The 288,358-nt window shown below is 46.4% G+C and overlaps 2 protein-coding genes and 1 long non-coding RNA gene across 3 annotated transcripts; 1 reads left to right on the plus strand and 2 right to left on the minus strand.

Moving 5' to 3' along the window:
- Positions 1-6,040: 6,040 nt before the first annotated feature.
- Positions 6,041-52,807, minus strand: LOC144687774 (proline dehydrogenase 1, mitochondrial-like). Its single transcript, XM_078554272.1, has 14 exons — positions 52,351-52,807; positions 48,721-48,929; positions 34,558-34,592; positions 29,228-29,377; positions 28,772-28,836; positions 28,153-28,269; positions 22,727-22,806; positions 20,411-20,492; positions 13,945-14,037; positions 13,429-13,575; positions 12,348-12,523; positions 11,238-11,336; positions 10,280-10,368; positions 6,041-9,752 (listed from the first exon to the last, which is right to left on the minus strand). Exons 1-14 carry the CDS (start codon positions 52,642-52,644, stop codon positions 9,565-9,567), a joined length of 1,824 nt encoding a protein of 607 aa, XP_078410398.1. The 5' UTR covers positions 52,645-52,807; the 3' UTR covers positions 6,041-9,564.
- A 59,845-nt stretch (positions 52,808-112,652) lies between these two features.
- LOC144687775 (uncharacterized) lies at positions 112,653-116,525 on the minus strand. The gene is made up of 2 exons (XR_013578204.1): positions 116,460-116,525; positions 112,653-113,104 (listed from the first exon to the last, which is right to left on the minus strand). It is a non-coding gene; the product is annotated as an uncharacterized LOC144687775 (long non-coding RNA).
- scarf2 (scavenger receptor class F, member 2) lies at positions 115,588-231,296 on the plus strand. The gene is made up of 11 exons (XM_078554271.1): positions 115,588-116,236; positions 119,138-119,196; positions 119,295-119,396; positions 125,542-126,058; positions 183,655-183,873; positions 185,215-185,343; positions 200,681-200,784; positions 210,610-210,727; positions 217,107-217,231; positions 224,429-224,581; positions 228,786-231,296. Exons 1-11 carry the CDS (start codon positions 116,103-116,105, stop codon positions 230,027-230,029), a joined length of 2,904 nt encoding a protein of 967 aa, XP_078410397.1. The 5' UTR covers positions 115,588-116,102; the 3' UTR covers positions 230,030-231,296.
- Positions 231,297-288,358: the final 57,062 nt, after the last annotated feature.

Below are 288,358 nucleotides of genomic sequence, written 5' to 3' on the forward strand. Positions count from 1 at the left end.
CTGGTGTAAGTCTCAGTTAAACAGTAACACAGATAGGGAGAGTAGACGAGATATTTGAGCCCTTATCAGTCTCTCAATGCCACAGAGGGTGGTGCGCGAAATCTTTAGAGCTCCTTATCATATCTTGCTGAAAAGCAAATTCAAAGGTAGGATTGAGATAATAACAATTGCTTTTGCTGGGAGATTTCCCAGTGTAAGCTGGGTATACATCAAGTTATTATTTCAATCCTGCAAAAAAACATGTTATAATGAGGACTGAGGAGATACCTGGAGTTTAGTGTATCAAGCAAATCGCCATTAATTGCCAGTAATTGAGACACACACTCTTTGAGCTCCATAGCCATGGGCAAGATTGATTGGATTGTAATGATAGCCTTTGCAAATTTTGTACTAAATGCTGTGATGATGTTCAGTAGTTATTTAATATTTGCGAGCTTGGACTGAGCAAACTGTATTTGTGTTGCTGAGTGTCACAGCTTGTGCCCATCTGCCTGATCATTATTAGCAGACTCTGACAGGCAGCATAGTGCGGGTTCCATGCATAATGATTCCTTCTGAAGTTTGCAGGGTACTAAGGAGCCACGGGTTGTACACTAATGACAGCATGGTTCACACAAACAAGCTGATGGCCTTATTAAAAAGAGGGTTTGACAGCCTATAAGAGTAAACCTCGCCATCTTTTTTCACTCACATTATATTAAAAGGTGCTGGGGTGGAAAATGCTTTGTCTGCTGAGGCATTTTCATGGACCATCGTCTGCTACTGTTCATTTTCTGAAGCATATTAATGTGTTCACCAAAACCAAGTGGGACAACGGTCAGAAACTAGTTGGAGACAACACCATGGGACTAAACTGTGTAGAAGAAATTGTCTCTCCACATGCTCCCAACAGTAGTCGAAAAAGACATGAGCACAAAATTCAAGGCTGACTGAGGGAGTACTGAGGGAATGCTGCACTGTCAAGGGTGCCATCTTTCGGATGAGACTTAAACCAAGGCCTTGTCTGTTGTTAGGTGGAGGTAAATATCCAATGGCACTATCTCGGAGAACAACAGAGAAGTTCTCTCCTGTGGCCTAGCCAGCGTTTATCCCTCAATCAGCATTATGAAAAATGAACGATCTGGTCATTATGACATTGTTGTTTGTGGGAGCTTACTGTGCAAATTAGCTACCGTGTTTCCTACATTACAACTGACTACACTTCAAAAGTACTTTATTGGCTGTATTGCATTTCGGAACATCGTGTGGTTTTGCAAGGCACTGTATTAATGCAACCCCTTTTTAGAGCAACCAAATCTTCCTTTAGTTTTAACCATTAGCTGCTCCTGCACTTTGGACATGTGGCTACATTAAAAAGTACTATATAAATGCGAGTTATTGCTGTTGTTGTTAAAACCCACTGAATTCCTCTATGTGACGTCTGATGTACTACCACAGAATAACTTACTGGCCGGTTCACAAACACCAGACAGTAACTGTTGTTCACAAAAGTTGGATCCACACTTACATTAAAACCGTGACCAGTGTTCTTGCATATGGCAAACCAGCCATGGCTAGACCAGGGTCACAGTCAAACTACAATCATGGCAACAACTCCAGGCAATTCAACAATTGCCATTGCCACAATGTGACACAAGGTTACTAGGAGCATGATAAAGGGAATACTAATAAAAAGAACAAACACTTGATTAGACAGCAGGTCCTGTAAACACACAGCAGGCCTTCAGTCCCTGTGAAAGGAAAAACTATAACCCTTTGTTAAAAACAAAACTGAAACCAAAAGATATGCAAACATTTCGATCATGAATGGGCAAAATAAAGGAGAAAAAAACCAGATGCTCCAACCAGAGAGCAAGTTCGCCAAGCTGCATAGGTTGAATGATCTTGACTGCATAATAAAAAAGCAGGAAATTGCCAGACAATAAAAAATCATATCAGTGAAAAGAAACAAAGGCTTATATTTATGCAATGTCTAACATAACCTCAAGACATCCCAAAGCACTTTACAGTCAATGAAGTGCTTTTAAAGTATCGTCTCTTTGCAATGTAGGAAATGAAGCAGCCAATTTGCACACAACAAAGACCCATGAACAGCAATGTGGTAATGACCAGGTAACCTGTTTCAGTGATGTTGGTTGAGGGATAGGTATTTTCCAGGATACCAGAGAGGACTCCCCTTCAGTAAGTAAGGGAATGAAAAGACTTTAAATGAACATGCAAATAGATATAAAACAAAACAAAAACAGAATTACCTGGAAAAACTCAGCAAGTCTGGCAGAATCGGCGGAGAAGAAATCAGTCAACGTTTCGAGCCTCCATGGCCCTTCGGCAGAACTGCAGCCATCGGCGGAGAAGAAATCAGTCAACGTTTCGAGCCTCCATGGCCCTTCGGCAGAACTGCAGCGATCGGCGGAGAAGAAATCAGTCAACGTTTCGAGCCTCCATGGCCCTTCGGCAGAACTGCAGCCAGCATCCGCATCCGCAGTAGCTTTTAGCTTTTTGTTTTTATCTCTATGCAAATAGATATGATGGAAAAAGGCGTGATACAAGACATAGGTGTGATAGCCTAATTATGCTACTGGATTCATAATTACCATAAAGTCGACCTGGCATATTAAATGACCCCAATTTTCATGCCCCAAAAAATCATGGTTTTGCATATACTCGGTGTATAAGTCGACTGCCTTTACAGCCATGGTATGCTATACTCGCATTAGGAGTCAGCCTCAATTTTTCGCTCCACAAATATGTTTTACTTACTGGTATCGCACTACTGGGTGTAAGAGATCAAGCAGGCAATATGGACTGTGTTGCGAGGATGTGCGTGAGTTTAAGACACGCCCATTCTGCATCAGATGCTGATGACATTTAAAAATGGTGACAACCAACACTGACAGTTCACTTATATACTTGGCATATAGGGCGACCCCTGTTTTTGGAGGGGTTTTTTGAGGCTTCAAAGGTTGCCAAGTACTCTAACATCTATGGTATCTGGAGAATAGGAGTTGAAATTTTCACTGTGGCAATTTAAAAATCTGAATTGAGTTTAAAAAATCTGAAAGCAAAAGTGGCCATGAAGCTTTTGGATTGCTTAAAAATCCAACTGATTCATTAATGTCTTTGGAGGTGTAAGTCTGGTACGGTAGTAAGATTTTTGATGGGAGTTGCAAACACAAGTTACGGGTGGAAGAGATAGAAAGCCATTGATCTGTGCTTGATGACTTGTCATTCCGTGTAGTTGAAGCTGCTGTTCATTGGGGTGGGTAGAGGTTAAGAGAGGAAAATAGTAATTCTCTTTCCTCCTTGTCCTTTGTCAGCTCATTGAAATTCTGGTACTGGTCTGCTCCTGGGGAATTAGAGAGATGCCACTCAGTATCATTGCCACCCCCTTCTACATATCCCAGCTCAACACTTCAATGGCTTCCTTCACTGTGAGCTTTACCATAAATAAAAAAAACCTATAGGTTAACATGACAGAAGTTCAGAGTTTGCTCATTTGATGCGACACCAGTTGCCCAAGACCACCCTCAACTCCTCTACCACTTCCTGGTACATCTTTGCATGTCCTACATTGACAAAAGCGGAAGGAGAAATCACCACTTATTTCCTGTCCCTCCAGAAAGCCACTGTTGCCACATTATGTTACTGTAGGTTTTTAATTCCCCCATTTGCTTTGCTCCTTTTGACGTAGGATTGGTATTTTTAGCCTTACACTCAATTTGTAAATGAGTTAACTCTACAAATTCCTGCAGGGTCAGCAGTAGCATCTCCTCTCCCCCCTGTTAATGCCATGTGGATTCTTTGGCTCTAGGCTTTTTAATTCCCATTATATGAGTTGAGAGGAGGTTGTAATTGTGTCATTGGAACCTGTTAACAATGGAGAAGCCAAGGATCAAGGCTTCTAACATTAGAATTATAAAAAGACTCATTTCACCAAGAGAATTGGTGGGGAAGGTATTCTAATGAGCTGAAGTAAACTTATATCCTGTCAGCAGGATGTTTTGTTATTGATTTTAATTTACCACCAAGCCTTCATGGATTCATAAATATTTTGTGCACCTGCTCTCTGACCTGTCTCACACTCACAAATGAGAATTCCGTAAAGCATTTAAAAAATCTTCATAATTTGATATAATTATTTTACCAGAGTCAAGCAAAATCATTCAAAAGGAATCTCACCCTGTTCTTCACGCTTTCTTTTGATCATCCAAAATGTACTTGACAATTGTGACTAAGCCAAGGGTTTAATGATAGAAGTCAAAGCTTCAGTTGTAGCAGATTTACATGAAATCAACTGCTGCTTTCTGCAATACTCCCCATGATGCAAGTGAAGTGCTTTTTTTGTACTGATTCATAACCGCAGATCTCATTTTGTATTTATGCATGCATCTGTTTCCGTGCAAGATAGGAGTATTGCTAAACTCCAGTACCGTGTCCAGACAGCATAGTAGATTAGCAGCACGGACACACTATTACGTCCTTGTGGTTCACAGTGGTGTGCATTCTGGTTATGACAACATGACATCTCCTCTAGCAAAGCACAGCTCAGCAGTACATAGGTGTGATTGTGGGTTGGGGAAGACGATGCACGAGGAACATCCGAGTAAGGAAGAACCAGCGCTGCGAAAATATAGTTGTATTTCTCTCAGTATCACACTTCCGAATCCTTGCCAGTTCGATCAGTGGCCAGGTATTGTATGAAGTGTTTTGTTCTCTACGGCTGTGGGAAACCAGGCCTTTATTCAGAACCTGAAAAACCTATAGGTCAACATCACAGAAGTTCGGAGCTCACTCACTTGATGTGACACCAGTTGCCCGAGACCACCCTCGAAACCTCGACCACTTCCTGGTACGACATCATTGCACGTCCGACATTGACAAAAGTTGGAGGAGAAACCCCCACTTATTTCCAGTCCCTCCGGAAAGCTGCTGGTGCCACATTAATCGCCGTAGGTTTTTAATTCCCCCATTTGGTTTGCTCCATTTAAAAACCAAGAGTCCTGGTCCTCTAACTGGTGAAATCACCATTCACTGGATTACGGTTAGGAGATGGTGTCAAATGTACTCATTTTATGGCATGTTGTGCTGTTTGAAAGTTGCTCAAGAGAATCCCTCAAGCAGACAAATTTGGAAATTTTAACTCTTATGCTCACTAGCCCACAATTAAAATGAATGGTTTTAATGGAATATGGTGGACTGGCAAGAGCAACCCTATTCCCACTACGTTACTTAATGACCAACTGTCAGACATCCTGCTGCAGACGGAGAATTTATTTTTTTTTAAAAAAGAGGGTCAAATTGGTTCAAAGATAAAAAATTTGACTGATTCTCTGTGCAAAATCAATATCTGAGCCAGTCAGCTCCACAAAACCCAAGGCAGCTGGTAATCGACAAACCAACTCAGATCAACAACAGGAACTGGAGGAATAGATTGACCTTAAGAGCTGGGATTCTTCCCATCTGTCTCCCAGGCAAACTAACAAGTCATTGCCCAGGATGACAAATTAGCCCTTGGTCAACAACTATCAATGCTGTGTTGGATACGCTAATGACTTTTTCGCTTTACAGATTCGGACTAATCTTCTGTGCATTTCCAGTAATTTATGATGAATACTTGGATGTTTACCAGTCGCTGTGTGCTGATTAGCGGTGCAGTCAAAAGCCAGCAGGACCTCGAAACCTTCGCTCTTCCCAACTAATCTCTCCGCAGTTAGGCAAGTGGGGGAGACTCTGAACCTCTGACTGGGCAAACAAACTTTACTTGTGTGGATTTATTGGTGAAGGTGTTTGGGGGCGGGGGAAGTAAACTGAAAAATGACCAAAATCCCTATGTGAGCTTCTGAAAACAATATTTCTACTGTATGTATATTGTCAGAGTGGACACAGTAAACTTGTCCTTTTCAGGGGTCAAGGGACTTGCTGTGTATTTGCACCATTTGGTTTGAATTGCTCAGTCAGTTGGAGAGTTAAGCACATTTTTATCAGGCACTCAGCTAACTTAAACATTTAAAAACATAACACGCACACATTGCAAGCAATCTATACACAAATAGATTTATTGAAACAGGATGCGACTCACAAAAGATCAATCAGTAGAGAGCACAGGAAAACTTTAAAAACAAGTTAAAAGAAACCCCTTAACATCACCCCCTTCCTCCAGTTTAAATAATCTGATGGCCTAGTGATCTCTCCAGTTGTTTGCTCGCTGTGGGGTTGGCACTAGGCACCACAACATTAGCAGCTAAGACACATAATCAAACCTTGCCCCTAATGGCACTATGCCATGGGCACTTTTGAGGAAAACTAAGGGAAACTTCACCACAGTTTCGCAGACATTCTGATCTGATCACATCCCTCAAGGAGTAAGGGCTTGTAATAGGCTTACAAAAGTACAGGGCTTATCTAAATGAGTGGTTAGAGTCTGATATTTCTGAAGTTCGTTTTGCTTCTCTTATTTCAGACTTGTTGGGCCACGCGCCCCTCTCCCCGTCACACAGTGCATTCCCAAATCTTTAAAATCCACATTTAAAGTCCTCCGAAACATAAATCTTTGTTTCACTAAAATCGGATGCCGGCAGGCATTTAATTAATCCATTAGTTAATCCTTTCCCTTCAGTCACAGATACATCAAATCCCCCCGATTCCCAGTCAAACGGTGCAGTCCAATTCATGATTATCATGAACATCGGCAAAAACAATACCCCAACAAAAAAAAAGGGGATGAGGCGCCATATCCCTTCCTAAGGCACAAAGGAGAAATTAACAGCAACAGTTCAACATCCAAGTCAACAGCAGCACAGCAGTGGTTCTCAAACCATGGTCCCTAGGGGTCTACACAGACTTTCCAAGGGGTCCACAAAATAATGTGAAAGTGCTTTCCAAGAAGTGCCGGCCTACAGTTGAGCTACATGTGCATTCAGAGGGCGTCGTGAGAGTCAGGAGTGGAGTACGACCACAACATGCACAGCGCAGATTGGGCTGGCTTGTCTCACCTCAGAGAGGAACATGAAGGCAGCTACATCTGTAAGCAAGTAGCCAAGTAAAAACCTGCTTACTTAAAAGTATTATTAAACATTCTTTTGATGCAGCACTTAACATCTTCTATGAACAGAGCTGCCTGTTGGCGGGATAGTGAACGGGATTCTCCCCATGGGTCTGCAGCCCTGGAGAACTCGTGGCTAGTCAGGGGGATGGGGCTGTGTTACATGTCCTGTGCGCAGACTTCCAACATCATAAAATTTCAGCGGACCCATTCAGTAGTGTTTGTAAATAACCCTCCTGTGAACGGAGCTGGGTCCATTCAATTCCTTCCAACCAAAACTGGGGTCTGTTTCTTGTCAATAAATCCAGTGAACGGATTACAGGAGCAGGGGTGAGGTTCTGCTGAGCAGCACTGAGCCTTGGGCAATACTACGCAATTCTAATGATGGATAATGCAAAATCTGGGAAAATCCGAAATCCAGCATGGTCTCACCGAGGGGGGGAGCTGGATTTAAGATATCCAACCTGTAATTTAGATGTGTGGGGGGGGGGGGGAAATCCGAGTTTACTGATCCTTTTGAAAACCAAAAGTATTTAAGAACCACCGCTTGCCGTGATCAGGCTTATGTCCTGCACCCCCACGGCAGTCCCTCTTTTCTCCGCTGTCTGCAATGAAATCCTTCCTTAAGTCTAGCATCAAGTAGTCACTGTTCCTTGTACGAGGCCACAGGGTCCCTGCTGCTGGGAACGAACGCCCTTCTCCGATAAAGGGTGAGGCACATTTTTGGATCAGAGAGAGGATTATCCATGACTTGCTAACCCATCAGGCATTCCCAGACCTGACACAGTGCGTTATCAACTTTGATACAGTTGACCTTGAAATGCATGGTGGGATAGCGTGGGAGGAGTTTTCCTTGACATGTGGAAGTGGCTGATGGGAGATCAAGTGCTCCACATATGGGATAATGTACACCATATGGGATAACACTCCAAAGACACTGGCTCATTTTTTTTTTGTGCGCAACGGAGTTTCTTACCTTGTGAGGGCAGATCGCAACAAAACAATGACAGGTTAATGGTTAGATTGGCAACAATGCATTTACCCCGAACTCTGACAAATCACCTAACAGAACAGAGTTAATTTTCATATTATAAATGAAGTTACAATTGAATATTATTCATTCAGTCTACCACCAGTGCTGAGTTTGAGATCAATAGTTTGAGGTCACACTCATCACTGCTCTGTAACTGCAGCAGCAACTTAATATATACATATGTAAATACACTGTTAAAACCTAGCAAGCACGCTCCAAATGGAGCATACAGCTCATACAACACATGGCAGAATTCCTGTGAAATGTACCTAATGTTCAATCAGTGATAAGAGGTCTCATTCTGTACAGCCATTGGTGTTCAGATGCAAACAGTGTCAGAGTGTAAGGACGTAGCAATCCTTCTGCAAGGGAGGTCTTGTGGTGCAGTGGGTAATGCCCCTACCTCCAAGCCAGAAGTTCCAGGCTCGAGTTCCACTCCAGGGCTTGATGGCGTGGAGGCTGTGTTTGTAACGTAGTCAAACAGGTCGATTATCAACCTGGAAATCCTTCCATTATGCCAATGGCAGGCGTTAAGAGCAGCTAGAGAGAGTCTCCCGTCAGTCATGCTTGATGTGGAGTAACGCTCCTCAAGCTATAGGCTCTGGTCACAGGCTGGCAACCTGTCCCATGTAAAACTAGCAGCGGAAACAGGCATAAGCGTGTGCTTTGTCTGCCTCATGTGACATGGGAGAACCTCCCAACTCTAATCCTTCTGCAAAGCAGTGAAGCAGAGTGGCCCAACACTTCTCCCAGAAATCTGAAGGAAGTTATTGGGCTAAGTATATCAGGGTAGGGGATCTTATGTCCACCCATTGCTACTTTAAAAAAAATATACATTCAAGAATGGTTAAAAGGATTTCTACATTACTAAACACATTTTAAGTATCAAGTAACGAGTAACAAATCTATGCAGCGAGCCAGAGGAGGGGGAGGGGGGAGTCTCTGAGGGAGGTGTTCACCTCATCTGACACACCTTTTTGCAGTACAGCAGCGAAAATCCCAGAAATCTGTGCAGTGTCTACGCCATTTACCTGCGGCTTTTCCACCAAAAGTTAAATAAAATGAAGAGAACGCCCACCATCCCCTTAACACCAGCCAGGATTTTATTTTTGTGAAAGTCTCATGCCGTATTTTTAATTCCATATTTATACTACCAAAATGTCAACAGATCCGATTGGCTCTGGGTGGGTTGACAGTCAGTAGAAAGAAAGGGCTGATCAATTGCACAGCACCATAGAAAGGGCAAGGCCCAATGATGGCTCAGATACTGAAGCCTGCCAAACAGAATTATGTTTTACGTAAAACTTTGTTTGAGGGAAACACTGGTTCCAAAGCTTTGAGTGCCCCTAATCAAGTGATAAGAGAGCACCCCCTCCCCGGCACCATTAAAGCACTTTGTGCGTCAACATACAAAGACAATGACCCCCTCCCCCACTCAGTGGTCACTTCTAAAACCAAACTGCCAGGCCCTCTTCTTGCACACACCCCTCTAATATGCAACTTTGAATAGATCGCCCTTCAAGATCCTGCGTTTCAGCTCGTTCCACAGGAGTTCTCGTTCCCGTTGGGTTCCTGCCATCATGCCCTTGTTTTCCTGTGCACGTCTGGACAGGTAGGGCAAAACCTCTTCCACTGGACCGTAAGGGACATATTTGTACACCGGGTATCCAGCCTGGCCTGTGAAAGACAGGATAAAGAGAGTTAGCTTATATATTAAAGAAAAACACTCCCCGCAGCACTAACCAAGTCCAGGTGGCATTATTCCAGATACTTTGGTATTCTTAAGACCTAGGATTTGAAATGAAGAGTTCTGAGTAAGCCCATCTCAAATCCTCCAGCATTTACCAGTTAGCTCCATCATTGCTTCCTGTTGACTGGACCTTGTCAGAGAGTTAAACCTAGTCGCATGTCCCAGGATCCTTAAAAGGCATCAATGCTCAATGTTTCAAACAGAAATAAACTTTAGGTTGTGTCACAAATGTCCTTTAATGATCTTCTATAATCTCAATGGATTTAACATTTCTGGAATGTATCCCAGGAAGCGGGAAGCACTAGAGAAATTAGGATCCAAATTAATACAGGAAAAGGCAGGCCCCACACATGAGTAACGCTCCCGGCAGGAGAGGTTACCTGGACACTGAATTGACTATAAGGTTCTGTTACCCAGCAGTTAGGTTAGGATCATTTGTTTCTAGTTCACGTACCAAGGGGGAAACTGATCTGATCAGACATGCCCAGTAACTGTCCAAAGTAGACTTTCTTAGCTGACGGTTGGAGCCCAAGTTCATGCATTCTGTGAGGAAAAGAACAAGGTGTTAGCAACTAATGAACAGAAATTCAAATGGGCACAGCATGAGGTTAGATTTACTGCTGTCAGGAGCAGCAGGGACAGTGGGATGTACAAGCAGGCGGGTTACAATCTCAACAGATCCCTCTATTCATTAAACCTTGATTATGGATTCCACAAACAGGCTCAAGGGCGATGTTACACGATCCAAGGCATCAAGTTTCCTGTGTTGTAACATCAACATTAGCCCCAGCAAGAAAACATGAGAAAATCTACAGCTGAACCATAGTAAGAGCTAAGGGGTGCATTAGGGCTCAGCAACAGGAAAAAGTCTCCAGCATTAATGCTTCCCACAGTGCCAGCAAAGAACAGACTAGATTCATCACTGGTGGCCTTCAGGAGCCTTCACATTGGAATGAGCAGTGATGTGGGCACCGGGAGGCAATCAGCTGTTGCACACAAAGGGAAGTGAAAGACAGTCTGATCTGCCATGCCCGGCAACATGCCCCTTTCTGAAGGATGAAAATCAAATTTATGCTGGGTACAAATAAAATATTCAAACAGTGTAGGATTCTCATGAATCCACTCAGGAGCCAATGAAAGAGGATGAGGGGGTGATTTAAAACAAACAAGGACTTATTTTTATTTGTAACATCACAGAACTCTTCCAAAACACACTGCTGGTGTCAGATGGAAGTCAAGAGGAGGGGAGAGATGCAACAAGATCTCAACTGGCCAAACAATGCTCCGTGCCATAACCCCCACTCCTGTGGGGGAGTGTAAAAGCAGTGGCGATGTAACCACATCCCTTATCCCAGAATCACATTAGTAATGCAGGACCCAAAACGATGCATGGCCAAGCATTCCCCCATTACCTGTGCAGTGTATATGTGACTGTTTTCTCATTGTGTGAGGCCACCATCACGTTGGCCTTCCTGTTCACTTTGATTTCATTCAGGATGTAATCTAAGCACCTGAAATGACAACAGCAGAAGGTCAGAAACTCCAGAAATCCAGCACCTGCCCATCAGATACAAGGACAACAGGAAGAATAAGCACCCTATTGGACAGCAACTTACAGGACAGACAAACTGCTTATTGCTGTTGTTTTGACTTTAGTCTAATTCCGTTCACACAGGTGGTAACAAAGCCATGCTGAGACCTTGCTGAATGACTGAGGCAACATCAAGCTCAGGGGAAATCCTCCTCCCACATTCTGCCAATCCATCACTTGATGTGCATGTGTTCACGCGCCCATGCGTGTGTTTTTAAACATGGTATGACTAGTTGCTCAATCCACAGCCCAGCCAGAAGGTTTGGCAGTGCCTGCTGACCTGCCCCAAAGTTGTAAATTCCCTGCCTTAAAAAGGCCACAGTTCCTTAACGCAATAGTCAAAATGATCCACAAGGAGCTGCTGAACCAAGGCAAGAATGCAACATTCATCTGACAGAGAGAGAGAGAGAGAGAGAGAGAGAGAGAAAGAGACAGAGAGGGAGAGACAGACAGAGAGAGAGAGACACACAGACAAAGACAGAGAGAGAGAGAGAGAGAGAGAGAGAGAGAGAAAGAGACAGAGAGGGAGAGACAGACAGAGAGAGAGACACACACAGACAAAGACAGAGAGAGAGAGAGAGAGAGAGAGACAGAGAGAGAGAGACAGAGAGGGAGACAGAGAGACAGAGACAGAGACAGAGAGAGAGAGACAGAGAGAGAGAGACAAAGAGACAGAGACAGAGAGAGAGAGACAGAGAGAGAGAGACAGACAGAGAGAGACAGACAGAGAGAGACAGACAGAGAGAGACAGACAGAGAGAGACAGACAGAGAGAGACAGACAGAGAGAGACAGACAGAGAGAGACAGACAGAGAGAGAGACACACAGACAAACAGACAGAGAGAGAGAGAGAGACAAAGACACAGAGAGAAAATCCCTGCAGAGCCATAAGTGAGCTCCCTTCATTCCTCTTGCACAGAAAGGTTCCCTACCTGGAATAAGTGGTATTCGTGTCTTCATAGGTATTGTTGATGGGATCCTCGTATCCAATTTCCCTGGCACGTTTTCGTTCCTGGGCCATGTAAGCACCCCTCACTAGCTTTGCTCCAAAGTACCAGTTTTCCCGGCGGGACAGTTCCACATCCATAGACACGTTATCATAAGCATCCTGGGGTATGGAAAGGAAATGGAAAACCATCAGTGTAGCTTTGGTGAGGCCTTGGAGAACAGTTCAGTGACAGAATGGGCCAGTGTCAAATCTCTATAAAGACTGTGGTTGGTTCAAAGCTTGGCTCACGCTACCCATCACTTACTCTGCCAATAGACACTCCACACTCCTCTGGGATGTGTGACCTCCGTCTAAGCTATTCATCTCCCTTCCTGGGTCAGGTCTCAGTTGATAGCACACTTGACTGAGAGTAAGAAGCTTGTAGCTCCAGTCCCATTTCATGACTCACATACATAAACTAGACTGGTACTTCTGTGCAGTACTGAGGGAGTGCTGCACTGTTGGAGGTTCCATCTTTCGGCTGAGACATTAAATGAGGCCCAGTCTGTCCTTTGAGATGGACATAAATGATCCCATGGCACTATTTTCAAGAGCAGCAGAGTTTGTCCCGGTATCCTGGAAAATATATCCTATTGTTTGTGGGATATGGCTGTGTGAAAATGCGCGACAGCCAGTGATGACACTTCAGAAGCTTTTCATCAGCTAAAAAGCACTTTGAGATGTCCTCCATTCACAAAAGGCACCACATAAATGCAAGTTCTTTCTTTTTCTCTTTCTTCTCCCAAGAGTGCTACAACCAACCGAGCTACAGTTCCACAGGGGCTGGCCTCAGCCAGTGTGTAATAGCCTCAGTGAGATTATCCTTGCACAGAGTGTGCGCTCCGCTCCGATGGGATTTGGAGAGAATCTACTCAGGAGGCAGCCATCACAAACATGGGCCTTTCCTCTATATCCCTCAAGTTTCAGTACAGCCACTACACAACACACATGACAGCAGAGAACAGGTGACAACCATCTAGTCCCAAACCCCCAACCCACCACCCCCCCTCAAAGGAGTGCCTTACCTTCAAGTAGCACTGGTAGGTATTGAAGATGACAGGCTTCTCAGTGTTGAATTTCCGCTGCATTTCCAGGGTCAACCTGCTGATAGCCGGTTGGAAATAGGTCTGCTCGGCATCGACCATGAGGCGGACCCCCTTCTGCACGGCCTCCTGCGGAGTGTGGGAATGTCAATACGTGATCGTTTTAGTCCCAAACCTAAAGGGCAACAACACCTCCATGCTTCCCCCAGCATAAATAAAACAAAAGCTTCACTGTGGTCACCATACAAAGTCATGCCTTTGGCTGCTTCATCTTGAAATTGGCATCTAAATTAATACAAAACATGGCAACTGGCTTTCTGACATAACACCCATCAACAGGTCTAAGGAGAGAACATTTCTGTGTGGGAGAAACACAGGAGTGGCTGGGAAGCAAGAGCATTGCATTTCATAAGAGCTGAGAGTGTCCCTGCTGCACCATTAAACACTTCCAACGACTTGAGTTTCCAGTAGAGCTCCCTGTGCACTAAACTCTCCTACCTTTGCCAGGACATCCATTCTCTGCAGCATCCTTTTCATCTGCAGCTCCTCCTCCTCTGTGAACTCTAGGAGAAGTGGTTCAATTTCACCTGTCTGCAAGAAAAAACAACAAACAGCCGTTACTCCAACCATCAGAGCCATCTCTCGACATGGAGGTACAGATTAGTTTTTGTTTCATTCATTCAAGGGATGTGGGCTTCACTGACAAGGCCAACATTTATTGCCCATCCCTAATCGTCCTGGTGGTATGGCGGTGGTGAGCAGCCTCCTTGAATCACTGCAGTCCATGTACAATTAAAGATATCTGCAGCAATTGTACACAACTTGTATTTAAACAGCACCTTTAATGTCATAACACATCCCAAGGTGCTTCACAGGAGTGCTATTCGGGGAAAAGAACTACCACCGAGTCAAAGGCTGGGACACATGGTGTGGTAAAGTGGAGTTAATTGATCATGTGACTGTAATGACCAATCGCTACACAGCACGGGCTACTTGGGTAATTGTAAGTCTAGAGCTGGAGGTGATTGAAGAAGCACACATTGTGTTAGTGCTCTGTTCTTAGTTCCAATAAACCACCAGTGTTTGTTCAGTTAATCAGTCTCTCTGCCTTTATTGTTTCAAGCACCAACTAATGTGTGAATATCAAGGGTGCAGCTAGCGTTCGCCGGACAAAGCGAACCTGATAATCAAAAACAAAACTGGTGACGAGGATAAACCGGATCAATTGACGGCAATCAAGAAAGCCGCGGTAAGCCAGCTACATTACATCTCCGCTACCTTGAAAGCTGTTTGAAAGCGCAGTCTCCTTAGTCAGGGTATGCCGCAGATTGGGCATCTTGAACCATTCGACCCATTCTCCGAATACTGGTCTCATTACCTCGAAAACCTAGCAAAGCATATGGGCTGATCCGCAGCCTCACGTCACCTAACGCCCTCAATACGAAGGCTTTCGACGAGTTAGTAAACATTGTTAAAAAACCACCTGAAGCCAAAGCCCTCAGTTACTATGCAGCGTTTTAAATTAAATTTGAGGAATAGGCTTCCAGGAGAGACTATCACTGGCTATGTAGCTGCTTTAAAGGGTTTAACGGAATATTGAGAGTTCGGACTTCAATTAATGTTGAGAGACAGATTGATATGCAGAATCAGGGACGATGCTATTCAAAAGCGATTATCTGAACCTAATCTAGACTTCAGTAAGGTATTAGAATTGGCAACAGCCGTGGACAGCGCTGTTAGAGAGCGCTGTTAGAGACTCGGAGGCAATAAAAGATACACAAAATGGCGCCGTCCATCTTGTAGGGCGGGAAGGACCAGTAACAAAGGGCGCGAAAATGTCGGACTCCGCAGAAAGGCGGGAAACGCCCACTATGTACAGACCATTGAAGAACAACAGTACTACAGTGAAAACCCACGGCATTAATGAGAAAAATGCATCCAGGCAGCCTGCAGGCGATCGACAGTTCAGAAATATCGGATGTTTTTCCTTCCACCACAATGGTCACAATGTGGCACGAGACTGTAGGCCGAGACAGCATTTATAAAAAAGGTAGAAATCGCAAAATCTGTCTTGCTGAAGAACCAGAGGAAGCAGAATCTGACATCTATTCATTATACAACCTGAAAATGGGTAGAACTGAGCCAATCCAGGAAGTCATTAGAGTCAACGAACAACCCACCAAGATGGGGGTCAATATTGGGGCATCAATGTCTGTCATAGGAGAACATATGTTCAGACACTTGAATAAAGGAGTCCATCCTTTAAGTTTGGAAGAATCGGACACGAAATTAAAAACATATACAGGCGAAGAAATAAGAGTGAAAGGGAAAAGTCAAGTCCTGGTGCAGTATGGGGATCAGTCTGCAACTTTACTCCTTATTGTAGTAGCTGGGGCAGGCCCCAGTTTAATTGGTCACAACTGACTCCAAAAGGTTAATCTGCAATGGGCCGAGATTTTTCAAATCAGAGCAAGAGACTTATAGGAATTGTTACAAAAGTACGCTTCTATTTTCAGTGACAAGCTCGGATGGATTCATGGGCTACAAAAGACAAAATCCATGTAGACCCTAACGTAACCCCCAGATTTATCAGAGCCAGACCAGTCCCTTATGCTCTACGGGACAAGGTCGAGATGGAGATAAACAGGCTGGAAAAGTTGGGTATCTTACAACCGGTGTAATTTTCTGAGTGGGCGGTACCCACAGTACCTGAACTGAAGTCAGACCAAAGTGCTCGCTTATGCGGTGACTATGTTAACTGTTAACAGAGTGACCAAACTTGACAGACACCCAATACCGAAGATTGACAAATTATATTCGAAATTGGCAGGGCGCATCACACATTCAAAACTTGACAGGAGCCACGTCTACCAGCAGGTAGAGTTGGAAGAAGGCCCTAGGGAATTCATGACCATCAATACACATCGAAGGCTGTATCAATATACTTGACTATCCTTTGGGGTCTCATCGGCGTGTGCTATTTTCCAGCATACCATGGAAAGTCTGCTTCAAGGACTGCCCCATGTCGTTGTTTATTGGTTAGTCACTGGACGAACTGACTAAAGAACACTTAGCTAATTTGGAGTAGGTGCTGAAATGCTTCTCACAAGCGGGGGTGCGCTTGAAACGAGAAAAATGTCTTTTCCAAGCCTAAGAGGTAGTTTAGGTGGGCCATAAGGTTGACGCACAGGGCCTGCATCCCGTGGAAGAAAAGGCCAAGGCTATTCGCGAGGCACCTGCACCAAGAAACACGACAGAACTAAAGGCCTTCTTAGGCATGATAAACTACTCTGGGTGATTTCTCCCAAATCTATCAACTGTACTGGCTCCGTTATACACATTGCTTAAGAAAAACCATAAATGGATTTGGCAAGCTCTGCACCTGGATGCGTTTCTGAAGGTAAAGCAATTGTTAAGATCATTGGCCCTACTGGTCCACTTTGACCCAATGAGAGGATTGATTTTAACTTGCGACGCATCCCCTTATGGAGTAGGGGCTGTACTTTCACACCAGACGGCGGATAGCTCCGAACGACCCATTGGTTATAGACCTCACACGCTCAGTGCTGCAGAGCAACAATATTCTCAAATTGAGGAGGGGGGCTTGTCTGTTGTGTTTGGTGTTTGGAAATTCCATCGATACCTTCACAGTCGCCATTTTCACATTATATCCAACCACAAGCTTTTGCTGGGATTATTTGGAGAGGATAAGGTGATACCCCCCATCGAATCTGCTCGCATCCAGAGGTGGGCACTGATATTGGCTGCGTACGAATACACTTTTATTCACCGATCTGGAAGCCAGATCGCACATGCTGATGCACTGAGCCGCCTCCCCCTGCCAGATAACAACATGAAGGTTCCAATTCCCCAGGAACTTGTCTTAGTACAAAATTTTTGGATTCCTCCCCTGTCCAGGCCAAACAAATCCGAGTGGACATGCCAAGATCCACTTTTACCTCGCGTCCCGGAGCAAGTCTTGAATGGATGGTCGGGTGAGCCGGAGTCTGATAACATGAAGTCCTATTTCAATCAGAGATGTGAGCTCATCTGGTAAGACGGCATATTGCTCTGGGGAGCAAGGACTATCGTGCCCCCGAAAGGGCTAAGGCCATGACTAGACGAATTACATGGCGCTCACATGGCATTAGTAGGATGAAGATGCTCGTGCGCAGCTACTTGTGGTGGCCAGGGATGGACGCGGATATCGAAACCCTAGTCAAAAGTTGTCTTCAATGCCAGCAGATACAAAAGCTACCCCCCCCACCCCCCCCTCCGCTTAGCTCCATTGCACACCTGGGAATGCCCGGGGTGGCCATAGGTAAACCTACATGTCGACTACGTGGGGCCCTTCTTGGGTATGATGTTCCTTGTGCTAATAGGCACCCAATCCAAGTGGATGGATGTCTACGAAGTCCAGTCCATATCTGCCACCATAGATTGTTTGCGACAGAATTTTGCAGTGCACGGGTTACCGGAGGTGCTCATGTCAGATGACGGGACTGCACTTACCAGCGGGGAGCTCCACAGGTTTACAACCCACAATGGAATAACTCATATCAAAACCTCGCCTTACCACCCTGCCTCTAATGGTTTGGCTGAGTGGGCAGTCGAAACTTTTAAGTCCAGGATGAAAAAGCTGGACGGGGTTTCCATCAGCATCAGATTGTCACGGTTCCTGTTCACATACTGGACGATGCCACACACGTCCACTGGTTCTGCCCCCGCTGAATTACTAATGAAGAAACGTCTCCGCACCCATCTAACTCTCATCCAAATTTAGGGGGGGGTGGGGTGAGGGGGGAAAGAGTGGAGAGAAGCCCAGAGGCCCAGAAGGCTAGACGTGATGGCCATAATCATGAAAGAAATTTCACAGTGGGAGACACAGTTCTCGTGAAGAACTTTGGAGATAGGCTCAATTGGCTATTAGGCGAAGTGAGTGCTGTAACAGGACCTCTCTCCTATAATGTATTGGTAAACAGCCACATAATTAGACGACGTGGGGATCATCTCCGGAGAAGAGAGGCAGCCCCACAAGAAGGAATGCCGTCATCATTTGCGTTCGAGTCTGCACCGCATGTGGAAGAAATGTCACACAATTTGGAAGTACCGGTGGGGCCTGTTGGACCAGAGAGGGTCGAAGACACAAACTTGCCCAATTCCACCGAAGAGCCTGGCACAGTTGACCCCTGAGAAGGGGGCCTCGGAAAAACCTGCTGAGGCTGTTGAGCTACGACGCTCCTGAGACTTACCTTGTAAATAGTTATTCATATAAATAATTGGGATGTTGTGAAGCTTGTCAATTGTACTTTCAAGTAAAGGAGGAGGGATGTGGTAAAGAGGAGTGCTACGTACCTTTAAGAGAATGTAGTTAATTGACCAATCGCTACACAGAGTGGGCTACTTGGGTAATTGTAAGCCGAGAGCTGGAGGTGATTGAGGAAGCACACATTGTGTTAGTGCTCTGTTCTTAGTTCCAGTAAACCACCAATGTTTGTTCAGCTAATCGGTCTCTCTGCCTATATTGTTTCAAGCACCAACTAATGTGTTACATGAAGGACGCAGCTAGCATTCACTGGACAAAGCGAACCTGATAACCAAGAACATAAAACATGGTCAAATGCTTGGTCAAAGAAAGGGGCTTTAAGAAGAGAGAACATTCCCAAGCTTGGAGCCTAGATAATTCACAATTGGCAGTCGTGCCTTCGGTTAAGTGAAGGATGGCAAGAGGTCAGAGTTGGAGGAACACAGAGTTGGCTGAGAGTTGTAGAGCTGGAAGAGGTTACAGAGATAGGGAGTGGTGAGAGCATGGCATCAAGGCATTTACAAGGGAACTGGGTTATTAACTAAAAAGGAAGAATGTGCAGGGTTACGTGGAGAAGGCCAGGGAGGTAAATTGCTCCTTCAGAAGGCCAGCGCAGACACGAACCGAACGGCCTCCTTCAGTGCGGTAACCACTCTGTGACTCTGCTGCAATAGGAAGCTTTACTTCACATCTCACTGGACAATGAAATGCTGAGGAAACAAAGCAGGGGGAGCTTTACCTTGCATGCAAAGCGTAGATATTGCCGTCCATTATGCCAAAACCTTCCAGCAAGCAATATGGGGACAAAAATAAAGAACTTCAAAACAGAAACATGAAATACAGCTCGGTTAAAAACACAAGGGGAGAAAAATGTCTTGGAAAGGTCAAGCCTCATCAAGGTACAAGAGTCTCTGAAACTCCTGTGGCTTGAGGGGGAAAAACAGTCTTAACAACATCCAAGAGGGCTAGAAATTTGGATTGATACCTCATTCAGCTTGAATTGTGCCCCATCAAATTGAGGCCTCTTAAATTCTAAGGTGGGAGTGGGAGAAGGTCCGAAGGCTCTCACACTCTCACCTTAAGGAGGGATGAGGAGTCTGGGGGAATTCTCAGGCAGAAAATTCTACAAGATATGTTCAATGGAACCTATGCCCGTTCTTAGCAGGGATTGGTTCCACTACTGGTTGAAAGGAGTCTTTACTGGAGTAGGGTAACCAACCCGCGAGGGGAGCGATTGCTTCATTCTGAAGTGACAAAGCGTCAACTGGGAGCGAAGACATATACCAGACTTTTTTCCTTCAGCTCAAAGGGTCTGTGGGCTATTCTAACTGCTATCAGGCGAATTGGGGTGGTGGGCACTGTGGCATATCCCGCAAGTGTGAGGCATCATTTCAGTTAGGATGGCCCCACCTCTGGGATTTGTGATGGGGGTCTCTGGACTTAGGCTAGGATGGGAGAAAAGTGCATCAGCGAAGCAGGCACCCAGGTAATGTAAGGTGAAACAATCTACAAACTAAAGACAGCAACAGGTAGAGGTTACTACCCTGACTTACACCGGCATCATTTCTACACAAATATCCCACACATCATTCCTACACAGGTACCTCACAACCCTACCATCGTACACATTTGCTCGCAGTGATATTCAAGGCTCCGTACCTGCAGGTTTGGAACTACAAAGAGCTTGGCAACTTTTGTACGGTTATCGATCAGATCGTTCCAGTCCATCAGGTCCACAGTGCTGAAAGGAGGAGAAAAGGGTATACAAGAGTCAGCACTGTGGTAAGGGATGCGCCCATGTCAGTAATCTGACACACAATCCAATAGCGAGCACAAGCGTGACAAATTCCCCACGGCACATGTGCACCAGTGATCCGAAATAACGCCATTTTATTATTTTCAACAATTCTTTTGTTACCTCCTCCCCCTCCCTATGTCAACTTCATTCATTCTCCTCGCACAGGCACGTACTGTTCCTGGGATACCAACAGCCATTAATAATTCACCCAAGTGACCAAGTACTCGTGTGGTAGATAAAACTTCATGCAGAGAAGTAAGTGATACATTTTGGTTGGAAGAATGAGGAGAGACAATATAAAAGATGCAATTCTAATATGGGTGCAGGAGCAGAGGGATTTGACAGTACATGTGCACAAATTGTTGAACGTGGCAGAGCAGGTTGAGAAAGCGGTTATTAAAGTGTACAAGATCCTGGGCTTTATAAATAGAGGCGTTGAATACAAAAGCAAGGAAGTTATGGTGAACCTTTATAAAACACTTGTTTGGCCTCAGCTGGAGTAGTGTGTCCCGTTCTGGGCACTGCACTTTAAGGATGTGAAGGCATCAGAGAAGGTGCAGAAAAGCTTTACGAGAATGGTTCCAGGGATAGGGACTTCAGTTAGACAGACATATTGGAGAAGCTAGAGCTGTTCTCTTTGGAGAAGAGGGGCGTTCAAAATAATGAGGGGTCTGGACAGAGTATATAGGGAAGAAACTGTTCCCGTTGGCAGGAGGGTCAAGAATAAGAGGACATTTATTTAAAGGTGATCAGCAAACTGACCAAAGATGACGTGCCAGCAAGTGGTTAGGGTCTGGAACGCACTGCCCAAGAGTTTGGTGGGGACAGATTCAAACGTGGCTTTCAAAGGAGAACTGAATAAGCTCCTGAAGAGAAAAAAAAGTTGCAGGCCCACAGGAAAAAAGCCGTGGGGGAAAGGGACCAGCTGAGTTGCTCTTGTAGAGAGTCAGCAAAGACACAACAAGCCAAATGGCCTCCTTCTGCACTGCAACCATTCTATTGTGTGTGAATCTGGACAATGAAGGTCATCAGACTATTCAGCCATACAGGAAATTAAATTCACACTTGATTCTGTCCTCATTTGCAATTTGCGCAAATACTCTCCAGCAGGGCACTTCCCCAAGCGGCCTTTGCGTGGGTACCAGGAATCGACCTCGTATCTCTGCTGTGCAATTAACATTCAGGAGTAGGAATGGCTGATTTTACCATTCTCTGGTCCAGGAGTACTCTGACTAATTATAATACCATGGTAGCCTTGGTTGAGATCAGCTAACTCAGTACAGGGAGAACCTGGGGCCTTGCTGACATGTCTGGAACAAAAACTCACTGGCTCACTAAGCGTATCCATGAATGAGCTTTTTTCGGGATACAAAAGGCCAGAATTTGCTGGAGTGGGGCACATCATAACATGCCCCATTATTTAAACTTCCTCCCTCATTCTTTGGCTCTAAAACCTTTGCCCTATAAGTTGCTGGAAGTGTGAGCTAATAATAAGGGTCTCTGAACCGTGGGGAGAACAGTCTATCTCCCTTAATCAGTGCAATTTAATGACTGAGAAAGAGATAGAGGAGTGACACAGAAAGAAATAGGGAAAATTAGAGTCAAATTAGATACTCAAAAGAAAAAGAGAAAGAAAGATTTGATTGAGAAAAAGAGGGAAGAAAAAAAATGAAAATGTAAAACTAACAATTTAAAAAATCTCAAACAATAATTTACTACCTGTAGGAATAAGAGTGCAGAGTTTCAATTATTACATGCCAAATTAGTAACCCTAGACAAAGGGGGGAGCTGTTAGAAGGAGCATGGGAGGGAGGGCGCATGTGTACGGGGTGACTGACCATAGCGTTAACAGAGTTCGACCATACCTGTCAGAATACCCAAGGATACCTCTTTACGCTGGAGGATCCCCTCATGTGACTGATTGATAAAACTCGTTCACGCGCTACACCTCCTCCTGCACTTGAAAACTTGCACTTCCCCAAGCGGCCTTTGCGTGGGTGCCAGGAATCGCCCTTGTATCTCTGCTGTGCAATTAACGTTAATGTCAGCACTGCTGGGTCATGGCCTATAAAACTTGCACAGAACATTCTAGAAAAGCAGAGGATGTCAGTAAACAGCGCCCACAGCCTTACACACAGAGTGAGATGCACAGAAACGTGCTTGAACCAGGTGCTCACCCAGACAGATTAATGTTCCCGCCAGTAAACCAGTGGGTGACCTCTTCCAAGGTGGCTATTCCGAGTTTAACCAAGCTGTTCTGTGGTACAAAGCAAAGAGAAAAGGTTTGAAATGTAATGCAGTATAGAGAACGGAAAAATTCCTCACACTAGGCCAAGGATTCACCCTCTCCTTGATATAAGAAAAACATCCAGAAATTCCCTGAAACCTACTTATTTGCTGGAATAGTAATGAAGTTGGGGTTTATAGCCACCAGCCTTCCAAAAGCACCAAGCTTGTCCCAATGCTGGTGCGAGGTTTATTTTCGTAAGGTGGGGGTGGTTGGGAACACACCATTTTACCTCACCCTAGATGTTTTCCCTATTGGGTTGGAGTGGGCGGCGGGGGAGGATGATAATTTTGACAGCAGAGTTAATTTTTCTTAATACATTTACAAAAATTGGAGTAGCGTCCCTATTGCCAAGTCAGAAATTGGTATTGGGTCCCCATTTTAACATCTGTCCATTAAGCATGCCTCCATCACGTGGTAAGTTTGCTGGTGGCAGCAAGAAACTGGCAGGTTGTTTGACAAGAGATATTGTCCCACTAGTCCTATGAACATACGAAATAGGATCAGAAGTTGGCCATTTGGCCCCTCGAGCCTGCTCCACCATTCAATAAGATCATGGCTGATCTGTTTGTGTTTCAAATTCCACATTCCCATCTACCTCCGACAACCTTAGATAGATTCTTGTTAGGCAAGGGAATCAATCTCTGCCTTAAAAATATTCAATGATCCCGCTGCCAACGCCTTCAGAGGCAGAGTTTCAAAGTCGCACAACCCTCAGAAAAAACTTCTCACCTGTCCTAAAAGGGCAACCGCTAATTTTAAACAGTGCCCCCTAGTTCTGGACTCAACCACAAGAGGAAACATCCTTTCCACGCCCACCTTGTCAAGACGATATTATGTACTTCAATCAAGTCACCTCTCACTCTTCTAAATTCCAGTGGAAACAAGCCCAGACTTTCTAACCTATTGTCATAAGACAACCCGCTCATTCCAAATATCAATGTAGTAAACCTCTTCTGACCCGCCTCCAAGCATTTACATCCATCCTTAAATAAGGAGACCAAAATGGCACACAATATTCAAGTTGTGGTCTCACCAATGCCCTGTATAACTGAAGTATAACATCCTTACTTTTATGCTCAATTCCTCTCGTAATAAAGCTTAGCATTCCATTAGCTGCCTTAATTACTTGCTGTACCTGCATACTAACTTCGTGTGATCCATGCACTAGAACACTTAGATCCCTCTGCATCTCAGAATTCTGCAGCCATTCTCTGTTTAAGTAATACCCTGCTTTTTTATTCTTCCTGCCAACTTCACATTTTTGTACATTATACTCCATCTGCCAAATTTTTGCCCACTCGCTCAAACTATCTATATCCCTCTGCAACCTCATGTCCTCTTCATAACTGTCATCTGAAAATTTAGCTACCCTGCCTTCACTTCCCTCATCTAAGTTATTGATATAAAATGTAAAAAGTTGAGGTCCCAGCAGACCCCTGCAGGACTCCACTCATCACATCCTGCTAATCAGAAAAATATTCATTTATGCATACTCTGTTTTCTGCCAGCCAATCTTCTGTCCATGCTAATATGTTACCCCCTACACCATGAGCTTTTATTTTCTGCAATAGCCTTTGATGTGGCACCTTATCAAAAGCCTTCTGGAAATCCAAGTACAGCAAGTCTACAGGCTCCCCTTTACCACAGCACATGTTACTCATTCAAAGAACTTCAATAAATTAGTTGAACATGATTTCCCTTTCACAAAACCATGCTGACTCTTCCCAATTACCTTGAGCTTTTCTAAGTGCCTAGCTATAATGTTCTAGATGATCAATTCTAACTCCTTCCCCACGGCAAATGTCAAGCTAACTGGCTTATAGTTTCCTGTCTTCTGCCTCCTTCCCTTCTTGAATAGGGGGGTTATATTTGCTACTTTCCAGTAACCTTTCCAGAATCTAGCGACTTTTGCAAAATTAACGCCAACACATTTACGACCTCATTAGCCACCTCTTTTAAAGACCCTTGTCAGCCTACAGCTCCATCAGTTTGATCAGTATCACTTCCCTGATGATTGTAATTTCATGAAGTTCCCCTCTCCCTTCCACCTTCTCGATTTACCATAGAAAGTTACGGTGCAGAAAGAGGCCTTTCAGCCCATCATGTCTGTGCCAGCCAAAAAGAGAAAAAAAGAGAAACTAGCTGCTCATTTTAATCCCACTTTCTAGCACCTGGTCTGTAGCCTTGCAGATTACAGCACTTTAGATGCAGATCCAGGCACCTTTTAAATAAGTTGAGCACTTCAGCCTCAACCACCAATTTAGGCAGTGAATTCCAGATGCCCACCCACCCTCTGGGTGAAAAAGATTTTCCTCATGTCCCCTCTAATCTTTCTACAAATCACCTTAAGTCAATGCCCCCTGATAATTGACACTTCAGCTAGAGGAAACAAGTCTTTCCTGTCTACCCTATCTAGGCCCCTCACTTTTGTACACCTCAATTAGATCACCCCTTAGCCTCCTCTGTTCTAAGGAAAACAACACTAGCCTATCCAATCTGCAATTTTCAAGCCCTGGCGACATTCTTGTAAATCTCCTCTGCACTCCCCCCAGAGCAATTATGTCCTTCCTGTAATGCGGTGACCAGAACTGTACACAAAATTCCAGCTGTGGCCTAACCAGCGTTTTATACAGTTCCATCATTACATTCCTGCTTTTGTATTCAACACCTCACCCAATAAAAGGAAAGCATTCCATATGCTTTCTTGACCACCTTGTCTACTTGTCCTGCCACCTTCAAGGGCCTGTGGATATGCACTGCAAGGTCTCTCACTTCCTCAACTCCTCTCAATAACTTCCAGTTTACTGATGTTATGGCACAACTGCTCAAATCCCAAAGGGAAACTTGAAACAACTGTCACAATTTGTTTTGAAATTTGTATAAATTTCGAGATACGTGCCTTGAATTCAGTAGTAAGACCACCAAGTCTTATAGGTTTCTTACAAAACTAAATTAAACCTGGAGATAAAAACAAAAAGCTAAAAGCTACTGCGGATGCTGGAAATCCAAAACAAAAACAGAATTACCTGGAAAAACTCAGCAGGTCTGGCAGCATCGGCGGAGAAGAAATCAGTTAACGTTTCGAGCCTTCATGGCCCTTCGGCAGAACTGAAGCATAGTTAGGAGAAAGGAGAAATATAAACTGGTTTAAGGTGGGGGGGGGGGGGGGGGGGGGTGGGGTGGGGGGGTGCGGGGGGGGGGGAAGAGAGAAGTTGAGGGTGTGGTGATTGTGGAGATAAGCAGTGATACGAGCAGATAATCAAAAGATGTCACAGACAAAAGGATCAAAGAGGTGTTGAAGGTGGTGATATTTGTCTAAGAAAAGTGCTAATTAAGAATGGAAGACAGGACACTCAAAGTACAGCTCTAGTGGGGGTGGGGTGGAAAAAACTAACAAGGTTTTAGTTTTAGATTTAAAAATAATGGAAATAGGTGGGGAAAGAAGAATCTATATAAATTATTGATAAAAAAGGGATGGGGGGGGGAGAAACGGGGTGGGGATGGGGGGAGGGGGAGTCAGCCTTCCGGGCTGAATATTGAATTCAACAACTTTAGATCTTAAACTCCCCCTCCCCCCATCCCCACCCCGTTTCTCCACCCCCCCCTTTTTTTTCAATAATTTATATAGATTCTTCTTTCCCCACCTATTTCCATTATTTTTAAATCTAAAACTAAAACCTTGTTAGTTTTTTCCACCCCACCCCCACTAGAGCTGTACTTTGAGTGTCCTGTCTTCCATTCTTAATTAGCACTTTTCTTAAGACAAATATCACCACCTTCAACACCTCTTTGATCCTTTTGTCTGTGACATCTTTTGATTATCTGCTCCTATCACGGCTTGCTTATCTCCACAATCACCACACCCTCAACTTCTCTCTTCCCCCCACCCCCCGCCCCCACACCTTAAACCAGTTTATATTTCTCCTTTCTCCTAACTATGCTTCAGTTCTGCCGAAGGGCCATGAAGGCTCGAAACGTTAACTGATTTCTTCTCCGCCGATGCTGCCAGACCTGCTGAGTTTTTCCAGGTAATTCTGTTTTTGTTTTAAATTAAACCTTTATTAATAGAAGAAATGATTTTAAATACATACATAAATCTACAAATTACTTTTACGATAACTTCTAAATCCCCTAATTAACCTAGCTCCCAGTTACACTTTTGTTAAGGCAATAGCAAGGCACAGATTTTAAAAGACCCAGGCAAAGAAACATGATACTCTGAACAATCCAATTCGAAGTGAGTTTCCTTAACTTCAGTTCTCTGTAGACAGCAACTTGAGGCACAGATGCTGAAAGCATTTCACACTTGTTAGATCTTAAAAAATGCCTGCCTTTACACACAGCCTTTGCTTCTTTATACATATTTTCCCCATTGAATACAAATTCCCATTGTTTTACTATGTCTTGGGGCTTTACCTCCCTGATCATAAAAAAATCATAGTACTAATTTTACCAGTAATCTCTGGGAAGAATAAACACACTCTAAATTTCACCTGGCTAGATGACACATTTCACCCCCTCCGTTGAAAACAGTCTAGCCTGGTTGTATTTAAAAATGCAAATGTCCTTTTATACCTTACATTCTAAACTTCCCCCATGTTTACCTACTTAATGTTTCAAACCTAGCTCATCTTCTAATACATCAAAGCCTTCAGACCAGCTGCCTTTAATCCAATTAAGTTTCTCACACACACACACACACATATAGACACAGATACCACTATTTCCCAATAAATTCCACTAACATTATTATATCTTGCTGACAATTGAGTATTCCCTTGCTTTGCTTGCCCTACCCAGCTATTACTGGTTTATTTTTTATACTCTATAGTGATGACAGAAGCAATAATATTTGTTCATTTCATCCACCATTTCCTTATTATCTGCTATTAACTCCCCACTGTCACACTCTAGAGGACCTACACCCACTTTGCTGACTCTTTTTCCTTTTTAAATACATGTATAAACTCTTGCCAACTGTTTTTATAGTCGTCCTGTCTTAATGATGTAACAGCGGAAGCAGGCTGGTAGAGTGGAGTAAGGGACAGAGACCTGGCAGAACCAGCTTCTGGCCCAAGCTCCAGCCCACCTATCTGGTTTGCACCAATTCGGTCCCCTCCAGGCCCCAGACGTTTGGCTCCACAGGGAATAAAGGCAGTGTTGAAATTGTACCCTGCAGTTAATATGATCAATACTAGGCATGGTCCAAGCAAGTTAGCACTACAGTGCAGTATGGCTGATGATATCTGGTTTGTCTGTTTCTTCTGCCCCAGCCAGTGCCCACACGCCTCTGCCAACCATCCACTCACTCACCTGCAGTCGCTCCAAATCCAGCTTCGTGTCCACAACAGCCTGACCCGCCATTCCCTGCTCAGCAGCAAGCTGCCGGAAAAAACCACGCCACTTAACCAATACCTCAGAGAACTGCAGCTACAAAGAATGGAGAAAAAGCACATGAATTGCAGGGGGCTGACAGAACGTCAGGCACAATCACAGATCACTATCCCGGGATCACCCCGTGCAACTAACCCCACAGTCAAAGCAGCCCCCACCCTCCCTGGCACATTTTCAGTTTCTATTACAGTTCAATGTCAAGTCAGGCACGTTAAACTGAGGTCGATGGGACTCCCTCCACTCACTCTTGTGTAGGAAACCAATCCTGTCATGGAATAAGCAGTCAGGCTTGAAAATGAATGTAGAAAGCCCCTGCCATCGTCACAAGGAGATAGGCGAACACCACCCCCCTCACCCTCCTAGAACATAAACCAGCACTCACACTCATTTAATCAGCTTCATGAGTTTGTTACAATTCAAAGGAACATTCTTCAAGTTTGATGACTTATCACCAGCTCCCCCCACCCGTTATTCAGCTTCAGACAATCAACTTCAGGTCTGCGTCCTCCAATTGTTAGAAACAAGACTAGAATCCTACCAGGAACTGTGGTCTCCCCAGTGCTGTCATCTTGATGGCAGAAAATCCATCCTCAGAACTGCCACCTGCAAAGGACATCAAGAGAGGTTAAGAATCAGAGAGCTGACCCAGTGGTTAGTGTGCTACCAGACTCTGTATTGCAAAGCACAACCAGCAATATGGATAGCGCTAGTGAAGGAGTGACCCACCCAATGAACAACAGCGCTGCTGCTACTACTGAACAGTGAGAAAACCTCAGTAAGGAGCAACACATTCGCTGCCAGTTATTACTGCATAAGCTGCCACTCACCAACCATACCTACACAAACCCTGGAAAGGTGTCCACCCTAGCTGGTGTCACAAGCCAAACCAAGTGCCCTTTAATAACTAGCAATGGATAGATACAGAACCATGAAAACCCCACATCATTCATTCTGTAATACAATACACTCAGCACCCAACAAAATGGAGTCATACCAGATGCTGCGATACATTTCAAAAAAGTCTCCATGTATTGGTCACATTTGGACTCATCTGCATAGAAATACGTCCGAGCACTAATGACATTTTCTCTGCGATCTCCGAATTGCCGATGAGGTCGAAATTTCTTCTCTCTATGAGTGTCGCCTGCAGAGATGAGCAACGGTTTAATAGAATGTTCTGGAAATACCATCAGAAGCAATGCATGCGGCGCAGGAAACATCTGGGTCTAACTGACAGATGACAATCACAGCGAGCAGGTTAATTCATTTTATATCCTTTTTTTAAGAAAACTCATTTTCCTAATCTCCTCCTTTGAAGGCACCAACACCTGGGCTGCAGCTTTCAGAGGCATCGACCATACTTTATCTGTGTCTGAGCCTCAAACATCTGATCATTACAGATAAGCTTAACATTCCTTCTGTCAGTGTTGCTACTCTCACTTTTACCATCAGAAGTCACTGAAGATCACTGGATTCGAATCCACCAATTGTTTTCCTTTCCAGACTGTGAGCCCTTTTTCTCAATTCCCTCCTCATCCCAGGGGCACGGAGTCCAATTACAGTACCCGGACTGCAGTGTAGGCTGAAGCCAGCTCAGCAAGGGAGCTCCCTGCACTATGCAGTTAAACTAGCCTTCAGTTTGTTCACTTACAGACGTCAATTCATTCAACAGGCCAGGTAGTGTTAATTGAGACAGAGATTTCTTTGAAAAAAATCATTTCGAAAGAGCACAGTTTGTTTCTCTGCTTGGGTCCACAAGCCCACCCATTTTCCCAAGATGTCGCCTGGGCTACAGTTTCACAGCACCATCCATTTGCCAGTAACTCACCCCAGCGGCTAATCTTTATACATGAGTGGAAGTAGTGAGAGCAGCAGATTACATTGACCACCAATAACTTCAACTGAGGATAGTACTCTAAATACTCAGAGGGGAAGATGACACTGGTTGGATTAGTCTATAGGCCTCCCCCACCCCAACAGTAGCTATACTGTAGGACAGAGAATAAATCAGAAGATAATGAGGTCATGTAAAAATGGCAGCTCATTAATCACGGGTGACTTTAATCTTCATGTAGATTAGGAAAATTAAATTGGCAGATGTAACCACGAGCAAGAATTCATACAGTGTTTTTGGGACAGTTTCCTAGAGCAATATGTTGTGGATCCAACCAGGGATCAGGCTTTTTTGGATCTGGTAATGTGTAATGAGGCAAGTTTAATAAACGATCTGAGAGTAAAAGATCCCCCAGGAAACAGTGACCATTACTTGGTAGAATTTAGCATTCAGTTTGAGTGAGAAACGTGGGTCAGAAACAACTGTGCTAAACTTAAATAAGGGTAATTACAAAGGAATCAGGGCAGAGTTGGCTGGAGTGGACCGGGAAAGGAGCTTATCATGAAAAGTTGGTTGATGAACAATGGCAGATGTTTAAGAAAATAGTTCATGACTCACAACAAAGATATATCCCAGTGAGGAAGGAGGATTCTAGGAAGGGGATAAACCAATCATGGTTAACCAAGTAAGTTCAGGATAGTATCAAATTGAAAGAAAAAAACATACAATGTGGCAAAGATTAGTGGTAAGTCATGAGGACTGGGAAAGTTTTAAAAGCCAACAAAAGGTGACCAAAAAAATAGTAAAGAGGGAGAAACTAAACTTTGAGGGTAAACCAGCAAGTAATATAAAAACAGAGAGCAAGGGCTTCTTTAAATATATAAAAAGGAAGAGAGGCCATAGTAAACATAGGCCCCTTAGAGAATGAGGCTGGGGAAATAATAATGGGGAACCAGGAAATGGCAGAGGGGTTGAATAAATACTTTGCATCAGTCTTCACGGTACACGACACTGCTTGGTATTTTTGGAATACTATTAATCAAGGGGCAAGAGCTGGGGAGGCGATGGGGGGCGGGTGAGGAAATAAATACAATAACTATCACTAGAGAAAAAGAAAAAAGAACTAGGGAAGCTAATTGGGCTAAAGGCCGATAATTCCCCTGGACCTAATGGGTTGCATCCTAGGATATTAAAAGGAAGTAGCTACAGAGATAGTGGATTCACTGGTAGTGATCTTCCAAAAATCCTTAAGATTCTGGAAAAGTCCCAGAGGATTGGAAAATTGTGAAAGTTATACCCTTATTCAATAAGGGAGGGAGACAAAAAGCAGATAACTATCGGCCAGTTAGTTCAACATCTGACATTGGGGAAAGGTTAGTCTATTATAAAGGACGTAATAACATAGAAATACATAATTTAATCAAGCAGAGTCAGCATGGCTTCATGAAGGGGAAATCATGCCTGACAAATAATTATTTGAGGAGGTAACAAGCAGGGCAGATAAAGGAGAACCAGTTGATGCAATATGTTTGGATTTCCAAAAGACATTTGATAAGGTATTGCACGTAAGGCTACTTAATAAGATAAGAGCCGATGGTGTTGGGGATAATATGTTAGCATGGATAGAGGATTGGCTAATTAATAGAAGACAGAGTTGGGATAAGGATGGCATTTTCAGGATGACAACCTGTAATTAGTGGAGTGCCACAGGGATCAGTGCTGGGGCCTCAATTGTTTACATTATATACTGATGACTAGGATGCGGGGAGTGAATATACTATTGCCAAGTTTGCGGATGATGCAAAAATAGGTGGGAAGGCAAGTGGTGAGGATGACACAGAGTCTACAGAGGGATATAGACAGGTTAACTGAATGGGCAGAAACTTGGCAGATGGAATAAAATGTGGGAAAATGTGCGGTTATATACTTTGCAGGGAGAATAGAGGAGCTGAATATTATTTAAATGGAGAAAACTGCAGCACAGAGGGATTTGGGGGTCCTCGTGCATGAAGCACAAAAAGCTAACATACAAGTTCAACAGGGTAATAGGGAAGGCAAATGGAATGTTGGCCTTTATTTTAAAGGGAATGGAGTATAAAAGTAGGGAAGTCTTGCTAAAACTATACATGGCGCTAGTTAGACCACACCTAGAATACTGTGAACAGTTTTGGTCCCCTTATCTAAGGTAAGATATACTGGTATTGGAGGCAGTCCAGAGAAGGTTCATTAGGTTGATCCTGGGGATGGAGGGATTTTCTTATGAGGAGAGGTTGAGTAGGTTGGGCCTGTACTCAATGGAGTTTAGAAGAATGAGAGGCAGCTTCATTGAAACATAAGATTCTTAGGGGGCTTGACAGGGTAGATGCTGAGAGGCTGTTTCCCTGTGTGGGAGAGTCTGGGACCAGAGGGCACAATCTCAGAGTAAGGTGGTGCCCATTTAAGACAGGAGGAATTTCTTCTCTCAGAGGGTAGTGAATCTGTGGAATTCTTTACCACAGAGGGCTGTAGAGGCTGGGTCATTAAGTATATTCACGGCTGAGATAGACAGATTTTTAATCAGTAAGGATATCAAGAGTTATGGGGAAAAGGCAGGAAAGTGCAATTGAGGATTATCAGATCAGTCATGATCTCATTGAATGGTTGAGCAGACTCGATGGGCTGAATGGCCTACTTCTGCTCCTACGTCTTATGGTCACCCAACTTTGAATCTCAGCCGAGGCTCAGCGGGTAGCACTCTTGCCTCTGAGTCACATGGTTCCAGGTTGAAGTCCCACTGCAGGGCTTGAGCCTGAAAAAACAATCAAGGCTGATGCTCCAGTCTAGTACTGAGGGAGCACCATGCTGTTGGAGGTGCCACCTTTTGATTAAACAAAGGCCCCAACTACCTGCTCAGGTGGATGTAAGAGATCCCATGGCATTATTTTAAAGAGTAGTGGCAACATTTGTTGGCGGGGGGCGGGTTTGTGGGAGCAGCAGCGGGCAGACAGACTTCCGCCGCAATTTTACATGGGCAGGCCAATTAAGGCCCGCCTAGTGTGACATCCGCTAGGAAATGCTACGCGCTACCTGTGCGGACGGGTGGCTGGGGGTCTTCCCTCAGCCGCAGTGCGCTCTTTCGTGCATATGCGCGGAAGAGCGCACAGATCTCCCTGAGGCTAAGTGCTGCCTCAGGGAGATGGGCTCCGATTTAAAACTTTCAATAAAAGGTGATTAAAAAATTTCCCTGCCATGTCCCCTCGTGTGACACTCACATGAGTTGGGACATGTCCATAACTTTTATTTAAACATTTAATAAAAATTTAAATTCCCTCATGAGACCTCATCCCGCCGGTGGATGAGGTTTCATGCTTTTTCTGAAGCCCGCCAGGGCTCCCGGCCCACGCGCCAGCCTTAAGGTTGAACGGGCAGGTCCATCAATGAGGTTAATTAGTTTTTTAATGGCCTTAATAGGCCGAACTAAGAATCTAAATGCCGTAGGGTGATGTCGGGCTGCACGCCCGACAGGATCCCGTCACCTTACGTGTTGGCGAGCGGGCCCCGCCCCTGCTCACCGACCAGAAAAACCTGCCCCAGGGAAGTTATCCCCAGTGTCCTGGTCAATAATTATCCCTCAATCAACATCTTAAGAAAACAGATTATTGGTTTTAATCACATTGCTTTTTGTGGGGGTTTACTGTGTGTAAATTGGCTGCTGCATTTCCTACATGACAACAGTAACTACACATCAAAAGTATTTCATTGGAAGTAAAGTGCTTTGAGATGTCCGGTGGTTGTGAAAAGCGCTATATAAATGCACGTCTTTCCCGCCCCCCCCCCAACAAATACAAACTTTCCAACAAGAGTCATTGATTGTCAGTTAGAAGGGGGATCTCTTGCAGATTTGTCCCCCCCCCACCCCCCCCCCCCCCCCTCTTAAACCTGTGGGCCTCATGGTGTTTATGGCTGAGCTACTCACTATCTAAAGCTACTGAGGCATCAGGGAAAGCACTTGACATCAGGTATCAGAGAAGGGTGGGATGGAGAAAGAGAAAGTATCGGGGCTTCTGGCCCAGAAGATAAAAGCAATTCGGACCAGTACTTTTACTTCCCAGTTTTTACTGTTTTTTTTTTCCTTCTGTGGGTATAGCAAATTATCTGTTAAATACAGCTGCAGTTACAAACCTAATGGCCATGACTGCCAAATAATCTAGGAACTGGAAGCTGTAGATGCTGGAGGATGGATAATAAGCCCTTCCTGATGAAAGGTCATTGGCCTGAAATGTTAACTCGGTTTCTCCCTCCACTGACACTGCTTGATCTGCTGAGCGTTTACAGCAATTTCTGTTTTCATTTCAAATTTCCAGCATTTTGCTTTTGTACAAAGAAGCCATTATCTTAGAAAACATGACTCAGGCTCAATTGCAAGATTGTTCCTCAAGTTCCCAAAGCCTAAAAACTCACCAAGCCATCACCACTGTAAAGCATGAGCAAACTGCAAATGTGAGGCTTACCTTTAACTTCCTTCTCTGCCAGAGACTCACATGACCTAGAGGACAAAATAAAATACAATTGAAATTGGCAATGCTGCTTTAAATGAAGAACAAACACGAACAGGGAGCCCAGGAGGTGAAGAGAAGGAAGTATGTACAGGAATGCAGTCACAAGAAGCTGTGGGGAGGAGAGGAAAAATGGGAAGAGTAAACATTGCACAGCCTTATGGGGAAGATTGGCTGTTGCATAGCTGCTGGGGGCGGGGCGGGGGGTGTGAGGAGAGCATCACGGGGTAGGGTGTCAAATTAGCAACTGTGATAGTGTTAAACCTTTGTAATGAGTCAGCAGCTTTCAATGTTGCAATTCTGCACAACGGGGAAGGGAAGAAAGGATTCAGTGGGGGCAGGGGAAAGGTATCATTCTGAATAAACAGAAAGGAAAAAGAGAAGCTATCTGCACAAATAGGTCATGGTGGAGTCGGCGTGGTTTAGTTCTTAGACGCGTTCCTTCGAGTTGGCAGCAAACACTATACTAACTGCTATAATATATTATTTTTAAAATTACTTAATTACTTTGAATTTTCTACAACACGTGATTAGACCGGAGATATGACAACATCACAATCCGCTGCTTTCTGTATTCATACAGGCTTCAGTTAAAGCTGGAACGCTGGGTTGGAATTCCCACTATTCCAATTATCCATGACCTTCTCACACGACTCACATCTCAAGTCACAAGGCAGCACATGGATCTGGCTACTAACATGGGCAGGCACAAGGGCAAAGAAATCAATCGCTATGTGGGTGCAACTGTCCAAAAATGCATGCAGCAAGAAAGAGAAGTGGGGGTTGGGGGGGGAACGTCAGGGGGAGCATGATGGAGGACGTGGAATTGAAATGTAGCTGCTTCGAGTATGTGTACTGACGCTAAACAACTCATGCAAACTACTGTGCTTCTCGTGAGCTGGGAGAGTCCAGCCACACGTACTGTCTTCCTACAACCTACAAACTTTAAAATCCAAATTGACAATTACCAATCAATACTTTCTGGTTGATATGATCTTTATTCTTTTCAGTCTTACTTGTTGTGACATTTGTTGTGTTTGAAACCATGGAGATCTTTTCCTTGGGCTCAGTGCTTCAGGTTCTTCCCACAGGTAATCCCTCAGTCCCTATGGCCCGGAGGATAAAACCCATACGAACATATGAATTAGGAGCAGGAGTAGGCCACAGCCCCTCGAGCCTGCTCTGCCATTCAATAAGATCATGGTTGATCTGATTGTAACCACAACCCCACGTTCCTGCCTACCCCCGATAACCTTTCACCCCCTTGTTAATCAAGAATCTTATCTAGTTCTGTCTTTAAAATATTTAGACTCTGCTTCCACTGCCTTTTGAGGAAAGATGATCCACGGCCCTCAGGGAAAAAATCTTTCAAGTCTGTCTTAAATGAGCGACCCTGCTTTTTAAAATAGTGACTCCTAGTTCTAGATTATCCCACAACAGGGAACGTCCTCTCCACATCCACCCTGTCAAGACCTTTCAGGATCCTAATCTTGGATTTGAATTTGAATGGATTGGTCTGCCCTTCTCCCTCAGATACATGTGCAGACACAGCATTTCAGCTACTGTGGCAAGTGATGCAGCTTTTTTGGCTAAGTAAATCAGGATTCATTAACACCATATGGACCATGACAGAAAATCACCTGTGTGGGCACATTAAGGATAAAAGTGTTTAATTTTCCTCACAATTACACCCTGCGCTGGGGGTTGTGCCGTTCAGCCAATCTGCTCAATAAAATCTGACTACCCAGTTGCTCAGATCCCACTGAGCGCCTGCACTGATTCACACAACTTCTCACGCAAGTGTCAATTACATTACAAGTCTTCTCGATGACAGGAAAGCTATTTTAAATGGGAAACTTTAATCAGCCAAATATAAACACATGAAACCCAAGTGGCTTGGCGCCAGAGTTGGCAAAAGACTGCTTCATGAGCCAATGCAGCAAGGAAGCTACCAGAGGCAGTTTTCATCTTCACCCAATATTATTAACTGACCCTGGAAATTAAAGTTGTTGCTCTAGGGTGCAATGATCATAAAATGATAAGAGTTTAAACATGGTATCGGAAACCTAAAAAGGGGCTCATTTTAAAGTAATAAGAGAAGTAACTAAAGCAAATGGATTGGAGGAAGATGTTCAATAATACTTCAGTAGGAGGTAAGTGGAACACTTTCCAAGGAATAATCCTGAGAATGAAGGATAAATGCTTACCGAAAATAGGCATGATCAGAGTAAACATACTTGACCCTAAACTAATTAACAAATTAAAAATAAAGAAAAAAAAGTCACTTCTACAAGTCTTGCCAGGAGAAAGGGCATGGGATTCACTAGGGCGAATACAAGAATGTTGAAACACATTAAAAAAACGATCAAAGAGACCAAGAGAAAAAATAGTTTAATAGTTAGAAGTGAAAGTTGGGGGGGGGGTGGGGAGAAGAATCAAAGAAGAGGTAAAATCCAAATATATAAATAGGTTCAAAACTTGAGGATAAGTATTGAATAGTTAATATTCTGGATACTCACTTCAATCAAATGTTCACCAGGGAAATCTTCAGCAACATACGCTCTCCCCCCAAAAAAAGTCAATCAAGATAGAATGAATTACTTCAATATAATTAAGATGGAAGCCCTAGTTGGATTTAATGAGTGCAAGCACAAACAAATCCTCAGGGATAGATGGTACTGTCTCCCAACATGCCGAGAAAGGGAGGGGAGGTGGAAAACACTCAAGGTTTTCCACCAAAAACATTGAAACAAGAAGCCAGAAAAACTCAAAGTATGAATTCATATTTCCTAGAATCAGCATGACTGTGCACACACCAAGGCAAATACTCGATGGCAAAATCTAGGGTGGATTGAGAGGTAAATATTGAAACCAGCACCAGAGGTGACAGCTTAGTGTGTACTCGCCAATTAACAAGCTACAATAAAGATCAGAAGCTTTAATAGCACCATGACATTATCTATCAGGCCCATTACGACACCTGACACTGTGCCAACCAAGTCCCCCGGCAACCATCAGCTGCACAAGCACTCAACACAGCCAACCCAGCCCTTAATCTTCCAGTGATCAGCAGGCTGATGTTAAAAATGACTCCGTGTGCATCAAACTGCATGCGCTCAAGGATCTAAGAACAAACTCTTACAGAGCTCATTAGACTCAGCATCCAAAATGGTCAATTAACTAAAACAGCAGATGCCAATCCGTGCTGTATCACAATATGCATTAGGCCCATTACACACACACACACAGTAACCATCAGCGTCAGTCCCTCATGCTAAGTTCAAGCTGGCAAAAGGTTGCTTGGACCAAAATGAGGTGTTATAAGCAATCAATTAAAGAGGTCAAATTCAGAGAGAGCTTATGCAGGCCACTGTCCCTGGGCTGCTTCAGGAAGGATCTTACCTCCTGCAATAAGGACACAAGAGTGTCCATATATGCAGAGATATTCCTCAGAAATGTTGCATGGCTTACACCACCAAGCCCTCAGCCTCAGGTTGTGTGTGTTTGGGTGTGGAGTGTATGCCTGAGTCTATTGGAAGGGGTGCAGGAAATTAGTGTGGGAGTGTGTATGTGGACTGGTATGTGGCTGTGTGTGTATGGGGCTGGAGGGATGGAGGAGTACAGGGTAGCACTGATCTGAATCCAAACATTCCCGCAATGGAAGGAGAAATCAGAGACAGTATTTAAAAACAGGAGTGTCAGAGCCAAAGAGATGTTAACTACAGAATCTTTACAGTGCAGGAGGCGGCCACTCACTCCAGCGAGTCTACGCTAGCTCTCCGAAAAGAGCATTCTATCTCAAACCACTCCTCTGCCTTATCCCTGTCACCTTGCGCATTCTTTCTTCACAGTGCTTTTCACAGTGCTTTTCACAGTGTTCAAAGTGTTTTACGACAAATGGAATTTTTTTGAAATGTACTCACCGTTGTAATATAGGAAAATATAATCTATGCGGGTAGTGACAGCATTCAATAATTATAATGCTTGTGTTTTTTTTAAATTCACCATCTGCTGGTGCCCCAGAGGAAAATTAAATTCAAAAATTTATTTAGTTTTGGTGCAGAAAGAGAAAACAAAAAAACATTTTCTAAATCATATTTATCAATGACTAGAAGTACCATGTGGTCATGCATTGCTATGCTGAACTGTTTTAAAGAGAAGTGGAAATTTTCTACTTGGAGTTGAGCCAAAGATCACACAACATTCAGATATTTTGCATCACCGAATACTCTCTTCACTTAATCCCCCCCCTTGTATTTGCACCCCCCCACCACCCCCTCATCTACCAATAAGAACAGCCCACTCCAAACACGCTGGCAATGTTACTTCTTAAAGTCACACAACTGAGTTAGGAGATTTGCATATCCAGATTAAGAATAACGTTTCGAAAACCATCTTTTCCCCTCCCTGCCAAAGCTCTCAACATTTTACTCTTCCCAATATACTAACAAAAAGAGGAAAGCTTGCAATAAGAGAAAACTTTAAAGGTAATTGGGTGCCAACCTAATATTAAAAATCATATTACTGAGTCACAGTAAAGAAGGTCCCATCTTCAATCTTTGGCAGACTGGCTTCTGGTGCGTCATTTCGGGAACTTGGTCAGCTGAAACTAAGAGCTGAGTGTTACCAACTCCAAGGAGAGTGGAGGCAGAAAAGAGGGACTGGGTCAGGGTGGATTCCTGTTACTGTCCTGCTGCCAGGGAAGTTTCCCCAGCAATGGGTAGGTGGTCCCCCACTCCATGGAGGCAGGCAGCCAATTTGAGTAATTAAGGACCCAATTACAGGGCTACCGGCATCTTGCTGATGGCTTCATGGAAGTGGTCCCCCTGCTGGTAACCCTGAAGTCAGAAACGCAGCTCCCACAGATGTATGCATATTTTATGTATATTTTACATAATGCCTCAGAACCTCAGAGTCTCCCAAAGCACTTTGCAGCCAAAAAAATGTGGGCAGTGCTGTACAGCAGTTTGTAAATTGATTTAACCCAAAGTCGGAAATTGTGTACATTTCCCAATACCTTATTTCATTATTGAGAAACAGATAAGTTTGCAATTTGGTTGATAAAGCAGTTATGTTGAAATTGGCCAACTGCTTTGTACAGGAGTGGTTCCGAACTATCCTAAAGCTACACAATTTTACTGCATTATAGTCTTTGAGAATATCTTTTAGCTATTTCCTGTCTTCAAGTAAGCCCAATATATAAAAAACAGACAGCCTGTGGCCATTGCTGGATGCTGAAAGGACCTTAGGCCAGAAAGACGTTCAAATGATGTACTCGGGTCGGGATACAATTCAAGACAATATTCCATCGAAAGCCCAAAGACATCTCGACTGTATTTCAATCGCACATTGGAAATCCTAGCTGCCTTTTTGTCGAGTGTTAATTGTATTTTGTTTTATGAATAAATGAATTGTTGCTTCAGCCCATCAAATCTCTAGCCCCAATCCAATATCTTTCATCCGCTTACACACGTTTTGGGTAAAGTCAAGGTTACATTTAATCAGCTAGTGGTATTGCAGTTGGGAGGAAATGTTAATTTTTGACAGAGAGAGGCACGGTTCATTTGTAGACCATAAATCAGGCCACGGAACAAATGAGGCCGCAACACAGAAGAACAGGTGCATTTTTGTTTTATGCATATACCTTAGAAGGGTCAAATTGAAAGGGTCAAGAGTGATAGGCTTGAATTTTTCGGTTGTCGGGCACGCTCGATCAGTGGGCCTGGGAGCGGATGGGAAATGGGACACCGGCTGCGATCGGCCCCAGTCTGTGAAATGGTCAGCGCTGTCAGGATGGGGGCGGGAAGAGGGCAGGTGCCAACATAACCGAGGGTGAGAGAGCTCCCTGAAGGCAGGCAGCTGCAGACCTCCACAGAAGAAAAGAAACGACAAAAGTGCTGCAAAACAGGTCCATGCAGCTTAAACCCGAAAGCATACCTCACACAAAAAAAAAACAGTCCCCAGGCATCACTTTTTATTTCCCCACGGAGATTTCATCCCGCCCTGGATCAAGGTTTGAGCAAAAATGTGAATGCCGCCTGGGAGATTGGCCCGTCCGCCAACCGTAAATGTGGACGGGCCACGTAAAAAATTTTTTAAATCACTGTTGATAACATCATTAATGAGCTTAATTGCCCACTTAATTGTCGACCGGCGCACTTCTGATTGCCGCGCATGTCCACCAAGCGAAATATCGCATGAGTGCAGGACGACATCGGGACGCTCACCAGGCGTCATCTCGCGCTAGTTCACGTCTTTTCGGGTGAGGCGTGCGCCCGCCCGCGGGACATAAAATCCTGGCCACAGCGCAAAACACCTTCCAGGTCGAACTGTGAAAACAGGTAAATCGGAGCAAAACACCGAGCCTTTATTTTCAATTCAATTGCAAGAGGAAGTGTCATTTTGAACTGTGAAGGTGCATGGGGGAGGAGCAGCATAGAAGGATGCAACTTATAAAAGGACCAAAAAAAAAGAGGAAAGTAGGAAAGTTCAAAGCAGCAGCAATTTGGCTCCACAGTGTCTGGTATTTCAGAGCTTCGAGTGTTTTACCTCCAAAATCACATGTACACACTTCACATTGGATGCCATTTTGGTGAGTGCATTAGTGTGCACAGAGGGAAAGTCCACCTCAAATATGCAGAGAAGGCAGATTGTGAGGTCAATCAGCACATAACATTAATTTTACACCAGCACCGTCATTCTGGAACTCAATGCTCCAGCCACCATAATTGTAGAAAGGTCAGTGGTTTCAGAGTTGTGTCAAAAGTTACTAACGTGTTCCGGTAGTAATGTGGCAAGTGCTGAAGGACTTGGTCCTGACGTCAAGGACTCTGCACAAACCACTTGCTCCCAGGCATGGGTGCAGTAGTCTGCACTCTCCTTGGACTGCAGCCTGACAGAGAGAATGAGCAAAAGTCACATACAACAGGAAAAGGGGAGGGGGAAGAGGAAGAAAGGCTTTCAGCAAGTGGCCATATCCACACTGCGTGTTCAGGGAGCAATTCTACTAACTGAACCCCAGTGAGGATCTGGGTGTCAGACATCTCCGCCTCAATAAAAGGTGCTCACTAAAATCTGCTGCCTGTTGCAACCACAACTGCAGCATCAGAGCAGAGCAGGGGACAACACTGCCAGTGGCAGGAGCTGCGAATGTTGAGAGGGGACCTGATAGAGGTGTATAAGATTATGAGGGGCATAGATAGGGTGGACAGGAAGGCATTTTTCCATTAATAGAGGGGTCAATAAGCAGGTGGCATCGATTTAAGGCAAGAGATAGAAGGATTAGAGGGGAGTGGAGGAGAATTTTTTTCACCCAGAGGGTGGGAGTCTGGAATTCACTGCCTGAAAGGGTGGTTGAGTCAGAAAAACTCTTGTAAATTTTTAAGAAGTATTTAGATATTCAATTGTGTTGCCATAGCCTCCAGGGCTATGGGACAAGCGCTGGAAAATGGGATTAGTGTAGTCAGATAAAAGCAAAAAACTGCGGATGCTGGAAATCCAAAACAAAAACAAAAATACCTGGAAAAACTCAGCAGGTCTGGCAGCATCTGCGGAGAGGAGCACAGTTAACGTTTCGAGTCCGCATGACCCTTCAACAGAACTAGGTAAAAATAGAAAAGAGGTGAAATATAAGCTGGTTTAAGGGTGGGGTGGGGGGAGGGGGGGCGGGAGGAATGTAGAGCTGGATAGAGGGCCAGTGATAGGTGGAGATAGCCAAAAGATGTCTAGACAAAAGGACAAAGAGGTGTTTGGAGGTGGTGATATTACCTGAGGAATGTGCTAATTAAGGGTAGAAAGCAGGACAAGCAAGGTACAGATAGCCCTAGTGGGGGTGGAGTGGGGGGAAGGAATCGAAAAAGGCTAAAAGGTAGAGATAAAACAAAGGATGGAAATACATTTAAAAATGATGGAAATAGGTGGGAAAAGAAAAATCTATATAAATTATTAGAAAAAATCAAGGGGGGGGCGGGGCGGGAATCGGAAAGGGGTGGGGATGGAGGAGAGAGTTCGTGACCTAAAATTGTTGAACTCAATATTCAGTCCGGAAGGCTGTAAAGTGCCTAGTCGGAAGATGAGGTGCTGTTCGTCTAGTTTGCATTGAGCTTCACTGGAACAATGCAGCAAGCCAAGGACGGACATGTGGGCAAGAGAGCAGGGTGGAGTGATGAAATGGCAAGCGACAGGGAGGTCTGGGTAATGCTTGCAGACAGACCAAAGGTGTTCTGCAAAGCGGTCACCCAGTCTGCGTTTGGTCTCGCCAATGTAGAGGAAACCGCATTGGGAGCAATGAATGCAGTAGACTAAGTTGAGGGAAGTACAAGTGAAATGCTGCTTCACTTGAAAGGAGTGTTTGGGCCCTTGGACGGTGAGGAGAGGGGAAGTAAAGGGGCAGGTGTTGCACCTTCTGCGGTAGCATGGGAAGGTGCCGTGGGAGGGGGTTGAGGTGTAGAGGGTGATGGAGGAGTGGACCAGGGTGTCCCGGAGGGAACGATCCCTATAGAATGACGCCGGCGGGGGTGAAGGGAAGATGTGTTTGGTGGTGGCATCATGCTGGAGGTGGTTATATTTCACCTCTTTTCTATTTTTACTTAGTTCTGTTGAAGGGTCATTCGGACTTGAAACGTTAACTGTGTTCCTCTCCACAGATGCTGCCAGACCTGCTGAGTTTTTCCAGGTACTTTTGTTTTTGTTTTAGTGTAGTCAGATCTTTGTTGACCGGTGTGGACGTGATGGGCCGAATGGCTTCCTTCTGTGCTGTAAATGTCCATGAGAGGCTGCAAAGGTGACCATGGTCAGAAACGTACATGAAGCTGGATCTTTACAGGCTGGAGCAGGCAATACTTGCAACATCTCGCAGTTCACAGCCTCTAATTTATAAGGGAGGCCAGTGAGCTCTGTATGGATAGAGCGCTGAATTCATTTCATTCTCTCATACCAGAGAGAAGCAGGGGGAGTCAACATACAGCTTCATCGGGATGGCAGAACACACTCTGGCAAACTGGCACCTGCGCGACCCCTTTCACCTGACCTGCTGCAGGCCACTCATGCCCGGTGCCTCACCCGCATGTACAGCCCTCCGCCAACCTATCCTCCACAATATGCACAGTATCAGTATCTGAGCTTATGGCTGCGAGTTTGAGTGTAAGTGACTGTTTCTTCTTCACCACTGTCTTCTTGCTCTTGCACAACTGCCTGACCAGGTTGCAGTTCTTGTGTTTCTCTTCCTTCAGGTACCCAAGGGCAAGTGTGTGGTGAGGAGACGGGAGAAAAACAAGAGGTGCAAGCTTGTCCCATCTGCAGCTTGGGATGAGGGGGAAGTGGGATGTAAGGAGGAGGATTAGGTATGAGGATACCATTATTTTTGACTGTTTCAGCCCTGGCACTGTCCATAGCCTCAGTCATGGCCACTCCAGTAGTGGTGTCTGCGATCTCCTCAATGGGCATGTGGACATGCAGCCATGCCTGTCCCCTGCCAGTTAGGTGTTGCTGCCTGTGATTGTGTGTCACCTTGTCTTGCAAGAGAGGGATGTTTGTCAGTGAATGTGGTGCAATGTGGTTGGCTGTCATAGTTCAATAGCTAGCAGTGTGACCAAGCTGTGAGAACGTAAGTATGAGACTTGCATCACTGCTCAGTGTGTGGGAGCAAGGTGAAGCTATGAATGTTAGGTACAAAGTGTGACAGAGGTTGCTGGTAGAGAGCGATGGGGTGTGGTGCATTAAGCATTGATAGAGGTTAGTAGTGAAGCTGGTGGGATTTGGCATTTGAAGATGAATTTTTTGGCCTTGACACTTTATGTGAGGTAATTGAACGTCTTGTGGCACTGCCTCCAGGTCTGCATGGCTCGACACCTGGCATTGATAGCCATGGCAATCTGCTCCCACTGCCTTCAGTTAGGGCTCATCCATGAGCTTTTGGGAAGCAGACTTTGGGAAGCAGACAACAGTGTCTCTGACATCCAGTCTTTAGAAACGAGGAACATAGGAGATTCACGTTCCAAATATTGCGTGTCAGCCTTAAATGGTGGTTGGGGAAGAAAATGGTATTGACGGCAAGACGGAGTTTGTAAAAAAGAAACAATTGTTTTATGGGGCAGGTGGTGCACTGTGAGGAATGGTAGGCAGCTAAAATGGAGCTGGGAATTTACCCACTCCTTTCCTGACTCGATCTGATGGGCTGCAAATTTAAATTTTGCTGAAGGCTTGAATTTTGTTTCCATAGGGAGCTCGTTGTGAAACCTCTTTTGTGTACCTGTGAATGTTGCAATAAATGTTGGTCTTAAATGATCCCTCACACACCCATAGTTTTCTGTCTCTCCATTCATTGGCTGTGAAATTGGAGAGGGTCTGAGAATGAGTGTGGCTATCACACTGCACAATTAACATGTGCCATTGCTTCTGATGCAGGCAGCATACAAACTTCATGCTGTCTCTGATTTACATATTAGCTGCATGCAGCCAGTGCTAAATGCACTACAAGTGGTTGCACACTGCTTCGGGGGCCTAAGTTTGTCTGACACCAGCACCACTTAAAGCTAGCCTGCAGCTCTTAAAAGGGGAGGTAGATTCTGGCCACCAATCCTATATTCCACCCAACAAACTTACCTCCTCGACAAAAACAAAAATACCTGGAAAAACTCAGCAGGTCTGGCAGCATCTGTGGAGAGGAACACAATTAAAGTTTCGAGTCCGAATGACCGTTCAACAGAACTAAGTTAAAATAGAAAAGAGGTGAAATATAAGCAGGTTTAAAGGGGGGGGGGGGGGGTTGGGGGATGGGGGTGAGACAAGAAGAGCTGGATAGAGGGCCAGTGATAGGTGGAGATAACCAAAAGATGTCACAGACAAAAGGACAAAGAGGTGTTGAAGGTGGTGATATTATCTAAGGGAATGTGCTAATTAAGGGTAGAAAGCAGGACAAGCAAGGCACAGATAGTCCTAGTGGGGGTGGGGTGGGGGGAAGGGATCGAAATAGGCTAAAAGGTAGAGATAAAACAATGGATGGAAATACACTTAAAAATAATGGAAGTAGGTGGGAAAAGAAAAATCTATATAAATTATTGGAAAAAACAAAAAGGAGGGGGAAAATCGGAAAGGGGTTGGGGATAGAGGAGAGAGTTCATGATCGAAAATTGTTGAACTCAATATTCAGTCCGGAAGGCTGTAAAGTGCCTAGTCGGAAGATGAGGTGCTGTTCCTCCAGTTTGCGTTGAGCTTCACTGGAACAATGCAGCAAGCCAAGGACGGACATGTGGGCATGTGAGCAGGGTGGAGTGTTGAAATGGCAAGCGAAAGGGAGGTCTGGCTAACGCTTGCGGACAGACCGAAGGTGTTCTGCAAAGCGGTCACCCAGTCTGCGTTTGGTCTCTCCAATGTAGAGGAAACCGCATTGGGAGCAACGAATGCAGTAGACTAAGTTGAGGGAAGTGCAAGTGAAATGCTGCTTCACTTGAAATGAGTGTTTGGGCCCTCGGACGGTGAGGAGACGGGGAAGTAAAGGGGCAGGTGTTGCACCTTCTGCGGTTGCATGGGAAGGTGCCATGGGAGGGGGTTGAGGTGTAGGGGGTGATGGAAGAGTGGACCAGGGTGTCCCGGAGGGAACGATCCCTGTGGAATGCCGTCAGGGGGGGGTGAAGGGAAGATGTGTTTGGTGGTGGCATCATGCTGGAGTTGGCGGAAATGACGGAGGATGATCCTTTGAATGTGGAGGCTGGTGGGGTGATAAGTGAGGACAAGGGGGACTCTATCATGGTTCTGGGAGGGAGAAGAAGGTGTGAGGGCGGATGTCCTGAGAAGGACCCCCTTATCCCCACTCTTTGCCTCCTGCCATACAGCCAATCTTCTATCCATGCTAGTACCTTGCCTCTAACACCATGGGCTCTTATCTTACTGAGCACTCCTGTGTGGCACCTTGTCAAAGGCCTTCTGGAAGTCCAAGTAGATAACATCCATTGGCTCTCCTTTGTCTAACCTACTCGTTACCTCCTCAAAGAATTCTAACAGATTTGTCAGGCATGACCTCCCCTTGATGAAACCATGCTGCTTTGCCCTATTTTACCAAGCACTTCCAAGTATTCTGAAATCTCATCCTTAATAATGGACTCTAACATCTTACCAACGACTGAGGTCAGGCTAATTGGCCTGTAATTTCCCATCTTTTGCCTCATTCCCTTCTTAAACGGGGGGTTACATTAGTGATTTTCCAGTCCTCTGGGACCCTTCCTGACTCGAGTGATTCCTGAAAGATCACCACTAACGCCTCCACTATCTCTTCAGCTATTTCCTTCAGAACTCTGGGGTGTAATCCATCTGGTCCAGGTGATTTATCCACCTTCAGACCTTTCCGTTTTCCTAGCACCTTCTCCTTGGTAATGGCCACCATACTCACCTCTGCCCCCCCGACTCTCTTGAACTTTGGGGATGTTACTCATGTCTTCCACTGTGAAGACTGACGCAAAGTACCTATTCAGTTCCCCCGCCATTTCTTTGTTCCCCACTACTACTTCTCCAGCGTCATTTTCCAGCGGCCCAATATCCACTTTTGCCTCTCTATTACCCTTTATATAATCTAAAAAAACTCTTGCAATCTTCTTTTATATTACTGGCTAGTTTACCCTCATATTTTTCATACTACTCACAACCGCCGTGTCATATTTGGCTCCAGGCTGGCCTTCCACATTCTGCCCTTGGCAAATCTGGACTCATCCAAAACTCTGTTGCAGTGTCCTTACTCACACAAAGCCCTATTCACCAGAACCGCTGTGCTTCCTGACCTACACTGGTCAAGCAATGCCTCGATTTTAAAATTCTAAAATCCAAGTCCCTCCATTGTCTCACCCCTCTCCATCCCTGTAATCTCCTCCAGCCCCAAATCCCTCCATTGCCTCACCCCTCTCCATCCCTGTAATCTCCTCCAGTCCCAAATCCCTCCATTGTCTCACCCCTCTCCATCCCTGTAATCTCCTCCAGTCCCAAATCCCTCCATTGTCTCACCCCCCTCCATCCCTGTAATCTCCTCCAGCCCCAAATCCCTCCATTGTCTCACCCCTCTCCATCCCTGTAATCTCCTCCAGCCCCAAATCCCTCCATTGTCTCACCCCTCTCCATCCCTGTAATCTCCTCCAGCCCCAAATCCCCCCATTGTCTCACCCCTCTCCATCCCTGTAATCTCCTCCAGCCCCAAATCCCTCCATTGTCTCACCCCTCTCCATCCCTGTAATCTCCTCCAGCCCCAAATCTAGGATCTACTTGGTTTCAATGAACTAGGTGGGACAAAGCATACTTGCGACTAGTTACCATGCAGGCAGCATACGGCATTCCAAATGGTGAGTACATACCAGTCTCAACTTTGATTTTATTTGACCAGTTTAATTACTAATCAAACAGATGACTAAGGAACGGTAAATGGAATTTATCTTTGCCTAATGTATTGCTGAGTGGAACATGAGGCATGTACACGATCTAAATCCTATTTGAAACCTCACAAGCAATGATGCGAAAGATACGGCTGTGGCTATCAGCTATTCACTGTAAATTTCCATTCAATGCTGGCTCAAGTGCTGGAACACAGTGTAGGAAAACCAGTTTGAAAGGTTATATTTACTATGTACTATATATTACTGAACCAACACATAGAACATTGTGCAAAAATCTCAGCCATTGTATCACACAGGATTGAAGGTGATAAGGACAGGTATGGATGGTTAAATTTTCAGGAGCTACTTACTGCTGGGACAATAAATGGGTGCTGTGTGGAATGCAACTAATTGGAATTGAATTGTATTGCTGTAAGGCAAGGTGAATATCCAAAAATGTCACTCAATTACTTTCAGGGACACAATTCAAAACTTTTTCTTCCCGGGGTTTCAATATGATATTGTCACTATCGGGAAGGGCGAGTCCAGTCAAGGGAAAACTGCACATCACCTCACCTCTGAAGAACAGGTCATCACCCCATTGAAAAAGTTCAAAGAATTTTAATTAAGGCTCTACACGGTTACAAGTTTAACTGGACTGTAGAAAACAATCATAGAGTTGTCAAAATAAAGAATTTCCCCAATGTATAGTCCTGTTCTGGTGTCTCTTCCTCATCTAGTCAAATCTAATTTGAAACTGACTTACTCCATTTCCTTGTTCTCTGCTTCCTCTTGGGTCAGGTCTTCTTCCACGCTGTAGTCCAGGATAGAGCCCACTCCAAATGAACGATTATGCCGGATCAGAGGCTTGATGTCATCTTGGTCCTCTCCAGCCACAAACTGTCCGTAAAATGTCATCCTCATGACCTTTCCGAAGAGCCATTTCCCCAGCAACGTCCTGCTCAGATTGATGAGCTGAAAGAATAACCCAGTAGCTTTTACTAAAGTGCAAATGACAGCGAATATTTGTTTGGAAAATGAAATGTGCAAATACAAACCACACTCCCACCCTACAGGGCATATACCTCAAACACCATCAAAATAAGTAAATGTTAAGATAAAAGCAAAAAACTGCGGATGCTGGAAATCCAAAACAAAAACAAAAATACCTGGAAAAACTCTGCAGGTCTGGCAGCTTCTGTGGAGAGGAGCACAGTTAACGTTTCGAGTCCGAATGACCCTTCAACAGAACTAAGTAAAAATAGAAGAGAGGTGAAATATAAGCTGGTTTAAGGGCGGGGGGAGTGGGACAAGTCGAGCTGGATAGAGGACCAGTGATAGGTGGAGATAACCAAAAGATGTCACAGACAAAAGGACAAAGAGGTGTTGAAGGTGGTGATATTATCTAAAGGAATGTGCTAATTAAGGGTAGAAAGCAGGATGAGCAAGGTACAGATAGCCCTAGTGGGAGTGGGGTGGGGTGAAGAAATCGAAAAAGGCTAAAAGGTAGAGATAAAACAATGGATGGAAACACATTTAAAAATAATGGAAATAGGTGGGAGAAGAAAAATCTATATAAATTATTGGAAAAAACAAAGAGGGGGAAAAATCGGAAAGGGGGTGGGGATGGAGGAGAGAGTTCATGATCTAAACTTGTTGAACTCAATATTCAGTCCGGAAGGCTGTAAAGTGCCTAGTCAGAAGATGAGGTGCTGTTCCTCCAGTTTGCGTTGAGCTTCACTGGAACAATGCAGCAAGCCAAGGACGGACATGTGGGCATGAGAGCAGGGTGGAGTGTTGAAATGACAAGCGACAGGGAGGTCTGGGTAATGCTTGCGGACAGACCAAAGGTGTTCTGCAAAGCGGTCACCCAGTCTGCGTTTGGTCTCTCCAATGTAGAGGAAACCGCATTGGGAACAACGAATGCAGTAGACTAAGTTGAGGGAAGTGCAAGTGAAATGCTGCTTCACTTGAAAGGAGTGTTTGGGCCCTTGGACGGTGAGGAGAGGGGAAGAAAAGGTGCAGGTGTTGCATCTTCTGCAGTTGCATGGGAAGGTGCCGTGGGAGGGGGTTGAGGTGTAGGGGGTGATGGAGGAGTGGACCAGGGTGTCACGGAGGGAACGATCCCTATGGAATGCCGCCGGAGGGGGTGAAGGGAAGATGTGTTTGGCGGTGGCATCATGCTGGAGTTGGTGGAAATGGCGGAGGATGATCCTTTGAATGCGGAGGCTGGTGGGGTGATAGCTGAGGACAAGGGGGACCCTATCATGTTTCTGGGAGGGAGAAGAAGGTGTGAGGGCGGATACGCGGGAGATGGGCCGGACACGGTTGAGGGCCCTGTCAACGACCGTGGGTGGAAAACCTCAGCTAAGAAAGAAGGAGGACATGTCAGAGGAACTGTTTTTGAAAATGGCATCATCAGAACAGATGCGACGGAGGCGAAGGAACTGAGAGAATGGGATGGAGTCCTTACAGGAAGTGGGGTGTGAGGAGCTCTAGTCGAGGTAGCTGTGGGAGTCTGTCGGCTTGTAATGGATATTGGTGGACAGTCTATCACCAGAAATTGAGACAGAGAGGTCAAGGAAGGGAAGGGAAGTGTCAGAGATGGACCATGTGAAAATGATGGGGGGGTGGAAATTGGAAGCAAAATTAATAAATTTTTCCAGGTCCAGACGAGAGCATGAAGCAGCACCGAAGTAATCATCGATGTACCGGAGAAAGAGTTGTGGGAGGGGGCCGGAGTGGGACTGGAACAAGGAATGTTCCACATACCCCATAAAGAGACAGGCATAGCTGGGGCCCATGCGGGTACCCATAGCCACACCTTTTATTTGGAGGAAGTGAGAAGAGTTTAAGGAGAAATTGTTCAGTGTGAGAACAAGTTCAGCCAGACGGAGGAGAGTAGTGGTGGATGGGGATTCTGATTTTTCCCCCTCCTTTTTGTTTTTTCCAATAATTTATATAGATTTTTCTTTTCCCACCTATTTCCATTATTTTTAAATGTATTTCCATCCATTGTTTTATCTCTACCTTTTAGCCTTTTTCGATTCCTTCACCCCACCCCACCCCCACTAGGGCTATCTGTACCTTGCTTGTCCTGCTTTCTACCCTTAATTAGCACATTTCTTTAGATAATATCACCACCTTCAACACCTCTTTGTCCTTTTGTCTGTGACATCTTTTGGTTATCTCCACTGGCCCTCTATCCAGCTCGACTTGTCCCATCCAACCCCCCCCCCCCCCTTTAAACCAGCTTATATTTCACCTCTTTTCTATTTTTACTTAGTTCTGTTGAAGGGTCATTCGGACTCGAAACGTTAACTGTGTTCCTCTCCACAGATGCTGCCAGACGTGCTGAGTTTTTCCAAGTATTTTTGTTTTTGTTAAGTAAATGTTATTTTGGTTGCAGACTAACAGAGGAAACGCAAAAGAAGCATTCCATATTTTTCTTAGTGAGGAAGCTAGGCTGAGCTGAATAAGCAAGGTTCTGGAGTTACCAGAAGGCTGTTTGCCCAGTTTCACGTATCCCAGACTCTGTTGCTGCCCACGGACTTGCAACCAACCCCCCAGCCAGTTTCGCTGGCCATTTCCTTGTCCTCCCCCAGACCAGTGCCACCGCCCGCAAGCCTATCTCCCCAAGCAATTTTGATGCCTATGGTCTTGTCCCTCTGCAGCCAGAGTCATTGTGAGTGGAACTGTAGCCCAGTTAGGAGTTACTGTCAGTGAAACTGTAACTCAGCATGTGTTACTGTGTTTAGGTGAGTAGGATAAAACATTTAACTGACTCTGAAAGCAGCAGAGAATAATTACCAGAGACTGATTGGCAGGTACTGACAAAGCAAAGTCTAATTCAGTGGGGTAAATCTGATTCCCCTGCTGGATTTTGCACTATGATATCCTGAGTCACTGCTTTCAATTCTTATCCCTAATTTACTGATTATAAAATGTTTGAACCTTTCGCAACAGAGCGATCAATTCATATTTCATAATTTTGGAAACCTTTGATTAGGTGACCTCAACGTTTCATTCCCGAAGAACACATCAGGTTCAACTTCCTCAAACTGACTCTTAAAACCTCAACTCAGGTCAAAGTTAAGGAAGGAAATTCATTGCTAGGAGTTTGCATGTGTTGCAACCCTAGCAAAGGAATGTGGGTGTGTCCGGGTTTGCACCAGTCAGAGAGCTGAGCCTGCCTGGAAGGGCTGCTTCCAGGAAACGAGTAGTATTTCTTAGAGAAAGCAAAACAGATTAAAATAAAATCGACATCAACACGTATAGAAACACTGAGAACAGGCTTTTTTTCAAATGTGTATTCTAGATCATTGGGTCTCTTGAATTCCAGATATTCACTATTACACTTGCTGAATTTTACAGACATATATTGAAGCACATGTACCTCCTTGTGCCGGTCCACTAACACGCTGTATGAACAGAGTCGGAACACCAGCAGGCTCCGCATCAGCTCGGTGCTGCTCTTGCTCCGATACGCTTCATGGTAGTTGCTGAAATCCGGGATGACAGGCGCGGTGGAGCCGGGGGCGGCAGCGGCAGCAGCAGCAGCAGCCGGGTGCCGGACGTTCCCCAAGGCGGGCAGGGAGGACGGGCGGCCCTTCTGCTTCGAGGAGGAAGCGGCGGCGGTGGAGCAGAGCCTGGCGAAGGGACGGCGCGGCCGGAGGACACGACTCGCCATCGGGCGGGAGAAACGCTGCAGCTCAGGGGCGGTCCGACCCTCCTGCACTGCGAGGTAGCAGCAACGCGTTACCTCCAAGCCGCCCGATCCGCCTGCTTCCGGCACTGGTGAAACTCCACTCTCTCCATTTAGTGACCAACCGCGTGCCGGGGCGCCAGGTTTCCATTCACAAAAGCTGTTACAAGCCCCGCCCCCCGAGGGGGTGTTGGGGGGGGGGGCGGGGTCTGTTGACTGCCAGAGTCCCCCAGTTAAGCCAGCAAGAGATCTTACAACAGGGCAGTCACTGAGCCCTGGCTGCAGGGACATAGGGCGCAGTGGAGGGCTCCTTTTTTTTCTCTCTGCCAGTGAGGATGGCACAGGGTTCGTCAACAAATCACTTTAACAAAAAAAGTGACCCCTATTTCAAGGGACACGAACAATAAATCTCCAAATTGTAAGTGAGGTCAAACAATCGAACCAAGCCGTGATGTTGTCGCCGATGCCAATTCCGCAGAATGCCACAAGCGTGCCAACGGGCATTTCGTGCTCCCTCACCGGGGTCACCCGAGAATGGATGCAACCACAGAAGAGAGACTCTCCGCCAACCCGCCCATTAACTTTGACCCGAATTATTGTTTCTAGAAGTTCCCCACCCCCCCACCCCTCCATTGAAACTCACTGGCCTGTAGTCCTTTTTTGAACAAGGGTGTAATGTCTTCAATCCTCCAGTCCGCTGGCTCACCCCTGAGTCTAAGGAAAGTTGGAAAATTATGGCCAGTGTCCCCTCAATTTCCACTCTCACTTCCCTCAGTGTCCTTGGATGCGTCTCACCCGGTCCTGATGCCTCATCAACTTTAAGTTCAACAGCCTATCTAATACCTGCTCTTTATCAATTTTAAATCCTCCTGGTGTATTAATTATCTTCTCTTTCACTGTGGCCTGTCACCGAATTACAGAATTTTAACAGCACAGAAGGAGGCCATTCAGCCCATCGTGTCTGCACTGGCTCTCTAAATGAGCATTATGACTTTGTGCCATTGCCCTGCCTTTTCCCCGTACTCTTGCACATTGTTTCTATTAAAATAATTATCTAATGCCCTCTTGAATGCCCCAATTGAACCTGCCTCCACCACACTTCCAGGTGTTCCATTCCAGGCCCAAACCACTCATTTTTGCTTCTTTTGCATATCACTTTAAACCCTGCCCTCTCGTTCTTCATCCTTTTACGAGCGGGAACAGTTTCTCCCTATCTACTCTGCCCAGCCCCTTCAAGATTTTGAACATCTCTATCAAATCTCCTCTTATCCTTCTTCTCTTCAAGGAGAACAGTCCCAAACTCTCTAATCTACCCTCATAGCTGAAGTTTTTCATCCTTGGATCCATTCTTGTAAACCTCTTCTGCACTGTCTCCAATGTGTTCACATCCTTCCTATAGTGTGGTGCCCAGAACTGTACACGATACTCCAGCTGAGGTATAACAAGTGTCTTATATAAATTCCTTGCTTTTGTACTCTATGCCCCTATTAATAAAGTCCAGGATACTATATGCTTTATTAACTGCTCTCTCCACCTGTCCTGCCATCTTCAAATATCTATGCACATATACACCCAAACCTTTCTGCTCCTGCACCCCCTCAAAATTTCACCCCTAATTTTATATTGTCTGTCCATGTTCTTCCTAACAAAATGCATCACCTCACACTTCTCCACATTGAACATCATCTGCCACCTATCTGCCCACTCCACCAACTTGTCTATGTCCTCTTGAAGTTCCACCACCATCCTCCACGCAGTTCACAACACTCCCAAGCTTCGTATCATCTGCAAACTTTGAAATTGTCCCTGCACACCAAGATCTAGATCATTAATATATATCAGGAAAAGCAAGGGTCCCAATACTGGCCCCTGGAGAACTCCACTACAAACCTTCCTCTAGCCCGAAAAATATCCATTGACCTTTACTCTCTGCTTCCTATTCTTCAGCCAATTTTGTATCCATGTTTCTACTGTCCCTTTTATTCTGAGCAATAACCTTTCTCAAGTCTGTTGTGTGGCACTGTATCAAATGCCTTTTGAAAGTCCATGTACACCACATCAACAGCATTACCCTCAACGAACTTTCCTGTTACCTCTTCAAAATACTCCAGCAAGTTAGTTAAACATGATTTCCCCTTTAGAAATCCATGCTGGCTCTTCCTTATCAACCCACCTTTTTCCATGTTACTACTAATTCTATCCCGAGTAATTGTTTCTAGAATCTTGCCCACCACTGAAGTTAAACTGACTGGTCTATAACTGCTGGGCCTATCCTTACAACATTTTTTGAACAAGGGTATAATGTTTGCAATTCTCCAGTCCTCTGGCACCACCCCCAAGGGAAGACTGAAAGATTATGGCCAGTGCCCCTGCAATTTCTACTCACTTCCTTCAATATCCTTGGATGCATCTCATCCGGTCCCGACGCCTTGTCAACTTTAAGTACCGACAGTCTATTCTGTACTTCCTCCTTATCAATTTTGAATCCTTCTAGTGACAGAGTTTCCTCATCTGTCAACATAGCTGGGCATCACCTACCTCCTTGGTAAAGATGGATGCAAAGTATTCATTTAATACCTCATCCATTGCCCCTTTGTCAATGTGTAAATTCCCCTTTAGGTCCCTAATCAGCCCTACTCCTCCTTTTACCACCCTTTGACTATTTATATGCCTATAGAAGACTGTGGGATTCCCCTTTATGTTGGCTGCCAGTCTTTTCTCATAATCCCTCTTCGTTTCTCTAACATGCTTTTTCACCTCCCCTCTGAACCTTCTGTATTCCTCTTGGTTCTCAATTGTATTTTCTACCTGACACCTGTCATAGGTGCACTTTTTCTTCTTTTTCTTAATTTCTATCTCCTTTTTCATCGAGGGAGCTCTGGATTTGTTTGCCCTACCTTCCCCTTTCAGTGGAATAAACCTTGACTGAACCAATTCTTTTTTGAAGGTAGCCCATTGTTCAGCTGCAGCTTTTCCTGCCAATCTTTTGTTCCAGTCTATCTGGCCCAGCTCCGTTCTTGTCCCATCAAAGTCGGCTCTCGTTCAGTTAATTATTCCTTCTCTGGATTGCCTATCATCCTTTTCTATCATCACCCTAAAACATACAATACAATGATCACTGTCTCTTAATGTTCTCCCATTGACACTTGATCTACTTGGCCCACCTCATTTCCAAGAACCAGGTCTAACAGTGCGTCTTTGATGGATTGGGCACATGTTGCAGTAGAAAATTCTCCTGAACTCAACAAGGAGCTTTTGACCCTCTCCACCCTTTACACTACCAGTGTCCCAGTCTACATGCAGGTAATTTAAGTACCCCATTATAACTACTCTATAATGCCTGCATCTCTCTAATTTCCCTGCAGATTTGTTCTTCTACGTCCTTCTCACTATTTGGCGGTCTATAAACTACACTGAGCAATGTAATTGCACCCTTTTTGTTCCTTAGCTCGAGCCAAATTGATTTTGTCCCTGAACCCTCTCTGACATCCTCTTTCTCCAGCACTGCAATGCTCCCCTTAAACAATTCCGCCACCCCTCCTTTCTTTCCTTTCCTATCTTTTCTGAGCATCTTGAACCTGGGAATATTTAACAACCAGTTCTGCCCTTCCTTGAGCCAGGTCTCTGTTATCGCCACAACATCATATTTCCACATGGCAATCTGCGCCTGTAACTCCCCAATCTTATTTACTATACCCCTTGCATTCACATACATGCATTCATGATTTAGATTTTGTTACTTTCTCCCTTTACCTGTTAACTTACTATTTTCTATACTAGTGCCATCTGTCCCTCCCTGGTATTCCTCTAATATTTTCTATTGGTTCCCACACCCCTGCCCAGTTAGTTTAAAGCCCTCCCAACAGCACTAGCAAAATGCCCCGCAAGGAATTCAGTCTCAATTCCATTCAGATGCACCCATCCGGCTTGTACAGGTGCCATCTACCCCAAAGCCAGTCCCAGTGTCTCAGAAATCTAAAGCGCTCCCTCCTGCACAATCTTTCCAGCCATGCATTCATCTGCCTTATCCTCCTATTTCTGTACTCACTGGCACATGGCACTGGGAGTAATTCAGAGATTACTACATTTGAGGTCCTGCTTGCAAATTTTCTGCCTAGCTCCCTAAAACTGATTGCAGGACCACATCCCCCTTCCTACCTAAGTCATTGGTACCAATAAGGACCACGACCTCTGGCTGTTCACCCTTCCCCAGAAGAATGTCCAGCAGCCGGTCTGTGACATCCTTGACCCTGGCACTAGGAAGGCAACATACCATCCTGAAGTCACGTCTACGGCCACAGAAACGCCTGTCTGTTCCCTTAATCAATGAATCTTCTATCACTTTTGCTCTTCCTATCTTCTTCTTCCCCTCCTGTATAGCCGAACCACTCGTGGTGCCACAAATTTGGCTCTCACTGCACCCCTCTGAGGAACCAGCTTCTAAAACGAAAAACCAATTTGTGAGCAGGACCCCAGGGGACTCCTGCACTACCCGCCTACTCCCCTTGGACTGCCTGGTGGTCACCCATCCCTTCTGTCTCTAGGCCCTTAAGCTGCAAAGTGACCACCTCTCTGAATGTGCTATCCACATAGCTCTCAGCCTTGCGGACGTGCCACAGTGACTCCAGCTGCCGCTCTACCTGGAGCTCATGTTTCAGCAGCTGACAGCACTTCCTGCACATGTGGCCATCTAGGACACTGGTAGCGTCCATGACTTTGCACATCTTACAGGACATGCATTCCACTCAACTGAGTTGCCCTGTTATGTCTTATCTCTATTCCCCTTACGTTAACTTTATTCTACTTTGGATTATTTACATTACTTTATTATATTGGCCCTAAATTTCCCTTATTCCTGATGCTTCTCAGTTAAATCCAATGCTGCTGATCCCCCTCCCCCACAATTCCCCTCCAAATCAGAAAGAAAGACTTGCATTTATATCACAACCACCAGAAGAACCCCAAGTGCTAATAACATGCGATGTTCATGTCTAATTTAATTTGAAAGATTTCAGAACTCCACTTCAAATTACAGGCTCTAGTGTGACATCACTGGCTGGAGGTGAAAATTACACATATATCAAAATTAAAAGGATAGAGCTCATTAAAGGGATAGTCACAAATTTAAAAAGCTCCTGGAGAGCATTAAATGGAGTCTTAATCCTTCAGCAATATTTTGCCTAGGGTGAAAGGGCATAGAATCAAGAAGCAGCAGGCTATGGTTACAGGTATGGGATCACCAGCTGCAAGCACAAGCCTTAAACTCAGCAATAATGTGGCCCAGCACATGGGCTTCACTCTAAGGCCGTTGAAATTTATTTCAGTGGTGTACCTGCTCCTTAGGAGGAGGTTTATCCCTTACTGGTAGATCAGCACTGTAGCATGTTTCTAAGGAGGTATGGCCCCAGCTAACCTGCTATTCCTGCACATGTGCTACTGATTGTTGCTGGTGTCCTAGCAGCAGATAGCAAGCCTTTGAATCTTCTGCTCCACTGATACAGCCCGTGAAAAGGCAGCTTACAGCAACCATTCCTCAGTAGGCCTGCCAGGGCCTGCAGAAATGGTTGGTGCCATCTTGGCACATGTGCAGGATTACTCTGCCATAAAAGATATATCGGCATTTATGTCTCATTGTGAGGTCACCAGGGAACTACTGGCACTCTATCACTGGTAGGAGCATCCTCCACCAACAGAGTTGGCTCTCTCTGAAGATGTTGGAATGCAAGCAGGATGCACAAGAGCACATGTCCAGTCTAGCATCCCTTTGTTGGTTCTCTTTTCCTCTGAACATGCAAACATGATGGATTCCTGGTGGAAAATCCTCTGGTGCCAATAAAAGACACTCAAAACAAAATAATAATGGCATCTAACATTAAGGCTTGGAAAGTCTAAGTGCTATCTGAATGTATAAGAGGGGCTTTTAAAAGCCTAATAAAATATCATATAATAGACTTGTTAGCAGCATTAAAACCCATGGGATTAGAGGGATTGTGCATATGAAATTGGCTAAGGGACATGATTGGACCTCAGCAGTGATATTGTGTGCAATTCTGGGTACTGCACTTTAGAAAGGATATCAATACCTCACAGAGACTGCTGAAGAGGCTTAAATCCTAACAGAGGCTTCTTTGACAGCATCTCCCAAACCTGAAACTTCTACAGCCTAAAAGGCCAAGGCAGAAGTGCTTGGGAACACCACCACTTCCAGGTACCCTTCCAAATTACACATCATCCTGACTTGGAAATATGTCATCATTTCTTCATCATTGCTAAGTCAAAATCCTGAACTCGCTACCTAACAGGACTATGGGAGTCCCTTCACCACATGACTGCAGCGATTTAAGAAGACAGCTCACTACCACCTTCTTAAGGGCAATCAGGAATGAGTAGTGAATGTTGACTTTGCCAGTGAAGTCTACATCTGAATTAATTAGGAAAGCAACAGAGTGGAGAGAAGATGGAACTCATTACTACATGTGTTACAATAGTGAGGTTTTAATGTTTTGGCAGTTACGTTTTGGCACTGAGTTTTAATGTAGGGAATAATGGAGGAATAGACTTCAGTACAGTAGCTACTCCATTGACGAATCTATCGGAGAAAATGTGAAAAACAACTTTTCAGGGTCCTGTCAAATAGCCTTTCAGAGGTTAACGGTCATATTGGTAAATGAGCCCATTTTGGCTGCTCCCCTATACCATTTAATGCAGTGATGTGTGAGTAGGAGTGGTGTCATTCCAAGATGATGATTCTGGTTTCGAACAACCAGTCTGTCATTTCCCTAGGAAACTTTGTAAGTACCAAAGGACGTACTCAACTATTGAGATAAAAGCTTTGAGTCTCTTCAACAGTTTGAGGTATATGTAATTAATAATCAAGGGGAAATGTTAGTTTTTACTGACCATAACCTACTGGTGTTTTTAGCAAAATCCCAGACTAAAAATTTCACACTGCTTCATTAGAGTTTAATGTTGCAACCGTTTATCCAAAAGATTATACATTTTATAGGAAAAAGCAATCTGATCACTAATACTTTATCTGGAGTTTAAATAGGGGAAGGATGATTTAGCTGTTTGGCTGGCTGAGATTCTTTTCTTTTGACCCAGACAATAAAGAGCCATCCTACAGATATTGAAAGAAAATAGAGATCAAGCATGAGAACCTGGACCAAGTGATTCACAGGCTGATTCTAAAGAAAAACAAAGGGACATATTGAAGCTGCATGAGAAGAGGAACTGTGACAGAGGATTTCATCTCCATTTACAGCTTACATCTAATGGAATTCAAAAATCACATTGATTGTCTGTAAGTAAGTCTTAGCAAAGTTACCCAAACTCAATTGATTGGGCAATCAATTGCTGAGATGGATTTGTTTACTGGCAAACTGTGACTGCACAGGGAGAATATTACTTGTACTGTACTAAGTTAGCTGTTAAAATTTGCAGAACATTATAAATTGTTATATTTTGGATGGTGGTTTGGAAAACTTATCATTATTACTTTTCAGCTTTTAGGGGGGAGGTGTTACAAATGCGAGGTTTAAGAAGATTATTATGTTTTGTGGCTGTGTTTTAATATAGGGTTAAATGGAGGAATGGAGGGGTCATGTGACCTGATCTGCATTCTGCTGAAAGCAAGCCTCAGTGATTTGGTTGTTGGGTGGTCCAGTTTGTTTTACTGGGTAGAAGGTGTAAGGAGTTCACACTTGTGGACAAGGGCAGAAGCATCTGTGCTCCCAGTGGATAGTCAGTGAGGCCTGAATTTTGCTCAGTCAGGACATTTCCCAGCTCCGCAAACCAATCCAGAAGAAAGTGCCTTGAAAATTGGGAGTTTCATTCCGGGGTGACGGGGTTCTCTGGGAGTCAGTCTGGGAGATGCCGCAATGAGTGCAGTGGTTGCCAGTTGTGGGGGTGGACTGGGCGGAAGGCCTGCTTTGATGCCCTGCCACTACATCCAAGATCTTTTAAAAAGTATTAAAACAAAAACAGCACTCCAGCTTTCACCCCTCACACCAGCTCACCCCCCACCCCCACACACACACCCTGTGCCCCGTCCATGCTAACCAATGGCACCTCATGCCCTCTACCCATCCCATGACCCCGTACCCTCCATTCCACCCAATGCCTCTCTACCCCCCCATCTATAACCCCTTATACCCTCCATTACAATCTGTGTCTTCCATTTACCAACCTCCCATGGTTCTTAATAGCCCATGCCAACTTCATGCCAACTCATGCCAACCCATGTCCCCCACCCACCAACCAGGCTAACTCACCCAGTATCCACAATGGGCAGACCTCAGGAGCCATGCTGAGATTAAATAAGGTAAAGTTATAAGTGTCGATTGCAGACTTTAACTTAAGCAAAACACTCATTCATAAAAACCCATTTACATCCCTTCACCTACATAAACTGGTCAGTCACATCTGCCACTCGCTGTAGGATTTGGCACTACGGAGACATGGAGGGCATTCACTGCCAGTGGCTGTTAAAGTGACTGCGGCGCTCAATTTTTATGCTAGTGGCTCCTTTCAGGGCTCCATAGGCAACCTCTGTGGGATATCACAAGCCTCCACCCACAATTGCATCCAGGAGGTCACGGACATCATCTTCGCGAAGGCACAGAGCTTTGTGCATTTCGCCTGGGATCAGGAGAGCCAGGATGCAAGAGCAATGGGATTTGTACAGATCTCAGGTTTCCCACAGGTGCAGGGTTTCATCGACTGCACCCACATGGCACTCAGATCTCAGTGGCAACAAGTGATCAACTACGTCAAGCGCAAGAGCTTCCACTCACTGAATGTTCAGCTCATGTACGGCCACCACAAACGCATTCTTTGGTCTGCGCACAATTCCCAGGGACTGTCCATGACTCCTACATTCTCAGTAGGTCTCAGATCCCTGATGTCTTCCAGGGTCCACAGAGGCTGCAGGGCTGGCTCCTCGGGGCCAAGGGCCAGCAGAGGACGTGGCTGATGATGCCTGTACGACAGCCACAGACTGCAGCAGAGGGAAGGTATAATGAGGCTCATGCTGCAACTCACACTCTGGCGGAGCAGACCATCGGAATGTTGAAAATGAGGTTCCAGTGCCTGGACCGGTCTGCTGGAGCCCTGTAATATAGTTCACAGAGGGTGTCTCCATTCCACCCAATGCTGCGCCTTTCACAACCTGGTACTGCAACGGGCGGAGGAGCTGCTGAGGAGGAGATGGAGGAGCTGCACGTCTCCACTGATGAGGAGGACATCGAAGAGGATGACGGAGATGAGGCCATTGCGTTGTCCAGATGAGGCAGGCACACTCGGGAAGCCTTCACAGCAGATAGATTTGTGGAGGATGATGACAACATGCAATGAGGAGACTTCATAGATCCTTACATTGCAGCTGTGAATGTTTGACTCCTATGATGGCAACACACAGTCCCTCTATGATAAGGCTCCTGTAATGGAGATGCAGTGGAGGTCCATAGTCCCTACATTCCAGGAGGATGATAATGACATGCAGTGGGGACACTCCACAGATCCTCACACAGCTTATATGAATGTGTGACTCCTGTCTGGCTAATGGCACAGCCTTGAGTTAAGGCTGAACAGGTTCAGGTGTGAACAAGTTCACATCATGGAGATGCAGCGGGGAAATCTCCTGATCCTATGACATCCTTCGTGAGCTGAGCCCTTCAGGACCACACTGTCACTGGACACAGATGCTGATGAGATTGAGCCACACCTCAAAGGTGCTGAGAGCACACAGAGAAAATGGTGGAACACTGTGCTGCCGACCCAGGACATTCTGGCAGCAATGATAAGCCCCAGCGAGGTGCAGACATGACTGATGTGTCCAGTGACTGTGAAGGCACACCATCAGTGTGCTGGGAAGGTTGTACAAAGCACAGGACGGAGGCTCTGGACTGAGACACCTGCCTTTATCTTGTGCAGGGACCAAGGTTACACATCTGAATGACATGAATACTGCTCATCAGATCAAGGAGCCATAGACAAGGAGTCATTCTTGGGAGTTTATTTACAATAGTGAATATAATGTACAAGTGGTTAACAGCTGTGCCCAGGCTGTGCAACTATATCTTCCTCACTTTTCTAACTCTGTCGCTACGTCTTGATGCTCCCCCGACATTCAGAGCAAAGTTGGAGGCAGCCTGCTGACTGCTACACCCTGTCTGTGATCACCTTGGTGGACGTCCTCTGGAGGTCTGAGACCCGGAGGGCCCTGGCCTGCTTTCGGGGTCTTGCCGTGTGGCAGTGGCACCCTCCTCGAGCTGTGGAGCTGGAACTGCTGGGGTCACATCAAGAGGTGATTTGGATGGGCCGGAAACTCCCGGAGTCACCTGGGTGGGTGGCCCCAGGGTGTGCACCTGCTGACCCTCCTCCCTATGGGTGCCCGAAGGCCCCTAGCTGACTCTTTGAGAAAAAAGGGAATCTGGAGTGAGACTGAGCTGCCCCACACCTGTCTCGAGTTGACATTGTTGGAGGCCAACTATGGCATCAGCAATGGAGTTTAGCCCATGCAACAGTGCAGGACTGATGTCCTGGACCAAGATCTTCATGGCAGCTGCCATCCTCGTGTTGACCTTGGTGTGTTGACATGCCGGCGCTATCACCTCAGACTGAAGGCGGACGGAGTCCTCCATTGTGCCTTGCAATCTGAAGAGTGCAGTGGACATCCCTTCCTGATGTTCCCGAGCTTGCCTTTACAGCTTCAGCAACTGTAACATGACTGAGTCTAGAAGCTCCTCATCTGACTCGGACTCGGCAGATTTCTGGCCTCCAGCAGTCCTCTGAGTGCCAAAAACCTGGCAAGTCCCTGGTGCCGCCTGCTGTGGATCAGACAGTGCAATGTAATCACCAGATTGTGACCCTGAGGCTACTCGAGAACTAGGTCCCACCGAGGTGTGTGTCTTTGCACTGGTAGAGGGTGTGGGTGAGCACTCTATGGGTCTTCGATGAGGGTGTCATCAGATTCATTTTCCGAGGTTTCTTTGAGGCTTAACTCAAGGACTTGGGTCATGGACCCCCTCAGCTACTTCCCAGGTGTGCCTGCAAAAGCAAGGAGAGATAATTAGTGCATGGCAGGAGACTGCAGAACAGGGGAGCTGAGTCACAGCATGGTTGTCTGATGGATGTTGCACTGCTGGATCCTCATTTGGTTGAGCACCGCCAACCTCACTGTCAGTACAGGAAAGATCCAGATCCTCGCCGGCCAGCTGGATTACTTTTGTCCATGTTTGAACCAAGGCTGTAATGAAGTCAGGAGCTGAGTGATCCTGGCAGTACCCAAACTGAGCATCACTAAGCAGGTTATTGCTAAGCAAGTGCCATTTGATCGCATTGTTGATGACCCCCCGCCAACCCTTGAGTGAAGATCGAGAGTGGACTGACGTGGTTATTGGCCAGGTTAAATTTGTCCTGATTTTCGTGAACAGGACCTACCTGGGCAATTTTCCACATAACCGGGTAGATGCCAGTGTTGTAGCTGTACTGGAACAGCTTGGCTAGGGGCACGGCAAGTTCTGGAGCACAAGTCTTCAGGACTATTACCGGAGTGTTGTCAGGGTCCATAGCCTTTGCAGTATCCAGTGCCGTCAGCCAAAGCTATTGGCTTTCCCCCCATCTCCCCACCGCCAGAACAACTCTGTTCCCCAGCTATACATCTCTCTCCCTGGTCACTGCCTGAGGCTGAACCAGGCTGATTACAATTTTGGGACCCTAATTTTATCCTCCACCACTGGCTGCCTGGGCCCTAAGTTCTGAAACTGACCCCCCCACCAAGCCTCTCTCTGTCTCTACTTCTCTCTCCTCCTTTAAGGCACATCTTAAAACCCAACTCTTTGACCGAATTTTTGTCACCTCTCCGAATGTATCCTTCCACACAACGTGGCTCAGTGTTAAGATTTTGTTTGATAACGCTAAGGACATTAATGTTTTACTACATCAAAGGCGCTATATAAACGCAAGTTGTTGTTGTAAAATTGCTGGCCGGTTTGCAAGTATTCTTTGGGAAAGTAGAGTAACCCTGTGATCCAATAAAGGGGAATAAAGAGCAGCTTAGCATACAGTCATTATTACAGATTGTTCTATCTGTTTCTATTAATCCACTTTATAATAAGTAGAGACTGAAAAATGTTGAGAGAATGAATTTTTCAGATGCTGGACATGTGGACACCATGTGCACTTATGTAATGGTTTTAAACTACTGAGGATTAAATGGTTTGGAAGTGGCTGCCTGCTGTGCATTTAAAACTGCAGTAACATTTACAAAGCTCGTTTGAAGGCTTGATTCCATTCCTGTAATTTTTATAGCAGGCTTAGGCCGTGCCAGTTCTTTTCGAAAACATTGAGCTCTCTCAAAGACTGGAACTGAATAAATAGCACATGATCCCCTCAAGGCCTCTGTTGCCAGGTAACAACTCCATTTGAAGGTCATCCAGCCCTTATAAGAGGAGCCAGATGATTAAAATTAATGGGAAACTCTATCTCAAACTGTGAGTTATATAACTCAGTAGTTGTGCCCTCTAGTGTAGCCCCATTCTCCCATCTTTGGTTATTGTACATACAAGAGCTATTCTTTTGAACCAAGTCTCACCCGTGAAGGCACGGATTCTTGTTTTGGTTCGACTGCACACACACACACACACACACAGCCCTCCATTACTTCACCCAATCAACTATTCTTGTTGATTGAGGCTTAGCACTCACTGCCGGCATGATATTAAATCATATAAGGCATCACAGCCAAGCACGACCCTCATTCAACATCCACACAGTCTTTATTTCCAACTGGGCCCAATGGATAGCGGTCAGGAGTCAGAATCTTGGCTGATTTTCCCCTCCCTTACCCTGAAATGCTGGTGCTGATTTGTAGCACCCCCTATTGCTGCCTCATATTGTAATTAAGATAGGAGCTATGTTTGTAGTAGAATGACACTATTTGTCATCCAGCTAATCCAACAACTGCTATTATGCACATACGAACATACAAACATCTGAATTAGGAGCAGGAGTAGGCCACTCGGCCCCTCGAGCCTGCCCCGCCATTCAATAAGATCATGGCTGATCTGAATGTAACCTCAACCCCACATTCCTGACTACCCCAATAACCTTTCACCCCCTTGTTAATCAGGAATCTATCTAGCTCTGCCTTAAAAGTATTCAAAGACTGCTTCACTGCCTTTTGAGGAAGAGAGTTCTAAAGACTCACAACCCTCTGAGAGAAAAAAAATTCTCCTCATGTCTGTCTTGAATGAGCGACCCCTTATTTTTAAACAGTGACCCCTAATTCTAAATTCTCCCACAAGAGGAAACATCCTCTCCACACCCACTCTGTCAAGGCTCCTCAGGATCTTAAAAGTTTCAATTAAGTCGCCTCTTTATTTTCTAAATTCCAGAGGATACAAACCTACTCTGTCCAGCTTTTCCTCATAAGACAACCCGCCCGTCCCTGGCATTAGTCTAGTAAACCTTCTCTGAACTGCTTCTAATGCATTTACATCTTTCTTTAAATAAGGAGACCAATGCTGTACATAATACTCCAGAGGTGGTCTCAGGAGTGCCCTGTATAACTGAAGCATAATCTCCCTACTTTTGTAATCAATTCCCCTCACCATGAATGATAACATTCCATTAGCTTTCCTAATTACCTGCTGTACCTACATATTAAACTTTTGTGATTCATGCACTAGGACACCCAGATCCCTCTGAATCTCAGAGCTCTGCAATCTCTCACCATTTAGATAATAAGCTTCCTTTTTATTCTTCCTGTCAAAATAAATGATTTCACATTTTCCCACATTATACACCATTTGCCAGATCTTTTCCCACTCACTTAACCTATCTATGTCAATTTGTAGCCTCCTTACACCCCCTTCACAATTTACTTTCCTACCTATCCTGGTGTCATCAGCAAATTTAGCCACCATTCCTTTGGTCCCTCCATGCAATCATTTATACAAATTGTAAAAAAATTGAGGCCCCACCACTCATCCCTGTGGCACACCACTCGTCACATCCTGTCAACAAGAAAAAGACCCATTTATGTCAACTTGCTGCTTTCTGTTAGCTAACCAATCTTCTATCCATGCCAGTATGTTACCCACTACACCATGAGCTTTTATTTTCTGAAATAACCTTTGATGCGGCACTTTATCAAATATTTTCTGGAAATTTATGTACAGCACATTCACTGGTTCCCCTTTATCCACAGCGCATGTGACCCGTTCAAAGAACTCCAATAAATTGATCAAACATGATTTCCCTTTTACAAAACCATGTTGACTCTGCCTGATTGACTTGAATTTTTCTAAGTGCCTTGCTATGACGTCTTTAATAATAGCTTCTAACATTTTCCCCATGACAGATGTTAGGCTAATTGGCCTATAGTTTCCTGCTTTCTGTCTCCCTCCCTTTTTGAATAAAGGAGTTACATTTGCTATTTTCCAATCTTAACGGAACCTTTCCCAAATCTAGGGAATTTTGGGAAATTAAAACCAGTGCATCAAGTGTACAAGTAATAAATGCAAGTAAACTCGGACAGGGAGTTTTCCAGCCAAGAATAGTTAATGGAGAAGTCCTGGAACCCTAGATGGCTGCAGGCATTGAGCGGGGTCTTGGAAAGAGGTTCCCACCACTATGTTAGTCATGACTGTCAGGAAATAGCTTTTCTGGCAATCTTATCTGGCAGGCGTAAAAGGGACGGAATGTCATCTTGGAGAGCCTTTGAGACAGACAAACATTCCATATATTTGTCTGCTCTCTCTCATCGGCAGTGGTGACAGATTAAACCCCAGATTTCACTTGTCTTCTCCTGCCACCCATGGTCCAGGTTTCAAGCAGGTAATGTGGGTGATTAACATCTTTGAAAAGATGTTGGACGACTTCAGAACCAAATTGTGACTTACAAGAAGAAGTACAATTCATGGTACTGGAATGTTATTAGAGTATAATGGTTTCTGAGCTGCTTGCATCCTGGAAAACATGATTTCATTGATTTCAAGAGAAATCAGGTTTGGTGGATGCATAACTGGCAGCCGATCTGCTAGTGCTTTTTGCACCTTGCCAAAGCCATCTTATGTCAAGTCAGGAATCTGGTCTCGGTTGCAAGGGGATTCTGGAATTTTATTTGATCTTTCAAAGGGGTTGAGGGCTCAGGAATAATCTTTGCAGCATTTTTCCCTCAGGAGTGGGATGAAGCCTATGGATATAGCTTGAGCACGGGGTGAGGAAAGGTTGGGATTGAAGTCCAAAATGAGTTGTGTTGTTGCTGTATAGACTGTTGACAGATGGCATTACTGGTCACTTGATCAAAAGAAAGATATATGTGATCTTTGCCAGGAGTGTTAATTGGTAAAACTGCCCCTTGCAGCCATCCAACTGTCTATAGCCTATTATCAATGTGCAGGAGTTACCGTGGCACATTGCACATTCTCTTTCTTCTCTGCAAGTTTCTCTTCACTCACAACCAATATGTCAGGAAGAAGTGGAAGACACCATGATATGTATCTTATGTGAATACCTTCAAAAACCAGTGTTACATTCCTTGTGATGACATGCAGAGCGACTTCATGTTCTCGATTGTCTTTTTAATGGTAAAGCAGCCTACATGCAGCCAAAGACAAGGAATTGCCACCTCAATTCCCCAAGGCACCTATTGCAAATTATTAGCCAGCAATCTGAGGCCTTCTGCCACTGCAGAAGAAATGGGAGGCTGGGACTGAAAGGCCAGACAATAGTGGGCACCAAGGGGAAGCATGATGGCTGCAAACAGCAAGAAGGTTACCAGTTTTGCTTATAGTGAAAATTGTTTTTTTTCTCACTGACAGGATACATAGAGAGTGATTTGGGCCTAGATGGTAAGATGCCTGCATGGAACTATTTCCAAACGGAAGCGTTGGTAGTTGGGGAGAAGAGCTACATGTCAGCTAATCAAGGAGTTGAGTTTATTTCCCAGGAGACCATAATCGCAGCAGCTCTTTGGCTTATGATCTGTGCTCACAGCTGTCCAGCAGCTGGCAGAACTCTACCACATTTTTGGGTTATTAGACTAAATCAGCCTCGAGTTCAGAATCACTGGTCACTCCCAAAAACAGATATTGTTGTCTCTATAATTTACAAAGCACATTTCCCTGTCCGATATCTGGATACACGAGACCAGGGCTAATAACAGAGAAGCTTTGCTCTGCACACCGGTTACTAAATATATCACATGCCAGCATGTGTTAATAGCAGACTAGTTAAACTCATATTAAATCTCAACCAAGGCTTTGAACTAATAAATGGTTTAATTTACATGAGATAGTTAATGTAATGGACACAGTTTGACACAGCGATATGTGAGTTTTCCTACACTCCTTTCAATACGAAACAACAAAAGTGCTGCAAGGTGTCTTTCTAAGCATGGACCTTAAACAGAGATCAGTGACTGTAAACTTTCTTGAACCTAATTTTTCTTGCTTAATCATTGTGGCTACAAGTTTCAAACACACATTGACCACTCCTTGGAGTCTGCCTGTGGGTTGCTGTTCCAATCCTTTAAGGTGAAGTCTCTGCCCACCAAGCTGCCGATCACAGTGGGCTGCTGGCAATCAGTAGCCTGGTTCTCTGTTGCAAGGTCTTGGAAACACTGACAGTCAAGGTTATTATTGCAGGCGGTGGCCTAACCTTGAATGTTTGATTGGAGATGGTGGGGGTGGGGGGTGGGAGGTGGTGGTGGACGGTGCTTCTCGTTATCTGATTGGTTGTACATCATGCCAGGCAAATTGAACAGAGCAGGCTGAGAAAATAAATGCAGGTCATCTTTGACAATAGCATAACTGAGATCAGCTTAATTTAATAAATAATCATTCAGTCGAGCATTGTTGTGGTTAGAATAGCCATGGGCCTTGAAGAAAATCTAACAGGCGGACTGCCTGGTTTGAGCTGATGACTTTTTGTTGAATAGAATATTTGCGTGGCCTTGGGCATTAATCTGATACATGCCAGCAATACAAAGTTACAAATTTAAAAGTTCAGTACAGACAAAATGCATGTTGCAACACAACCACTTTGTAAAGGAGGTGAAACCTTCTCAAACATTGCCAAATGATCAGCTTAATGCAGAGGTAGCTCTACCTGGTTCTGTGGACAGTGGCCAGAGGCCAGAGGATGGCAGTGGTGTCTAAGCAGCTTGGCCTCTCTGTGATGGTTGTGTTGACTCTTCTCATCTTCCTTTTCATAGCGGAAAAACAAGATGAAGCCTAAGGGAAACCCTACTATTTCCTGAGCTCCAGAAGCCAATAGGAATCCACCAAAACAAAAACTGACCTACAGCTGTGGGAGGTTTTAACCAAGGGCACATCAGCAAAGGCCTAAAGAAAAATCACAGCAGTTGTCTTCCGGAACTAGTTCCAGCTGTGTTTTGGCTTGCAAAGACTCTTGTGCCTTTGGCCACCCACAAGAAGACACCATTGCCTCTTTGATGAGAATATTCTTTCCAGGAGATTTGTCTTTGAGTAGTAAGGAAAATAAATTATGCCCCCAGGAAACACAAGCTTTTCAATGTTATCCGCATGTGGCAAGGTGGGCAAGCTGTGCCACTGAGGATAAGGCAGAGAAATAGAAGTTGTAATTGGGGGGGGGGGGGGGCGCATGGTTAGAGGGGCAATGCTTCCTTGACCAGTTTTCAGCCTTTGTCCACACAAGGGCACCTAAAAATTGGCAAGGTTCCAGAGAAAAATCCAAGCCCTTGAAATCTGAAATGCTAAGAATTCCATTTTCCAGACCTACCATTCCTTATCTTAACAAACATTGTTATAAGACTTAGATCAGCCTTTGTTATTTTCTCAGATACAGAGTTAGCACTCACTCTCATTAGTGATTTGAGTGTCCTATTTTCAGACTGTACCCATACTGCTCAATGTCGGTATATGCAATAGCTTAACCTAACAGTAGGACCTCTTTGCAATCTGAACTGGATATTGTGTCTTTTGTAAATGCCCTTAAATATTCTTTTTCCAACTTTTTCAAAGACAGACTGAAGAAAGCTTAATGAGACATGACCTGATGTGAATTGCTAAAATATATCTTTTTGCACAGTGAGTGTATAGGGAGCAACTATAAACAAACCTCACTTTCTTCATGGAATTTCACTTTCTTCATGGAGTTTTCCTTATCTTCTTGAAAGCCAAGGAAGAAAAGAAGATATCACCAGCTCTCTCTTTTGATATTCTTTCCAGGCAACTTGTAGCTACAAAAACTGGACGGACTTCATCTTAGATCCCAGGCCTAGGCCTGCCCTCTGCTGGCTCCTGATTAAAACCTAACTCAAAGAACAGACCTTGCTGACATGTTCCTGTGCTGTGACTCAGCAGTAGGCCTGCCATTAAATTTGGCTTCTTCCACAGCTCATGTGTGAATTCTTGGCGGGCACTCCATCGGGTTCAGATGAGGTCGACCCAGTGATGAACAAAGTGACTGTTCTCTGGAAATTTAACCTAACTTTCACAGCCTCAAAATGCTTCATCTGAATCCAAAACATTGTCCAACTCTGTCTCAGAGTTTGCATTCTGAGCCTTAATAAATCCGTATAAATTCACTGGGCCTGAAATTCCTTTGAGGTTCTGTTGGTCCCCCAACTTAACTCCAACTGGCAGAACATTTTGGAAAAGAGTAGAGACAAAGTTCCGATGGTTGAGCTTCCTCAGGCTCTATTGGGACTCCATTTTTAAAAAATGTATATTCTTTCGGGGGTATGGTAAACACTGGTTCAGCCAGAATTTATTGTCCATCCTTAATTGCCTTTGAGAAGGTGGTGGTGCATGAGCTGCCTTCTTGAATCACTTCAGGCCATGTGTCAATGCAGACTGAAATACTGACCTCCACAATGGCAATTTGTGGGCCTTACTGAAGGATGGGCACCGGGTTAGACAAGTGGCCTGGATCTTTGAAAATAAGGGTTTAAAAAAAGATGTAAATTTCCCCCTTTATTCAGGGGGCTTAAGAGATAATGGTCAGAATTGGCGTGGGGAGGGGAAGAGGCCTGTGCAACTCCAACCCCAACTGGTGCCAGAGTTTTTGCCTGATATGGCAGGAACGTACTGAAATAACACATGTGTTCAGGCAAATGCACAGGCCAGCATTTATTGCCTATCTCTAATTGCCCTTGAGAAGATGGTGGTGAGCTACCTTCTTGAACAGCTTCAGTCCATTGGGTTTAGGTACACTCACAGTGCCGTTAAGGAGGGTGTTCCAGGATTTTGGCCCAGCGACAGTGAAGAAATAACGATATAGCTCCAATTCAGGATGGTGTGTGACTTGGAAGGGAACATGCAGGTGGTCGGTCTCCTTCTACTTGGTGGGTTTGGAAGATGCTGTCAAAAGAGCCTTGGTGAGCTTCTGCAGTGCATCTTGTAGATGGTACACACTGTTGTCACTGTGCATTGGTGGTGGAGGGAGAGAATGTTTAAGGTGATAGTTGAAGTGCCACTCAAGCAGGCTTCGTTGTCCTGGATGGTATCAAGCTTCTTGAGCGTTGTGGGAACTGCACTCATCCAGGTAAGTGGAGAGTATTCCATCACACCTCTGACTTGTGGATGGTGGCTTTGAGGAGTCAGGAGGTGAGTTACTCACCTCAGAATTCCCAGCCTCTGACCTGCAATTGTAGTCACAGTATTTATATGGCTGGTCCAGTTCAGTTTCTGATCAATGGTAACCCTCAGGATGTTGATAGTGGGGGATTCAGTGATAGTAACGCCATTGAATGTCAAGGCGAGATAGTTAGATTCTCTCTTGTTGGAGATGGTCATTGCCTGGCACTTGTGTGGCACGAATGTTACTTGCCACTTATCAGCCCAAGCCTGGATATTGTCCAGGTCTTGCTGCATTAGGACATGGACTGCTTCGGTATCTGAGGAGTTGTGAATGTTGCTGAACATTGTGCAATTATCAGCAAACATCTCCTCTTCTGATCGTATGATGGAAGGTAGGTCATTGATGAAGCAGCTGAAGATGGTTGGGCCTAGGACACTAGCCTGAGAATGTCCTGCAATGATGTCCTGGAACTGAGATGATTGACCTCAAACAAACACAACCATCTTCCTTTGTGCTAGGCATGACTCCGACCAGTGGAGAGTTTTCTTCCTGATTTCCATTGGCTTCAGTTTTGCCAGGGCTCCTTAACGCCACACTCTGTCAAATGCTGCCTTGATGTGAAGGGATGATGTCACATGGCTGAGTATATGCCACTACTGTAGCTGTATTAGAACAGCTTGGCTAGGAGTGCAGCTAGTTCTGGAGCACAAGTCTTCAGTAGTATTGCTGGAGTATTGTCCAGGCCCATAGCCTTTGCAGTAACCAATGCCTTCAGCCATTTCTTGATATCACATGGAGTGAATCAAATTGGCTGAAGACTGGCATCTGTGATGCTGGAGACCTCTGGAGGAGGCCAATATGGATGATCCACTCGGCACTTCTGGCTGAAGATGCTTGCAAATGCTTCAGCCTTGTCTTTTGCACTGATGTGCTGGACTCCACCATCATTAAGGATGACGATATTTATGGAGGCTCCTCCTCCAGTGAGTTGTTTAATTGTTCATCACCATTCATGACTTGATGTGGAAGGACTGCAGAGCTTAGACCTGATCTGTTGGCTGTGGGATCGCTTAGCTCTGTCTATTCCATGCTGCTTCCGCTGTTTAGTATGGAGGTAGTCCTGTGTTGTAGCTTCACCAGGTTGACACCTCATTTTTAGGTATGCCTGGTGCTGCTCCTAACATGCCCTCCTGCACTTTTCCTTGAACCACTGTTGGGGCACTAGCTTGATGGTAATGGTAGTTGGGGGATATGTTGGGCTGTAACGTTACAGATTGTGGTTGAATACAATTCTGCTGCTGATGATTGCTCACAGTGCCTCCTGGATGCCCAATTTTGAGTTGCTAGATCTGTTCAAAATCTATCCCATTTACACAGTGATGGTGCCACACAACACGATGGAGAATATCCTCAATGTGAAAATGGGACTTTGTCTCCATAAAAACTCTGTGGTAGTCACTTCTACCAATGTTGTCATGGACAGATGCATCTACGACATGTAGATTGGTGAGAAAGAGGTCAGGTAGCTTTTTCCCTCTTACTGGTTTCTCACCATCTGCCACAGACCTAGACTGGCAGCATATGTCCTTCAGGACTCGGCCAGCTTGGTCTCTGTTGGTGCTACCAAGTCAGTCTTGGTGATGGACATTGAAGTACAAGGACATTGATGTACAGAGTACATTCTGCGCACTTTCCACCCTCAGTGCTTCTTCCAATTGGTGTTCAACATGGAAAAGCACTAATTCATGAGTTGAGGTGGGTGAGCAGTAGTTGGTAATCAGAAAGAAGTTTTCTTGCCTTTGTTTGACTTGATGCCCAGAGTCCATGCTGAGGACTCCCAGGGCAACTCCTTATTGACTGTATACCACTGTGCCGCCAACTCTGGTGGGTCTGTCCTGTCGGTGAGTATCAGGGACATTTCTGTAAGGTGTGATTCAGTGAGTATAACTCTATCAGGCGGTTGCTTGACTAGTCTTGTGGGACAGCTCTCCCAACTTTGGCACATGTTAGTAAGGAGGACTTTGCCAGGTCAACAGTGCTGGGTGCCGTTTCAGGTGCCTAGGTTGATTCTAGCTGATCCATCTGGTTTCATTCCTTTGAGACTTTTTTGAAGTTTTGGTACAACTGAGTGGTTCGCTAGGCCATTTCAGAAGGCAGTTAAGAGTCAGCCAAATTGCTGTTGGTCTGGCATCACATGTAAACTGGATGGGTTTAAATGACAATAGTTTCATGATCAGCATTACTGAGACTAGCTTTTAATTTCAGATTTATTGATTGAATTTAAATTCCACCAGCTGCAGTGGTGGGATTTGAACCCATGTCCTCTATGTGTCCTGTGTTCCCACTAGCCTGGGCTTCTAGATTTCTCGTGACATTACCACTATGCCATCATCTCCCCTGGACATATAATGCTGTCATCATCACTAGCTTAGAAACTTAGAATTTCCTGTTTAACACCATTGTGGGACAGCATCACCACAAGAACTGCAGTGATTCAACGAGGAGGCCCATTAACCCCTTCTCAAGGCAATTAGAGGTGGCAATAAATGGTGGCCTTGCCATCCGCATTCCTAAATATATTATATACACACAAAGTATAACCTTCACACCATAATGTTAATGTGGTCTTGGCAACATTCTGCTTGTTTCAGGCTAAGGTAGCAAGAAAAATGCTTAGATACAGGAAGAATATGTAGTGGTTGACGTTAAACTTGCTGCAGACAGTTGGTTCAGGAGGAGACCAGAAATCAATCTTTACTCAGTTTTCGATTTATTCACAAAATGAACAATTAACTCCACCACCCATCACCAGTGTCAATAAGCATCTTTTTATAAGTGTATCTTTGTGTCCTTTCATGTATCACTTGCTCAAATAAACTAGTTAATTAATGAACCACCCCTTAAAGGGGCATTGTAACAAAAGTCAAAACTTTAAAGGAAACTTATTAAAATTAAATTTAAATAATAGTTTTTCTTGGGGGTCGGGCGTGGCTAATGATGCACTCCAGCCCCTGCAGTGCCCACCAGCCACGGAAGACCCCAAGCATACCGACGTACAATGCGTTCTCCTTCTCCAGGGACACCCGGGCATGGGCCTAACCACAGAAGAGGTGATCAGGATGAACAAAAGTGTCTCTTTATACCTTTTTGCATATAACAATTAAACAAATTAACCAATTAATTAATGAGCAGCCCCTTTAAAAGGCACTGAAACAAATTTTTTTTTAAAATTAACATAAACATATCAAACTAAATTAAAGTAACCTTCCCAGGGCTAATGTTGCATTCCAGCCCCTGAGGTACCCACCGGCCAAGGAAGGCCTCAGGTGAACTGCTGTGTCGCTTTGCTCCGGAAGGGCCAATTTCCTTTGTTGCATCATCTGCAGCAAAAGCCAGAAGGAATTGGTACAAAATAAGGCTCTTGTCCCCAGCAAATATTTGTTCATTCCCTTCCCGGCCATTCTGCTGAATGGCCCCCACTTTTGCTCCAAGTGCCAAAGGATACACACGAGCATATCTCGTCTACATCTTGTTTGACCATCCAACACCAGATCTAGCTGTACATCAAATACTGTCAAGTCTCAATTCGTCTGCCAAAAGCATCCACTCCATAATCATCCTTAAGAGTAAAAGTAGCCTCCTGGCTTCTTTTTTTCTGGACTACCAACTGTCTTTTTCCTGCCCCCAATCCTTATGTCCAACAAGTGCAGAGAACTCATGGATTTTTTGTTTCTAAAATTGAAATTTACCGGGAGCTGTTTCTCTTGCTTTCCCCCTCCCCCTTGCTTAATAAGCTAAATGCGGCCCAGCCACCTGTCCCCCTAAGCCCTGAACTCATATGTTTCTCTAATTTTCCTCCTATCGTCCCTCATGCCCTCTCCAAACTTTATCTTGTCCACGAGCTTTACTTTCAGCTCCCTTGATCCTATTTCCACTAAACTGCTGTCACACAACTTTGCATTCTGGACCCAATGCTAGTTCATATTGTAAATAGTCCCCTCTCCTGAGATATTGTCCCTTTTCTTTTTGAAAATCCTATCATTGCCCCCTCCTCGAAAGCCCACCTTTGACCACTCTCTCCTATTGCCAATCTCCACTGCCTTTTCCTCTCCAATGCCCTTAAATGACTGTAATTAAAGTCATAAATGACATCCTCTAAGACTATGTTTGAGGTGCACCATCCCTCCTCATCCGCTTTGATCTCTCTGTATCTTTAACAGTTGACCACACCACTCATTATTCCTCTTTTCTGCTGTCTTGCTTAATTCCACATTTACCCCAACAATGGCTTCTCTTCCCATCCCTGCACTACTAACTCTGCCATTCCCCAATGATTGCTTCCTCCTCTTCCTCATTAACATGGTGCTTGGAGTCAATTTTCACATTTTAACAACTTAACCTTTCCATGACTTCACTGGATTCTTTCACTGGTTCCAAATTGTCAGACTGCTCATCTGACATCCACTCCCAGATGACCCTCAATTTTCTGCAATTAAACATTGGAAGGAGCAAAACTGTCATCTTCATTCCTCACCACAAACTTTATAGACTTCATTCCAATTCCATCCCCCTCCCTGTCCACTTGAACCAGTTGAATCAAACTGTTCACAGCATCCTAGTTGACTCTGAGCTGAACTTCTGACCCAATATCCCCTCAATCACAAAAAGCACTTACTTCTAACTCCGTATATCACCCACCTCTGTCCTGCCTTACCTCATTTTCTGCTGAAATTTCATCCATTCCTTTTCAGCTGTTATGTATAGCTCGATACAAGGAGGCCAAATAGTGATGCAAAGTTAAGGACTATTGAGGATTTTGGAGAATTCCTTTTCAAGTGTTTCAGCCCTGTCTCAGTCTCTGACCTGAGAAAGGTCAAGGCAATTTCAAAGGTTGTCATCCAACTCAGCTACCTTACAAAACAGGCAAGAAATTCCAGTAAATCTTCACCCAAATCTAATACACTTTATGCAGAGCAGCAAAACAGTGTTCCCTTGTTGTCATTGTCCATTGAGTGACCTCTACTGGTAAACGTTCAGACTGCAATGAACTGCAAACTATGTTCTAACCTGATGGTGGTGCTGTCCACTTCTGTTTTCAGGTTTCACTGGTTTGCTCTCTGAGACCTCCCATGCCGACATAGTTTGGGGGTGTTTAAATTGAAACCAAGGATATGAAGCAGCAGCATTCTTATAGACAATGACTGTTAGATTATAGCTTTAAGGGCTTTAATTAAAATGCGGGATAGTTTCGGGGTCATTTCAAATAGATTCACCTGCCACTGTCCCGCATTTTGCCCACAGGCCTGTTCTTCTGAGCAGGCAAGGCAGGCACCCATCAGAAACCAGTGGGGTCCTTCTATTAATGTGCAGATTAGGCTCTGATAACAATCACTGGTGCCTGACTGTTATCTTAACTATGGGTCTGAGAAGAAAAACAACCGCCCAGCTTTCATGACTTTCCTTGTGGTGCGCTCTGCCAAGCCCTACCAGGGAAAATTCTGGCCTCCCTTTTGCTTGGCTTTGTCTACTGCCGCTCCTTACAAACCAATTGTGGCTGTAACTCCCCTCCCCATGACTCACCTGACTGCCAGGGATTGCCCCAATAGATCTCTCCTGCTGCCCAATATTGCAGCCTGCGCTCCCCCCTCCCACCCTTCGAGCTGATGTATCAGGAGAGAAAACGACCAGAGATCTGCAAGCGAGGATCAGGGGTGATACCTCCGAGACTTCATGCTGCTGTGGTCAGGTCGGGTTTCCCACCCACCCGATTCAGGATATAAATCTGCACGTTTTACAAGGAGGACCAGTGCCTCCATCTTGTAAGAGCGGTCAAATGTGTTGGAGGCTGTGTCTCTCACTTTGAAAGACTCCAGTGGATCAGAAAAGTGTGACAGAGTGAATGTTGTGGAATTACGACAAAGTGTCCACCAGTAAAATGTGACATTGGATGATGCCATGTCAGACAATGACTAAGCACATTCAAATGATTGTTTTTTACTACATAAATTAAGTCAATTATTTTAGCTAACAGCATAGTTAGGGAGAACATGTTCATATGCATGTGATAGCTGGAGCAGATAGAGGGGAAATGGTAGAGTGGATAGAGAGATGATGGTCAGGGTGTTGGGTAGATGTGTGGAAGACGGGGCAGCTGATGGAAGGGGGTAATCCTAGAAATCAGAGATAGTAGATCAACAACATTTTAACCCCAACTCTAATGATAAGCCTTCCACATTTATGTAATTGTGAAAAGAGCAGCTGCTTCTAGCACCAGAGCGATTCCAGCAAAAAAAACATGCTCTAAAACTTGATGGTTTAGCTCTATCTCATAAGCATAATGGAGTATGGAGACTAAGCTGACATCCTAATTCTGACTTCAATCCCCAACTTCAGTCATAAGGCTAATGTTACTCTAATTCTCACTCCAACGCCAGTCCTATCCCATCCATAAACCTAACGCACAGGCTAACCCTAACTCTATCTCCAGTTGTAACCATAATGTTAGCCCTACTCTTAAAGCCAACTCTAGTTTCCTCTTGCCATCTTGCTCCCCATTAGCTAGTTAATCTCCATAAATCCCCAGGGGAAGTTGGCTTCAGAGACTGGAACAAACTTCCTTTAGAAGATAAATTTTTGATCCGTAAGGAAGTCAACGATTATGGGAGGCAGGCAAGAAAGTGGAAGTGGGGCCATAATCAGGTCAGCTATATTGAATGCTGGCTCGAGGGACCAAATGGCCTACTCCTGTTCTTATGGTTCTTGTAATAGCTGCTCCTTTCACAATCACCCTGACAGTAAATCTACATTATTGCTGCAACTGACCAATCAGAATGAAGGATCATTGGCTCAGTTGGCATAATCGAGCTGCAAAAAGAATAAATAGGAATATAGGAACAGGAGTGGATGTCATGAAGATATTAATGTACATAATGTTATTGGAAATTATTTTAAATTGGACTTGTTGTTGGGCCTGTGACTGTGGGTGTGAGTGTGTGTGTCTTAATTGGATTAAAACCAGCTAACCTGGGTGCTTTGATGTATAGTAGTTTTGAGATATTAATCATTAAGGTAGAGGGTACATTTGCATTTTGTTGAATAAACCACTCAAAGACTGGGGGTGAAATCTTTCACCTAGCTAGGAGACATCAAGCAATATATTTATATTACTAATAAAATTGGTACTATGAAAGGGGTTTTATTGTTAGATGAGGTGGAGTTCAAAGGGCCTGGTGATACAATGAGAATTTGCATTCAAAGGGAAGGCTAGGTATATATAGAAAATAAATGCCTACCTTGAAGAAGTATTGCTCTGCTCTCCGACAGGATTTCTGTCTGTCTCTTCTGCCTTGTTCACCTTCATTGCTTTCCATTTCTCTCCTGGTGTTTGACAAGGTGTTTACTAAAACCCGCTTTCACAGCCATATTTCCTTTCTCAGTGACTGTCTCCATCTCCGACTCACCCCACGTGGATTTCAACTGAAATTCCATCCCTCTTGTTTCGAACCCACCCAGGATTACAGGTATCTCTGGGACATAAAATGTTTCTCGGACTGCTGTTCCCGTCGCATTCTGAGATCCACACTCAGTGCCATGCGCCGCCATATGAACACACTCGACCTCTCCCTCCAGCAGCACCGCTGCACCCTTTTTCAAAGCTTCACGTGCCCCCAGTTTCATTTTATTCTTCGTCTCATCCGACGCCTCAACAAGAAACTTTTTCTCTTTCTCTCAAGTGCTAAGTAACGCAAGCTCCAACAACTCATCAACACCAACACCCATCTGGGACCCTCCACCCCTGCTCGTCCCTCCGTCCCCACCCCATCTTCCAATCCCAGCCCCAGTCGCGTATTCACTATACCCCCTGACCTTCCCCTCTCCGATGCTGAATGTTCAGTGCTCAGCAAAGGACTTAGTTTCATACCCTTATGCCCTCATCTCAATTAATTTTGGGCTCAGCACGATGCTGAACTCTTCTTCCGCCGTCTTCGTCTCCGTGCTCACTTCTTTGGGCAGGAGTCCTCTCCCTGTTCAACGGATCCTTTTACCTACCTCCAATATTCTCCCTCCACCTGGACCCCTCCCTCTGGATTCTTACCTTCTCTTGATCTTTTCATTGAGAACTTTCGGCGTGACATTAGTCGTCTCAATTTCTCTGCTCCTCTCACCCACTCTAATCTGTCTCGCTCTGAACTTACTGCACTCCGTTCTCTCAGGTCCAACCCCAACATTGTCATCAAACCCGCTGACAAGGGTGGTGCTGTTGTTGTCTGGAGCACTGACCTCTACCTCGTGGAGGCTGAGCGTCAACTCACAGACACTTCCTCCTACCTCTCCCTGGACCATGACCCCACCACAGAACATCAAGCCATTGTTTCCAGGACTGTCACTGACCTCATCTCCTCTGGAGATCTTCCTCCCACAGCTTCCAACCTGATAGTCGCCCAACCTCGGACGGCCCGCTTCTACCTCCTACCCAAAATCCACAAACAGAACTGTCCCGGCAGACCGATCGTGTCAGCCTGTTCCTGCCCCACGGAACTCATTTCTCGTTATCTTGACTCCCTTCTCTCTCCCCTTGTCCAGTCCCTTCCCACCTACATCCGTGATTCCTCTGACACCTTACGTCACATCAACAATTTCCAATTCCCTGGCCCCAACCGCTTCCTCTTCACCATGGACGTCCAATCCCTCTACACCTCCATCCCCCACCAGGATGGTCTGAGGGCCCTTAGCTTCTTCCTTGAACAGAGGCCTGAACAATCCCCATCCACCACTACTCTCCTCCGTCTGGCTGAACTTGTTCTCATACTGAACAATTTCTCCTTTAACTCCTCTCACTTCCTCCAAATAAAAGGTGTGGCTATGGGTACCTGCATGGGCCCCAGCTATGCCTGTCTCTTTATGGGGTATGTGGAACATTCCTTGTTCCAGTCCTACTCCGGCCCCCTCCCACAACTCTTTCTCCGGTACATCGATGATTACTTCGGTGCTGCTTCATGCTCTCGTCTGGACCTGGAAAAATTTATTAATTTTGCTTCCAATCTCCATCCCTCCATCATTTTCACATGGTCCATCTCTGACACTTCCCTTCCCTTCCTTGACCTCTCTGTCTCAATTTCTGATGATAGACTGTCCACCAATATCCATTACAAGCCTACCGAATCCCACAGCTACCTCGACTACAGCTCCTCACACCCCGCTTCCTGTAAGGACTCCATCCCATTCCCTCAGTTCCTTCGCCTCCGTCGCATCTGTTCTGATGATGCTACCTTCAAAAACAGTTCCTCTGACATTTCCTTCTTCCTTAACCGAGGTTTTCCACCCACGGTCGTTGACAGGGCCCTCAACCGTGTCCGGCCCATCTCCCGCGCATCCGCCCTCATGCCTTCTCCTCCCTCCCAGAAACATGATAGGGTCCCCCTTGTCCTCACTTATCACCCCACCAGCCTCCGCATTCAAAGGATCATCCTCCACCATTTCCGCCAACTCCAGCATGAAGCCACCACCAAACACATCTTCCCTTCACCACCCCTGGCGGCATTCCGTAGGGATCGTTGCCTCCGGGACACCCTGGTCAACTCCTCCATCACCCCCTACTCCTCAACCCCCACCTATGGCACCTCCCCATGCCCACGCAGAAGATGCAACACCTGCCCCTTCACTTCCTCTCTCCTCACCGTCCATGGGCCCAAACACTCCTTTCAAGTGAAGCAACATTTCACTTGCATTTACCCTAACTTTGTCTACTGCATTCGTTGCTCCCAATGTGGTCTCCTCTACATTGGAGAGACCAAACGCAAACTGGGCGACCGCTTTGCAGAACACCTGCGGTCTGTCCGCAAGAAAGACCCAAACCTCCCTGTCGCTTGCCATTTTAACACTCCACCCTGCTCTCTTGCCCACATGTCTGTCCTTGGCTTGCTGCATTGTTCCAGTGAAGCCCAACGCAAACTGAAGGAACAGCACCTCATCTTCCGACTAGGCACTTTACAGCCTTCCGGGCTGAATATTGAATTCAACAACTTTAGATCTTAAACTCCCTCCCCCATCCCCACCCCCTTTCCGTTTCTTCCCCCTCCCTTTTGTTTTTTCCAATAATTTATATAGATTTTTCTTTTCTCACCTATTTCCAGTATTTTTAAATCTATAACTGTAATACCCTGTCAGTCTTTCCACCCCACCCCGACTAGAGCTGTATCTTGAGTGTCCTGCCATCCATTCTTAATTAGCACATTCTCTTAGATAATATCACCACCTTCAACACCTCTTTGTTCCTTATGTCTGTGACATCTTTTGATTATCTGTCCTATCACTGCTTGCTTGTCCCTACAACCCCCCCCACAACTTCTCTCCCCCCACCACCCCCCCACCCTTCCCCCCACCTTAAACCAGCTTATATTTCACCCCTCTCCTAACTTTACTCAGTTCTGCTGAAGGGTCATGAGGACTCGAAACGTCAACTCTTTTCTTCTCCGCCGATGCTGCCAGACCTGCTGAGTTTTTCCAGGTAATTCTGTTTTTGTATATAGAAAAATGTTTTGTGTGTGTGAGTCAAAGGCATGCTGCCTGTAAACCTACAACTGTGCGAAGGAACCAAATTGAAAGGAACCTCATTTTGAATTCATAAGATAAAATGTGTTTTGCCTGGTGTCTGTTTAAGTCTATAGGTTATTGTTGCCTTGATGAAGATTACCTGGGAGTGATTAATTTGGGGATTTGTTTAAAAGTTATTATGGTAGTAATTTGTAAACATGTGTATGTGTTTAATTCCTTGTTAAATTAATAAGTATTTAATTTAATTTATATTAAAAAACCTTTGGAGGCTTCATGGTTTCATTTCGGAATTCAGAGCTGCATCTCAAATATACCAGTTGAAAATTTAGGTTATGACAGTTGTTTAAAGTTTCCCTTTGGGATTTTAAGTAACTCAGTCTTTACCAACGGCTATGTCATAATAGTGGACTAATCAGCCCCTTAACCCTATTTCGCCATTTAGTCAGATCATGGGTGATCTGTATCCTAATCAATTCATACACCTTGGGTGGAATTTTAGCCATGGCACGACATTCCCGATGGTGGAACAGGAAATGGGTGCCACTTCCGCTCCCTTGCTTTTTGCTGATTCCCTTGGGATTCCAATTAAAATTTAAAGTGCTGTGGTGTGCATGGGAGACATGCATGATCACACGGCGGGGGGCAGGATTTTCAGTGGTGAAACCCACCATCAGCTGACAACACAGCAGGTACGGGCGGGCTATAAAAGAGTCTCCTGGTCAAACAGGGAGGCTCCGCATCATAGCCACAACTTTCCTGCCTAACTCCATTGCCATTAACATAAGACTTATTGACACAGCAACACGGATATTCAAATTTAAATTTCACTTGTTAGTATTTCACATTACATTGGTTTCATTTTATTTGTGTGTACATCATCATTATTTGTTGAGACTAGCTTAGTCAGGGAGCTAAATGTACTGGCACGCCTCATGGTTGGCACGCATTGATGGATACAGAGGAGTTAGGGACATTTCTTTATTGTGGAAGAAACTATGTTGTGTTTTTGTTCTCTTTCTTTATTGAAAGTTCATGTTAGTGTCCAGTGTTGTACTCACTACCCTGTGGGACATGGCTGAACTCATAGGTTCAGCTGGCCCTCCCTTCTGTGCATTGTACAGGACATTGTCCGAGAGCAATCTCAGCGGGGATAATTGAAATGTTGTAGGTAAACTCAAGGCCCTGTAAGGACTCTGCCAGCCAACACCCTGAGATGAACACACATTTGGACAGTATTGATATCGCCCTTTGGGCCCCTTATTTTCTTACCTTGACCGACTGTTGCCATCACCCTTTCCCACCATCCCCCCACACCCAGAACACCAGGCCCTCCGCCCTTCATTCCTCCATGCCCCCAACCACATCTTCTGTCCTCCCTTGGATCCCTCTTGCACTCTTCCATGCCCCCGACCCACCCCACAAGCCCCTCACCACTGATCCACCCTTGCTGGTCCTGAGCCACCACGCAAGCTGTCCTTCTCCTGCTCTGCTCCCTTAAGCCGCAGAGTTCAACAAGAAAAACTGCTGGCATCAGACACAACTGCACAAAATGATTGTCGGAATCTGAATCTTTGGAATTCTCTGTCCCAGAGGGCTGTGGAGGCTCAGTCACTGAGTATGTTCAGACTGAGATTGATAGATTTCTACATATTAAAGACAACAAGGGATATGGGGATAGTGTAGGAAAATGGTGTTGAAGTAGAAGATCAGCTATGGTCTCACTGAAATGCGGAGCGGGCTCGAAGGGCTGGATAGTCTACTCCTGCTCTAATTTTCTATGTTCTTATGTTGCACACCACCTTTAAACAAATGAGAACCGGGTCCCACAAGGCTATTGTGCGCTGCTGACTTTTTTACACTGACTTTTTTGATGTAATAACAAACATTTTTTTATATGATGAGCATTCATGGCATGCAAATGTATTATGAGTAGGAACCCACCACAGAGCAGAGTGAGGCCCGGCCCACCACAAACATGTCACTGAGTTAATCTCTAAATGTGTACCCGCCATCAGGAAAGTGAAATTTCAGCTCTCGCCTAATTAAATCGCCCTGCCCGCCGTGTTTCCTGCTCTTGCAGATCCCATAAAATCCTCTTACTTGGCTCCATATCCCTTCCTAGCCTTAACTAGCAAAGAACCATCAATCTCAGATTTCAAAGTACTAATCTCATATATTTTATATATCTCAGAGCAATGCAGAAATGGCACTAGTTGCTAAATGTGTAACAGGTTCAGTTACTAGAGTTTTAAAATATCACCAAAATGTCTGCACTCATGCATATCCCTGCTTCTTGAAGCTCCTGTGGTGCCTGTTTTCTTTGCTCAGAGTCCACATCCAGTCTTACCCCATCAAGCACATTGAGCATAGATCAGTTACCAGCCTCACATAATTGAACATAGAACAATTGAACACTATGTTAACAATCATTATTTCTGGGAAAGAGTTCCAAGCTTACAACACCCTGTGTGTGAAGATGTGTTTCCTGACTTCTCTCCTGAATGGCCTGACCTTGATTTTAAGGTTATGTTTCTTTGTCCTAGACTTGTCCACCAGTGAAAAAGCTTCTCTCCATCTACCTTATCAATTCCTTTAACAGTCCTAAAATCCTCAGTCAAATCATTTTCTATGTTCCAAGGAATAAAAGCCTAGTTTATGTAAACTTTCCTCATAATCTAACCCTTGGAACCTTGGTGGCAGGTTTGAAGTAAGTTCACAGTTCATTCTTTGAGAGTATCCAAAGGTAATTTCATTTTCTTGTCCTCACATTCCCCTCACAGATAGCCCTAGGAGTGCCTGACACCTTTAGTTTACCCAAGCAAAGAAAATGTATTAAATAGATTTATGTGGACAGCTTTCCTGAGTACCTCTGGCGTGACTCCCAGTTACCTCATGGTCATGGTTTCCAAGTTCTGGATGTCCCAGAGACTGTGAGACAGACTAGGCTGATCCACCTCCTGTTTTCCTTTCCATGTCTTTCCTCCAAGAGTCTGCACCAACAGCAGTTGCATCACAGGCGGGCTGAGCCCTCCCTCCTGCATGCAATTTTTCACATCCTGCTCACTGCTCAGAGGATGAGTTTATGAAAACATTATCTTCGCCTAATTAATGATGTTGACTTAAGATACATTTCCTTCACTGTACCACCCTGGGTCAGTCCTGAGTTTATATTCAAAAGAGAGAGGCAGCTGCACCCTTCCGTCAAATAGAGAAGGAAACTCCAGCAAGGAGAGTTCATTTCAGAGAGTGCATCTTTCAAGTGACTTGCCTTCAACGGACTGTTATGTGTATGCTTGTGAGTATACATATGCACGTGCGCAGGTGTGTATGCATAGACAATCTGAGTAGGGCAGGCAGTGAGGACACGAATCCTAAAAAAGGTGGGACTCTGCTGGTCCCATTAAGTCTTTGGGTGGGAGGCCCACCTCTGAGGTCCATTGCTGCAGTTAAAGGCCCCTGAGTCCTCTAGCATCCCTGAATTTCACCCTTGATTCCAAATGCAAGCCCTTGTCAAGGGACAGACTTTGCCGATGCCAAAGACTTGAACTGGGAAATAAAGGTGGGTTCAAGTGACTTGAGGTGGAGTTCAGCTCAGGTCCGCTCCATCTGATTAGAGTCTGGGCTGAGAGAAGGGGAGGAAGGTCACCCCATATATATATGTCAGAGGATATTGGCCAGGGTTTTTCCCTCATCAAGCGGGCTTGGCGGGGATGGGCGGGGACGGTCAGGAATGCGACCGCCGCCCGCGATCGGGGCTGGATCATGATTTCACGCTGGCAAGCCAATTAAGAAAGCCCACCCAGTGTGAAATGCGTGCTTCAGCGCTCAGCACTGCCTGTGTGGGGGCGGGAGGAGGGTGAGAGTGCAAGTTTGCGCATGCGCGCGGGCGCGTGCTGAAAAGCTCCCCGAGGCACAGAGCTACCTCAGGGAGATAAAGATATGAAAAATTAAAAATAAAGATTTTTAAAGTGTTGTCCCTCATGTGAGCAGAGACATGTTATGAGTGAAATATTAAAATTTTTATTTGCTGTTGGAAACCTCAATCTGCCCGCGGAAGCAGTTTCCTGAAAAGTGCAAAGGCCGCTTGGCTTTTTCGCCTGCCTGCCAACCATAAGATTGGACAGGCAGCGAAACATTTCTTTCAATTATACCTGTAATGGCCTTAATAGGCCTGTTAATTGTTGACGGGCGCGCTGTCAACTCCCGGGCATGCCTGCCGCCCGAAATATTGCGTGAGTGCCCGATGATGTCGGGACGCTTGCCCAACGAGCATTATATTCTGGCCATTGTGTTGTTATATAGCACAGCTGGTCAGAACACACCTTGACCACTGTCCAGTTTTGGTCACTAAGATACAAAGGAAATAGTGAAGCCTTGCACTGAGATCAGGAGAAATCTCTTCACACAAAGGGGTGTGATTTTCACTGCCCTGGCATTAACTGGGCAGTCAGTCACCCAAAAGTCAACATCGACCCCCAAAAAACGATCAATGGAAAGATGCTTCAGGTGAAAATGCTGAGTCATTCAAAAGCTAACTGAGAGTTGGGACTCTTTTTGCATCATGAGCTAAGATGACACAAATGATGTTCTTCATCTCTGCAGTTATAGATCATCGGCACTGAATTTCATGGGTTTTCTAGTGCACTCTCTTCTGAGATGAGCCCCTGGGGTGCTAGGATTAATTAATTTTGGAAGCCTTCCCTGAACTCTGCAAGTCAGGATGGGTTACTAGTCGAGATTCCCAGTAGGCCGATATTGGCAGCTATGCCAGAATCTAAGGCCTGTGGATGTTTGACCCTGGTATGTCACAAATCAGCAACATCAGATTGAAGGGATCTGCAAATCCAAAAATGCAATCTGCAGTACCAAATGCTTGAGGCTTGAATTATAGATGCCAGACCGCAGTATCTTTTGACATTTGGCTTCCAATATCAGGAAAAGCCAGAATTTAGCCAGCAAGGGATGAAAACATTGCAATACTTTGTACTTTTAATTAGATTGCCAAGCAAGTGTATTCACAGTTTATGAAGCTACTCCATGTACAGATGCACATTCAAACAGATTTTCTGAAACCATTGCACAATTAAGTCAATTCACATACATCAGACCATTGAATGTTTAGAGGTACAATTGCTGTTTGAATGTGCACTTTCTCTCTGGTGGGCAACGCTCTGCAAGCACTGAATAAAGCCCTACATCCAGTCATTCTGGGTAGCAGGGGCAAGACTAAGGATTGAAATTCAGCAGAATCTCATGGCTCAATTGGTTGTCCCTGTACTGCATAATAGAAAACACTTCTTTCATTGTCATTGCCTCACCCTAATTGCTCTTGATCAGAATCAACCATATGGCTGTGGGGCCTGGTATCACATGTAGGCCAGGCAAATAAAGGACATTCATGAACCAAATGGGTTTTTACAACAATGGTTTCAAGGTCATTATTAGATTTTTTTTTCCCCTCAGATTTTTATTGAATTCAAATTCCACCATCTGCTATAGCAGGATTTGAACCCAGATACCCAGAACATTGCCCAGGGCTTCCATATTATTAGTCCAGTGACAATACCATCACCTCCACTGCTGTCTAATCTCCTAAATTTAGCAAACTGTGTTCAGTGGCCTTGCTGCAGTATCATCATGCAGGTGGCATGAAACATGTGTACATTCAAGGCCTTTCCAGCCCAGGAAGTGGTTTTGGGTTATGGATGTGTGAGTGCAAATCAGGGTCCCAAACTGGAAGCAAACTCGAGAATAATTTGCTCCGGGTTTACTTGCCCGAGTGTGAATTGTACACCAGGGGATTGTTGTTAGCTTACGGGCTTGTTTTCTGTGCTGTATCACTTTCTGATTTCACTGTAGGATTGAGAGGGGTGCAATTTGCTTTCAGATCCTGCTAATTTTAGCAGAGATGAATTTTTGTTGATTTTGTTGTTTTGGGAGCCAAGCATTGGCCCTTAGTTTAAAATAAATTGTATTTGTTTTAGAAACTTAAGTACAGGTAGATTTACTAAAAGCTCATACAATGGGCCTGCAGCCAATCCAAGAGAACACTGGATGCTATTGCGCTGGAAAGAGCTGATGCTGAGCTACTCAAGGCTGGGAAGAACCATCATGCAATGTGACGTTGGGTCACATTCAGCAACCCAGAACCCCAGACTATTCATGCTCAAAAACACTTCAGAAAATAAGAGGCTGTGGAATAGGGCAACAGAAATAACAGATTGTTAGGAGCTCCCTTCGGGGAACCACTGTGGCACAGTTAGAAAGGATTGCACAGCTTTTGCGAAAAAAAAAAAAGGATTGTTGGAGCAGACACAGTACTGGATTAGGCAGCATTCCTATGCAAATGCTGTTACACATCTCTGTGAAATGCGTTAGTGGCACCGGCAGCCTAGGATTGTATGGCTAAAGCATGTGTACCTGGCAGAGAAAGGAGGATAATGACAGAAGCTTAAGGGCAACATTAAGTCGAAATTTAAGTTGAAATTTTGCACTGCGCACTGCTGGCAAAAGCGACTTAGGACGCAAAAGGAGCAGAAAATCAAAGGAGTCACATCCAATTTTTGCTTTGCTTGAGTTTTCCACTGGAGCTAAATGGGGGAGGGTGAATAGAATCTTGCATTGGACTTTGGCCATAACATTCTTGGAGTGGGAATTGGCTACCGTAAACCAGGTAAGTTTAAAGGTACCATTGAAATTGACGGGCCAAGGGAAAGGTAAGTTTCCAAGGTGAGTGGATAGGATTTGGGGGGTGTGGGAGATCGGAGGTCAGGTGGGTTTGGTGGTGGGGTCAGACATCGGGTGGTATGGTGGGGGCCAGACATCAGTGAGGATGGGGTGTGTCGGACATTGGGGTTGTGTCGGACATCAGTGAGGGTGGGACATCGGAGGCGGGTTGGGGGGTGTTGGACATAAAGGAGGGACACACATCGGGATGGGGGGTGGTCGGATATCAGGGGGTGCGTGACAGGGTATTGGAGGTCGGGGGGATTTCCGGTTGGGTCGGAATGGAGGTGTTCGGATTGGGAGGAGGTAGGCTCTGTACTGCGGGGATAGAGGTGTGTCGGGTCGGGTCAGGGGGGGCTCGAGTCAGGTTGGGTCAGTGGAATCCCATGGGGAGCCGGGGGTGGGGGGGTGGGCGGGTGTAGTGGTGGGTGGGGCATACCGTGGAGGGGAGTAGTCAGGGGGAAGGGAGCGGCGGAGACCCTTGAGGGGGTGTGATGTGAGCCCGTGGGTGTTCGGGGGTGGGGGTGGTGTAGGGAGGAGGGGGAGTCTGTGTCTTTACAATAGTTATTCAGAAGTTAGAATTTGTTTTAATTCTTCTAGCTTTTACTGAGTAACTATTTGTGTAACACAGCCGGAACCATCCAAAGTTTGTGATTTAAATCGCATTTTCGGATGGTTCCCAGGGTAGGGCAATTGTCCAGAGGAATTTTTCAATTCTGGGCAATTGCCATACAAACCCTTACCTTTGGAGTTCCGAGATGGATTCCCCAGCGCATCTTTGGGTACTGCCCAAATTGTTTTTTTTAATTCATTCATGGGATGTGGGCTTTGCTGGCTAGGTCAGTATTTATTGCCACCCCTAATTGCCCTTGGGAAGGTGGTGGTGAGATGCATTCTTGAACCGCTACAGTCTTTGTGGCGTAGGTATACCCACAGTGCTATTAGGAAGGGAGTTGCAGGATTTTGACCCAGCGACAGTGAAGGAATGGTGATATATTTCCAAGTCAGGATGGTGAGTGGCTTGGAGGGGAACTTGCAGGTGGTGGTGTTCCCATGTGGCTGCTGCTCTTGTTCATCTAGATGGTAGTGGTTGTGGGTTTGTAAGGTGCTGCCTAAGGAGCCTTGATGAGTTCCTGCAGTGCATCTTATAGATGGTACACACTGCTGCCAATGTGCGTTGGTGGTGGAGGGAGTGAACGTTTGTGGATGGGGTGCCAATCAAGCAGGCTGCTTTGTCCTGGAAAGTGTCAAGCTTCTTGAGTGTTGTTGGAGCTGCATTCACCCAGGCAAGTGGAGAGTATTCCATCGCACTCCTGATTTGTGCGTTGTAGACCATAGACAGGCTTTGGGGAGTCAGGAGGTGAGTTACTCGCCACAAGCTTCCTAGCCTCTGACCTTGTAGCCGCATTATTTATATGGCTATTTCAGATCTGTTGTTGGTCAGTGTAACCCGCAGGATGGGGGTTGGTGGGGGATTTAGCGATGGCACAGCCATTGAATGTCAAGGGGCAATGGTTAGATTCTCACTTGTTGGAGATGGTCAATGCCTGGCACTTGTGTGGCACAAATGTCTCTTGCCACTTGTCAGCCCAAGCCTGGATATTGCCCAGGTCTTGCTGCTTTTGGACATGGGCTGCTTCAGTATCTGAGGTGCTGAACATTGTACAATCATCAGTGAACATCCCCACTTCTGACCTTATGATAGAAGGAAGGTCATTGATGAAGCAGCAGATGATGTTGGGCCCAGGACACGACCCTGAGGAGCTCTAGGATGCTGGGGAGCTTGGAAGTTACGGCCTTATGTATTTGGTGGAGTGATCTTGCTGCCCTGGAAATTCCAGTGTGCCATGTCACTGGTGCGAGCAACGTAGTTGCTGAGCACCTATAAATCCTGGAGCACAACACACTTCTGCAGTTTCTCAGCCACTTGTACACTTTAAAAGTTGTCCTGTCACAATTGGGGCTTTTTATACTTTCTTTCCATTTCTACTTTGTTTTCCCTTAAAGTTTCTTTGGATTGAACCTTTTGGTTGTTGGTTTCAACTGAAGTTTTTCTCTTGCATTCTTCAAGATAGTGGGCAACAACAGGCTGTGAATAGAATGAACATTTCCACTGGGAATTCTTGTTTCCCTTTGAGAGGTGCAGGATGAAGAGGGAATTTCATAGCCAAGCACAGAGGCAGATGTGACTGTATTGGGATGGCTGGTTACCTCCCTCCACCCTACTTCCAATGGCAGAACCTGCATAACATATGCTGTGCTCATCGCTGTTTGAAAATTGCATTGAAGTCTTATTGAGATTATAGGCCACTGATTTGTATTGTAGAATAAGGTGACTATTTGTTTTCAGGAAAAGCGTCAGTTTACCTAACTGAAGGCCCCAATCACAATGCAGGGAGTCGAAAAGAGGTGAGAACAGAGTTGCAGGTTTGGCACCCTTATTTCAAATGAACCACTGCCCCGCTTCCGTCTGAAAATGGGAATGAAAAATCCACACCCACCTCTGATGAAAGGATGTCAACAAAGCCAGAGGAAGTCAAATTGATATAGGAAAGTAAAATTCTCTGCAAAATGATTTGCTGCCCATGCTCAGATTTGCCGGACCATATACCATCAGGACATTTACACCAGTCAGTGGAACCAACATTAGCTGACAACTGGGGAAAATCATTACCATTTGCCTAGGCACAACAACAAATAAAACATTAAAATGTCAGTAAGAGGCAGCAATTTGAATGCAAGGTTAGACTAGATCCATTACTGCCAGCATTAGAGTAATTCTGAATAAAATGATGTGGGGCAAGGGTAAGCTGATGGATTGATAAATGCCAAATTTGTATGTAGCAATTAAGTACAATGATTTTCCAATATTTGTAATTAAGCCTATAAAAGAAACTTGTTGTACTGATGTTCTTCAGAGCTGGTAGCAGACATAAGACAGAAAAGCTTAGCTGAAATCAAAAACCAGCCAGAATATGAAAGGCTGAGACAAGTTCCTGGAGGTCACATTCTGAGGATGTCTATAAAGTCAGAAAGGATTGTAGAGGCACTCAACCCACTGGACTCAGGACTGGTAAATGAAGGTTATTTTAATCCTCTGCCCATCGGCTTAGTGAGGTAGTGGTATTGCCCCTGGACTAGTAATCCAGAGGCTCAGGGTATTGCTCTGGGGACCTGGGTTTGAATCCCACCACAGCAGATGGTGGAATTTGAATTCAGTAAAAATCCAGATTGAAAAGTTTAATGATGATCATGAGACGATTGTCAATTCTCGTAAAAACCCAACTGGTTCACTAATGCCCTTTAGAGGAGGGATTCCCCCTTCAGGGGAATTCAGCCATCTTTACCTGATCTGGCCTACATGTGACTTCAGTCCCACAGCAATGTGAGTGACTCTTAAATGGCCTAGCAAGCCACTCCGTTGTATCAAACCGAACTAAGATCTGGAGGCTTGTACCAAAATTGGGAGAGCTGTCTCACAGGCTAGTCAAGCAACAGCCTTCATAGTCATACTCACGGAAACATACCTTACAGATAATGTCCCAAACACCACCATCACCATCGCTGGGTATGTCCTGTCCCACCGGCAGGACACACCCAGCAGAGGTGTTGGTGCAGTGGTACAGTCAGGAGAGAATTACCGTGGGAGTACTCAACATTGACTCCATACCCCATGAGGTCTCATGGCATCAGGTCAAACATGGGCAAGGAAATCTCCTGCTGATTACCATGGACCGCCCACCACCCCCTCGTGGCCCCACCCTCAGCTGATGAATCAGTGCTCCTCCATTCTGAACACCGCTTGGAGGAATCACTGAGGGTGGCAAGGGCGCAGAATGTACTCTGGGTGGGGGACCTCAATTTCCATCACCAAAAATGGCTTGGTAGCACCACTACTGACCGAGCTGGCCGAGTCCTAAAGGACATAGCTGCTAGACTGGGTCTGCAGCAGGTGGTGAGGAAACCAACAAGAGGGAAAAACATACTTGACCTCATCCTCACCAACCTGCCTGCCGCAAGATGCGCTCCATCTTCAGGATACCTGAATCGTGTTGTGTGGCACTACCATCGTGCTAAATGGGATATATTTTGAACAGATCCAGCAACTCAAGGCTGGGCATCCATGAGGCACTGAAGCCATCATCAGCAGCAGATTTGTACTCAACCACAATCTGTATACTCATGGCCCGGCATATTCCCCATTCTACCATTACCACCAAGCCAGGGGATCAACCCGAGTTTAAGGAAAAGTGCAGGAGGGCAAGCCAGGAGCAGCACCTGGCAAACCTAAAAATGAGGGTGTCAACCTGGTGAAGCTACAACACAGGTTTACTTGCATGCCAAACAGCTTAAGTGGAAAGCGATAGACAGAGCTATGCAATTCCACAACCGAGAGATCAGATCTAAGCCCTAGAGTCCTGCCATATCCAGTTGTGAATGGTGATGGACAATTAAATTAAATCACTGGAGGAAGAAGCTGCACAAGTATCCCCATCCTCAATGATGGGGGAGCCCAGCACATCAGTGCAAAAGATAAGGCTGAAGCATTTGCTACAATCTTCAGCCAGAAGTGCTGAGTGGATGATCCATCTTGGCCTCCTCCGGAGGTCCCCAACATCACAGATGCCAGTCTTCAGCCAATTTGATTCACTCCACATGATAGCAAGAAATGGCTGAAGGCACTGGTTACTGCAAAGGCAATAGCGCCTGACAATATTCCGGTAATAGTACTGAAAGCTTGTGATCCAAAACTTGCTGCACCCCTAGCCAAACTGTTCCAGTACAGCTACAACACTGGCATTTACCTGGCAATATGGAAAATTGCCCTAGCATGTCCTATACACAAAAAGGACAAACCTGACTCAGCCAATTACCGCCCCAGCAGTCTACTCTCGATCATCAGTAAAGTAATGGAAGAGGTTATCAACAGTGCTATCAAGCGGTACTTGCTTAATAAGCTCACTGACCCCCAGTTTGGGTTCCGCCAGGGCCACTCAGCTCCTGACCTCATTACAGCCTTGGTTCAAACATGGACAGAAGAGCTGAACTCCCGAGGTGAGGTGAGAGTGACTGCCCTTGACACCAAGGTAGCATTTGGCTGAGTGTAGCATCAAGGAGCCCTAACAAACCTGGAGTCAGTGGGAATCAGGGGGAAAACTCTCTGCTGGCTGGAGTCATACCTAGCACAAAGGAAAATGGTTGTGGTTGTTGGAAGTCAATCATCTCAGCTCCAGGACGTCACTGTAAGGAGTTCCTCAGGGTAGTGTCCTAGGCCCAACCATCTTCAGCTGCTTCACCAATAACCTTCCTCCCATCATAAGGTCAGGAGTGGGGATAACTGCACAATATTCAGCACTATTCATGACTCCTCAGATACTGAAGCACTCCATGTCCAAATGCAGCAAGACTTGGACAATATCCAGGCTTAGGTTGACAAGTGGCAAGTAATATTCACACCACACAAGTGTCAAGCAATGACCATCTCCAACAAGAGAATCGAACCATCCCTCCTTGACATTCAGTGGCATTACCATTGCTGAAACACACGCCATCAACATCCTGAGAGTTACCATTGGCCAGAAACTGAACTGGGCTAGCCATATAAATACTGTGGCTACAAGAAAAGGTCAGAAGCTTGGACTCTTGTGGTGAATAACTCACCTCCTGACTCCCCAAAGACTGACCACAATCTACAGGGCACAATTCAGGAGTGTGATGGAATACTCTCCACTTACGTGGATGAGTGCAGCTTGACATCATCCAGGACAAGGCAGTCTGCTTGATTGGCACCACTTCCACAAAAATTCACTCCCTCCGCCACTGACGCACAGTAGCAGCAGTGTGTACCATCTACAAGATGCACTGCAGAAACTCACCAATGCTCCTTAGACAGCACCTTCCAAACCCACGACTACTACCATCTAGAAGAACAAGGGCAGCAGCCACATGGGAACACCACCACCTGCATGTTCCCCTCCAAGCCGCTCACCATCCTGATTTGGAAATATATTGCTGATCCTTCATTGTCGCTGGGTCAAAATCCTGGAACTCCCTCCCTATAAGCATTGTGGGTGTACATAGACCACATGGCCTGCAGCAGTTCAAGAATGCAGCTCACTACTACCTTCTCAAGGGCAATTAGAGATGAGCAATAAATGCTGGTCTAGCCAGCGACACCCACATCTCATGGTTGAATAAAAAAAATTACTGCTTTTCTGCTTTAATACTAAATAGAAGAATGTTGACCTTTCGTGAGAAGTACAATTGCCAAGAATAGGAAACCTGGGCTGAGTATGAGAAATGATGAGTATTTACTTTTGGTTACAATTATGGTTTTGTTTTAGTACAAATTCCTTTCAAACCTAAGTTGGTATGTTTTTCATTTCTAGAGTTTTCAGGGATAATAACCATTATTTTTATTTAATTAATGCTGACGTACTTCCACATGAAACCTCCCAAGTTTCCACTTAACAAATTAAAGTAGCAGCTGTGTAGGTAGACAGAGCTCTAGATATTGGCAGAAACTATGGCATAGCACTGTATTACACTGCCTGAGAATCTATCCTGTTCAGTAAATCCCTTTGAGCAGAGGGTGCCGAGTCAAATGCATTACGCTCTGGCCTACCTGAAAGTATTGTTTCCAGTTTACTTTTGTTTTCCTGTGAGTATCTTATACATACATCAGAGATCATCTCTCAAACATTTTTTTTCAAGGCTGAACATTCCTAATTTAGCATGATGATCCTCATAGCTCTTCTTTTGGACACTTGGGATTAGCCTTGCTGGTCTTTATTGCACTGCCTGTATAGATGTTGCAGTGACATGAATTACACTCAGTCCGCCAGCTGAGATCTGTACAGTTTCAGCATGGAATTTGAACAGCTCTGATTTGACAATTAAATGCAGAATCTCATTTATTTTTTATTATTGCTGACTCTCTCTGTTTAGTGCTTATGGCTTTTCACAGAGGCTGCCACATTATGTGTCAATAGCCTACTCCATTCGATTCAGGTTAGAAATAGTGTGCCTCAGCTTTCAAAAGGCTTTGGAAAAAATATTGCATGAGATTTACAAATTAAATTCAGTTAAGATTAAGAGCAGTAACTGGATGAAGAAAAAATATATATATAATTGGTATGGGGACTTAGGTCACAATGGGGAAGAGAGGGAGCCAGAATGCCCCAAATGTTGCTGCCAGATCCTATCCTGTTCCAGTTACACAATGCCCTGGAATTGCAATTTCATTGCATTGCAGTTACATTTTCAAATGGGACCAAGCTAATGGATATGGGGGATAGTGGACCCAAGATGAGGAAACCAAGATCTTGGAAAGAGAGTGCAATAGATTTGTATCATTAATCAGTGGCAAGTGAAATTCAGTTTGGGCAGCTGGAAGTACACTGTTAATTGGAAATATGAAAATGCACACAGAGTCTATAGGTGGGGCAGAGCTTGCCAATGGCAAAGTTGAAAGAGTATACTCAAGATCTGATTTTGACTCATTGCTCTCACCGCAATGAAGAAACTCAAGTAAACAAACTGCAAGAAACAAAGGGCTAATTTTTATTCTTTAGGACTAGCACTGTAAACCAACATGTAGGAGGAATTGCAGGAATTCAGCTAAGAGCCTTATAGCAACAAAATAATCTCTAGTACTGGAAAAAGATCGTTGTGGCCAAAATGTCCTGTTCCAAAATTTTGAATAAGAAACTATCCTGTGCTCTATCATTCATCCTCTGGCACCTTCTGATCCTCCGGCTCCCCCGCCGACCCTCTAACGGCCCTGACACTCTGACCACCCTCTCGACACCAGACCCTCCAAACTTCCTGACCCTCTGACTCCTACCCAACCCACAAACCCCTCCAGATTCTCTGACTCCTCCCTGACCCTACCTGACCTGATCGCACCATCCTACCTCCCTACCAACCCTGCCACTCCATCACTCTACCCACCCAACTCACTTAGCCACTTACATTACACTAACACAGTGAAAGGTACTAACACGGTGAAAGGCTATTTAAATGTCTCAAAGCTTTTCGGTGTGTTAGTAAATGAAGACGTAACAAAATACAGGGTGGATTGGCTTCCCCTGACATACGTGTGCTATGAGCAAGGACTCTGAGAACAAGCATTTCTGAAGAGGACCAGTTCAGAAGTCTGAGCCAGGAATGTGGGGCTCCAGTTTAGTGCAAAAAAAAGGAGCGGAATGGCGTGACGAGGGCAATTGCCACTCCTTAGAAGATTGGGTCCAGTCACTGATTTACCAATCATCTTCTTCCATTCAAATACAGCCCTGCTTTGACCCACTCCAATCTGCTGAGCCAATTTCCCGTTTACCAATACTTTAGCTTTCATTGAACTCTCTGGATGGTCCTTCTCCAGCGAAAGAGTTTGTGTAGTTCCTGTGCCCCTTAATATAGTTAAGGGTTTAGCTGCATCATTTGATGGAAAAGGGGTTACCTTCCCTTTAGACAAAAACCCTTTATATCTTTCATCTACTTTATTCACTTTACCTGTGTTCACAGCAGTGTTTACCTCCAGTATGAGGGATGCACTAAAGCTTGGAGCAGCCACCGCAATGGGAAAAGGTCGCTGTCTAAGACCTTTCAGCCATAGTGCACTGAGGGGCTGGGAATTGTATAGACCCCTCAGGCTGTATGACTCACAATGAATGTATGTAGTGAATACTAAATGTATTATAGTTGTATTGAAGCACCTGAGAGTGCAACATGATGTATGTCGATAACTCCAATACCATTGCACTGTCTGACTGTCTGTAATGATCATATGAAATGACGGTAAAATTCATTGATTGTATTGAAGCAGCTCGTGATCCATGTGTAAAAGTTGAATATGATTGCACTTTTTGTGATGGCTATTTAGAAATGTTTTGTAATGTTCTTTCAGATATTTTGTGAATAAAGTATACTTTTCCAAAAAGACCCCTCCAGTCCCTTATTGTAGTTAAAGCTACAGTTTGATCTGTGGCGTTTTCTTTTTGAGTTCCCTTTTGGACTCACTCTTATGAACTCCAATAAGTCTCATGGACTTCCCTCGCAACTTCCAGCATTCTGAACGAATAAGTCCCACTTTATTACAATGGAAACTCCTAGGCCTTTGAGTTTCGCTTGCACCCTCAGTACCTTCCCTCTTGATCTGGGGAGGAGATCTCAAGGTATTCCCAGCTATCCATTCTTTACCTTGGCTACTTACCTTCCTTTCACTCTCCCATTTTCTATCCTTTTCAAATTTATGGGGGCGATGGAAAAAAAGGTTTAGTTTAATGGATGAGCTTATAATCGTCAGCCATTACTGCTGTCTGTCTAGCAGTTGCAACCCTTTGGTCTTCAACATGCGTTCTTATTACAGAAGATAGACAATTTTTAAAATTTTTCCAAGACAATGGTCTCTCTAAAAACTCCATACTTCTCAAGTAGTTTCAACTCCTAATACTCATATCCACCTGTCAAAACTACTTTGCTTAACTCTTTCAAATTCGATGTAAGTTTGCCCAGGCTGTTTCCTTAAATTTCAAAACTTTTGTCTGTATGCTTCAGGGACCAACTTAGATGCACTCAAAATGGCCTTTTTCACCATATCATAATCCCTAGAAATCTCCTCTGATAGTGAAGCATAAATTTCCTGTGCTCTACCTGTCATTTGTTCTGCATAGGCAACGTCCAGTTTTCCTTTAGCCAGTTCATCTGTTTAGCTATCTTCTCAAATGAAATAAAGAATGCTTCAATATCCTTTCCTCAAACTTTGGAAGAGCTTGTACAAATTTAAACATCTCCCCACTGGGTTCTGATCTGGAAATAAGTCCTGCCTCACCTACTGGTGTCTCTTTTTTAACTGCCAGAATCTAAACTGGAATTTTCTCTCTCTCTCACTCTCTCTTTTTCTATTTCTTCCTCCTGCCTTTCTGCCTATTCCCTTTGGAATTCCCTTTCTTTCTTTGTTGCCTCTAGTTCCATTTTTTTCATTTCCAATTCCTTTTCCTTTTTGTTTGCTTCCAATTCAAGTTTTCTCAGTTCCTTTGCTTGTTCAAATTCAAACCTTCATTTCTAACTGAAGTCTCACTACCTCCAGCTGTGACTCACTAGTCACCTATTATGCCACCTATTATCACATTCCTTAGATAATATCACCACCTTCAACACCTCTTTCTCTTTTGGTCTATGACATCTTTTGGTTATCTCCACCTATCACTGGCCCTCTATCCAGCTCTACCTGTCCCACCCACCCCTTAAACCAGCTTATATTTCACCTCTTTTCTAATTTTCCTTAGTTCTGTTGAAGAGTCATACGGACTTGAAACGTTAACTGTGTTCCTCTCCGCAGATGCTGTCAGACCTGCTGACTTTTTCCAGGTATTTTTGTTTTTGTTTTGTGACTCACTAGTGTCAGATATCACTTCCAACTTTAAATGCTGTGCTATACCTTTGATTATCTCTACCTTCCTAGCTTTGGCAGGCAATCCTACTCTTAATTTACTTGCCAATTCGATTAACCTGGCTTTTGGGATCCCTTGTAAGATTGTCAGGGACATCTCTCCCACTTGCAGGAAAGCTTTAGCAGTTTCCAGTGCCATCTTATTTTTGATAGTACAAACTTGGGGTTTCCTTTTAGCTTTTATTGCTAACTAAATCTACACCCAAATCACTGTTGTTTTTTGTTCCAAAATGTCCCAGACCCAAGCCCCCAAACTTTGTCATGACTCACTGAGGATAGTGCGCTGTAATATCAAGCTCCACTGCTCCCCGAGCCGCGACAAATGTGAAAAAGTTTGATCAGCCCCCCTAATCGTTTAATTTAGGTTAACAGAATACAAGCACCAGGTTTGTAAACTTAATAAGTAAATATCTGTTTATTAAACAAATTGTCTTCAACCAGTGGCAAAAGAAAGAAATATGAACTGCTAATTTCTAACTCTATAACCTAAACTCTACCCCTTCTTAAACCCCTATACACACACATACAAGACACAGAAGACGCACAAAAACATGGATTTTAAAAGTGGGATAAAACAGTTCAATAGCACCAGTTCTGGAGTACAGGATTCGATGGGTTGATTTTGATCGATGGCTTCCAAATTCCTTCCAGTTCTTTGTTGATGACACGAGGTGGTCTTCCCAGCATTTTCAGTCTTCAGTTCACTGGTTGAGCACTTACCTTTCAATGTCGCTAACGGTGATTTTTCCCCTTTCCCTCTTTACAGGGGTTTTCAGAGAGAGAGCAAGCTATAGAGATATGAGGAGAAAAAGCCAGCTAGCTATTATTGTAGAATTACTGGAACCTGACCCACACAGGAGACAATTTTAGGTCTTTTTCCTTTCAGGCTAGGAGATATTCTGCTGCACTGCTCTCACACAAACCCTAGTCACCCATTCAGGAGCTAATTAAAACGTTGCTGCCAGGCACATCCCCATTAGACATTGGTACTGTGACTATTCCAGAATACCCCTTCATCGATATGGTTATTGGAGTCATGGCCCCTTGTTATAACGTGTGTTCAATCTCATTCTTAACTTTGTCTAAGAGCGGTAAGGAACATTCCTCACTGTGAAGAGACATATAGACTCCTCCTTGGCACCATCCTGTCTTTCATGGCACACTCTATTCCAGGACAGCAACATTGTATATATCCCTCACACCGTTCCAGTAGACATGTCTTTCAAACTGCAGCCATTGTAATTTTAGTCCATAGTCCAACAGAAATAAAAAGATATGTTCTTTACAACAGTCCAACAAAAATAAAAAGATATGTTCTTTACAGCGTAAAGCTCCAGAAAAGCTCAAAGATCTTAAAGATCTACAAATTCTTGTTAAAAGGACAAGGAGAAAAAATATTGAAGACTGACTTGAGGATGGAGCATCCGTGTGCAGATTTTCTCTCTCTCTCACTCTCTCTTTTTCTATTTCTAGTTGGAAGTAATACCTGACACTAGTGAGTCACAAAACAAAAACAAAAATACCTGGAAAAACTCAGCAGGTCTGACAGCATCTGCAGAGAGGAACACAGTTAACGTTTCAAGTCCATATGACTCTTCAACAGAACTAAGGAATATTAGAGGTGAAATATAAGCTGGTTTAAGGGGGGGTGGGACAGGTAGAGCTGGATAGAGGGCCAGTGATAGGTGGAGATAACCAAAAGATGTCATAGACAAAAGGACAAAGGGGTGTTGAAGGTGGTGATATTATCTAAGGAATATGATAATAGGTGGCATAATAGGTGACTAGTGAGTCACAGCTGGAGGTAGTGAGACTTCAGTATGTAGACACACAGACCCAGATCCAGCCAGCAATGAGTACAGATCAAAAGCTACAAGCTAAAGTACTGAAGCAGCAACAGACCCAGAGCTTAGGGTAAGCATGGAGTCTACACTGTCACTCCCAGAACTGTTCTGAAGTGCTGAAGGCTCAACACTGGGACAATTGGAGGAAGAGATTCTCCAGATAGAGAGCAGCTTCAGGTTTGCATAAGAAAGAACAGAAGGATTAGGTTAGTACTTTACGCAATGTAGTAGGAGTCATAGCAGACAATGTTATTGCAAGACAGGGCGTCGATGAGGCTTAAAGCTCACATGAGGAAGTCCTCCAGGCATTCTATTCATACTTCAGTGCTCAAAAAAATGTGATCATTGAGTGAGTAAAATTGAATAAGAGCAGGCAAAAATTGGGCAACTCCATAGACTCATTAATAAATGACCTGTACAGACTCGTGAAGAATTGTGACTATGGGATCCTCTGATATGAATTAGTACACAATAGTATAGTGGTTGGGGTCTTAGATGAAATCCTATCATATCTTTTGCAAATGAAAGAAGAATTATCTCTCATAAAAGCTGTAAAAATAGCACAACAGACCGTGCTTAGGAAACAAAGCAGAACAGCTGTTCGTGGGGTCGTGGGGATGCCCTGGGGGGAAAAAAATGAATGAAGCCATTCAATAGGTCGGACAAAAAAGAGAAAGCACAGTGAAGCAAAAGTCCACAAAATTGGGAAAAAATGTTCTAACCACCATCTTAAGATGCTCTCTGTGTGGTGGAAAAACCCTACACAAGCACAAAGAACGCCCAAAAGAGGGAGCTGAGTGCCGCAACTGTGGAAAGTTAGTATGTTTAAAAATAGCCTGCAGGTCCAAAATTCCTATAGCTCAAAGGAAGAAAGAGATAACAATGGAACCAAGTAAAATTCAAGAAGCTGAAGAGCCATAGCAAAAAGCAAATAACCTTCTTTGGAGATGCTAATGAAACAGAAAGTAATTACTGGAATATTAAATTAGAAGTTGATGGCCACCCACAGAATTCAAGCTAGATACTGGGGCAGGTGTTTCAGTGTTATCTGATAATGTTAAATGGTTTAAAAAATCACATTACAGTCATCCGCCATAGAGTTGCAAGGTCCAGGAGAGAGTACACTATAAGTAATGGGCCAACACTTGGCAAAATTAAGATACAAATATAAAGAAATTTTGGAACGCCTGTATGTGTTAAAGAAGAAGGACTCATCATTACTGACCAGAAAAGCATGTTTGCAGCAGAGACTCATTTACAAGGTTGATGAAATTGCTGACAAGCAGTCTAGTGAGGTATTCAGGAATGAATTCCCATCCCTATTTTCAGGCTTAGGAAAGCTGAAAACAGAATATCACATAACCCTAAGCCTATATGTCTCTTCACAGTGAGGAATGTCCCTCACCGCTCTTAGACAAAGTTAAGAACGAGGTTGAACACACGTTACAGCAAGGGGCTATCACTCCAGTAACCATATCGATGAAGAGGTGTTCTAGAATAGTCACAGTATCAATGTCTAATGGTTCAATCAGGGTCCGTGTGGATTGGACTCAATTAAACAAGTCAATAGAGCACAAGATCCAACTAATGACATCAGTGGGTTAAAGACTTGCCAAATTAGCAAAAAGCACCCTCTTCACAAAATTGGATGCTAACAGCAGCTTTTAGCAATTGTCTCTGGGCAAAGAATCCAAATTGCTAACTACCTTTATCACTGCATTTGGGTCATTAATGTTTTCACAGGTTACCATTTGGAATTGCTTCTGAACCTGAGATATTCTAAAGAACAATGTCTCAGACCTTGGGAGGTATGGAATGTGCAATATGCCGTATGGACAACATTCTCATACATGGTTCACCGAGGGAAGCACATGACCGTTGAGTGAGAGCAGCCTCAAAGTCCTATTAGAAGCAGATTTGATATTAAATGACAAATGTGAATTTGCAAAGCCTATGATAAAATTCATAAGGCAAATTGTGCAAGCTTTGGGAATTACAGCCAACCTGCAGAAAACCAAAAAAAAATGTTGGAAAAACTTAGCAGGTCTGGCAGCATCTGTGGAGAGAGAAACTGAGTTAATGTTTTGAGTCCGTATGCTGGATCTGCTGAGTTTTTCAACAATTTTTGTTTTTATTTCAGATTTCCAGCTTCTGCAGTATTTTGCTTTCATCTGCAGAAAACCAAGGTCATTAGAGAGTTCCAACAGCCTAAAAACATCACAGAATTACGTAGGTTCCTTGCGATGGCCAACTAAGTAGGCAAGTTCCTACCAAACTTGGCAGAAATCAACGAGCCATTATGACAGCTGTTGAGATAAGGTCAACAGTGGAGCCAGAATGTGGACCAGCAAAATGCTTTTGACAAGGTCAAAAATCTCCTAATTTCACCAGGAATTCTAGCGCACTACGATCCAAAGTTGCCAACAATTGCAGCAGTTGATGCATCATCTAAAGACTTGCGCGATGTTGTTTCAAGTTCAAAAAGATGGACAAAGAAGACCAGTTTATTACAACTCAAGATCTGTCATGGACACAGACAAGGTATGCAGCCATTGAGAAAGAAGCTTTCTGATTATATCATGGGATTAAGGTTTAAAATTGTAACCGACAACAAACCTATTCTTAGCCTAATGGAAATTGCAAAAATGCCACCTAGAATTTAATGTTTTAGACTGCGACTCTTGAGATACGATTCATTTACTGATTATGTTCAAGCGAAGTACCAGATGGCAGTGGATGCATTGTCAAGAATATCAGTGGAAGGAGTCAAACTGGAAGATGTTATTGAGGAAGTGGAAACATATACTTTGCTCATTACCAAGCAATATTCAGTCACGGAAAAGAGATTATAAGAGATAAGCAAGCACAACAACAAAATGATGAGTGCATCAAGAGGAGTATTGCCAGAATGGATGGCTGGGGTATACCCCTAAGAACCCAGTACTTTGCCAGTACTTCAGAGAAAACATCGAACAATCATTGATGATTTCTTAGTTTCAATGACAGACTAGTCATCCCTAAAAACTCAACGTTCTCCAGAAAATCCATCTAGGTCACTTGGGAATAGTGAAATGCTGAGCAAGAGCCCAGTAGTCAGTCTTTTGGCCAAGCATCAGTCATTCCCTTGAACAGTTAATAATGAATTGCCTTATGTGTGCAGTGAATAGCCAGCAGCAAAGCGAACCAGTGGCACCCTCCACTTTTCCTTCGAGGCCATGGCAGTACCTGGGAATGGATTTATTTGAGTTCAGAGGCAAAGTTTTCATCATCGTCATTGATTACTACTCCAGATGGTTTCAAGTGAGTAGACTGCATAGCACCATGGCAGAGGCCGTCATTACATCACTGTTGTAAGGGTGGTCGAGTTGATTCAATTGATGATAGAGTTGATCTGCAGACACTTCTTGGGTGGAAACATTAATTTTATTTACAATATACTCAGTAGCAACTACAAGTGTGCTTTCAACTCCAACTCTTACACTGACTGCAGAGGTAGCCCGTGCTACTCTCCTATTGGTTACTACAGGTCATGTGATCTTCCCTAACAAGTATTATTATTAAAGGTACATTACACACTAAATAAAACAATAATTACTATATTCCTCCCCCTTTAACTCAGCTATACATATATTTACAAGTACATATTTTTCAAGACAACATAATATTTACACATTGGTAAGGAATTTACAAGTTCAGTCTTTCTGGTGGTTTCCTGGTACATGTGGAACATCGCAGCTCCACAACTTCAGATTCTTTGTCAGGAACCTCCTTTTCCAGAGTTGCCTGAACATCAGGTGCTTCAGTGGGCACTTGCAGTTCTGTATCCTCAACTTTTACAGGAACATCAGACATGTCAGTCCTGGGTTGAGTATTCTCAACAGGAAACACAGACCCGGTCATGATCACTGATGGAACCAAATCTTGGTGATTTGTCTCTCTCTCTTCCTTAAATGGTCCACATGTTTACAGATGATCCGGCCTCCCACCTCCACGTGGTAAGATTGAGGTCCAGTCACCGCACTTATTTCACCCAGTAACCACTTTGGTCCTTCCCCGACGTTACTCACGTATGCTGCTTCTCCCACGGTAAATTTCCTCTCACGACTATGCCAGTCACAGAATCACAGAATCACACAGTGCAGAAGAGGCCCTGCAGCCCATCGAGACAGCACTGACATGTGAGAAACACCTGACCTATCTACCTAATCCCATTTACCAGCACTTGGCCCATAGCCTTGAATGTTATGACGTGCTAAGTGCTCATCCAGGTACTTTTTAAAGGATGTGAGGCAACCTGCCTCCACCACCCTGCCAGGCAGTGCATTCCAGACCATCACCACCCTCTGGGTAAAAAAGTTTTTCCTCACATCCCCCCTAAACCTCCTGCCCCTCACCTTGAACTTGTGTCCCCTCGTGACTGACCCTTCAACTAAGGGTAACAGCTGCTTCCTATCCACCCTGTCCATCCTCCTAGTTTTCTGACCTCGCTGAATCACTTTCCACCTTCCCCTCTAAATTCAGCATTATTAAGCTCAATCTTGTCCTGAGATGACGTTTCAACAATAACTCCGCAGGTGTGACACCTGTTGTTGTGTGAGGAGTTGTCATGTAATGATAAAGAAAGTGTGCTAGCTTGGTTGCCAAAGAATCACCAGTTAGTTTTCTCATGCCTGTCATGAACCTTTGAACTACCCTTTTGGCCAGTCCGTTTGAGGAAAGGTGGTATGGTGCAGTTTTCACATGAGTAATACTCATGAGGCTGATAAACCGTGGAAACTCAGCACTTGTGAATGCCGTGCCTTTATCGGAAATGACTACTTCTGGTAGTCCGTAATGGCAAAACTCTGACGTAGCTTTTCAGTTGTAGCAGTTGACGTTGGTGACTTCACCTCATATACATCCAACCATTTCGAATGGGCATCGACAATGAGCAGAAATATTGTTCCCAGGAAAAGTCCAAAGTGTAACCACACCCAGGGTCTACCTGGCCACTCCCATGGGTGAAATGGAGCTGTTACTGGCAACTTTTGCAGTTGCTGATATTGCACACAGTGTTTTACTAAACTCTCTATTTTATCATCCATTCCAGGCCAGCATAGATAGCTGTGGTCTTCATTTGGGAAATTCCTGGATGGGCACTGTGTATTTCAATTAAACGTGGCTCCCTTCCCTTTGGAGGAACCATCACTTGTGTCCCCCACAATAAGATGCCATCCTGGCTGGTTATTTCATGTCTTAAGTTGAAGTACGGTTTCATTTCAGCAGATATGGGTTCCTGTGACCAACCCTGTAGCATTTGTTCTTGTACTTGAGATAGCAGTGGGTCCCGAGGAATCTAAGGAATTTAACAGTAAAACAAGTTCCTGTGAACTGGGACGTCCTCATCATTTTCTTGTAAAGGCAAACGACTAAGGGCATCGCCATTTGCAATTTGATTGCCAGGCCTATGTACGAAAATGTATTCGTATGCAGCCAGAATTAAAGCCCTATTTGTATTTCTGTATCTTCTTTCTAGTGCAGACTTTAATCTCGGCCTTCTTTTTGAATTCGCTATAGGCCAGACTTCTCTCAGATACAAGCTCAACTTGTCTGAGCTCAGTGGCTGAGTCTCCCAAAATGTCATTATCTGTCTGCTTCTTGCGTAGTTCTGCGACTTTTGCTTCCAAAGCTTTTTTGGCTTCATTTAGCTGATTCTTCATCTCTTCCATTTCTTCTTTGTATCTGTTTGCTGCCTACTGGGAAATTGAACATTGTTCTGTCTTTTCTGCCAACTCATTCTTCAGTTTGTTCAGAGAAGTGCTGAATTCTTCTTGTTTCTCTTCATACTTTTCCAGAGGTACAAACTTTGACATGAAGGGATCTTGTAATGTGTGAAGGTCTCTCAACAGGCTTTCCTTTTCCCTGTGAAGGTTGCTCACCTCATCTCGAACTCTGTCATCAAGCAGGGTCTGTTCGAGTTTCTTCTGCTGTTCATCTAGGTTTTGGTTTAAGACAGCCTGCATTTCTTCAGGTTGTTGAGTCCTTATACAGTCCTTTTTCAAAACAGGAACACTTCCAGCTTCCTTTTGGAATCTCAGCGACCAATCAAGGTTGATTTTGCGTAGCCAATTTTGCCCTCTGCCTCTCAATACTAAAACTGATAGCTTTGCTGATTGGCTCCCATAATGGACAGTTATTCTGCTTATGGCTTTTACTCGAATGCCTTCACCCATATATGTTTTGAGCTTGGCAGCTGTTCCTTCTAAACTTAATTGATGTTCACCATTATTCAAATATCTGAAGGTAGTTCCCCAGTTACTGTAGCAGAAGCTCCTGTGTCCATTTCCATTCTAACAGGTTTACCATTTACTTTCACTGTGACAAACATTGGTTCTGTCTTTCCAACTTCCAGATTAAACAATGAGTAAATATCCAAATTTGTTGTTTCAGGCTCTTCTACACTGTAGATTTAATTAGGCTTCTTCTTTTGTTTACAAGCCTGCTTGAATCTTTCCTTGCACTGCCTCATTGTATGTCCATTTCTGTGACAATAGTAGCATTCGATTTTTTAAAACTGCCAATCGCTAAAAGACTGCTTGTTTCCACTTCTATTAAAATTATTCTTCGATGTCGCTGCGAGTTATTTTTCTTTATTCTTTGGCTAGTGGGGGCTGTTTCCCGCTTCTCGGCCGAGTATTGCATTTTTGCACATTTTTCAGCTAGGGTTTCCCACCTGATGTGGAGAACGGCACCATTTTGTGCCCCCTATATTGCTTCTGAATCTCTTACTGTGCTTTCCATGGCCAGTGCTATCTCTAGCGCCTTCTTCAAATCTAAATTCACTTCGGACAATAATCTTTTCTGAATAGTGTCCTCATTGACGCCACAAACTAAATGATCTCTGAGCATGTTGTTTAGAGTTGTGCCAAACTCTCACTGTTCCGTTAGCTGCTTCAAATTTGCCATGTAGCATGCAATTGTCTTACCAAGGGCTCTATTTCACAAATTAAATCTGAACCTCTGTATCATGACTGAGGGCTTTGGTTGAAAATGACCCTTCACGAGATTCACCAATTCATCAAAATTTTTCAAATCTGGTGCACTGGATGCCATCAAACTTCGAATCAACCCATAGGTTTGGCATTTTGAGTTGGGATAACTACTTCAATTCTCATGGAGCTTGCTACTTTCAATCACTGGGTGAGGTACAGTGCCGATCTAACTTGATTTCTTCTGTTCAGTCCTGTTTTATCCTCATCGTCAGCATGTTGTAAGGGTTGCTCTATTGATGATAGAGTTATCTGCAGACCCTTCATGGGTGGAAGCATTAAGTTTATTTATAATATACTCAGCAGCAACTACACATTGGCTTTCAACTTCAACTCTATCTCTACACTCACTGCCGAGGTAGCCCACGCAACTCTCCTATTTGTTACTACAGATCATGTGATCTTCCCTAACAAGCATCATCCTTAAGGGTACATTACACACGAAGTAAAACCATAATTACTACAATCGCTAAAAAGAATCTTCGCAACACATGATATCCTGGTGTCAGACAATGGACCTCAGTTTGTTAACGAGCTGCTCTACAACTTTGCACAGGAATATGGGCCAAAATTTTACACGGCCCATGCATGTACCTGGCAGTCCTACTGCAGTGTTAAATAGCATGCAATGACATTGGAAAGGGTTCCCGATGTCATTGCACCACATGCCAGGTGTGGGCGAACATTGGAAGCCCACCTGCAGACAATTAAAGGGCCTAATAAGGCAATTAAAGGGCCAATTGACTCCAATTTTAAGAGGAACATTCATTTTCATGCTTGGCACAAGAGTGAAATGGGCAGGCAGGAATCACAATTTTCAACTTTCCGGATTGAGAGCAGGATATAGGAGCCAGAAGGAATAGAAGATGAGGAGGTAGGAGTTCAAAACTGAGTTGTGAGCCTGTGCATTACTAATTATTTAGTGAAACATACTGTTCATTGACATTAGTTTAGGAGGCTTAAATTGTTTCAGAGGGTTTTTGCAGACAGACCTCATCATAATTAAGGTCAAACCTCTGCCTAGCAGAAAGTTTGAGATGTGCATTGTTTATTCTGTTGGAGGGACTTGATCAGATGAGGAGGAGGGGGCCAGCTTTCAGACACCTTAATAGAGTCTGCCCTCAAAACTGAGAGGTACAATCTGTAGGGGTTGAAGGCCAACAAGCGTTGCAAGGGAGAAGGGGCAGGAGAAGGTGCCAATACCCTGCTGGAAGGGTATACAGGCTGAGATCCAGCTACCGTGAGATGGCCGAGATCCAGTGCCTCCACCTCTCAAGGGAGACAGTGACCTCAATATGTCACACGATAGGCCTTGAGATAGCTTCCAACAGTGTAGGCAGGCACCCAATGTCAGTGGCACTAAAGGTAACAGTTGCTCTTAATTTTTATGCCTCAAGTTCATTCCACGGTCTGTGGGAGATCTTTGCAGAGTGTCACAATCTACAGTTAACAACTGCATGAAGATTGTGACAGATGCCTTGTACAGAAGAGTCAACACATTTATACATTACAGGACAGACAAGGACAGCCAGGCAGAGCAGTTCAGAGATTCATTGCTATTGCTGCCTTTCCAATGACTCAAGGAGCCATTGACTGCACACATGTGCCCATCAGTTAAGGCACCTGTTGGAGAGCTGGGGGCCTTTGTAAATCTAAAGGGGTCCCATACAGAGAGTTGGGGAGAGAGTGTGAATCAACAGAAAGAAGGCATCATAATAGAAAGAGTTCTGCAACTGATTTCTTATAGAATTGAGACAGACCAGGGAAATATCAGAAGGAACCAAAGTACCTTGATATAATTGGGAAGGAAACCAATGGAACCCTGGATATACTGTTTAGATCTGGACGGAGGCAAGGAATCAGAAACAAGTCAAAACTCAACAGCCACCCAGATGGAAGACGCTCCTATCCAACGACAAGAGAATGCAGCTCATCCTCAACCTCGTAATGAAATCAGGACCAGATCAGGGTTATTGGTCAGAGGCTAACCCTGTGAAATCTTAGACTTTGGGGGGAGATGTCTGAGGATATTTATAGTTGGGATAAAGACTTGGGGGGAGATGTAGAGTAAAGGGTTAACATCAGGAGCATCTGCTACTGATGTAACTACTGATGTAACTATGATGCAATGTCAAATGGCTAAGAGACTCGAGTTTTGGTGGAAAGCAGAAGTGCAACCTTGTGTAGAGTACTGAGATGTACATAGATCTGTAAATAAACGAGAATGGGTTTTACAAATACTAGTCTATGGTAGCATTCTTAGGGTAAAAGCAAACCCCAAAGAAACTCCATCTCAACCCTGAATCCAAGAGAAAAGATGTTGCAGCAAAGAGTTACTTAAAACATTATGCCCTCCAGCAGTGTGAGGCACAACAGCGAATGGGATTTATGCATCAACATGAAGCCATGCAAAATATATATGGAAAATATATATATGTATAAACTGTCAGGACTTATGCAGGCAGATGCAGGGATGGTAAGAATATAGGTATTTCAACACCTGACATGGAAAGTTCATAATCGCATACCAATTCAAGGCATTTCACGGAAGGGTAATCAAACAAAAAAATTATACTAAGCCAAGGAGAGATATTAAGATGGGTGACTTAAAACTTGGAATAAGAAATAGGTTTTAAGGAGGGCTGAAGGAGGATAGAGAGAGATGGAGAGGCAGAAAGGTTTAGGAAGGGAATTCCAGAGCTCCTTGCATTTGCTGTTGGAGACGAGAGTGGAAGGAACGAGGGTGAGGGATTTAAGGAGCTCGCTGGTAGTGGAGAAAAGAAGCCAAGTTATTTTTGTATTCCAGGATGACCCTGGAGTAGTGAATGGTTTTGACAGAGATCAGGGCCTGATTCAGCTGAATGTGGTCAAGGCAGATCTGATGCATAACCAAATATGCAAAACATATGTTGAAGTCCTTATCTCTTGGGCTTAAGGGAGAGAAGATGGCGGCTGTAGCAGGGGGAATTTTTTGAACAGATGACTAAAGTGGTGAACAGGGGAATGTTTATGGATGTTATTTATATGAATTTCTAGAAGACATTTGATGAAGTCCGCCATAAGCGACTGTTAGCTAAAGTTGCAGCTCGTGAAATTGGAGTCAAGTTACTGACCTGGTTAGGAAATTGACTGTGTGGCTGGAGGACAGAGGGTAGGGATAATGAGCAGATACTCTAATTGACAGGATGCAACAAGTGTTGTGCCGCAAGGATCTGTGCTGAGGCTTCAACTTTTCCCCATATTTATTCACAACTTAAATTATGAGATAGAAAGCTACATATCCTAGTTTGCTGATGATACAAAGGCAAGTAGCATAGTAAGCAGTGCAGATGGAGCATAAAATTTCAAAGAGATATTGATAGATTATGGAATGTGCAAAACTGTGACAAATGGATTTCAATCTGGGCAGATGTGAGGTTATCCATTTTAGATTTAAAAAGGATAGAACAGAATACTTTTGAAATTGTGAAAAGCAAGAAACAGTGGAGGTTCAAAGAGACCCTGGGGGTTCAGGTACATAGATCATTAAAATTGCATGAACAAGTACAGAAGTACAGAAAATAATCAAAAAAGGCTAATGAATTGCTGATATGTTTAACTAGCAGAATAGAATACAAGGGGGTAGAAGTTAAGTTACAGCCATACAATCTATTACAACCATGTTGGGAGGGATAAAAATGACTCCCCTCGTCTACCACTCCAAACCTGACCATAACAGGCCTTTTTTGTGAACTTAGGAGGATGAGGGTATTTACTCACTGCCTGTGCTTAACCATTTACCTGCTGATTGCAAAGAAATTAGTCTGGCAGGCTCTCTTGAGTGTAAAACAAAAAACAGGTTTGTTTTTGTTGAGATAAAAACCCACCCAGGTAAAGATATAAAAAAATATTTAAAAAGGTAAACTCATGTCTCGATCTTCGCAACCCACAAACACATACACAAGCATGCGGAATTTACAAGTTGCACTGTAGGTATTTACTTTCTTAGGCAAATTAAAGTTCAAGGCTAAAAGGTAAAAAAAAAAAATTAGAGTTCACTGTTTATGAGTCCTTTTCTGGTATCTGTGGCTGCCGCAGATTTTTTTCCATGGTGATCTTGAGATTTCAGGAGTTGAAGCCCATATAAAGTTGCAATTGCAGGAGACAATTTCTTCTTAAAAAACGTAATCTGTGTTTTCCAGAAGTCGATGATTTTTGCACCTGAGGTTCCTTTCAATGAATAATTCTCAATCTCTGTGCTGGATTTTGAACTGGAATAGAGATGGGGCCTTAATTTGGGAGAGAAGGGAAGGGAGCTCATTACTGCTTCATTGGCAGCTTTTCCAGACTACAATTTTAGCAGCTTGCATTCAAAAGAGATTTTAATATGGTTATTCAAGTCACATGACCTTTATCCCTACAATGATCCTAGTAGGTATTTGCCCAGTTGACGTCTGAACCGACTGTGATCATTGTCCCATGGCTTATACTGTCCCAGCCATTAGCCTCTGAATGATTCATTAACCATCTTAATGAGAAAGGAAAAACACAATTCCACTTAGCTGCCATCCTGGTAGACTTTCTGTCTTTACTTGAGAGGTAGCCTTATAGAAATGCAAATGTGAGGTTCGCACAGTTTCCAGTAAATCCTTTTGAAATAGCTCTTGACATCAGCAGGGTGTGAAATTTCATAGAAGGATGTCATGGCATGTCTGAATCATAATTCACATTGGAACTTTCCAGAAACTAGTCAATTTACAATACCAGGTGCCAGGTGACTTATGGCAGCCACCTTATGTCAATGTATTTTCTTGCTTTTAGAAAATAATTTTTAAACAGTTTAATATATGTTTGATCAGCTGATGAAATTAAAGAGATTACTACCACTCATGCACAAGTCATATCATTGTGACAAAAGCCCTGGTTAGATCACACATGGAATGTGCAGTTCTGGCCTTACATCTTAGGAAGGATATATTGGCCTTGGAGGGAGTACCAGAATGATACCTGGACTCCAAGGGTTAAGAGAGATTACACAAACTAGGATTATATTCCCTAGAATTTATAAGGTTATGAGGTGATTTAATTAAAATTTTCAAGACATGATGGGAACAGATAGGGGAGATATAGGGAAACTCTTTCCACTGCTTGGGAGTCCAGGACTAGCGAATATAGCCAAAAAATTAGAGCCAGACCCTTTAGGGATGAAATTAGGAAACACTTCTGCAGAAAAGGATGGTAGAAGTTTGGAATTCTTTCGTGGAAACTGCAATTGGTCCTTAACCAATTGTTAATTTTAAATCTGAGATTGATAGATTTTTGTTTACTAATGATATTAAGGGATATGTGGCAAAGGCAGGTCTTTGATATTGGGTCACAGATCAGTCGCAATCTCACTGAATCGCGGAACAGGCTCAAGGTGCTAAATGGCCTGTCGTTGTTCCTATATTCCTGTGAATGACCAGGGCCGGAGAGAGTTAGGGCTTTGCTGGAGACAAGGGTATCAGAGCTGGGGGTAAGTGCGTGATTGAGCAGATCAATAACAGACCGAATAATGCTTTTCACACTCTCATAACTGGGCGAAAATAATAAATACACTCATCACTGGCCATTGTCAATACACCTTTCCATCACTGGACAGTGAATAATTTACATACATACGGTGAGCACACCACACTCATATTCATATCTCCGTCATTGGGCAGTGCTGGCAAACACAGCCGGGGCTAAGATAGTTTGCTTTCTTCAAGTCAGTTGCATCATTGATGGTCCGTTGTACACTCAGTGCCGGGACACTTGGCCCTGTTGTGTACAGTGTACAGTGTTAGGTGTAGATCTTGACTTGGTGGAAAAGTGCCAATTGAGTGTTGGCGACTCGGCAGCCCCTTTTTCTACCTCTGAGAATAAAACCGGGAGAGATGTGAAAAGGCCGTTTTACGCCATCGAAGACAACATCCACCCCATTTCTGACATCAACACAATCTGTAAATCTGAAATTTTTAAAAAAAGATATGCAGGTGGTGACCATCCCAGATGCACCGGCAGCTGAAATAAGAGACACCAGGGTAACTAGTTTTTAAAGGGGGTGGGAATTATATTAACCATTTGTCAGAACTGACATGAACGCTCGTCCCCCCGCCCGAGAATTTACACCGTTTTCTCTCTCAGACGGATCTCCAGCATTTCCTAGTCTTGTTGCCCGGCGTTGATGTGTCGCCTTGGACTGGAAGCTGTAACGGTTTCGGAGCCTGCATTTTACAGAGATAAAAACAAAAAAAAAACTACTGCGGATGCTGGAAATCCAAAACAAAAACAGAATTACCTGGAAAAACCAGGTCGCCAGACCTGCTGAGTTTTTCCAGGTAATTCTGTTATTGTCCTGCATTTTGCAGGTCTGGGCTACGATGGAGAGCAATCCCTAAACAGGACTGGGAACTGTCCTGCCTTCAGGAAGCGGGGAGCTCACCTCAATGAGAGTTAGGAAAGCAAACAAAAAAACCTACAATACTTGGACGGATCGTGGTGCCTGTTTTGTTTAGCACACGATCCCCACTAATGACACACAACCTCTTTTTTTAAAGCTCTCAAACCCTGAGCAAGAAATAAGGTAACGAATCCAGGGAGGGGAGGGTCTTTTCCTTCCTTGGGCTCCTCCTGCTGGAACTCCCAATGGCAGACAGCTGCCTCCCTCCCTCCCTTCCTCCCTCCCTCCCTCTCTCTCTCCTGACTGACTGGCTGGCTGCTTGTTTCGGTGCCAAGTTCTCCGTCCAGCACACAGCCGGGTGGGTGTGTGGTGGGTGTGTGTGGTGGTGGTGGTGGTGGGGGGTTTGGGGGGGGGGGTGGGGGGTGGGGGGAGAAAGTGCACAACTTCTTCCAACTCTGGGAGTGTGTGAAAATAATTTACTGCGAGAGAATGAAGGAGCGACCTCGGAGCAGGGTCACTGGCAGCTCCGGGGAACTGGGGGCAGTAGAATAATTCAAACAAGGAGGAAAGTAAATCACAGCCATAACGGGATTTGCAGTTGGAAAAGTTGTTTTTTTTTCAAAAGAGCATTTTTTTCTCCCCAAGAATATGGAGAAGTGGAAATAGATCGGAGCGGATGGGATGGCGTTTTGAAAGGCAGATAATTCCTTCACTTGGTGGATTTCTGACATCTTTCCCTGGGAAGGATGCTCCCAGCCTGAACCTCTTGCAGTTCGGTCCACTCTGCTGGGATGACAAGGGGCTGAAGTCGGGGCGGTCTGGCTGGACTGATGGATGGGCTGAAGGCTGACTTTCTCTGAAGGATGCTAAGCCGGGCTGCCTGCACAATGGATCCCAGTTTCGGCTGCTGCTTCTGGGCTGCTCTGGTAGCTGTGGCGGCTCTGAGCCGAGGCCAGCAGCTGAGTCCTAGCGGCAGGAATGTGTGCAGGACACAGGGGTAAGAAGTCGGGAATCGGGAATTTTGGGGGGGGAGGGAGGGAATCCTGAGACCACCCCAGTCCCCCAGTACCCCAATGCGCCCGCTGCGGATGCACAGAGACATCTGCAGCTGAGAGTGTGACCTGGGGAGATGCAACCTGTTAACCACGTCCCCCTTGAAATGAGCAATTTGTTAAAGTTTGTCTGGCGCCCCAGATCAGGACTCACGCGAAACCTTTTACCTTCTTACACCTTCTAAACCCACATCTGGAGATGACGTTTCAAATCGTTTCTATCTCCCCCGAATATTTGTTCTGTGTTTGAATGTTTTCCTTCGCCAGCCGAGGCGTCAAGAACCAGTTAACGTGATCGGAGAGTCAGAGCGGGGAATGGGATCCGGAGCCGCGTCTGTCCCCGGTTCTGAAGTTCCAACCACCCCCTTTCAGTCTAAATCTCCACCCCCCCCCCCCCCACCCCTCCAGTCTGAATCTGCAACCCCCACTCCCCCCCACTCCAGTCTAAATCTCCACCCCCCCCCACCTCCCCACTCCAGTCTAAATCTCCACCCCCCCCACTCCAGTCTAAATCTCCACCCCCCCCACTCCAGTCTAAATCTCCATCCCCCCCACTCCAGTCTAAATCTCCACCCCCCCCCACTCCAGTCTAAATCTCCAACACCCCCACTCCAGTCTGAATCTCCACCCCCCCACTCCAGTCTGAATCTCCAACACCCCCCCACTCCAGTCTGAGTCTCCACCCCCCCTTCTGAATCTCCAACCCCCCCCACTCCAGTCTGAATCTCCAACCCCCCCCACTCCAGTCTGAATCTCCAACCCCCCCCACTCCAGTCTGAATCTCCAACCCCCCCCCCACTCCAGTCTAAATCTCCAGCCCCCACCTCCAGTCTGAATCTCCACCCCCCTCCACTCCGGTTTGAATCTCCACCCCCCCACTCCAGTCTGAATCTCCACCCCCCCCCCGTCTGAATCTGCAACCCCCCACTCCAGTCTGAATCTCCAGCTCCCCCCACTCCAGTCTGAATCTCAACCACCCCCCCCATGTCAGTCTGAATCTCAACACCCCCCCACTCCAGTCTGAATCTCCATCCCCCCCACGTCAGTCTGAATCTCAACACCCCCCCACTCCAGTCTGAATCTGCAAGACCCCCCCAGTCTGAATCTGCACCCCCTTCACTCCAGTCTGAATCTGCAACCCCCACTCCCCCCCACTCCAGTCTAAATCTCCACCCCACCCCCCACCTCCCCACTCCAGTCTAAATCTCCACCCCCCCCCTCCAGTCTAAATCTCCACCCCCCCCCACTCCAGTCTAAATCTCCACCCCCCCCCACTCCAGTCTGAATCTCCACCCCCCCACTCCAGTCTAAATCTCCACCCCCCCCCACTCCAGTCTGAATCTCCACCCCCCCACTCCAGTCTAAATCTCCACCCCCCCCCACTCCAGTCTGAATCTCCACCCCCCCACTCCAGTCTAAATCTCCACCCCCCCCCACTCCAGTCTGAATCTCCACCCCCCCCCACTCCAGTCTAAATCTCCACCCCCCCCACTCCAGTCTGAATCTCCACCCCCCCCCACTCCAGTCTAAATCTCCAACCCCCCCCACTCCAGTCTGAATCTCCACCCCCCCCCACTCCAGTCTGAATCTCCAACCCCCCCCCCACTCCAGTCTGAATCTCCACCCCCCCCCACTCCAGTCTGAATCTCCAACCCCCCCCACTCCAGTCTGAATCTCCAACCCCCCCCACTCCAGTCTGAATCTCCAACCCCCCCCCCACTCCAGTCTGAATCTCCACCCCCCCCCCACTCCAGTCTGAGTCTCCACCCCCCCTTCTGAATCTGCACCCCCCCACTCCAGTCTAAATCTCCATTCCTCCGCCCCCTCCAGTCAGAATCTCCATCCCCCGCCCCCCCACTCCAGTCTGAATCTCCAACACCCCCCCACTCCAGTCTGAATCTCCAACACCCCCCCACTCCAGTCTGAATCTCCAACACCCCCCCACTCCAGTCTGAATCTCCAACACCCCCACTCCAGTCTGAATCTCCAACACCCCCACTCCAGTCTGAGTCTCCACCCCCCCTTCTGAATCTGCACCCCCCCACTCCAGTCTGAATCTCCAACCCCCCCCCACTCCAGTCTAAATCTCCACCCCCCCCCACTCCAGTCTGAATCTCCAACCCCACCCCACTCCAGTCTGAATCTCCACCCCCCCACTCCAGTCTGAATCTCCACCCCCCTCCACTCCGGTTTGAATCTCCACCCCCCCACTCCAGTCTGAATCTCCACCCCCCTCCACTCCGGTTTGAATCTCCACCCCCCCCCACTCCAGTCTGAATCTCCACCCCCCCCCCGTCTGAATCTGCAACCCCCCACTCCAGTCTGAATCTCCAGCTCCCCCCACTCCAGTCTGAATCTCAACCACCCCCCCATGTCAGTCTGAATCTCAACACCCCCCCACTCCAGTCTGAATCTCCATCCCCCCCACGTCAGTCTGAATCTCAACACCCCCCCACTCCAGTCTGAATCTGCAAGACCCCCCCAGTCTGAATCTGCACCCCCTTCACTCCAGTCTGAATCTCCACCCCCTCCCCTCCAAGTCTGAATCTCCACCCCCCCAAGCCTGAATCTCAAAATGTTATCTCAGACAGAAAACAATTATTATTGCAATAGCTGGAAACCACTGGGACTGGGGTGTGGTCTGTAAACTGGTAAAGAACCGATAAAGCAATTTGGGAGAGGAGTTTTAAAGCTGCTCTTGTTTTATTCGCAATGAAAGAATTGTTAGCTTTGTTGAGTCGGGACACTAATGGATTTAATAGAAAAAGAGATTAGTTCTTACACAAACACATATTATATATAGATACAATAATAACCAGACTTTTTCTTTCACTTTTCCCCAAAAGCTCCACTGAAGTTGAGTGTTGTCCTGGGTGGAAACAGCAAGGCAATGAATGTCCAGTAGGTCAGTAATCGTAGTCACCCTTGACTCTGAGTATTAATAATTTCATGTGACCTATGCCAGCCTGATCTCTCGCTGTGTGTGTGTCTCTCTCTCTCCAGCTCTCTGTCAGGGAAACTTCACCTGCAAACCAAATGAAATCTGTGTCAGACCCAACGAATGCCGTTGTAGGCATGGATACTTTGGAGCCAACTGTGAGACTAGTGAGTAAAATCTTACTGTGAATAAAATAGTAACTTCCTAGAGTTACACTTACTTACCCTGCTGAATCTTGTCCAATAACGCAGTAGGTGATGCTTATGGTAAAACCAGTTGAACTAGTACTACTAACCAGTCGCCAACTGAGAAATGAGGTCCCTGCTGAATAAGCAACCATTCCATCCAACTGCACACTGAGTGACCTCCTACCCTGTTGGCCAAACTGTAATTTTGTACAGTTACAGTGTGAGTGATCCTTAAACTTTTGAATAAATAAATACTCCCTACACTTACATAGTGAGTGATCCTTACCATGCTGAATACATTGTAAGCTTGTGCACTCACACAGAGACCCTAAACCTGATGAATCAACTGTAATTTTGTACAACATCCTTACCTTTCTGAATCAACAAAAAACCAAAATAGTTTTGTGTGTAGCTCAGGGATCCATAATATGGGTTTTCTGCTCCTTTTGACTGATGTGATCGAGGTGCAATTCCCATTATGTAACTTGCCTCTTTTAAAATTTAATTATCTAAATGGCTGTTTTAACAATATAAGCATGTCAATTTGGAATTTGTGGGTTGTGCTCTGAAATATTAATGACAACATGGATTATTAAAATCCATTTACTGGAATGCAGAGAATTTTTTTAAAATCCCCATTCTGTACTTTAATGTACTGTATTCAGAAGGTGAGGTGAATGATCAGTTTCCAGTCACCTCTGATTTTGATCTCCACCCAACCCACAGAGGCACTTGGAATTGCACCCTGTTTGTGGAGAGGCAGTAAGCCTCCACTAGGAGCAGCATGGCTGAAGTCAGGAGCATATCCTGTGTGCTCAAAGGGGATCTTGCTATTTCCCAGACAGGCGTGGTTCAGCTCCAATATGTTCGTCACTACCACAAGCTGAGCTATCAGACAGCGCAGTGCAGTATAACAACCCAGTAGAGCTCAAAGTACCAGAATGCTGATCTGACAGCAATGTAATATTCTATCATGTTTTCTTAGAAAATATATTTGTACTTCATTTGTATTAACCTTGCAGTTTCCATTTGTACCCAATGTGTTTTGAGCTGGTATCATCTCATCCAAAGCTAACCCACTCTTCTCAGTCATCCAGCTTCTCTTAGCTGTGTGTGCATTTAGCTTTATACCAGTGCCAATTTGGCGATCCATGAGGTTAAATTCACCCTGAAAAAGAGTTTAACTACACTCCATTTACATTGCGTCAAGTCCAGCTTCTATACTAGAGTCACCGTGCTCTTGAATGTCTTGTGGGAGGGGCACCAGTTTTGATTGCCGAGGAATCTGTAAACTTACCTGTAATTTTGTACAGTTACACAGCAAATTACCCTTGCCCCACTGAATAAACAGTAATTTTGTATTGTTACACAGTGGGTGATCCTTGCCTGCTGAATAAATGAAGACTGCTGCTAGCAATTTACTGTTATTTTCACACAGCAGACAGCAGTAAAACAAGAAATACAGTTGGGATGGAGGATACAGCCAGTAGCTTTCAGGAGGATTTATGTCTATTATGGGATTGGTTAGATAAATTGCAAATTATAGTTAACAACAATAAACGTAAGATATCGCACACTGGAAGAGAAAAAAAAAGTAATTGTCCAATGAAAGGCCTAGGTAGAGGAAGAATGGAAAGTAACACATTTTTAAAAAAGTTGAGCAGGAGAAGTGCAAAGCGACCTGGGAGTCATAGTAGGTTCAGCACTTACAATATGGAGACAATGTGGAAATGTAGTTATAAAAGCAATAGTATTTTGGGACGCGTTGTCAGAATAGTTAATGATAGTTTCTTAGGTTGGAAAGATGGGATGTGTGATTCTCTACAGTCTGTGTTTGGGGCTGTTATTTATTATATACATAAATAATCTGGACATGGAAATTGAGAGAACAATAAGAAACAAAAGAATAGAACTAGAAGCAGGACTAGGCCATAGAGCCCCTCAACCCTGCTCCGCCATTAATTAAGGTGGTAGCTGAAATTCTACATCAACTCCCTTTCTTGCCTTATCTTCATATGGCTGAGCCTCCACAGCTTTCTGAGGTAGAGAGTTCATAAAGACTCACGACTGTGAGTGAAGAATTTTGCCCTCGTCTCAGTTGTAAATGGCCCACCACTTTAGCCTGAGACTATGATCCCTAGTTCTAGACTGTCCAGCCAGAGGAAACAGCCTTCAACATCTACCCTTAGAACCATAGAAAAGTTACAGCACAGAAGGAGGCCATTCGGCCCATCTTGTCCATGCCAACCCGAGGACACGGGGGTGCCCTTTCTAACCCCACCTTCCTGCACCCGGCCCATAGCCCTGCAGTTTACAGCACTTAAGGTGCAGACCCAAGTACTTTTTAAAAGAGTTTAGAGTTTCTGCCTCTACCACCAACTTGGGCAGCGAATTCCAGACACCCACTACCCTCTACGTAAAAAAAGTTCTTCCTCATGTCCCCCCTACACCTTCTGCCATTTATCTTGAATCTATGTCCCCTGGTTCTAGAATTCTCCACCAAAGGAAACAATTTTATCCTGTCCACTCTATCTATTCCCCTCATAATTTTGTACACCTCAATCAAGTCACCTCTCAGCCTTCTTTGTTCTAAGGAGAATAATTCCAACCTATCCAATCCCTCCTCATAGCTACACTTTTCTAACCCTGGCAACATTCTTGTAAACCTCCTCTGCACTCTCTCCAGAGCTATTACATCCTTCCTGTAATGTGGTGACCAGAATTGCACACAATACTCCAGTTGTGGCCTCACCAGTGATTTATACAATTCCAACATTATATCCTTACTTTTATATTCTATACCTCTGCCAATGAAGGAGAGCATTCCATATGCCTTCTTTACAACCTTGTCTACTTGAACTGCTGCCTTCAGGGACCTGTGTACTTGTACGCCAAGATCTCTCACTTCATTTACCCCTCTTAGTATATCCCCATTTATTGTCTAATCCCTGTAACTGTTTGACCTCCCTAAATGTATGACCTCACACTTCTCTATGTTAAAATCCATCTGCCACTTTACCGCCCACTCCACCAACCCATCTATATCGTTTTGGAGATTATAGCTATCCTCTACACTATCCACTACTCGGCCATTGTTTGTGTCATCTGCAAATTTCCCAATCGTGCCCCCCACGTTCACGTCCAAATCGTTAATATATAACACAAACAGCAAGGGTCCCAACACCGAGCCCTGCGGAACACCACTTGAGACAACTTTCCATTCGCAAGGGCATCCATCAGCCATTACCCTTTGTTCTCTGTTACAAAGCCAACCTTTTATCCAGTTTGCCACATTACCCTGAATCCCATGGGCTTTTACTTTCCTGACCAATCTGCTATGTTGGACCTTGTCAAATGCCTTGCTAAAATCCATGTACACAACATCCACTGCACTATCTTCATCAACCCTTCTTGTCACTTCCTCAAAGAATTCAATCAAATTTGTGAGGCAAGACCTTCCTTTAACAAATCCATGCTGACCATCCCTGACTAGTCCATGCCTTTCCACATGACAGTTAATCCTATCTCTCAGGACTGATTCTACTAATTTGCTCACTACCGATGTAAGACTAACTGACCTATAATTGTTTGGCATTTCCTTTGATCCCTTTTTAAACAATGGAACTACGTTTGCATTTCTCCAGTCCTCCGGTACCTCCCCTGTATCTAGTGAAGATTGGAAAATCATCCTCAGAGCATCTGCTATCTCCTCCCTGACTTCCTTCAGCAGCCTCGGAAACAATCCATCTGGCCCTGGTGACTTATCGACTTTCAAGGATTTCAACCCTTCGAGCACTTCTTCTCTCTTTATGACTATCCTGTCCAATATCTTGCAGTGTTCCTTCTGGACTACTATATCTACATCCTCCCTTTCCTTCGTAAACATGGAGACAAAATATTCATTCAAAACCCTTCCCACAGCCTCTGCATCTACAAGTTTCCATCTTCATCTCTGATAGGTCCCACTTTTTCCTTAACTAACCTTTCAGCATTAATGTATTGGTAAAACATCCTTGGGTTATCTTTAATTTTACTTGCTAATCTTTTTTAATGCCCTCTCTTTGATTTCCTTTTTTACTTTGTCCCTGCACTTCCTATACTCGTCTAGGCTATCTGCAGTGCTTAGTTCTTTGTGCCTATTGTATGCTTTCTTTTTCTGTTTGATCTTCCCCTGTATTCTTCTAGACAACATTGGGGGGTCTAGATTTGGCAGTACCACTCTTATTTTTGTACGGGACATGTCTACTTTGTACAATTAGGATCTTGTCAAGCCCACTAAACATTTTATACATTTGACTAAGAGCACCTCTCATTCTTCTAAACCCAGGAGAATATAGGTCCATTCTACTAAATTTCTCCTCACAGGACAACCCCTCTCATTGGAGGAATCATTCTAATTGTTGCACCCATTCTGAGGGCATATATATCCTTCCTTAGGTAAGGAAAACAAAACAGCACAGTACCACAGGTGTGGTCTCACCAAACCTCTATATATTTGGAGCAAAATGTTCTTATTCTTATACTCCAACCCAGTTGCAACAAAAGCCAACATAGAATTTGCTTTCCTTATTGTTTGCTGTACATGCATGTTAACTTTCTATGTTATGTGTACAAGGATACGCAGGTCACTCTGAATACAAACATTTGCTATAGCCTTCCAACTTGTAAAAAATGTCCTGCTTTTCCATTCTTCCTACTAAAGTGGATCATTTTGTACTTCCCCACATTAAGCTCCATCTGCCAGAACCTTGCACCATCAATAAACCAGGCTATATCCCTTTGCAACCTCTTTGTGTCCTCCTCACAGCTTACTTTGCTACATAGCTTTAAAATGATACAATCAATACAGTGTTTATTATAATGTCAAAATTGTAACAATATCCCAAGTGCAATTGGCCAGTGCATTTATAAAGCCTTAGCACACTTAAGCACAAGCAGACATAACCTTAAAATGAGAACTAGGCTATTTGGGAAAAAAATCAGGAAGCACTTTTTCACACAAAGGGTCATAGAAATCTTGAACTCACTTCCCCAAAAACCTGTGGATGTTAAGATAATTATAGCATTCAAGACTGAGGTTGATTGATTATTATTAGGTCGGGGATCAAGAGATGTAGGTAAATTGAGTTGAGGTGCCGAATATCCGTAATCTAACTGAGTAGTGGAGCAGGCTCGATGGACTGAATGGTCTACTCCTCTTCCTCGTGTTCCTATAGTTGGCAGATTTCAAAAAGTATGTACACATAGTGAAAATGATGCAGAGGGGAGCAACATGTTTGAATCCAAGTATGGTGGGATCTGCTATTGAGGAACAATGGAGCGCCAGTTCAGCTCAGTCTAGAGATCTCTTCCATCATCTATTGATTGGCATTGGAAAGGTGAGCTCAGATTGTTACCTGTAGATGTAGAGCCAGTAGGGGTTGAGAACATATATTTAAATGAGTGAAAAATAAATTTAAATCACATCACAGTAGGTATTTCTTTACTGAAGCATAATAAACGTTTGGAGTAATCTAACATCTAACAACAACTTACATTTATAATAGTTTCTTTAATGTATTGAAACATCCCAAGGCCCGTCACAGAGCATTGTCAAACAAAATTTGACACTGAAGCAATTAAAGGTGATTTTTGGACAAATTACCAAATCCTTGGTTAAAGAGGAAGATTTAAGGGATGTCTTAAAGGAGTATAGAGTGGTAGAGGAAGCAGAGAGGGAATTCTAAAGTTAGACTGATGAAAGCATGGCCAAAAATCGTAAATTAGTGGATGCGCGAGAGGCTAGAATTGGAGAAGTAGACAACTCGAAGGATTTTAGATTACAGAAGTAGGGAGAGCCGAAGCTATGGAGGGATTTAAAAACAAGGATAAGAATTTTAAAATCAAGGTAATGAAGTGAAAAGGCTTTCAAAATACAGTTAGATGTCATAATGGGAGAATTAGAGTATCAGACTATGAGCTTCAATTCGCTGAATGGCCTTTGTGTGCCCTCAATTTTTCCTTGCGTTGATATAGTGGGTGTCAAACTGCAACTGCTTGTAAAACAACACACAGAGAAACACAGAGCACAACTGGGAAGTCATTCCTTAAAAGCGGCCTAAGCTGTGGTCTTTTCTCTTTTCAGAATGTCCTGAACGGTTCTGGGGTCCGGACTGCAAGGAGATGTGCCTGTGCCACCCGAACGGGCGCTGCGCTGATGCGACTGGCAAATGTACCTGCAACCCGAACCGCTGGGGGCCAACCTGCAATAAACTTTGCCTGTGCCACTATGGCAAATGTGACCAGGATACTGGGAAGTGTAAATGCGAGCCACGCCGGTGGGGTGCCACCTGTTCAAACCTCTGCTACTGCAGCCCCAACTCTCAGTGCGACCCCAAAACGGGCAAGTGCAACTGCCAGGCGGGCTGGTGGGGGCGCAATTGCCACAATCAGTGCTCCTGTAACACCTCGCCTTGTGACCAGATGATGGGAAGGTGTCAGTGTAAGGAGAAATTCTGGGGGCCGAGATGTGAACGCTGCCTGTGCTTGCACGGGAAATGTAACCCTGCCGATGGATCATGCTCGTGTTATTCTGGATACAGAGGAAGGTACTGCAGGGAGACGTGTCCGGCTGGATATTTTGGCCTCGGATGTAAAAAAAGGTATGCTTTACAGAATTACCCATTGATTCTGTTGCTTTGGTCATTTGGGTACCTTGAAGCTAATTATTATGGTTAAGAGTCTCACACGAGAGAACTGACATAAGAAGTTTTTACTGGCCTCTTATGGGGTGCATGTACTCTCCCCATAAGGCCACACCTCAGTTACTAAAGCAGAGAGAAATTAGGCTCAGGCTGTCGTGAGACACAGCTTAAGGTTTGCCAAATATGTGCTTGGGTGATGTTGTACAAATTATATTTATATAGCACCTTTAATATGATAAAAAATCTCCATGGTGCTTCACAGGAGTATTATAAAGTAAATTATGACAGCGAGCCACATGAGGTGTTATTAAGGCAGACGATCAAAAGCTTTCTCAAAGAGGTAGTTTTAAGTTGTGTCTTAAAGGAGGAAAGCGAGGCGGAGAGATGTAGGAAGGGAATTCCGGATCCTCGGGCCTAGGCAACTGAAGGCATGGCCAAGAATGGTGGAGTGATTAAAATTCAGGATGTACAAGAGGCCAGAACTAGAGGAGCACAGATATCTTGGAGGGTTGGCGGGCCGGGAGGAATTACAGAGATGGGGAGAGGCGAGGCCATGGAGTGATTTAAAAAGGAGGTTAAGAATTTTAAAATCAAGATGTTGCTTGACCAGGAGCCAATGCAGGTTAGCAAACACTGTGGTGATAAGGGAATGGGACTTGGTGTGAGTTATCACACGGGCAGCAGAGGTTTAGATGACCTCAGGTTTGTGGAGGGTAGAATGTGGGGACCAGCCAGGGGTGTTTTGGAATAGTCAAATCTGCAGGTACTGTTAATATAAATGAGGGCTTCAGCAGCAGCTGAGCTGAGATGAGGGTGAAGTAGCATGATATTACAGAAGAAAACTGAGTGATGGCCACAAATATGAGGGCTGAAGCTCATCTCAGGGTCAAATGTGACACCAAAGTTACTAACAAACAGGCTTAGTCTCAGACTGTTGCCAGGGAGAGGGAAGGAGTCAAAAGGGAGGGAACAGGGTTTACAGCAGGGAAAATGGCTTCAGGCATTTAATTGAAGTAAATTTCTGCTCATCCGGTACTGGATGTCAGATAAGCAGTGTGATAAATTACCAACAGTGCAGAGGTTATTTTTATTTATTTTTTCGTGGAATGTAGCATCACTGTTGTTGACCATCCCAAATCACCCTTGAACTGAGTGATCTGCTAGGCCATTTCAGAGGGCAATTAAGAGTCAACCACATTGCTGTGGATCTGGAGTCACACACATAGGCCAGACCAGGCAAGAATGGCAGATTTCCTTCCCTAAAGGGCATTAGTGAACCAGCTGCATTTTCATGATAATCAATGATGCTTTCCTGGTCACCATTACTAAGACAAACTTTATATTCCAGATTTTATTAATTGAATTTAAATTCCATCAGCTGCCTTGGTGCGATTTGAACCTGTGTCCCTAGGGCATTAGCCTGGGCTTCTGGATTACTAGCTCAGTGACATTACCACTACCCCACCAGTTCTCCCATAAGCGTAGAGCTGGGTGTCATCAGTGCACATGTGAATACTAACGCTGTGCTTTTGGATGATGTCATCGAGGGGGCAGCACGTAGATGAGAAATAGGCAGGGCCAAGTATAGATCCTTGGGGGACAGGGGTAATGGTGCAGAAGCAGGAAGAGAAGCTATTGCAAGTGATTTTCTGGCTATGATTTGATATATAAGAATAGAACCAGGTGAGAGCAGTACCACTCAGCTGGACAACAGTGGAGAAGCATTGGAGGAGGATGGTTTAGTCAACCATGTGAAAGGCTGCAGACAAGTTGAGAACAATAGGGAGGAAAAGTTTACCTTTACTGTAGTCACATAGGATAAAACTGAGCTCACAGGTAAGCTTTGCACTGCATGTCTAGCTCAGGTTCTGTTTTACAGGACCATCTGGAGTCGATTGGTCCAACAATAAGCTTGGTTAATTAGGAACAAAGGAAGGTAGGAACATAGGAGCAGGAGTAGGCCACTCAGTCCATTAAGCCTGCTCCACTATTCAATTAGATCATGGCTGATCATCTACCTCAACGCCACTTTCCTGCACTATCCCCATATCCCATGATGTCATTAGTATTCAGAAATCTATCGATTTCTGTCTTGAACACACTCAATGACTGAGCTTCCACAACCCTCTGAGGTAGAAAATTTCAAAGATTCAACACCCTCTGAGTGAAGAAATTCCTCCTCAACTCAATCTTAAATGGCCTGCCCCTTATTCTGAGACTGTGTCCCTGAGTTCTAAACTCAAAAGCCAGGGGAAACATCCTATCCACATCTACCCTGTCACACCCTGTAAGAATTTTGTAAGTTTCAATGAGATCACCTCTCATTCTTTGAAACTCTAGAGAATACAGGCCCAGTTTCCTCCATCTCTCCTCATAAGACAATCCTGCCATCCCAGGGATTAGTTTGGTGAACCTCTGTTGCACTCCCTCCATGGCAAATACATCCTTCCTCAGATAAGGAGACCAAATCTGTACACTGTACTTCAGGTGCAGTCTCACCAAGGCTCCATACAATTGCAGCAAGACATCTTGACTCCTGTACTCAAATTTCCTTACAAGAAAGGACAACATGCCATTTGGCCTCCTAATTGCTTGCTGCACCTGTATGCTAGCTTTTAGTGACTCATGGACATTAACGCTTGCCAGCATCTCACCATTTAAGAAATACTCTGCCTTTCAGCTTTTTTCAAAGCAGATAACTTCACACTTATTGACATTATATTCTATCTGCCATGTTCTTGCCCATTCACTTAGCTTGTCCAAGTCCCCTTGAAACCTGCTCACAACTTACATTCCCACATAGTTTTGTGTCAGCAGCAAATTTGGAAACATTACATTTGGTCCCCACATCCAAATCATTTATATAGATTGTGAACAGTTGTGGCCCCAGCACTGATCCTTGTCGTACCCCACTAGTAACAGCCTGCCATCCTGAGAATGACCTGTTTGTTCCTACTTTCTGTTTTCTGTCTGTTAACCAATTCTCAATCCATTCCAATATATTACTCCCGATCCCAAGTGCTCTAATTTTGTTTACTAACCTCCTGTGTGAGGCCTTATCAAAAACCTTCTGAAAACCCAAAAAGCGAGAGGCGGTGACATAATGGTATTGTCACTAGACTGATAACCTGGAAACCCAGGGGTAATACGTTAGGGACCTGGGTTCGAATCCCACCACGGCAGATGGTGGAATTTGAATCCAATAAAAATCTGGAATTATAAGTCTAATGATGACCATGAAACCATTGTTGATTGTCATAAAAACCCATCTGGTTCACTACTAATGTCCATTAGGGAAGGAAATCTGCTGTACTTACCTGGTCTGGCCTACATGTGACTCCAGACCCATAGCAAAGTGGTTGACTCTTAAATGCCCTCTGAACAAAGGCAATTGGGGATAGGCAATAAAAGCTGGCTGAGCCAGTGACACCCACATCGAATGAATGAAAAGAAAACACCATATCCACTGGTTGTCATTTATCTATGCTACAGGTAACATCCTCAAAACATTCCAACAGATTTATCAAGCATGATTTCCCTTTCATAAATTTATGTTGACTCTGCCCAATCATATTATTTTCCAAGTGTCTAATTATCACATCCTTTATAATAGATTCTAACATGTTCCCTACTACAGATGTCAAACTAATAGGTCTGTAGTTCTCAGTTTCCTCAATCCCTCCCTTCTTATATTTGCTACTTTCCACTCTGTAGGAACACTTCCAGAATCCATAGAATTTTGGAAGAAAACTACTAATGCATCCACTATCTCTATAGCCACCTCTTTCAACTGTCTGGGATGTAGCTCATCAGGTCCTTCACGCCGATTAATTTTTTGAGTACTACCTCTTTATTAATACTAATTTCTTTTAGCTCCTCATTTTCACAAGCCCCTTGGCTCCCTAATATTTCCTGGGGATTTTCTGTATCTTCCTCCTTGAAGATAGACACAAAGTCATTGTTTAGTTTCTCCACCATTTCCCTATTCTCCGTTATAAATCCTCCTGTCACCACATGTAATGGACTCACATTTGTCTTTAGATAAAAGCAAAATACTGCGGATGCTGGAAATCTGACACAAAAACAGAAAATGCTGGAAAACCTCAGCAGGTCTAACAGCATCTGTGGAGAGAAAAACAGAGTTAATGTTTCGAGTCCGTATTACTCTCTGAAGAAGAGTGTTACAGACATGAATTGTTAATTCTGTTTCTCTCTCCACATATGCTGTTAGACCTGCTGAGTTTTTCCAGCATTTTCTGTTTTTGTTCCACATTTGTCCTTGTTAATCTTTTCCTTTTCACATACATAAAGAAGCTCTTACAGTCCGCCTTTATGTTTCTTGCTAGCTTGCATTTATATTCTCTTTCCCTTTTCTTTATCCATTTCTTGGTCCTCCTTTGAGGGATTCTAAATTGCTCCCAATGCTCAGGATTACCACTTTTTCTAGCAACCTTATAAGCCACTTCCCTTGATCTAATACAATCTTTAAATTATTTTGTTAGCCATGGTTAATTCACCTTTCCTGTTGGGTTTTTGAGCCTTAGAGAAACCTGTATTTGTTGCAGACCATGTAATACTTCTTTAAATACTAGCCATTGTCTGACTACCATCAACATTTTTGCTGTATTTTCCCAATCCACCATAGCCAATTTTCCCCTCGTATCTTCATAGTTTCACTGTTCAGATTTAAGACCCTAGTTTCAGAATGAACCATATCACGTTTATCAACCACATCAAATTTAATGCAGAATTCTATCATATTTTGGTCACTATTTCTTAAAGACTCCTTTACAGCAAGGTTATTAATTAGCCCTTTCTCATTATATAATACTAACTCTAAAATAGCCAGATCCCTAATTAGTTCTTCAATATACTGCTCCAGAAACACATCTCACACACACTCCACGAATTCATCCTCCACAGCATTAGTGCTAATTAGGTTTACAGTCCATGTAAATTGAATTCGCCCATTATTACTGTATTTCCCATGTTACATTCAGCTCCAATTTCCTGATTTATTCTGTGCCCAATGTTAAAACTACAGTTTGGTGGCCTATAAATAACTCCCACCAATGTGCACTTACCCTTGCTGTTTCTTAGCTCCATCCAAACTGATTCTACATCTTGATCACTCGATCTAAGATCCTCTCTCACTGGTGTACTGAGCTCATCTCTTATTAACAGTGCTACCCACCTCCCTTTCCTTTTTGCCTATCCTTCATAAATGACAAATATCCTTGAGTATTCAGTTCCCAGTCTTGGTCACTCTGTAACCATGTCTCCAAAATGGCAATCAAATCATACCCATTTACCTCTATTTGTGTCTTCAAGTCATCTACTTTATTGTAAATGCCGCATGGATTCAGATAGTGTGCCCATTAACTTTGCCTTTTTAAGATTATTCTGCATTCTGACCCTATTTGATACTTGCCTTCACTTCATCTGCCTTGTCATTTTGCTTACTACTTTCTGTTACCAGTTTTCCTTCCCTCCAACCTGAGCTCCCTCTCAGGTTCCCATTCCCCTGCCAAACTAGTTTAAACCCTTCACAACAGCACTAGCAAATCTTCCTGTGAGGATGTTAGTCCCAGTCCTGCTATGGGTGCAACCTGTCCATATTGTACAGGTCCCACCTGCCCCAGAACTAATCCCAATGCCTCAAAATCTGATGCCCTCTCTCCTACACTAATTCTCCATCCATGCATTCAATTGATAAATCCTCCTATTCTTATGCTCACTAGCATGTGGTACTCGGAGTAATCCTGAGATTACAGCTTTTGAGGTTCTGCTATTTAATTTCTTTTCTAACTCCCTAAAATTTGCTTTCAGCACCTCATCCCTCTTCCCACCTATGTTGTTGGTACCAATGTGGATCATGATCTCTGGCTGTTTGCCCTCCCCCAGAAGAATGTCCTGCAGCCGCTCTGTGGCATCCTTGACACTGGCACCAGGGAAGCAACTTACCATCCTGGAGTCACATCTATAGTTGCCTGTTCCCTTAACTAATGAATTCCCTATCACCATAACATTTCCATTCTCCTTTCTTCCCTCCTGTGCAGCTGAGACATGCATGGTGACACAGGCTTGGCTTTTGCCGCACTCCGCTGAGGAACCATTGCCCTCACCAGCGTCCAAAATGGAAATCCAGTTAGCAAGCAAGATCGATTCAGGGGACTCCCGCACTACCTGTCTAGTTCTCTAGGATTTCCTGGCAGTCACCCATTCCCTCTCTGACTGCATACTCCTAACCTGTGGTATGGCCACTTCCCTAAATGTGATATCCACGTAGTTCTCTGCCTCGCGGATGCACCACTGTGGCTCCAGCTGTCGCTCAAGTACCACAACCCAAAGCTCAAACTTCTGTAGCCAGTGACACTTCCTGCAGATATGTTTATCTAGGACATATGGTGTGTCCTTGGCTTCCCACATGCCACAGGATGTACATTCCACCTAGTCAAGCTGTCCTGCCATGCCTTTACTTTTACAAATTAGTCAGCCAACAACATTACTCAACAGTAGTGGCCCAGGTAGTAAATTAACAAGTCTGGCACAGAAGATAAATCAGTACTAATCCCCCTTCATCAGGTGCGGCATCTTGAAGCCAACCCAAACCAAGGGGGCCGCTTTCCCCATCATTCCCTGCCCCTATAACCACTACATGGCTACAAAAGTAGTTTTATATTTTGCTGAATGGATAGCAGATACCAGACAAGCATGGAGAGCAGCACAGCTCATCATCAAATGAGTGCAGATGTGGACATCAGCACAGGAGCTCAAATATACTTGTAGTCACAGATACACTGGGGGTAATGTTAACTTTGGACGATGTTGTAAAATGGGCATTATTGAATTTGCTGCCCGTTATCCAGATTTCCTTTCCCTTGAGGTTAAAGGCAGGGAACATCCTGCGAGGTGTATATTAACCTGTCAATTTGATATTGCCCATTCTACATCAGCGTTCAAAGTTAAAATGACCCCTATTGACAGGTAGAGACAGACAGGCTCAGTCACACAGACTGACCAGCATCCCTTCTCCTCCTGTCAAAATCTATCACTCCTCAGAACAAAATTTTCACAACTGCTACTAATTGACTCTGGTAGGATTTACTATTCAGTGAAAAGAGCACATTTGTGCATTGAAATGACAGCTCATGAGCAAACGTCTGGTGAACAAAAAATCAACAATGCATCCCGTTTTAAAAACTAATGTAATATGATTCCAGTAAAACACATGCTGACTGCAACGTACAGCTGCAAAATGAACTATCGCCTTGAATGGATAGCATTGTCCTCACTGGTATCAGGTTTGAGAAGCCACTCAGAAACCCTTGGCTAAATTGTTTCTGCTAAAACCATCAATTGCGAACAGATTTTTTTTGTCATCTAGGTTGCTGGAGATGTTTGTCTGTGAATTATATCATGGGAATTTAATCAAAGATAATAGGATAATTTTCTCTTGGTTGGAAATGGGGTGCAGGATGTACTGCCCATTCTAGTGTCACATACATGTCACCAGACACAGGCTTCATTATCTCACACTGATCAGAATCCTATGATGTCTAATAAGATGCTGATGAAATTTTAAACACCGACGGATGGAGTGTACTCTGGGTCCACTCCCACCCAGTGGTGCTGGATGTAGAGTGACCTGACCTATGTCCTTAAAGGGACTGCTGCAGGCAGGTCCAAAAAAAACTTCTTTTAAAAAAGCCTAAATTACTTTTGTTGAGTGAACTGGAACATTAACGCTCTGCCACTCTCCACAAAAGTACGTCTTCAATCATTTTGGAAAGTTGAAGATGGTGTTAAGAATGAGTGATTACGTAATGGTATTCGGAAAATCACAAGGCAGATGCAGATGAAGAATGGCATTCAGCTCATCCTACCCCATTCATCTGGAGCTATTCCCATCCCATCATAGCACACTGTTAAATGATTCCAGTGTTTGTTTAATCTCCTTTACCCAAAAGTCTATTCCATCTGTATAAAAAACGCTCTTTCTGGTTTCAATGCTAATTTAATCTTTTGCCAGTTTGAACCCCTGTCCTTTTGACCATATTGTCACAATTTAACTTGATGCAGTGTTCTTGATTAAAAAAATATTAATATGTTATATATGGTATATATTAATATATATGTATCAATGTATATTAAAATATATATAGTATTTCCTGTATAAAAAGTTAAACTCAGGTGGCCTGGCTAAAGGGTCAGTCAGACTAACTGTAGTGTCATTATGAAGCAGTTTCACCTCGGAGCTTGGACCGAGAGTGAGGGTCCAACATGACACAGGAGTGAAATAGAGTGAGTCTCCTGGTTGACCATGCACAAGACTAGCACTGTTGTGTAACTGGTGTTGCTATACTCCAATGCTAAACTTGTAAGAGTAGATCTTCCTTTCATTGTGCCAGGATGTAAAGAGGAGGAAAGCATTTATATAGTATCCTTATTGGCCTCATGATCTTCCAAAGTGCTTTACAACCAATGAACCTTTGACTTGTAGTCACTGTTGGAATGTAGGAAACATGGCAGCAATGAGATAATGACTTTTATTGATGTTGGTTGAGGACTAAAAACTGGGTAGAACACCCCTGCTCTTCTTCGAAATAGTGCTGTGGGATCTTTTACACCCACCTGAGAGGACAAACTGGGTTTTGGATTAATGTCTCATCTAAACATAGCTCCTCTGGCAGTGCAGAATTTCCCCAGTACTGCACTTGGGAGTGCCATCCTAGATTATCTGCTCAAGCCTCTGGAGTGGGACGATTAACTCACAACCTTCTGAGTCGGAGAGGAGAATGCTGCCAACTGAGCCACGATAACTGGCACCTAAAGGATTGCCTGAAAAGAGCACGTGGAGGAAAATTGAATGAGAGAATTGTTCACCAAGGATTTCCCTTCCTGTATGCAAAAAGATATAAAAACCCAAAGAATATATGTCCTTTGGCACCCCATTACTTAAATGGACAGCCATCTCCTACAAAAAATGCTGGTTAGATGAAAGGAATGTGATTTTTTTTCTTTGGGCTGCTGCTGTTTGTCAGGATCCTGCTACTGAAATGACAAATAAAAAAACAACTCCTTGCACAGGCTCACAAAAATATAACATGATTCAGTGTGCTTCAATATTCTTCCCCTTGTTCCATTTTCTGTTGGTGTTGCTAGTTTGCTGAAGCCCAAACCTCCTGCTAATTGGATGGAATGAGAATCGTTCTGTGCACTATGTGGAGCACTATATCATAAATAGGTTTGTTAACCTTACTTTTGGTATTTTGAAAGGAAACTGTAAACACATTCTTTTAGAGTTTGTTTACAGTGTCATCTCCGTGGGAACTGAGGCCCTTTATTGCAGTGATGGGCTGTTTCTGAATGAACTGTACTGAAAGGTGTAAGCGAGGGTCAGTTATTTTCTATATGCTTGCCTGTCACATTGAAAATAAATCATATCATGTCAGACGTTCCTCTGTACAAGTAAAGGGAAGGCTCAATGTGAAGTGGGGTTCAGAGAGTGGGGTACCCAGTACGCAAAGACATCATTCCGTGGGAAGCAGGTTAAATTAGTTGGATTGTGGACAGAATGAGGAGATGATAGATGCAGATCTACTGCTGAGGTAATGTAATTGAAGTGTGACAAGTTTATTTAGCTAACTCTGGATACAGGCATTTATAATGGATAAACTTGACAAAGAAGTGAGAACAGGGGGTGAGGTTTTGGCAGATAGGAAATGTGTGCATAAGAATTTTAATATTTTACAGATATTTACGGTTACAGGGTGGCTTAAAAATGTGTTAATTGGCACAGACGTCCTCAGGGATGTTGAGCTGACCCATGTGGTATGTAACATTCTAACAGGAGTGTAAGGCAACTGGAGCTGGGATACTCCCAGAAGGGAAGAGAAATTCAGAGATGAGCTAACCTTCATTGTTGTTTTAATGGGCTGTTGGTGGAGATACAGGAATGGTCCACAATCCCTGTAGTTCAAATGGAGAATGAAACATGCCACAGGGAGCAAACAAATAACCTAAAATAATGAGAAAATAAAAGCAGCTACTTTTAATGGTCCTGCATGGCACTGTGCATAGCACTGTGCTACACAGACTAAGAAAATGCTTGGTTTCAAACCCAGCCTTTGCTAGGTTAGCTGATCATGGCTGTTGTGGCAATTGGGGAATGCATGTAATTGGCTTCACTATCCCAGAGCTAGGGTAGGGAACATGGGCCAGGATTTGTGCTTCTAATCCATAGTAACTCCTGCAGGAAAGTGCATTAGTGTGGGTATCAAGACTAAAAATTAGGCCTAATGGTGATACTCTCCACAGTTGAATAACACTGCTCAGAGTCAGACGGGAAGGTAATAGTGGGCTGCTGCCACCAGGGAAATGTACAGCAGAGTTGTCTCCTTCAGTAGAGGGCAGGGGAAAATTGCAAACTAAAACAATACCATCAAATACGCGTAGTATATGTGAATCATTAACAGTAGGGGCAGGATTTTCGGGTCTTCTGGTAGGCGCGGTGGGCAGGCCTGGGAGCAGGTGGGAAATGGTCCACTGCCCGCAATCAACCCCCGACTGCGATTTCCCGCTGGACGCGCGCTGAAAGGCTCAGTGTTACTGGGGGTTATAAGGGGCGGGGGGGTGGGTGGTGGGAGGAGGGCGAGCGCTGAAGTCTGCGCTGGCACGGGGGAGTGCGGACTGAAAGCTCCCTGAAGGCAGAGAGCTGCCTCGGGGAACTGAAGAGTTTTAAAATTAAAAATAAATATTTGGAAATTATGAAAAAAAATGTCCCCATGTAGGGCTCACTTGCTAACACAGATACATAATAAAGATTATGCCAAAATATTTTAATATTAATTTTTAAAAATTAATGTCGGAAACCTCGTCCCGCTTGTGGATGAGGTTTCCTCAAACATTTAAAGGCCGCCTGGCCGATTTGCCCGCCTGCCAACACTAACGTTCGATAGGCAGCGAATAATTAATAAATTAATGGCCTTGATAGGCCTCTTAATTGTTGGCAGATGTGCTGCCAACTCTGGTGTGTGCCCGCCAGCCGAAATATCGCGCAAGTGCGCAATGACGACAGGACACTCACCCGCCGTCACCGCGCGCAATTTTACACCCGATCGGGTCAGGCGCGCCCGCAGGGTGTAACATCCTGCCCTAGGAGTAAGGGCCCATCTGTGGATTGCTTTGGTTGTGGGTGCAGACTGTAAAATAAAAGGCTAAAGCTTGAGTGACCTTGCACAATTCCCAGAAAAGGCTGGCAGGGTTCCTGCGGCGAGGATAGGAGCAGGCTGAGGCCACTCACGTGACAGGGCTGTGAACATCTAAACAAAACATGTGGAACTTCTCAAACAGGATCCCAGAATAAGGCAAAGATGTAAAACAATCTGCAACACAGTCTAGACAACAGGAAGGCCAGATAAAAACACACAGCGAGCAGCAGTTTCTGGGCAGGCGCACAGGATATTAATCAGAGGAGGGAAGGCTTTATGAACTCCCTCTCTCCCACACTCCCAGCCACACTATGTGGATACTGCTGCCATAGGTAGGCAGCTTGATACAAGTGCAGGACAATGATTTCTTGTGTGTATGGCAACTGATTCAGATCCCTGCAAAATGCTGGGGGAGAACTCAATACAACATGCAGAAATCTAACACCACTCTCCTAATTCCCGTTAGTTTAACTTGCAGTTGGCACTCCAAAGTGTGCGTGTGTTACACATAATCATGTTCCTTTCATAAATTTTTCTGCACGTGCTGGCTAGAATTGTCAAGAGATGTAAACGTGATCTACAGCTATTAACTCAGGGCTCTAAGTCAGGAGGAAATTCTCAGGAGGAAGGGGCTTGTTTACATTATAAAATAGAAAACTGATGGTCTTTAAAGTTCTGAGAGGAATAATTAATGTAGGTGTAAGTGAGGGCATGATTTTGACCTGCGAGCACAGAACGAGAGGAAGCAGGCTGAAAGTTAACAAGCCATAAGCAATGCTAAAGGCAAAAGTTTTGTTTAAATATTCTCTCAGTGTAGTGGTTATGTGGAAGAGTCCGAGCTGAAGTCAGTTACCATTGCGTCAAATAACGTCTTCAAAAAAGCTTTGAGAATGAGGACACAGGCTATAAGGTCGTTGTAGAATGAGTTGACCGTATTGCTCCATGACAAACAATGGGGTAGATATTCACCATATGCGGACTTCAAATGGTCATCTTCCAGCTCTCTGGCCAGTAGCCCTGGCAAGAGTTGGGCTCCATTTGCATTCACCACTAAGCTGCAGGAGGACGCTGAAAGCCCTGAGGCAGGTTGCCTGCTCTGGCCCACCGTAATATTGGTTGGCCAGCCTGACCAGCTGTGAATCAGAAGGTAGATCTGCGGCAGGATGGGTGGGGTGGGGAGTGGTGGCAAGGGGTGGTAATCTTGGGAAAGGGAGTTGACCCAGAGTGGTAGTCACACATGCTGGTTTTTGGAGCTGGGAAGAGTGCCCCTCTACCTCCCAACCCCAGAGAAAAAAACACAAACTTCCCAGCTGCTTTGGCTGGACCTCCAGCTGATACACCATTCATAGTGCACACTTTGCTCTGTTGTATTCTAAACTGAAAAAACGTGGCACTATGTACGTCCAAGCCTGATTATCCTGCAGTGAGTGGCTCAGCTATAAGGCCCAAGTCAGGTGTGTGATGCAAGACTCCCCACAAGGATGAATGTAGCTACAACAACAGACAAGAAGCTCAACACCATCCAGGACAAAGTAATCAGTTAAATTAGCACCACATAAACCACCTTAAACATTCATTGTTTTTAGCATTGGTATACTGTGCTGATGTGTTGAAACATACAGAATATAATGCAGCAAATCATCAAGGTTTCTTTGACAGCCCCTCCCATAAAAGGACAATAACAGCAGGTGTACAGGAACAGGGCGAGAACACAATCACCTTTACGTTCACTGGGTAAGGGGTGGCGTCGCTGTAGGTGGTTGAGTCGCTGTAGTTGGCGATGTCGCTGTAGGAGGTGTCGTTGTTGTAGGTGGTGGATTCAGGATAGGTGATTGTGTTGCTATAGGAGGTGGTGTCGCTGTAGGATGTGGCATCGCTGTAGGAGGTGACATCGCTGTTGGTGGTTGTGTCATTGTAGTTGGTGGCGTCGTTGTAGGAGGTGGCACCGCTGTAGGTGGTTGGTTTGCTGTAGGTGGTGGCATTGCTGTAGGTGGTAGTGTCGCTATAGGTGGTGGAGATGCTGTAGGTGGTGGCTTCACTGTAGGAGGTGGTGTCGCTGTAGGAGGTGATGTTGCTGTGGGAGGTGGCGTCAGTGTTGGTGGTGGCAATGCTGTAGGAGCTGGTGTCGCTGTAGGACTTGGCGATACTGTAGGAGGTGGTGCCGCTGTAGTTGGAGGCGTTGCTGTAGGAGGTGTGTCACTGTAGTTGGAGGCGTCACTGCAGGTGGTGGCGTCGCCATAGGTGGTTGTCACTGTAGTTGTGCCGTTGTTGTAGGAGGGGACGTCGCTGTAGTTGGTGACGTCATTGTAAGAGGTGGCATTGCTGTAGGTAGTTGTGTCAGTGTAGGTGGTTGTGTCAGTGCAGTTGATAACATCGTTTCAGGAGGTGGCGTCGCTGTAGGTGGTTCTGTTGCTGTAGTTGGAGGCGTCGCTGTAGGAGGTGGTGGTGCTGTAGGTGGTGCCATCACTGTAGGTGGTGGCTTCACTGTAAGAGTTGGCATCGGATTTGGTGGTGGCGTCGCTGTAGCTGGTGGAGTCGCTGTAGGAGGTGGCGTCACTGTAGGAGGTGGCGTCGCTGTAGGAGGTGGTGTCTTTGTAGGAGGTGGCGTCGCTGTAGGTGGTGGTGTCGCTGTAGCAGGTGGCGTCGCTGTAGGAGGTGGCGTCGCTGTAGGAGGTGGTGTCGCTGTAGCAGGTGGCGTCGCTGTAGGAGGTGGCGTCGCTGTAGGTGGTGGTGTCGCTGTAGCAGGTGGCGTCGCTGTAGGAGGTGGCGTCGCTGTAGGAGGTGGCGTCGCTGTAGGTGGTGGTGTCGCTGTAGCAGGTGGCGTCGCTGTAGGTTGTGGTGTCGCTGTAGCAGGTGGCGTCGCTGTAGGTGGTGGTGTCGCTGTAGGAGGTGGCATCGCTGTAGGTGGGGTCGTCACTGTAGGAGGTGGAGTCGCTGTTGGAGATGACGTGTCCGTAGGAGGTGATGTGTCCGTAGGAGGTGACATCGCTGTAGGAGCTGGCGTCGACGTAGGTCGTGGCGTCGGTGTAGGTGGTGGCGTCGCAGTAGGTGGTGGCGTCTTTGTAGGTGGTGGCGTCGATGTAGGAGGTGGCGTCGGTGTTGGAGGTGGCGTCGGTGTTGGAGGTGGCGTCGGTGTTGGAGGTGGCGTCGCTGTAGGTGGTGGCGTCGCTGCAGGTGGTGGCGTGTCCATAGGAGTTGACGTCGCTGTAGGAGGTGGCGTGTCCGTGAGGAGGTGATGTCGCTGTAGGAGGTGGCATCGGTGTAGGTGGTTGTGTCGCTGTAGGTGACGTCGCTGTAGGTGGTTGTGTCGCAGTAGGAGGTGGCTTCGCTGTTGGAGGTGGTGTCGCTGTAAGAGGTGGCATCGCTGTAGGTGGTGGCGTGTCTGTAGGAGGTGGCATCGCTGTACGTGGTTGTGTCGCTGCAGGTGACGTCGCTGTAGGTGGTTGTGTCGCAGTAGGAGGTGGCTTCGCTGTTGGAGGTGGCGTCGCTGTAGGAGGTGGCTTCGCTGTTGGAGGTGGCGTCGCTGTAGGAGGTGGCGTCGCTGTAGGAGGTGGTGTCTTTGTAGGAGGTAGCATCGCTGTAGGTGGTGGTGTCGCTGTAGCAGGTGGCGTCGCTGTAGGAGGTGGCGTCGCTGTAGGAGGTGGCGTCGCAGTAGGTGGTGGTGTCGCTGTAGTTGGAGGCGTTGCTGTAGGAGGTGTGTCATTGTAGTTGGAGGCGTCACTGCAGGTGGTGGCGTCGCCATAGGTGGTTGTGTCACTGTAGTTGGTGCCGTTGTTGTAGGAGGGGACGCCACTGTAGTTGGTGACGTCATTGTAAGAGGTGGCATTGCTGTAGGTAGTTGTGTCAGTGTAGGTGGTTGTGTCGGTGCAGTTGGTAACATCGTTTCAGGAGGTGGCGTCGCTGTAGGTGGTTCTGTTGCTGTAGTTGGAGGCGTCGCTGTAGGAGGTGGTGGTGCTGTAGGTGGTGCCATCACTGTAGGTGGTGGCTTCACTGTAAGAGTTGGCATCGGATTTGGTGGTGGCGTCGCTGTAGCTGGTGGAGTCGCTGTAGGAGGTGGCGTCACTGTAGGAGGTGGCGTCGCTGTAGGAGGTGGTGTCTTTGTAGGAGGTGGCGTCGCTGTTGGAGATGACGTGTCCGTAGGAGGTGACGTGTCCGTAGGAGGTGACATCGCTGTAGGAGCTAGCGTCGACGTAGGTCGTGGCCTCGGTGTAGGTGGTGGCGTCGCAGTAGGTGGTGGCGTCGATGTAGGAGGTGGCGTCGGTGTTGGAGGTGGCGTCGGTGTTGGAGGTGGCGTCGCTGCAGGTGGTGGCGTGTCCATAGGAGTTGACGTCGCTGTAGGAGGTGGCGTGTCCGTGAGGAGGTGATGTCGCTGTAGGAGGTGGCGTCGGTGTAGGTGGTTGTATCGCTGTAGGTGACGTTGCTGTAGGTGGTTGTGTCGCAGTAGGAGGTGGCTTCGCTGTTGGAGGTGGCGTTGCTGTAAGAGGTGGCATCACTCTAGGTGGTGGCATGTCTGTAGGAGGTGGCGTCGCTGTAGGTGGTGGTGTCGCTGTAGCAGGTGGCGTCGCTGTAGGTGGTGGTGTCGCTGTAGGAGGTGGCATCGCTGTAGGTGGGGTCGTCACTGTAGGAGGTGGAGTCGCTGTTGGAGATGACATGTCCGTAGGAGGTGACGTGTCCGTAGGAGGTGACATCGCTGTAGGAGCTGGCGTCGACGTAGGTCGTGGCGTCGGTGTAGGTGGTGGCGTCGCAGTAGGTGGTGGCGTCGATGTAGGAGGGTGCGTCGGTGTTGGAGGTGGCGTCGGTGTTGGAGGTGGCGTCGCTGCAGGTGGTGGCGTGTCCATAGGAGTTGACGTCGCTGTAGGAGGTGGCGTGTCCGTGAGGAGGTGATGTCGCTGTAGGAGGTGGCGTCGGTGTAGGTGGTTGTATCGCTGTAGGTGACGTTGCTGTAGGTGGTTGTGTTGCAGTAGGAGGTGGCTTCGCTGTTGGAGGTGGCGTCACTGTAAGAGGTGGCATCACTGTAGGTGGTGGCGTGTCTGTAGGAGGTGGCGTCGCTGTACGTGGTTGTGTCGCTGCAGGTGACGTCGCTGTAGGTGGTTGTGTCGCAGTAGGAGGTGGCTTCGCTGTAGGTGGTGGCGTCGCTGTAGGCGGTGGCGTCGCTGTAGGTGGTGGCGTGTCCGTAGGAGGTGGCGTCGCTGTAGGAGGTGGTGTTGCTGTAGGTGGTGGCGTCGCTATAGGTGACGTCGCTGTAGGTGGTTGTGTCGCAGTAGGAGGTGGCTTCGCTGTTGGAGGTGGCGTTGCTGTAAGAGGTGGCATCACTGTAGGTGGTGGCATGTCTGTAGGAGGTGGCGTCGCTGTAGGTGGTGGTGTCGCTGTAGCAGGTGGCGTCGCTGTAGGTGGTGGTGTCGCTGTAGGAGGTGGCATCGCTGTAGGTGGGGTCGTCACTGTAGGAGGTGGAGTCGCTGTTGGAGATGACATGTCCGTAGGAGGTGACGTGTCCGTAGGAGGTGACATCGCTGTAGGAGCTGGCGTCGACGTAGGTCGTGGCGTCGGTGTAGGTGGTGGCGTCGCAGTAGGTGGTGGCGTCGATGTAGGAGGGTGCGTCGGTGTTGGAGGTGGCGTCGGTGTTGGAGGTGGCGTCGCTGCAGGTGGTGGCGTGTCCATAGGAGTTGACGTCGCTGTAGGAGGTGGCGTGTCCGTGAGGAGGTGATGTCACTGTAGGAGGTGGCGTCGGTGTAGGTGGTTGTATCGCTGTAGGTGACGTTGCTGTAGGTGGTTGTGTCGCAGTAGGAGGTGGCTTCGCTGTTGGAGGTGGCGTCGCTGTAGGAGGTGGCGTCGCTGTAGGAGGTGGCGTCGGTGTAGGTGGTTGTGTCGCTGTAGGTGACGTCGCTGTAGGTGGTTGTGTTCTAGTAGGAGGTGGCGTCGCTGTAGGAGGTGGCGTCGCTGTAGTTGGAGGCGTTGCTGCAGGCGGTGGCATCGCCATAGGTGGTTGTGTCATTGTAGGTGGTTGTGTCACTGTAGTTAGTGACGTTGTTGTAGGAGGGGACTTTGCTGTAGTTGGTGATGTCATTGTAAAAGGTGGCATTGCTGTAGGTGGTTGTGTCAGTGTAGGTGGCTGTGTCGGTGCAGTTGGTAACATCGTTTCAGGAGGTGGCGTCGCTGTAGGTGGTTGTGTTGCTGTAGTTGGAGGCGTCATGGTGGTGGTGCTGTAGGTGGTGCCATCACTGTAGGTGGTGGCTTCACTGTAAGAGTTGGCATCGGTGTTGGTGGTGGCATCGCTGTAGCTGGTGGCGTCGCTGTAGGAGGTGGTGTCGCAGTTGGAGGTGGCGTGTCCGTAGGAGGTGATGTCGCTGTAGGCAGTGGTGTCGCTGTAGTTGGTGCGTGTCCGTAGGAGGTGGCGTCGCTGTAGGAGGTGGCGTCGGTGTAGGTGGTGGCGTTTCCGTAAGAGGTGACGTCGCTGTAGGCAGTGGTGTCGCTGTAGTTGGTCCGTGTCCGTAGGAGGTGGCGTTGCTGTAGGAGGTGGCGTCGGTGTAGGTGGTTGTGTCGCTGTAGGTGACGTCGCTGTAGGAGGTGGCATCGCTGTAGGTGGTGGCGTGTCTGTAGGAGGTGATGCCGCTGTAGGAAATGGCATCGGTGTAGGTTGTTGTGTTGCTGTAGGTGATGTCGCTGTAGCTGGTTGTGTCGCAGTAGGAGGTGGCGTCGCTGTAAGAGGTGGCATCGCTGTAGGAGGTGGCGTGCCTGTGGGAGGTGATGTCGCTGTAGGAGGTGGCATCGCTGTAGGTGACGTCGCTGTACTTGGTTGTGTCACTGTAGGTGTTGGAGACGCTGTAGGTGATGGCATCGCTGTAGGAGGTGGTGTCGCTGTACTTGGTTGTGTCGCTGTAGGTGTTGGAGACGCTGTAGGTGGTGGCGTGTCTGTAGGAGGTGATGTCGCTGTATGAGGTGGCGTCGGTGTTGGAGGTGGCGTCAGTGTTGGAGATGGTGGCGGTGTTGGAGGTGGCGTCGCTGTAGGTGGTGATGTCACTGTAGCAGGTGGAGTCGCTGTTGGAGGTGGCATGTCCATAGGAGGTGACGTCGCTGTAAGTGGTGTCATTGCTGTAGGTGGTGGCATTTCCATAGGAGGGGACGTCGCTGTGGGAGTTGGCGTCGGTGTAGGCGGTGGCGTGTCCGTAGGAGGTGGCGTCGCTGTAGGATGTGGCATTGGTGTAGGAGGTGGCGTCACTATTGGAGGTGGCGTCGCTGTAGGTGGTGGCGTCGCTGTAGGTGGTGGCGTGTCTGTAGGAGGTGGCGTGTCTGTAGGAAGTGATGTCGCTGTTGGTGGTGGCGTCGGTGTAGGTGGTGGCGTCGCTGTAGGTGGTGGCGTGTCTGTAGGAGGTGGCGTGTCTGTAGGTGGTGGCGTGTCTGTAGGAGGTGGTGTCGCTGTAGGAGGTGGCATTGCTGTAGGTGACATCGCTGTAGGTGGTTGTGTTGCAGTAGGAGGTGGCGTCGCTGTAGGTGGCATCGCTGTACTTGGTTGTATCGCTGTAGGTGTTGGAGACGCTGTAGGTGATGGCATCGCTGTAGGAGGTGGTGTCGCTGTACTTGGTTGTGTCGCAGTAGGTGACGTCGCTGTAGCTGGTGGCATCGCTGAAGGTGGTGGCGTCGCTGTAGGAGGTGATGTCGCTGTAGGAGGTGGCGTCGTGTAGGTGGTTGTGTTGCTGTAGGTGACGTCGCCGTAGGAGGTGGCGTTGCTGTAGGTGGTGGCGTCGTTGTAGGTGGTGGCTTCGCTGTAGGTGGTTGTGTCGCTGTAGGTGGTTGTGTTGCTGTAGGTGTTGGAGATGCTATAGGTGGTGACATCACTGTTGGAGGTGGCTTCGCTGTTGGTGGTGGCATCGCTGTAGGTGGTGGCGTCGCTGTTGGAGGTGTCATCTCTGTAGGAGCAGGCGTAGCTGTAGGAGTTGGCGTTGCTGTATGAGGTGATGTCGCTGTAGGAGGTGGCGTCGTGTAGGTGGTTATGTTGCTGTAGGTGACGTCGCTGTAGGAGGTGGCGTTGCTGTAGGTGGTGGCGTCGTTGTAGGTGGTTGTGTCGCTGTAGGTGACGTTGCTGTAGGTGGTTGTGTTGCTGTAGGTGTTGGAGACGCTGTAGGTGATGGCAGCGCTGTAGGAGGTGGTGTCATTGTACTTGGTTGTGTCGCTGTAGGTATTGGATATGCTGTAGGTGGTGACATCACTGTTGGATGTGGCGTCGGTGTTGGAGGTGGCGTCACTGTAGGTGCTGGCGTTGCTGTAGGAGGTGGCGTCGGTGTTGGAGGTGGCGGCGGTGTTGGAGGTGGCGGCAGTGTTGGAGGTGGCGTCGGTGTTGGAGGTGGCGGCGGTGTTGGAGGTGGCGGCGGTGTTGGAGGTGGCGTGTCTGTAGGAGGTGGCGTCGGTGTTGGAGGTGGCGGCGGTGTTGGAGGTGGCGTCGCTGTAGGTGGTGATGTCGCTGTAGCAGGTGGAGTCGCTGTTGGAGGTGGCATGTGCATAGGAGGTGACGTCGCTGTAAGTGGTGTCATCGCTGTAGGTGATGGCAGCGCTGTAGGAGGTGGTGTCATTGTACTTGGTTGTGTCGCTGTAGGTATTGGATATGCTGTAGGTGGTGACATCACTGTTGGATGTGGCGTCGGTGTTGGAGGTGGCGTCACTGTAGGTGCTGGCGTTGCTGTAGGAGGTGGCGTCGGTGTTGGAGGTGGCGGCGGTGTTGGAGGTGGCGGCAGTGTTGGAGGTGGCGTCGGTGTTGGAGGTGGCGGCGGTGTTGGAGGTGGCGGCGGTGTTGGAGGTGGCGTGTCTGTAGGAGGTGGCGTCGGTGTTGGAGGTGGCGGCGGTGTTGGAGGTGGCGTCGCTGTAGGTGGTGATGTCGCTGTAGCAGGTGGAGTCGCTGTTGGAGGTGGCATGTGCATAGGAGGTGACGTCGCTGTAAGTGGTGTCATCGCTGTAGGTGGTGGCATTTCCGTAGGAGGTGGCGTCGGTGTAGGTGGTTGTGTTGCTGTAGGTGAAGTTGCTGTAGGAGGTGGCGTTGCTGTAGGTGGTGGCGTCGTTGTAGGTGGTTGTGTCGCTGTAGGTGACGTCGCTGTAGGAGGTGGCGTTGCTGTAGGTGGTGGCTTCGCTGTAGGTGGTTGTGTTGCTGTAGGTGACGTCGCTGTAGGTGGTTGTGTCCTAGTAGGAGGTGGTGACGCTGTTGGAGGTGGCGTCGCTGTAGGTGGTTGTGTCGCAGTAGGAGGTGGCGACGCTGTTGGAGGTGGCATCACTGTAGGTGACGTCGCTGTAGTTGGTTGTGTCACTGTAGGTGTTGGAGACGCTTTAGGTTATGGCAGCGCGGTAGGAGGTGGTGTCTTTGTAGGAGGTAGTGTCGCTGTAGGAGGTGGCGTCGTGTAGGTGGTTGTGTTGCTGTAGATGACGTCGCTGTAGGCGGTTGTGTCCTAGTAGGAGGTGGTGACGCTGTTGGAGGTGGCGTCGCTGTAGGTGGTTGTGTCGCAGTAGGAGGTGGCGACGCTGTTGGAGGTGGCATCACTGTAGGTGACGTCGCTGTAGTTGGAGGCGTCGCTGCAGGTGGTGGCGTCGCCATAGGTGTCACAGTAGGTGGTTGTGTCACTGTAGCTGGTTACTTGTTGTAGGAGGGGACGTCACTGTAGTTCGTGATGTCATTGTAAGAGGTGGCATCGCTGTAGGTGGTTGTGTCAGTGCAGTTGGTAACCTCGTTTCAGGAGGTGGTGTCGCTGTAGGAGGTGGCGTCGCTGTAGGAGGTGGCGTCGCTGTAGGTGGTGGCGTCGCTGTAGGAGGTGGCGTCGCTGTAGGAGGTGGCGTCGCTGTAGCTGGTGGCGTCGGTGTTGGAGGTGACGTTGGTGTTGGAGGTGGCGTCGCTGTAGGAGATGGAGTCGCTGTTGGAGGTGGTGTGTCCGTAGGAGGTGACATCGCTGTAGGTGGTGGCATCGGTGTAGGTGGCTGTGTCGCTGTAGGTGACGCCGCTGTAGGTGGTTGTGTCGCTGTAGGTGGCTGTCATAGTAGGAGGTGGCGTTGCTGCAGGAGGTGGCGTCACTGTAGGAGGTGACGTCGCTGTAGGAGATGGCGTCGCTGTAAGTGACATTGCTGTAGTTGGTTGTGTCGCTGTAGGTGTTAGAGATGCTGTAGGTGATGGCATCGCTGTAGGAGGTAGCGCCGCTGTGGGAGGTGGCGTCGCTGTACTTGGTTGTGTTGCTGTAGGTATTAGACATGCTGTAGGTGGTGGCATCACTGTTGGAGGTGGCGTCACTGTAGGAGATGGCATTGCTGTTGGAGGTGGTGTCACTGTAGGTGCTAGCGTCGCTGTAGGAGGTGGCATCACTGTAGGAGGTGGCGTTGGTGTTGGAGGTGCCGTTGGTGTTGGAGATGGCGTCGGTGTTGGAGGTGGCGTCGGTGTAGGTGGTTGTGTCGCTGTAGGTGGTGGCGTGTCTGTAGGAGGTGGCATTGCTGTATGAGGTGGCGTCGGTGTAGGTGGTTGTGTCGCTGTAGGTGGTGGCGTCGGCGGAGGTGTTTGTGTTGCTGTAGGTGACGTCGCTGTAGGTGGTTATGTCACTGTAGGTGTTGGAGACGCTGTAGGTGATGGCATCGCTGTAGGAGGTGGCGTCGCTGTACTTGGTTATGTCGCTGTAGGTGTTGGAGATGCTGTAGGTGATGGCATTGCTGTAGGAGGTGGCGTCGCTGTACTTGGTTGTGTCGCAGTAGGTGATGTCGCTGTAGGTGGTGGCGTCGCTGTAGGTGGTGGCGTCGCTGTAGGTGGTGGCGTCTCTGTAGGAGGTGATGTCGCTGTAGGAGGTGGCGTCGTGTAGGTGGTTGTGTTGCTGTAGATGACGTCGCTGTAGGCAGTTGTGTCGCTGTAAGAGGTGGCGTCGCTGTAGGAGGTGGCATCGCTGTAGGTGACGTCGCTGTAGTTGGTTGTGTCACTGTAGGTGTTGGAGACGCTTTAGGTTATGGCAGCGCGGTAGGAGGTGGTGTCTTTGTAGGAGGTGGCGTCGCTGTAGGAGGTGGCGTCGCTGTACTTGGTTGTGTCGCTGTAGGTATTGGACATGCTGTAGGTGGTGACATCACTGTTGGAGGTGGCGTCGCTGTTGGACGTGGCGTCGCTGTAGGAGGTGGCGTCGCTGCAGGTGCTAGCGTCGCTGTAGGAGGTGGCGTCGCTGTAGGAGGTGGCGTTGGTGTTGGAGGTGGCGTCGGTGTTGGAGGTGGCGTCGCTGTAGGTGGTGGCATCCCTGTAGGAGGTGGCGTTGGTGTTGAAGGTGGCGTCGGTGTTGGAGGTGGCGTCGCTGTAGGTGGTGATGTTGCTGTAGCAGGTGGAGTCGCTGTTGGAGGTGGCGTGTCCGTAGGAGGTGACGTCGCTATAGGAGTTGGCGTCGGTGTAGGTGGTGGCGTCGCTGTAGGTGGTGGCGTGTCCGTAGGAGGTGATGTCGCTGTAGGAGGTGGCGTCGGTGTAGGTGGTTGTGTCACTGTAGGTGACATCGCTGTAGGTGGTTGTGTCGCAGTAGGAGGTGGCGTCGCTGTTGGAGGTGACGTCGTGTAGGTGGTTGTGTTGCTGTAGGTGACATCGCTGTTGGCGCTTGTGTCGCAGTAGGAGGTGGCATCGCTGTAGGTGATGTCGCTGTAGTTGGTTGTGTCGCTGTAGGTGTTGGAGACGCTGTAGGTGATGGCAGCGTTGTAGGAGGTGACGTCGCTGTACTTGGTTGTGTCGCTGTAGGTATTGGACATGCTGTAGGTGGTGACATCACTGTTGGAGGTGGTGTCGCTGTTGGAGGTGGCGTCGCTGTAGGAGGTGGCGTCGCTGTAGGTGCTAGCATCACTGTAGTTGGTGGCATCGCTGTAGGAGGTGGCATCCCTGTAGGAGGTGGCGTTGGTGTTGGAGGTGGCATTGGTGTTGGAGGTGGCATCGGTGTTGCAGGTGGCATCGGTGTTGCAGGTGGCGTCACTGTAGGTGCTGGCGTTGCTGTAGGAGGTGGCGTCGCCGTAGGAGGTGGTGTCGCACTTGTAGGTGGCATTGCCGTTGGAGGTGTCATCGCTGTTGGAGGTGGTGTTGCTGTAGGAGGTCGTGTCGCTGTAGGAGGTGGCATCGGTGTTGGTGGTTGAGGTGCTGTAGGTGGTGGCTTCACTGTAGGAGGTGATGTCGCTGTGGGAGGTGGCATCGGTATTGGTGGTGGTGACGCTGTAGGTGGTGGTGTCCCTGTAGTTGGAGGCGTCGCTGTAGTTGGAGACGTTGCTGCAGGTGGTGGCGTAGCCATAGGTGGTTGTGTTGCTTTAGTTGGTGACGTCGCTGCAGATGGTGACGTCATTGCAGGAGGTGGCGTCGCTGTAGGTGGTTGTGACCCTGCAGGTGGTTGTGACGTTGTTGGTGATGGCGTCGCAGTAATTGGAGGCGTCGCTGTAGGAGGTGGCGTTGCTGTAGTAGGTGGCGCCTCTGTAGGAGGTGGAGTCGCTGTAGGAGATGGCATCGCTGTAGGTGGAGGCGTCGCTGTAGAAGGTGGCATCTCTGTAGTAGGTGGCGTCATGGTTGGTGGTGGCGTTGCAAGTGTTGGAGGTGCCACTGTAGGAGTTGGGGTCGCTGTAGGAGGTGGTGTCGGTGTAGGAAGTGGTGTCTTTGTAGGAGGAGGCGTCGTTGTAGGAGGTGGTGTCGCTGTAGGAGGTGGTGTCGCTATTGGTGGTGGCATCGCTGTAGGCGGTGGGGTCGTTGTAGGAGGTGGAGTTGCTGTAGGTGGTGGTGTCGCTGTAGGAGGTGGCGTAGCCATAGGTGGTTGTGTTGCTTTAGTTGGTGACGTCGCTGCAGATGGTGACGTCATTGCAGGAGGTGGCGTCGCTGTAGGTGGTTGTGACCCTGCAGGTGGTTGTGACGTTGTTGGTGATGGCGTCGCAGTAATTGGAGGCGTCGCTGTAGGAGGTGGCGTTGCTGTTGGAGGTGGTATCAGTGTACGTGATGTCATTGTAGGTGGTGGCGTCGCTGTAGGAGGTGCCGTCGTTGGTGGTGATGTCGCTGTGGGAGGTGGCGTTGCTGTAGGTGGTGGCGTCGCTGTAGGTGGTGGCGTCGCTGTAGGAGGTGGTATTGGTGTAAGTGATGTCATTGTAGGTGGTTGTGTCACTGTAGGTGTTGGTGGTGGCGTCGCTGTAGGAGGTACCATTGCTGTTGGCGGCGATGTCGCTGTAGGAGGTGGCATCGGTGTAGCTGGTGGCATCGCTGTAGGAGATGGTGTCACTGTTGGTGGTGGCGTCATTGTAGGAGGTGGCATCACTGTTGGTGGCGATGTCACTGCAGGAGGTGGCGTCGGTGTAGGAGGTGGCGTCACTGTTGTTGGTGGCGTCGCTGTAGGAGGTGGCGTCACTTGGTGGTGGCATCTCTGTTGGAGGTGGCATCAGTGTTGGTGGTGGCATCTCTGTTGGAGGTGGCGTCAGTGTTGGTGGTGGCATCGCTGTAGGTGGTGGCGTCGCTGTAGGAGGTGGCATCACTGTTGGAGGTGGCATCTCTGTTGGAGGTGGCGTCGCTGTTGGTGGTGGCGTCAATGTAGGGGATGGCGTTGCAGTAGTTGAAGGTGCCACTGTTGGAGTTGGGGTCGCTGTAGGAGGTGGCACCGCTGTAGGTGGTGGCGTCGCTGTAGGAGGTGGCGCCGCTGTAGGTGGTGGCATCGCTGTAGGAGGTGGTGTCGCTGTAGGAGATGGCGTCGCTGTAGGAGGTGGCGTCGCTGTAGGAGGTGGCGCCGCTGTAGGAGGTGGTGTCGCTGTAGGAGATGGCGTCGCTGTAGGAGGGGGTGTCGCTGTAGGTGGTTGCGTCGCTGTTTGTGGTGGCGTTGCTGTAGGAGTTGGCGTCACTGTAGTAGGTGGTGTCGCTGTTGGTGGTGCCGTTGCTGTAGCAGGTGGTGTCGCTGTAGGTGGTTGTGACGCTGCAGGTGGTTGTGACACTGTAGGGGTTGGCATCGCTGTAGAAGGTGGCGTCGCTATAGGAGATGGCATCGCTGAAGGAGGTGGCGTCGTTGTAGGAGGAGGCGTCATTGTAGGAGGGGGCGTCGCTGTAGTTGGAGGTATTTCTATAGGTTGTGGCGTCGCTGTCGGTGGCAGTGTCACTAGGTAGCTGTGTCGCTGTTGTTGGTTACGTCGCTGTAGGAGGTGGCGTCGCTGTAGGAGGTGGCGTCGCTGTAGGAGTTGGCGCATCTGTAGGAGGTGGCGTCGCTGCAGTTGGAGGCATCGCTATAGGTTGTGGTTTCGCTGTCAGTGGCTGTGTCACTGTAGGTGGCTGAGTCGCTGTAGTTGTTTATGTCTCTGTAGGAGGTGACGTTGCTGTAGGTGGCTGTGACGCTGTCGGTGGTGACATCGCTGTTGGTGGTGGCTTCGCTGTTGGTGGTGGCATCGCTGTAGGTGGTGGTGTCACTGTTGGAGGTGTCATCTCTGTAGGAGCAGGCGTAGCTGTAGGAGTTGGCGTTGCTGTAGTAGGTGGCGCCTCTGTAGGAGGTGGAGTCGCTATCGGAGATGGCATCGCTGTAGGTGGAGGCGTCGCTGTAGAAGGTGGCATCTCTGTAGTAGGTGGCGTCACTGTTGGTGGTGGCGTCGCAAGAGTTGGAGGTGCCACTGTAGGAGTTGGGGTCACATTAGGAGGTGTCGTTGCTGTAGGAGTAGGCGTCGCAGTAGGAGGTGGTGTCGCTGTAGGCGGTGGTGTCGCTGTTGGTGGCGGCATCGCTGTAGGAGGTGGCGTCGTTGTAGGAGGTGGGGTTGCTGTAGGTGGTGGTGTCGCTGTAGGAGGTGGCGTCGCTGTAGGAGGTGGCGTCGCTGTAGGAGGTGGGGTTGCTGTAGGTGGTGGTGTCGCTGTAGGAGGTGGCGTCGCTGTAGGAGGTGGCGTCGCTGTAGGTGGTTGTGACGCTGTAGGGCGTGGCGTCGCTGTAGGAGGTGGTATTGGTGTAGGTGACGTCATTGTAGGTGGTTGTGTCGCTGTAGGTGTTGGTGGTGCCGTCGCTGTAGGAGGTGCCATTGCTGTTGGCGGTGATGTTGCTGTAGGAGGTGGCGTCGGTGTAGGTGGTGGCGTCGCTGTATAAGATGGCGTCGCTGTAGGAGGTGGTGTCGCTGTAGGAGACGGCGTCGCTGTAGGAGGTGGCGTCGCTGTATAAGATGGCGTCGCTGTAGGAGGTGGCGTCGCTGTTTGTGGTGGCGTTGCTGTAGGAGTTGGCGTCACTGTAGGAGGTGGTGTCACTGTTGGTGGTGGCGTTGCTGTAGCAGGTGGTGTCGCTGTAGGTGGTTGTGACGCTGCAGGTGGTTGTGACGCTGTAGAGGATGGCGTCGCTGTTGGAGGTGGCGTCGCTATAGCTGGTTCTGTCGCTGTAGGAGGTGGTGCCGCTTTAGGTGGTTCTGTCGCTGTAGGAGTTGGCGTCACTGAAGGAGATGGCGCCGCTGTTGGTGGTGGCGTTGCTGTAGCAGGTGGTGTCGCTATAGGAGGTGGCATCGCTGAAGGAGGTGGCATCGTTGTAGGAGGTGGCGTCATTGTAGGAGGGGGCGTCGCTGTAGTTGGAGGTATTGCTATAGGTTGTGGCGTCGCTGTCGGTGGCAGTGTCACTGTAGGTAGCTGTGTTGCTGTTGTTGGTTACGTCACTATAGGAGGTGGCGTTGCTGAAGGAGGTGGCGTCGCTTTAAGAGGTCACGTAGCTGTAGGAGCTGGCGACGCTGTTGGTGGTGGCGGCGCAGTAGGAGGTGGCATCGTGATAGTTGGAGGTGTTGCTGTAGGTGGTGGCGTCACTGTGGTTGGTGATGACGTTGTAGGAGGGGGCGTCGCTGTAGCTGGAGGTGTCGCTGTAGGTGGTGGCGTCGCTGTAGGTGTTGGCGTCGCTGTAGTTGGTGGCGTCGCTGTTGGTGGTGGCATCACTGTAGGAGCTGGTGTCACTGTAGGGGGTGGTGCCTCTATAGGTGGTGGCGTCACTGTAGGAGGTGGCGTCGCTGTAGTTGGTGGCGTCACTGTTGGTGGTGGCATCACTGTAGGAGCTGGCGTCACTGTTGGTGGTGGTGCCTCTATAGGTGGTGGCGTCACTGTAGGAGGTGGCGTCGCTGTAGTTGGTGGCGTCGCTGTTGGTGGTGGCATCACTGTAGGAGCTGGTGTCACTGTAGGGGGTGGTGCCTCTATAGGTGGTGGCGTCACTGTAGGAGGTGGCGTCGCTGTTGGTGGTGGCATCGCTGTTGGTGGTGGCATCACTGTAGGAGCTGGCATCACTGTTGGTGGTGGTGCCACTGTAGGAGGTGGCGTCTTTGTAGGAGGTGTTGTCACTGTAGGAGGTGTTGTCGCTGTAGGGGTTGGCGCATCTGTAGGAGGGGACGTCGCTGTAGGAGTTGGCGCATCTGTAGGAGTTGGCGCATCTGTAGGAGGTGGCGTCGCTGTAGGAGGTGGCGTCGCTGTAGGAGGTGGCGTTGCTGTCAGTGGCTGTGTCACTGTAGGTGGCTGAGTCGCTGTAGTTGTTTATGTCTCTGTAGGAGGTGACGTTGCTGTAGGTGGCTGTGACGCTGTCGGTGGTGACATCGCTGTTGGTGGTGGCTTCGCTGTTGGTGGTGGCATCGCTGTAGGTGGTGGCATCGCTGTTGGAGGTGTCATCTCTGTAGGAGCAGGCGTAGCTGTAGGAGTTGGCGTTGCTGTAGTAGGTGGCGCCTCTGTAGGAGGTGGAGTCGCTATCGGAGATGGCATCGCTGTAGGTGGAGGCGTCGCTGTAGAAGGTGGCATCTCTGTAGTAGGTGGCGTCACTGTTGGTGGTGGCGTCGCAAGAGTTGGAGGTGCCACTGTAGGAGTTGGGGTTGCATTAGGAGGTGTCGTTGCTGTAGGAGTAGGCGTCGCAGTAGGAGGTGGTGTCGCTGTAGGCGGTGGTGTCGCTGTTGGTGGCGGCATCGCTGTAGGAGGTGGCGTCGTTGTAGGAGGTGGGGTTGCTGTAGGTGGTGGTGTCGCTGTAGGAGGTGGCGTCGCTGTAGGAGGTGGCGTCGCTGTAGGGCGTGGCGTCGCTGTAGGAGGTGGTATTGGTGTAGGTGACATCATTGTAGGTGGTTGTGTCGCTGTAGGTGTTGGTGGTGCCGTCGCTGTAGGAGGTGCCATTGCTGTTGGCGGTGATGTTGCTGTAGGAGGTGGCGTCGGTGTAGGTGGTGGCGTCGCTGTATAAGATGGCGTCGCTGTAGGAGGTGGTGTCGCTGTAGGAGACGGCGTCGCTGTAGGAGGTGGCGTCGCTGTATAAGATGGCGTCGCTGTAGGAGGTGGCGTTGCTGTTTGTGGTGGCATTGCTGTAGGAGTTGGCGTCACTGTAGGAGGTGGTGTCGCTGTTGGTGGTGGCGTTGCTGTAGCAGGTGGTGTCGCTGTAGGTGGTTGTGACGCTGCAGGTGGTTGTGACGCTGTAGAGGATGGCGTCGCTGTTGGAGGTGGCGTCGCTATAGCTGGTTCTGTCGCTGTAGGAGGTGGTGCCGCTTTAGGTGGTTCTGTCGCTGTAGGAGTTGGCGTCACTGAAGGAGATGGCGCCGCTGTTGGTGGTGGCGTTGCTGTAGCAGGTGGTGTCGCTATAGGAGGTGGCATCGCTGAAGGAGGTGGCATCGTTGTAGGAGGTGGCGTCATTGTAGGAGGGGGCGTCGCTGTAGTTGGAGGTATTGCTATAGGTTGTGGCGTCGCTGTCGGTGGCAGTGTCACTGTAGGTAGCTGTGTCGCTGTTGTTGGTTACGTCGCTATAGGAGGTGGCGTTGCTGAAGGAGGTGGCGTCGCTTTAAGAGGTCACGTAGCTGTAGGAGCTGGCGACGCTGTTGGTGGTGGCGGCGCAGTAGGAGGTGGCATCGTGATAGTTGGAGGTGTTGCTGTAGGTGGTGGCGTCACTGTGGTTGGTGATGACGTTGTAGGAGGGGGCGTCGCTGTAGTTGGAGGTGTCACTGTAGGTGGTGGCGTCGCTGTAGGTGGTGGCGTCGCTGTAGATGGTGGCGTCGCTGTAGATGGTGGCGTCGCTGTTGGTGGTGGTGCCTCTATAGGTGGTGGTGTCACTGTAGGAGGTGGCGTCGCTGTAGTTGGTGGTATTGCTATAGGTTGTGGCGTCGCTGTCGGTGGCAGTGTCACTGTAGGTAGCTGTGTCGCTGTTGTTGGTTACGTCACTATAGGAGGTGGCGTTGCTGAAGGAGGTGGCGTCGCTTTAAGAGGTCACGTAGCTGTAGGAGCTGGCGACGCTGTTGGTGGTGGCGGCGCAGTAGGAGGTGGCATCGTGATAGTTGGAGGTGTTGCTGTAGGTGGTGGCGTCACTGTGGTTGGTGATGACGTTGTAGGAGGGGGCGTCGCTGTAGTTGGAGGTGTCACTGTAGGTGGTGGCGTCGCTGTAGGTGGTGGCGTCGCTGTAGATGGTGGCGTCGCTGTAGATGGTGGCGTCGCTGTTGGTGGTGGTGCCTCTATAGGTGGTGGTGTCACTGTAGGAGGTGGCGTCGCTGTAGTTGGTGGCATCGCTGTTGGTGGTGGCATCACTGTAGGAGCTGGCGTCACTGTAGGGGGTGGTGCCTCTATAGGTGGTGGCGTCACTGTAGGAGGTGGCGTCGCTGTTGGTGGTGGCATCGCTGTTGGTGGTGGCATCACTGTAGGAGCTGGCGTCACTGTAGGTGGTGGCGTCACTGTAGGAGGTGGCGTCGCTGTAGTTTGTGGCGTCGCTGTTGGTGGTGGCATCACTGTAGGAGCTGGCGTCACTGTAGGGGGTGGCGTCTTTGTAGGAGGTGTTGTCACTGTAGGAGGTGTTGTCGCTGTAGGGATTGGCGCATCTGTAGGAGGGGACGTCGCTGTAGGAGTTGGCGCATCTGTAGGAGGTGGCATCGCTGTAGGAGGTGGCGTCGCTGTAGGAGGTGGCGTCGCTGTAGGAGGTGGCGTCGTTGCAGTTGGAGGCATCGCTATAGGTTGTGGTTTCGCTGTCAGTGGCTGTGTCACTGTAGGTGGCTGAGTCGCTGTAGTTGGTTATGTCTCTGTAGGAGGTGACTTTGCTGTACGTGGCTGTGACGCTGTCGGTGGTGACATCGCTGTTGGTGGTGGATTTGCTGTTGGTGGTGGCGTCGCTGTAGGTGGTGGCGTCGCTGTAGGTGGTGGCGTCACTGTTGGAGGTGTCATCTCTGTAGGAGCAGGCGTAGCTGTAGGAGTTGGCATTGCTGTAGTAGGTGGCGCCTCTGTAGGAGGTGGAGTCGCTGTAGGAGATGGCATCGCTGTAGGTGGAGGCGTCGCTGTAGAAGGTGGCATCTCTGTAGTAGGTGGCGTCATGGTTGGTGGTGGCGTTGCAAGTGTTGGAGGTGCCACTGTAGGAGTTGGGGTCGCTGTAGGAGGTGGTGTCGGTGTAGGAAGTGGTGTCTTTGTAGGAGGAGGCGTCGTTGTAGGAGGTGGTGTCGCTGTAGGAGGTGGTGTCGCTATTGGTGGTGGCATCGCTGTAGGCGGTGGGGTCGTTGTAGGAGGTGGAGTTGCTGTAGGTGGTGGTGTCGCTGTAGGAGGTGGCGTAGCCATAGGTGGTTGTGTTGCTTTAGTTGGTGACGTCGCTGCAGATGGTGACGTCATTGCAGGAGGTGGCGTCGCTGTAGGTGGTTGTGACCCTGCAGGTGGTTGTGACGTTGTTGGTGATGGCGTCGCAGTAATTGGAGGCGTCGCTGTAGGAGGTGGCGTTGCTGTTGGAGGTGGTATCAGTGTACGTGATGTCATTGTAGGTGGTGGCGTCGCTGTAGGAGGTGCCGTCGTTGGTGGTGATGTCGCTGTGGGAGGTGGCGTTGCTGTAGGTGGTGGCGTCGCTGTAGGTGGTGGCGTCGCTGTAGGAGGTGGTATTGGTGTAAGTGATGTCATTGTAGGTGGTTGTGTCACTGTAGGTGTTGGTGGTGGCGTCGCTGTAGGAGGTACCATTGCTGTTGGCGGCGATGTCGCTGTAGGAGGTGGCATCGGTGTAGCTGGTGGCATCGCTGTAGGAGATGGTGTCACTGTTGGTGGTGGCGTCATTGTAGGAGGTGGCATCACTGTTGGTGGCGATGTCACTGCAGGAGGTGGCGTCGGTGTAGGAGGTGGCGTCACTGTTGTTGGTGGCGTCGCTGTAGGAGGTGGCGTCACTTGGTGGTGGCATCTCTGTTGGAGGTGGCATCAGTGTTGGTGGTGGCATCTCTGTTGGAGGTGGCGTCAGTGTTGGTGGTGGCATCGCTGTAGGTGGTGGCGTCGCTGTAGGAGGTGGCATCACTGTTGGAGGTGGCATCTCTGTTGGAGGTGGCGTCGCTGTTGGTGGTGGCGTCAATGTAGGGGATGGCGTTGCAGTAGTTGAAGGTGCCACTGTTGGAGTTGGGGTCGCTGTAGGAGGTGGCACCGCTGTAGGTGGTGGCGTCGCTGTAGGAGGTGGCGCCGCTGTAGGTGGTGGCATCGCTGTAGGAGGTGGTGTCGCTGTAGGAGATGGCGTCGCTGTAGGAGGTGGCGTCGCTGTAGGAGGTGGCGCCGCTGTAGGAGGTGGTGTCGCTGTAGGAGATGGCGTCGCTGTAGGAGGGGGTGTCGCTGTAGGTGGTTGCGTCGCTGTTTGTGGTGGCGTTGCTGTAGGAGTTGGCGTCACTGTAGTAGGTGGTGTCGCTGTTGGTGGTGCCGTTGCTGTAGCAGGTGGTGTCGCTGTAGGTGGTTGTGACGCTGCAGGTGGTTGTGACACTGTAGGGGTTGGCATCGCTGTAGAAGGTGGCGTCGCTATAGGAGATGGCATCGCTGAAGGAGGTGGCGTCGTTGTAGGAGGAGGCGTCATTGTAGGAGGGGGCGTCGCTGTAGTTGGAGGTATTTCTATAGGTTGTGGCGTCGCTGTCGGTGGCAGTGTCACTAGGTAGCTGTGTCGCTGTTGTTGGTTACGTCGCTGTAGGAGGTGGCGTCGCTGTAGGAGGTGGCGTCGCTGTAGGAGTTGGCGCATCTGTAGGAGGTGGCGTCGCTGCAGTTGGAGGCATCGCTATAGGTTGTGGTTTCGCTGTCAGTGGCTGTGTCACTGTAGGTGGCTGAGTCGCTGTAGTTGTTTATGTCTCTGTAGGAGGTGACGTTGCTGTAGGTGGCTGTGACGCTGTCGGTGGTGACATCGCTGTTGGTGGTGGCTTCGCTGTTGGTGGTGGCATCGCTGTAGGTGGTGGTGTCACTGTTGGAGGTGTCATCTCTGTAGGAGCAGGCGTAGCTGTAGGAGTTGGCGTTGCTGTAGTAGGTGGCGCCTCTGTAGGAGGTGGAGTCGCTATCGGAGATGGCATCGCTGTAGGTGGAGGCGTCGCTGTAGAAGGTGGCATCTCTGTAGTAGGTGGCGTCACTGTTGGTGGTGGCGTCGCAAGAGTTGGAGGTGCCACTGTAGGAGTTGGGGTCACATTAGGAGGTGTCGTTGCTGTAGGAGTAGGCGTCGCAGTAGGAGGTGGTGTCGCTGTAGGCGGTGGTGTCGCTGTTGGTGGCGGCATCGCTGTAGGAGGTGGCGTCGTTGTAGGAGGTGGGGTTGCTGTAGGTGGTGGTGTCGCTGTAGGAGGTGGCGTCGCTGTAGGAGGTGGCGTCGCTGTAGGAGGTGGGGTTGCTGTAGGTGGTGGTGTCGCTGTAGGAGGTGGCGTCGCTGTAGGAGGTGGCGTCGCTGTAGGTGGTTGTGACGCTGTAGGGCGTGGCGTCGCTGTAGGAGGTGGTATTGGTGTAGGTGACGTCATTGTAGGTGGTTGTGTCGCTGTAGGTGTTGGTGGTGCCGTCGCTGTAGGAGGTGCCATTGCTGTTGGCGGTGATGTTGCTGTAGGAGGTGGCGTCGGTGTAGGTGGTGGCGTCGCTGTATAAGATGGCGTCGCTGTAGGAGGTGGTGTCGCTGTAGGAGACGGCGTCGCTGTAGGAGGTGGCGTCGCTGTATAAGATGGCGTCGCTGTAGGAGGTGGCGTCGCTGTTTGTGGTGGCGTTGCTGTAGGAGTTGGCGTCACTGTAGGAGGTGGTGTCACTGTTGGTGGTGGCGTTGCTGTAGCAGGTGGTGTCGCTGTAGGTGGTTGTGACGCTGCAGGTGGTTGTGACGCTGTAGAGGATGGCGTCGCTGTTGGAGGTGGCGTCGCTATAGCTGGTTCTGTCGCTGTAGGAGGTGGTGCCGCTTTAGGTGGTTCTGTCGCTGTAGGAGTTGGCGTCACTGAAGGAGATGGCGCCGCTGTTGGTGGTGGCGTTGCTGTAGCAGGTGGTGTCGCTATAGGAGGTGGCATCGCTGAAGGAGGTGGCATCGTTGTAGGAGGTGGCGTCATTGTAGGAGGGGGCGTCGCTGTAGTTGGAGGTATTGCTATAGGTTGTGGCGTCGCTGTCGGTGGCAGTGTCACTGTAGGTAGCTGTGTTGCTGTTGTTGGTTACGTCACTATAGGAGGTGGCGTTGCTGAAGGAGGTGGCGTCGCTTTAAGAGGTCACGTAGCTGTAGGAGCTGGCGACGCTGTTGGTGGTGGCGGCGCAGTAGGAGGTGGCATCGTGATAGTTGGAGGTGTTGCTGTAGGTGGTGGCGTCACTGTGGTTGGTGATGACGTTGTAGGAGGGGGCGTCGCTGTAGCTGGAGGTGTCGCTGTAGGTGGTGGCGTCGCTGTAGGTGGTGGCGTCGCTGTAGTTGGTGGCGTCGCTGTTGGTGGTGGCATCACTGTAGGAGCTGGTGTCACTGTAGGGGGTGGTGCCTCTATAGGTGGTGGCGTCACTGTAGGAGGTGGCGTCGCTGTAGTTGGTGGCGTCACTGTTGGTGGTGGCATCACTGTAGGAGCTGGCGTCACTGTTGGTGGTGGTGCCTCTATAGGTGGTGGCGTCACTGTAGGAGGTGGCGTCGCTGTAGTTGGTGGCGTCGCTGTTGGTGGTGGCATCACTGTAGGAGCTGGTGTCACTGTAGGGGGTGGTGCCTCTATAGGTGGTGGCGTCACTGTAGGAGGTGGCGTCGCTGTTGGTGGTGGCATCGCTGTTGGTGGTGGCATCACTGTAGGAGCTGGCATCACTGTTGGTGGTGGTGCCACTGTAGGAGGTGGCGTCTTTGTAGGAGGTGTTGTCACTGTAGGAGGTGTTGTCGCTGTAGGGGTTGGCGCATCTGTAGGAGGGGACGTCGCTGTAGGAGTTGGCGCATCTGTAGGAGTTGGCGCATCTGTAGGAGGTGGCGTCGCTGTAGGAGGTGGCGTCGCTGTAGGAGGTGGCGTTGCTGTCAGTGGCTGTGTCACTGTAGGTGGCTGAGTCGCTGTAGTTGTTTATGTCTCTGTAGGAGGTGACGTTGCTGTAGGTGGCTGTGACGCTGTCGGTGGTGACATCGCTGTTGGTGGTGGCTTCGCTGTTGGTGGTGGCATCGCTGTAGGTGGTGGCATCGCTGTTGGAGGTGTCATCTCTGTAGGAGCAGGCGTAGCTGTAGGAGTTGGCGTTGCTGTAGTAGGTGGCGCCTCTGTAGGAGGTGGAGTCGCTATCGGAGATGGCATCGCTGTAGGTGGAGGCGTCGCTGTAGAAGGTGGCATCTCTGTAGTAGGTGGCGTCACTGTTGGTGGTGGCGTCGCAAGAGTTGGAGGTGCCACTGTAGGAGTTGGGGTTGCATTAGGAGGTGTCGTTGCTGTAGGAGTAGGCGTCGCAGTAGGAGGTGGTGTCGCTGTAGGCGGTGGTGTCGCTGTTGGTGGCGGCATCGCTGTAGGAGGTGGCGTCGTTGTAGGAGGTGGGGTTGCTGTAGGTGGTGGTGTCGCTGTAGGAGGTGGCGTCGCTGTAGGAGGTGGCGTCGCTGTAGGGCGTGGCGTCGCTGTAGGAGGTGGTATTGGTGTAGGTGACATCATTGTAGGTGGTTGTGTCGCTGTAGGTGTTGGTGGTGCCGTCGCTGTAGGAGGTGCCATTGCTGTTGGCGGTGATGTTGCTGTAGGAGGTGGCGTCGGTGTAGGTGGTGGCGTCGCTGTATAAGATGGCGTCGCTGTAGGAGGTGGTGTCGCTGTAGGAGACGGCGTCGCTGTAGGAGGTGGCGTCGCTGTATAAGATGGCGTCGCTGTAGGAGGTGGCGTTGCTGTTTGTGGTGGCATTGCTGTAGGAGTTGGCGTCACTGTAGGAGGTGGTGTCGCTGTTGGTGGTGGCGTTGCTGTAGCAGGTGGTGTCGCTGTAGGTGGTTGTGACGCTGCAGGTGGTTGTGACGCTGTAGAGGATGGCGTCGCTGTTGGAGGTGGCGTCGCTATAGCTGGTTCTGTCGCTGTAGGAGGTGGTGCCGCTTTAGGTGGTTCTGTCGCTGTAGGAGTTGGCGTCACTGAAGGAGATGGCGCCGCTGTTGGTGGTGGCGTTGCTGTAGCAGGTGGTGTCGCTATAGGAGGTGGCATCGCTGAAGGAGGTGGCATCGTTGTAGGAGGTGGCGTCATTGTAGGAGGGGGCGTCGCTGTAGTTGGAGGTATTGCTATAGGTTGTGGCGTCGCTGTCGGTGGCAGTGTCACTGTAGGTAGCTGTGTCGCTGTTGTTGGTTACGTCGCTATAGGAGGTGGCGTTGCTGAAGGAGGTGGCGTCGCTTTAAGAGGTCACGTAGCTGTAGGAGCTGGCGACGCTGTTGGTGGTGGCGGCGCAGTAGGAGGTGGCATCGTGATAGTTGGAGGTGTTGCTGTAGGTGGTGGCGTCACTGTGGTTGGTGATGACGTTGTAGGAGGGGGCGTCGCTGTAGTTGGAGGTGTCACTGTAGGTGGTGGCGTCGCTGTAGGTGGTGGCGTCGCTGTAGATGGTGGCGTCGCTGTAGATGGTGGCGTCGCTGTTGGTGGTGGTGCCTCTATAGGTGGTGGTGTCACTGTAGGAGGTGGCGTCGCTGTAGTTGGTGGTATTGCTATAGGTTGTGGCGTCGCTGTCGGTGGCAGTGTCACTGTAGGTAGCTGTGTCGCTGTTGTTGGTTACGTCACTATAGGAGGTGGCGTTGCTGAAGGAGGTGGCGTCGCTTTAAGAGGTCACGTAGCTGTAGGAGCTGGCGACGCTGTTGGTGGTGGCGGCGCAGTAGGAGGTGGCATCGTGATAGTTGGAGGTGTTGCTGTAGGTGGTGGCGTCACTGTGGTTGGTGATGACGTTGTAGGAGGGGGCGTCGCTGTAGTTGGAGGTGTCACTGTAGGTGGTGGCGTCGCTGTAGGTGGTGGCGTCGCTGTAGATGGTGGCGTCGCTGTAGATGGTGGCGTCGCTGTTGGTGGTGGTGCCTCTATAGGTGGTGGTGTCACTGTAGGAGGTGGCGTCGCTGTAGTTGGTGGCATCGCTGTTGGTGGTGGCATCACTGTAGGAGCTGGCGTCACTGTAGGGGGTGGTGCCTCTATAGGTGGTGGCGTCACTGTAGGAGGTGGCGTCGCTGTTGGTGGTGGCATCGCTGTTGGTGGTGGCATCACTGTAGGAGCTGGCGTCACTGTAGGTGGTGGCGTCACTGTAGTTTGTGGCGTCGCTGTAGTTTGTGGCGTCGCTGTTGGTGGTGGCATCACTGTAGGAGCTGGCGTCACTGTAGGGGGTGGCGTCTTTGTAGGAGGTGTTGTCACTGTAGGAGGTGTTGTCGCTGTAGGGATTGGCGCATCTGTAGGAGGGGACGTCGCTGTAGGAGTTGGCGCATCTGTAGGAGGTGGCATCGCTGTAGGAGGTGGCGTCGCTGTAGGAGGTGGCGTCGCTGTAGGAGGTGGCGTCGTTGCAGTTGGAGGCATCGCTATAGGTTGTGGTTTCGCTGTCAGTGGCTGTGTCACTGTAGGTGGCTGAGTCGCTGTAGTTGGTTATGTCTCTGTAGGAGGTGACTTTGCTGTACGTGGCTGTGACGCTGTCGGTGGTGACATCGCTGTTGGTGGTGGATTTGCTGTTGGTGGTGGCGTCGCTGTAGGTGGTGGCGTCGCTGTAGGTGGTGGCGTCACTGTTGGAGGTGTCATCTCTGTAGGAGCAGGCGTAGCTGTAGGAGTTGGCATTGCTGTAGTAGGTGGCGCCTCTGTAGGAGGTGGAGTCGCTGTAGGAGATGGCATCGCTGTAGGTGGAGGCGTCGCTGTAGAAGGTGGCATCTCTGTAGTAGGTGGCGTCATGGTTGGTGGTGGCGTTGCAAGTGTTGGAGGTGCCACTGTAGGAGTTGGGGTCGCTGTAGGAGGTGGTGTCGGTGTAGGAAGTGGTGTCTTTGTAGGAGGAGGCGTCGTTGTAGGAGGTGGTGTCGCTGTAGGAGGTGGTGTCGCTATTGGTGGTGGCATCGCTGTAGGCGGTGGGGTCGTTGTAGGAGGTGGAGTTGCTGTAGGTGGTGGTGTCGCTGTAGGAGGTGGCGTCGCTGCAGGAGGTGGCGTCGCTGTAGGAGGTGGCGTCGCTGTAGGTGGTTGTGACGCTGTAGGTGGAGGCGTCACTGTAGGTGGTGGTGTCTCTGTAGGAGGTGGCGTCGCTGTTGGAGGTGTCGTCTCTGTAGGAGCAGGCGTTGCTGTAGGAGTCGGCGTTGCTGTAGGAGGTGGCACATCTGCAGGGGGCGTCACTATAGGTTGTGGCGTTGCTGTCGGTGTCTGTGTCATTATAGGTAGCTGTGTCGCTGTAGTTGGTTATGTTGCTGTAGGAGGTGGCGTTGCTGTAGGTGCCTGTGTTGCTGTCAGTGGTGGCATCGCTGTTGGTGGTGGCATCGCTGTTGGTGGTGGCGTCGCTGTTGGTGGTGGCATCGCTGTTGGTCGTGGCTTCGCTGTAGGAGGTTGCATCCCAGTAATTGGAGGTGCCGCTATAGGAGTTGGGGTCGCTGTAGGTGGTGGCATCACTGTAGGAGGTGGCGTCGCTGTAGGATGTGGCGTCGCTGTAGGAGTTGACGTTGCTGTAGTTGGAGACGTTGCTGTAGGTTGTGGCGTCACTGTCGGTGGTTGTGTCACTGTAGGGGACTGTGTCGCTGTAGTTGGTTACGACATTGTAGGAGGTGGTGTTGCTATAGGTGGCTGTGTTGCTGTAGGTGGTGGCGTCGCTGTAGGAGGTGGCATCACTGTTGGAGGTGGCGTCGCTGTTGGTGGTGGCGTTAATGTAGGAGATGGCGTTGCAGTAGTTGGAGGTGCCACTGTAGGAGTTGGGGTCGCTGTAGGAGGTGGCGTTGCTGTACGTGGTTGCGTCGCTGTATGAGTTGCTGTCACTGTAGGAGGTGGCGTCGCTGTAGGAGGTGGGGTCGCTGTTGGTGGTGGCGTCGCTGTAGGAGGTGGCGTCGCTGTAGAAGCTGGCATCGCTTTAGGAGGTGGCGTCTCTGTAGGAGATGGCGTCGCTGTAGGAGGTCACGTAACTGTAGGAGCTGGCGTCGCTGTTGGTGGTGGCGTCGCTAGAGGTGTTGGCGTCGCAGTAGGAGGTAGCATCTCTGTAGGATTTGGCGTCACTGTAGGAGTTGGCGTCGATGTAATAGGTGGCATCGCTGTAGGAGGTGGCGTTGCTGTAGGAGGTGGTGTCGCTGTAGGAAGTGGCGCATCTGTAATTGGAGGCGTTGCTGTAGGTGGTGGCGTCGCTGTAGTTGGTGATGTCGTTGTAGGAGGGGGCGTCGCTGTAGTTGGAGATGTTGCTATAGGTTGTGGTGTCACTGTCGGTGGCTGTGTCACTGTCGGTGGCTGTGTCGCTGTAGTTGGTTACGTCGCTGTAGGAGGTGGAGCAGCTGTAGGAGGTGTCGTCTCTGTAGGAGCAGGCGTCGCTGTAGGAGTTGGCGTTGCTGTGGTTGGAGACGTCGCTGTAGGTGGTGGCATCGCTGTTGGTGGTTGTGTTGCTGTAGATGGTGGCGTCGCTGTAGGAGTTGGCGTCACTGTTGGAGGTGGCATCTCTGTTGGAGGTGGCGTCGCTGTTGGTGGTGGCGTCAATGTGGGAGATGGTGTCGCAGTAGTTGGAGGTGCCACTGTAGGAGTTGGTGTCGCTGTAGGAGGTGGCGTCGCTGTTGGTGATGGCATCGCTGTAGGAGGTGGCGTCGCTGTAGGAGGTGGTGTCGCTGTTGGTGATGGCATCGCTGTAGGAGGTGGCGTCGCTGTAGGTGGTGGCGTCGCTGTAGGAGGTGGTGTCGCTGTTGGTGGTGGCATCGCTGTAGGAGCTGGCATCACTGTAGGGGGTGGCGTCTTTGTAGAAGATGGCGTTGCTGTAGGAGGTGGCGTCTCTGTTGGTGGTGGTGCCTCTATAGGTGGTGGCATCGCTGTAGGAACTGGTGTCGCTGTTGGTGGTGGCATCACTGTAGGAGCTGGCGTCAACGTAGGGGGTGGCGTCTTTGTAGGAGGTGTTGTCACTGTAGGAGGTGTTGTTGCTGTAGGGGTTGGCGTGGCTGTAGGAGGGGACGTCGCTGTAGGAGGTGGCGTCGCTGTAGGTTGTGGCATCGCTGTCGGTGGTTGTGTCACTGTAGGGGTCTGTGTCGCTGTAGATGGTGGCGTCGCTGTAGGAGTTGGTGGCATCTCTGTTGGAGGTGGCGTTGCTGTTGGTGGGGGCGTCAGTGTAGGAGATGGCGTCGCAGTAGTTGGAGGTGCCACTGTAGGAGGTGGTGTCGCTGTAGGAGGTGGCGTTGTTGTACGTGGTTGCGTCGCCGTAGGTGGTGGTGTCGCAGTAGTTGGAGGTGCCGCTGTAGGAGTTGGTGTCGCTGTACGAGTAGGCGTCGCTGTAGGAGGCGGTGTCTTTGTAGGAGGTGGCGTCACTGTTGGAGTTGGCGTCGCTGTTGGTGATGGCATTGCTGTTGGTGGTGGCATCTCTGTAGGTGGTGGTGTCGCTGTAGGTGGAGGCATTGCTGTGGGAGGTGGCATCTCTGGAGGTGGTGGCGTCACTGTAGGTGTTGGCGTCGCTGTAGGTGGAGGCATCGCTGTAGGAGGTGGCGGCGCTGTAGGTGGTTCTGTCGCTGTAGGCAATGGCATCGCTGTAGGTGGTGGCGTATCTGTAGGAGGCGGTGTCGCTGTTGGTGGTGGCGTTTCTGTTGGTGGTGGCGTCGCTGTTAGTGGTGGCGTCGCTGTAGGAGGTGGCGTTGCTATAGGAGGTGGCATCGCTGTAGGTGGTTCTGTCACTGTAGGAGGGGGAGTCACTGTAGGGGATGGCGTCACTGTTGGTGGTGGCGTAACTGTTGGTGGTGGCATCGCTGTAGGAGGTGGCGTCACCTAAGGAGTTGGCATCAATGTAGGAGTTAGCGTCACTGTAGGAGTTGGCGTTGCTGTAGGAGTTGGAGTGACTGTAGGAGGTGGCGCATCTGTAGGTGGTGGCGTCGATTTAGGAGGTGGCGTCGCTGTTGGAGGTGGCGTCGCTGTTGGTGATGGCACCGCTGTAGGTGGTGGCGTCGCTGTAAGTGTTGGCGTTGTTGTAGGTGGAGGTATCACTGTGGGAGGTGGCGTTGGTGTAGAAGGTGGCACCGCTGGAGCTGGTGGCGTCGCTGTAGGTGGTGGCGTCACTGTAGGAGGTGGCGTCGCTGTTGGTGGTGGCGTCGCTGTAGGTGGTGTCGTCACTGTAGGAGATGGCGTCGCTGTAGGTGGTGGCATCGCTGTAGGAGGTGGTGTCGCTGGAGGTGGTGGCGTCACTGTAGGAGGTGCCGTCGCTGTTGCTGTCGCAGTAGGTGAGATCGCTGCATGTGGTTCTGTTGCTGTAGGCGATGGCGTCGCTGCAGGTGGTGGCGTATCTGTAGGAGGCGGTGTCACTGTTGGTGGCGGCGTCGCTGTTGGTGGCAGCGTTGCTGTAGGAGATGACATCGCTGTAGGAGGTGGCGTCGCTGTTGGTGGTGGTGTGTCTGTTGGTGGTGGCGTCGCTGTAGGTGGTGGCGTCGCTGTAGTTGGTTACGACATTGTAGGAGGTGGTGTCGCTGTAGGTGGCTGTGTTCATGTAGGTGGTGGCATTGCTGTAGGGGGTGGCGTCGCTGTTGGTGATGGCATCACTGTAGGCGGTAGCATTGCTGTAGGAGGTGGCGACGCTGTAGGAGGTGGTGTCGCTGTAGTTGGAGGTGCCGCTGTAGGAGTTGGGGTCACTGTGGGTGGTTCTGTTGCTGTAGGTGGAGACGTCGTCGTAGGAGCTGGCGTTACGGTAGGGGGTGGCGTCTTTGTAGGAGGTGGCGCCGCAGTAGTTGCAGGTGCCTTTATAGGAGTTGGAGTCGCTGTAGGTGGTGGCATCTCTGTAGGTGGTGGCGTCGCTGTGGGTGGTGGCATATCTGTAGGTGGTGGTGATCCTGTAGGAGCTGGCGTTGCTGTAAGAGCTGGCGTCACTGTAGCAGGTGGCGTCGCTGTAGGATATTGCGTCGCTGTGGGAGGTTGCATCACTGTGGGAGGTAGCGTCGCAGTAGTTGGAGGTGCCGTCGCTGTAGATGGTGGCGTCGCTGTAGGTGGTTGTGTCGCTGTAGTTTGTGATGTCGTTGTCAGAGGTAGCGAAGCTGTAGGAGGTGCGTGGTTGTGTCACTGTAGTTGGTTACATCATTGTAGGAGGTGACGTTGTTGTAGGTTGCTGTGTTGGTGTAGGTGGTGGCGACGCTGTACATTGTGGTGTGGCTGTAGGAGTTGGCGTCGCTGTAGGAGTTGGAGTCGCTGTAGGTGGTGGCGTCACTGTAGGTGGTGGCGTCGCTGTAGGTGGTGGCGTTGATCTAGGAGTTGGCGTCGCTGTAGGAGGTGGCCTCACTGTTGGAGGTGCCGTTACTGTTGGTGATGGCGTCACTGTAGGTGGTCACGCCGCTGTAGGTGGTGGCGTCGCTGTTGTTGGTGGCGTCCCTGTAGGTGGTTGCGTTGATCTAAGAGGTGGCATCGCTGTTGGAGGTGTCGTCTCTGTAGGAGTTGGCATTGCTGTAGGAGGTGGCGCCGCTGTAGTTGGAGGCGTCGCTGTAGGAGGTGGAGTCGCTGTAGTTGGAGGCGTCGCTGTAGGTGGTGGTGTCGCTGTGGGTGGTTGCGTCGCTATAGGAGTTGGCATTGCTGTAGGTGGTGGCGTCGCTGTAGTTGGAGGCGTCGCTGTAGGAGGTGGAGTCGCTGTAGTTGGAGGCGTCACTGTAGGTGGTGGTGTCGCTGTGGGTGGTTGTGTTGCTGTAGGAGGTGGTGTCGCTGTAGTTGGAGGCGTCGCTGTAGGTGGCGGCGTCGTTGTCGGTGGTTGTGCCACTATAGGTGGCTGTGACGCTGTAGTTGGTTACGACATTGTAGGAGGTGGTGTTGCTGTAGGTGGCTGTGTTCATGTAGGTGGTGTCGTTGCTGTAGGAGGTGACGTCGCTTTTGGAGATGGCGTCGCTGTCGGGGTTGTGTCACTAGTTGGTTACGTCATTGTAGAAGGTGGCGTCGCTGTAGGTGGCTGTGTCGCTGTATGTTGTGGGGTCGCTGTAGGAATTGGCGTCGCTGTAGGAGGTGGCGTCACTGTAGGTGTTGGCATCGCTGTAGGTAGTGGCGTCGCTGTAGGAGTATGCATCGCTGTAGGAGGTGGTGTCTTTTTAGGAGATGGCGTAGCTGTAGGAGGTGGCATCGCTGTAGGAGGTGGCGTGGCAGTAGTTGGAGGTGCCGATGTAGGAGTTGGGGTCGCTGTACGTGGTGGCGTCACTGTAAGAGTTGGCGTCGCTGTAGGAGGTTGTGTCACTGTAGGAGGTGGCGTCTCTGTAGGAGGTTGCATTGCAGTAGGAGCTGGCGTCGCTGTAGGAGCTGGCGTCACTGTAGGGGGTGGCGTCTTTGTAGGAGGTGGCACCGCAGTAGTTGGAGGTGCCGCTGTAGGAATTGGAGTCACTGTAGGAGGTTGCGTCGCTTTAGGAGGTGGCATGGCTGTGGGAGGTGGCGTGGCTGTAGGAGGTGGCGTGGCTGTGGGAGGTGGCGTGGCTGTGGGAGGTGGTGTCGCAGTAGTTGGAGGTGCTGTCGCTGTAGATGGTGGCGTCGCTGTAGTTGGAGGCGTCGCTGTAGGTGCTGGTGTCGCTGTGGGTGGTTGTGTTGCTGTAGGAGGTGGTGTCGCTGTAGTTGGAGGCGTCGCTGTAGGTGGCGGCATCGCTGTCGGTGGTTGTGTCACTATAGGTGGCTGTGTCGCTGTAGTTGCTTACGACATTGTAGGAGGTGGTGTTGCTGTAGGTGGCTGTGTTCATGTAGGTGGTGGCGTTGCTGTAGGAGGTGACATTGCTTTTGGAGGTGGCGTCACTGTAGATGGTGGCGTCACTGTCGGTGGTTGTGTCACTAGTTGGTTACATCATTGTAGAAGGTGGCGTCGCTGTAGGTGGCTGTGTCGCTGTACGTTGTGGGGTCGCTGTAGGAGTTGGCGTCACTGTAGGTGTTGGCGTCACTGTAGGTAGTGGCGTCGCTGTAGGAGTATGCATCGCTGTAGGAGGTGGTGTCTTTTTAGTAGATGGCGTCGCTGTAGGAGGTGGCGTCATTGTTGGTGGTGGCGTCTTTGTAGGAGGTGGCGCTGCAGTAGTTGGAGGTGCCGCTGTAGGAATTGGAGTCGCTGTAGGTGGTGGCATTGCTGTAGGAGATGGCATCGCTGTAGGAACTGGCATCGCTGTAGGAGGTGGCGTGGCTGTAGGAGGTGGCGTGGCTGTAGGAGGTGGCATGGCTGTAGGAGGTTGCGTCGCTGTAGGAGGTGGCGTGGCTGTGGGAGGTGGTTTCGCAATAGTTGGAGGTGCTGTCGCTGTAGATGGTGGCGTCACTGTAGGTGGTTGTGTCGCTGCAGTTTGTGACGTCGTTGTAGGAGGTAGCGTCGCTGAAGGAGGTGCGTGGTTGTGTCACTGTAGTTGGTTACATCATTGTAGGAGGTGGCATTGTTGTAGGTTGCTGTGTTGGTGTAGGTGGTGGCGACGCTGTACATTGTGGTGTGGCTGTAGGAGTTGGCGTCGCTGTAGGAGTTGGAGTCGCTGTAGGTGGTGGCGTCACTGTAGGTGGTGGCGTCGCTGTAGGTGGTGGCGTTGATCTAGGAGTTGGCGTCGCTGTAGGAGGTGGCCTCACTGTTGGAGGTGCCGTTACTGTTGGTGATGGCGTCACTGTAGGTGGTCACGCCGCTGTAGGTGGTGGCGTCGCTGTTGTTGGTGGCGTCCCTGTAGGTGGTTGCGTTGATCTAAGAGGTGGCGTCGCTGTAGGAGGTGGTGCCGCTGTAGTTGGAGGCGTTGTTGTAGGTGGTTGTGTCACTGTAGGTGGTTGAGTCGCTGCAGTTGGTTACGTCGTTGTAGGAGGTGGCGTCGCTGTGGGTGGTGGCCTCGCTGTAGGAGTATGCATCGCTGTAGGAGGTGGTGTCTTTTTAGTAGATGGCGTCGCTGTAGGAGGTGGTGTCACTATTGGTGGTGGCGTCTTTGTAGGAGGTGGCGCTGCAGTAGTTGGAGGTGCCGCTGTAGGAATTGGAATCGCTGTAGGTGGTGGCATTGCTGTAGGAGGTGGCGTGGCTGTAGGAGGTGACGTGGCTGTGGGAGCTGGTGTCGCAGTAGTTGGAGGTGCTGTCGCTGTAGATGGTGGCGTCGCTGTAGGTGGTTGTGTCGCTGTAGTTTGTGACGTCGTTGTAGGAGGTAGCGTCGCTGAAGGAGGTGCGTGGTTGTGTCACTGTAGTTGGTTACATCATTGTAGGAGGTGGCGTTGTTGTAGGTTGCTGTGTTGGTGTAGGTGGTGGCGACGCTGTACATTGTGGTGTTGCTGTAGGAGTTGGCGTCGCTGTAGGAGTTGGAGTCGCTGTAGGAGGTGTCGTTACTGTAGGTGGTGGCCTCGCTGTTGGAGTTGGTGTCGCTGTAGGTGGTGGCGTCACTGTAGGTGGTCACGCCGCTGTAGGTGGTGGCGTCGCTGTTGTTGGTGGCATCGCTGTAGGTGGTTGCGTCAATCTAGGAGGTGGCGTCGCTGTAGGAGGTGGTGCCGCTGTAGTTGGAGGCGTTGTTGTAGGTGGTTGTGTCACTGTAGGTGGTTGAGTCGCTGCAGTTGGTCACGTCGTTGTAGGAGGTGGCGTCGCTGTTGGAGGTGGAGCCACTGTAGGACGTGGCGTCGCTGTAGTTGGAGGCGTCGCTGTAGGTGGTGGTGTCGCTGTAGGTAGTGGCGTCGCTATAGGAGTATGCATCGCTGTAGGAGGTGGTGTCTTTTTAGGAGATGGCGTCGCTGTAGGAGGTGGCGTCACTGTTGGTGGTGGCGTCTTTGTAGGAGGTGGCGCTGCAGTAGTTGGAGGTGCCGCTGTAGGAATTGGAGTCGCTGTAGGTGGTGGCGTCACTGTAGGAGGTGGTGTCTTTGTAGGAGGTAGTGTCGCTGTTAGTGGCGTCGCTGTAGGAGGTGGCGTGGCTGTAGGAGGTGGCATGGCTGTAGGTGGTGGCGTCGCTATTGGAGGTGGTGTCGCTGTAGGAGGTGGCGTCGCTGTTGGAGGTGGAGATGCTGTAGGAGGTTGCGTCGCTGTAGGAGCTGGCACCGGTGGTGGAGGTGGCGTTGCTATTGGTTTTGTTGGCGCAATAGGAGGATGCATTGCAGTAGTCCGCGCCATCAGAGTACGAGTTGCTGTCGCTGTAGGAGGTGGCGTTCTGTAGGTGGTGGCTTCACTGTAGGTGGTCATATTACTGTAGGTGGTCGTGTTGCTGTAGATGTCAGTGTTGTCATCATTGACTGTCATGCCTCACAGTTTGTGAGGGAATGCTTGTTTAGTGTTGATAATCTTGGCTGCAATTGGCACTACTGCAGCTGCTGGGGCTGAGACTGATGTTTGATGCCAGTATTTCTCTTAATGCTGGTGCTACTGTTCAATGTTTCTAGAATCTTAGAAACATATGACACAGAATGAAGCCATGTGGCCCAATATGCCTGTTCCGGCTCTTAGAAAGCGCTGTCCAATTAATCTCATTCCCCTGCACTTTCCCTATATGCCCTGCATATTTTTCCTTTTCAAGTATTTATCCTGTTTCCTTTGGAAAATTCTGCTTCCAGCACACCTTCAGGTAGAGCATTGCAGATCAGAACATCCCACTGTATTAATGAGTTCTCCTCATTCTCCCGCGCTGAGTTTTTTTTTAACCAATTATCTTAAATCTATGCCCTCTGGTTTCTGACCCTCCTCCCAGTGCCAAAATGTTGAAGATCTTTTTCAAATCCACCACCCCACAAGCCCAGCCCACGCCCCTGCCGCCCTTCACCACCACCTTTAACCTTCTCTGCTGTAAGGGGAACAATCCCAGTTTCTCCTGTCCACTCAACTGATGCCACTCATCTCCGATAACATCCTAGTGATTCATCTCCACACCCTCTCCTTGGCCTTGACATCCTTCCTGAAGTTTCTGGCTCCCAGAATTGGACACAGAACTCCATAAGTTGGAGTAATGTCACAGATCGGCCATAATCTCATTGAATGGGACTAATTGACCCACTGCTGTTCCTGTGAACGCGCGTAAAATGACGCTCGATGATATTTCAGTTGGCAGACACGCGCGGGAGTTGACAGCGCGCCCGCTGACAATTAAAAGGCCTGTTAAGGCCATTAAAAAGGTAATTGAATTAAATTTTACAGTTGGCAGGCAGCCGAAACGACCGAGAGGCCTTTGCACCTTTTAGGAAACCTTACCCACAGGCGGGATGAGTTTCCAACAGCAATTAAAAATAAAATAAAACCTTTAACTTTTCATTAATAACACGTCCCTGCTCATGTGAGGGAGTCACATGAGCGGGGTACACGTTTTTGAACATTTTAAAAGCCTTTATTTTAACTTTTCACAACTCTTCATCTCCCTAAGGCAGCTCTGTGCCTCAAGGAGCTTTTCCAGTACGCGCCCGTGAAGTTGCGCTCTTGCCCTACCCTCCCCCACCACCCCCCCAAACACAGGCCGCACTGAGCGCTGCTGCACGCGTTTCATGCTGGGCGGGCCTTAATTGGCCCACAAGCCTGAAATTGCAGCCCGGCCCCGATCGCGGGCGGTGGTCAGCTTCCCGCCCGCCCCCGCCCACCCCCGCCGAGCCCACCCCTGTCTGCCCCTGTCTGCCCCGCGCACCCCCACCCGCCCCGCCCACCCCCACCCACCCCCGCCCGCCCCCGCCAAGCCCACCCCTGCCCACCCCCGCCCGCCCCCATCCACCACTGTCCGCCCCCGCCCGCCCCCGCCCATCCTCGCCCGCCCCCGCCAAGTCCACCCCTGCCCACCCCCACCCACCCCTATCCACCACTGTCCGCCCCCGCCCGCCCCCACCCCCACCCCCGCCCGACCCCACCCCCACATCCGCCCCCGCCCGCCCCCATCCACCCCTGTCTGTTCCCACCCGACGAGCAAAAAATCCAGGCCTATGTTTCTGATACCGAACCAGTGACTTACATAAGTTTATTACAACTTTCAAACAATAACACTGTACATGCTGGAAATCTTAAATCAAAACAGTACGTGCTGGAAATAGTCATTTGTCCGACCTGGCGGCATCTGTATAGAGGGAAACAGAGTTAACGTTTCAGGTGGAGGACATTTCATCAGGTCTATCTGAAAGGTCAGCAATCTGAAACGTTCACTCTGTTTCACTCTCCACGGATGCTGACAGAGCTGCTGAGTATTTCCAGCATTTTGCTGTTTTTGTTTAATGTAACCTCTTTGTTTGGTGCTCAATGCCTCTATTCATAAGATCCTGTATTTCTTTTAATGTTCTTATTGCTTTGTCTGCCACCTTCAAAGGTTTGTGCATGTGACCCCGCCCCAGCTCTCTCTATTACTGCTGTGGGTTTATGTGATGCTGCCCGTGCCAATGGTGCCCTTGGTGCTGGTACTGGTTATGTCGGGGAGATTTGATGGCGAATCGCCCTCCCCCAACCAACTACCTTATGGTGACATTTCTGGACTGCTTGATGGTGGGTGCCCTAGCTGGGCCCCCAACCTGCCAAAAGCCCATTAGGCTGCACACTCTGACCCCACAGGCTATGGTGAAGACAGCAAGTGGAGTTCCATGGCTGATGTGACCAGGGATGTACCTCTTGTTGATTTTCTAAGACACTTTGTTTATTGCAGCTCCATATTTCACATGGAGCAAGTGCCAAATCTGCTGTCACCTCCTGAATACTTTCACCTTTATCTTTAGTTCCATAGGTTCTCCCATTATCAGTGACCCCAATAGTCAGGCCTCTTAGTGCAGCCTTTCATTGCCTTTTCCTCACACCTCCAGATCCTCTCCATTCTGGGCAATTCCTGTTTGTTTTTATCTCAATTGATGACATTTTAAGGAATAAATTCACTGAATTAAAGTCAATGCCAACTGATCCGATCAGTTCAGATTTTGTAAACTCTCACCCACTTAAAGTTTCTGAATCTGTTCAACCTGATTCTATCACTGACCTGCATTCGCATCAGTGTGAATTGTGGCAGAAAGATTGCAGTGTTAAACAGAAAGCACTGTAAGATTCAGGTTATGAAATATGCAGAAAAATAAAACGTTGTATCTGGGAGATGAGTCAGGACGTCCCTGGATGTCTGTCCTCGCTTCACATGTTCCTGCTTCCATTCACTCCACCCTCTCTTCAATCCAGTGTCCTCATCTCCTGCAAAAGAGCAATGATGATCAGAGCGCAGAGTGAGTGAAGGGCTTATTTTTCAGTGACTGTGTTACACAATGCGATGGTGACATGGTCCTAATGAGCAGTACTCATGTGAAGGCACGGAGGCTCAGAATTATCACCATGTGGACAAGCCTGGCAGCAATCTAAATCTCAGTCCAGCCTGGAACTCCTTTCTACAGAGCTTTCCAGATTCAACAACAATGTGGTCAATTCAGCATGTGCTAAAATGTTCTGAAAGGTTCATTGTCAGGATATAATGTATCCAGTAGATTTGCGACATCTGGTGTATTTAGAGTAATGATATAGTCAGTAACAATTCAGTTGTGTCTAAGGTATTGCATATTTTGAAAGAAAGACTTGCATTTATATAGTACCTTTCATGTCCACCAGATGTCCCAAAGCACGTACATTCAATGAAGTACCTTTTATTGTAACATAGGGAGCGTGGCAGCCAGTTTGCACACAGCAAGTCCTACCAACAGCAAAATGACCAGATAATCTGTTCTTGTGATGTTGGGTGAGGGATACATATTGGCCAGAACACCAGGGGTTATTCCCCTGCTCTTCTCTGAGATAGTGCAATGGGATTTTTTACATCCATCTGCAAGGGCAATCAGAGCCTCAGTTTAACCGTTGCAGCTGAAAGGTGGCACCTCCGACAGTGCAGCACTCCCTCAGTGCTTAGCACTTATACTTAAGCCCTGGAGTGGAACTTGAACCCACAACCTTCTAACTCCGATACGAGTGTGCTACCAATCTAGCCATGGCTTACATGGCTGTGTCTGAGGTATCTGATTCATTGGTCTGTATTCTACCACAGGACTGGGGACCCTGACGTCAGGGTGAAATGCAGGCCCTGAGCTCGGCAGTGCAATTGGCTCAGTGATTTTTACCGCGGGTGGTCCTCTAAGTGCCCACCTGCAGGCTTGCTGTCCAATGAAGGATGGCTGGAGGGCTCCTGATGCTGCCTTTCCAATCAGAGGTCCGGCAGTTCTGACGCCTCAACAGTGCTACCGGAAGAGGGGTGGCGCTGCTGAAGCAGTTCAGAGACCTTGAGGGTGCCTCAAGATGGAGGCGCCCTTGGTCAGGCCACTAAAAATTAAATTTCATGATGGCCAAGGGGGAAGGGCCCATCGATCTCGGAGCAAACCCCACCAGGGTGATGGTTGGGGCTGCGGGGGCTGCTTTTCATGTCTGCGGCCCCCTTTGTGGGGCATGGAACCTTAGGCTCCAATGACCCCACGGCCTGGCTGATGGGGGCCACCTCCATGAAGTTGGCAGCCTCCCTACACAGTCATGGTGGTGGGGGGTGGGGTGGGGGGGGTGCAGGCAGCCAAGTAAAATGGCCCTATCAGGATCTATAATTATGCAAATAGGCTTCTGTTTCATTGGAGTGGGCAGCTGATCTGCCTCATAGCCTGGCACAGGGAAACGCCCCTGGTGGGGGTGACTGCTTCGGAGATCTGGCAGATTCCATCCCAAAGTGGCTTCTCGCCACCCAGGGGCCAGTAAATCCCTGTTAATTGATACTTGGTAATTCTGGGGCATGTAACATTGGGGCCTGGCAAATCTATATATGTGGCATATATAGGGTATCACAATATGGTTGCTTCTGGTGTATTTGAGGGGTTGTGTATATGGAGTGCCTTTATCTGGGCCACAAAACTTGACTCCATTAGCAACATTGCAGCTGGTGCTACAGAAGTTGAGCATGGTGGTCGGAATACTTCCGGTATCCTCTGGTGCAGCCCACATAACGCAGGTTAACTGACACGGCCACCAACACGGGCATGCCATGTGTGTGCCAAGAATATGCAGAGCAGGATGGCAGCCCTCTTCAGCTGAGCTGATGCACATTCTGACATTTTGGATTGTGCAGGCCCGGTGAATATCCTCTCCTATTCACTCGCCAATGCACATGAGTTCAGCTGCATGAGGGACCCCCCACCCTCCCATATACCCCACAACCCCACTGGCATTATTTAAAGGGTCAGGCATCTAACTTGCAGTTGAGGTACTTTTGATTTACATTTGTTCTTGCAAAGTTTGTGGAAGTGTGTTCCTGCAGGAACGTTGGTGGCTTTTCGGATTTTGTAAGTAGTGTTACCGCATCCTGACAGAGAAGTCAGAGGAGTTTGCCACCTATAATAGAAAGCCTGTCAGAGTGATGTGGGCTAAGATTGCAACATGGCAGGGCCATAGAGCACAGGTTGCAGAGAGGGAGAGAGGGAAAGCTGTGCGCAGAGTCAGAAGGAGGAGGGTTTTCAGTGGAAGACCCTACCCACCAAAGGGTTATCAGGAAGCACTTCTACCTCCGCCTTAGCCAGGAGGTGAGTGAACTGTGCTGCCTCCTTCAACAGGACCTAGAGGCACACAGCAGGGCGAGGACGGTGCTGATGGTCCTGTCAAGGTCACCGCTGCCCTCAACTTCGTTTTTCAAATAGGTCTTTCCAGATGGGAGCAGTTTTCACAGCCAACATTTCCCAGTTTACTGTCCATCACTGAATCAGGGCAGTGATGGAGGCCCTGAACGGCAGGAGAGGATTGTCTTCTCTCTCTTATCGGAGAGAAACAGGAAGAGCAAGCACATTGCTTTTTGGCAGGTTAGTGGGATTCTCAATGGTGCAGGGAGCTAGCAGCTATTCACACATGGCTCTGCGGGGCCCCTCACATAAACAGGGAGATGTACCAGAACCACAAGGCCACCAGTCCATCAACATAGAATTGGTGTGCAATCACATGTAGAACATCATGTTGGCGAATGCCCACTATTCTGGAAGCAGACACATGCCTTTCACCCTGAGGCAGTCAACCGTTCCTGCCACTTTTGGGGCCAGCACGATGAGCCAGAAGCTGGTTGTTTGGTGACCATGGATACCCTTTACATATGTGGCTCATGACTCCCCTCCACCATCTGACCATGTGAGGACAATGTGCTTATGAGAGTCATTGCACCACAAGGAACAGCATGCAGCAAAACATTGGTGTTTTGAAGCAATGGTTCCACAGCCTGGACTGCACAAGGGGTGCCCGCCAGCATTCACTAGAGTGGATATCCAAATTCATGGTGGCCTGCTGCATCCTCCAAAACCTCACTATCAATCCCCCTGCAAAACTCATTACAATGTCCTGTTGGGCAAAATCCTGAAATAAATCCTATCCACAATAAGTTTACCCAACAGCGCATCCAATAATACAAACAAAACTGAACTAGTCATCCTCATGCACCCACTTAGTGCTTCTCTTGCAGGTGCCTTTGCCTGTCCTGGTGCTTTGAAGCAGTGCTACCCCAGTGGCTGCAGAATGGCTGGTGGAAAGCTGACTACTTTTACTGGGCGGGCTTGCAGATGGCCTCGAAGGCCTGATTTTGGTCTGCCTTATCTCAGAATGGGCGGCAGCAGTCTGGGCTGACAGGCTGCAACAGCAAAGGCAGTGGTGGAGTGGCAGTAAAGGGAGAACGAATGCTGTCATCCAGAGGGAGGACATCAACTTCATGCTTCGCAGTGCTATTGACACTCTCCCAGTGATCCTAATCTGTTGGAGGGCAGATTGCTGGTCTGCTGCGAGAGCCTGCGCACCACCTTAAGTGCTCGCATCTGCAACCATAATGGTAGCAGTAAGAGCTTGCATGGCACTAAGCTGGGCTTGCATTACAACAAGCATGGCCTCAGCTTCCACTGCAGCATTGAGATTTGGCTTTCCGCCTGTGTTGCAATGGAAGTTGAGACAGCGACTACTAGACGCTGTATCACAGCTAGGTCTGCACATGCTGTCATGGAGTTGGCCACCACTTCCACTCGGGGCAGGATGGGCTCCAAGCTCTGTGCAAAGCCCTGTACTATGTTGGAACCGGACTCCTTCATGCTCCTTGACAATGGCATGATGTCTGGCACCTTCATCAGCATTCTCTTGTACAATGCTCATCAAAGTGCTCATCTGAGACCCCTGCATCAGCGACCTTGCCCTCTAGGGAACTGGTACACAAACTGCCTTGTCCCCCCATGAGCCTTGCTGCACCCTGCCTGTTGACTCCCCACATGCAGATCCTGGTTCTCTACTAGACGGTATGATACACGCTGTGTCAGTATCTGGGATAGTGGCTGCAAGTATCATAAGAACATAAGAAATAGGAACAGGAGTAGACCATTCGGCCCCTCGAGCCTTCTCCGCCATTTAATAAGGTCATTGCTGACCTTGTATTTCGATTTCTACATTCCCATCTAACCCCGATAGCCTTTGATTCCCTCGCCTAACAAGAATCTGTCTACCTCTGCCTTAAAAATATTCAATGACCCCACCTCCACCACCTTCTGAGGCAGAGAATTCCAAAGTCGCACAGCCCTCTGAGAGAATAAATTTCTCCTCACCTCTATCCTAAAAGGGTGACCCCTAATTTTAAAACAGTGCCCCCTAGTTCTGGGCTCCCCCACAAGAGGAAACATCCTTTCGATGTCCACCTTGTCAAGGCCGTTCAGGGTCTTGTATACTTCAACCAAATCACCCCTCACTCTTCTAAACTCCAGTGGAAACAAGCCCAGCCTGTCCAACCTTTCCTCATAAGGCAACACACTCATTCCAGGTGTCAATCTAGTAAACCTCCTCTGAACCGCCTCCAATGCATTTACATCCTTAAATAAGGAGACCAAAACTGCACACAGTATTCGAGGCGCGGTATCACCAATGCCCTGTATAACTGAAGCATAACATCCTTACTTTTATGTTCAATCCCTCTCGTAATAAAGGATAGCATTCCATTAGCCTTCACAATTACTTACTGTACCTGCATACTAACTTTTTGTGACTCATGTACTAGAATATCTAGATCCCTCTGCACCTCAGAATTATGCAGCCATTCTCCATTTAAGTAATACTCTGCCTTTTTGTTCTTCCTGCCAAAGTGAACAACTTCACATTTTCCCACATTATACTCCATTTGCCAGATCAATTGATGGTGTTTCTTCCACAGAGGTCTGTAGCAGTTCTCGTTCATCCTCATGCGCTGGCAGTAGCTGGCCAGAAAGCAGCTTATGAATATCTGAATTGGGTTGACAGAAGCCTGTGTGGGGTGGAAAGCAAGAGGTCCATAGTCATACCATCTGGAGCTTGCGCTTCATGCCAGATAGCAGGATGAGGGTGAGGTGGGATTTGAAAAGGGCCAATAAAGGCAGGAACATACCATCACCCTAAATATTCTCAGTAATGCCAGGTTCAACAGGCTCTGTCACAGCCATCTTCATGATACTGAGCACCTCCTTCAGTGGGCTCAGGTGAATCAAGTGTGTCTGTCCCCACTCATTCTGCTCTGTTCCCTCGTGTTATGGGTCACTTCTTCTGCAAAAGAGAGGAAAGAATATTAATGAATGTGTTGTAATATGTCTGGGTGATAAACCCTCCTTAGCTAAATAGCTGCAGGTATGTGCAAGCCACAAGGGATCGAAATGAGGCTGGCGACATCGGTATGTGTGTAAGGGTGAGGTGGAATCCGTGTTCCCTCTAATCTACGCGGCCATGCAAAAAGTTTTAAGTGGCTGTATACTTAAACAAATTGCCGGCACACTGGAAAATCTTAGGAGGTGTGCAGGGGAGTTTCTGAATGTTAGGAATAAATGCTATTGATGTTGGGTGAGTGGTGGGGGTATGATGCATTGAGAAATGTGACAGGTTGGTGGTGCAGTGGATAGGAGATACCCTGTGAAAATGCATTCGATAATCTTGACCACTCGTGTGAGGTCATTGAACTTTTTGTGACACTGTTGCTTGGTCCTCAGGACAGGAGTGCAGGAACTGATTTCCCCTGCCACCTGCTTCCGTTCCCTCCTCAGGGTTTGCCTTGGGGGCCACCTGCTCCCCTGCAGAAATATTGCTTCCCTGCTTCTTTGCACCACCTGTATTAATGCCCCCAGTAACCGCATCGGGAACCTTCTTTCTAATAGCAACATAGAAAATAGGAGCAGGGGTAGGTCATTTGGCCCTTGGAGTCTGCTCCACCATTCAATATGATCATGGCTGATTCTCTATCTGAACACCATACTCCTGTGCTCTCCCCATACCCCTTGACGCCTTTAGAGTCCCAGAAATCTATTTCCTTTTTAAATGTATTCAGTGACTTGGCCTCCACAGCCCTCTGTGGTAGAGAATTCCATAGGTTCACCACCTTCTGAGTGAGGAAGTTTCTCCTCATCTTGGTCCTAAATGGTCTACCCCATATCCTGAGACTGTGAACCCATATCCTGAGATTGTGACCCCCTGTTCTAGACCCCCACAGCCAGAGGAAATATCATCCCTGCATCCAGTCTGTTCATCCCTGTCAGAATTTTATGTGTAAATGAGATCTCCTTTCATTCTTCTAAACTCCAGTGAACACAGGCCTAGTCGGCCCAATCTCTCCTCATACGACAAATCTTGCCATCCCAGGAATCAGTCTGGTGAACTTTCGCTGCACTCCCTCTGTGGCAAGTAAACCTTTCTTAGGTAAGGAGACCAAAACAAATCTGCTACTTCAATTGGTGTTCAGCCACCTGTGCCTGAAAACAGGAACAATCAAATTTTCAGAGTATTGAATGTTTGATGTATTGGAGGTATTGCTGTATCTTTTCACTCATTCTCTGGGTGTGTTGAATTTACCTTGTCATTAATTCTGAATAGTAGCAGACTCCAGTGTGTTTCTAATTTGAGGTTAAATGATGCAGTTGGTGGCATTTGATAGGAAGGGGAAAGGGAGAAAGAAATTGATGCTAAATTTCAATAATTACTTATGGGAAAACATATCTGTGAGTTTTCTGCTTCTAAGTGCACCTAACTCCAGACAACTACATGGGTGGGTTTTCCCTTTCAGTAAGGGTAACCATCTTTAATGTTGTGGTAGAGAATTCGGGATGTAACATACACTTAGCACCATCCCCAATTGCCATGAAATCTAACATAAACAGTATGTAACCAAATCCTATTCCATAAAATATACCAGCTTTCCTTGCTGTGTCTCCAGTCTGTTGAAAACAAGATACTTTGCACAGTCCTTTGCTCCATCTTTCTTTCTCAAGTTTTCATCTCTGTGGAGCTCTTTATCTCTGTCATTCCTGCATTCTATAATCTACAAGCTTTAGAATCTTGACTTGGTGTCACCTTATCCCTATCCCCTGATTTACGTTGTCTTATTTTCTCCTGTGTTGACCTTTGTGGTGTCTTACACTATGAACGTTGGCCCTTTGCTAAAGCTATTCAAAAACAAAAGATGTCTAGAGAGTTTAATGGTTCTGCCTTGGATTTGACTATGAAAGGATTAGCTGACAACCTGATCAAGTTTTTTTCATTGCAATGGAGAGCGAACCTTCGCATAGAGTTGGCAAAACTCATCCAGTCTGCAGATCTGTGTGGCTTTGGACTAGGCTGAGTCCAGCTGGAAGAGATTTGTAGTCACACAATAATTGTTCATCTACAATATTCTATTGAGGTGTCAGCTGTGGCTCAGTTCATAGCACCCTCGCCTTTGAATCAGAGGGTTGTGGGTTCATGTCCCACTCCCGGAAAAACCAAGAACTGTGAATGTACTCGAAAGAGTTACAATCTGTAACTGTTGATAACTCGAAAGAGTTACAATATTCCATTGAGGTGTCAGCTGTGGCTCAGTTCATAGCAGCCTCGCCTTTGAATCAGAAGGTTGTGGGTTCATGTCCCACTCCCGGAAACCAAGAACTGTGAATGTACTCGAAAGAGTTACATGAGATCTGTTGATAACTCGAAAGAGTTACAATATTCCATTATTTGGTGGTGTAGGGGGAGCTTTATTCTGAATCCATTTCTCTCTGTGCTTTCCTTGAAAATGCGTAGTGATATGAAATAGATGGAACTTTATTCTGTGTCTAACCTTGTCTGTATCTTACATGAGAGTGTTTCATGTCACAATGTGGAGGCAGCTTGATTCTATATTTAACCTATATCATACCTGCCACATGGGATATCTCCTGGCTGTGAGGCTCTGTGTATGATAAATCCTTATATTGATGGGATTGTGGAAAAAGAACTCTACTCTGCATCTAGCCCATGCTGTAGGTGATCTGGAAGTGTTTGATGATTGTCATACAGGAATGTTTCATCTGCATCTAAGTTTGCTATACCTAAGCATTGGTCAATGGGTTATGATGTGTGTCTATGCTCTAGCAGAAGATTTTAAGCAATGTATTCACATATTTTATGGTGTGTTGAGATGCTCATTGCTCAGTAAGGAAGAGTTCTGGAAGCGATTTGAGAGTTTACCCCTCACCTTTTAACTGTACAGCTGTTAATTAGCCTGCTTTGAGGAAAGGTAAGTGGGATCACTTTAGGGTTGAATTGTCTCCAGAATGAACCACCCGATGATGAAGGATAGATACAAACTTGATCCTCCACTGAAGACTTGGTAACCAAAATTGAGCCAGGTGGGCCTGCAGTATTCCAAGGTGCAGTGTGTTTGTCTCACTGGGATCTGGAAGTGTAGACATGTCACTAACAGCTGGGGTTCTTCTTAGTGAGCACTCAATAACCCTGCAACCCAGTAATGTAACAGGTAGTGGTGGAGTGCACTGGAGTGTGGTAGCAGAGAGAGACCAGTGGCAACATTGTTAAATTTACAGATTAAATTTAATGTCAATATTAACATATTTTGATGATTTTAAGCTGGTCACATTTTGTAAGGAATACTGGCCTATATCAGGTACACATATTTAAAAGAAAAAATTGGAACTGAGGTGATAAAGCAACTCCATGTGACAGAGACTAGAAACTGAAAGTACTGGCTACAGGGCCTCCTCACAGCCGAATCCTCCTCATTGATGCTAACAGGAAAGTGTGAGAGGTTTCCTACGCGGAAGGAGAAAAGGGCTGAAAATAGAAGCATGGAAATTATTATTTTAGCAAATGCTTTAACCCCCTTTAAAATAAACTGACTCGTGTCTATGTTAAAATAGCATATGCCAAAAAACAATTAAGCTCTCATCCATTGATGACATTAGACATTTATAGGCTAGGTAGATGAAAATAAACGTACTATTTTGTTGAACAAATCTGAGCCTATTCTTATTCTGTAACATTAGGTGTGGCCAGTGTAAGAATCTTCAGCCCTGCATGATTGCTGATGGTCGATGTTTAGCCTGTGAGCCTGGATGGAATGGAACCAGATGTGATAAGACATGCTCTGCTGGTTTCTACGGGGAAGGATGTGGAGAGCAATGTCCCCGTTGCAAAGATGGACATACTTGTAACCATATTAATGGGAAATGCCTGCACTGCAATCCTGGATGGATAGGAGCTCGGTAAGGATTTGCTTTGGTGGTTCACTGCTTTATCTTGCTGAGGGTTGTGAGTGAATATCTTGTCAACCTTACATTCCACCAGCTTTCTCTGCCATTTTGTTTCTCCAGAAGGAACTGATTCTTTGCTGGTGTATGGTTCCATGGGACCAGTACCTCACACAATTAATCATTCTTCAGGACTTAGTTAAAACAGCCATGTGTCCCCACGGTCATTCATGACACTTATATGCAAGGGACCACTGAATAGTGATTATAAATGGGAGACCTTAGTAAATTTCCCCTCTCTAACCCAAGTGCACTGAGTCCAATTGTAGCATGCCTACGGATGGAACTCAACTAACTTAAGTGCATATGGTGTACAAAACCTAGAAACTTTCTGCTCTGCATGGCTTATGGATAAACTCTACAAGCTAATGGGAAGCTAGATTTCATGATATATTGTATTTCAACAGATACAAAAAATTCTAGCATACCCCAGAACAAGTGGAAGGGATGCTTGAAACTAGTTTATTTCATCGAAGAAACTACGTTCATATCTCCAACTCATCCAAAATCCTGTCGACCATATTCTATTGCACACTGACGTCTGCTTATTTATCCTAAACTCTACTGATTCTGTGTCCCTTATTGGCTCTCTGCTCCCACTGGCTCCTTATACCCCAAAGCATCAATTTCAAAATCCTCCTCCTTGTTCACAATTTTCTCTGTGCCCTCATTTCATTCACTTCATCAATTTCCTCCAACCCTACCTCCAGCCGACACTGTGCATTCTTCTGACCTTGGCTACCATCAATCCTGTCCTGCCTTCCACCCATCATTGGCAGCAGAACCCTTCAGCCAACATGCCCTTGAAACCTGAAAGTCTTTTCCAAAATCATCCCGCCTTGTCTTATCTTTCCTCATTTTCAAAAGCGTCCTCAAAGCCTATTGCTTTGAGAGTGCCTGAAGATAGCTGCCCTTACTATGCTCTGTATTGCTGCTTGGTGTTACTCCTACTCCCCCCCGTCAATGTAAAAAGCTTTGAGATGCTTTGCAATGATGAAGGCACCATAGAAGAGCAAGTTGTTCACTCAAAATTGTAGGCTTACTTAAGATGTATGTTTGTATTACTTGCTGTGTTATTGTGGCATCTTAACAGGATTACAGACATATACTGATATCAATGTCATCAGCTGTAATGCAAACCAGATAGTAATTGCAGGAACTGTTTGTTGGCGACTGGTGACTATATATTCTGGTGGCTATCCAACGTGACTAATGGAGCATTAGCAGAGAGCACTTTATGTACTATTTGTTGTAGTGTTTCTTGTTTCAATAATGTTTTCTTTCTTTATGTAATAGGTGTGACTTAAAATGCCAAAATGGTACCTATGGTGAGAATTGTAACTCAGTCTGCACAGATTGCATCAATGGATTCTGTCATTTTGCCACTGGAGAATGTATCTGCAACAAAGGCTTTCATGGCCTCTTGTAAGTATTGGAACACAGAGGACTACATTCCACAATGACGCAATGTGAGCTCAATGATGCGTAACCACACAGATTATAAACAGGCAGTCCATAAATACTTATAAACATTCAAAGCCTTGACGTTCCTCCATGAGACGCTAACATCTGAATGCTCAATGCTGTTTTAGTGAACATGTTAACCAATTGTGCATTTGTCCCTTTGTGTCCCATGGCTCACTCGCTGAATTGTAGACAGCACAATCATGGCTTCTGAAATAAAAACAGAAAGTGCTGGTAAAACTCAGCAGGTCAGTCAGCATCTGTGGAGAGAGAAACAGAGTTAATGTTCCTTCTGAAGAAGATTCATATTGGACTTGAAACGTTAACTCTGTTTCTCTCTCCACAGATGCGGCCTGACCTGCTGAGTATTTCCAGCAATTTCTGTTTTTATTTTGGATTGCCAGCATCCCCAGTCTTTTGCTTCAATCATAGTTTATGTTTTATTCAGGGACAGGGCTTATTATGTCTTGCTGGAAGTTAAAGGACTGTTTCCTGTGTATCTATTCCTGCCTTGTTTAATGCTTGTTTAAGGTAAATGGACCTTAATGTGGTACTAAAACATTCCAAACCAAGATCGTTCTAGATTCAATTCCTGGGCTACATGGAGATAGACTTCAGGACAATCCAGGAGGGTTGTAACCCTAGTGGGAAGGAGGAATGTCATTACCGTGGGTGTCAGAGGCCTGTAATAGTGAAGTGTGGCCAGTTACCCTTCAGGCATTGGAAGAAATTTAGCCCAATGCTTTCAAGAGAGATGAAGAGGAAAATTGAATTTAATTTGAACTTAAATAAAAGTTTTGAGATTGATATGCGAATGCTATAAGATCGTGGCTACTCCATGCATTAATGTGGCAACGAACTCTCAAATTGGTCGGTGAGTCAATCACAGATTTGCAGATATTTGAGACAGCCGAACAAACATTGTCCACACTGAATAATATTAGCCTCCAAGACACTTGAGTACACATGCTATAGATGACTGGGTTGGTAGTAAAGTATTTCCAGATGTTGGCCTGCTGGTTGCATGAATGAAAGGTTCAATTTAGCTTTCACTGAGGACTAGTAGTTGAAACAGCAGCAAGTCAAAATCAGCAGCCATTTGAATAACTTCAGAATATGAGGTCAGATTACAGTTTTTTTCTGATATGATTCCAATTGCTTTTTAGATCTTGTCTTTTCTTGGTTCTTTGTATCTTTGCATCATTGGTTACTGTGCCTTTGCTTAAATTAAACTTCTCCTGGGATCGGAGCTCATTTTCAAGTTTGCCCCAACTCCGTCTATGCTTCGATAGCCCAGAATAGATGTCAGTAGTACAGTGAAACCTGCTGCTCCATCTAGAGTTCCCACATCCCTGGTCACTCAGAGGCCTACCAGAGTGTCAACAGCCAAATTGACTAGGCCCCTGAGTAGCTGCTGGGGCCCACCTTGGGACTTCAGGCCCCTGGATTCCCAAAGGGAAGTTTTCATTTTTAAAAAAGCATATTTTTATGTGGGAGGTGGCACAGGTGTTTCCAGGGAGGGATCCAGCATGCCTCCCCTCCTCCCCATTCCTCCCTTACCCAAAAACAATGTCTTCAATTAGGCTTTCCAGCATTTTCAACATGGCGCACACCCTGGCACCCTAGCAATGCCGGAAACTGCCATAGAAATGAACATTAAGGAGCTTCCCTCTGACATTAGTTCACCAGCAAGCGCACCAAAGGTGCTCAATGGGCAGAATCCTGGGGTAATTGTACAGTGCCATCAGATTCTCAGCCCGTGTCACCGAAAAATGAAGAAGTTTAAAGTGTGTAAAGAGGCAGTGTAGTACTGCAGAATGAACAGATTTGAAGTCACTGCTCCAAGTGTCACCCACTTTCAATTCAGCACAAGATTCAGAAGCTTTGATCGCACAGTGACTCTATTGGCCCCTTTTCTGAGTAGCAGGTGTAGGCCTAAGCAGAAGTAGCTTTGTTCATTAGATCCATCTGCATGGTTATGACTTGTAATTCACTTCAGAGCAACAGGAAGAGCCTGCACATAATAGGCTCAGTGAACAGTGAGCCTTTCCTGGGGTAATGCCTGGGTATGTTCCTTTCCTGTAGTAAATTAGGATCTTATTTAGTGGCTGCTGAGTACTATCGCAGAATAACAATGTGTTTTATGTTGCTTCAGGATTAGCTCAGAGCTCCAGTTTGTTGGACCTGAGGAAGTGGCTGCTGATCATTTCCTGACCATGAGCCTCTGGGACAGACATGAGCAGAGGTCGCAGGGGTTATAGCGGGCTGATATTTAAAGCGGTGGTTTTTTTCTCTTGTTGGCAGGAAGTGCAGCTGTAGAAATGCACAATAAGGATTTCTGTATCTCCCCTTTGAAATCTTTCCTTCTCCCAGCCCAGACCCCCCCAACCTCACTTTTTATACACACACCTTCTGTTCAAGCAATGGAGCTTGCAAGCCATAACAAACCATTTTGCTAATGGACAATGACTAAACCAGGTCCTTGAGAACTATAGTGGAGGGAGTAGAACAGGCTTATTTTTTGGACCTATTGAAAATGCCGTTATCTTTCTCCCCAATATGTTCAGACCTGCAGGGATTTGGTTACCTAGGTGGCAGCCATCCACTGGTATCTCATCCAGGTGTCTTTCTTCTTGTGAACCTTGACGATGAGTTTTGTTTGGTTGTTCAGGAGTGAAGGTGATAACTAAGCTCTCATCCCATGTCCACACTGTGATCCCCAGTAGGCTTCACAGGATAGTCATCGGGAGAGGAACCCTGTCTGATTTTTTTCCCCCTCCTGGCCCATGGGTGACAAGGCTCATTGCACCACACCAACTGCTACACATACCAAGATTAGGACAGATCAGGGCTGGAACCTGGGATTTTCCAAGTCTTTATGGCTCATCTATTCACTGGAAAAAGTGGCTGCACTACTCAGGGATCCTGCTGAGATTTTAATGACTGTTTTTCTTTTTATATCAAGGAGATTAATGAAAAACCACATGTGCATGTTTCAGTAACAATTCCTTTCACTGAGTCAGATCCAGCTTGGGTTTGTTTTGTTGGAACAGCCAATGAGATCCTCCCACGATTATTTTGTTGGATCAAGATCCATATCTATCAAGCATTGCCATGCCTTGTTTTTCTCAGTCAAATTCACTTACTATTACTCCAGAATCACCCTGAAGAATAAAAGCAATCTCAGGCTATTTATTTTTTTCATGACCAACTGCGACCTTAAATCCCTCTATCTTTATTCACCCACTCTTGCCTTAAACACCACATCCATGGGACTTCTCCATCTTTAAGACTAAAATCACTTGCACAGTTGCCTTTGCTGCTTCCTTCCATCCCAGCTTCCCCTCGACACCCACCATAGAAGGAGGTGGTGGCATAGTGGTGTTGTGGCTGGACTGGTATTCTAGTGACCCAGGGTAATGCTCTGGGGACCTGGGTTTGAATCCAGATGGTAAAATTTGAATTCAGTAAAAATCTGGAATTAAAAGCCTGATGATAACCATGAAACCATTGTCAATTGTTGTAAAAATCCATCTGGCTGGCTCACTAATGTCCTTTAGGGAAGGAAATCTGCTGGCGTACATGTGACTCCAGACCCACAGCAATGTGGTTGACTCTTAAAATGCCCTCTGAACAAGGGCAATTAGGGATAGGAAATAAATGCTGGCCTAGCCAGTGACACCCACACCTCATAAACGAAAAAAAAATTCTAGCTCTGAACCCTTCTCTTTCTGTAGTTTCCCTCCTATCTTATTTTTGCCCTCACCAAGCTTAACGTGTCCAAAAAATATACATTCAACTTGCTCTATCCCCATCTCATGTGACTCCTCATCACTCAACTTCCATTCCAGCACCCAGTTAGCTGATATCTTCACTGGTTACCTTACCTCAGACAGAATGCAGAAATGAACAAACTCAACCTGTCCTTTTTCATTCATTTTTGGGTTGTGAGCATCACTGGCAAGGTCAGCATTTATTGCCCAACCCTAATTGACCTTGAGCATGTAGTATTGAGCCAGCTATAACTGAGTGGATTGCTAGGCCATTTCAGAGGGCAGTTAAGGGTCAACCACATTGCTGTGGACCTGGAGTCATATATAGGGGCTAGCTGATTTCCCCTCCTGAAGGACATTACTGAGCTAGATGGGATTTTAGACAATGTGGTAGGTTATTAATCATTATTAATCAGACTAGCATTTTATTCCAAATTTATTTAATTAATTGAATCTAAATTCTCCCAGATACCATGATGGGATTTAAACTCAAGTCTCTAGAGCTTTCATCCAGGGTTTTGGATTACTAGTCCAGTAACATTGCCAATATGCTACCATCGCTGATCTGTCTTCACTAATTACTGTTTAACTCTTTTGGAGTCAACCAATTAAACTAAATTAACAAAATTAAGGACAAAATAAGCACAGCCCCTAAATTAGGGAACTGCAAAACCAAAGGCAAAATTTAAAGGAAACTTACAAACATCAAACCAGAATGTGATTAAGGGGGCATAAAGCATCCCAGTCCCCGCGGTGCCCACCGAGTATGGAAGGCCTCGATGGTGCCGGCAGACACCACGTGCTCCCTCTCCATGGACACCCAGCCGCGAGCATAGCCGCGGAAGAGGGGCAGACAGTCGGGTCAGACGACCCCCTCGATCACCCACTGCCTGGACCTGTTAATGGCTAACCTGGCCAGGCCCAGGAGCAGGTTCACGAGGAGGTCCTCCTCCCCCCAGGCCCCCTTCCACACCAGTACCTGTAGATCAGGAGCGTGGGACTAAGGTGCAAACTAAACATCATTAAAAGGTTTTTTAAATAATTGAAAAGGGAGTGCAGCCTACAACACCCTATGTATACATGATCCACGGACTCTACAAGACCGCAAAAGGGGCAGGTAGCTTGGGAGTCAGTGAACCGACACATCTTGCGGTTGTAGGGGACTGCTGCGTGCAACACCCTCCACCCCAGGTCCCTGATGGAAAGCGGAAGGACACCTCCATAGAGGGCCCCCCAGTGGGGACCTCCGGTGCCAGACCGCAACAAGGCACACCAGTGCATGTCCGGACAGCGGGCGAGGGCAAGGAAGTGAAGGGTGTGCAGCAGTAGTCTATACAGGAAACTCCTCCACGCTGTGCTAAAGGACACGGAGGGCATTTCCGCGAGGCGACTCAGGTTGCGGGGCACCGGCTCCTGAGGGAGAGTTCGGGGCTTGGGGCAAATGTGGAATTCTGTCCGAACAGGGGTACGCTCAGACAGAAGACCACCACACACCTGCACCACCTCGAGGCCCAGTATGATGTTGGGGACCTAATTACTGTTTATCTTCAACTTCCCTTACCTCATTAAAGTCCTTGAATGAGTCATCACTTATCAGTACATGCCCATCTGTTCTACAATTGTTTGAATTGTTCCAATCATGGTTCAACACTTCTCAAAGCACCAAAATAATCCTAACCAAGTGACTGAACGACACCCCTTGTGACAGTAACTATGGTGCATTATCTGTCCACATCCTTCTCCAATTTTCTGCACCTTTTCCTTGGTTGTCCACACCATTGTCCTCCATTGTCTTCCCTCTGATATTGAGCTGTATGGCATTGCCCTCACATGGTTTCACTGTTACCTTTCCAAATGCAGTGAAACCATCACAAGTAATGGCTTACCTCCTCTCCCATATATAGTCACCTCCAGGACCCCAGGAGGAATAACCTAAGCTCTCTCCTTTTACTTTTGTTTAAGCTATATTCATGGGGATATTGTCCATGGACGGATGGTTAGCTTCTACATGTGCACTGATATTCAGATCTACCTCTCCATCATTTCTATTGGATCTTTGATTACCTTTGTTTTGTCTTAACTTTCTGTAGCTCCATTGCAGGATCACCAAAGCCATTATCTCTTGTCCCACTGATCCATTGACATCAAGTTTGTTTCCCATCCTGCTGGACATCCTAAAGCTCAAAAAGGCCATTTGCAATGTTGGTGGCATTGAGCTTTAAATCTCACATCTCGTTTATCACCAAGGCTACTTATTTACACCATTCCAATATCCCCTGCCTCCATCCACTCCTCAGCTCCTCCAATGCTGAAATCATCGGCATGCTTTTGTCAGCTCTGCTCCCATTGCTGATTTCCCATCATGCACTTTCCATTTCCCCCAGCATGTCTATAAATCTGACACTCAATCCTCACCTGCATTAAATCTTGGTCTCCCATTTCCCCCTCCTCACTGATTTACACCAGATTCCCTTACCTCAACACAATAAATTAAAAAACCTTCAACTCATCCCTCATTAATAACCTCCCACTTTCTGGCTCAATGCCTATTAGTGAAATGCCTCTGAACACTTCACTTACATTGACAGCATTCTAGAAATGCAAGTTACTGTTGTTGTTGGATGAGCAGTAAGGAGTTAACAGGCACTGGCAAAAATAAAGAAAAGCTTGTATTTTACATCGCCTCAGCACATTTCTCAAAATCTCTAACTGCTTCCTAAACAATGGAAAAAGAAAACGGAAATGCTGGAAATCTAAAACAAATGGAAAACAGAAAGAGCTAAATTTACAGAAAACTATGGGCAGGATTTTCCTGTCAGCGAGTGGGGGGCGGGGCCCGCTCGCCGACGTGTAAAATGACGCACGGTGATGCCGGGCGGAACTCCTGACGTCATCCCGCCACATTTAAATTATCCGGTAGGCGGGGGCACAGCCAAATCAGCTGCGCGCCCGCCGACCTGTCAATGGCCAATTGAGGCCATTGACAGAGTCATTAAAGTAATTAATGGACCTGCCCGTCCAACCTTAAGGTTGGCGGGCAGGCCAGGAGCCCTGGCGGGCATTATAAAAAGCATAAAACCTCATCCACGGGTGGGATGAGATTTCATGTCGGTTTTAAAAAATTTAATTAAAGATTTTTTTAAAATTATGGACATTTCCCAACTCATGTGACAGTGTCACATGAGGGGACATGTCAGGGAATTTTTTTTCTATTTTAATGCTTTTAACAGTAGAGCCGATCTCCCTGAGGCAGCACTTAGCCTCACGGAGATGAGTGCGCTCTTGCGTGCGCATGCGCAAAAGAGTACACTCTCAGGTTTGGGGATTCCCCCCGCCCACACAGGGAGCGCACAGCGCCCCCAATTGGGTGCGCCGATTGGACGTGCGCCTGTGCGCGCCCGCACTTCAATTTCACCCCCGACAGGGGGGGAAATCCTACCCTATGAAACTGTTTGGTTGTCTTAAAACCCCAACAGGTTCACTATTGTCCTTTAGGGAAGAAAACCTGCCGTCCATACCTGCTCTGACCTATATGTGACTCCAGACCCACAGCAACATAGTTTACTCTTAACTGCCCTCTGATTTGGCCTAACAAGCTACTTTGTTGCATCAAACTGCTAGCTAGCAGCTCAAGAGGAAGACCTACCATTACCTTCTCAGGGCAATTCGTATTTGGCAATGAATGCCATCCTTGACCCCAAGAATTAATTGAAATAAGAATCAACTTCTGTAAAGAGAAAAGACAAGTTAATGGTTGGGCCCCTGCTAATGGATGATTATACTTCAATCTCTATTCTACATTTCTCATTGTAGATCCTGACTGACATTTTTATCTTTTTATTTCATGTATGTTAAATTGTAGAAAATGTAGGCAAATACAAATTCTATTTTGAGAGTTAATCTATATTAAAGGAAGTAGCTACAGAGATAGTGGATGCACTGGTAGTAATCTACCAAGAATCCTTAGATTCTGAAAGGTCCCAGATGATTGGAGAATGGCCAATGTAATACCATTATTCAAAAAGGGAGGGAGATGAAAAACAGGTAGCTATAGGCCAGTTAGCCCATCTGTCATTGGGAAAATGTTGGAGTCCAATATAAAGGATGTAGTAGCAGAGCATTTAGAAATACGTAATCTAAGCAAGCAGAGTCAGCATGGATTCATGATGGGGAAATCATGCCTAACAAATTTATTAGAATTCTTTGAGAATGTAAGAAGCAGGATAGGTAAAGGGGAACCAGTAGATGTAATATATTTGGATTTCCAAAAGGTGTTCATTAAGGTACCATACATAAGGCTACTTAATAAGATAAGAGCCCAGGTAATGGGGATAGCATGGATAGAGGATTGGCTAACTAATAGAAGACAGAGAGTTGGGATAAGGGGAGCATTTTCGGGATGGCAACATGTAATTAATGGAGTGCCACAGGGATCAGTGCTGGGGCCTCAGTTATTTACAATATATATTAATGACTTAGATGAGGGAAATGGATGTACTATCGCCAAGTTTGAGGATGACACAAAAATAGGTGGGAAGGCAAGTGGTGAGGATGACACAAGGAGTCTACAGAGGGAAATAGACAGGTTAAGTGAGTGGGCAAAAACTTGGCAGATGGAATGTAATGTGGGAAAATGTGAGGTTATGCACTTTGGCAGGAAGAATAGAGGAGCTGAATATTACTTAAATGGAGAAAGACTGCAGATAACTACAGCACAGAACTTGAATCCCAAAAAGCTAACATACAAGTTCAACAGGTAATGGGGAAAGCAAATGGAATGTTGGCCTTTATTTCAAAGGAAATGGAGTATAAAAATAGGGAAGTCTTGCTAAAACTACACATGGCACTAGTTAAACCACACCTAGAATACTGTGAACAGTTTTGGTCCCCTTATCCAAGGAAAGATATACTGGCATTGGAGGCAGTCCAGAGAAGGCTTAATAGGTTGATCCTAGGTATGGAGAGATTTTCTTATGAGGAGAGTTTGAGTAGGTTGGGCCTGTACTCATTGGAATTTAGAAGAATGAGAAGTGACCTTATTGAAACATATAAGATTCTTAGGGAGCTTGACAGGGTAGATGCTGAGAGGTTGTTTCCCTTTGTGGGGGAGTCTAGGACCAGAGGGCACAATCTCAGAGTAAGGCGGCGCCCATTTTAAACAGAAATGAGGAGGAATTTCTACTCTCAGAGGGCAGTGAATCTGAGGAATTCTTTGTAGGGTTGTAGTGTAGAGGCTGGGTCATTAAGTATATTCAAGGCTGAGATAGACAGATTTTTAATCAGTAAGGGAATCAAGGGCTATGGGGAAAAGGCAGGAAAGCCAAGTTGAGGATTATCAGATCAGCCATGATCTCACTGAATGGCGGAAAAGACTCGCTGGGCCGAATGGCCTACTTCTGCTCCTACGTCTTATGGTCTTATGGCCTTATTTTTGGTAGTGTTGGATGAGAGATGAACTATGCCCAGGAAACCAGGAGAACTCTCAGTTGCTCTTCATATAGCGCCATAGGATATTTAACATGCATCTTAAAAAGGTTGATGCGCCCTCAGTTTATGTCTCATCTGAAGGATAGGAAATCTATCAATATATTTGTAGTAGTGACTTGCCCATGGGCTGGTTCTCTTCTCGTTTCTCCATGCCTCAATGTCCTGCGCTTCCCTCTTCAATTACTCATAAGAGCCTCACATTTTTAACTTCAATGAGGAATGTGCCCAGGGAAAAGAATAAATGAGGTGGTTTCCATTGCATTCCTTGCGGTTTTAAGCAAACTCAAGTCCTCATCCCAAAGGATTCTCTGTCTGTAAACAGCTGTTGTCCCTCAAAGTTTTGGCTCTTCTGCCATCACCGCTGAAAATTCGCTAGTTCTTGGCCATGGCTCGTTACCATGGACCATGGGACACTTACTTGGGCCTGGCACAACTCACAAAAGGACAGGGACGACCACCCCCAGAGGTCTCAAATGACCCTGCTATCCTAATCAATACAGCACTACATTGGAAAATCAGTCTAGGCTGATGACACCATGAAATGGACTCAAACCCTGAGGTCCTCAGGGTCACAGATGCCAGTCTTCAGCCAATTCGATTCACTTCCATGTTATATCAAGAAATGGCTGAAAGTGCTGGATACTGCAAAGTTTATGGGATCCTGACAACATTTCAGCAATAGTACTGAAGACTTGTGCTACTCTACTTGCTGCGCCCTTAGCCAAGCTGTTCCAGTACAGCTACAGCAATGGCATTTACCCAGCAATGTGGAAAACTGCCCAGGTATGTCCTGTCCACAAAAAGCAGGACAAATCCAACAGGACCAATTACCAGCATTCATCTACTCTTGATCATCAGCAAAGTGATGGAAGGGGTTGTCAACAATGCTATCAAGCAGCACTTAATCAGCAATAACCTGCTCACTGACACTCAGTTTGGGTTCCTCCAGGGCCACTCAACTCCTGACCTCATTACAACCTTAGTCCAAACTTGGACAAAAGAGCTGAACTCAAGAGGCGAGTTGGGAGTGACTGCCCTTGACATCAAGGCCACATTTAACCTAGTGTGGCATCAAGGAGCCCTAGCAAAACTGGAGCCAATGGGAATCAGGGGGGAAACTCTCTGCTGGTTGGAGTCATACTTAGCACAAAGGAAGATGGTTGTGGTTGTTGGGGGTCAATCATCTCAGCTCCAGGACATCAGTGCAGGAGTTCCTCAGGGTAGTGACCTAGGCCCAACTATCTTCAGCTTTTGCATCAATGATCTTCCCTTCATCATAAGGTCAGAAGTGGGGATGTTCGTTGATGATTGCTCAATGTTCAGCACCATTCATGATTCCTCAGATGCTGAAGGAGCCAGTGCCCATATACAGCAAGGCCGGACAACATTCAGGCTTGCGCTAATAAATGGGAAGTAACATATGTGCTACACAGGTTCCAGACAGTGGCCATCTCTAACAAGACAGAATCCAACTATCACCCTGTAAAATTCAATGGCATTACCATCACTGAATCCCTCACTATCAGCATCCTGGGGTTACCATTGACCAGAAACTGAACTGGACTAGCCTCATAAATACTATGGCTACAAGAGCACATCAGAGGCTAGGAATTCTGCGAAGAGTAACTCACCTCCTGACTCCCCAAAGTCTGTGCACCATCTACAAGGTATAGATCAGGAGTGTGATGAAATGCCCCACTTGCCTGGATGAGTGAAGCTCCAACAACACTCAAGAATCGTGAAACGATGCAGGACAAAGCAGCCATTTTGATTGGTACCTCATCCACCACCTTAAACATTCATTCCCTCCACCATTGATGCAGCAAGTGTGTACCATCTAGAAGATGCAGTGCAGCAACTCCTTCAACAGCACATTCCAAACCTGCGAAAGACAAGGGTAGCAGATAGATGGGAACACCACAACCTGCAAGTTTGCCTCCAATCCACACACCATCCTGACTTGGGAAATATATTGTCGTTCCTTCACTGTCATTGGGTCAAAATCCTGGAAATCCCTCAACAGCACTGTGGGTCTTCCTACACCACATGGAGCACAGCAGTTGAAGAAGGCGGTTCACCATCAGGGATGGGCAATAAAAATACTGGCCTAGCCAGCGATGCCCACATCTCGTGAACAATTTTTTAAAAATCCTGCGAATGCTGCAAATATGAAATAAAAACAGAAATTGTTGGAAATACTCAGCAGGTTCGGTAGCATCAGTGGAGAGAGAAACAGAGTTAACGTTTCAGGTCAGTGACTTGTTCATGAAATTCGGGGAAAAGTTGGAGATGTGAAATGTTTTGAGCATTGAGCCTGTCCTGTTACTTTTTGGCACTGCAGCAGACCTGGGCCAGCTGCATGGAGAAGGCCCCAGGAGTAGCGGATTTATGGTTCTCACCAGGACCAGCCAGGCAGGCTCCAGTGAGGCAGGGAGGTTGTTGGTTGTGAGGGGAAAGGGTTGGGAGCTGATCTTACAATGGTGGCAGTCCTTGCCACCTGGGGTGATGTCTCTGTGGGCCACAGGGTACCTGATCAGGAGGGCTGCACCACACCCACGCCCCCGACCCCCCAAGCCTGCAGGGAGGCCTTCAGAATATTCCCCACATGGCGAAGTGTCCACCAGCCATGGTGGGATGAAGCCTTTAATTGGTTATATAAGGGCCTCAATTTGCCTAAGGCTGGAGTGCCATCTGCTATCTACCCCGCTGCTGGTAGAATACCATCGGTGGTGGGAAGGCGACAGGCAGTGAGCCACTCCCCTTGCCTGCCCCCCCACCACTCCCAACCACCCCCCTCCCCCCCACCCCACCCCCGGCCCAACATGCCAGCTGACCCCTCTGCCTCCCAGCATGCTCCCTGGCCCCACGTAAAACCCCGGCCATCTCCCCACAGATCCAGTCCGTCTTGCTCAATATCCCCACCATTTTCTCTTTACATTACTTTAAATAGAGGCTTAAGGCTCAAGATGCTGCCAACATTTACCCAGCCCAAAATCATACAGAAACTTGGCATTTAAAATGTGTTGTAAGCACACACACACACAAAATATCCAGTCCACACACGCACAAAGCATTATTGTTAGTGTGGCAGTCAAAAAGCAGATCTTTGTGTCCAATTTTCAATGATCAAAAATAGTCAGCAGCCATCCCTGGTGGTGGAGTGTCGTTCTCAAAATCAGGCCGATGGTCATTTTGTTGCTTGGCGTGTGTGTGTTTTGATGAGTTTGTAAGTGAATATATGTTCTCTCTTTGAGAGAAGGAGCAGAGGCTGGCCTCGCGCTTATTGTTAGTCATGAGCTACTCATTGATGCTGGGCAGTCAGGTAATTTTAATTAAATCTAGGCTTGCCCACCTCAGCATGCCATGAGCGATAGGATAGGAAGGATGTGATTGCACTGGAGGGGGTGCAGAGGAGATTCACCAGGATGTTGCCTGGGATGAAATATTTAAGTTATGAAGAGAGGTTGGATAGACTTGGGTTGTTTTTGATGGAACAGAGAAGACGGAGGGGCGACCTGATCGAGGTGTACAAGATTATGAGGGTCATGGACAGGGTGGATAGGGAGCAGTTGCTCCCCTTAGTTGAAGGGTCAGTCACAAGGGAACATAAGTTCAAGGTGAGGGGCAGGAGGTTTAGGGAGGAACGTGAGGAAAAACTTTTTTACCTAGAGGGTGGTGACAGTCTGGAATGCACTGCCTGGGAGGGTGGTGGAGGCGGGTTGCCTCACATCCTTTAAAAAGGACCTGGATTAGCACTTGGCATGTCACAACATTCAAGGCTATGGGCCAAGTGCTGGTAAATGGGGTTAGTTAGGTAGGTCAGGTGTTTCTCACGTGTCGGTGCAGACTCAATGGGCCGAAGGGCCCCTTCTGCACTGTTATTCTGTGATATTGACATTAGCAAATGCTCCAGAACTGTACAAAGTTTTAGTGAAGCCTTTGCCGCCTTCACCCGCAACAAACTCTTACTAGGAGTTGATCATTGGCAGATATAGTAATCTCTGGGTGATGGACATGTTTCTATCTACACCTTACATGCATCTGCCCGTGAGTTTAACAGCATGGTAAATGGCTGCACTGTACCATCACTGAACAGTTGGCTTAGATTATGTGTTGAAATCCTTGAGTGAGGGTGAACCTTTGACCTTCTGTTGCCGAGGCGAGAGCATTATCAGTGAACTAAGCTGACACTTAACCTTGTCAGAAAAGTAGGCCTGAATGCACCAGTTTGACATAGCTCTTTATCCGACACCCATCAGCTATTCCTCCAAGTGAGACTGACAATTTATTGCTGAATTAGACATAGTTTAACACTGTTGAATTATAGTATTTCATGTGGTTTTGCTTAGAAAAAGAGCCACAAACAGTGCCTGCTATGTTAGAACTGGCTCTCTATCGGGCCTGTAGGTATGTTAGAAAGTGCTGCAATGTGGAGCTGCTGTGCCAGCACATTATTCAACTCTGAGTCTCTGGGGGGGGCAAGGGAGGAGTGGGGGCAGGGTAAAAGCTGTGCTCATGTGTCTAATTTAGCTTTGGCATGCGAGAACTGTCTGAGTCTTCAAAGAGATTTCGACCGGATGTTGCGCTGTACAATCCAGCTGGAATATTGCCTGAATCTGTCCACTTCCTGCTCTGCTCCTGCATTCTGAGCAGTGATTTTTTTTTTTTGTGTGTGTGTGGGGTGGGGAAGGTGGAGGAGATTGTGCTGGGGAGAGGGGGTGGGGGGGGTGGTGGTGGTGGTTAGGTGTCAGAGAAAGCATTATATGTTTTACAGTCGCAGACTAAAATACAAATTCCATCACAGGGCCTTGCGGTCAAGGGCCAGTTACGTGGGGATTTGCGAAATGCAAAATGGAAACATTTTCTAAACTCCTGAGGAAAAAAAAAACCCCTCTTGACAGGAATTTGTTTTGACATTTTTAACATTATTAGGATCTGCTGGCTTGGAACGCAAATTCCCCCCCCCACCCCCCACCACCCCCCACCCCCTCCCCACCTCTTCCCTTTCAGCCACATCCTGGAGGCTGCTGCATTCCATGGCTTCTGAGGAAATTAGGCTTACAGCCGGGTAAATGGAATGATCCCACTGAAACCCTTCATGTAACAATTGGCTACAAAGAGCGATTGTGAAGTGTTCGCAGTAAGAAGCTGCTGTTGGGCACAGAGCGGAGAGTGACTTAGACAATTACTCAGAAAGTGTCCTGCTTTCCTTTTGGCTTACCAGACAGCTCCCAGATACTGCCAAGTACACGGGGGCCCTGTAAAACCACTGCTGCTTGTGAAATTCATTTGCAGCAACAGAATGCGCTGCAGGATGTTTGAGGGGGCGAAGGGGATGGGGGCGACTGAAGACCGGGGCCACATTCAGACTGTGCCGGGGTATGTCAGAATTACAAGGCAAAAGTGGGAGAGACAAGGGATGAAAGGGAGGCCGTGTCTACAATACCAACTTGAGAGCTACTTTCTGAAAATGAGAATTCGGGATAAATTTTAGAGTTTGGTTGTGGGGGGGGAGCAACTTCTTGACTTTGTGGGATGGTGTAAAATGGATGATGGCTAGTTTACAGTTCTATGGAAATAGATATGGGGAGAGATGTAAACCGGACAGTCGACTCATCATCACCCGTAACTAATCAAGATTTACTCCCTCAGTGTGTCTGACGACATGCTGCACACACCACTCAATACCATTCAGCTTTTTGCTGCCAATCTAAGGGCATTGACATTACCCAGAATTTTCACCCTCTCCTCCCCAGTCTCTGGCCAGTAGGTCGTCATTGTAGCGTTTGGGGTAAGAAGCTCACTTCCATACAGACCAAAAGAATCTATTGAATTGGCAAAGGACAACACGGTGGAGAAACCAATCAGTTCAGGGAGAGTGAAGAAAAGTGGTTCTGCAGAAAGAGCTGAGTCACGGACAGAACAAAAAGTGCCTCTTTTAAGTGTGGCTAATCTTTCACTCTTGCTGAAAGGTTGCTGCTTGGAGATTTTAACAATTTTCCAGTTTCTCAAAGCCATTTTCTCCTTCTGTTTTACAGCTGCAACATAACCTGTCCCTCGGGACACTATGGAGCCAACTGTGCCCACCCCTGCCCCTGTATCGAGGCTGACTGTGATCCAGTCCACGGCACGTGCATCCTGGGTAAGTGAATCCAGCCGTGACGAGTTCCAGCAAGGCTTTTGGGGAAAACTGTTTGTCTTTCAGCAAAGCTTCAGCAATGCTGCTCCTCTGCATGGGGAGAGGGACTACAGTGTCTGTGAAGTATTTCAATTACTAATTGATTCAAACTTGTGATGAGATATTTTATCATGGCTTCTGCTCAGAAGAGTTTCAGAGCTACAGACTTGCTTCATTGTTTAAAAATCATTTCTGTAACAATTCAAAAATGTCAGTATTTTACATTTCTACTGGAATCAAACTTGGGGCGAAATTTTACGGCAGTGGGATTTTACATTCCCGGTGAAGCCAATGGGGTTTAGAATTGTCTCGCCGCATTTTACTGCCCCGTCCATGCCGAAACATGGCTGTAAAATTCGCCCCTGGTGTTCACATAGCGACTCTAAATATGTGTTCCGCTATTCGTGAAAGAAGACAGTTTGCTTATAGGTGGCATGTACTATAGAGCAAAGTGAAAATGAAAAATATTATTTACATCCCAGCACCTTGTCCTCCTGATACAGTCAGTACACAGTCACTCAGACCCTGGCCCTCCTGATACAGTCAGTACACAGTCACTCAGACCCTGGCTCTCCTGATACAGTCAGTACACAGTCACTCAGACACTGGCTCTCCTGATACAGTCAGTACACAGTCACTCAGACCCTGGCCCTCCTGATACAGTCAGTACACAGTCACTCAGACCCTGGCTCTCCTGATACAGTCAGTACACAGTCACTCAGACCCTGGCCCTCCTGATACTGTCAGTACACAGTCACTCAGACCCTGGCCCTCCTGATACAGTCAGTACACAGCCACTCAGACCCTGGCCCTCCTGATACTGTCAGTACACAGTCACTCAGACCCTGGCCCTCCTGATACAGTCAGTACACAGTCACTCAGACCCTGGCCCTCCTGATACAGTCAGTACACAGTCACTCAGTCTCTGGTCCCCCTGACATAGTCAGTGCAAAGTCACTCAGACCCTGGCTCTCCTGAGACAGTCAGTACACAGTCACTCAGACCCTGGCTCTCTTGAGACAGTCAGTACACAGACAGACTGACCCCAACCCTCCTAACATAGTCAGTACACAATCACCCAGTCTCTGGTCTCCCTGACACAGTCAATACACAGTCACTCAGACCCTGGCCCTCCTGATACAGGCAATGCACAGTCACTCAGACCCTGCTGATACTGTCAGTACACAGTCACTCAGACCCTGGCTCTCCTGACACTTTCAGTACACAGTCACTCAGACCCTGGCCCTCCTGACACAGTCAGTGCACAGTCACTCAGACCCTGGCCCTCCTGATACTGTCAGTACACAGCCACTCAGACCCTGGCTCTCCTGATACAGTCAGTACACAGTCACTCAGACCCTGGACCTCCTGATACTGTCAGTACACAGTCACCCAGACCCTGGCTCTCCTGACTCAGTGAGTACACAGTCAGACTGACCCCCGCCCTCTGACATAGTCAGTACACAGTCACTCAGACCCTGGCTCTCCTGATACAGTCAGTGCACAGTCACTCAGACCCTGGCCCTCCTGATACAGTCAGTACACAGTCACTCAGACCCTGGCCCTCCTGATACAGTCAGTACACAGTCACTCAGACCCTGGCTCTCCTGATACAGTCAGTACACAGTCACTCAGACCCTGGCCCTCCTGATACTGTCAGTACACAGTCACTCAGACCCTGGCCCTCCTGATACAGTCAGTACACAGTCACTCAGACCCTGGCTCTCCTAATACAGTCAGTACACAGTCACTCAGACACTGGCTCTCCTGATACTGTCAGTACACAGTCACTCAGACCCTGGCCCTCCTGATACAGTCAGTACACAGTCACTCAGACCCTGGCTCTCCTGATACAGTCAGTACACAGTCACTCAGACCCTGGCCCTCCTGATACAGTCAGTACACAGTCACTCAGACCCTGGCTCTCCTGATACAGTCAGTACACAGTCACTCAGACCCTGGCCCTCCTGATACAGTCAGTACACAGTCACTCAGACCCTGGCTCTCCTGATACAGTCAGTACACAGTCACTCAGACCCTGGCCCTCCTGATACTGTCAGTACACAGTCACTCAGACCCTGGCCCTCCTGATACTGTCAGTACACAGTCACTCAGACCCTGGCTCTCCTGATACAGTCAGTACACAGCCACTCAGACCCTGGCCCTCCTGATACTGTCAGTACATCGTCACTCAGACCCTGGCTCTCCTGACTCAGTGAGTACACAGTCAGACTGACCCCGGCCCTCTGACATAGTCAGTACACAGTCACTCAGACCCTGGCCCTCTTGATACAGTCAGTGCACAGTCACTCAGACCCTGGCTCTCCTGATACAGTCAGTACACAGTCACTCAGACCCTGGCCCTCTTGATACAGTCAGTACACAGTCACTCAGACCCTGGCTCTCCTGATACAGTCAGTACACAGTCACTCAGACACTGGCCCTCCAGAAACAGTCAGTGCACAGTCAGTCAGTCCATGACCCTCCTGACACAGTTTCCTGATTTGTTTTCTTTCCTTAGTCCAGGGCCATTCAGTGTGTTGTCGCCTCTTAACTGCTCCCCTGGCTGAGATTATCTAACTCAGCACCAGGGATATTCCTGGTCTGTATAACTCAGCTACTCACTGAGCTCTGGTGAAGGAATCTTTTCACTTTAATGCACAATCTGGCAGAGGGGAGAAGTGGCAGCCGGAAGTTTGTGTTATGCCAGAAAACAATGGACAAAGTTCTTAGGGTTGTATCTGGGTTGCTAGGAACCAGGTGCTCCTGTATTTAATGCCAGTCACAAACAGAGTTGAATGCAGCTCCTTATAAGCTGACCACCCAGGACAAAACAGGGGCAGACAGATAAGCACCCAGATCTTTCCATACACAATTCTCCCAACATGGAAATTCTACTGTGAACTGAGGAGAGGCAAGTGGGCTGTCCTATCATTAGAGAAATTGTGAATGAAGCTGAATGTTGTAGAGTTGTCAGCACGCAGTCCCACTCTTGATCTTGTGACAGAGGGAGGGTCATTAATGAAGTAGTTGAAAATGGCTGGGCTGAGGCTGCTGCGCTGAGGAACTCCGGCATCACAATAGATTACAGAGTTTTTGTGAATGAAGCTTTTGTCTGAGGTTTTACCCAGTTTAGATATACTGGGTTCTGTGTATTAGACAGGAATCACATGGGAGTCCTGCCAGACTCTATATTTATCTGACCAGATGACCAAGTGCAATAACTCACTGATGATGACAAGACCGTGAACCTCTTATGATTCTGAGCAGATTGCTGGATAAGTATTACACTCTCCTGTTACATTGTATTTTCGCAGTGAGTTTTCTTGGACAGATCATAGCATTTTCTTCTTTAATCAGACCATTTTTGCTGCTATCTGATGCTAGGACTTTACTGTCAGCCTTGATTAAGATGGGACTGGTTATAAAATATTCCTGGATACAAGGTGTTCAGGGAATCAAAAAGAAGAGGAAAGGTGGCAGTATTGATTCAGGAAGGTATTGTGTTGCTGGAGAGAGAGGATTTCCCAGAGGGGTCTATTTGGTCAGAGCTGAGAAACAATAGAGGTATCATTACATTGTTGGGTGTATTCTATTGGCCACCAAGTTTTGGGAAAGATATAGAGGAACAGATTTGTAAGGAATTTACAGAGAGGTGCAAAAACTATCGAGGACTGATAGTGGGGGACTTTAACTATCCTAATAGAGGCTGGACTAGTAATAGTGTAAAGAGCGGAGAGTTTCTGAAATGTGTTTAGGAGAATTTTCTGCATCAGTATGTTTCTAGCCCAATGAGGAAAGAGGCATTGCTAGATCTAGTCCTGGGGAATGAGGTGCAGACAGTGTTAACGGCATCCTAAAGTTTAGTTCAGATGTGGAAAAGGAAAAGGAGCAATCAAGAGGAAAAACAATTCACTGTGAGGGACAAGTTCGATGGGGTTAGGACAGACCTGGCCCAGTTAAATTGGAATCAAAGATTGTAACAGACAAATGGGCTGCCTTTAAAGAGGAGATGGTTCGGGTGCAGTCAAAATAAATTCCCATGAGGGGGAAAGGTAGGACAAACAAAGTCAGAGTTTCTTGGATGACAAGAGATGGAAAGTAAGGTGAAGCAGTTAAAGAGTTTGTATAACAGATTTCAGGTTGAAAATACAATTGAGTACCAGGCTGAATTTAGAAAGTTCAGAGGGAAAGTGAAAATAAATAAAAGAAGGAAAGAGGAGAGTATGAGAAGAGATGGGCAGCTAACATAAAAGGAAATCCAAAGTCTCCTTTAGGCATATAAATAGTAAGAGGTTTGTAAAAGGAGGAGCGGGGATGATTAGGGGCTTAAAAATGGATTTACACATGGAGGCTGGCATACTAACTGAATATTTTTACATCTCAGATGTAAAATCTTTTACCAAGGGAAAAGATGCTGCCAAAGTCACAGTGATAGAAGAGGTAATTGAGATACTGGATGGGATAAAAATTGATAAAGAGGAAAAATTAGAAAGGCTGGCTGTACTTCAAATTGATAAGTCACCAAGACTGGACAGAAGCATCCGAGGATACTGAGGGGAGTAAGGATGAAACGTTTGGAGGCACTGGTCATAAACTTCCAATCTTCCTTAGATACTGGGGTGCAGGTGCCAGGAGACTCTAGAATTGCAAATATTTCACCCTTGCTCAAAAAGGGTATAGTGATAAGCCTAACAAATACAGGCTGGTCAGTTTAACCTCAGTAGTGGGAAAGTTTTTAGAAATGATAATCCGGGACAAAATTAACAGTCACTACGACAAATGTGCATTAATTAAGGAAAACTGACATGGATTTGTTAAAGGCTAATCATATTTAACTAACTTGACTGAGTTTTTTGATTTGGAATAAAAAGGACAGTGGCAGCATAGATAGGAATTTGGCTGAATGACTGGGGACAGGGAGTAATGGCGAACGGTTGTTTTTTTTTTTGGAGGAGGAAAGTATATAGTGGGATTCCCCAAGATCAGTATTAGAACCACCGCTTTTTTTGAACTATATTTTAATGACCTAGACTTGATGTGCAGGGCACAATTTCCAAAATTTGTAGATGACATGCAACTTGGAAGTATTGTAAACTGTGAGGAGGATAATGATCGACTTTAAGAGGACTTGGACTGGCTGGTGGAGTAGGCAGACCCATGGGAGATGAATTTTAATACAAGAAGTGTGAAGTGATTCTTTTTGGTAGGAACAGCAAGAAGAGACAATGGGCTAGATCTTCCAGTCAGTGGCGATGTTGTGCATATTGCCATTGCATGTGGAGATCATTACATGCTCACCTTTCTGCGCACTCACAGCTGGATCCTCCAATCCCAGCTGCAACAATGAAACCTCAGCACAGAGATCCAGGAGAAAACTGGCAAAGAAGAGCAGCCCAGAGGACATGCCCACTTTTTACAAAGCTCCCGTGTTCGGGTAAGCTTTTATAGGTCATAAGATTTTGAGTGGGCGAGTAGGTGAGTGGGTGGGTAAGTGATTGGGTGAGTGGGATGAGAGTGGGTAGATTTGGGGGTTGGGGGAATAGTCAGATTGGGGTAGTTGGGCAGGGTGGGGGTTTAGTCAGATCTGGTTGAGGGGTTATTTGGATCAGGTTGGGTGGGGATTGGGCGTGTGGGGTCAGTCAGGTTGGGTTGGGTGGGGGGGGTGGCAGTTGTTGTGTCAGGAGTGCAATTGGGGGTCAGTTGTGGTGGTGGGTTGAGTTATGCTGTATTTCATTGAGTTACACATATTAGACAGTGTCAACATTTCTATTTTAGATCATGAACTCTGTCCTCCATCCCCACCCCCTTTCCGATCCCCCTCTTTTCCAATAACTTACATAGATTTTTCTTTTCCCACCTATTTCCATTATTTTTAAATGTATTTCCATCCATTGTTTTATCTCTACCTTTTAGCCTATTTTGATCCCTTCCCCCCACCCCACCCCCACTAGGGCTATCTGTACCTTGCTTGTCCTGCTTTCTACCCTTGATGTCACCTATTACCAATTCCTTAGATAATATCACCACCGTCAACACCTCTTTGTCCTATTGTCTATGACATCTTTTGGCAATCTCCACCTATCACTGGCCCTCTATCCAGCTCTACCTGTCCCACCCCCCCTTAAACCAGCTTATATTTCACCTCTTTTCTATTTTTCCTTAGTTCTGTTGAAGAGTCATACAGACTCGAAACGTTAACTGTGTTCCTCCCCGCAGATGCTGTCAGATGGGCTGAGTTTTTCCAGGTATTTTTATTTTTGTTCAACATTTCTAGGGTGAGTATGCAGGTAAGTAACGGGTATCTAGCCCAAGTCTTCGATCTGAGGTCAGTGTAGGAGACATTCACATGGTGTCTGGAGCAGCGCAAATCAACACAATCAGAAGTTTAAACTTCCCGGGCAGTTATAGCACTTCTGTGTGCATTAGGACTTGCTCAGCATCCCGATGCGCAACAGCATCTTAAGTTCGGTGCATCACCGCTCTTGATACTGGAGGATCTGGCCCATTATATAATAAAGGACATAATTCTAAAGGAGGAGCAGAGTGACCTGGGGGTATATGTGCACAAATTGTTAAAGGCACAACTCCATATTGCAGCACTTTCTAACACATCTACAGGCCTGATAGAAAGCCAGTTCTAACATAGCAGGCACTGTTTGTGGCTCTTTTTCTACGTGTTTAATAAGGCATATGAGATCCTGAGCTTTATTTCTAGACATGTAGAGTAGAAAAACAAGGAAATGACAGTCAACCTTGATGAAACACTGGTTCGACCTCAACTGGAATATTGTGTCCAGTTCTGGGCACCAGCCTTTAGGAAGGTTTTGAAGGATGAGAAGGTGCAGAAAAGACTTATGAGAATGGTCCCAGGTGATGAGGATTTCAGTTGCGTAGATGGATTGGAGAAGCTGGAGTTGTTCTCCTTAAAGAAGGGAAGATTGAGAGGAGATTTGATATAGGTGCTCAAAATCATGAGGGGACCAAGTAAATAGGGAGAAACTGTTCCCGTTGACTGAAAGAGCGAAAACAAGAGGACACAGATTTAAAACAATTGGCAAAAGAACCAAAGGAGACATGAGGAAAAACATTTTTACACAGCCGATGGTTAGAATCTGGAATGCACTGCCTGAGGCAGATTCTATCATGTCTTTCGAAAGGGAATTGGACCATTATCTGAATAGAAAATATTTGTAGGGCTGCAGGGAAAAGGCAGGAGAGTGGGACTAGCTGAGTTGCTCTTGCAGGGAGCTAGCATAGACTGTATTGTAACCATTGTATGATCCTGTATGATTTTATGATTTGTATGTTCTCATATGAGAAGTAAGATGCAAATATCAAGATGCACCTAGACATCACTTATAGCAATTATACTATAATCAAGGCTAAACCCTTCAATGCATCAATTTCTGATATACCGTTATTCCCTTGACGTAGTATTTGGGTACATTCCTTTACAGGAGCATCTGATATACCTCATAACCGGAAAGTAGCATTCTAATGTGGCCTACACTCATCATGGCAAAATGCTGATGTATTACCTGCTCTGCTCATTACAACATTCTGTTAAATCTTATATACCTCACTGAAACTCTGATCCATCATGTATCCCTTACTGCCTGATATATACCACCCTCTATTCCTCAGTGTAATCTTCTGATCTAACCACATCTTCCATTGTAACATGGTGATACACCCCATGTTCCTCACTGTAACGCTTTCAAAATATTCCTCATTGCAACACTCCAAAATATACCTACTGCAGCACTCCAATATGTCTTTCACTGCAACACTCCAATATATCCCTCATTGTAACACTCCCAATATACCTCACATCCTTCTCTGTAACACTTCAACATACCCCTCTGTAACACTCCAATATATCCCTCACTGAAACTTTCCCAATTACCTCACATCCCTCTCTGCAACACTCTAATATACCCCTCATTGTAACACTCCCAACGTTCCTCACATTCCTTTCTTTAACACACCAATGTACCACTCTTTGTAAATTGTAACACTTCCAATATACCTCATATTCCTCTCTGCAGCTCTTTAATAAACTGCTCTCTGTAACATTCCAGTATACCCCTCTATCTAACACTCCCAATATACTTCACATCCCTCACTGTAACCCTCCAATATAGCCCTCTGTAACCCTCCAATATACCCCTTAATGTAACACGCTAATATACTCCTCACTGTAACATTCTGATATACCCCTCACTGTAACACTCTGATATACCCCTCACTGTAACATTCTGATATATCCTTCACTGTAACACTCTGTATACCCCTCACTGTAACATTCTGATATATCCTTCACTGTAACACTCTCTATACCCCTCACTGTAACATTCTGATGTACCCCTCACTGTAACACTCTGATATACCTCTCACTATAATACTCTGATATACCCCTCACTGTAAGCATCCAATATACCCCTCGCTGTAACATTCTGATATATCCTTCACTATAACACTCTGATATACCTCTCACTGTAACATTCTGATATACACCTCACTGTAACACCCTGATATATCCTTCACTGTAACACTCCAATATACCTCTCACTGTAACATTCTGATATACCCCTCATTGTAACACTCTGATATACCTCTCGCTGTAACATTCTGATATACCCTTCACTGTAACACTCTGATATACCCCTCACTGTAACATTCTGATATTTCCTTCACTGTAACACTCTGATATACCCCTCACTGTCACACTCTGATATACCTCTCACTATAATACTCTGATATACCCCTCACTGTAAGCCTCCAATATACCCCTCGCTGTAACATTCTGATATATCCTTCACTATAACACTCTGATATACCTCTCACTGTAACATTCTGATATACCCCTCACTGTAACACTCTGATATATCCTTCACTGTAACATTCTGATATACCTCTCACTGTAACATTCTGATATACCTCTCACTGTAACATTCTGATATACCTCTCACTGTAACATTCTGATATACCCCTCACTGTAACACTCTGATATATCCTTCACTGTAACACTCCGATATACCTCTCACTGTAACATTCTGATATACCCCTCACTGTAACACTCTGATATATCCTTCACTGTAACATTCTGATATACCTCTCACTGTAACATTCTGATATACCTCTCACTGTAACATTCTGATATACCCCTCACTGTAACACTCTGATATATCCTTCACTGTAACACTCCGATATACCTCTCACTGTAACATTCTGATATACCCCTCACTGTAACACTCTGATATATCCTTCACTGTAACATTCTGATATACCTCTCACTGTAACATTCTGATATACCTCTCACTGTAACATTCTGATATACCCCTCACTGTAACACTCTGATATATCCTTCACTGTAACACTCCGAAATACCTCTCACTGTAACATTCTGATATATCCCTCACTGTAACACTCTGATGTACCTCTCACTGTAATACTCTGATATACCCCTCACTGTAACCCTCCAAAATACACCTCATTGTAACATTCTGATATATTCCTCATCGTAACACTCCAAAATACTCCTTACTTTAACACTCCAATATATCCCTTACTGTAATATCCCGATGTACTCCTCACTGTAACACTCTGATATACCCCTCACTGTCACACTCCATTATACATTGCACTCCTCTCTGTAACACTCTGATAATCCCCCTCATAGTTATATTGTGGTATATCCTGCTCAGCTGACCCAATGAAGCAGTCTGCAGTATGTGGGTTTTGTTGGTTCCAGGCTGCTCACCCTTGCTTCTTCTTTATACACAGGCTCCAATGGGAGAGTCGGAGTCATCGCAGCTGGGGCTCTTGTTCTGTTCCTTTTGCTCCTGCTTCTGCTGTTCTTGTGTTGTTACTGTCTCTGTCACAAGAAGAATCTGGAGAATGAGTGAGTATTCCACAGCACAGCGTTAGAATCTCAACCAACCATTCTTTGAACAACTGAAATCCCTCAACTAATTTCAATAAACATTTTTCAAAAGGATGTTGAGAAATGCAATGGGTCAGTTAACTTTGGCTTATCACCTCTATGTTGGGGTTAGAATTCAGCGCAGACTAAAGAGATGGATGTCATCTTTTTCTGTTGCCTCAGTGGGTCCAAAGAGAAATCACTTTAGGCTGTCAGTTCTAGTTTGTTGCAATGAAAGTGAACTGTCCTTTCCCACAGTGTGACAGGGTCACTCACTCTGAAACACACTCAGGAACTTGTACTGAGGACTGAGTCATGACACTTCATATTGATTCCTATCACACTTGTAAATAAGAGTGCGTTATGTAGCTAACCAACTACTCCTGTAGGTGTAACTGGGTTAACTTACTCAGCACTACCTCATGTGAGCGTAAGTAGATTGACTAAACCAGTGCTGTGGATGCAACTGGGTTAGCCTATTTAGCACAGCCCCCTGTGGATATGGCGAGTGGATAGTTTAGCTCATTCACCATTGTCCCGTGAAGGTGTGGACAGGTTAACCTATTCAGCACTGTTCTATTTGGTATGAGTGTAACAGATTTGCTGACCTACGGATGTGAACAGTTTAACTTAATCAAGATTGCCCCCTGCGAGATTGAAGGTTAACACACACAGTACTGTCCCTTGTATGTGTGAGCGGGTTAACACACTCAACACTGTTCCTTGTGGGTGTGGATGGATAAGTTGCTTGGTGCTGTGCCTTTTGTGTGTGAGTGGGTTAACTCACTCGGTGCAGTGCCCTCTGTGTGGGAGTGGGTTAACTCACTCGGTGCAGTGCCCTCTGTGTGTGTGTGTTAACTCACTTGGCACAGTGCACTCTGTGTGGGAATGGGTTAACTCACTCGGTGCAGTGCCCTCTGTGTGGGAGTGGGTTAACTCACTCGGTGCAGTGCCCTCCGTGTGGGAGTGGGTTAACTCACTCGGCAACAGTGCACTCTGTGTGGGAGTGGGTTAACTCACTCGGTGCAGTGCCCTCCGTGTGGGAGTGGGTTAACTCACTCGGCAACAGTGCACTCTGTGTGGGAGTGGGTTAACTCACTCGGTGCAGTGCCCTCTGTGTGGGAGTGGGTTAACTCACTCGGTGCAGTGCCCTCCGTGTGGGAGTGGGTTAACTCACTCGGCAACAGTGCACTCTGTGTGGGAGTGGGTTAACTCACTCGGTGCAGTGCCCTCTATGTGGGAGTGGGTTAACTCACTCGGTGCAATGCCCTCTGTGTGGGAGTGGGTTAACTCACTCGGTGCAATGCCCTCTGTGTGGGAGTGGGTTAACTCACTCGGCACAGCGCCGACTGTGTGTGAGTGGGTTAACTCACTCGGTGCAGTGCCCTCTGTGTGGGAGTGGGTTAACTCACTCGGCACAGCGCCAACTGTGTGTGAGTGGGTTAACTCACTCGGTGCAGTGCCCTCTGTGTGGGAGTGGGTTAACTCACTCAGTGCAGTGCCCTCTATGTGTGAGTGGGTTAACTCACTCGACACAGTGCCCTCTGTGTGGGATTGGGTTAACTTGCTCAGCATTGTGCCTTGTCGGTGAAAGTGGGTTAACTCAGCACTGACACTGAGTGATAAATGAAGCTGAAGGAAGTAATTTGGTCTGACTTAGCTCACATTTCCAAACGTGGCTCACGAACTGCACATTGCTTTTTTAAAATAAAAGAGTGCAGCTCCCACCCAATTTCCAGTCCTGCCATTCCAGCCTGCTGTTTTTTAAGTCCTGCATGGAGCTTTTTGTCAAAAATGGCCATCGGAAAAGGCCAGCGTCACAGGAGAGAATGGGAGAGCAGGCAGCAGCACTGTGGAGCTTCCCGCTGGTCCAATGTGGGGACATGTGACCTGCATGATCAGTACCATTTATGAGCAGTCCCTCTGGCTCCCAGACCCACCTTCTTTCTGCAGGTGGTGGGATTTGGCTGGAATGAGCTGATGAGAAAAAATTGATACTGGGGAGAACAAGACCTCACCTGAAAGCAGGAGAACACGCATAGTCATGGGCCAGGATTTTACTGCCACTCCCACCCGGCAGGATATTATGCTGCCGCCAAACTGAATGGAAATTTAAATGGCTTGCCGCATCCAGCAGGGGAAGACACGCCGTAAAATCCCGGCCACGGTTGTCTAACCTAGTTGGGTTGTAGAGAGGAAAAATCTCCTCTGACCTCCTGGCTTGCGGCCACTGTCTGGAAAAGGGAGGAATCAGTTTGATACAGAACACAGGGGAGCGGGGAATGTAAGAATCTGTTCTTTCGGGGCACAGGAACTCTGATTGAAACCTGTTGTTCAGTAGGTGGATACAAGTTTCCTTTCAACCTCTGGACTGATTTTGCACATTGGAAGAGCAAAGCTGCCAAAGCCAGTTTGAGCAGTGAGCACGTGCTAACTCTGATGTGTGTCAGAGAAGCAGAATTGTTTTCGCCACGATCTGGATTGTGTGTGAGGCAAACCTGGAAGATAAGAGGGAAAATGGCTGACGGTTTTAGAGAAAGCCATACACGGTGGAATTTTACACCGGCCGGATTTTGCGGGTCCCGCCGAAGCCAATGTTGTTTTGAATGACTTGCCGCATTTTATGGCCCCGCCCCCGCTGCGGCAGCGCCATAAAATTACCCACATGAACAGCTGAAAATTTGTCACAGGCCTCCACCAACAAACCCTTCCATAAACTTCGTGGGTGAAAATGGCAATGTCAAGTTGTGAGAAATGGAGGTCCGAAGAAGAAAACTGAAGTGTTAGGTAAGATGGGAGGAAGATTTTTGCATTCACTGTTAAAGGCGGGAAACCTACGTGCCTTATCTGCAATGTTTCACTCACTCACTACAAAGTTAGAAACGTCACCATGAAACGATCCACAAAAACTTTTCTTCAGAATATCCTGCCAGGTCAAGATTGCAGAAAAACAAGCTAACCAGGTTAAAATCTCACCTAAATAGTCAGCAGTCTCTACTTTCATTAAGGAGGCAGTCTCAATGACTGAAGCTAGTTTTGCTGTGTTATAGAATATCATTTGTGCTAAGCGTTCATTCTCTGAAGGAGAATTTGTAAGTAAGAATATTGCTGAATTGTTGCAACTTCAGATCCAAAAAACACAAAACTTCAGCGACTAATGGCAAATATTCCAATTTCATGCCACACTGTGGAGAAACCTATCATTTCCCAGATCAGTGCTGATGTACAAACTGGAAGAATGCAAAGATGAATTGCAAGGACTATGGTCCAAGTTTGATGGCTTGCAGAAGCTGAGATCCTGTTTCATTTTTCTTGTAAACACATTCATAGTTGATGCGATCCACGACAGTTGTCCGATTCTCAAACCTTTGGTTACAGAAACATCCATCGTAGAAATGGAACTGTAGGAATTACAGCAGGATCATGGTTTACAGATGATGTATAAATCCCAATCTGCAACAGAGTTCTGGAAACAAGTGCTAGAAGTGAAGTATCCTCAACTCAAGGAGACTAGTGTGTGACTTTTTTCAATTTTTGGTACAACATGCCACTGTGAAACACTGTACTCTGCGATGAAGTTCATAAAATCGAAACATTGTGCAGCCTTCACAAATCAACGCTTGACAGGGCTCCTTCACACCACCTTGACAACACATCAGCTGAATCTTCAAAGACTTGTATACAGGATGGAGACTCACGAGGTTTCTACCTCTAGCAATGTTTAGCTTTGACAACTCGTATGATCATACTTAAGGCAATAGTAATAAAATGTTAAGTTTGTCTGTGTCTTGGTCTCTTGAATGCCTGAAGATTATTGTAGGCGGCTCTAAGGTTCAGAAAGTTTGGCCACCCCTTCCTCCATTCACAGCAGATGTTCAAACTCTGGGACTGACCACAAAGTTCACAATAGTTCATCTAGTCCTGTACTATCCTATGCTATCATGTAAATCAGTCAGACCTATCCTGTAAAATGAGCTGTCTTCATTTAGATCAGATGTGACAAACTTAATCCTCCTCCTTTGGCTCCCTCCCACCTGTCTCATGGTGGAATTTTATTTAAACACTTCCAAGTGATATATTAGAAATATTAGAATTCAGAACTTTGTGGAATCTTCTTCAGTGAGTAAGTCCATAGATCCATACAGGATGTGATCATGTCCAATTTACGGTGCAGCATTTGTGATCATTCTACTTGGAACTGCCTAAATGCCCTGCTTCTGCCCAACACAATTTTTAGCTATTTAAAACCATTCAACAAATATTAGATGTGTTGTTGCATGTTGGAAATGTATTTCGGTATGGAGTCAACGGTCAAACGCATTTATGCAAAGCAAAGGTTTAACAAGAGAAAGCAAGAACAGGCATACCATTAAACTTGTTGAATTTGCAGTTGCTTGGTTACCACATGTTAACTTGACACATGCAACATCTAAGCAGCCATCTTGGGAATTTATCCTCCCATATTTAAGGGTCACCATGCACATTATTTTGCCCTGTCAGTCCTGCCTCAGTGGGTAATCTCAGCTAACAGTGTAAGCCTATCATCGCTAAAAAGAGGTGAATTTGACTGCATTCTCTCATAAATAAACAGAAAGCATTCTGTCAAACTGACATATTCACAGAGTTTAATAGTTATGTAAGACCCACTGAATATGCTGCAGCTGTTTGAAATGCTGGACTTACCAAAGAGCTTGTGAGCAAGCGCAGAAGAGTTGAGAAATGAGCACTGAAACTGATCCTGGGTATTGCCTACCAAAACTACTCCAATTCAATCAAATAACTGAGAGGCACAAAAGGCTCTGTTTGGACTTCACTTGAAAACTCTTGAATTCCAGATCCTATTGCCACTATCTCTTGCCACAGCCACACAAAAGTAAATGCGCGATGGAGTTAAGGAGAAAAGACACCATTCCACAAATGAGATATAGAACGAATAGCCTATGAGACAGCCCAATCCCTTATCTTATAAAATTCGTAAATAGCATGTAAATTATTGTGAATTTAATGAACTCAACCTGACAACATATGAACTATAGACAAAATGCAGAGTGAATATTTTTTATTTCAATTCCATAAATTAAGGGGACCTGCATGTTGTGACGTATTGTACATATATGCTGAAATGATCATAATTGTGCAATCATTTTATTATTTTATATTTTACTTTTATTTAATGATTGTACATAACTATGACATGAATGATAATTATTTGTTTTAATATTATTGTCATCACAATTCAACACTTGCCACAATGATGATTTCTCAATAAGCCAATGATCTATCTGTCTGTCTGTCTCTTTATCTATTAATCCATCAAGTTATGTTTTCTAATGAAGATACTGGGCAGAATTTTGCCCTCGTCGGGCAGGCTCGGCGGGGGCAGTCGGGAAACTGACCGCCGTCCGCGATCGGGGCCGGACTGCGATTTCACACTGGTGGGCTAACTAAGGCGCGCCCAGCATGAATCGTGTGTTGCAGCGCTCGGTGCTGCCTGTGTTGGAGGGAGGTGGGAGGGGGGAGAGGAGGGCGAACATGAACTTCATGCATGTGCGTGGGTGTGCACTGGAAAAGAAAAGCTGCCTGAGGCACAAAGCCTCAGGGAGACGAACAGTCTTCAAAATAAAATATAAAGAATTTTAAGGTGTTAAAAAAAAAAGTCCCCTCATATGACTTTGTCACATGAGCAGGGACATGTTAGAAATTAGGATGACATTATTTTTTCTTATATTTTAATGACAGATCGAAACCTCATCCCGCCCACGGATGAGGTTTCGCAAAAAAATGCAAAACCTTCCTGGCCTTTTCGCCTGCCTGTCAACCGTCAAGTTGGACAGACAGCGAAAAATTGAAAGCAATTGGATTATTAATGGCCTTAATAGGCCTTTTAATTGTCGGTGGGCGCGCTGTCAGCTCCTGCATGCGCCCACCGACCGAAATATCACGTGAGTTGGGGGCACTTGCCCGACATCATCACACATCATTTTACGCTTGAGCAGGTCGGGCTTGTGCCCGCCCGCTCAGCAAAAAATCCTGGCCACTGTGGTGTAGATTTTGACTTTGAGCAATAGAGTAAAATAGCTAATGGGAGATCCGCAACCCATTTTCCACCTCTCCTGATTTTTATTACTATTGACTTCCTGTCTTTATCTCTCCCACTATAGAATGTAGATGGTGACCCAATATTTTCAGTATCACTAAAGGAGGAACCTCTTCATGATTGTTATTATCATCAACAGATTCACACATCTAGAGCATAATTTGAGATATAGCTTTGGTTCATCTGTCACTGGGACCTGCTGTGAAGTTGGCAGACATGAGGCGCCATCTAACTAATATTCTGTGATTTTCCTTATGCCAGTTCCAATCAAGCCATTGCTGTCAGGGGAAAGCAGGCACGGAGACGTTTGCGTGGCACCTTCAGTCAGATCAGCACCAAGTTACCTAGAATTCCCATTAAGCGCCAGAAATTCCCAAAGGTTGTGGGTGAGTAGAAATTCTTTCTCAAAATTAAAAATGTTTACACAACTGGATATTTTGTTGGAGGAAAACAATGGAAATTCTGGAAAACTTAAGTAAAAACAAAAGAATCTTGGGAAGGGATAGAAGATTAGCATTTGGAATGAGAAAAGATGGATTAATGTGAAAAGGATGGACATTTCTTTGAGGCCTGATTAAGGGTTATATCTAGAATGTTCATCAGTTTTGTCTTTCTCATATGCTGGCTAACCAGCTGAACATTTAATGTTTTCTGAAAACATTATGGATCGAGCATAGTGTCCTTTGCATAACATTTATAAAGGATAGGCTTACACACACAAGAGGAATGAATCTCCCTTTGTTATTTCAGGAAAGAAATTTCTCAGACAAGTGAGATTTTTCTCTTCCCAAAGTTAATGTGCCTCTCGCTTCTTTCCAGAGGCTCTTATATCACTCCAAAGGAATGTTTTAATCCTGAGGTCTTTTTATTTTGGCTGATTCCCGTTGCCCCACATGTTCTGATTGCCTGATGTTGCGTTGTCTATACCTCCACACCTGCACAGTTATTCCCATCTCCACACTTTATTCCCATTGCAATCAATGTAACTTATGACATTGCATTCGGACCAGGAGCTGCCCGTTTAATGGACGAGCCAAACACTGGCTCTACTTCCCGTACATCTTTCATACACTGTCCTGGTTCCAGGTCTGAACAGCCTGTTTCCTGTTGCATAACACAAGATTATTTTATTCAGAAACTGCCATGTAAAATATTTAAACCTAAATCCTCCTTGAAATTGAATTAAAATAAATTCTTATGGCTTTCTGTAAACATTTGAAATTGCATACTATGTAAATCCATATGTGGTAACTGTAGACATTGTCCCAGTCTAAGTATTGTCCCTGCACGTGTACTTTCCTTCTAATAGCCAGGGGTGTCCTCAACAATAGTGACATGCAGATTTATAGTTATATAGCCGTTAATGTTGAAAGACATCCAAAGGCATCATTTCTCAATGAGTATTCATTTGTCACCATAATTCAGTGTGATTTAGACGTGAAGACCAAAGTTATGCATGGTTTTAGAGCAATGAAGGTGATGTGTAGTTAGGTTGCAGATCAGCCATGATCTCTTTGAATGGTAGAACAGGTTCAAGGGGATAAACAGCCTGCTCCTGTTCCTAGAAGTTAGTTTAGACTGATTTTCAGGCAGCGGAAGATTCCTGAGTGGGCCAAGTCCCAACACATGCCCTATTCCAACTGAAATTTCTAAAGAGTGCCCCAAAAATTTAGCAGACCAGCCTGATGCTAAGTTAGTATGCGCTGTACCTATTATACATCTGGAAAATGAGCATGACACATACAAATTTCTACCTCACTTACTTCTGCCAACCTGGTACTTTATACTGCTCACCAGGTGTCAGAGTGGTTCGTCCGGCCCTGTACCTCAGAATGGGCTGCTTACTGCTGCTTTCAAGAACTTCCCTGCAAGCTTTTGCTCCTACTCTAAGCTCCCTGAAGGAATTCCCTTTGTCCTGGCATTGGCAAGACTGAAGACATTGGGTGCAAAATTGGGCTCAGTAACACGCATTGTTTGGGTGCTATGAGTGTCACACTTCTGCCACAAATCACACTGGGTGCCACCTTGTTGAGAGCCATGGTCACATTCACAGCCATTGGCAATGTGGACCTTGTCCTGCTGACATTGCTAACATGCACTGGAGCATACAGAGCAGGCAGTTCATGACATCAGTCAGCATGCAATGCTAATTTGACACCAACAGGAGGTCAACATCCTTGCTTAACCTTACACTGCTGAACACAGGAAGAATCCCAGTGATCCATCCCCCCCCTCCCCACCATCACACCAGTGCTATTTAAAGAGATCATCAAGTACTTTCAGGTTAGTTGCTAGTTCATTTATTCTGGTATTGTTTGAATTTTACAAATGTTTGGAGCTTTCCGTTGTTCTTTCAATTTGTACGAGTCTACAGGGAGTGGTGAGGCAGCTGTTGAAGGACTTTTTGCTCCGCAAAGGCTTCTGTGCAAAACAGTTGGACATACTAGTGGGCATTCTCCTTGGAATACATGTGACTGGGGGAATGCGGCCATGTAGAACTGAATAAGCTGGTACAAGTGGGAAGAGGAGAGGTCTCTAAGCAGGAGGCCATACTCGCCAAGAGGGTTCAGGGAGAAATTGACCTTTTTTTCTTATTCATTCACGGGATGTGGGCTTCGCTGGCTGGGCCAGCATTTATTGCCCATCCCTGGTTGCCCTTGAGGAGGTGGTGGTGAGCTGCCTTCTTGAACCACTGCAGTCCATGTGCTGTAGGTACACCCACAGTGCTGTTAGGTGATCCAGCGACAGCAAAGAAATGGTGATATCTTTCCAAGTCAGGATGGTGAGTGACTTGGAGGGAACTTCCAGGTGGTGGTATTTCCATCTGTCTGCTGCCATTGTCCTTCTAGGTGGTAGTGGTCGTGAGTTTGTAAGGTGCTGTCTAAGGAGCCTTGGTGAATTCCTGCAGTGCATCTTGTAGATGGTACATGGTGGTGGAGGGAGTGAATGTTTGTGGATGTGGTGCCAATCAAGCGGACTACATTGTCCTGGACAGTGTCCAGCTTCTTCAGTGTTCTGGGAGCTGCACTTGTCCAGGCAAGTGGGGAGTATTCCATTACACTCCTGACTTGTGCCTTGTAGATGGTGGACAGGCTTTGGGGAGTCAGGAGGTGAGTTAGTCATTGCACGATTCCTAGCCTCTGACCTGCTCTTGTAGCCAGAGAATTTATATGGCTTGTCCAATTCAGTTTCTGGTCAATGGTAACCCCTAAAGAGGGCTAACTACATTTTATTGTCTCTTGTTAGAGACCAGCAAGACAGAGTGAACACGTGGCTTTGCTAGGATTGCAGGCTTCACCATCGAGCAGGTTGCCATCGCTATCCAGGTGCCCCATGCAAACTCTGCCATACACCAGAATTGAAAGGGATTCCACTTTCTCAATACCCAGCTGGTGTTTGACGAAAAGCAGTGAATCACAAAGGTCATGCCTGATAGCCTGGCATCAATCATGATGCTGTCATTCTGTGGCAGTCCACTCTACCAGCTGCATTTGACCCACCATGGCAAAACAAAGTGTGGTTAGTGTGACACAGCTATTTTTTGACAACATGGCTCATGGTGCCAATGTGCCACCCATGCACACGTGCTCAGTATGCATATAATGAAAGCCACGCTGTCACAAGAAATGTAATACAGCAGATCATTGACATGCTGAAACAATACTTCCGCTGCTTGGAGCACTCTGGAGGACCTCTGCAGTACTCGGCAGAGCATGTGCCAAGCTTTTTCATGGTCAAGTGCATGATACACAATCTCATCATCATGAAGAAACTGCCCTTGCCACCAGTTACACAGCAACCAGCAAGCTGAAGACCAGGACCATGAGGAGGGAAAAGGGAGGAGGTAACTCACCCCTTTTACCAAGGCTGCCTATTAAAAATTAATTTGAGTGTGATTCCAGTAACCACAACCTCAGTTTTCTATTTCAAGGTTGACGCACTGCTTGCATTTCAACCAGTAAGCAAGAATTAGTCATGCTTGGCGACCCTCATGCCTGTCTGACTGCCTCTGTGAGTCTGTAAGCAGGCATTTATGTTCAGGTGTTAAAACTGGCACCTTACTTTCAATAAATTTTGACATGTGCTCCTGTCCCCATGGCAACCAGGTCCCATGGGCTTGTCTCTGGGCAGACTTTGTTTGAGATCACATGTCTCTCTACACTACTTCATTTTACTTGAATTAAAGGGGACAGTTTAAAACATAACCATCTTATAAGGTCCCGCATTCGTAACAATATTTAGTTTTTAAACATGCCTTTTTGAACCTTTGTATCTGGAGAGTTTACTTGTTAAGTCTCCTGATTGGACCACAAATGGGTGTAATTAGCAGAAACTCGCCATCCTTGTTCATTCAGCCTTGGGGGATGACCAGTTTTTTAGGCGAGTCCGGCTTTACCTGAGCCTTTTATGGTGGTTTTGCCAATTGTGGGCAAATTATGTTCATTAAAACCTGCGCAAAGTAGTGCAAAATACTAGCCATTTTATTTAAAGATGTTATATAAAAGAAAGTTGTTTGTTGTTATATTAGTATAAAAACTTCACTATGCCATGTCTTAGGCTAAAACTACCAAGCAGATCTTTTAAATAACAAATGGACAAGTGAACAGAAACAATGGGCAGGATTTAATTAACCCGATGTGGGTCTCGCCCACTGGCTGGTGAACCAGCGGGGGAACTCTGTCAGTTGCATGGGGGAGGCCCAACGGTACTAAGGGAACTTCAGACACTTAAGTAGCCATTGTCAGGCCCTCCGCAGGATTCAAGATCGCAGCAGCAAATGTCCCACCCACCAAAATCTGCCAGCCAATCAAAGGCCAGTAGCTCTTCATTGCCATTAGTGTCACTGGGAGTGGTGGCAGCTGCTGGCAATGCATCCACCAGAGCCCTAGGAACACCAAGGTACCCCAGACCAAAGGTGATTGAGGGCAGGATGGGGATTTCGGGTGGGGGTCATGGGAGAGGGGGGCAGGGTGGTTGGAGGCAAGGGCAGGTGGTTGGTTTTCAGCAGCCACACCCCTCCCAATTCCGAACCCCTCAATGATGCACAGCATGCCTGATAACGAGTGACCTCCCTCCCTCCCCCCAACCTCCTTGTTGGACAAGGTTTACTGGGCGTCCTTCAGGAGGCACAGGAAAGCTGCGCAGCTCCCATTTAATGCCTGAGCCACCACTTCATTATGGTGGGCTCAGGGCCACTGAATTTCAATGCGCTCAGAAATAATGCATAACCAATCGGCCTATTAATAAGCCTACTCGCTGGGTATTCCATTTAGTTGTGAGGGGCTGCATCAAATTCCAACCCCGCCTACCCAACCCCCCACAAAGTTCCCTGATTATTAACATTTACGTGAAAAATTGCTTTTCCGATAGTTTCAGATGGAATGCTCCCAACTTTGAACATGAAAGGCTAAATAATACTTGTTAAAAATAGCTGGGACAAAGCAAACTGAGATATATGTTTCTTAATCTCAAAAACGACATTCGATCAAACATATATATTAAAAAAAGAGCCACAAGATGTTTATATTTGTATCCCTAATACACTTGAGCCAGAGAACAATGTCTAGTTGTGCATCAAAATAAGATGGCAAAGCTGACAGAAATAAAAGAAACCAATACAGTGATACTTGTTACACTTTTATCTGTTACTCAGTTGGTCTATTTTCATATGCTTTAGGCAAGATCAGAAAGACAGGTAATTTCCCAGAATATAGCAGCCACTTTGAGAGTGATATGTCTCTTAAAGGAACAGCTTTTTAAGTAACATGAGGCAGTGCTGAGTAAAGACTCATGAACAATGGATAAAATTACTCTATTTTTGTCACAGACCCAACAACAATGACTTGTATTTAAATAATGACTTTAACATAGAAAAATGTTCCTAGGCATGTCACAGGGGCGTGTTCAGAAATAAATGCTACTAAGTCAAAGATGTTGGTACTAGGAAGGCTGACCAAAAGATTGCTCTCAGGATTACCTAGAAACTACAGCACAAAAATGGGTAATTTTAGTCAACTGGTCTATGCTGGCATTTACACACTGCATGCGCCCCCTCCTACCCCTCTTTATCTGACACTATCCGCCTATCAAGAGATAGTTTTCGGGATGATATTAAAGGAGAAGAGAGTGGAGAGAGACAATGTACCCAAAACAGGACTGGTCTTCACTTACGTAACCCCGAAACTGGTCTTCACAAACTTAGTCACCAATATTTCAGGGAATCTTCAACTTAATATGAACTGGGTCCCCAGCATTAACTTTATTCCTGTGTCTGGTCCATCATTAGTCATTCTGAAGCTCCTGTTAGAATGTGCTAACAGAGAGTCAGTGCTTGGCTTCATCTCAGCAGCCTGGCAGTTTGCCTGAAATATTATTTTCTTTCCTGCATCAGTTGCTGTGTATTAAAGAGGTAGATGTGGAGGCCACGATTAGCACAGATCAACCATAATCACCCACAGCTGCTACTGCAGCTAATGAAATAACCACATCAAAGCTGAACACCACTCAAACCCCAAAGGTTAGGAATTCTTCACATGTTTCTGAGGCATCACCATGGTATTACATCCATGTTAGTAAACAGTTTAGTTAGCATCCCGCTACTTCACAATGCGAAACGCCTTTTAGTTAGTCAGCATGAGGATGGCACAAAGTACATGAGGCTCTGCAGGAACTAAAGGCTGGAAAGGCTGGGGCAAGGGATGGTGGAATTCATCCTACTCATGCACCATGCTGTCAGAGAGATCATTTTAAAGTGGCTTTTATGTGGAACAGGAGCAGTCATTAAACCTGGTGCTAATGCCAATTCACATGTCAACAACATTTTACCCTCAGTCAAGAGCCATTATCCACCACAGGAGGGAACATCAGGAATGGCAGACACCGAAATAGCATAATCAAAATAGGAGGCAGAAGTCTCATCTGATAGTCACAGAGCAATGGGTTTTCATAATAATATGATATAGCCTTCCACTTTGTCACTGAGTTACCTATTGAACTGCTGGATGTTCTACTTCACAATGGATGAATGAAGGATGGTATTGCAGCCAATCTCCACCCAGGCTTATATTTATTTACAGAGTGAAACATTACAAACACACACCTCCTAATTAAACCATGCCTCATGTGTCTCTTTATACATGCACTAGCCCCAATTAATGCTCTTCACCTCAATATGATTAAATACAGTTGATTAACACAATAATATTCTGTGAGACTGCACTAGGTTCCATGGGCAAGATGATCATCAAAGTTTGCAAAATATGAATGAGCATAGATAAATAAGGTAAACCTGGAAAATAACCCAAAGAATATACTTTGAAAAGAGATCTTAGGAGCAACATTAAACAAAGTGTGTGAAATATTTGGAATAATCCTCCAGACAGGACATTTGAAGTTAAAATATGTAGAATGTTTACGATAGTGTAGGGTTTAATTCTGGGTATGAGTAAATGAGTCAATGCGACATTCCCTAGGCTGTTACATTGCAAACACATCACTGAATGTCAAGTGGGTGATTGTCACATACAGATGTTTCTTTAGGCTGGATTCGCCTACTCCCCTTGCTAATCTTGTGCTTCTTTTAGTGGCCCACCATGACATGGAAAACACCTTAAACTGCAGCTTCATTGAGCCACCATCTATGATGGATCAGCCATCCCCATCTTGGTCTTCCCATGGCTCTTTTTCTTCTTTTGATACAGCAGATGATGGTCCCGTGTACTGCGTACCTCATGAGGGTGAGTACAAATTAGGTGGCTGCATATAGTCATACGACTCAAGTTTATATTTGTCCTTCTCTATTTCTAAGGTAAACAGTTGTGCAGTTGAATGAATTCATAAGATCATAGAATGGTTACAGAAGGAGGCCATTTGGCCTATCATAGCTGTGCTGGCCCATTGAAGGAGCAATTCGCTTATTGCCACTCCCCTGCCTATTCCCTGTAGCCCTACAAATGTTTCCTTTTCAGATAATGATCCAATTCCCTTTTGAAAGCCTCAATTGAACCTACCTCTACCACACACTCAAGCAGTGCATTCCAGATCCTAACCACTCGCTGTATGAAACAGTTTTTCCTCATGCTACCATTGCTTCTTTTGCCAATTACCTTAAATCTGTGCCCTCTGGATCTCGATCCTTCCACCAATGGGAACAGTTTTTCCCTATCTGCTCTGTCCAGACTCATCATGTTTACCTCTATCAAATCTGCTGTCAACCTTCTCTTCTCTAAAGAGAACAGTCGCAATTTCTCCAAGCTATTCACGGAATGGAAGTTCCTCATCCCTGGAACCAGTCTAGTGAATCTTTTCTGCACCCTCTCCTTTTTTATTAGTTGGTGGGATGTGGGCGTCACTGGCTAGGCCAGCATTTATTGCCCATCCCTAACTGCCCTTGTTCAGAGGGTATTTTTAAGAGTCAACCACATTTCTGTGTGTCTGGAGTCATATGTAGGCCAGACCAGGTGAGGACAGCAGATTTCCTTCCCTAAAGAACATTAAAGCCTGGTGCCCAGAACTGATCCCAAACCCAGTTGAGGAAGTGCTCACCCTGCCGTTACCTCATGGGGTCGATTGCCATATTTAAACAGCACCCCGACAATCTTTCAACCTTTCCCAGACAGTCCCTTAAACATGCCCCTCAGTCTTTCACCCTTATCCCCTGGTCCTTACCGTTCCCCCCCATCCCCCCAGTCTTCCCTCCATCACACCTCCATTTGGAAGAGGAATGTGATTCTGGCGAGTTGGCTTTTAATGACCATTCATGAGATGCTAATGAATTCAAGTGGGGTCCCCAACATTGCTCATCGGGAAACTCGACCTGCCTTTAACCCGCCTTGAAAATTGGGATAACAAAATTACAAACTATTTTCCTGCCATCAGGAAACTGATTTTTTGACTCATGCCACATACATTGCCCCTGCCCACCACAATTCCTGCTGCTGAGGGTGGAAGATTCCACCCTACGTCTCTATTGACAAAGTCCCGAATGCCGTATGCTTCATTAACCACCCTCTCAACCTGTCCTGCCAAATATGATTTATGCAATATACACTCAGGTCCCTCTGCTCTCGTGCCCCCTTTAGAATTGTACCCTTTATTTTATATTGTCTCTTGGCAATCTTCCTACCAGAATGACTTTTGATATCACTTCACATTTCTCTGCCTTAAATTTCATCTGCCACTTGTAAGTCCATTCCACCAATCTATCTAAATCCTTTTGCAGTTCTACTCTATCCTCCTCACAAATCAGAATATTTTCAAGTTTGATATTGTTTATAAATTTTGAAATTATGCTCTGTACACCAAGGTCTAGATCATTAATATATATCAGGAAGAGCAGGGGTCCCAACACCGACCCTGCGGAACTCCACTATGAACCTTCTTCCAGTCTAAAAAATAATCATTCACCTCTTTTATTCCTGCCACTCATGTTGCTACTGTCCCTTTTATTCCATGAGCTCTAACTTTTCCCACAAGTCTGTTGTGTGGCACTTAATCAAATGTCTTTTCCAGGTCCACATACAGCACATTATTGACATTACCCTCATCAACCCTCTCTGTTACTTCATCAAAAAACTCAAGCAAGTTAGTTAAACACGATCTGCCCTTAACAAATCATGCCGGCTTTCCTTAATTAACCAGCATTTGCACAAGTGACTATTAATTTTGTCCCAAGTTATTGTTTCTGGAAGCTTCCCAATCACCAAGGTTAAACTGACAGGCCTTTAGTTGCTGGGCTTATATTCACATCCTTTTTGAACAAGGGTGTAACAATTGCAATTCTCCAGTCCTCTGGCAGCAGTCTAAGAAAGATTGGAAAATTATGGCAAGTGCCTCTACAATTTCCACTCCCACTTCCTTCAGTATCCCTGGACGCATCTCATCCACTCCTGGTGCCTTAGCAACTTTAACTACAGACAGCTTACCCAACACCTCCTCTATCAATTTTAAATTCTTCATGTATTCGAATTACCTCCTCTTTCACAATGGCCTGGGCAGCACCTTCTGCCTTGATAAAGACAGATTCAAACTTGATACAACAGACGCTCATTTCATACCAAAGGCTCCCTGCCTCCATGCGTAAATCCTCTTTTTGGTCCCTAATCGGCCCCACGCCTCCTCTTAAAAGCCTTTTACTATTTATATACCTGTGGAAGACTTTTGGAATCCCTCTTATGTTAACTGCCAGTCCCTTTTCAAACTCTTTCTTTGTTTCTCTTCTTTGCTTTAACAATTCCTTTCCGAACCTTCGATATTCAGCCTGATTCTCAATTGTATTATCGGCATGACATCTGTCATAAGCATACGTTTTCTGCTTCTTAAGTTTTACTTCTTTTGTCATCCAGGGAGCTCTGGATTTGGTTGCCCAATCTTTGCCCTTTGTGGAAATATACTTTGACTGTACCTAAACTGTCTCCTCTTTAAAGGTACCCATTGTTCAATTACCATTTTGCCTGCCAACCTTTGATTCCAATTTATCTGGCCCAGATCCATTCTTACCCCATTGAAGTTGGCTTTCCCCCAGTTAATTATTCTTACTCTGGATTGCACCTTGTCCTTTTTCATTGTCAACCTAAACCTTATGATACAATGATCACTATCCCCTAAATGTTCCCCTACTGACACTTGGTCCACCTGGCCCACCTCATTCCCAATTGGGACAGTGAAGATCCTTATTACCAATTGAGCTAAGAGTAGGCGGTCATTAGAACCATAGAACCATAGAAAGGTTACAGCACAGAAGGAGGCCATTCGGCCCATCTTGTCCATGCCAGCCAGAGGACTCCCAGGTGCCCTTCCTAATCCCACCTTCCTGCACCCAGCCCATAACCCTGCAGTTTACAGCACTTTAGGTGCAGATCCAGGTACTTTTTAAAAGAGTTTAAAGTTTCTGCCTCTACCACCAACTTGGGCAGCGTATTCCAGATACCCACTACCCTCTGCATAAAAAAGTTCTTCCTCATGTCCCCACTACACCTTCTGCCACTTATCTTGAATCTATGTGCCCTGGTTCTAGAATTCTCCATCAAGGGAAACAATTTTATCCTGTCCACGCTATCGATTGCCCTCATAATTTTGTACACCTCAATCAAGTCACCTCTCAGCCTTCTTTGTTCTAAGGAAAATAACCCCAACCTATCCAATCTTTCCTCGTAGCTACAGTTTTCTAACCCTGGCAACATTCTTATAAATCTCCTCTGCACTCTCTCCAGAGCTATTACATCCTTCCTGTAATGTGGTGACCAGAACTGCACGCAATACTCCAGTTGTGGCCTCACCAGTGTTTTATATAATTCCAACATTATATCCTTACTTTTATATTCTATACCTCTGCCAATGAAGGAGAGCATTCCATATGCCTTCTTTACAATCTTGTCTACTTGAACTGCTGCCTTCAGGGACCTGTGTACTTGTACGCCAAGATCTCTCACTTCATCTACCCCTCTTAGTATATTCCCATTTATTGTGTAATCCCTGTAACTGTTTGACCTCCCTAAATGTATGACCTCACACTTCTCTATGTTAAAATCCACCTGCCACTTTACCACCCACTCCACCCACCCATTGTTACTTATCATGGAGGATAAGGATTACTTATTGCCATTTATATTCAGAGTAGAGGTCCTTGTTACAAATTGAATAGCAAACATGTAATTTTGTTGCCAATGGATAATAGCAGTTTTTTCTGTCTGATCAGATGGAGGTACAGACATATCTTTCCTATTTCCTTTGCAAAGTGAGGAATTTATATAAACATTTTATGGGGGTTGGGGGTGTTTGAAGATTTTTGGGTCAATATTGAGAAACCTTCCTCTCTATTTGTTGACCTCCATTGCTAGCAGTAACACTACTTCTTTGGGGTTTTGGTATGTCATGGCTGGTTTCTACAGTGTGGTGCTGTTGACTGTGCAAACATTCTCACACTAAGGTTTGGTTTTACAGAGAGTGTTCTGGAGAACAGTGTCCGGGAGAGGGTGAACCTGGTGGAAAAACTAGCTCCCCCAATCAGTGAAGAGGATGCTGGGGAGTACACATGTCTGAAAGGTGACCCCAACGATACGCTCTTACTTAAATTATCAGACAGTGAAGCCTCTAGTAATGGCTCAGGCTCGACCAGTGGGGCTGTGTATGCAAAAGTAGCACGACTGTCCAAGCAGTCCAAAGATAGCGACATCAGTGTGAACACCAACAGCAGCAAAAACACAAACGCTAGTGGCAAGCACCCTTCACCTGAGAGGACCAAGCCTCCCCCACCTGACCCTTCAACCAAGCCCAAGTTATCTTGGATTCACGGCAAGTTCAACAATAGTCAATCAAGTGCTTCATCAGCCACAAGATCACCATCACTGGATAAAGCAGCCAATCAGGTGGAGAGTCATCACAGAACAACCAGTAGCAGAAGGAGGAATCTAAGTGAGTCCTCTGCTGGGATTTATGGTAAGCAAGATGAGAAGAGAAGCTCCACAGAGGTAAAACTGAGACACAAAGACAAAGGACTCAACCGGGCAAGGGAGCAAACTCCAAATGACACGAGTTGTGGAAGTAAAATGCAGAAAAATAAAGCAAGTCCTGAACAGATGCAAAATCTCAATGGCGCTGTCCAAAATGCTTTGAAAAGAATTGGTACTTTTCCAGATGATAAGAAGGGAGCAGAAGTTAAAGAATCGCCAAGAAGTCCACCACATGCAAAGGGTAGGCCAGAGGTTATTCACCCCCAGCTATCCTCAGAGACAGCTATTATGTTGGCTCAACTCAAAGAAAAGACTCAGAACAAGTCAGAGGTTAACGTGAGGCAAAATGGGCTGATTTCACCTCAGCAACTGAGGGAAAAGCCCACGCCACCTCAGAAAGCAAAGCGCTCATTTGGTGCAAATAATCAGAAGCTAAACAAGGCTGTCATTCCAACGTCAACCAGTCTTCAAAAAATGATAAATCCTTCTCCAGAACACCAGGAAACAACAGCAGGCAATGACAGAAGCTCAACTCTGGAGGACAGGCAAAGCTACAACTACCAGGAGCAGGATGGAATGAACTGTACTCAGGCCAAACAGGAAATGGGTGACCAGACACCCAAAAGGACACCAATCAAAAAACCACCAAGGAAGCGCAGCAAGGAAGCAACGTTAGACTCACACCCTAAAACGGCTGTGATGCCACCTCAGGTGATGGCCTTTAAGGAGTCATAACCAAAAAAATGTTTTCTGCTTCTGTTCACCTCACTAAGCTTCACACAAAAAAAAACGGGCAGAGAGGCACTTGTAAACCTCTTGTGAAAACCAAGGAATAGCACAGCCATTGTTGTGTCTCAGAGCTGCAGCCTATCCACCAAACATGGAGCAAAATAGAAATGATTAACTTTTTAACGTAATATATTCATGCGTGTTTCTTAACTTCACTTATCCCTTCCTGATGGTTCAACATGGCCAAAAGTGCCTAAGTGCATTAAATGTTGGATTGGTACTGCCTTGACGGATGACCAAAAGTAATGCCTCCTTTCCCTTGACCTTGCAAGTGCCTGTGACTGGTGATCAATAATGGTACAGAGAGCCTCTGGCATTTCCACTATTTTTGGAGATAAGTTTCTTTCTATGGACTGTAGAATCCGAGTTTTTGTGACGTTATATATTTCCATAAAATTTGCATAAGCAAAGCTTTCTCTAAAAAGGAAAACGTCAATTCCTTGCCATTTTCTGTTATTTTATTCAGTAATGAACTGCTGGCTTTTGTATTTTATTCTTTTTCAGTTCTCCTGATGCCTCTGTGACCGAGCAAAGACATGGTAAAAGACCAAAGGTGCCACCTTCGTGCCTCATTCAAATGTGTGCAACTAGCTCAGTGCTGCACGCACTGCACTCGTTTCCACCCAGGCACTTTGCCTGTGAAACATGGCAGAGAGCAGCAGCAGCAGGAGAAGGGAGCTTTACAATCAACTATCATGGCAGTGAAGGACCCAATTTTGGCGGGAAAAGATGTTTGGATTAATTTGGAGTGGGGGGAGAAAGGCCCTGGAAAGTAGGGCCTAGGGACCAGAGTTGGTTGTGGCAGAAAGGGCCAGTTTAGATTATAAAGTTCATTGTATTAACAGAACACTGGAGCACAGAGACTGGAGTCTACAGTGAGGTAGTCAGCAGCCACAGTACAAGTGTATTAGCATTCTGTGACAGCTCGCAAGCATAGTTTTAGTCTCTCGAGTACTTTTGACGTATTTACAGTGTTACATGCTACGTGAGACACTAGGTAAAATTCTGCCAGCTCGCCATCTTTGAATAACTGGCAGGGAAGAGCCTTAACTGGCTCAGGTTACTGTGCAGCTGCCAGTACACTGGGACTTCTGACTCCTGGAGAACTGTGTCCCAGCTGCCTTCCATATGCAATCATTTTTGTAAAATATTTTTTTATTTCAAGTTTTATTAAAAATGTCAAATAAAAAGAATAAAACATTTTCTTTCTTCAGCCATCTCCTGGTTGTTTTTATTTCTCCTCTCGACGAGATGTTGGGTGGATGGTATTCTGCTCAATGTGGAAATGCCAAGGGTCAGACTCCAGGAACGTGAGGGAGTTGGAGGCCCGGGGTGGGGTGGGGTGGGTGGAACGTGAGGAAGGAACTGCAATGGCATCTTCTCAGTAAGTAAGTTGAGAATTGAGGCCCCAGTACATCACTGTCCTTTGCATTGGCTCCAGTCCTGTGTTAAGCCGTTCACACAGGGTGATTTGTTGTGAGTCAGGGGTTCGCGCAGAAAACTTGAAAGGGGTTTGAATGGATGTCGAGAGAGCTGGAAAATTTGGGCCTGGCATCAAATTTGTCACACTCATTGTTACATCGAAGCACTTATGTTGTGTGCTCTCCCCCTCTCATGGAATAAACATATTTAGCAGAGCATCGACCGATGAATGCTTTGCTATTGGAAGGGGTTCTAGATGAGGGATGGTTTGCCAGTTTATAGCACTCAGCCTGGGCAGCAAAACCAACAGAGTGCCATTGTGTTACATCACCACAGATTAAGATTTAGATTGGCTTAGTTTGCGCAGAAGCTTGTCAACTTCTTCAGGTCGATCTCAGTACCTGCCGTTCACGGCCCTGGGTACCCATGTAGACTCTCATAAGCTGAAATTGCACTTTGCTATTATCTCAATGTGGTTCCACTTCCACTTAAGTTAGAGATGCAGTGGTGGTACAAATGTCTTTGCATGTGTTCTAATGAGTACCATCCATTATGTAGTGACAAAACTGCAGTAAATGATCAAATTTGTTTTGTTCTGTGAAGAGTTGTGAAGAATTACATAAAACTTATAGCTCAGAAACAGGACATTCGGCCCAATTAGTCTCTGTCGATGTTCATGCTCCACATGAGTCACCTTCAACCCTACTTCATCTAACTAACAGCAAACCCTTCTATTCTTCTTTCCCTCATTTACTTATGAAGCTTTTCTTTAATCAATATTGTGGTGAATGTAAAGGATAATAGCACATAGAATGAACACTTCCCCATTTTAACTACCAGTGCATGGTTCACCCGCACAACCAAAGAGAAGCCCAAAGTTAGGATTTGCAATATTTTAGTGCTCCTCCACACAGCAAGCATAGGCTGGTGTTGTTCTGGATAAACCCCCATCTCATAGCTGACACCTTGCCCGCACAACACTCCACCCTCTGCCCGCCCCACCCATCCCGACCAGTACCTCCCTTCTGGGAGGGGAAAGTCTATCTTGGAAGGTTTGAATTCATATCAAACTGTTGGGAAACCAGCTTCTCTCAGGCGACAGTTCAGATCTTACGCAGAATCATGTTGGGCAATTGCAATGCAAATTCTATTGCAGGCCCTCACCACAACCATGACTTCAGTTTGCATTTAGTCATTGCTCAGAGAGACCATGAGGTTGGCTGTTGTGGAAAGTAGAAAGATTCAAACTGGTGCCCTGCCTTGACCCTTCTCCACGTTTCTTGCCAGGCCTTCCGAGCCCTACTTCACCAGGAATGTGGAGCGCAACGTCCCTCCGAGAGCTCTGTTACAGTGCTGTAGAGTCGGAGGGAAGACAGGACACTCCCCCTTTTTACAGCGCTAGGTGCTTTATGGTAACTTTAAAGGCCCAGTGTGAATATTAGTGAATGGGTGAATGTATGAATGAATGAATGGGCCGGGTGGGTAGGTGGATGAGCTAAGTGAGTTTGTGGGTTAGGTGATAGGTGTGTGAGATGGCAGGTGGATGAGGTGGCAGGTGGTTGAGTTGGTAGCTGGGTACAGTGTGTGAGGTGAATTGTGGGGTAGTCAGGTCAGGTCGGAGGCTGTTCGGGGTGGGTAGTGTGGTCAGGAGGGGCAGTCGGATCAGATTGAGGGTTAACCGGGGGGTCAGGGGTAATTGGGTGGTTGGGGCTAGTCGATGCAGGTCAGGGGATAGTTGGGTGGCCACAAGGAGTGGTTGGGCAAGTATCCAGGGGAGCAGTTTTGGGTGGGATGAGTAGTTGGGGGATGAGAGTGAGTGATTTGGGGGGACTGTGTGTAATTACCCAGGAGTTAGACTCAGTTTCAATCTGTCTGACATTTCCTGGGTAACTACACTGGTAAGTATACTGGAACTGTCTGAACTCTCCGACTCTAACTCAGAGTTGGAGACATTTGCAAAGGATCCCACGGAGCAGAGGATTGCGCATCGGAAGCTGAAACTTCCCGGGCAATTCCCACAGAGGTCAGAGCATCAGGAGTTCCACATGGTCCCAAAGCTCATCTTGGATCGTATGCCCGGTCCCCGACGATCCAGAGACTGGAAGACCTGGGCCTTTATTATACAGACTGACATTTGTTATAGGGAGAAAGTAAAAGCTGCTGACCAAGTAATCTGCACAACAGCCTCGGTATAGATTCTTGTTCACACTGCTTCCTCAGATATATTTTGTGGTGTATATACCCAGCTCACAGGGCTATCAATCAGCCATAGTTAGTGCAGCATCAAGGTGACTGCGCAGGCTCCCAGTGGTAGTTATACAATGCAGGCGCGCTTTCAGCACGCATGGTATCAATTATAAACCACATGATCCCCATTCTCAGCTTCCTCTCACTCTGCTGATGTATTTTCCTGAGGCCCTGCACACAGAGCCCTGACTGTTAGGCCTTGAATGAGCCTCTTGTCTCGGCCTGACAACAGCATCTCCAACTCCAATTGCTTTGCTGCTTAGAGTCAGTGTTTGGATAAAGGGCCAGCGTGACATGCCCAGCACTGCTCTAGAGCATGTAAAAATACACCAGAGTATTGACAGAGGCCAGGGCTGCTATAAAGCTGTGACGGGTTGCTCTTTAGTGTTGGCAAGTCAAGGTGATTGTGCTGCGCTCCTGACAATTCAGCAATAAAATGTACAGAGAATCTGTGACCCGCTGAAGATGCCAGCCTGATGGAGCAGCTCTTGATAACAACAGGATGCTGGTTCACAAGGTCAATGCCAGAACTGCCCGCCATTCAAACTGACAGCTTTCTGTGCCTTTACATGGATATCGCTAAGCCGGCACAACAGGAGACGTATCAGCGGTTAGCAATATTAAAGCACCATTGACATCACTGTCGAGGCAGGGGATGGCAGGGAGTGAGCTGTTTGCAAAGGAAAGGCAAATACAGGCTGTGTTCAATATTAGGAAGAAAAATAACAAAATCTGCTGATTTGAAATCTAGATAATGGAACACTGTATCCAAAACAAAGAGATAAAAACAAAAAACTGCGGATGCTGGAAATCCAAAACAAAAACAGAAACAGAAATACCTGGAAAAACTCAGCAGGTCTGGCAGCATCGGCGGAGAAGAGCACAGTTGACGTTTCGAGTCCTCATGACCCTTCAACAGAACTAAGTAAAAATAGGAAAGGGGTGAAATATAAGCTGGTTTAAGTTGGGTGGGGGGGGGTGGTGGGTGATGGGGTGGTGCTGGAATATATATTAAGCCCCAGTTCAATCATGCAAATTACACAGTTCTGTGAGACAAACAAAAAGAAGTTCATCACTGTTTCCCTTGCCCCTACTGCTCAGACCAGCTCAGGTTCAATGGCTTTTACTCGACAACAGTGATTTCAGCAGGAGCATGTTTCCTTTTTAATGATGAACAGTGGTGTACAATCAAACGATGGAGGAGAAAGTTCCATCAATATCCTCATTCGTAATGATGAGGAGCCCAGCACATCATTGCAAAAAGACAAGGCTGAAGCATTTGCAACAATATTCAGCCAGAGGAATGGTCCAGCTCAGCCTCCTCTTGAGTTCCCCAGCATCACAGATACCAATCTTCTGTCAATTCGATTCACTTCAGGCGATATCAAGGAATGGTTGAAGGCACCGGGTACTGCAATTGTCCTGACAATTTACCAGCAATAGTACTGGAGACTTGTGCTCCAGAACTTGCCGCACCCCTGGCCAAGCTGTTCCAATACAGCTACAACACTGGCATCTATCTGACAACATTATTTCTTTTTCTTATTCGTTCATGGGATGGGGTTGTTGCTGGCTAGGCCAGCGTTTGTTGCCCATCCCTATTTGCCCATGAGAACTGAGTGGCTTGCCAGGACATTTCAGCAGGCAGTTAAGAGTCAACCACATTACTGTGCATCTGGAGTCACATGGTGGCCAGACCAGGTAAGGAAGGCAGATTTATTTCCCTAAAGGGCATTAGTGAACCAGATGGTTTTTTACAACAATCAACAACAGTTTCGTGGTCATCACCAGATGTTTAATTCCAGATTTTTTTTAAAATTCAAATTTCACCATCTGCTGTGGTGGGATTCAAACCCCAGTATCCAGAGTATTACCCTGGCTCTCTAGATTATTAGTCCAGTGACAATACCGTTACACCACCACCTCCCTAAGGTACATCCTGTCCAAATAAAGCAAGACAAACCCAACCTGGCCGATTACTGCTCCATCAGTCTACTTTCAATCATTAGCAAAGTGGTGGAAGGAGTCTTCAACAGTGCTGCGATGTGGCACTTACACAAAAACAACCTGTTCACTGATGCTTGGTTTGGATCCTACCAGATTCATTTGGTTCCTGAACTCACTACAGCATTAGTCAAAAACATTGCCCTTGACATCAACACAGCATGTGACCAAGTGTGGCATCAAGGAGCTCTGGCAAAATTGAAGTCAATGAGAATCAGGGGCAAAACTCTCCACTGACTGGAGTCTTGTCTAGCACAAAGGAAGGTGGTTGCAGCAGATCAATCATCTCAGTCCCAGAACATAACAACAGGAGTTCCTCAGGGTAGTATCCTTGGCCCAACCATCTTCAGCTGCTTCATCAATGACCATCATAAGGTCAGAAGTGGAGATGTTCACTAGTGATTGCACAATATTCAGCACCATTCACGACCCCTCAGATACTGAACCAGTCGGTGTCCATATGCAACAAGACCTGGACAACATCCAGGCTTTGGCTGATATATGGCAAATACCATTTGCACCACACAAGTGTCAGGCAATGACCATCTCCAACAATAAAAAAAATACTACCTCCACTTGATGTTCAATGGTATTACCATAACTGAATCTCCCACGATCAACCTGGGGGTTACCATTGAACAGAAACTGAACTGGAGCACCCATATAAATACTGTGGCTACAAAAGCAGGTCAGAGGCTGGGAATTGTGTGGCAAATAACCTACCTCCTGACTCCCCAAAGCCTGTCCACCATCTACAAGGCACAAGTCACGATTATGATGGAATACTCTGCTTGCCTGAATGAGTGCAGCTCCAGCAACACTCAAGAAGCTTGACACCGTCCAGGATAAAGCAGTTGGGTTGTTTGGCAGCCCATCCATAACCTTCAACATCCACTCTCTCCACCACCGACACACAGTGGCGGCAGTGTTTACCATCTATAATATGCATTGCAGCAACTCACCAAGGGTCCTTCGACAGCACCTTCCAAACCTGCAACCTCTACCAGCTAGAAGGAGAAGGGCAGCAGACGTATGGGAACACCACTGCCTGCAAGTTCCCCTCCAAGCCACAGACCATCCTGGCTTGGAATATACCGCTATTCCTTCACTGTTGCTGGATCAAAATCCTGGAACTCCCTTCCTAACAGCACTGTGGGTGTATCTACCCCACATGGACTGCAGCGGTTCAAGAAGGTGCCTCATCACCACCTTCTCAAGGGCAATTAGGGATGGGCAATAAATGCTGACCTGGCTAGTGACACCCGCATCCCCATTAACAAATAAAAAAAACTCTTATTATCAAGATATGGATGAAGCAGAAAAGTCCATGGACACAGAATTGCCTCGCCTATTAATGCTTGTAGCTGTGCTATGGTTGCCTTGCACTGCTCTCTGCATGTCCCCAGCACCACTGGCCTCTTCCTGCCTGCACGGCATTCTTTCTGGATAAGGGTGAACTGTGTGCATTGGAAGACATTGATTTGACCCAATCCTGATGTCACGCAGCCCAATTGGCTGAAGTGAAGCCAGGATCACAAATTTAGACAACAAATGTGCAAACAATGAATTTGTTGCTGACTCAAGAAAATATAAGCATTCAGCTGCAAGATGGGCTCTGCGTTTATATTATTTAAAGCCACAGGCACCCAAATTGCAGGTGTAGAAATTTTTTTTGGAACTTTTTTCTATTGCAAAATGTCAGGAAGCACCCTGGAGTTTTTGGAAGTGCTTTGGTGAGTTCCTGGTTTTGCCAAAGGGTGTTGTTGCATTCTAATGTGGTGGGTGGCAGGGGGGAGGGGAGTGGCAGGCAGAGGAGTAGGTGACCTGTCTACACAAAGGTTTCAACAGGTATGGGGGCAGCAGTACCAATGTCTCTGGATCTATAGGATGATAGGGAGATGGAGAAACAGGCTGTGGAGAGGGAAGGTCTGTGCAATGTTGTTATGATCCCAGCTAATGATTCTACCGGACAAGCCAAATCCCAAGATGGAAACTGGCTTGATCAATCCCAGCTTTTATTTTTTGTTTAGATACGTGGAGAGTGGCTACTGAACAGAGTTACAGGAGTCAGCTGATGAACTTTTACCAAAAGAATAGAACATTTATTTAACAAGAAAAGATTAACTATATTACAATACTCCTTCACCCACAAGTATACCTTTACAGATATATACAAATTACAAAAACTATCTTATACTCTAATGTTCGCACTAAGTACACAGCCCATGTAAACCAATAGGCAACCTGTGGCCAGGCACACCACACTCTGAAACCAAGTGACAGATGCCATCCCAGACAGATGCCATGGATCTCATCAACTCCCCGCAGACGCTTGTCACACCATGAATCAATGGTCTCACTGAACTCCACCTTTCCAAGGGTTTCCAATCTTTACTCTTGAAGAACTCACTTTGGAATCTTTTCCCAAACTGATGTTTTCTCTCAGACACCTTCCACAAGGGTCCACCTCCAGGGTTTAAAGTTCTCCTTCCGATGTTCCTCTCCCCTCCCCTGGGTCATCATGTGCATTCAAGCATTCTTCCACACATTCTATCTCACTGACTCAGCCGTGTCAACAGAACACCATTGCTTCACATGCCCATAGTTAACAAGTTAAAGACCTTCAACTGACTCTTTAGAACTTCCAGCTTCTCCCAAGCCTATATTGCTTTAAACCTGCTTCCTGCAGCTTTTCTTTTCTTTAAGCTTGAAGCCTTCCTCTCTACTTTCCCTTCCACAGAACAGAACCTCTTCCGGATTCCTGTCCATTGACTAGACTGTCCCCTTGGGAACTTTCCTGTTCCACTCCCCTGGATTTGGGGAATTTATTCTTTAGCTTCTGGAACCTGCTTGTGCTGGCAACTGCTTCCAACTGAACTCAAACTGCTTTTCTTTAGTTTTCTGTGTGCGTGTGCGTGTGTGTGAGCGTGTGTGTGTGTGTGTGTCCTCCTTCTCTGGACCCCTGTTCCTAGGCACCTGCGCAGTTTGTTTTCCTACTCTTGTTTGTTTCAAGAGTCATAAAAAAATCTCATTAGAAATACAGGTATACAAACAGAGCTTTAAACCTGCTGTTTCCGCTTAAAAATAAAAGTAGATCCCAGGTTCCCCCTTTTAACCTACAAATAGAAAAATATATAATTTGAACTTAAACATAAACATTTCCCTTATTCCTAACACACACAAATACAAATCTCTATTTCCTGACACCCATCCCTTTGAAAGAAAGAAAACTTCACAACAGTGAAGGTGAACAGTGAACAATGGCCTTACATCCACCTCACATAAACTCAACATCATAAACCTCTAACAATAACTATTACAGTATATACAAATACATTTTCCACCTCGTTTCACAATTACACATCACTTTGTACCATTACAAAAATGTAACAGGATTAGTATGATTGGTACATCATTGCATTATCATAACTCAACCCTTGTTTTTACTTTTCCTCCTATTCCCAGTCTTCAACTCAGCAAAGAATGTTTCATTTAAGTTCACAGCCCAATCATCCTTTTCATTCGCTGTAGGCGTAATTCCATCCTCAAGCTCATTTTCAAACTCAAATGTGGTAAATTCTCATTTCGATTTAGCAAAGTCAAAATGGCATTTTTTACATTAACATTTCTTCTCTGGCAAAAATCTCTTTTCATCGTTTCAAGCATGTTATTGAGGTGCTTTTTATGTTCACACAAAAGGGATTCATACTCCTGCTTAGTTTGATCTTTAAACTTTTTAGGGTGGGTGCATTCCAGACCCTATCGGACGTGAAATCACGCAAGATGACGTCGGGTGATCGTCCTGATGTCACCCCTTGCTCATGCGATACTTCGGTCCACGGGCACACGCAGATGTCGTAGCCATGCCCACCATCAATTAAGAGGCCAGTTAAGGCAATTATAAAGGCAATTAGCCAAGATTTCACATTGCCCATGCGATTTTGTACTCATCGCATGGGCAAAACAGGCAGATGGACAGCCGATAATTGGCAAAACCTCATCCAAGGGCAGGATAAAAAGGGTCAGCAGTATTACCAGTGTTAGTAGTGATGCTACAGTTGCTGGCAGAGGGGCAGAGGAGCTGCTGCCATCATCTGGAGCGCCCTGAAAGGAGCCCGCAGAGTCAACAAGCAGGTCATGTGCCAATGTGAGGTTGCTCTGGACCTCCTTGCTCACCGTTGATGGATGGGTACCTAGCTGAGATAGTGGATGCCTCATCCATCTCCTACACTGGCACTGACTACCTGAGGTAATTGCCTGTGTGAGGGATTGCAGGTCCGAGCACAACCCCAGGAATCCCTGATTCTGTCCCTGGAGCTGCCTCTCCATGAGAGTCGCCGCTCTCTCAATGGAGGAGGCAGTGCGCTCAGCCATGAGGGTCAACACAGTGCCCATACTCCAATGGACTCCTCCACAACAGAGGCCATGGCACACAGGCCCTCATGGATCTCCACCAGATCTTCCTGCACATTCTGCTGAACATCCAGCATCTGCCAACTAATGGATGACTCCAGAGACTCATCATCTGCCTTCAACCCAGCATCGTCCTGCTCCCCAGCAGTCCTCTGGCTGCCAGTGCCCTGGGCAGTCTCTGCCTCCATCTGCACCTCAAGCAAGTGAGAAGTGCCCTCACCAATGTGCACTGACAATATAGCCGGCGATCTAACGCCCACCGAGGTGCTGGTATCTGCGCTGGTGCCTGGTTCAAAGTGCGGGTGTGATGCAGGTGCAGATGAAGCCCGGCGGTCCTCCGGCACTCTGGTGAGGCAATGGAGATCTGCATTATGGTTCCATCATCTTTCAATGCTCAATGGGGAGTCCAGATTTGAGGCTCCCATCAATGAAGAGAGTACACTAGAATGGATGCACATTCCGAAACTCTCACCTCTGTGCACTGCACTCTTACCTTTGTCTGACACCCAGCCTCTCCATGACTGGTTGCACGGGGATCATGCTGGATCTCCAGCTCAAGGATGTCCTGCTCGAACCTGGTCTGCAGCAACAGGTTGAGCAGGTGTCTGCTTGTCCATTACCTCTCCAATTAGTTATGGCTCATCTTCTCCTGAAACAACAGAGGAGCATTGATTAGTCCACTCTCTACCTGCAGCGCCATTGCAACCTGACCAACCCCATCTGAGGAACACCTCACAGGGCACATCCGAGCCGTGGCCCTCGAGCCAGAAGTCACTCAGTCCAAGCAGCCAGGGCTCACCCCCTTGGCCAGCTCCAGTGTCATTGACAGTTGGCACTCAGACTCTAAGAGACCTGAACTCCACGGGGGGACGGCCAGCACTTAACACTTCTGCACACTGACCCATGCCAACATGCTACTCATCTTTGCTGAGCAAAGCATGTCATCGAACCTCTTGCGGCACTGCACCCATGTGCGCCACACCACATCATGGCTGCTGACCTGCACTGCCACCTCCTCCCATGCTTTCTTCATGAGGTGCGGTGGCCTCCTCCCATCACTGAGGACAAGGGTGTCCCTCCTGGCAGCCACCTCCAGGAGCACCGTGGGGCACTCATCAGAAATGCTGAGTGTCCACCTGACCTGCCCTCCCGCCTGGCGTCTCTAGCCACACTTGATTCCATAACTTTACTGTTGAAAATGCAGAAGATACATTCTTCTGTGGCAGACTTCAAGGGGCTGCCTGTTCCATTTTTAAGTGGCTGCCGGGGCGCCATTGGACCACCCCTTGCCAACCACGGGGGAGTCATGTTTCACACTGGGTGGGCCTTAATTGGCCCACCAGCATGAAATCGTAGTGGTGGGCTGATAGCGGGTGGCAGCCCATATTGCTTGTTGTTGGCAATAAGCATCTCATTGTTGGCCACAGTAGTTTTCTGAAGTTGGTGAAGATCAACATGATCAAACGCCAGCTGTAATACAGTCATCGTCACATTACTGTCTCCACTAACCAAATCATTACCCAGAATAAAATCTACCCCTTCAATAGATGATTTCGGAATATTTCCCACCGTAGCAATTCCATTTACAAAGTGACTTTGTAAGTTGATTTTACACACAGAAACATGTTCATAAATTCCATTAATACCTCTTATTAAAAGTTTTTACTTCATAAAACTATTTGGAACACGATTGTATCATCAGTCACTATCAATGATTGATCTGCCCCAGTATCTCTCAACATTTTAATCTGTTTACTTAATTTGTTGGAGGAGTAAAGGAACACTTCTCCCTTCAAAATAAAACATCCAGAACCTCTAATAACCTGACTTCTTTTACCAGTAATCAAAAAAGAATTCTCTGGACGATCCTGAACCAGATTGCCCTTTCCTGTCAGTTCTGAGGGAACGCATTTCACCTATAATACTGCTACAGTTTTAACAACCTTTCCTGAGGATTCCTTAGGTGTCCCTATTACTTCAATAGGTCTCCCATTTAATCTCCAGAAATCTTCCCTAACATGTCCCACCTTGTTGCAATGGAAACACTTAGGCTTCCCAATGTCACTGCCACCCTCAGCACCTTCCTTCCTAGTCTGAAGAGAAATTTCCTGGGAATTCCCAAATGTCCCTTCTCTTCCCTGGCTACTTGCCTTCCTTTCACCTTCCCACCTTCTATCTTTCTTGGGTTTGTGGGGATTAATGAAAAAGGGTTTAGGTCTATGGACCAGTTCATAATCATCAGCCATCTCCGCTGCCTGTCTAGCTGATTTAACGTTCTAGTCTTCAATATGGGTTCTAATTACAAGAGGAAAGTAATCTTTAAATTCTCCCAAGAGAATTATTTCCCTAAGAGCTTCATATGTTGTCTCTACCTTTAATGCCTGCATCTAATGGTCAAAATTACTTTGCTTTACCCTCTCAAACTCAATATAGGTCTGCTCAAAAACAAAAATTGCTGGAAAAACTCGTTAACATTAACTCTGTCTTTCTCTCCACAGATGCTGCCAAACCTGCAGAGTTTTTCCAGCAATTTTTGTTCTTGTTTCAGATTTCCAGCATCTGCAGTATTTTGCTTTTATCAGAGGTCTTCTCAGGTTGTTTCCTTACTTTCCGAAATTTCTGTCTGTGTGCCTCAGGAACTAACTCATATGCACTCAGAATAGCTTTTTCACTGTATCATACTCCATCCCGATACCTCTTCTGACAACAAAGCATGTACCTCATGAGTTCTACCCACCAACCTACTCTGTAAGAGCAATGTCCAGGTTTCTTTTGGCCACTTCTTTTGCTTAGCCACCTTTTCAAGTCAGATGAAGAATGCCTCTACATCCCTTTCCTCAAACTTTGGGAGATCTTGCACAAACTTAAATATCTCCCAACTAGGCTTTGGGTTGGAGGTTTTTTCATCATCCCAACCTTCCTCAGCATCTGAGGCCTCTTTTTTCAAGTCCAGCCTTTTAAGCTGGCATTCCCTTTCTTGTTCCTTCTCTCTTTCCTTTGCCTCTCTTTTTTATCTTTCTCTTTTGCCTGAAGTTCCAGTTCCAGCTTCCTAAATGTTCTTTCTCTTTCCTTTTCTGCCCTTTCAATTCCTTTTCTTCCCTTTCTCTTTAATCTTCCTTTTACTTTGCTTCTAGCCTTTACAATTCCAATTCACTTTCTTTTTCTTTCTCTTTTGCCTCCAGTTCAAGTCTTTTCATTTGCAACTGAATCTTAGCCAATTCAATTGACTCACCCCCTGGAGAATGTGGTGTCTCTGTTATCCCTTCCAATTTCAAATGCTGCGCTATTATCTCAATTAAGCCTGCTTTCCTCGTCCCTTCAGGTAATTCTAACTCCAGCTTATCCGCCAATTCCATTAGCTTACTCTTGGTTAATTTCTGTAAACCAATCAGGGTTACATCTTCCATCTGTAAAAAAACCCTTAGCAACTTCCAATGCCATTTTAGTTTACCAGTGTATAAGAAACCTGGTCTCCACCCTGTTATCCATTACCAATTATTATTCCGTGTCCAATCGCCCACTGTCTGCATTTCAAATTCTGCAAGAGCCTCCAATTTATGTTACGACCGGGATGGGAGGAGTGTGCAAATTATCAAGCTCCAGTGTTCCGCAGGCTGTACTATTAATTTAAATGTTTAATTTTCTCATAAAAATGACCAATTGTGCACCTATACCTCTAGTACCCAGAAGAAAAGAGACTCTGACCAGGCTTCTTTCAAAAACTCGGGTTGATTAATTTATTTTAAAACAAAACTCATTTTAACAAGTTGCAAGTACTGGTTAACACACGATTGTAATCAGGAAGTAGAACGATCTATCTCTTCCTAAAGAATTCCCCCAGCACACTCACAGACACGCACACAGACAAACAAAGGACAAACAGATAGGGTCTCTCTGCAGAGATGGGCTTTGGAGGATGGGCGTTATAAAATAAAGGATAAAGTCCGGAGGGTCTGGACGCTGTCGTCCTGGAGTTCTCCTATGAAGGTGGGCCCGGTGGATGCCTGGAAGTTCCCACCAACTGGTTCAGCTTTGCAGGTTCAAATGCAGACTGGTTAGTCTCAGAAGAGGGTTCTGTGGCTACAGGTTGATAGCCACGCACAATTTTAGGCAAGGTAGGGAGAAGGAGTCTTCTTTCCTCAGCTTGTTCTCCATCAAAACTGTCTTCAAAACAAGCAGGTTCACAACTTAAGTTTTTTTTCTCTCTCCCACGTGATTGCCTTTTTTGTCTCCCAGCATCATTAATTAAAATGCTTTACATCTCAACACAAAAACAAGCTCCTTCTCAAGTACCATATAGGTCAGGTGATTTCTTGGAAGAGGCCTGCTTGTTGACAGCTCCAAGGTGAACTTATAACCTTTTTAAAAAAAATCCCAAGTTAGCATCCACTTATCCAGGTCATGCTAAATCCTTCCATTTTATAAAAGAAAACTTCAGTCCTGAGAGATATGATTCTAACAATGTCCTCCACAAAACTGAAACCTGAATCCTCCATGCCCTTTAACAGTGGGAGGGACCTGTCAGGCAGGCCAGCCAATGCACCCAACATCACTGTATGAATGCTCGTTTAACACCCTCCTACATACTGTCCCACTGAGGCCTCCACCTGGGTCCTCCGCAGCTGTGTTCATCCTTGCACTTGGGTGAGCTGACACACAAACCAACCTTTCTACTGACCTGGCTGCAACCCACTTGTGCCCAGATGACTTGGCGCGTGCTGATCCAAACTCTACACTAACCTTCAAGATAAATGCAATTCTTTCTTTTGCTCATCTTCTAATATCTCCTTATATGGTGCAGTGTCATCTTTTGTGCTTCAATGTTCCTGTGAAACATCTTGGGACATTTTATTATGTTAAAGTGCTATATAAATAGACATTATTGCTGTTGCTGGAATGCAGAATATTTGGTTGGAGCTGAATATGTTGGCTTTGGTCTTCCCAATGTTAAACAGGAAAAAGTTCTGGTTTAGCCACAATTTAATGCCAGTTGCACAGTGTGGCAACAGTCAAAGGCGATGGTTCTACATACAACCCATCCAAAGGCTTCAATTAAATTCCAGCATGTAACGCATTACTAGGTAACATTTATTCTATATTTAAACCATCCAAACCCCTCGAATACGTTCCAGCCTAGGAGCATTATATATTCTATATTCTGTTTTACTATATATATGTATATATTTTATATATATATACACACACATACATACATATGTATGTGTGTACATATATATATAATACATAAGCAAGCACCTCAATTAGATTCTACTTTGACAACCATAGGCTCTGATTTCAGTCTCCAGTTAATGGATAAATTTGCCTGTTTCTTCTTGCATGTGGCATCTGAGGTTATTGTTGGGTGGAAGTTCATCTAATGCCTCTTTTAACATGATAAGTAAAAAAAAATGCACAGAAGAGAGTCTTATTGCAGAGTTAACAAAGAAAAAATGAAATGGTAATTGCCTTAACCCTGCCAAGCGAAACAGTTCAGAGCCCTCTGCTCCCAACCTAATGTCAGGCCTCAAATAAAAACCGCGTTCACATAAAACTGTCACTGAGCCAGGAACGGGGCCCATGACAACACACTAGATCACGAGCTTCCCAGGGAGCTGAGCAGCCCACGTCATCTACATCTGGTAGCTATTGAGAAACAGGAAATTTATGAGGAGGGAATGTGGCGAATAGTACAGGAATGCTCAGCACAGAGAAGACTGTTGCAGTCAGCACTTCAAATGGAACTGTTCTTCCACATTTCATTAATGAACAGTGTTGTGGGTCCTGCAGCAAGCAAACACCAATGGCCATATATGATCTATGTACGTCACACTCCTCATTGTAATCTTCTGATATACTGTAGACACCATTTTATGTAACATTCCCTGATGTGCCCAACACTTCCCCTTGTAACACTTCCTGATACATACCACACCACTCACTGTAAGGCATCTTGCTATATCCTGCATCCCTCCTTGTAACACTCCTTGATGTTCATCACACACCTCTCTGTAATATTCCTGGATGTACCCATACCATGCCCTGTAACACTCCCTAGCGTATCCCACACCACTCCCTATAACACTCAACAGTTAACAGTTTGCATACTTTTTTTTTCATTCATGGGATGTGGTCGTAATCACTCATTTCCTGAATGTTTTTGAAGAGACAAATGGAGGCAAGAAAGACTATCTGCAGATTAATCTTTTAAAGACCAATCTTTTCAAACGCTTCTTTTACTTTCTAAATCTCAACAGTCAAACATCTGTTGACTCTGTGGATCAATGCACTGACTGATATTGTATACAAGGAGGGGATTATTAGTTACTGTTTGCACAAGCTCCAGAGAAAAGCTCCCATAAGCATGATGGGCTGAATGACCTTCTTGTTGTGCTGTAAAATTCTACAGTTGTAAGCTTCCCACTTCTGATCACTACCATGTGACAGCCTCGGTGTACCAACATTGGTTGAGGATGAGAATGGGCTCAATGTGACAGCCCCAAGGTTAAGTATCTTGCTGATGCAGATGGTCTAGGTCCACACAGCTGTGGAATAGCCACTGAGACAAGACAGTAAAGGGTACCCACCTGCTGTGAAAGTGTTTCCCCACATGAATCAGCATCTTCAGATGAGGAGGAGGAAAAAGGTAGGAGAGAGGGAATGTCTTTACTTGCAGACTTTCCATGCTGTTTCTCATGATGCCAGCCAGGGAGTGGAATTGAGTGAGGAGCGCACCAGTGTCACAGTAATGGAGGGCAAAGATCTTCCCACTGCTTGAGCTATGAGAGATTGTGATAGCTTTGGGGTGGATGTATAAGAACTATTTGATTGCCATTTATTTTGCATAGGGCAATGTCCAATGCCAAGGTGGGCCATCAATCTATTTTATATTAGACATACATATAGATCCAACATTCACACGAAACATTACACACACTTATATGTAACAATCGCAAGGTATTAGAACTCAGCTGCCATAGGGCAGTTTTTTTATCTTTTATTGATACATTGGGCACTAGTCCCATAACCAGAACTTTCTGCTACCTCTGCCCCTAATTTGGAGTCCTGGTAGCAGAGGTAAAGATGATGATTGGCAAAAGCCCTTCTATGCTTCTCACAAGTGGGCAATGTGCCTGTTGTGTATTAATTGGTTTGCTCCTGAGTAACCTTTTTCTCCTAATATTGTGCCTATGGAGTTGTCCACCCACACACTGCCTCCAATGCCATTCAGACTGGTGGGAATTTCAGCCATCCAACCCGACTACAGGAGAAGCAAAGGCCTGGATTTTCACCCTTGAGGCAGGTAGGGGGAGTTGGGAAAAATCCTGGCTTGGCTCATCCACCTCGGGAGAAAGTGTCAAAAAAGTGGGATCTTCATTGCCGGGGCTTTGCGGGGGTGGAAGGTGGGTGGAGGCTGGAGTTGGGCCAGCTGAGCCAGGAAAAAGTTTGAAGGCACCTCCAGGGCTGCCGGGTTCAGAGACAGCTTGTTTGAAAGGCCTGCCTTGGTGCCGTAAGACTTTGTCCCAGTTAAAATAAAAACACAAAGACCCTCCAGCCCTTACTCCTCACATGCCCTCACCCTCCAAACACTCGCCATGCCCTATTTGTGCCCCACCCATGCCCCCACCCACCACCTATGGCCCCTCATGCCCCTTAATCCAACCTCTGCTCTTTTGCCCACTCCATCTGACCCCTCATGCCTCCCATGCCAAGCTATGGTACTTCCATGTGCATTGACTCACTATACACTGTCTAGAACCAATGAACACTTTAATGGCCGTAGAAAGTGTAAAAAAAAAGCTTTTAAAAAGTAATTCATTCATAAAGTTCTCCTATGTTGATAGAAAAGTCATTTCAATACAAGTTAATCAAAGTGTCAATCGTATAGACTTTTTGAAGTATCAATAATAAAAACCATAAACCCTTGAAACCACTTAACTTCTGCAAACAAACTTTGCGAAATTGACAGCAGAGATCAGAAAGCCTAAGCCATCAATCAAACAATGTGTGGGATTTTCCACACCCGCCTGCTGCCGGCATCGTCCGGTCCTGCCGCAAGCCAATGGACTTCTGGCTGGGGCGTCCCCTCAACAGCGGCGGGTCCCAGCCAAAGTTTTCTCTGGGGCCCAGGTATTTAGTACTCTAATGATTGTCTGGGCTCTCAGCCAAGCATACATAATGAAGCTATAGGTCTCGGGTGGAAGGACAAAGCTTGACATGGGGGGGCATGAGGTGCCATCGGGGTGGGTGGAAAGGCAGAGCTTGGCATAGAGGGCATGAGGAGGACCTTGTGAACTTATCTTTTAAAACGTCCCCTCACGCAGACTAGGGTTCACGATTCCTCTAAGGGACCATGATCCATAACTGTTTAAAACCTGGCCCAACTCCATGAAAGTTGCAGAGGAATAGGACATGTCTATCTCTGTAATGGAGCCAGCCAGGTTGGGAGTGCCAGATGTGACTTTTGATAGGAACCAGCCCGCAACCTTTAAAGGCACTCCCGAAAATCAGGCAGCCCAGAAATGGAGTAGGGAATTCTAGAGTTCCGCCATTTTTAAAGGGCTCCCAAGTCATCCTGACTCGGTGAAAATTCAAGGCCCATGTATTTTGTGATGCTTGTTTTGGTTTATTCAGCACAAGGACGGAGGCTAAGTGATTGACTTCATCCACCTATCAGAAAACTGACGGGATCGAGTACAACAGTGTTTTTACACCACATATCACTCTTCATTGACATTAATGTATACTATTGAGTGCGATGTAAAACCAGCATTCCACTCAATTCCATGGGTTTCCTGCCCAGTGAGTTTATTACAATGACCCCTTAGGGTGTCACTGAACAAAAAATAGTCAATTCCTAAATTAAGTTCCCAGACAGAACCTGCCTCTGATTAAGTGATCTCAAACAGAGCTGAACACTGCCTGGCATTATTCTTAACTGAGCAAAGCCTTAGGTGCTGTCTCTTCAAATTGAGCTGAGCTCTGGCTGGCATTCTTGCAGAATGAGCAGAGAGCAAGTGGGTGCCTTCTAATCTGAGCTGAGGCCAGAGTGTCCTTCAAATATTCTGAAAATATGATAATTCTTGCAGTAGTGGGAGCCAGCTTTGATGCTTTCTGCTGCTGGTCAGTCTCTGGGTGTACTGTTTGATGAATGACAAGGTTCTCTAGATAGGGTTTTATGGGACAGAGTTGTGTTTCTAAATCTTGATCTGTACAATGCCATCCAATAAACTCCAGACCTCATCTTCTCCACTTCCATTTGCTGAAACATCTTGTCTTTGAATTGCTGGTGTAAATTAAAGCCTTTTTGGTGATTGCTTTGTTCCTGATTCTCTTCTTAGCTCTTCTGTGAATATTTATTTATACACACCCACACACACACAATGTAATCTACAATACGTACAACTGTCACAGGAGGCAAAGAAAAAATATTCTGAATTATTTAACTGATTCATTGAACAAGGTGGCAAGGATTTCCCAACATAGTCAGCAGAGCACAATAGGTCTCACATAAACTCTTGCAAGGTTCAAAATCCATTTGTTTGATCGTTGAATCTGAACATATACTCAGTTCTCCTTTGCATTTACTTAAAGTAAAATTTGTAAAATCCATTGCAATTTCGTAAGTCCCATAATTAGAACAGACACTTAGACCTGATTTTAATCCTATTTGCCTAGCCAAAACAAGTGATTAAAACCGTGTAAATCCATTCACTGCCCTGTTTCTGTCAAAAAACTTCCCAAATGCAATTTTAACAGTGCTGCTGACTGAGATTGGAATATTGGGTGCCCGAGAAATATATTCAAATCAATGTCCCATTATGTCATTGGGATTCCAGTGCTATTTTAACTAGGCCAGCCTGTATGGTGAAAACCTGGGGGGTATGGCCTCAAAAACTGACAGATATGAGTGAAAGAACTATTTAAAGGAACACTCACTGGCTGTCATTTGGTTAATTAGAATCTCTGTGCTTTTGTTATTTGGTGATTGCCAAGGCATTTCAGAGCATTTAAGGTAAGAGAAGGAACTGATCATTGCTGAGGAACCGGAGGAGGCAAAAAGAAATGTTTGTCAAAGAGCACATGGTGTGATGCTCAGATATGCCTCTAGTAGGGTAAGTTGGATATATATTAATTACATGACTGGCTGCCTCCAATGGCCTGCCCACTATTGGCCACCTAACATGCCCATCCTCAATGCATTGCCTTCCCCTGCCAATTGGAAAGCTAAAAGCCTCTTCATTACTCAATAGGATAATTCTTAACTGTGAGTCAAATAGCTTTGTTTTCCCAACTCCAATATTTTTTACCATCAATAAACAAAAGCCTTCAAAGAAAATTAGTAAATAGAACACCAACTTTTTTTAACACCTCCTATGATTTTCCTCCTAGCTTGCTTGCAGATGTGCCCTGAGATTAATTTTCAATTCTTGGGGGCTCCATACCAATACTGAAGGGTTTGCAGTGCTAGGTTCTAACTCCCCAACTATTTGGGATTGCAGTCCTGCCCAATGAGGTACAAGGATGATGAGATACTTCATGGGTTTTTTTGGAAAAAGCCACACTTGGATTCATGCAGATGATGATTTGGTGAAGCTGTTGGCTTGACTGGTCTATTCACGTCCCTCCTCTGACTTATTTGTTTTTAGCCTAGACTCTGTTGCATCCCTTGTCATTACAGTGACTGAGTTGCAAATATTATTCAGCCAATGTTTATAAACAGTCTGCACTCAGTCTGAACTGACTTTAGCATTCCTTGGGAAGAACCCTTGTGCTTATCAGGATTAATGAGCGTCAGAATGTAATGGATGGGAGAGACACAGAAGAGACTGAGGGCATCTTCACAGTGCACATGATTCCTGAAGTTGGGGGTCATCTATTGTCATGTTTATATAATGATATAAAGGCACCAATCACTCATAAGGGGTTGGGTAAATACATTGTGGGTTCATTTACTAAGACTGAGAACAGTTATACATAAATATAAAGCTTGAAGGCATCAAAGCTGTGTGTGTGCTCTGCTCAAAGCAAAAGTGAAACTAAGACTGGATCACATGACACATTTCCCTTCTAGTGATGTCATGCTGATACCCCTTAAAGGCACATTACACATTTATCTGGTTTCAGTCATCACTTATAAGCGGGGTGATTTTTGCTAGGTTACCTTAGCCCTATAAGAATATGACTTTTAGTTCAATAAATGCAAACAAGGTATGAAGTTGTCATCAATCAGAGGAACTATTCTTTACCCTGTGACATGAGAGTATGTTGGGCAATAAGTGCCAATATGAATGTCTGGCTATTGGTTCAATTCACTGCATAAGTGGAACAGACTAGATCTAAGATAAAGAAATATTGCAGCTTTGATCATTTCCCAATGCCTTCCCACCTGTTCATGCCTTGATAACAGTCCCGTAAACAGATTAGAATATCACAAAACACTGAGAGTGACAATATTCTGCAAATATTTATCATGCTCCCATCAAATTTCCCTCTCTGCCATTTTAAAAGGTGGCACTAAAACCTTTTCAAATAAATGGGTTCAGTCAAATTAAGAGGAAAAAATAAGCAGTGTCTCATGAGAATGGGAGTACAGAAATGAAAATGGGCTCACTACCTTCACTGATCCTCACAATCAATGATTTACATATTTCTATCTGTTCACTACAACTGACCCATTTCATTGTTTTTCACACATATTTTGCTGAATAAGCACTGATGTGCAAACAATGCAGGCCATTATTCATGAAAAAAATCAGCCAGTAACTTGTACCAGGGAAGTGATAACTCATGAATTGTGAATCGCCACAAGTTGTTGAATGACTTGTAGCATCAACTATTAGCCTCATGAAAATCTCTCTTAACCTCCTCCAACTTTCATGAAGTTGGTGCATCTGTACATTAATTGTACATTAAAAAATAACGTAGAAAGTTAAGTCCAGTAATTATCAGCAATAGTATCCTATGAATGATATAATTGTTAATGCTTGCCATTTAACCTCACTCGCACAGAAAGTGAACATTTACAAGGGTGGAATCTCACTCTTTCAGGTTGTGAATCATTTGAGAAAATTTTAAAAATATTAAATATTTTAAAAGGTTCTTCCTTTTCCGCTCTGTCTCTTTACTCTCCCTCCCTCGTCATCCAATATTTCTTTCTCTCTCTCTACATTTCTCTTTCTATATCTGACTGGACATTAAATTCGCTGCCTTTAAACCTCACCCTCTGTTTATTTCTCAATCCTGATATTTCTTTGGTTAAGGAGGTATGTTTGTTTCATTGTTCACCAACGTCTCAGATGCCCTAAGATAAAAGCAAAATACTGCAGATGCTGGAAACCTGAAACAAAAACAAAAATTGCTGGAAAAACTCAGCAGGTCTGACAGCATCTGTGGAGATAAAGACAGAGCTAACAAAACCAGAGTTTCGAGTCCGTATGACTCTTCTTCAGAGCTTAAGAGAAGTAAAAATTTGGAGAAATATATACTGTTTAAGGGGGGTGGGACAGGTGAAGCTGGATAGAAGGCCAGTGATAGATGGAGGCAAAGGAGGGATTGCAAAGGGTGTCATAAACAAAAAGTCGAAGGGGCGTTGATGGTGGTGATACTGGCTAAAGGAGGTGCTAATGGTGACATTAAGAGTAGAAAGCAGAATGAGCAAGTGACAGGTGGCCCTAGTGGGGGTGGGGGGAGGGGATGGTTTGGGAGAAAAGATTGAAATAGGCTAAAAGGTGGGGATAAAACAATGAATGGAAATAAATTTTTAAAATAATGATAATATAAATAGGAAAAAAATATATATAGAAATTTAAAAATAAATATTTGAAGAAAGGGGATCAAATAGGGGTGGGGATGGAGGAGAGAATTCATGATCTGAAGTTGTTGAACTCAGTGTTAAGTCCGGAAGGCCATAGAGTGCCTAATCGGAAGATGAGGTGCTGTTCCTCCAGTTTGCGTTGAGCTTCACTGGAACATTGCAGCAGGCCAAGGACGGAGATGTGGACATGAGAGCAGGGTGGTGTGTTGAAATGGCAAGCGACAGGGAGGTCTGGGTCATGCTTGCGAACAGATTGAAGGTGTTCTGCAAAGCGGTCACCCAGTCTGCGTTTGGTCTCTCCAATGTAGAGGAGGCCGCATTGGGAGCAGCGAATGCAGTAGACTAAATTGAGGGAAGTGCAATTGAAATGCTGCTTCACTTGAAAGGAGTGTTTGGGCCCTTGGATGGTGAGGCATTTATTTTTTAATTTTTATATATATTTTTTTCCTACCTATTTCTATTATCATTATTTAAAAAAATTATTTCCATTCATTGTTTTATCCCCACCTTTTAGCCTATTTCGATCTTTTCTCCCACTCCGTCCCCTCCCCCCATCCCGCCCCCACTAGGGCCATCTGTCACTTGCCTATCCTGCTTTCTGCTCTTAATGTCATCATTAGCACCTCCTTTAGCCAGTATCACCACCATCAACACCCCTTCGACCCTTTGTTTATGACATCTTTTGCAATCTCTCCTTTGCCTCCACCTATCACTGGCCCTCTATCCAGCTTCACCTGTCCCACCCCCCTTAAACAGTATATATTTCACCACATTTCTACTTCTCTTTAGTTCGGAAGAAGAGTCATCTGGACTCGAAGCGTTAATTCTGTCTTGATCTCCACAAATGCTGTCAGACCTGCTGAGTTTTTCCAGCAGTTTTTGTTTTTGTTTCAGATGCTCTGATGCCCTCACCATACTGTTACCAACTCGCACTTCTGGCAAATTTGTGGGCAAAAATGATTAAAGCCTACAGGTATAATTTTAAGCCTAATTTATGAGTCGCAAACAAATTCTCCACTCCCAACAAAAATCTGGTGTCATGTTTAATTTATTTTTTCCCTTCTAATACTTTTCATCTCTTTCTGACAATGCACACACTTGCTGGGGCGCCATTGCCATTATCCAATACCTTGATCGCCATTCCCAATGTATGAGCCTTGTCAGTGGTCATTAGCTGGTTATTGAACTCTGGATGGCATCACAGCTGCGGCCATTACTTTTGTCACCCAATGTCCACACATAATTTTCAGCAGAGACATTAGATATCAGTCAGCAGCAGGAAACCTAATGAACATTTGCTCTTACCAGAGAACTGGGACTAACTGTAGCACCCCACTGCCATTAGAGGTGAGGTCAGCTGACTGGGGCACGGGCCGGGCATCGGGTCCAGGAGCCTATAGGTCTATATTGCTGAGGCCCACAATGCATGTACTATCTGAGCAATTGGGGCAGCATGCTAATTAATTTGGAAAAAAGCGATCATGTTGTTGGGTGCAGTCCTGGAGGGAAAAACAATTTTCATTTCGAATTGGAAGTGCAGCCAGAGCCAAGGAGAGATTGCTGGAATGACGCCAACTTGGTAAATGGTGATCCGCAAGGCCAAACTTTACTTCAGCTCAAAGCTGAAGCCGCTTTTGGTCAGATGCTGATCTCCGGTTCCCCATGAGTCAACATCAGTAGTGCTGGATGCTCTGTGATCGATTGCATGCGCGTAACCAATCATTTAATCCAAAGAGCTGAGGCTCTCGGTTTCAAATTCCGCAGCTTCTGGAGAGTACTCACAGCTTAAGTGTTACTGGCTCCAACCCGGCTGTATGGTTTGTGTCGAGTCGGAGCCAAGGCCAGTCAAAACGATGGGTCCTGATTGATTTAAACCATCAGTGGGCTAACTACATGCCTGCAACGAGGTATTTTAACTTTTCCTACTTCTCCATCACAGTGACACCTGCAATAACAGCAACACGATGATTTATCCCCCGGCAGTCTAAATTCTATTTCTGTAGAGGGAGACATTCCTTGGCGCAGCCCCAAGGAGAGCTGTCTGAAGACAATAGAAAGAATTTGGCAGAGTAACATGCGTTAACTCAACGACCCCTCACGTGTCCATGCAGAAGGAAATTCCAGGTGAGGCCAGTTAAGAGGAGCCAGGCACTCCCTCAAGAATTTTTGCACCATGTACAAGTACCTGAATTGCTTATTGCCAATGCCTATGAGGTACTTGCAACCTTCACCTGGAAGCATCCCTTCAGTCACAATCTTACATACTTTTACTCCACTAAAAGGATCATCTCTTTCACTTGTACCTGTTATCATGCCAATTGTTTTTTTTAGATTAACAGGTGCATGTGAGCATCACTGGCAAGGCCAGCATTTATCGTCCATCTTAATTGCCCTTGAGAAAGTGATGGTGAGCTGCCTTCTTGAACCGATGCAGGCAAACCACCAGAACAGAAAGTAATTTTCAGTCGCTGCATTCTTTTTCAAGGACGAGACAGCCCACAAAAAGCAGAGAGAGTGAGAGTTATAACAGTAGTGTTCCTCCCAACACCTCCAACATCTCACCCTGTATAAAGATAAATCTTGCAAATTCTGGGACAGTAGACCACCGCGGGTGTTAGAAGTGAGGAAGTAGGAAAGTATAGGCCAGCTGTGGATGTGCAATGAGTTCCTGTTTCTCTCACTTCCCATCCTACTGTGACTCAAACTAGCTGTCAGCAAATTAGAGGGTGAAGCAGCTCATGTCATCCTTTGTAATGAAAGTTACAAGCATACTTAGGACACTTTGTCTCCCAGATGTGCCTAAGTCTGTACACACAAGCCCCAGTCCATCTGGCACTGTCAGCACTCAAAATAGACAATGTCAGTCACTCTATCCATCCTAGGCAGTGAGCAGGAGCAGTTACTCATGCTACATGAGGAATCAGACATTGCTAAAGAAAGGGTCTGCATTACGTAGCCTCTCAGCTGAAGAACCTGGGGACTGGGGTCACACAGGTCCTGCTTTTTATAAAAGCATTAGCACTGGTGTGGGCATCAGAAGACATGTCAAACAATGTGGTGCAGATGGGAGGAGCCCACTGGTATCACGACACACTGGATGGTGCATTCATAGCTTGGCAATGCACCATGGGGCATGTTCCTACCGAGGGACTTCTGCAGCAAAGATCCCCATGACAGAGGTCTTAAGGGCTATTTGTGCTTCTTCCAAGGATACTCAGACTGTTGCCATATAGCCTGAGGGCCAGATTGAAAGGGATGTTTCATCTGATTCCAAAGGACTGGGCTGGGTTGCAGACAAAGCTTCACTGGTCCCATTGGATTTGCTTTCAGACAGATCAGTGATCATGCTGAGTCAGAGTCCAGTTCTAGTGGCACAGCAGGAACAGACAACGATGAGGCTACTGTCTCTCTCTGGTTAACAGCACACGCACACTCCCCTGCCAACCCCCTCTGATATCAACAAGTGTGGTAGCAAAGCCATAAGCTCAAGGTGCCCAAGGAAGACTACAAAACAGAGCAGCCTTCAGAAGGCCCATTTCAGGCTTCACCTTTTTTTAAGTTCATTTACAGGATGTGGGCTTCACTGGCTGGGCGAGCATTTATTGCTCATCCCTAGTAGTCCTCGAGAAGGTGGTGGTGAGCTGCCTTCTTGAACAGCTGCAGTCCATGTGATGTAGGTACACCCGCAGTGCTATCAGGGAGGAAGTTCCATGATTTTGACCTGCAATGAGATGAGTCTCCTATTGCAATTAAGCATCCATCATCCCAGATACTCAGGCACAGGCTCTGGGGCCTGCACAGGTGGTACACTTTGAATGTGCGTGCACACCACCTCCTATATTTGATGCATAGGCATCTGCTTAAGCTTGTAAAATGGGCACAGCACCAATGAATTTCTAGGCGGGCGTACTTTGTATATTTACATAGACACACACCCCCATGGGGAGCACATGTCCAGGATCTTCTACAGCTATCCCCGTAGAATCTCATTTTTGTGGAATTGACTTCCAGACAAATTAAATCTGCACATCACTGGCAATGCCTCCACACACTTGATCCATGATTAATACGTAATCAGCTTGCCAAGAAATATTATACACGGAACAGGATTAGGGTTGGATAAAATAATCTCTAAACTCCAGTTTGAAGATTTTTATCCCCGAGTCCAACAAATTATGCGTTCAGCTGCTGTGCCAAAACACAAGCACATTTTCTACATGGTGTTCAGTGCCCTAGAGACAGCTGCCATCTCCAGACCCAGCAGATTGGTTATATTTCCTTTATGGTGATGTTAATACATGCAGGCAAGCTGTTTAGCCCAATCAGTGCTAATTGTGCACTACTGTGCACAACAAGAATGAGTGTGGGGGGAGTTGAAATAGGGCCAAGGTGCTTACCACCCCATTGGCCTCAAACTCCAACTGGCCACTATTTCACTATTTCAGCCCCCATGCTTTGGGTGGCAGTTTAGCCCTTTCTGCACACAGGCAAGAAAATATGGCATTCAGACCCTGATGCAATTTTAACCTGGGCCTCATGTCTCACACACACAGCACATAAGATCCAGCTCCCCCCGCCGCCTCCTCACCATTCCCACTGGGTTTGGGCGGCAGACTCTTCTAGAAAATGGTAATGTGTCCTGAGGGTTAAGATTGCTCAGGCCTGGCACCAGGCCTCTTGCTGGCATGACTATGTGAACTTGTTCCTTGCCCCACCCGACCCACATTGCACTTGCAATGTGAACAGGAAGAGGTTTCATCCATCAAAAGTTAAAAGAAAACGGTTGCTTTGGCTTGCTTTAGCACTGAAGTAAATGTGCAGGGTACTGTATATTCTACATTATATACAGCAGTCTCAATCCTTCTCAGAGTGTGTCCTCGGTTTTTAATGGTTCTTTCTGTAGAGCCTGCGGACCTTGACTTATAATTCTGCTCAGTCCCACAGCCCTTGCCCCCCACCCTTCCAGGACCTACCTGAGGATTGCTGCTGCCATTCACAGTTGTCCAGTTTGGTTCAGAGGAAGTTAGTGAGCTGCCTTAGGAGTTACAACAGGTGCCTGCAGCATGGCAGGTATTCAGATGAGGCCTGGGGCTCAGTTTAATGCTCAGGCCTTTGGCTTCTTGCACAGGCTGTGAGTACAGCAAATATTTCAGTCTCAATAAGGGCCCTGAACAACCTTCTGCCCCAGTGCGAATGGGGGTATACTCTGCACCTAAGTTGTTTTTACATTGTGTAAGACCAGTGCTAGTGGTGCTGGTTTCTGACCCATGGACCTTATGTAATCAGCTGTAATGTGGAAGTTACCTTCCTGGGATTGGCTGAGGCTTGTAGCCAGGTAGACTGGGTCTTCCCAGGCACTGGTCTAGACAAGGATAGTATTAGATTGCAGTTGGCTGAAAAAGACCTGTAAAGTGAAAGCTGGTAGAAGAATGGATGTTATCCAATGCAACTAATCTAACTTGCAGCGGACCTGGCCTTGGGAGTGTTTGATGGGACATTGTAAAAGGAGCATTACTCTCCATCCAGCCTATATTGTACCTGACCTGGGAATCATGGTGTGCTGTAAAGGGAGCTTGAAATTTTAACTTAGATGACTGGCTAAAACCTACTAAAAATCAGAGATGAGAAACATATCTCTGTGGGGCTGGCCTCGTTTTTTGAATGGAGGAATCTGACACTGTTAACCTTTGCATACTTTTCAGGGAGATTAATTTAATTTGCAATTAATATTGTGAATGTAATTGGAGTTGCGTTATATAACCTTTAAGAACTGACAGTGTTAGTGCCATGTACAATCTAGGATGCTGATGTTAGCCATTTAAAAATAACTATTTGAGGGAAGTGATGTCATGCCTGCTGTGAACTCTGTTGTGGTTTTGCTAAGATCATACAGACTGCATTATTTTTGGTTAAAAGATTTAGCTTTTATTATATTTTCCATTTGGTAATTGTGTTTTGCACATGCAGGTCACCATAATAAATATTATTTACGTGTTTCTTACAAACTTAGTTCATAAAGTAGAAGCATATTTGGAAATTGCTGGTCATGACTCTCAGATTCCCGGATTGGATGGAAACATAAATCATAGATCTAACAAGCCCATTCTTTCCGCAGCTCATGCACTGTCTACCCTATCTGTTGCAGAGATTCAAGGCAGGGCCTTTTTGGTTAGGGCAGAGTTACTGTGGACAGATCAATTGCCCGTCCCTTCAACTCCACCCCAACCTTGACCTATAGAGGTATTTGAGTCACAGTGTCATGTCTATATGGCATTAGATGAAAGAAAGCATGGCAGGGTGGTCAACAGTCATTTTCCACACCCGATAAGATTTGTGGGTCCTGGTATGTGCACCTGTTAATGAGTGTGGAGCACTATCTCCTCAGGGTCTCCGTCAGCAGACAGGCAGAACTGTGTCACCTGCTGCAGGAACACTGGCTGCTACCCAGCGGCACAGGACTGTAACGGTCAGCTTTGCCTGAAATGTGGCTCAATCTCCTTGCAGCTATGCCCTGTGGAGGACGTGACACTGTGACACACGTACTTCTATAGGTACAGGTTGGGGTGTAAATGCTTCACTTTGACTGGCATTCAGGCACCAAGTGGGGCCAACGTGGTGGAGAACAAAACAGTGAACCTTAAGTCGAGATTCTGATGCACTGAAAGTAGCACAAAGAACACAGTCAAGATTTTATTAACACTTACAAACATACAAACTAGTAGCAGAAGTGGGTCACCCGGCCTCTTGAGCCTGCTCTGCCATTCAATAAGATCATGGCTGATCTGATTGTGGCCTTAACTCCACTTTCCTTCCTACACCCTATACCCTTTGACTCTCTTGTCAATTAAGAGTCAATCTAACTCACCCTTTAAAATGCTCGATGACCCTGCCCCCACTGCGCTCTGGGGAAGAGAGTTCCACAGCCCTCTGAGAGAAAGAAAATTTCCCCTCGCCACCATCTTAAATGGAAAGCCGATTATTTTTAAACTTTGTCCCCTAGTTCTAGTCTCTTCCACAAGGGAAAACATACTTTCAGCATTTCCGTTGTCCAGTCCCCCAGGATCTTATGGGCAGAATTTTCTGGTTGGTGTGCAGGGGCGGGCCCGACACGCCGATGTGTAAAATGCTGCATGATGAGGTCGGGCATGCATCCTGACATCATCGTGCTCAGTAGCGATGTTTCGTTCGGCAGGCACGCACGGAGTCGGCTGTGAGCCCGCCAATATGTAAATGGCCTATTAAGGATCTAATTAAAGTTATTCTAAACGCTGCCCATCCAACCTAACGGTTGGTGGGCAGGCGAAAAGGCCAAGCGGCCTTCGCATTTTTTAGGAAACTTCATCCACAAGCGAGATGAGGTTTTCTAAAGCGTTTATTAAATAAATTTTTAAATTTTCATAAATTTAAAAAGATGTCCCAAGTCATGTGACATAGTCACATGTGGGGACATGGTTAAATAAATTTTTACACTTTTCATTTCATAATTTTGTTATCCTGCCCTATGTTTCAGTAAGGTCGCCTCTAATTCTTACAAACTCCAATGGAGGCCCAACCTGTCCAACCTTTCCTTATAGGATAACCCCCCCTCATCCCAGGAATCAGGAGTGAACCTTCTCTGACCTGCTTCCAATTCAATTATAAGAGGACCAAAAGGTGGAAGGGAGGGGAGAACTTAAAAAAAATTACAATCACCAGGGAAAGAGTACTCAGAAAATTATTAGAACTAAGAGCTGACAAGTCCTCAGGTCCTGATGGGCTTCATCCTAGAGTCTTAAAAGAAATAGCTGCTGAGATAGTAGATGCTTTGGTTTTAATTTTCTAAAATTTCTTAGATTCTCGAAAGGTCCCATCAGTTTGGAAAATAGCTATTATAACTCCTTTATTTAAGACAGGAGGGAGGGAGAAAGCAGGAAATTACAGGCAATTAGCTTAACATCTGTCAGAGGGAAAATGCTTGAATCTATTAGTAAAGAAGTTATAGCAGGGCACCCATCCCCACCGCAGCAGCACTGAGCATTGCAGTGCACGCTTCACGCTGGCTGGCTGTTAACTGGCCAGCCAGCGTCAATTCGTGGTCGGGGGCCACTCGCGGACGGTGGATTTTTCCCGGGTCCTCCCATGGCGCCTGCCCGATGAAAGTTAAATCCTGTCCTATGAATTCACCATCCAGGCTACCTTTGCCAAGCTGATTCGCCCAATCTATACGTAGATTAAAATCGCCCATGATTATCGCTGTACCTTTCTCACACGCCCCCATCATTTCTTCCTGTACACCCCATCCTACAGCAAGGTACTGTTAGGGGGGCTATAAACCACTCCCACAAGTGACTTCCTACTTTTTCTATTTCTTATCTCTATCCAAACTGATTCTACATCTTGATCTTTACATTATCAGAGCTACCCCTCCACCTTTTCCTAACTTCCTGTCTGTTGTAAGGCTGTTTCATGTCTCACTAAGAGGTGTGGAGGCTTGTATGGTTGAAAATAAATCATTTATTGGTAACCTATAACTATATACATCTCCAAGGTACAGCCCTGCACGAGTGCTGTCTCCATGCTGGCTCCCTCCAGAATCTACCACACACGCAGTCTAATAGCATGTGACTCTCTACATCACTATGTGGGTGGTACTGTTCTCCAGTGCCGCATTAACCCTTGCTCTGGCTGAACACCTTTATACTACACTGTCTTCCTGAAATGTCATGTACACTTAAATATTCAGGCCCCAGCCTTTGCCATTTTTGCAATCTCTGGTCTTATCTGCTGGTGCATGCTTAAGTTTGTAAACTCTGTCCCTTCCTAACATGCTCTGATGATCAGTTCTCTTATTGCTACCTTGCTCTCTTGCCTTCTCTTCTCTATTTAATTGATCATATCTTCTCACATTTGATCCCTCACCCCGCCCCCCCCCAATATTTAGTTTAAAGCCCTCTCTGCCACCCTATTTATATCACTCACCAGAACGTGGTTCAGGTGAATATCATCCCAATGGTACAGCTCTCACTTTCCCCAGTATTGGTGCCAGTGCTCCATGAATTGAAACTCAATTCTCCCACACCTATCTTTGAGCCATGCATTCAACTTCCTAATCTTATTCACCCTATGTTAATTTGCTCGTGGCCCAGATAATAATCCAGAGATATTATCTTTGAGGTTCTGCTTTCTAATTTAGCCCCTAGCTGCCCATATTCCCTAAGCAGGATCTCTCCCCTAGTCCTGCCTGTGTCGTTGGTACCTACATGGACCACAGCGGCTGGATCCTCCCCTTCCCACTGCAAGTTTCTCTCCAGCCCAGAGTAGATGTCTCGAACTCTGGCACTGGGCGGTCAACACAGCCTCGCTCTCGGCTGCAGAGAACTGTGTCTAACCCCCTACTATATTGTTCCTTACTACCACTATATTCCTGTTTACTCCCACTGCTTGAATGGCCTCCTGTGTCATAGATCCACAGTCAGTTTGCTCATCCTCCTTGCAACTCCCCCCCTTTCATCTATACAGGTTGTAAGAACCTCGAACCAGTTGGACAATTGCAAAGGTTGAGTCTCCTCCACTTCCATGTTCTGGGTCCCCCAACCTGCCTCGCTTGCAGTCACACCGTGCTATCCCTGATCACTGAGCAAATCAGAAGACCCTATCCTAAGGGGTGTGACTTCCTCTTGGTACAATGTGTCCAGGTAACCTCCCCCTTCCTGATGTTTCACAGTGTCTGCAGCTCGGCCTCCAGCTCAATGACGCTGAGCTGAAACTCCTCAAGCCGCAGGCACTTACTGTTTGCCCTGGATAAAGCTAGCATCCAAGCATTCACACATTCTGCAGTCGCAACACATCACTTGCCCTGCCATCTTTATTTTGTGTCAATTGATTTATTTTTCTTAATTAATTTATAATCAATAAACACTGCTACTACCAATGACCTTTCCTACGGCTAGTAAACCTTACTACATCTAACAAAACCTTATAATTGCTGATAAATCACATGAGTTACACAAGGATGACCTGGAAAATGCCTAGGACTGGCTTTAAATACTACATTCCCCTTTGGTCTTTGTGCGTATATAGTTTGCAAATGGCAGTTGTTCAAACAAAATGTTAATAGTGAATCGGACCTTTCCTGCGGGGGCAGTTTGCTGATACTAAACCGTCATGTCAAAACCTCCAGCTCAATCAATGCAGACACATGTTAACTCAAATAACACAAATCCCTGTGTTTGGGGAGGAGCCGGGAGAACGATAGTTCTGTTCCGAGGACTGGCAGGGCACCAAACCACATCAGTGACTCCTCACTGGGAAACAACAGACATAACTAACCAGAGTGAGTGATAATAGGGGCTTTTATACATCCTAAGGATGTTATATTATAAGATATTGAAGCCGGGGCAAGTTAACGCCAAAATAAAAACAGGAAGTGCTGGAAAAACTCTTCAGTTCTGGCAAAGTCTGTGGAGACAGAGTTAACATTTTGAGTCAAATATGACTCCTCTTCAGAAATGAAGGAAAGTAGAAATGTGATGGGCTTTATGCTGTTGAAAAGGGTCAGCTGGAGCAAAAGGGTAGGTCAGGGGTGGGTTAGAGGGGAGATTAAGTGACAAAGATGTCATGAAACAAAAGGCAAAGGGAGTGGGAATGGATGTAGTAAAAAAGTAAAGCATCTTTTGTAGTGTTTTGCTTTTATATACGTACTCAATACTGAAGTAGAACAGCATTTTTGATATTATCCTTATTATTAGCCCTTAATATTAGTCCTCTAATTTTCCCTCCTCTTTCCAGAACATGCTAACTTTTGCTGGTCTAAAGTTTCATTGCTGCTGGCTGCTCTCCAGTATCTCCCCATTTTGCGTTAATATGTGTCAACAGGCCTTCCGAACATGCGGGACGGTACGATCCTGTCTTCATTCGAGGTCCACACATGTGCCGTCCAGCTGGAGCCACTGGATAGTAATCAGGAGTAGGAATCCTGTCTGATCTTTCCTAGATCGCGAGACCCATTTCAGAACCTCAACTGCTGCTGGAAGGTCAGCTATTCGACATAGACCAAAGTGGTCTACATGGCTGACTGTTAATGCATTTATTAAGGAGCCCATGAAAATACTCACAAAAGCAATGTCTATGGGTATCTTTGGTCAAAATACTGGAGCTAATCATTTCTGTTAAGTATTACGATAGTTGTCAGTAGTTGAAATGCAACATTTTCACTGGGCAATAGAAAGGGATATAAATATACCAGCAAAATAAGGCACCATTATCCAGCTTCCTCCATGGCAGGTTTGATGAAAGGGTGTAACATTTGATAAATCTGGGCAAGGTTTTCTGGCCCCACCCAGCACCAGGATCGCCCGGTCCCACTGAAAATCAATGGTCTTTTGGCTGGGCTGCTGAATCTCCTGTGGCGAGTCCCACCACCAACGGGGCAGGAAGATCCCGGCCACTGTTACTCTCTGCACAGCTACTGCCAGACCTGCTGCACTTTTCCAGGATCTTTTATTTTTATTTCAGGTTTCCTGCGTCTGCAGTATTTACTTTTGCATGACAGGTCTATCAACTGTGACAAAATACATCTCCTGCGCTGCAGTTTTGCATCGGTATTGCTCCTTATCAGGTCCTCGACTAGGGCATCACTCATGAATCTCCAACTAAGACAGAAGATCGGGCTAAGGTGTGACCGATCAGCTCTTGGGTTGCTGCTAGTGTCAGGAGTGTACTTGCTGTTTAAGCTTTACCTTGACATGTCTTTTGTGCTCTCTGCCAAAAAACTCACCCTCTACGATCAGTGTGGCTTTATATGTACAGTATCAAGTGGTTTTGCATCATCTAGGTCGACCGTTAATCCTTGTGATAATCTTCCGGTTACTGGAAAGATCATAAACCCTTTCATGATCTCTCAGATTTTGAAGTGATCAAGTAAATATTTTCAAGCCATGGCTTAGGTTCCAAACTATGGAATGCATTTATACGAGTACGAGAAAAACAGTAAACAAAAAAATTCAGATCGTATCTCGTGTTCCTGCTCAAAAGCAGCAAACAATAAATAGGAATCACTTCTCCAGTAATTCCACTGGCCAACATTGGGAATGCCAAATCTTTATGAAGTATTGTGTCCAACTCAGGACACTGTACTTTAGGAAGGCTGTCAAGGCCTTTGAAAAGATGTAGAGGAGATTTCTCAGAATTATGCCAGGAATGAGGGACTTCAATCGTGTAGCGAGACTGGAGAAGCTGGGATCATTCTACTTAGAATAGAGAAAGTTAAGGGCAGATTCGCGGAAATGTTCAAAATTATGACAGGTTGAGATAAAAGAAATAAGGAAAATCTCTTTCCACTAGAGGGCAAGTCAGTAAGTGGCAAAAGGAACAGAGGGAAGGTGAGGAGATTTGTTTTTGACAGAGCGAGTTGCTATGACCTGGAATATGTTGTCTGAAAGGGTGGCAGAAGCAGATTCAATGGGTAGTCTTCTCCCAAAATGAAACTAAGTGGGGTGGCAGGTGGTTCCGGCAGCGCTCAGCCTGCCGTCCGTAATGACGACAACTCCTGCCCGATTCTGCGCTTGGAGCCTCATTAATTGTGCAGAGGTGCATTTCGCTCCGAATCACCTGGCAGATCGGGAGCTGATTCGTCCACCCGCTGTAAACTGGCGGGTTCGAGGGTCCGGATGCAATATTTAAACACCAGTCCAACACACAATCTCAATCTCTGAAGCCCACCAACAACATCTGGAACCCATAAGAGAAAGGCTGAGAGCTGCTTGACGAAGTCTGCACCCCGCTTCACCCACCAGACCCTCCAGGTCTTGGTCAGGGGGGTGCAGGATCGACGACATGCTCTACCCCATGGGTGGCTACAGGAAGCACAGCAATCTCACCTCTCGGTCCTGGGACACCTTAGCGGAGCAGGTCAAGCGTGGCTGTCACCCGCCCAATGTGCCACCCAGTGCAGGAAGAAGATGAATGACCGCACCTGCTCCACCAGGGTAAGTCACCCTTCAACGCCCTCCAATATCAAACTTTCATCATGGCCTCATCCACTCAAAGGGCTACTCTCTTCAGCGGTTTCATGCAACCATTAGCGGGGGACACATATCAACACTCATTCTCTCACCGAGACTTTCACATCACCACCATCCCATCTATCATGTTGGTCACACTCCATCCTCTGGCCCTTCTGGGGAGGGCTCACCACACACAGGGGACATGCATCTCACCCAACCTCTGCTCCATCCCTTCTCGTCACATCCTTTCTTTCTTCTTCACACAGGCCAAGCTGGCACACAGTATGCACAGAGAGCGCAGACCAGGGGAGGGACATCCGATATCCTTGCCCTCAGTAATTCGAGGAGGCTCCAGCCTGGGGAGGACAGGGATCGCTCCTGTGGGGAAGGGGAGATTGTCTTCTCCAGCCAACCCAGTGCAGATCACAGCTCCATCACCTCATTATATCCTGACATTCACAGTGAGTCATGTGCAGTCCTATCTAGCTCATGCTCATTAGCTGAAACTCTCTTTCCTATGTTCTAAGCACAAGCACATCGAGGCCCCCAAGCCAGTCCAGCAGTGCGAGTCCCCTGGGCCTCATCTGAGGAGGAAGCTCCAGAAGAACCATCATGGCGCTCACACGCACCCTCCACCAGCTCAGAGACACACACGTCGGTGGGGCACAGCTGCAGATTAGGCTCGGGCTCACTTTCTGGGGAATACCTCACTGACACGTCCCTGCAGCAGCCGGAGGCAGGGACAGCCCAGGTCTCTGGCACTCGGAGGGCTGCTGAAGACCAGCCACCTGCTCGGTCCGAGTCAGATGATGAGCCTCTGGAAGTGGCCACCAAATCTATGCTGGAGATGCAATGACATGCAGCGGAAGTCAGGATGGTGAGTGGCTTGGAGGGGAACTTCCAGGTGATGGTGTTCCCATGTGTTCTGCTGCCCTTGTCCTTCTAGATGGTAGTGGTCATGGGTTTGGGAGTTGCTGTCTAAGGAGCCTTGGTGAATTCTTACAATGCATATGGATAAGGCTGAAGTATTTGCAACAACCTTCAGCCAGAAGTGCCGAGTGGATGATCCATCTTGGCCTCCTCCAGAGGTCCCCAGCATCACAGATGCCAGTCTTCAGCCAATTTGATTCACTCCACATGATATCAAGAAACGGCTGAAGGCACTGGCTACTGCAAAGACTCCGGGCCCTGACAATATTCTGGCAATAGTACTGAGGACTTGTGCTCCAGAACTTGCCGCATCCCTAGCCAAGCTGCTCCTGTACAGCTACAACACAGGCATCTACCCAGCAGTGTAGAAAATTGCCCAGGTATGTCCTGTATACAAAAAGCACGACAAATTCAACCCAGCCAATTACCACCCCATCAGTCTACTCTCCATCATCAGTAAAGTAATGGAAGGGGCCATCAACAGTGTTATCAAGCGGCACTTGCTTAGAAATAACCTGCTCACTGATGCCCAGTTTGGGTTCTGTCAGGGCCACTCAGCACCTGACCTCATCATAGCCGTTGTTAAAGCATGGACAAAAGAAGTGAACTCCATGGGTGAGTGAGAGTGACTGCCCTTGACACCAAGCATTTGACAGAGTGTAGCATCAAGGAGCCGTAGCAAAACTGGAGTCAATGGGAATCAGGGAGAAAACTCTCCACTTGGTTGGAGTCATACCTAGCACATGGACTGCAGCAGTTCAAGAAGGCAGCTCACCACCACCTTCTCAAGGGCAATTAGGGGTGGGCGATAATTGCTGGCCTAGCCAGTGATGCCCACATCCGATGAATGAATTAAAAATAAATTAGAATATTTAATACCTTGCCAGCTCATTCAACAGACAGTCAAACTTTGATTCCTCCTGTCTGTTGTGTAACCAGACAGAGGGGTCTCTTTGGAGAAAGGAAAAAATTGAAAGGGACATGCTACAAATCTTGCAAATGACTGAGGGATTGCTTATAGTCACGGACCCAAACAAAGGACAAACAATCCTCCTGTGGCATGCCCAGTTGCAGAGGAGGAATATGGATTCAATTTGCAGTAAAGCTCATTTAAACTGATCATCAAAGAAAGAAAAAAATGCATTAAAATTTAAATTGGAATGGCTTTCCTCTGCTGTGAAATTCGATGAGACTCATTAGTCATCACTATACCAGAGCAGCTCAACATGGCTTGTCTACGCTTTTATTGTAGGGGTGGGGGCGTTAGCAGGCAGTGTGAGGCATTCGGGGTCAGGGGTCTCCTGTGAGGGACATAATCCTCTTGAAGCACAGCACACTGTTTCAGCATTCTGCTACACTGCTGTAGTTCATAGAATCTCACGCCACAGAAGGAGGCCATTCGATCCATCATGGCTGTGCTGGCTCTTCGAAAGGCTTACTGAGTTGTCCCGCTCCCTCTGCTCTTTCCAAAAGCCCTTTAATTTGCACCTTTGAATGGAGTAAAACCACTCTTTATCAATGGTCTCTGCTGGACTTTAGTGGGGGAGGAATTCCTTTCAAGAATGAGAAACGTGCTCTCGAGCAATGCCCAACATTTCTCTGCATCCTGTGCATAATCCCCCAGCTTGGCATTTGGCTGGCAAAGATATACTTTGCGTCTTTGGATATTTTAGCTGTAATTCTAGGCACAAAACAACGGATATCATGGTATGTGGGCTAAGGTTGAGTTTTTTTTTTCCAATTTGGTCATTGCCAAAAAGCTTTCTCAACGTTAATTATGTGGGGAGTTCTCATTCTGTCCCATGGCCCCAGCACTGAGCACCTGTGTTGTAGACCTCAGGCGGAAGTTGACTTGGTCAATGAAAAATTCCAACAACGATCATCAAGATAAGCTGGAAGCCAAATTTTAACCTTTAACCCCCCATGGTACTTAGTAAAGCCCAGAGTTGCTGCCTCCTGATTTCCTGCTGCTGACCTTTGACCTCACTTGTTAGCTTTTGGCTGATGTTCACGGGAGGAAGAGGTTTGCAAAATTTTAATTGAGAAAACAGAGCAATGTTCTTACTAGTTGGAAAAGCGGACAATGATTATTTTTACTTAAAATGCTTTCTTGACAGTTTTTTTCTTCCTGCCCAATCTCCCCCACCTTTTTCAAACTGCTGAGTGTGTGGAGGCCTCCTCGATCAGTTCTGAGGCCAGCATTGTTCAGCAGGCCAGTTATTGGAAGCTATAATGAAGGATGTGCCTATTGCCCACACTGCTGGCTTCACAATTAGCAACATACAAATCAATGGAATTATGGTGCAGATGGAGACCCTTTGGCCTGCTCAAACTTTCTATCCTAGTCTCATTTCCCTTCCATACCCTTTCACGTCCTTCCTTCTTAACCAATTCTGTTTTAATGTCTCTACCTTGGTAGCCACCATTTTCTAGCCCCCAGTGCCCACGTTTAGGAGAGATGTAACTCTTCACAAAACCTACTGCCTGGCAAACTTGAGCACCAACTGGGAAATGCATCACAGGAAGTTGGCTTAAGAGAAACAGCCACCACCCAGCCACATCATTCGTTATTCAGACCCAAGAAAGAATATGAGGCAGAGCCAAGTTTCATAATGGTCCACTAAATTTATTTGAATGACGCAGGATGAGAGACAGAGGATTCGTCAAAGCTACCTTGCCTGTGAAAGTATTTCCACGGTAATAAAGAGAGTGACAAGAACTTGGCCCCTCAAAAGAAGTTTGGTATTTTTTTGGTAAGAGAACGGCAATAACTTGCATTTATGTAGCACCTTTAACAGTAGATATCCTGAGGCACTTCACAGGAGTGTGAGCAAACACAATTTGACACCAAGTCACCTAGGGAGGTATGGGACAGGTAACCAAAACCTTGGTCAAAGAGGTAGATTGTTGGGAGCATCTTTAAGTGAGGAGAGGTATAGGTGGAGATGTTTAGGGGGCAGTTCCAGAGCTTAGGGCTTGTCAGACTCTTCCCTTCTTCTGTTCTGTCCCCTTGGAGTACAGTTCCACTTTAGTAGATATCTATGTCTGATGTAGCCCCAGCATTGAGATTGATTTAAGTCATGAAATGCCCCTTTCCGATCTGTGATTTGGTTGTTTTATCATTGTGTACAAGGTTCACTGCAGACAATGTCATACCAACAATATCTGTGGGGTTTAGAATTGCAAATGCAGCTTTTCTCGAAACACGGAGAATGTTAATTATGACATTTTCATTCAAAACAGATTTTATGGCCTGCAGGCAACGTTATTATCATATATACTAGAAAGAATTGAGACTGACAGACAAAGAGGGAGAGAAAGAGCGAGTGAGGCAGAGAGATAAAAGGGAGAAACAGGTAGACAGATTGCATGAAAGAGATGGAGCCAGAGAGAGAAATCGAGAGACAGAAAAAGGCAGAGACACAGGAACAGAGGACCCTACAGAGAAAGAGACAGAGAAAAACAGAGAGAGAAAGAGAGAGAGAGAGAGACGTGGGTCAGGGGAAATCTTCCTGTATGTGCTAGGGTTACATTGAGGCAGACAGGTACATATATATATATAGAGAGAGAGAGAGAGAAAGAAGAAACAGCCAGAGAGACAGAGGCAGAGAATGAACAAGAGAGGCAGAATATGACAAAAGATGAGGCAGACAGACAGAAGCAGGAAGGAGCAGGCGAACTTTTCTTTCTGTACACCCTGACTGCAATTCAGACTGTATGTGTGATTCTGTTGCTCGGTAACACTGACCCTCTCTCTCTTCAAAAACTTACAGCAGCCCTAACTGTTGCTTTTGTTCTGTCAATAAGCAGGACGGAGAGTCACCGTGATTAGTATATAGAGCTGAACAACAGGCCTAGTTGTTAAATATAAAATTCTAATCCCCTGAGAGGAAACCGAGGTGCACCATGGGAGAGGCTGCTGTCAGGAGTGAAACCACAGCTGTTGTACGGAGACTTGGCAGCTCGCTGATTCCCATCCTGCTGGTGGTTTGAATTCTCATCAATCTATTCCTGTTTGTGTAAACACACCAACTCTTGTCTACTCAGCTGAAAAGAAAAAGAGCATTTGAAACCAGCAATTTACTCCAGAATTGTCCCATTCAATTAGCGGGTAGTTTATGTCGAGCACTCAAAGCGTGATGGTAGGAACTTGAACGATGTGCAATCGCGTGAAGCCCCATCTGCAGAGAACAATGATTAACTCTTCAGCACTAACTCTCACCCTCCCTCCCGCCCACTCACTCACTCTGAACATGGATAAGCTCAGTAGCAACTGGGCAGCAAAGGGAAAGTTTGGCAGCTGTCGTTTCAGGGAAGCCCTCTGGAAAGGGCAGATACGAGTGGGCCCTGCAGATACGCCTCAGCAGCCATCAAACAAAATGGGCAGAACCTCACGGGCCTCTGGCTGGCTGGTTGGTTGGCCGGGGGGTGGGCGGGGTAGGGGGGTTGCTGGTGAAATAGGGAGGTGCCACGTCAGAATGGTTCCCCAATGCAGTCCGGCTGCTAGGGAATTCCCCCAGCAGCGGGCTGCGAGGCGGATCAGCTGCCTGCTCCAAGATGGTGGGCAGTCAATTTGCATAAATAAATACCCTCATATGGGCCATTTTCTGGAGCCACTGGCATTTTGCCCAGAGGGAGGGCGCCCTCTGCTGTGTGGGGAGGCTGCCAGCTCCTTGGAGGCGGCCTCCTCATGGCAACCCAGGGAACCAGATGTCCCATGGCCTAAAGAGGGACCCGTGGACAGGAAAGGCAGTCACGGTAGCCCCAGTGATCCCCCTCAGAGGGGTTCCCCATCGACCTACAGCCTTCTGAATTTTTAATTTGAAATTTACTTGCCTGGAGGTGCCCCAAGGTTCCATCCTACCTCAGCAGCACCTACTTCTCCCCTAGGCACTGCTGAGGCTTCAGAGACACTGGTCCTCTGATTGGAAAGGCAGTATCAGGACCCCTCCCATTGTCCTTCATGAATGGCGAGCGTGGGGGTGGCCAGTGAAGAGGCTGCCTGCGGTAAAATGGCCAAACCAGTCCGGCCGCCGGCATGTGTGGGCTCAGGACCTGCTCTTTGCCCCAGTGTCAGATGCTGAAGCCTGCAGTAAAATTCAGCCCAATGGTTTCCTGCATACCTGGCACTGCCAGGGCAACCCAGCAGCTTTGACTTGCGGTGAGCTTTTCAGTTCTTTACACTTCAAATAGCACAAAACAGACTGACATTCTTCACATGCAGGGTACATGAGAAGGTCAAAAACAGGAAGCAGCTCATTCTCTTTTGATAGATCAACCCCATCAGCCCCACTTCTTGCCTCATTGACTTTTCATTGGCCTCCCCGATACCTTATTCAACAACTCACTTGCTGTCTGGCTTCCATTCTTACTCCTAATCTTCACAGAATCATAGAATGGTTACAACACAGCTGGCCATTCGGCCCACCATGTCTGTGCTGGCTCTCTGCAAGAGCAACTCAGCTAGTCCCACTCACGCCGCACTTTCCCCTTAGCCCTGGAAATGTTTTTCTCTTCAGGTGCGTATCCAATTCTCTTTGGGAAGCCCCGGTTGAATCTACCTCCCCCACGCCCTCAGGTTAGTGCATTTCAGATCCTAACTTTGCCTCACTAAAAGCCTCATCTTGCCATTTGGTTCTTTCGCCGCTCACTTTAAACCTGCGCCCTTTGGCTCTCAACCCTTCAGCCAATGGGAACACTTTCCCCGTACTCTGTCCAAACCCCTCAGGATTTTGGATTGTGTTGCTTGGTGTTAAGATCGCTTCACCACAATGAATAATTTGCATCAATAGCTTGTCCTCATGATGCAAGTCAAGAGACTTTGGCGCATTTACTGGGTTAGTAAACACATTGACCCCGAATTCGCTGCCATGTGGCATTCTTCCTGCTCCCTTCAGCTCAAAAACATTTGAATGCAGACTTTAAATTAAAAAAAAACCTCTAGGAATAATTTACTACCTTCAGGAATGAGACGCCACAGTTTCAGCAATTCCCTTCCTGGGACGGAGAGTTTGTGTGGGCATTGCAGGAACATAAATTTCATCATGACAGGGCTCTTTATCTCGTTCAGTGCCAGCCCTAACTTTCTACTGTAGGTTTAATTCACTTTAACAGTGAAAATGCAGCAAATGCCTGAAACCTATGGAAGGCTGATGGTGAGCCCATGTTGAGTGAGGATAATGAGGTGTCAGCTGTGGCTCAGTTCATAGCACCCTCGCCTTTGAATCAGAGGGTTGTGGGTTCGTGTCCCACTCCTGGAAACCAAGAACTGTGATTGTACTTGAAAGAGTTGCAATCTGTGACTGTTGATAACTCGAAAGAATTTTTTTTTGAGTGAGGATAACAGTGCAAATCATTCGGCAATTTGGGGCAATTTACAATTGTTTTGTTATTTGCATACTAATAAAGATAAACTCACTGTTGCCACACTGTGCCAAACAATAATGCGCAGGCAGCGCCATGCAAGGCAAGCCAGCTATTAAGCAATCAGGAATACGCCAGGCTCCTATCGAACACTTCTCCTGTCGCACAATCTGTTAACTCGCAGTTAAACATAAGTCTTGCCTTCTGAGGGAATTTCACCGACACTTAACTGGAGACAGGAAACACAACAGTAATTTAAAGCTGGAGGTCACACCATACATCACCACATGCCCTCACGCAAGAACCAATGTGGAGTAGGGAGAACAAACAACAGGATTCCCCAGTGGTCGAGTTGCTAAATAGGCTATCACAGGGTCCAGCACCACCAACCCCCCCCCGACCTCCCAACCCCAACCCCAACTCGTGCTTGTGTTGGGAGCAGCTAGAGGTTCAGTAGGAGAGAATCTACTGGGCCGGGAAGTGGACAGGTCCAGCTCGGGTTCCTGTTTGTGTCTAGTACCCGGTGATTCCTGCTGAGGGCAGCCTCAGTTCTGATACCCCCTCATGGTACAATATCCACACTCGAGCAAGGTGCCAGAGGGTTTACCCAGGACCTTTGCAACCTGGACCCTCCAGCAACGATCAGGATAGGAGATCAGCATGGGGGAGCTGAAAAACAAAAAAGCTCGGGGAAGGGGCTGAGAACTCTTTTCATTTCAGAAGCCTGTTGTTTGGTTTCTAAGAGAGAAATTGGTTAAAGCGGCAGCAGCAGCAGCAGCAGCAGAGGAGAATGCCTCACTGTCTGTCTTCAGACACACAAACCCTAACTGTGGAGCCAAGAGGATCTTGCACAGATTGAGATCTCTGCCTGATTTCCTGATGCTACACATAGTTTGTGTCGGCTCCCTGTCATGTATGGAGCTACCCCGTGCCTGTAGAACCACAGGGCCTCCAGCACACATGGCTTTGGTTACCGTGAGGCCTGGTTAGGGAGGAAATAGCAAAGGCTCCTTGCTTTCTTGTTGCCCAGAGTCAGCCAGAGTGTGCGGGCTCTTTAACAGCTCCCAAAAAATACCAAACTACTTTTCTTTTTAAAAAAAAAACCGCATCAAGTATTTGTCAGAATGAGAGATCTGCAGCGGCCGAGATTTTGGCCAGCGCGCAAGGATAGCCTGAGGCTGTAGGTTTACATTGTCAGGTCACCTCCCCTCACACCATCCCCGAGGTCGCGACTCTAGCTGCAAATGAAACAAGGGCCTGGGTTGTGACCTCCATTGGTGCCACTCTGTGACTAGCCACAAGGAAGCATTTCCAGGTTTTATTAAGTCTGCAAACAGTCAAGGCAGGTCCCCTCCTCCCATCCTCCGATAGATTGTCCAGTTCACCAAGTTAATAGCCTGGACCTACAGGCTAGGGAGGTCTCAGGATCAATTCCTAGCCTGTGCTGAATTAATTGATCACAATTGGAATAGCAAACGAGTTGCCACAATTGGCCTCAGAGGCTCCCTCTACTGGAGAGTCATGTGCATGCCTCAGTGTGTGTGTCTGCGTGCGTGTGTGTGAACATTGACTGAGGACCGAATCAGGCTTGCCATACATCCATGATTGCTTAACCTGACAATTGTTTGGGCTCACACATAAGGGATGGCCACTAGACTGAGGCATAGGAGATTGCACGGTCCCCAAAACTGTCCGCCCTACAGCAACAGGCAGCACCTCTGGGAGGGAAAGTTGGTAGGTGCGGTGGGTGGAAAGCAGATGTGGTTTTGACTAAAAGGCTGATTTTAAAAAAAAATTTGATGCTGATGTAAGTTTATTGAAAATGTCCACCCTATCAGTCGAAGAAGTAAATGGAAGAAATGGTTCAATTTTAAGGCTGTCCAACTTCCATTTTATAACTGCCTGACATGTTGGAGTGGCAAAGGACCAACCTGTGCTGTGTCACCAGTCTGCCATCTAGTGTTGCAGGTAGGTAAGTGCATCACTGGTCATTTGTCAATTACAACATGAAATTGGCTAAAGCAGCCAGAAGGCACTGAGAGGACTAAGTCTAAATAAGTCTCAACATTCACTGCAACTCTTATCATATTCATTATTTTTTTTTCACAATTTCGTTTGCTTTAATTTTGTCCTCAAAACCAAAAAAGATTTCAACATTGGGAATGGAATCAATGTCAGTACTCAGTACTCCCAGATCAGGTACAGCATTAATTTGATGCAGATTAAAGCTCCTTTCTGTCCTGTTCCTTCTAATACTCCCAGGTCAGTTAAAAAATGGATAAGTTGCAGAGTAATTCTCATTCTATGCTGTCTCAATCATTAGCCTTAATCGCAAAACAGGAAAACACACCCACTGCATCATTCCTGTAACCTCCTGACTGGGCAGGCTTTCTCTATCTGCTGAAATATACTGTTGACTTTACAATCGAGGTTGAAACTGCAGCAATTCATTTTGGTCAGCAGAGGAGGAAACTATTCATTGCGTTTGAACTGAATTAAAACAGTCGTCAGAAGGAAAAAGACAGGTTTCTAACCCACCGCACCATCCATTGCTGACAAAATGCAGAGCTTTGTGAAGTTTGCTGATTATGATGTTCATTGCTCATTTAGAAGCTGTAGACATTGAGTGTACAACCGGCATCTCTTACCAAGTGCACGTTGGGATTCTGTGATCAGTGCAGCTTCCCATCCCCGCGTTCCACACTGGAGCAGCTTACATGTTGCAGGTCCCTCAATGGCCTGATGTGCTGAGCACACCAATGTCTCGCACACTGAGTGGCAGGGTCATAGTCCATACAGCAGTGTTGATGGTTGAGGCCCTGGGGCTGATGGTAGCCCTTGGGTTGTACATTTTATATCTCAGATCTATGCAGAGATGAAACTAGCTTCTATGTCTGCAGGAACTTTATTTATGATGTCTTATACAATGCTTTAAAATGTCTACTCCATGCTTCCAACTCTTTCTACAGTTTGTTTACTTTTCTCTGAGTCCACACCCAGGCTTAGCCAATCAAGCACAATGAGCGTCAATTGCAAACAGACTCACATAATCAAACACAGGATGGGGGAGAGATGGCAAGGGCATACAGTCTATCTGGGGGCAGCCCAAAGGAATCATTGGGTGCGAGAGGAATTTCTAATCTCTCCGCAGCAGTTTTGAGTGTCCTATGGTAAAGACGCTCCGTGGATGATATCATAAGATAGAGTCTACCAGCTGAAACTATTCCAGCATTCACAAGATGCATGATGTTCTCTCTACCTCCCTCAGCTGTAAATACCAGCACAACGTGTCCTCCTGACAGCTTCTCTACTCCAGTGGGTTTGTAGCTCAGCAGCCCACAGCATGAACTGGACAAAGCATATCGGAGCCACCCACAAGCTGTACAGCAGCAGGAGAAAGTGGATCATTCACTTTCCCCTGGTGAGTTTCAGCTTGGTTGAGTTGGTAGCGCTCTCACTTTGGAGGCAGAATGACACTGGTTTCATATCCCACTTTACGACGAGGGCACATAACCTAAGCCGGCACTCCAGTGAAAAGAATGCAGGTTTGCCGGGTGCTGACCTTTGGAAGAGATGTCCACCGGCATCTCCTTTGCCACTTCAGCTGTATGTAGATGTTGCCAAAATATTTAAAGATGAGCCCAGGCATCCCAAACATCATGGAAAACAGTTTTACTGTGTTGATGATGCGTGTGTGTTTTGCTGTGTGCAAAATGGTTGCTGCACCTGCCTCCATAACAAGAGACACTGGACACACAGTGTGTGGATATAGACCTGATAAGGCATTGCATCAGTACAAGCCCTCCTGTCTGCGTTGTGCAGGTGGGGGAGTCATTCACTGCCAGAGGTGACTGAATCATTCTCATTTCCAGGTGGTGTTTGGCCCTGAGTTTTGCACTGAGCTGGCTTCCAAAGGTGAGCAGGCTGAGGTGCAGGCACATTGTTCTTGTAGCATCAGGGCGGCTGCGCTGAATTAAACAACACAAGGCCCATTTCCTCACTGCTGAAGCTTTCCGGGCATGGAAAATGCGCGCAAGGACTGGGGCCTGCAAATTACTGGCCGCCACAGTCAGATGAAGTGGCCAATCAGCTCTCGATAGTGTGCGCGCGACGGGGGCAGCAAGATACACTTCAGCTCTTGAATCGTAGCTGGAAGGCACAATGTGGGGATGACCATCCCATTCAGTGCTGAAGTCCTTTTAGGGTAAGGACAGCAAAGGAGGGTGAAGGCTAACCCAGCACCCCGCAGCAAAGGGCTGTATGAAAGGAAGAGCGAGAGCAGGCCAACAATGGTCTCCAAAGTTCAGTAGAAGTTTTCAAGCATCTGGGAAAGTGTCAAGGTTACCTTCTCTTCTTTTTAAATTCCCTTCGGTATGTTTCTCAGTGTGCTTCCACATTCTACGCCACTGTGCTTATAAAATATTCCCTTTTAAAGCCTTATTTGCTTGACCTTTCTATTTATTGATGAAAACACTGTTTTTGATGCACTCTCCCACTCCTAGTTGGAAGCTATTTAGTCAGTACTTCACCCGTCTCTTATTCAAACACCTCCTCCTGCTGGCCATTGTTTGATCTGCTATTTTTTTGCGATGAGTGACGATGAGCTCAGCCCCATTTCTCCTCATCGAAATGAGCTAACGCCCAGTCTATTTTCGACTAGGTTTCGTTGCTTTTCTCAGTTTCCCAATATAAATTTAATTAGCTTTCGGTGAACACTCTATTCCGGAGCGGCCATGATGGGGCAATAGGCCCCCTTCTGTGCTACATTATCCACTCCATAAGTCTTTTGCACACGCTGCAGCTTTGTCCGTGGAAGCTGTACTGCAATAGGCTTGGGGCACCCTTTTCCCTTTCGTTCTAAAGATGGCGGCAGCTCCACATTAGCAGCTTTGTGTTAGGAGGAGCTGACACGGATAAACCCGGTGTGCGACAGGAATGAGCTGCTCCACTTTATCCCGGACATATACAGGAGCTGACTGTACACACGTGCAGAAGCTGGGAGTGAAAGTGTTGCTCTTTACCAGATATGTACTCTACATAAGCAGGGGCTAAAATTGAGACAAGTGAACTGTCCAGAAACAGATGAGAGTCAATTGCTCTTTTACTTAGTGTGCACTGCTCAAGAGTTTTGACAGCTCCATGCAAACACTGAGAGGTTTCAACGTCTATCCCTTTAAAACTGTAAGTATTTGGGGTTAGTTTAGTGTCAGAGTTCAGAATCACTCAGGGACAAAGCACTTTCCAGCACTCTGAAAGTATTTTTCCATTGCTGTTTTAGCCCTGAATCCTGTGAAGGGAAGACAGTCAGACAGTTAATTCCCTTGGGACCAGTTGCTGTACATCAGCCAAGGCTCCTACCCTGCTCTGTACTAGTGCTTTCCCAGCTGTGGAATGCTAATGTTATTATTTCTGCTAGATTTTAGACCTAAGATCTCTACTCAGAATTTTATTGCAGATAAACAACAGGACACAAACTGCCTGCTGCTCAGCTCATTGGGACCTCATTTCTCGAGCTCTCCATTATAGCTGTGGCTCTGTTGGTAGCCTGTTTACCTCTGGGCCAAAAGGCTATGAGTGCAATTCTCCCTCCAGGACTTCAGCACAAAAATTAAAGCTGACACTCCAGTGTAGCAAGGGAGTGCCACACTGTCAGAGGCGCTGACTCTTAGATGAGATATTAAATTGAGGTCCTGCCTGTCCATGCAGGTGGATTTAAAAAAAAACCCTATATTGAAGAAGAGCATTGGAGTTATTCCCGGTGTGTTGGTTGATATTTATCCTTCAATCGATATCACTAAAACAGATTATCTGGCCATTATCACATTACTGTTTGTGGGAATTTGCTGTGTGTAAGTTAACTACACCTTAAAAAAAAGTACCTCATTGGCTGTAAAATGCTTTGGGACATCCCATGGTCAGGTAAAATGCTCTATAAATGTAAAGCTTTGATCTCTGTAACCTCTTCCACCCCTACAACCGTGCAGGAACTCTGTGCTCCTCCAACTTTGGCCTTTTGTGCGTAACCCAACTTTCTTCACCCCGCCATTGGCAGCCCTGTCATCAGCTGCATAAGCCTGAAGCTCTGGAATTCTCTCCCTAAATGTCTCTGCCTTTCCACCTCTCTCTCCTTCTCAAGACACCCCTTAAAACCCACCTCTTTGATCACCTGTCCTACAATGTCTCCATTTTTTTTAGCTCGGTGTCAATTTCTGTCTGGTAACACCAATGTGAAGAACCTTGAGGATGTTTTACCACATTAAAGCCATTATATAAATGCAAGTTGTTGTATCGCTGGGTGTCACGACAGTATACATGACAGTGGTACAAATCGTGAAAACAGCTACGTCTTTTTAAAAGGACTGAATATCAAGATGTTGCGAGAGCAGCCAGCCAGATTTGTGGAAGGACTGTGTTTATCCTTCAAGGAGACAAAGACACTCTTTCTGATATTGACTCAATGCTTGTTAGACCAGGAGACAAACAGAACTCCACTGACACCGCAATTGTAAAAAAAAAGTGAATTTGCCCTTCTCAAGAAACAAAGGGCTTCAGTGCACTGAAACCACAAGTGGGAGGAAGCATCCAAATGCCTGACAGGATGACCACAATACCTTATTTGAACCATGATTCGACGCTGGCACAGGATCATATTGACACATCTTTACTCCCTGTTAAAAATATAGCAAACTGCTGCAAGCAGACAGAAATCCAAGTCAGAACTCTGAGACAGAACTCCAGGATGGGACTTCATCATACATAGAGAGAGTGACCAACAAACACAGCCATCGAACCGCTATAATCAGCCAGGCTTTAAAAAGGGCCACACCACGGTGCTTAGAAAGAGAAATTAAAAAAAGACCTCTTTCTCCCCTACCTGGTTCCACCTTCAAACTTACTTGAGAAAACCGACAATCGACTATGGGAGCCTTCATAACTACATGGCGCACCTCCACAATTTCAAAGCCTTCACTTCAGCAATGACCACAAAGCAACAGGCCAGCATCAACATAGACGCTGAGTCTCATTCCATTTTTATAAGCATTGTTTCCACCTGTACCGAGTTTTGTGTGTGTGAGAGTGTGAGCGAAGAGAGTGTTTGAGGCACAGTTTTCTTTGGTAGCCTCCACAGCAAAGGTGTGAAAAATAAAATAACCTTTCCCTTCTTTTAAAATAAAGCAAAAGGCTTGGTGGCTGGGCTAGTTAAAGTTGACGCGCTCATTCCAAGGCTAAGAATGATACGCACTCACACGCTAATGATAAATGATCACTGGCAATAAAAGGTAACACTTTAAAATTGTCCGTGACACGTGTAAAGCAGTTTATAGTACAAGCTGATCTGGAGGCCTCAAGCCCAACACTGTGAATCCCTCTCTGTCAGATTGCTATGGGTGCTCAGAGGTTGAAAGTACAACAAGAACCTGCATTTATATAGCACCTTATCATATTCTCAAGACATCTTCTGATCCAATTCATTAGGTTTTGAAGTAGTCTCGCTGCTGTTATGTAGGCTAGTGCAGCAACTATTATGAACACAGCCAAGTCCTGCAAATAACAAGGAGGTAAATTGTGTTTTTCCCATTCTTTTGACTGAGGACGCATGGGAAAACCCACTAACCTTCTTTGAATAATGTCACAAGATCTTATACACCCACCTAAACAAGCAGATGGAGGCTCAGCTGATCCAAAATATCGCACCTCTGGTAATGCAGCCTATGTATCTACCCAACTAAGGGACTTAAATCCTGGATTGAGACTCTTATCCACAGGTTCGAGAGATAAGAGTACGACCAATGATGCCAAAATAACACTCAACGCAATAGTCGTGGACACAATCTTGGTGGGCACCCTAGTGCAGTGCTAACGAGAGCATGGGATTATTGGGGATGTCATCCTTTGGGTGTGATTATAAATCGAGGTCCTGTCTGCTTGTTTCTGCGGCTTGGATGGACATTAACAATAACACGGTAGTGTTCAAAGAAGGACAGAGCTTCCTGGGCTAACATTCCTGTTCCCTGGTATTGCCACTTGCCAGGCTTTCAGGAGGTAATTTAAGCTGGCACTATAGGACAACGTACTGTATCGCTGGAGGTGCTGAGACACAAAATTGAGGCTCATTTGCCTGGTTATTCATCTCGTTCCTACTTGTGGGATCTTGCCGTGCCAAAACAGCTGCCTGCAGAACAATGGTGACTTCACTTCAAAGCGATTCAGATGTATGTGAAACATGTTGACATGCTTCTGAAGGCTAGGGGGTTTCAGGACCTGGCTATTCATTAACTCGGCCTACAAGCCCACACTCTGTAGATCACGGTTCCCTCTCTCAGCTCTGGTCAGGGTGCCTCAATGACCAAGAGTCCGTGTTCACCACCGCACTGCGGGGCCAGGGGTGGAACTGCCTCACGTTTTCCTTGCTTGGTTTTCAATCACATTTACTTTTGTTTTATTTCTTCTGCCAGAAGCGCCTTTAAATCCCCACGTTTTCTTTTTCTATTGGTGGGCGTGGCCTAATGGACAGATCTTTGAGGCCTGATTGCTGTTGCAAAAAAAAGCAGTTTAGGTATTTTGTTCTTAAAAAACCCTGCAGATTAAACAATTCTCACAATGCTGAATGCCATCCCCCCTTCTCCCCACCTCCACTCAGGAGGTAAATCCCTACCACACTCCCCCCCAACCACCCCCACCCCCACCCCACCCACCGACAGCCCCCTCTCGGAGTCACAAGAAGTCTGAGGCATTAAAATGGGGCCACACTGGGAAAAGGTTTGAGAAGCGCAGCGCTAAAGGAAACAAGCAGGAATCTTAAATTCAAGTCCCAGTAAATGTGTATTTCTTTGATTGAAAAGAAAATCAACAAAAATTACCAATGGGAGAAAGAATAATGAAGGTCTAAGGGTGTAATGCTAAGCCCCAGATGTTACTTAAAGTGAGGAAACCTTTGGTTCAGGGTCTAACTTGATGGGAAAGCCCCTGGATGTGGGGCCTCACTGTGGAGAAACCTTTGTCCAACCTCACCGCACAGGCAAACCCTCATCGCTAGAGTCTTACTCTTCAAGGAGACCTCTTGGTATAGAGTCTTAATGTGGCAAAGATTCGGTGCCGAGGGATTTCTTTCAAGGAGGCCCTGTTATCTGGGTCTCACTTCACAGGGAAGACCCTGGGTCAAGAGGCTGAGTCCTGGATAAGCTGTGACCATGAATGGGTTACATTACTCAGGAACCTAATCACTGAAAATAACACTTGACCTCCCCCCGCCATACCCCCTCAGTGGGACCTGTTCCTGTGCATTTGAAGAGATGAGACATGTTCCGGGTGTGGATTCCAGTTTATCAGGGGCTATAGTACATACCATGGGAGGCAACCTGATCAACAACTATCAGACCTAGTCAGAGGAGATGTGGGGCACATCAGATCTCTACTCTGGATAGGAACTCCTGATGGAAGAGCTCACACCACAACACATTGAGTGCCATTAGGCAGAGAGAGAATTGTCTTTCAAACATTTCCAACAAGTCAAGTTTATCTCCTTATTTGCAGGAGAATTAGGCAGGCATGTGGAAAAGGGTTTTATTAATGATATAATATCACTAAAAAGCAGAGATTCCGCCCAATAATCTAGCCCTGCCTAGCCCCCAGGATAGTGTGTGATTGGGCCATAGGTTGAACGAGTTGCATCATGGACAGTTTGTTCAAACCAAGCAGAGTTGGTTCTGAAGATAAATAATCTGAAAATAATCATACATTCAACAAATTCTTTGCTGTGGAAGCACAGGAATTGCAAATCAGCTTTGAAACTGGAATATTCTGGGGTGGAATTGTACTGATGTTAGGCAGGTTAAAACAACAAACACAAACTTCCCATGAACACATTGAGTCACACTCACACCAATGTTATACAGCCCACTCCAGCTCACTCTAATTGTTCTAGAATTGTAGCTGCTTCGTTGAAGATGGGGAGAAAAGGAGATGGGTACGGGGAGCAAAACAAACTCAGAAGGTTGCAGAAGGAAGACCCAGTAAAAGTTGGGAAATGACTGCTACTAGTCCAAACTGGTCTTGTATAACTTAAACCAGTACCAGTCATTTCTATAAAAACAAAAAACTACTGCGGATGCTGGAAATCCAAAACAAAAACAGAATTACCTGGAAAAACTCAGCAGGCCTGGCAGCAACGGCGGAGAAGAAAAGAGTTGACGTTTCGAGTCCTCATGACCCTTCAGCAGAACTGAACTGCTGAAGGGTCATGAGGACTCGAAACGTCAACTCTTTTCTTCTCCGCCGATGCTGCCAGACCTGCTGAGTTTTTCCAGGTAATTCTGTTTTTGTTCCAGTCATTTCTATGTTTTACTGGTTTTTCCTCCCAGTTTCAAGGCTACTGATGGTTATGGGCCTGAAGGCCAGGGACCAGGGTCTTTAATTTAAAAGGACAACAGCAGGCCTGATTCTAATTCACTCAAAACCCACTCACTGTCAGAGTTAAAATCGGGCACACTGCTCCCATTTAAAGGAAAATGTGAAGAGTCCAGTGCCATTTTATTACTATGACCCTTTGAGGTGATTCACGCCATCAGGCCATACATCAGAAATAATTAAACTGAAGAATTGCCGAATACTACTTTTCCCACAATACACCTTTAACACACAGTCTCCAGTAGAGAGCAGAAATTCATGGTGAAGATTTATTTCAACTGCACAGCATACAGCAGCTTTAAAGGCGGTGTGTGTGTGTGTGTATATGTGTCGGGGGGTGGGTGATTACCATGGGACCCTTGCACCAGATTGCAGTGTCACACAGCAGTAGTGAAGAGCACTTCCTGCTTTGTCAATACTTCTCTCGTTGCCGCATATGGATGGAAGTTAAAACTAAAAGCTATTCTGTTTATTCAAGAGTAAAATCTGTTTACAAAAATCTCACATTAAAAATCTCTGTCAGGTTGATGTCCAGGGGTTTGTGCAACTGGAGGAGCAGTGAGCTAGTTGTTTGAGTGTACAAGTCTGTATATGTTGTTACAGACTGGGGAGAGATGAGAGGGGTGGCTCCCCTTTTCTTCCATCCCTCGACTGATCGAAAACATTTAACTCCTGAGTGCTACAGCTGTCAGGAACATATGGCAGGGCTTATCATAAATTTTAAAAGAAGGTTTGCATTTAATATTCAACACCCGAATATACGAGAATGCACGGAATGCACGGGAATACACCATGAATGGTAGGACCCTGGGAAGTACCGAGGATCAGAGGGACCTTGGTGTGCATGTCCACCAGTCCTTTAAGGTAGTGGGGCAGGTAGATAAGGTGGTTAAGAAGGCATATGGGATACTTGCCTTTATTAGCCGAGGCATAGAATATAAGAGCAGGGAGTTTATGCTGGAACTGTATAAAACGCTGGTTAGGCCACAGCTAGAGTATTGAATGTAGTTCTGGAATCCGCTTTATAGGAAGGATGTGATTGCACTGGAGAGAGTGCAGAGGAAATTTACCAGGATGTTGCCTGGGCTGGAGAGTTTTAGTTATGTGGAGAGATTGGATAGACTGGGGTTATTTTCCTTGGAGCAGAGGAGATTGAGGGGGGACATGATTAAGGTGTATAAAATTATGAGGGGCATAGATAGGGTAGACAGGAAGGAACTTTTCCCCTTGGTGGAGGGATCAATAACCAGGGGACATAGATTTAAGGCAGGGGGCAGGAGGTGGAGAGGGGATGTGAGGAAGAATTTTTTCACCCAGAAGGTTGTGGGAATCTGGAACTCACTGACTGAAAGGGCGGTAGAGGCAGAAACCCTCATAACATTTAAGAAGCATTTGGATGTGCACTTGCGGTGCCATGGCATACAAGGCTATGGGCCTAGTGCTGGAAATTGGGATTAGAATAGTTAGGTACTTGTCTGACTGGCTTAGACTCAATGGGCCGAAGGGCCTTTTTCTGTGCTGTAGCCCTCTATGACTCTATGACTCTATATATTGTGAGGGAACTAAGACCTCACACTTAATATCTTTATAAAATATATCTGGATATCATTGTGGCTCTTTCTAAGATTGTAAAAACTGGACAATGATCTTTAAAAATGGCTGAAACGATGGACAGAATTTTACGCCTAATCAGGCATAAAATAGCCCAAGAAGACGTCGGGTGAGTGTCCCTAGATCATCCCGCACGCGCGCAATCTTCAGCTTGGCAAGTGTCGATGCCGCACCCGCCATCAATTATGAGGCCGCTTAAGGCCATTAAAAACCCCACTGAACCCTATTTTACGTTGCCTGTGCGATTTCGCGCTCGTCAAATGGGCAGGCGGGCAACCCATATTTTGCAAAACCTCATCCAAAGGTGTGATAAAAAGGGTCAGCAGCATTGCCAGTGTGAGTAGTGAGGAGTTTAGGAGATAGTTTACTGCTCGTTGCCTATTTGAACATGACAGCTTCATCTCTGTTCTGAGCTTCAGTCTTAGCATTTCTAGGCTTCACTTCAGGACTGATTGCTATCTCCAAGGCCCCAGGAGGATTTTGACCTTGTGGACCCTTCCAGGTATCAGATACCCTTCCGTTACCCTGGTAACGGGGATTGTGGTCTCCGCTGGCGGCACCTCCTCTGAGGAGGAAGAGAGGGAGAGAAGGGAGAGGAGGCCTGGTGTCCCAATGCAGCTTCCAGGGGAGGGAGCTGTGGGAGGAGAGGCGCAGGCACAAGGGGCTCAGGGCCAGCAGGTAGTCCAAGGTGGAAGGGGCCACAGAAGATGCCACTATCCTGCTGCCAGGGTTTACAGGCAGCGATGCGGCTACCTCAACATGTCTGAGGTGCAATGCCGAAGGAGGCTTCGCCTCTCCAGGGGGACAGTGACCTCCATTTATCGGATGATTGGGTCTGAGATCAGCTCCGACTGTGTGGGTGGGCATCCCTTGCCAGTGGCTCTGAAGGTCACAGTGGCCCTCAACTTCTATGCCTCTGGCTCTTTCCAGGGGTCAGTGGGGGATCTTTGTGGACTGTCCTAATCAGCTGTCGACAGTTGCGTCAAGCTGGTGACAGAAGCTCTGTTCAAGTTGGTAATGACATTTATTCATTTCCACACGGACAAGGCCAGCTAGACTGAATGAGCCAGAGGGTTTGCAGCGATTTCTGGGTTCCTCCACATCCAGGGTGCCATTGACTGTACACATGTGGCCATTAAGGCGCCAGTGGGTCAGCCGGGTGCCTTCATCAACAGGAACGGATACCACTCCATGAACGTGCAGATAGTGTGTGATCACAAGCTGCAGAGTCTACAAGTCTGTGCAAGGTGCCCAGGCAGCTCCCACAACGCCTACATCCTCAGACACTCCCAGGTTCCGCGGCTATTCAGTGCTCCAGCCCGGCTGGATGGGTGGCTACTGGGTGACAAGGGCTATCCATTGAAAAGGTGGCTCATGATGCCTCTCTGCCACCCAAGAACAGAGGCAGAGCAGCGGTATAATAGGAGTCACGCCTCCACAAGTCAGGCAGTGATAGAGAGGACCATAGATCTTCTGAAGATGCGCTTCTGATGCCTGGACCGTTCAGGGTGAGCACTACAATACCCCCCAGAGTGGGTGTCACTGATAGTGGTTACATGCTGCACTCTCCACAATCTGGCACTGAAAAGGGGGGACCCACTGGAGGAAGAGGATGTTAAGGCAGCTCCACAGGTCACAGAGGATGAATCCAGTAGTGAGTCAGAAGGGGAGCATGGTGAGGAGCATGGGGTGAGGATGTGGAGGGCAGACCTCTGGATCCTTCAGGGAGGCAGAGACACCAGGGACACCTTGATCCATCGCACCTTCAGCTCGGCTGCCAAAGATCTGCTTCCACCTCGTGCCAGGGCTGCCACCTCCATCCCGAATGTCTGAAATGACCCTTTCCTTTGAACCCAAAGTCCACTCAGTGCCTGTGCAATAAAGTTTAGAGCCAGTCACATCCAGCATTACATACTGGTGTACCCTGCACCAAGAAAATAAAAAGATGAAGCATACTCAGGCCATTACGACAAAAACAAAATTTATTTCATTTTGACAATGCAAACAAATTAACATAACCTCCCCTGGTCTTCATTCCCACACCAGTAAACATATTAACAAAACATTACAGAGCAGAAGATCACCCGTGAACAGTCCCTCTTGTGCTCACGGTGCCTTTAACTTATGTTTGTGGTGCTGCGTCTTGTTGCCCTCTCCCTCCCGCCCTCGCTGGCAGCAGCATTGGAGACAGCTGCTGACTCTGCTGTCCCGTTGGCCTTGATGACCTTGGCGGTCGTCCTCTGGCCCGTGGAGCCTGTGCTGGCCCCGGCTGGGAGGGAGCGGCCAGTTCCAGGGTTGGCATCTCCCCAGTCATCGCAGCCTCATCAGATGTCACGGTCACTGGCAGAGGGATGGAGGAGCTGCTGCCGTCATCCGGAGTTCCCTGAGAGGAGCCCACAGAGATGACAGCTCATGTGCCAACTTCAGGTCACTCTGGACCTCCTTGCTTGCCATTGATGGATGGGCACCTAGCTTGGATAGCGGGTGCCTAACCCATCTCCCACACTGGCACTGACAACCTGAGGTCATTCCATATGTGAGGGTTTGCAGGTCTGAACGCATCCCCAGGAACCCCTGATTCTGTCCCTGGAGCTGCCTCTTGATGAGAGTCGCCACTCTCTCAATGGAGGAAGCAGTGCGCTTGGCCTTCAGTGTCAACGCAGTGTTTATGCTCTGCATGGACTCCTCAACAACAGAGGCCATGGCACTCATACCCTCATGGATCTCTGCCAGACCTCCCACACATCCCGCTGGACATCACAGCATCTGCCACCTAATGGACGATTCCAGAGGCTCATAACCTGTTTTTGCTTCAGCATTGTCCTGGTCTCCAGCAGTCCTCTGATTGCCTGTGCCCTGGGAACTCTCTGCCTCCGCCTGCTCCTCAAGTGAGTGTGAAGTGCCCTCACTGCTGTGCACAAACATTCTAGCTGAAGATCTAACACCCACCAAGGTGCTGGTGTCTGCGCTGGTACCTGGCTCAGAGAGCTGGTGCATGTGAAGCCTGGAGATCCTCTGGCGTCAGGGGTGGCTCTTCAGGCTCCTGTGATTCAGTGTGTGCTGGTGAATCCAAGGGAGAAT

Source organism: Cetorhinus maximus, chromosome 12 (genome assembly GCF_964194155.1).
Source record: "Cetorhinus maximus chromosome 12, sCetMax3.hap1.1, whole genome shotgun sequence".
NCBI lineage: Eukaryota > Metazoa > Chordata > Chondrichthyes > Lamniformes > Cetorhinidae > Cetorhinus > Cetorhinus maximus.

Excerpts from the sequence above, each read along its gene's own strand:
- LOC144687774 (XM_078554272.1), bottom strand. The coding sequence starts at position 52,644 with ATGGCGAGTCGTGTCCTCCGGCCGCGCCGTCCCTTCGCCAGGCTCTGC. Across the intron at positions 28,270-28,771 it reads TGGGGAGACCACAGTTCCTG|CTGCAGTTCTCTGAGGTATT; the intron begins GTAGGATTCTAG and ends CATTCTTTGTAG. Across the intron at positions 12,524-13,428 it reads CCTACCAGTGCTACTTGAAG|GATGCTTATGATAACGTGTC; the intron begins GTAAGGCACTCC and ends TCCATACCCCAG.
- scarf2 (XM_078554271.1), top strand. The coding sequence starts at position 116,103 with ATGCTAAGCCGGGCTGCCTGCACAATGGATCCCAGTTTCGGCTGCTGC. Across the intron at positions 116,237-119,137 it reads AATGTGTGCAGGACACAGGG|CTCCACTGAAGTTGAGTGTT; the intron begins GTAAGAAGTCGG and ends TTTCCCCAAAAG. Across the intron at positions 200,785-210,609 it reads CCACGGCACGTGCATCCTGG|GCTCCAATGGGAGAGTCGGA; the intron begins GTAAGTGAATCC and ends CTTTATACACAG.